General features: G+C 38.8%; 15 protein-coding genes across 22 annotated transcripts; 3 read left to right on the top strand and 12 right to left on the bottom strand.

Moving 5' to 3' along the window:
* The first annotated feature begins 40039 nt into the window (after positions 1–40039).
* On the top strand, positions 40040–43264 carry LOC132955727 (uncharacterized). Its single transcript, XM_061028699.1, has 4 exons — positions 40040–40436; positions 41056–41335; positions 42041–42266; positions 42356–43264. Exons 1-4 carry the CDS (start codon positions 40128–40130, stop codon positions 42579–42581), a joined length of 1041 nt encoding a protein of 346 aa, XP_060884682.1. The 5' UTR covers positions 40040–40127; the 3' UTR covers positions 42582–43264.
* Positions 43265–48711: 5447 nt separating this feature from the next.
* On the bottom strand, positions 48712–61364 carry LOC132955618 (G protein-activated inward rectifier potassium channel 1-like). The gene is made up of 3 exons (XM_061028531.1): positions 60156–61364; positions 50685–50901; positions 48712–50318 (listed from the first exon to the last, which is right to left on the bottom strand). The coding sequence occupies exons 1-3, from the start codon at positions 60822–60824 to the stop codon at positions 49645–49647; spliced, it is 1560 nt and encodes a 519-aa protein (XP_060884514.1). The 5' UTR covers positions 60825–61364; the 3' UTR covers positions 48712–49644.
* Positions 61365–68740: 7376 nt separating this feature from the next.
* On the top strand, positions 68741–75969 carry znf281b (zinc finger protein 281b). Its single transcript, XM_061027937.1, has 6 exons — positions 68741–69455; positions 69666–69779; positions 69966–70089; positions 71023–71106; positions 71219–71337; positions 71725–75969. Exons 1-6 carry the CDS (start codon positions 69003–69005, stop codon positions 73351–73353), a joined length of 2523 nt encoding a protein of 840 aa, XP_060883920.1. The 5' UTR covers positions 68741–69002; the 3' UTR covers positions 73354–75969.
* A 767-nt stretch (positions 75970–76736) lies between these two features.
* Positions 76737–81781, bottom strand: LOC132955372 (7-methylguanosine phosphate-specific 5'-nucleotidase-like). 2 transcript variants are annotated; one of them, XM_061028215.1, is made up of 10 exons: positions 81595–81781; positions 81005–81079; positions 80798–80896; positions 80396–80465; positions 80200–80246; positions 79921–80006; positions 79653–79742; positions 79220–79382; positions 78410–78610; positions 76737–78320 (listed from the first exon to the last, which is right to left on the bottom strand). In XM_061028215.1, the coding sequence occupies exons 1-10, from the start codon at positions 81595–81597 to the stop codon at positions 78201–78203; spliced, it is 954 nt and encodes a 317-aa protein (XP_060884198.1). In that variant the 5' UTR covers positions 81598–81781; the 3' UTR covers positions 76737–78200. The 2 variants fall into 2 exon arrangements, with proteins under 2 accessions (XP_060884198.1, XP_060884197.1); XM_061028214.1 differs by lacking the exon at positions 81595–81781 and having other exon boundaries at positions 81005–81085.
* A 353-nt stretch (positions 81782–82134) lies between these two features.
* LOC132955373 (kelch-like protein 11) lies at positions 82135–88010 on the bottom strand. The gene is made up of 2 exons (XM_061028216.1): positions 87083–88010; positions 82135–85514 (listed from the first exon to the last, which is right to left on the bottom strand). Exons 1-2 carry the CDS (start codon positions 87634–87636, stop codon positions 83930–83932), a joined length of 2139 nt encoding a protein of 712 aa, XP_060884199.1. The 5' UTR covers positions 87637–88010; the 3' UTR covers positions 82135–83929.
* A 757-nt stretch (positions 88011–88767) lies between these two features.
* On the bottom strand, positions 88768–110844 carry LOC132955963 (ATP-citrate synthase-like). 3 transcript variants are annotated; one of them, XM_061029071.1, is made up of 30 exons: positions 110685–110844; positions 107199–107380; positions 105621–105743; positions 104673–104735; positions 103493–103683; positions 102631–102710; positions 101857–101987; positions 101572–101690; positions 101280–101416; positions 100906–100967; positions 99553–99670; positions 99153–99307; positions 97715–97808; positions 97403–97459; positions 96779–96808; positions 94803–94944; positions 94310–94478; positions 94091–94195; positions 93723–93919; positions 93546–93627; positions 93260–93370; positions 93027–93154; positions 92840–92933; positions 92021–92175; positions 91777–91927; positions 91495–91638; positions 91201–91314; positions 90934–91016; positions 90269–90345; positions 88768–90181 (listed from the first exon to the last, which is right to left on the bottom strand). In XM_061029071.1, exons 2-30 carry the CDS (start codon positions 107355–107357, stop codon positions 90087–90089), a joined length of 3366 nt encoding a protein of 1121 aa, XP_060885054.1. In that variant the 5' UTR covers positions 107358–107380; positions 110685–110844; the 3' UTR covers positions 88768–90086. The 3 variants fall into 3 exon arrangements, with proteins under 3 accessions (XP_060885054.1, XP_060885055.1, XP_060885056.1); XM_061029072.1 differs by lacking the exon at positions 97403–97459; XM_061029073.1 differs by lacking the exons at positions 96779–96808; positions 97403–97459.
* A 956-nt stretch (positions 110845–111800) lies between these two features.
* On the bottom strand, positions 111801–122473 carry LOC132955104 (dnaJ homolog subfamily C member 7-like). Its single transcript, XM_061027792.1, has 14 exons — positions 122352–122473; positions 119393–119481; positions 117057–117181; positions 116806–116919; positions 116565–116639; positions 116182–116300; positions 115854–116007; positions 115280–115444; positions 115026–115117; positions 114871–114944; positions 114639–114785; positions 114389–114544; positions 113309–113395; positions 111801–113201 (listed from the first exon to the last, which is right to left on the bottom strand). Exons 1-14 carry the CDS (start codon positions 122420–122422, stop codon positions 113164–113166), a joined length of 1506 nt encoding a protein of 501 aa, XP_060883775.1. The 5' UTR covers positions 122423–122473; the 3' UTR covers positions 111801–113163.
* Positions 122474–123420: 947 nt separating this feature from the next.
* LOC132955519 (zinc finger protein 385C-like) lies at positions 123421–193432 on the bottom strand. 2 transcript variants are annotated; one of them, XM_061028382.1, is made up of 9 exons: positions 193302–193432; positions 165392–165685; positions 137411–137565; positions 135602–135709; positions 130219–130381; positions 126948–127349; positions 126610–126812; positions 126315–126413; positions 123421–124804 (listed from the first exon to the last, which is right to left on the bottom strand). In XM_061028382.1, the coding sequence occupies exons 1-9, from the start codon at positions 193342–193344 to the stop codon at positions 124574–124576; spliced, it is 1698 nt and encodes a 565-aa protein (XP_060884365.1). In that variant the 5' UTR covers positions 193345–193432; the 3' UTR covers positions 123421–124573. The 2 variants fall into 2 exon arrangements, with proteins under 2 accessions (XP_060884365.1, XP_060884366.1); XM_061028383.1 differs by lacking the exons at positions 165392–165685; positions 193302–193432 and adding an exon at positions 153338–153692.
* An 8599-nt stretch (positions 193433–202031) lies between these two features.
* Positions 202032–207602, bottom strand: LOC132955244 (ras-related protein Rab-5C-like). Its single transcript, XM_061028010.1, has 6 exons — positions 207444–207602; positions 205889–206255; positions 205252–205403; positions 204457–204579; positions 204213–204306; positions 202032–202978 (listed from the first exon to the last, which is right to left on the bottom strand). Exons 2-6 carry the CDS (start codon positions 206055–206057, stop codon positions 202854–202856), a joined length of 663 nt encoding a protein of 220 aa, XP_060883993.1. The 5' UTR covers positions 206058–206255; positions 207444–207602; the 3' UTR covers positions 202032–202853.
* A 1353-nt stretch (positions 207603–208955) lies between these two features.
* Positions 208956–209726, bottom strand: LOC132955483 (lymphocyte antigen 6D-like). The gene is made up of 3 exons (XM_061028335.1): positions 209623–209726; positions 209271–209384; positions 208956–209139 (listed from the first exon to the last, which is right to left on the bottom strand). The coding sequence occupies exons 1-3, from the start codon at positions 209669–209671 to the stop codon at positions 209009–209011; spliced, it is 294 nt and encodes a 97-aa protein (XP_060884318.1). The 5' UTR covers positions 209672–209726; the 3' UTR covers positions 208956–209008.
* A 2717-nt stretch (positions 209727–212443) lies between these two features.
* kcnh4b (potassium voltage-gated channel, subfamily H (eag-related), member 4b) lies at positions 212444–248553 on the bottom strand. Of its 3 annotated transcripts, XM_061028437.1 has the most exons (17): positions 247523–248552; positions 246987–247429; positions 236132–236365; positions 233810–233941; positions 233266–233399; positions 226301–226541; positions 224894–225051; positions 224331–224532; positions 223240–223434; positions 222567–222766; positions 222025–222274; positions 221731–221945; positions 217720–217758; positions 216782–217161; positions 216074–216165; positions 214950–215026; positions 212444–214114 (listed from the first exon to the last, which is right to left on the bottom strand). In XM_061028437.1, the coding sequence occupies exons 2-17, from the start codon at positions 247060–247062 to the stop codon at positions 213188–213190; spliced, it is 3552 nt and encodes a 1183-aa protein (XP_060884420.1). In that variant the 5' UTR covers positions 247063–247429; positions 247523–248552; the 3' UTR covers positions 212444–213187. The 3 variants fall into 3 exon arrangements, with proteins under 3 accessions (XP_060884420.1, XP_060884419.1, XP_060884421.1); XM_061028436.1 differs by having other exon boundaries at positions 246987–248552; XM_061028438.1 differs by lacking the exon at positions 217720–217758 and having other exon boundaries at positions 246987–248553.
* Positions 248554–250723: 2170 nt separating this feature from the next.
* Positions 250724–258332, bottom strand: ghdc (GH3 domain containing). The gene is made up of 11 exons (XM_061028092.1): positions 258157–258332; positions 257663–257953; positions 256725–256921; positions 256424–256618; positions 256136–256255; positions 255594–255891; positions 254379–254568; positions 254018–254089; positions 253774–253907; positions 253047–253135; positions 250724–252960 (listed from the first exon to the last, which is right to left on the bottom strand). Exons 1-11 carry the CDS (start codon positions 258239–258241, stop codon positions 252739–252741), a joined length of 1893 nt encoding a protein of 630 aa, XP_060884075.1. The 5' UTR covers positions 258242–258332; the 3' UTR covers positions 250724–252738.
* Positions 258333–259065: 733 nt separating this feature from the next.
* On the bottom strand, positions 259066–263786 carry LOC132955467 (FERM domain-containing protein 6-like). 2 transcript variants are annotated; one of them, XM_061028315.1, is made up of 13 exons: positions 263245–263786; positions 262635–262725; positions 262378–262457; positions 262180–262238; positions 261796–262018; positions 261549–261704; positions 261321–261386; positions 261113–261181; positions 260679–260853; positions 260040–260216; positions 259610–259741; positions 259490–259512; positions 259066–259401 (listed from the first exon to the last, which is right to left on the bottom strand). In XM_061028315.1, the coding sequence occupies exons 1-13, from the start codon at positions 263314–263316 to the stop codon at positions 259357–259359; spliced, it is 1368 nt and encodes a 455-aa protein (XP_060884298.1). In that variant the 5' UTR covers positions 263317–263786; the 3' UTR covers positions 259066–259356. The 2 variants fall into 2 exon arrangements, with proteins under 2 accessions (XP_060884298.1, XP_060884297.1); XM_061028314.1 differs by having other exon boundaries at positions 259490–259741.
* An 822-nt stretch (positions 263787–264608) lies between these two features.
* gpam (glycerol-3-phosphate acyltransferase, mitochondrial) lies at positions 264609–281225 on the bottom strand. The gene is made up of 21 exons (XM_061027534.1): positions 281024–281225; positions 277625–277762; positions 277331–277450; positions 276646–276719; positions 275641–275754; positions 275292–275441; positions 274999–275098; positions 274557–274693; positions 273776–273875; positions 271929–272141; positions 271599–271712; positions 271229–271314; positions 270195–270307; positions 269086–269156; positions 268345–268612; positions 268089–268246; positions 267875–267952; positions 267625–267762; positions 267288–267477; positions 267139–267197; positions 264609–267045 (listed from the first exon to the last, which is right to left on the bottom strand). The coding sequence occupies exons 2-21, from the start codon at positions 277706–277708 to the stop codon at positions 266929–266931; spliced, it is 2484 nt and encodes an 827-aa protein (XP_060883517.1). The 5' UTR covers positions 277709–277762; positions 281024–281225; the 3' UTR covers positions 264609–266928.
* A 1695-nt stretch (positions 281226–282920) lies between these two features.
* LOC132955625 (large ribosomal subunit protein eL19-like) lies at positions 282921–286399 on the top strand. Its single transcript, XM_061028538.1, has 6 exons — positions 282921–283067; positions 285207–285313; positions 285414–285536; positions 285717–285837; positions 285946–286056; positions 286207–286399. The coding sequence occupies exons 1-6, from the start codon at positions 283063–283065 to the stop codon at positions 286331–286333; spliced, it is 594 nt and encodes a 197-aa protein (XP_060884521.1). The 5' UTR covers positions 282921–283062; the 3' UTR covers positions 286334–286399.
* Positions 286400–288358: the final 1959 nt, after the last annotated feature.

Raw genomic sequence — 288358 nt, 5'->3', positions numbered from 1 at the left:
TACACAATCAGTAAGTGATGAGTAGAAACAAAACATTTGACATAATAACAAACTTGATTTGAATTAGTTTTTTGTTTGTTGGAGGGGGGGGGGGGGTCTTAAACATTTTGTAGCACACCCTGTCAAAACGGTTTTTGAATATCAATTATGCTCTGTTTGACTCATGACTGGTGCTTTTAAACAACACCAGCTTTTTTACGCCACACTTGCTTATCTTAGGAGAAGTAATCTATGTAAGAAAATAGGTGTTGTAAAAAGGCCGTAAATTTTTACAGTGTGAAGGCTATTGTTTGTAGCGGTCAATGAGCTGTGACACTGTGCCATATGTTTAGAAGCTTAGTACATTTGAGAGAGGCGAGGAGATCCAGCTCAGGAAGAGGAGAGCGGATCATATTGGAGCTAGCTATCCTGACAGTGGGGGACCTCTTTGGGTCACAAATATGCCTTTTTCTTTGTCCTTTGGTGAACTCCGTGGTTGTACTTACTCTCTGATGTATGTCGCTTTGGATAAAAGCGTCTGCTAAGTGAATTGTAGAATTGTACTAAGCTTTATGATTGAAACAATTGCCACAGTTATTGTTTTTTATGTAAATGCTATTATTATAAGGCACTTTTTCCAGTGTGTGGACTTTTTCTGTCACTACTGGGAGGCAGCACATCTGTTCAGCACACAGCCAGGTTCAATGGTATCCTGTAAACACACAAAGATAGGCATGGATCACTCAAAGGACACGTCTATTAAATCATAGCCAAGTCTAAGTCTCATTTCTATAGATCCTCCTGTCAAACACGCAGCAGCAGCAGCAGCGCTATTTCCACAACAGATGGCAGGAGGATGCCGCTGCTTCCTCCAACAGCAAATGGGCGGCTGGTTTGTTTATTTATTCTCATCTTTGTCCTGTGAGCATTAATCACCTGCATCGCTCTGCCTTCTGGCTCAGGTGCCCCAGCATCCCACAATGCGTCTGACATGCAGGCAAACAATGAGGCTGCTAATAAAAGATTAGCTTGAGGAATAACAGGCTGGATATGAGATGATAGAGCTGGATGGGCAGCTTTGGAAGGAAAGAGTCGAGATGTCTGATCGGGCTCCAAATTCTGTCTAATCAGGAGCCTGGGGGCATCCTAAACTTGGCATGAACTTGTGCTTAAGCAATATTTTATAACGTGTGCTCATCTTATTTATGGCTTTCCTTAAAAGTGGCACAAAATATGTTATATGCATTAAACTTAGACTTGTTTTTATCTGCTCTCAACATAAAACAAAGTTATCTGTTTTCCAAAATAATGTAGCTCATACACACTTTACAACCATGTTATTTAATACACCTTTTCAAGTACTTTTATGGACAATTGTATCTTATTAGAAAAATACATTACAGCTCAATTTGTTCAGGCATTGATATATAATCATGAGGATCTGCTGAAGTTAAACCAAGTATTAAAAAGGGAAATACAGATTTCTGACAACAGAGCTGTCAGAAACTCTGAATGTGTTTGGTATTTCACACATAACCATGTTATAGGATTATTGAAATTGATCCAATAAAGAAAAATAAATCCTGTAAACAGTAGTTTTATGGTCCTTAATAATGGGAGCGGTTCAAAGGTTGTTACAACAAATAATGCAAATGATCTTCCTCTTAATGCAAAGATAGATGGGTCACAGAAGATTACAACAGATGTCATTCCTGTCAGCTTAGAAAAGAAAACTGAAAGTGAGCATGTGTTAAAGAAAATGGGATTAAAGTAGATTTGAAAGATGTTGCCTGGTTCAATTAATTTTAAATACTTTGACAAAACATACACAAGTATTTTACCTATAACAGATAAGCAAGGCAGTGGTCATGTTTTTGTGTGGATGGTAATTGACACACTTTGGGCTTCTATTGGCCCTTGTTTCTTGAACATGAGGATAAATCTACTGCACTGAAAAGACCTTCACAGTCACCAGATCTAAACCTAAAAGTTAAAACCTTACAACAAAAAGTTGTCAGGCTCTGTCATAATCAAAGTAAAAACTTTCAATGAATGGATCAAAGCAATAGTTTGTTTGTTGGATTACCTTTCATGCCAAGTGTTGGATGAAAAGTGTGCTACCACTCTCATGTCTTCACTCCAAATGACTACTAGCCTGACTCGGTCAAAAGGATAAACAAAAAAAAACCTGCTGCATTATGTTTTAATCTAGCCATACAAGAAATGTAAAAAACATAATAACACAGTATATCTGACAGACCATTATTCAGCAGGGTAAACAAAAACAACTCCATTGGATTCTCAGTGTCCAGTCTTTATGCTAAGCTAACTGGCTGCAAGGCTAGCTGTAGCTATATTTTAACATCAAAACATAGGTATGTTTGGTATCAATCTTTTTATCTAACACTCAGCAAGACAATGGGAAAGTGTATTTTTGTAAGAACTTTTTCTTTATTGTATGTGTAGAAATTGTAAAAAGCTTTTTTTGTTGGATTTTTTTGTAATTCACAATTCCACAATTCAAGAGAAGGATTTTTGCCTCTATTTAAAAACTCCACAAACAGATGAAAATAGAGCCATTGTTAAAAAAAAAAAAAAAGAAAGAAGTTTGTTTTTTTAGTCATACCGAGGAGTGATGGGGTCATAATTGCAGAGTGTTAAACAGAAGGCTGACAAAAGACAAGATTGAATAAGCTTCCAAATGAATCATGGTAGGAGAATTGATTGCCTCAGAGGGACCCAATCAATTCTTCTGCTTTTATAGAAGCGTTTTTTTCACTGTAAATAAACATGTTTATTAGCTTGAGCAGCAGAAACGAACTCGGCTTTGAGGAGGACGAGAGGGTCCTTCAAAATTTTCATAACTCACAAAGCAATATCGCCTTGGAAAGAAAAAAAGAAATAAAACCTTTTTTTTTTTTTATGTGGGAACCAAAGGCCTTTAAAATGTCATCGTTCCCTCTGAATGCAGCAGGCAATATTGAACATGCAATAACTTTGGATCCCTGTGTGTTCGTGCGTGTCCGTCTGCGTTGTGCGCTGAGGAGAATCAGCAGGAATAGAGGTGTGAATGTTGCTAATCAATGTTTCTCTCTGTCTTCCCTCTCAGCAGTGTTCCTCTCCACTCTGGATTCCTGCTGCTGTAATAAACTTGCTGAAATCTCCCTGACTGCTTAAGGCCTACAGCTGGATTAACTCTGAGCTGTGCAATATGTTCTCATCCATTAGGTAAGAGTCTCAGGAATACTTATTATTATTATCAAGGTCTTGTTTCTGGAAGTTTGTGGTTTAAAGACGACACATTATTCACTATTCTTTAGTTAGTGTTTGCATTGAAAAAGACGTTACTATTATAACACATCTCCACATCTGTGTCTCGAATCCAAAATGTGTAGGACTCCATACATTCAATGTGTACTGCAGAAATCATTGTCATGATACTGTATAATCTTTTATCAAGAAACTAAACAAAATATAGACATACTGTCTATTCACAATGTTGGACGTCAATCAAACTTCAATTTTGGGATCACAAGAAAGTAAAGTAAAGACTTCAATGTATGTCTGGACACCAGAGAAAGTCTTCAAGGTGTACTTTCTTTGGAAATGCTCTGGAAACTGCACAAATAGAGAGCACGGCTTCAGCTTTCTTCACAGTTTACCGTCGTCTTTAAAGCTCCTGTAATGAGTTTTAAACTGATTTTGAAACCGTTAAGGTTTCCTCTGCCTCTAGGTTGCCAACAAGAGCAAACAATATATTTAGTGAGGAGATTGATTCATTGATTCAAGATTACTGTGCCGCATGTCGTGTTGCAATGTTTTGTTTTTATATTTTGGCAACAAGAGCACATCACCACTACCTGAAAAACATTCATTCATTTATTTGTTTATTTATTATATATTAATATTGTTTATATATTTATATTTTTCATGTATTTCTTTTCATTTATTGCTGGTTTTTCAAAGTGTGAAAAGTGTTTAAGTTTGATAAATGCCTGTGATCCAGATGCTGTCAAATCAATGAGTAACCATGTTTAATAATCGTGATCTCAATATCAATCAAAATATTCTTGTTTAGGATTTTTATCGAGCAGCCCTACTGAGACATCACATGTCACCTAAAGAAACTCTGCTATACTTTATTCCATGTAATGTAGGAGGTCAATAAGTGTGTTTCCAACTGGCACATTGAGTTGTCAACATTGTAACAAAATGTGTCTCAATAAGAAAATGTGTGTCGGTGTGCACAGTACATGGGCTGTGAATATGACACAGCTAAAGGAATTAAACTATCATTAAGCTTTTTATACTGGGCCACGTCAACATATTGTATCTCCCATGAAAAAGGCTTATTAGTAAGAGACTCTTGTTTAATATAATTGTAAGCGTCTTTTAAAAGGTGGTCTTCACTTAGGGGAAATTTAAATGGATACCAATATGAAACATTTACATAGCACAAATGTTTTGGATTAGGAAAGCTGAGCCAGCTGCTGAACGAAGTGAGCATTTATATTGTCTGATGTGTAGTGTCAGCGGGTAATTCCAGGCAGCAGATGGTTACAGTTTGCCTACTTAACTTCAGCACAGCACAGTTGATAGCGCTCTCACAATCACACATTTTTAGTCACAAACCTCAGCTATACAAACTTTGCAGAAAACAAACAAATTCAACCCCTTCCCATTCCGCCTTTAACAAAAGCAGCTGCTGTACACGTTTTGCATGCTGAAACACTCCTTTATAAACACAAATCTCCCAGTGATTAAAGCCTTCCTGCATCGACCAGGACATCAGTCCTTTTTCCATGCGGATGAGAAGGGAACTGTGGATGACAGATTGATTGAAAGATCTTCCTCCCTCTCTCATTCATCATTTCAGCCTGTTTGTCATCTTCATGTTGCATCCATCTGCTGGAAAGACACGGCGGAAACCATTTAGGCCAGCCCTGACCATCGAGTCACCTTTAAGGGTTTCAGACAACGCACAGCTGTGGCTTTGGTGTAAGTGCCCTCAGAAAGCAAGAGGACAAACATATCTTTGGCCTTGATTAATACAAAGGGACATTTTCTTGACCTTGTCTCTCTGAATGTCCGAGTAGACGATGTCCTCGTTTGTCACTGTGGCAGTTGAGCTGCTTTATAATCAAATCAAATAAATTCTGCTCCTGAGTGATATTGTAAAAAAAAACACTCAATTTAATCTGAAACATAGGGGGATGTATTTTAGCTCGACAGCCTTGGACTGTGTAAATAGTGCATAAGAGTTGAGCCTACTGCCATGTTGGTCTCCTGGAACCAGAAGTGAAAAGTTTTGGACTAGACCATGGCGCTGTGGAGGAGTCGGGGGTTAACAAACAAAGCCAACTTATCAAATTTGAAAAGTCTTCACCTGTGACTAATTCATTAGCTGGTGGATGACCTAGCTCTGTTTCCACAGATTCCTTAGGTGTGGCCAATGAAGGTAGCTGTTCATTTACTAGAAAAAAATAAGTTAAGAGGGTGTTTCGAAGTTAGAGGATTCCCCACTTGCCTACCCAAATTATGATCGTTACTGTCACACAAAATATCTTGTTATATCATCATTACAGACCTCTGACTTTTCTGCTTAAAATAAGCCAACAATAACCCTAGCTCCAGTGGTCAAGCTGCTACTTATAAATAGGGATGGGTACGAGTACTCGCCGTTGACCCCATTATTCAAGTAACATTTCGTTACTCACGCACCTGTGCAAGCACTGCTTTTGGCTAAAAAACTTGAACTCATACAGCGTTACATGTATGACCCAGCTTTTTGTTTTCGCCTAACTGAATATACTAGGTAGGGAAATAATTAACGGGATACAAACGTGTGACTTCTCCGGCCACGGCTTCAGCTTTAGTACACACCGAGCAAGATTTCAGCAAAAACAACTGTTTTACGGCAGCTACGGCAACTCTCTAGGACCATATTATTACACCGAAAGCAAAAGCGCAACAAATACAGAACCGTCTGCTACACCTGCGACATGTCAGTCAAGAAAAGTGATGTCTGGAAGTACTTCGACAAAAACGATGACGTTAATGTGCAGTGCAAGATATGTGGCGTTAAACTTGCATACCGTAGAAATACTAGTTCGATGCTTAACCACATGCGCTTAAAGCACAAGGAGAAAACAGGCAGTCTCGCATCACGTCATTTGCTAGCCCTGTTAGCACACGTCGTTGTGACGAAACCAGAGCGGAGAAGATTAGCCTGCTAATAACCAAAATGGATAAATGGAGATATGCTCCCGTTAAGTTTTGTGGCAGGAGAAGGCTTCAGAGAGCTGATGGCGTTTGTCGAGCCGGAGTACAAGCCACCATCACGGAGAACAACAGGTACGGAAGTCGAAAAAGATGTGTGAAGAAAGGGCTACAGAAATGAGGGTTGATTTGCAAGGTGTTGACAAAGTGGCTGTTACTACAGACTCGTGGACAGCTCTCACCACTGAGTCGTATATCACCATAACATGCCATTTCATTCAGAACTGGGATTTGAAGACGGTCTTACATCTCCCGCAGCACTGATGAGCGGCACACCGCAGAAAACCAAGGCCGACCACCTAAAAGCAGCTAGCGAGGAGTGGGGCGTGTTGGGCAAAGTTTGTGCTTGTGTACATGACAACGGCAGTAATATGGTGGTGGCAAACGAGCGTCTTCTTGAGTGGGAATCGGTGCCGTGCTTTGCACACACACTCTCCAGCTTGCCATAAACGATGGCTTCAAGGTAGTGAGTGTGAATAGACTCGTTGGCGCATGTAGCAGGTTGGTAGCTCATTTCCATCACAGCACAGTGGCAGCAGCAGCCCTGATGAGGAAGCAGGCAGAGCAGAACCTGCTGAATCACAGACTGATCCAAGATGGGCTCTGTCAGCGACTCTTTCAGACAGGCACACAACCAAGCTCGCCGATGCAAGAACCCTCGAATTGACTGACAATAACTGGCAAACACTTGAGGATATCTTGCCTGCACTTCACTCTTTGAAGTGTGCAACAACAGCCATGTGTAGCGAATCCCATGTCTGCATCTCCTTGGTGCATCCAGTCACCAACAGCCTCCTCTCCAGGCATCTAAAGCCAAACGATGGAGAGTCAGCCAAGGTGACTGAATTCAAGACTGCAGTGGCCAAGTCCTTGCAAGAGCACGTGTCCCCCAATAGCACAGCTAACCCTGGTCATTATTTGATCCACTAAACACACACACTAACAATTCATAATCTTATGAAAGTACAGGTAATTATATGGCACACTGCTGCCATCACCAGGCTGGAATTAATATGACTCCATCTAATCATTTAACTCGCCAATAGTTTTTATACATTTATTGGCGATAAATAAATGTCATTTCATAGGCTATAGCTTTAATAGCAACAATTCATTTTTCACAGGCAAAGCAGCGCTTATTGCCTCTGCTCTGTATCCACGGCACAAGCACCTCCGTTTTCTGGAGCTAGCCATGCGTGTGAACGTCCGAGAGAGACTCACTGAACTTTATGACAGCATCCCAGAACAGCCCAGAGGTGACAGTGTTCTGCCCCCGACAGACGGACATCGTCCAGCATCCTCCCAAATTACAAGCACTTTGTTCGGGAATGATTACTGCACAGTTGGCACCGAGGCCCATCACGAGCTGGATCAGTACTTCAAGGAGCCGTGCATCCCACCCGACCAAAACCCGCTGCAATGGTGGCAAAAAAATGAGACCAGGTACTGGAAACTCAGTGTGCTGGCGAAACAATACCTTAGTATACCTGCGACCTCCGTATCAGACGAAAGAGTGTTCTCAACAGCGGGCCTCATTTTAAATCGCCTCCGCACTCGGCTGTCGCCTGAACACGTTGATATGCTTATCTTTTTAGAATAAGTAAAGTCACTTCATGTCTGTCTAGTGTCTACCATAAAACTTAATATATGGACGGTTAATTTATGTTGTTGCCAGTAGCCTACTTGTTTGCTATTAAGCTATAGCCCGTTTATATTAATGTAGGCTATTCGAATTATTAAGTTGAGCAGCTAATCATTGTGTGATGTTATTTTTATTTCTTGCGAAGGGAAACTGCAGGCTTAAAAACAGTATTTTAGATGATTAGCCTACTATTTATTTATTTTAACGATGAATGTATGATTTAGGCTGTTATTTGAGAGTGTTAAGCAACACAACGAAGTCCATATATACGCTGCTGCGGTGACATGACATGACAAATGCATTTGAAATTGAAATCGCTTTCTGTTGGTTATTTATTTATATTTATGTTTAAATGTTGGATGTTTATGTCATTTTACAGGCATAAAGTCTACAATTCCGGTCCGGGAGGTCCGTGTCCGACGGACCCTTTTTTTTTGTTTACGGTTAAAAAAAATAATAATAATAATCTGCGGGTACTCGAGTACTCGTTCATTAGGTAATTCGAGTAATCGAGTACAGGGATTACTGTAAATTCCCATCCCTACTAATAAATAGTTGTTTGACTTACAATGAAAAGCTATCCAGCTAGTATATGCAAGTGCAACATACTTATAATTAATACATATTAATGAATTAATCCTAGATTTACACTCAAATACTAAAGATGAATCCGTCGACCGATTGTGTCGGCTGCCGTCTTTTGAGGAAGTGGCCACTTGAGGAACTGCAGTTTTTGTCACCTTTGGTAGCTAAGATTTTAAATTCATTTTTTAGCATCTTGTCTAATCAAAGCATGATAAAGTAGTAAAAGTAAAACTGTATAGCATATATCATTTGTGGCTTGATCTTTGGTGTTTTCTCTACTTTGTTTCCATCCCTGAGATACTGAGATAGGTTTAAAATGATATAAGTAAGGACAGCCAATTAGTCCCTGAATGTCTGTACAGTGGGCTGAGCATTTTCAGATTTGCATGGTACTCATTCAGAGAGACAAACATTGAGCACAACAGTACAGTGAATTTCAGGGACAATAATCCAGACATCAATAAGAGAAGAGAGCCAGGGTCAAAGCTGCAGATGTAAACATGGCTCACAACCTTCACTATACACTTGATGGTAAGAAATCCACATCAGTGGGGAAGGTAGCACAATGAAGCATTTAAAGTGGATTTCTAAAGAAAAGAAGCACTTGTCCAATACAAAACCTGCAGCTCAACATGTTTTATGCTTTGGAGTGAAAGAACTGAAAAATGACTCATCGGCGTTTAATATCGATGAAGAGCTGAAAACATCACGATTTAAAGAACAAACACTCCCACCATAGGGTTAGAAAAATTAAAAAATCATTCCTCATTTCAGCAGCTCTTCTCTTTCCTTTGTTTTTTCTTGGAGAAATTACCCAACTCAATGGCAAGAAGTGAAATATCTGATATGAACAACTATTTTATTTGATCAAATCGCCTTTAATTTAAAATCTCATTTTAATCTAATAAAAACCAGGTCTCGCTCAGGCACCCTTCAGCGTCTACGGTTTGTCTGTTTTCTCATTCTTGTGGCTGATGACTCACAAACATATTTTCGCCTTTTCCACTTTTGTCCTCTTAAAGGCTCCGATTTCTTCTGTTTGGATGTTGAAGAAAAGTTTGTTCAGGGTTCTTTGTTGTTTGCCTGCAGAAGAAAAGTGAAGATGAGGCACCTTCCGTTATATAAAGTCAATGAAAGACATGAATTGTTTTCAACTCGTGTGTGGGCAGCTCTTAATTACCTGCTGTCTCTGTAGAACTACATTTGTTTGTTTACCGGAGATTAAGTAGAGAGAACAGACGAGGCAGGAATTCACCTCCCAAACAGTGAGTATTAAATACTTCTGGAAAATGAAGTTTTACATTGTCATGTTTTTTTATGCTTATGTTATTACAGTTTAGGAGTGAATTATTGAACAACTTGATGATTGAGATGGAGATGGATTATCATGAAACTCACTCTAGATGTTTGTGGTCCCCAGAAGACAGATCCTTGTTCATTTAGTGATCTCTAGTCTTGGTTGTTTTAGAAATATCACAAGAACTCAGGGTATTTTTCCCAATAAATCAGTCATGCATAATGTATAAGTGTCTAGTAAAACTAGAGATAAAGAATGAGATAAGATCTCTTTAGTGAATCGCTATGATGAGAATAAAGAGCTTCATTTACAGTATTGTGACTGCGTCATAGGAGAACAAATAGTCATAGTTGGTGTCCTTGAGCTGTGCAGAACTCTTGAAGCAGACCTTTCTTACTTTTTGCTATATATTTCTCCAAGATTTTAGCAGGAGAAGAAGACTTATGTAACTGACCCATATTTTCTGAAAACTGCACTCAACTAACCTTGTTCTGTCTTATTACAGACAGCATGGCTTAGACTGCAAGCACAAAAAAACCACAGTAAGCCCATCAGGGTCTTTGGCACAGCTTAGAGGAGTTCTTCACTGTTTGATATAGAGTGACCTTCTCAGTGGCAGAGGAAACTGAGTTATTTTTTGCAAGTGCACGCTCTCTGTCCTGCCATCGTTTTCTCCTCCTTTCCCTCTCACCTACAGTCATGTAATGTCTCCTCTCTTGCTTTTTATAAGACAGATTTGCTCCAAAATTGCCCCTCCACTGTCAGTGCGACCCACTCCTATATGACTGATAGCAAGAATCTGACAAAACTGTGTAGAGGGAAATTGGTTATTGTCTTAAGATGACTTAGTGGATGCACATGTCTCTTTAAAGTTGCAGCTTTTATCCTCATTCTGTCTTCTTCCCAATCTTTTCTCTAAAGCTGTCCTTCACTGTCGCAGCAGAAGTGTTGCTGTATCTATCAAAAATTCTTGCAGTTTCTTTTTAATATAAAAACATTTTTAATTAAGATTTGAAGAATCTGGGGCGCTGGTGGCGCAGTGGTTGGTGCGCGCGTCCCATATATGGAGGCTATAGTCCTCTACGCAGGTGGCCCAGGTCTGAATCCAACCTGTGGCTCCTTTCCCGTATGTCATTCCCTACTCTCTCTCCCTGACTTATATCTCTATCCACTGTCCTATCTCTCCAATAAAGGCACAGAAAGCCCAAAAATAAATCTTTAAAAAAAAAAAAAGATTTGAAGAATCTTTTGGCGAATCATAAACCCATAGAGACATAATTATTTTCAGTGAAAGTGATGCAATGGAATAGAAAAGCATCTGAATGTTTCCCAAGCTGTTGTTTTGCGATGCTAGACTAATAGGCTCCTGGCCGTTCTTACACACAAGTACCTTTGGTACAGATCTCATTGTCCCATCTAACACAAAGCAATAAAGAGTGTCTCCCTTAAACTTTATGTTACTTAAATGTTACTCAAAATCAGTGATTGACTCTGGTATTTACCAACATACTGGTTTTTGTAACTGAAAGTAACCTCGGGCAGATGATGCAGGTCTGTTCTCACTGGAATATTTTTCCCCACTCTACCAACCTACTTTCTGTTAATCATACTCCTTATAATACAACTCTTAGCTTGTTAAATATTTCATTTGTAATAGAATTATTACTTAGAAAACATTGGATTTAGTTCAGATAAAATATCGTCCATTATAAAAGATGTCAGGTAGATTCCACAGCTTCAACGGTTTATAGCAATCACAAACTATGTTGCCTTAAAACAAGCCAATGGAGCTGTTATAACTCTCAATAAACTGAAAATGTGTACTGATGGTGCAGCATCTGTTTCAAGGTTTACTGCACATTAATGTCAAAGTCTGTCACCCTTAGTTCCATTAAGCATATTTCAACCCTGACACAGTCCATCCAAAAGTTGGTGCCACTTGATTTCATGTCCTTTTCAGATTCATTGGCTTCTAGTTGTCGCCTGTGTTTTCTTTTCTACACATTTAAATTTGGCTGATCTCAAATGTGGCAGGCTTTGGTTTGATTTGGGATGTCATTCTAAGACGAGATCTGTGTCCTTAGTAGGCTTGCAAAATAAGGGATGTACCGTAACATTGTTCAATATTGCAATAATAATATGAGGTGCCATAAAGTCAGAAAAATCAAAGAGTGCATATTAGCTATGACTCTGTTTCTTTTTCTGCTGTTCGTCATGTTTCACACAATACTTGTGTTTGTAAGATGTTAAAAATAAATCCAAAAAGCACAAATTTTTCACCCCCAATTTGGCAACAATTACTCCGAGGGTAGCTGATAGCTGGCTTCAGCTAAATCAGTTCATTAGAAAGGTTTGGAAGCATGGTTTTGATACTCAGGCCTCCATACAAAGAGTAAAATGTATACATGCTGGGTGAGAAAGCATTGCTTGTTAAATAGTTTCTCTTGTGTATTGGGATAAATTCAGACGTTTATGATGTGTTTATTGTAAAATGCTCATGTCATGATAAAGATGAAATTACAATGAATTGCCCATCTCTAACCAATCTTGACCAATCGGAATTAAGTATCCCATAAAGCCGTGTAATAAAGAGCTGTCTCAAACCTTGAACCCACACTTTTTCCACACTTTCTTTACATCAGCATGCAGGCAAACGAAAATAATATTGCACATCTTATTTGATTTGATACCTTCTAGATACACCCTCTCTGAGCCTCTCAAAAAAGCAATCAGCAGCTGAGGGTTTATGAGAGCTGATACTGTACCAGTTTGTCATCAAGGCCACTGTAAGGTCAGTTCATGACACACAAGAGGGTTTTGAGTGTGTATTAAAGGTGTTAGGTGTGTATATTTGTTGGGGTGATATAGGGGCAAAGCTATGATCTTTTTTCCACTACATAAGTCATTTCCCCAGGAGTATCAGAGTAGCATCACTTTTTGCGGGTAATTCATTCCGCGTTACATGTGCCTCCTGTGGTTTCATACAAACTCGTTCTCCTTCGCAGATGCTGTGAAATTGCTTTCCTAGGTGTGTTTACCTTTGCCTGTTACACTCACTGCACACATACACACCTACATGCACACACATTTACATACATGTTGCACAAGCACATGCACTCATTACTTTAAAATATTCAGAATATTTATGAATAAGTGTATTCTCAGTTGGGGGTTCAGTGTCATCGCAGGTGTTTTGCAGTCCAGCAGCCCTGTTTACATACCAAAAACAGTTTTTCTCCATTTTCCTCTGAATGTATACATTTTTTCATTATCTCTCACCATGCCTCACCCTCCCTCTGCAGCTATACTGCACTCACTTCTGTTTTTTTTTCATGCAATCTGCAGCACTGGAAAGTCTGTTTTTCCACATGAAAGCAAACTCTGGCTGTTTGGCCCCCTATGTAATGTTGCATCAAAATTAGAAATACAGAAATACTTTGTTTATCCCCTAGGTAAAATTTGGAATGTAAATCTCAAAGCACAGAGCTGACACAAGTTTTCCCTGACCATTTACAGGCTTTCCCCCACTTATAAATATATTTGCAGAGTCACAGCTTATGAACGTGAAAAATATCACAATTCAATTGCAGGCCTGCTAGTCTTGCATTGCAGATGACAGGATGTGTGTGGGCTATTAAAAAATGATGGTGACTGTGTAATTGTGATGAATTGTGTGTGTCAGCGTGTAGCTCTGATGGGAACACTGGCCTCAGTCAGCGCTAACTGACCGGCTAACCCCCCCCCCCCCCCCCCCACACACACACACACACACACACACACACACACACCGGGGCCCTGAGGCAGTAATGAACTCAAGCATTTGACTCGACTCCCCCAGCATGTGTCAGTGCACACACGTAGAATGCCGTGTCAGGAAGGATTAATGTATTGTACATACATGTGGACACATCGATGTGCAGCCTGACAACATGTGTACACTCACAGTATCTCCCCTGATGAGTGCAGAGAAGCTGATACATTCTCTCTGAGGGAGGGGGGGGGTGGGGGATGAAACCAGGCGTTTCCACATTTCTGCAGAAAAGAGAAACAGTCAAGTGTTTTCTCAACCACACAACTTTAATTTCCCGACATCAAAGAGCCGTCTCATCCTCTTAGTCCCAAACCTTCTGTTTATTTCCTCCACTGAACTCCAATTTTCCTCGAGATGGTAATTTTCTGCTGTCTCGCCTTTCATCTCTGCGCTAATGTTGTTTGTAATGGCAATATGTGCGTCTGAGTCACAAATGTGAAGGTGAAATGTCCAGAAGATGAGTTAGACTTTTCATTATTTGCATTTTTTCATTAATATCTACAAAATGTAGAGGGAGATGTCTCTTGACAGACACTACTGTTTTATTATATATTGCAGCGATGTAATAAATGGGAAACAATATCAGCAATCCTCAGCGAGAAACTCAATTTCAGCAGCCGCAGAAGGGATTCTCTGTGGTGCTCACTGTAGCTGCGGTTTTTTTTTATTTCATGTTTCACCTCAGTGCAGTCCATTACAAGCATTCACCGTCAAGGGAGTTTATTAGAGGCAAAAGAGTCACCATGATCCCTCCATTTTCAACAGCTAGTGTGTGTCTCCCATAATTGCACCCATCCGCTTTGACATGTTTGCAAAATAATCCGTACTGTGACCTCTCCTGACATGGGGTTGTGAATAAAACCATTTTCCTGCTGTTTTACAGCCTCCCTCATGGTTTCTGCCATGAGGAACGCTGGCTGTGTTTGTTATGTAGCCCCTTGCCACCTCAGCATGACCCTGAGGTCAGCCTGTTATACCACAACAGCGTTTTTAAGCACCAATCTGTGTTTGCTGGGATCAGTTAAGTTAAGCTCCATGAAATGTGCATGTGCCTATAAAGTCATATTATTCATTTTTAAAATCCAAAAGGACACCATTATACTGCTCCTCTCAGATGCCATGGATATTGTTTTCTATAATATTATGTTTTTCATTTAGGTTACTTGTGTAACTAGGAGCTAGTCACTTCTAATAACAACCCTGCAACAAAACATAAACGTTTTTCATTGGGTCTTGCTCACGTTAAACCAGTTAATCAATTCCTAAACTGGGGGTTGAGACCCCAAGAAAGGGGGCAGAGTTATTGGGATAAACTCCAATGAATTGAAAACCATTTTTAGCAAGGGGGGTGCAGCAGAAACACACTGTGTTAAACTGAGAAAACAAATTTAAGGAAAACTGCATAGTAAAGTTTCAGTAAGTGGGGGGGGGGGGCATAAAATCATCATGGTTTTTGGATTAATGTACTAACTCAGTGCTGATTTTTATTTTTTTTAATTCAGGGTGAGCCGGTGAACACAGCAGGTTGAAGTCAGGAAAATTCACAGGGAGCAAGTTGGAGGGTATGATGTTGTTTATAAAACTTGTGCGTGACCGATGTAATCTTAATGCATGTAATGAAGCTGCTACACACAGTGCTCTGCAGTGTGTGTTCCTTTTCTCTTGTTTGTTGATACAATGAAAATGCTCAATAACACATAGTACTGATATCAGGTCAAAAACTGTCATTATAGTGTTGGACTCTGCTGCTTTCGTCCGCCATCTAGGAAATCTATAGTGTCTTTTTTCATGGCATTTCTTGCCTCTTGTGACCGGCTTCACATTGTGAGGGACATGTGTGAACAACTCAGGAAGCTCTCAAGGACAGGCTTTCCTGAATTTTTCAGGAGTACATGTGTGAAAATGGCTCATGAGACACGAGGGACAGCTTGGGAATAAGAACAGGCTGGAATAAGGGATTTCCTTAAAATGCCGGAAATCTTTTCAGTGAAGGAGCGAAGTCTCTTTTTTTCACGACAGCATTAAACAAAGTCTAAATTGAATGTAAACAGATGAGACCTGGCTTTCTTAACCTTATAGTTGAAACATAGAAATAATCCTTTTTCAGTGGCTTATCACCGTGAGTCATTTTCCTCGGACTTAAAGGACCGATTGGCTTAAGATCTTTTTTTAATTCCACTTTGTTGTAGTCTGTTTTCAAGTGTAAAACAAACCCATTCACATGGGGTTTGTTTTTTAAATCTCCTGAACCAGTTGATCAAATGAGAAATCTTATTCATTCACATGGTATTCCTCTTTAAGAAATATGTCATACTCTCCATCTGTATACATGGAGCTCTGATCCATTAAACATCATTAGCTCATGCGTAAAATGCGGTCACTCATGCTGGATTTAACTGACAGCTCGCATGGACACTTCATCCCCTGTGGTTATCCACTGATCCAACCATGGGAGGTTCAGTTCTCCCGTGGCTGTGCGCACACACACACACACACACACTTGACTGAACATTTCACCTCCTGTGTGGTTCTCCACTGAGACACCTTCTCTCCCCTCCATGCTGGGATGAAAACTCAAAAACAAAGGGAGGCAGGGAAGCATGCTTTACACTCATACAACTGGACTCATACTGTACTTACAATACACTCTCACACTGGCATACAAACACACACAGAACATCAGATACTGCCCTTGAAAAAAGAATCACATACTGTAAACTGTTTAAAATTTCATCCACGGTAGCACTACACTTCAGGGATCCAGTGCAGGTACACTACAGAACAAGCGTTGTTTGGAATCTAAAGAAAAACACCACGTTTTCCAAGATTCTGTAATCAATATGAATGGAGCTTACTCAGGTTAAAATAATATTTTACAATGCTTCTGCATTGTACTCAAACTATCACAACCATCAATGTTTGTGTACTGTATAGAGGCAAAGTAAAGATTGAGCCTATCTGCTTACTGGAAAGAAAATAATGCAGATATCATGAATTTGAATACGTCTTAGCACACAAAAAAAATCTGTTTAACATTTTGTTTTTGTGATTCTAGTTCTAGTAGAATTAGTGACGACATTGTTTCTCTCTTCAACAGTCACCCAGTCAACCCAGTACAGGTGGCTAATGTGGGCTAGTTGGTGATTAGGTGACATGATTGATCTGCTCCACAAAGCTGGTGTGAAGTCTTGTATTTTTTTTTAGATCTATATCCCATTTCTTGTATTCAGCATGTCTCTGAATCTTCTAGGATTTTCCATTCTATGTGACAACGGGCTGTTGTTTTCCCCTGTTTTTTCTTCACTGTTATTTTTGGATCTTGGCCTCACATTGCCTTTCATCGACGTTACTTGTTTGTCCGCTACCTCCCTGTAAGCAATCTTTATGATGAAACATTATTGATATACATCCTTCTGCTTGTGACCACATTTTGGGCTCTTCCCTGCTGCCTACACTACAGGCTACAGAAAACAATCATTAGACAAACACAAACCTTTTTCAACCAACTCCCTTTATTCCAAAATCTCAAAAAGTTTCTTCAAAAATCGTTGGAATTGATGAAATCCATATACTTTCTTTATCCCCAAATAATCTCACTATCTTTCACATTCCATCTTTTGTAGCCGTCTATTTGATCTTTCTCTGCCTGTCTCTTTCTCTATCTTGGCGTCGTGCATTTTTGTAAAATGCCTCTGTAATGTACTCTGACAACATTGTACTCCCTTACTGCTGACTGAGACCTAATTATCAATGGTTGATTGAGCACAATTTAAACAAGCTTTGTGTTCACTTTCATTGTGAGAGACTGGTGAAGCCTGTTTGGGGTGTTCACTGACTCTCTTTAATTTGCTGTCATCACAAAATGAGAAACTCAAGGGGGAAATATCGCACAAAACTCAGTTTTATTACTCTTGCAGCGGCCTCAAATGTTACAGCATTTGCCGTGTGTGAGTGTGAGTGTGGGACACGTGATGTGGTGCTGTCTTGAACAGTGTCATGGGCAGAGTGTCAGCCATATGGTGTCAATGAAGGAGCTGATTAATAGGTCGGATGTGTGAAATGGAGAAGCTTTTTTTTTTTTTCGATCTGACTTCTGACTCTGAATGTACGTGTTGGTCTGTGTGTCCGTGATACTGAATAGTGGCATGTGTGTGGCCATGAATGTGTGTGTGTGTGTGTGTGTGTGTGTGTGTGTGTGTGTGTGTGTGTCATGTGTCTACCAGATGGAGCTCTTGACAGTGAAATGTATCAGGGAGGTGGGGAGGGATTGGTGTGTGTGTGTGTGTGTGTGTGTGTTTGTGTGAGAGAGGCGACATTGAAACGATGTCACTCAGTCCTCATCCTGACTCCCCCTAATTAAATAAACTCTCCCTTCACCTCGCTCCCTCTCTCAATCTCTCTCTAATTCCATCAGATCCGGATCCCCTCGGGCACACTACAGGGGCAGGTGCGTGTGCGTGTGCGTTTGTGTGTGTACGGGGTTTAGGGGGTTAAACATGCGGAGAACTTGGCGGATGCAGTAAATTCATGGCCTTTCGTATTTGACAAATGACTCTGTCAGGCTGTGGAAGGGCAGCGGCCCTCCAACGACCCTCAAGGTGCCCTTCCACACATTCAGCCGCGACTGAAACCTCGAGTGCAATGAACCTAATGAACGAATCTGCAGCTGCAGCCTCTGGGGAGCACAGTGAACACATGCATTGTGCCCCACAGTACAGTGCATCCACCTTTGGCAGGTTTGGTTGGCTGCGGAGGGAATCAAACCTTTTAAAGGGTTCAGGTTATGCTGACTTATTCAGAGTGAGAGCTCTGAGTAGGCAGAGGCGGTAGTCACATGGCTGTTGAGGGGATTTCTACGCAGAGTGTATAACATCACTTTCCTATAAAAGTTCATGTATCCTAAAGGAAACTTTTTATGAGCTATGCAAGTCAACACTGTTTGAGACTTCTTCTAGATGCATGCTTCATTAATTACACCAATTAAAGAATTTAAAATGAGTAACTTGCAATTTTTTTAAGTAAAGCATCCTAATGCTTGTTTTAAAAATACATGAAAAAATATCTGCAGGCGGTTGTATTAAATGGTACAGATAACCAGAGAGTCATGACGTTTGTCCAAATAGCAAAAAGAGCTAATTTGTTTTTCTTTTGGCCGTTTTTATTTGATAGGACAGCTGAAGATAGACGGGAGAAAGGGGGTGGAGAGAGTTGGGGTAATATGCATCCCCTCTAGGGTCGGGACCGGCAGAATCTGCAGACCTCTGTACATGGCAGCCTGCACTACTATCTGATCTAAACCAGCACCCTACTGCTCACACTTTGTCGTAGAAAGTAAAAAAACAAGTTAGTGCACAAGCATTGAAAGCTCCCTGTGAGGAGTTTTTAGCTTGCTATGAAACACAAAGACGAACTAGTACTTAATATGTATGTTTCAATCCTCTAACACCTACCCAGGTGTCAGACGAAGTGTTTGACAGCCTGCTGCAGACGCAGCCCCTTTTTACCTTTTTCACAGCAAAGATTCTAGAGCGATGCATTTCACTCGCCTTCTTACTGTACACATAGAACAGTCAAAATCAGCAATGTTTTAAGAGTTACAGCTTTGTCCACGGGAGGCTCAACCCACACTCAAAAGAAGCTTTCAAAAGCAGACATTTGAATACCCACTTGTAACTTAACTTAACTTTGTAGTTCCAAACATACAACATTCAATTTTTAATGATTTCATTCATGAAATATGCAAGACTCATAAATAACTCAAAAATATAAAAAATACAACCCACCCTAAAAAAAACAACAACCAAATAATGCAGAAGATTATGCCTACCAATTTTAATGTTCCTTTATTTAAAACGTAATGAAATAATATTATTAGTAAAGATAAAGAGTAATCACCTCCATATTAGAGTTTTGTTAAGCTGAGTTCTGTGGCTGCCATCACTATGGATTGTGAAATAGTCGCAGGAGGATCTGATCACTGGATGAAGGAGACGAGAGGTAAAAGATAGTAATGGATAAATAAATAAAAACGAGAAGCACACAAAGCGAATAAGCCTCCAAATACTGAATCTGCTTAAGGAGAGTAGCTACCACTGGCTAACAAATGATGTGGTGTGTTGATTGACAGGATAGCTGGGGTATGCATATAGACTGTAGAGGATCTTGAAGGAGCAGGTGCAGATGAACAGACACACTCAAACTTATAGTACAGACCTGGGAGCAACAGAGACACACCGGGAAGGACAAAACAAAAGGGGGGAAACGAAAGAGCCTCTGCTCATTTTCTCACTTTGTGCATCACTGATTCGTTTTCTCTCCTCACTCTGTAATCCCTCCCCCACTGACAGGGAAGTAGAGGAAGCAAGGAAGACACACAAGGAGACGAGCTAAGGTGCTGTCAGGGGGGGGACAGCTCTCTCCAATGTTTTGAATTTCAGACTGGAGTACCAATCTTAAACACTACGTGTCAGAGTAACATATTGCTCCTTTAACTAAAAAATAGCATGCTGTGTTTTAACAGTCAAGTGTGTCACTCTTCTGAATCTCATATATATTCACTCAATTATTTGTGTGTGTTTCTCCCAGACTGCTCAGCCAAGTGAATAGCTTAAATTGTGCAAACATAAAAGAACATGTTTTCACCGATAACATTTGGGGAGGAAAATCTAATCAAAGTTTTCAGATTGTTCAACACTATATTACTAATATTGACTTTCTACACTAATTACAGAAAAACAGAGGATTAGAGTTTGCTCTACAACAGAATGTGTTTAAGCAGAGTTAGAGAGAATCACGGTTATTAGGAGGAGGAGGAGGAGGGTTCCTTCCATTAAAATTAGACTTTGTGTGACAACAGGGGAAATGAGGGCCTGTGAGTGGGCGGGCGTGATGTGACTCCCTGTGATGGAGAGGGACGAGGGGCTCCGTTCGGTCAAAGTGGGCCGCTGGAGTCGAGCCGCTCAGCTTTGAAAGCGGCTCTGAAATGGAAGCGTGTGGGTGCCAAGTGCCTTGTCGAACACTCGCTTATCTAATTGCATGTCGACAAGTAGGAGAAAATTAGCTGCGTGCACATTTGTGTGTCTGTGTTCATTCATCCCATGGCTATTGTAATCCCATCATACGAAATCCATATTATTGCCTGTGTGTTTTGTGGTTTGCGGTCCCAGCTTGTGCATTTGTTGTCACATTCTCTGACGATGTAATTAGCCTATTTATTAATGTAGTTGTAGTACTTTTGCACTGTGTGTGTGTGTGTGTGTGTGTGTGTGTGTTTGCATCAGCTCATACTGTTCCTCCCTCTCCCCTCTGCTTATAAATGCAGCTGGAGTAGCCTGGATAATTGCTGTGGGGATTAAACAGAACAGCTCCTCCGGTGGAGGGTCCCAGGTCAGCACAAGCAAAGCGCTGACTGGAGTTTTACACGGAGCAGAAAAAAGACATTGCTTTGCTCTTTTATTGACAAACAAGAGCAGATCCTCCCCCTCTGCTCAGTTCTATCTACTACGTATTACCCCGAAGTCTCTCAAGGAATGGAGGCTGGGACATCAGTGCAGTGCATGTTTGAAACATGCTCTACAGACATCTATATTTCAGCATTAAATGCAACAAGCCTTTACTGTAATGTGGCTGTCCAACAATTAAATGTTTTATTCACAAATTGCTGAATTTCGATTGTTAATCAATTTTTTCACATTTAAAAATTGTTAGGCTTTTATTATGAATTGTTTTTACTGTCTTAAGTTGAAAGAATGACTTGCTGTTTGAATTCAAACCTGCTCTTACTTTGAAATAAAATAAGGACCTTCTGGCAGATAGAAGATAATAACAGTTACCAAACCACGGAAAAATTAATTTGTTACGGACTAAAAAACTAATTAAAAACAGTTCCAAGTGAAATGTTTGATGTCACAATGTGGATATTACTTTTATTTATTGTTGTCCATCACGGTGACAACAGGGGGACACTGTGGAGGCTTATCCATGGTGCACCTTTAGGGACAAAATAGCATAGCATAATTAAACAAAATGAATTCATTAATTTCAGACCTTAATTGATGTCGATTAATTAGATAATGCTGACAGCCGTGCTGTAATGTAGACCATCCTGCAGCATTGGACACCTGGGCATAATGCTCGTAGTGATGAGGAAGAAAGGCTGAGAAAGAAAGGTTTGGGTAGAGGTCATTGTGTGTCCGAGCTGTCAGAGCAATAGACGGGATACAAACACAGGACCTTATCAGGGAGACCATGGTTCAGATCCAGTGTGATTTCAAAGCTAAAGTCACATGATTGTTAGAATTATACATTACTATGTATAATCCTGTGTAGGTGGTTCATTTTATGAATATGTAATTCATTCTGAGAGAATTCCCTTATGGAATAAAGAGTAGGGGGTAATATATATATTTTTTAATTATATGTTTTGTTCATTATTATCTCGTGAAAGAGGGGCAGATTATATACCATTATTCTTCTTTCTGCTCCTTTCCGTTCAAGATTTTAGATTTTATGCTTGTATTTAATTGTATTGTTTTGTCGATGAATTAAATAAACTTACAAATAAAAATAAAAACGGTTAACAAAAACTCTCCTTGGCTTTTTGTTGTTTCCAGTTCTATTTTTTGTTCCTTGTGAGTCTTAAAGACAGCTCGGAGCTGCATTCAGCGCACCAGTAAATGACAGATTATACTAAACAGTCCATCATCATCAATGGATTATGACAAGGCCTGACAAGCAGATGTGGAAACCATTGACTGACAGGTATTGACATGGGTGTTTTTTCAAGTTAGTGTGTGTGAATGTGTTCTTGTATTCCTATCTTTATGAAGGGTTAGGTTCAACATGTAGAAGGTGTATCAACAAATCTGTGCAGTAGTGTTTGATTTTCCATCAATGGACCATGCACTGTAGCATCTATATTAATTGAAAATGTCTCTATCACCCCTAAAAATTGAAGCCCCTGAAGTTTTCTTTTTTCAGTCTTCCTTTTGTGGCTTTGTTAAAAGGTTGCACATTTTAGTATATTTATCAGCTGGCTAAGATATAGCAGCCCCTCCCCCTTTTGAGTGTGTGACATGTCCACTGTGGATCTTACCACGGAGCCCCTCTTGTGAAATGAAATGAATAAAAAATAAAGTTGTGGCCTCGAGATAGTAATGCATGGCCATAATTTAATTAAACACAAGCGTGGTGGTTGTTTCCAGAGCTACGAGGATTCTGTTCTAAATCGAGTAAAATCTTTTCTCAAATGTCTTTTCAAAGTAGAAACGCTCACTGGATTAGGCTTAGGTTTGTGGTTATGGCCGATGCATTATTTTATTCAGTCTTTTCAAGCAGAAAAATTTAAGTTTGGGGGCTTCATGTGTGCACAACTCACAGTGCTGTAGATGTGTAAAGTTCTCTGCTGTGATCAGTATGTGCAGAGCACTGTGCACCTGCTGCATTATTAATAAGCAGTGTGATGTTTAACACATGAAGAAGATAAAAGAGGGAATCAGACACATGTCCCTGGATGTAAATAATGAGAAATTCAGCTGTGAAGGTCAACATGAGTTCCACTTCCTCTACGCCACCTACCTACTGTCATAAGACCTTGCCTGTCTGTCAATAACACAAGATGCTAATCAGGACAGGGCTGTTTTAGCATCCCTGACTGTAGCATTCATATTTCATTCATCCCTATTACCAGAGGCAAACAGGAAAAGCCTGAGATCAGGTGTGAGTCTATGCGCCGTGCATGTGGAGTTTGACTTAAGGTTGATGCCTGTGCGTTGTGTGCCTTGGAGGAAACTGTGTGTTCTTTGTGCACATGAATGAGCAGCGTTAGACAGGAGCTAACCCCTGGGAGGATCCTGTGTGCATGTATGTGTTTTGCATGAGTGCACTTTTATGTGTGTGTGGGTGGATGCATACTTATAGATACAGTACATATGCACTGTTTACATTGGCTATACATAAGAAACACACTTGCATGCTTGTTAATGGGGTCGCAGGCCTCTTTGTTTGAATAATGTCTGAAGAGAGCATCTGGGACAAATCTCTCACTATCATTCTTGCTCTTCTGCTGAGCAAAAGAAACCTCCAAATTTAAAGTGCTACTACACCCATAATGAGTACTTTTTAGTCTGAAATACCACAAATCTGTTGTCTTCCAAATTCATGAATTAAGTGAGGCCTTTTTGGAAGCTAGCTGTTTCCAAACAAATCCCCCTCCTCTTCAGTTTGGAACATTTGTCTGCACTCTTATACATATAATTCACTCTCCTTAGTGTTTGTACTCATTAGCATCAAATCCAGAAATGACAGAATATTTCCATTAGTAAAGACCACAGTAGGATATCACTAATTCATGTGTTTTTCACGAGTAACTGCAGGGTATCAGATGTCATCATTATTCTCATTATTCCCCTTAAACTTAGGGTTAGGGTTAGAGTTAAAAAATATGATGAGCTTCCTGTAACACATTTTGGCTGTTTTGTGTAATATCCAAAGTTATATAGTAACAGGAAAATATTTCTGTGGGGAAAAATTCACAATGTCCTTTTGGCACTGTAAGCAAGTCAGATATGATGAATTTAATTGAATGAATTCATGAATATCTTTGAACCTGAGCAAACATACCAGTCAGAATGGTTAGATATCACAAGAGGTAGGAGAGCTGCAGAGTGGACCACTCACCATTTTTTATTTCAACAGCCTGACGAAGAAGACAACACACAGATGATTGTTGTGTAATACTCTGTGAAGTCATTTATTTTATCAGAAACTACAGTGTTACAGTTTCTCCCTATAATAGAGATACATAGATATAATGAAGAATTATTGTTTGAATAAAAAATACAATAAAAGCCCAATAGAACTATATAGGCCCTTTATTGTAGTTGAATCCCCCCCCCCCCCCCCCCCCCCCACACACACACACACACACACACACACACACACTATTTAATTTAAGAAACACTGTTCATTTTGTTTTTACATTTGTCAAAGGTCAGTTCCAGTTCATCAACAATCCATCCACAGGACCAGTTTCAGTTTCAGCAGCTCACATTATCTCAGAAACTTTACATCCTCCCCTCGCCCTGTTACACTTTACCACCTTGCACAAACCAAACTGGGCCCTAACTAATAGATTCTCTTCACAAATCGAGACAAAACCAGTGTCAGCTGAAACTCTGCTCCAGCTGTAGACTGGCTTGAGCAATCATCTCTTATCAGCCGCAGGTCCCGAGCAGCCCTGCCGGCTGTGACCTCGCAGCAAAACACGTTTGCATTCCATGCACCCGAAGGTACAAAAGAACATGTTCTGGAAATGGCTTATGCATTTTTAAACAACATCTCTTGTACTCAGAAACAGGACTCTGCAAATGTATTAGTTTTTATATCTCGAGTCTCATCTGTGTCCTGCAGTCCAGCTCAGCAATTTCATATCCGTAAGGGAGATGGAAGCATGGAGAAACTTCTGTCCTATGTTTACAGCATGATCCAAGCAATGTGTATTGAAATTTGAAATGTCCTTTGCTTGAGTTGGGTTCTTACTTGTCTACCTACTTCTTCCTCCTACCATTCTTCTGGTTTGCTTTTAGATTAATTGTCTGTAAATTACTGCATGTCAGTGACTGTATTTTACCAATGGAAATTTGACTTGTCAACTACACAAGTCTTGATGTTAAAAAAGCCAGTTAGTACCTGAAGGGAAACCATTTTCAGCCATGCTAGCAGCATTGGCTCCAGTGCTTGGTGTCAGTCTGTATATTGATCCACATCTATAGTCCACATTAAAATATCTGAAAACCTATTGGATGGATTTCCATTCAATTTTGTACAGACGATCATTGTCCCTAGACAACAAATTTAAATAATTATTGAGATTCCCTGACTTTGAGGTTGACATTTTGGTCAATGAATGAAATATGTGGACATCTATTAGATAGATTGACATGATGGCACAAAAATCCATCCCTGTTTAGCATGAGCTGCACTCTCATCAAGTCAATTTTGTTTTTTAAATACTTTTTTGAATTGATTTTGAATGGCCAATTGAGCATAGCAATCGTCTGCTATTCCTCGATAGATGAATAGTGTTAAGAAATACACAGTTACTAAGAATGGCAGACGGTTGCTAGGGAAGCAGTTCTAATCACAGTATCTGCAGGACTAACTGTAATCATATCAATACACGGATAGAAGTCCGGTTAATTTGGCGTCTGTCAATTTCCAGTCGTTGCTAGGGGCAACATGATCCCACACAGAAGAAGACAAACAGGAAGCCAACACAAAACAGAACTTGGTATGGACTTTTTCTGTGTTGAGACAGGCTGCACAAAAAGAAAAATGTCAACAGATTTTGAGTCTTTCACGGCAGAAGAGTTGAATGAGGTGCTGCGGTCATTTTATGCATCTGTTGTTTGTAACATAGCTCTACGGTCTTGGATAAGCAGACATTTCTCTGCGTTTGATGTTATAAATTCGCCAACATTCAGCAACGATGTTGTTTTCAGCAACGAAGTTCTGTGGTAAAAAACCTGGAAATTACGTCAGCCAGCACCAACCTGCCATCTCCAATGCAGATTTGCAGTTCTCAAGTTTTCAGAGGTACTGTCTCTAAACACAGTGGTTGGACTGGAACACAAAGTTTCGTTTGATATCCAACTACTTCTGACAATGCACGGAAGAGAAGGTAACCTAAAATTGAAAAGAGACCCTATTATTTTTGAAACACGACGACAAAGACAAGGAGTATATTCCACCTGGCAAATGTTTGGGCTTTTTGTCACAATTTTGTATTCCTGTTAACCATTACACACTAAAGGCATGCTAACACGAGGCTCGGTTGTTCCATACCATGTTGAAGCATGATTGGCCATTCCCCCGCTGGCCATAACATTTCAGCATTTCTGAATATTGGAAGGCAGGGATTGAGAATACTTTATGTCCAAGTTGCGTGCCCATGCTTGTGTTCATGCTCGTGCAACTGTACCATGCGGAAGCCCATCTTTTCCATCCGTGCCAGGGCCAAGGAAGTGTACCGTGCTCAATGGAGCACTCACACTATAATGAACAGGACTTTGGGGGTCAAACATGCTTGGGCCCCGTACGGATTGCCAGTGTAAGTGTTCCCTAAGGCACCTCTGAAACCATCTCTAGTTTTGTTTCTGATCTTTAGATGTGAGTGGGTTCTCCAATTAAAACTAATATTGACTGTTACTTTGATTAGCTTCTTTCTTAACTATAAACTCAACAGAACCATGTAGAAGGAGAAAGTGTCAGATTAAAGTTAACGTTGAACTACAATTGCCCCCACTGAGTAATAATGATCGGATCAGAGTCTGTAGTCAGTCTGAAACAACCTCTAACAGAACAGGGAATAAATTGCAGTCCAAACTCAAATCAGCCTGCTTGACACTGCCTCATTAAATCTGATCTTTAAATTCAAACAGGGTCAAACAATCATGCACACATTTTAATCATGTAGTCAAAAGTACTTTGTAGTTTTCACAATTAGTCAAATCCAAGCCAGGGATCCTCTGTTTTTCTTCACTGAGTTACACAGCATCATATATCAAGTAGGGTAACGTTCATAAACCTTAGTAATGTACAGACACTGACTCTTCTCATCAATATCTTTGCTTTATGTTTTCTAATTTCCTTACTGTCTCATTTAAAAATCGTCTTTCGAAGGGAAACTGCTGCTCGTCTGGGGACACTTTCACAATTTTGCCTGCAGCAAACTTGTGCCTGAGCTGACCTTCTAGAGGAGCTCACATAGCGTAGCTCTGTTTTTGATTCAAGGTTAAATTTCCTGGATTCAGCTAAATGAGTGAAAGGTCATAAATCTTCCCCGAGGGCCTGACGACAGTTGTTGATTTCTGTCCACCACTCATTTCCAAATATTCATCGCAATATGCTGCAGCATGCTGATGTCTCAATCACTACACAAGAGAACAAATCGACCTTGTGACATCCTTTAGAAAAAGAAAGTTCAGGCAAGATAAGTTACACTCTGCAGAGGCTAAGAGAGAAAGTCATTTAATTTTTAGGAGCCAGTGGTGAATGGAAATGAAATCTGTGATTTATTGTTTTATTGCATGTAGTGCAATAAAAACTTCAACTATTCAGGTTTTGTTGACAGTGTCAGAGAGAGGCTGTGGTTATTTTTGACCCTGTACTTCCAGAACATGTTGCTCTTAAGAAAAAGGGGTTTTATATTCACTTTACCAGGTGTCACATTCAGTTGTTAAATATTATTCATTGGGTATTTCTTTGCCTTTAATGGACAGCAGAGGGCTTTGGTTTAGGAGGATCGTTGCATTTTGCACTGAAAAGAAAGCTGATTGGTAAAGACATTTGGTTAAACTAAAAGAGTTATGCATATGATCTTCTGATTAGAGAAGCTGAAGAGAGGAGAGAAAGAGAAAGATATATGTGAATGAATGAGGCAGAAAGAAAGTTTACCAGCTTAAACTTGTGCTTAACCTAAAATGTTATGTTAAGATCTAATGGTTGTGTACATACTTAATCCTAGCTTCCAACAAAAAGACCCAAGCTGTGGTAGGAGAGGAACCATGATACCAACAATATAATTACATATAATAAGCTCACACTTATTCTCCAGTAATAGCAATTTCTTACAGGGTACATCTGTGATCTGCTCCTGTTTTTTTTTTTTTATCCTTCACTTTGGAGTATTGAAAGCAGGAAGGAGGATGTGGTTTGAAAAATCCCTGACTCTATTCACATTAAACAAGAACAGTAATACAGTGTGTGTTGGGCATGTGGGTGTTGTGTTTATAGACACTCTTACAGTAAAGGACGACTCAAGGTGAAGTCTACTGAGGACAAGAAATCTACGTCAATCTAATCATCCTGTTCATAGAACATCCTCAAAGCTTTGCAGCAGCTTGTCGGCGTTCATGTGCATTTTATTGTCGCCGCATTTTTATTAAAATTCTTCTGATGTATATTTGATGACAGTTAGTTTAATCTATTATTAAACTAGTTCAAGAATCCATATGAATTATAAAAAAGGTAACAGCCATAAATATATGATTAAAAATGTACAAAGAAGTGTAGCAAGTTGTATGCAGAGTAAGTCGGCCCATTCAAAGACCATTTTAACCAACTGAACAAGAGTGACAGTTTCTTCCAACTTACTCTGTTGATTTAAATCATCGAATAATCAAATCAATCAACTAATCAAATCTAAAAATTCCCCCAATTGATGGAGCACAAGGTATTATAAGAAACCACAGACCTCCACAATCTGATTAAGTCCCACCCAAACACAATTTGTCCGCAGTTAATGAAAATGAATGTAACCTGCCTCCACAAACAGTTTCAGCAGCACAACGGTAAGGATGCAGAGCAGCGTAGTTAATTTAATCACCGTTACCTCAATGTAAACACAAAAACCCTTCCTGTAAGTGCAGCGTTTAAGTGTCAATAGGCTATCACACTATTTCAGTTATTCTAATTTAAAGTTGAGCATCTTTTGGTCCATACTGGTTTTGAACAAGAAGAAAAGCTATTTTAATTGAAAAATAATGACACCAACACATTGAATGAAACAAGGTAGGTTGCTGGTTTTAACACCTTTTAATTAAAATCATGTTTTCAAATATCATTGGAGTAAATTGGCACATTTAAATAATATAAATTAATCGTTCAATCATTCACACTAGACTTTAATTAGACCTTTCTTGTGTACAGTGATAGATGTTGGCATATCAATTAATGCAGGTGTTTGGTCAGCGTTGTCAAGGGGATAAGAGGGCTTCCACATAGCAATGAAAAGACTTTGGCATTGTTGAAATCTGAATCCTTCGTATCATCGTTCTGTTTTTCAGTAACATACAAGCTCACTTGTCAATCGCTTGGAAAAGACTTTGGAGATCAAGGTAAGATTCTCTCTGAATTAGCATTTTTTAAGACGGTGTCAGCCCTTGGTCTTTTAGTGGAAAAACAAAAGAAGAGACGGAGGTGACAAATAAGGAGAAACCGCACTAATGGGCGAAAGCATGAATACTACAGCTGCATGCTTTCCCGAATCTGTGTCAAGAGCTGGAGATAAATGAAACCTCCGAACAGCCAATCAGAGAGATTCCTCTCTCCGACCGCAGACACCGATTCAACATGTAGAATCGGCAAAAAAAAGGCAGACGTGTAGAGACGGAGCCGGACACACCAGCGCCAAAACTCCGTCGACGACTGCTCATCGACGGTCCAGCTAGGAGCGACGATCTCCTTGCTGTGTCAGGGCCTTAAGCAATGAAGCACAAGGGGAAACAAAGCCATGGCAGAATTACCTTTATTCCTTACCGCTCACTACTCAGTAAGTCAGAGGCTATGTAGTCATCAGAAGTTAGTAGCTTGGTTCTGAGATTGCAGTGTTGAGTACTAACAAAAGGAAATGCTAAAAGTTGGTTTAAAAAAATATGTCACGCCTCTAACTCTTGCTCAAGATCATGAGACCACTGGTCCTGAAAAAAAAGGAAATATTCTTGTTGTAAACATATTGGGTTATAGTTGTAGGATTATACCTGTAGCCACCCAGATACTTTAAAAAATCAACATGGCTCTGAAAGCTGAGCTCGGCGGGTACATGTCAGTCACTGTGGGCATCAATGTCACAACAGCTGTAATGAGATTCATCCCTAAACGGTGAAATACCCTCGCATGTTTCCAGGAGTCAGCCTGTGCGTGTGAGTCACTGATATGTATTTGTCATACTTGTCATAATGTTGATGACACACTTGTCAATCACAGGTACTGACATCACAGGAAAAAGCCAGTCAGCGAACATCCCGGGTGTCGACTGTCACAGATATTTCTGGCACTGCTGAGCCGTGAAGATCCCCTTGAAGTGAAGAATTCCCTTTCTGGGCTGTGAACAATACCCTGAAACATAAGGTGACAACCAATAACACTCACTTTATTTGCAAAGTTGGAAAGAACAAAATCGTTATTCAACTCTTCATACAACTTGCACTCGCTAAGAAGCAATATTTATACTCTGTCAGAGTCAAATAAGTGCTTAGCTGCAATATTATTATTCACATTTGAGTTCACAGTTTTATAGAGGGCCTTTAAAGTATTGCCATAAATGTCTTGTTGTAGATCTAGAATAATGTTGTTGTTTTTATGGAGCATCTGACTCATGTGCCTGTCAGGCTATCTTTGTTCTCACACGGCACATATTAAGTTTACATTGACAAAAGTGACATATTTACCACCAATTTTTCAAACACTCAATCCCTTACTTCGAAGACAATCACCCACATTTGAGCAACGTTCCCCAAAAAATGTAGTTGGTGAAAATGGGCATTATTTGTAGATCAACATTATCGCTTTACAACGGTCTAAAATGGACAAATCTGATGCAAATCTTTCATTAGCAATCAATTCTTCCATTATCATCCACATGGAACTCCAGCTCCAGAGCAGACATCTTGCAAAATAATCAATAAGAACAATATCATACAATAATAATAATAATAATAATAGTTATAATAATAATGACAATGATAATGTTAAAGGTAATGATAGCATTTTCACTATTCTGCAAATACATTGTAAGATTCTACTTTACCCAAAAATGGCATTTAATCACATTACATTTATCTTTACATGTTAAAGTTAACGTAGTTATTATAAAGACACTTTCTTAGTATTTGGGTCATCACATGGGTTTTTCAGGGGTCATTCATCACATCAGTAAACTTCTCTCATGGCTGATCCCGTGTTCTCTCATTGGGTCTAAAATCTGTGGCAGCAGCCTGGCCCTCACCTCCTCTGTTAGCTGTGAGAGAAGCTTCACCCAGATAGGTTTTAACTTCACTGCTCTTCGTTAGTAGAAGTTCAAAAGGTCATCCTTAGGAGAAAAAATAAATAAAAATCAAAGAACCAACTTTTTAGTAGAATATTGATTCGACACGGGAATGGTATTCAGAGGGGCAATTATACCCGCCTGTTTTGCCTCCATGGTAAATTAGAGCATGAAAAGTCTTATCAAGTTTATTTCAGGATGCTAGACTCGGTGTGAATACTGATGAGAGGGAGAGTTAGGTGCAGCGTCTCCGCCCCAAAGCTGGAGATGAGTCTGTTAGAGGGGAAAATCCACTCAGTGCAAAAAATCCTATCTAATTAAATTGTCACTGCTTGCACAGTCTGCGCTAACTTTATGCTAAATACATGCTGTATATTTATAGAGAGATTTCTATGCACTTACCAGGCCAACCATATTTGATTAGTTGAATGATTAATTTCTGGTCTTGCTGTTTACATCAGTCAGTATAATATCTAATATGAATATTTGCACACCATGTATAAGTGCTCTCGCAATTGTCTGAGAATTGATCTGAAAATCATTCTGCATGCAGTGAAAGATAACGTATCAAAGCCAATTAGAAGCCAATGTTTCTATGAAGTCAAATTATATAATGTTGTGAAATTTCGCTCTAAACACAATCAGAACACTGAGCACATTTCCTTTAATGCCTTGAAAAAAAGTGGGTAACTTGGTAATGATTTAAGTTACACTAAGTTAAACTATCACACTTTGGTTTTAAATATGTGCTGTAGTTCATGGTTACACCCTTGCAGACCATATTCTGCTTTTCTTAATTGCACAAACCTTTGTCTTTGAAACAATTACCTCGCGGTTCAATAGAGCCAGATGGCAGAGAACCGCTCTCTGGAAAGGTATATATAGCATGAAAAAACTGCATTTTCATCCTAACAACTCAGCTGCCATATTGTTGCGTTATGAGCTCACATGAACATACTGTGCCTGCAGCTTTCTTTTTTTTTTTCTCAAGAGCGTTTCGACATATAAGTCGCTCTCCTCTGCTGATAGTTTACATGACACTCAGGGCTGTAGCAACGTCGACACCAGACTAGGGAATGGAAAAGATTTTCATTAAATCCGGATGTGAGTGGATCACTTGACCCACTTTGCTGCCACAAGTTATTAGATATTGTCACAGAGGTCACCAAGCCTCCCCGAGGAGGTACTTTTAATGCTTGTTTAAGTTGTACTTAATCCCCTGTAATAGCTTGACCTCTACAGCAGATTTAGGGTGAACAGGAGGGCACAAGTTTCATCTGTCCAACCCATATTCTGAGGCGTATTTAAATATTTAACAACATTTCCATAAGTTTCCTCTCCTAAAAGAAGTCACTTCATCAAATAGAAAAGCTTGGTCTTTGGTCATAAGCATCACAATATGATTATCTAGGTAACATTAGTTTATTTTTACACATGAATGGCTCAACATTTAATTTAGCGATAATTACATGCAACTTCCAGTTAGGCTTTGAAAATAAAACTTTCAAATAAGGTATTATAAAATAAGCATAATTTCAAAAGAAAAGCTCAGCACAAAACCTACTAAGTAAAGTTAAAGCTCCTGTGGGGGACTTTTAGTTTGTGATTTGGCGCCCCCTGTGGAGAAAGAGGTATCTCTTCTCTCCCTGCTGATTTTGTCATGACAAGAATCTCCTCCATGAAAAAAGTAAAACAAGAAGAGTGGTTGGTTCGTTCACCCCATGTGCAGAGGCTGTAGCTCTCGTGGCAGGCGGCCTGGGTTAGAATCCAGCCTGTGGCTCCTTTCCTGCATGTCATTCCCCACTCTCTCTCTCTCCCCAATGTCCGACTCTATCCAATGTCCTGTCTCTACAATAAAGGCATGAAAAGCCAAGAAATTCATCTTTTAAAAAAAGTAAGTAATCATTCTTGACTCTGATGGTGTTGTTTGCCCTTGTAGCTCATTTAGAGACCTTAGTATTAATTTTCGTCAGTTTAATTAATAACCAGCTAAAAATATTTGACGACTTTCGGGAGAGAATGGGCTGGCTGCTCCCATTTAATAATTGAACACATCAAGATAATAAATGAAAAGTAAGCCAATGCCAAGAGCTTAAAGGCTTTATATCCGATTTTTCACACTTAAATATAATAGAAATCAAGTATCTCCTCTGAAAATAACTCTGTGAGTCATGACTGTCTACTATGGGTGTAACACCCGAGTCCCACTGTCTGTGATGTTTTCCAAGTTTTCCGAGTCATATTTTCAGTTTGTTTACATCGCCGGGACGGCAGCAGACTCCTCCCCTCGCGAATAAATGTTGTTTAATTGAGGGACTAGAGAAAAGAAGAATAACATACTGTACTCACTGCTTAACTGTGTTTCTAGATGTAAATTTACATGCAGTGTGAAGATACGAGCATAATAAAGATCGCTAGCATTAGCATGCTAACACAACAATGCACCGCAAGTTGTTTTGGTTTCATGTTGGTGCTCAAGGGCGACATCTGTTGGATCAAAAAATCGCATATAAAGCCTTTAAACAGTGTCTTGCTCAGCAAGACTTGCTGTCAAGCTGTTTTGAATGTCAATTTAAACGTATCTTTGTGACGACAGATGACAGTCTCTATTTCAAACCAAGGACTAATGTTATTCCCTCAAGTACAAATCTCCACTCTGCAATTAGCTGTAAACATGATCCTCCCGACTGCTGGCAGTGCAGTCACAGATGGTCTGTGCAAGTGTACAGAAGAATAATGTGTCCATCACAAACAGGAAAGCAGACTACCAGCTAAAATTGTAATATATTACAAACTAGAAAGAAACTTGCAGCACCTTAAACACAACGTGTCCTGGAGAATCACAAAAAAAAAACCTTATGAGTGAGATGCCATAGGTTAGTTATGTTTGCTGGATTTATTTCACACTTTCACAGTTTAAGATGAAACTCAAGAACTGGACAGAGAAACAAATGATCAAGTGTAGTATAAAGCTAGGAACATTTTTGCCATTGTGTTAGCAGTGAGATCAGTTTTCTTGTTAGAGCAGCAGAGAGTGGACAAGTGACACAGTAATTGTTGTTTTCTAATTGAATCCCTGAGGGACTCTGGGTAAATAATGAAGAGCTTATTAATTATAACTGATACTGGAACCAGTGTTATTAACTACAGTAGCCAGTTCCATTACCCACAGAAACAAGAGACATTAAGTAAGGTACATATTTAGCATGTTCTTCCTTTGTCCTTTATTAAGGTACCATGTTGTTACATGGTATCAAGCATAAAGTTTTCATTCATGATGTCCCATATCTTTACAGTTAACCCTAACATCAACCTAACAATTATACTTTTCTCAATAATGTTGAATTTTCCGCTTTTTTTAATTTTGTCTCTGTGTTTTATATTTCAGTTTAGTTTTATTTGGTTTAAATGCTGGTTTGTTAGTTATGTTTCGTTTTTATTTTGTGAAAAAAGCTTAGATTTGGTTTAGTTTTGATTTGCTTTAGTGTAGTTTTACATTTTAGTTTTCACTTTTTTGTTAGTTTTCGTTAAGGACAATAACCTTGGTGATTAACCTCGCCCTGATGCTGTAAATCAGTGTTGGATGGAGAAAAGGTAAAAGCCACAGATGCAGCTTCGGAACAACTTCTGTCCTGGCTAGCGCTGCATCATTTTCCCAGGAGACAGACTGGCATTGTGGCCATTCTGGGACATGTGCACTCAACATTTGTGTGTTTGCCAGATTAGAGAGCCTGTTTGCTCAGCTGCTGTTTTTTTCATGAAACTATCCAATGTGTGAGACAGCATTTTATTGGTCATTATTGTGCTGCACTGATAGCAAATCTGTTCAGCTTCCAGTTTGGCAGTCAAGCACTTGTAGTCATGACAAGTGATGTCTCCAAAAAACATTAGAAATTATTGATTGACCTAAATTTTACTTTGATGGGTTCCTTTACTTGTATCTCTTCTGACAAACTACTGTATAGAAGTGAATCTCAGACAAGGTTACTTCCATACGTGACGTTGTCTAACTCCTGGACAGAGTTGAAAATGACAATGGGAAAACGTAATTAGCAAACAAAGATGTTGAAACAGTCAGACAAAAAAAGTGAATGGGTAAATGGTTGAAGAATTATCTATCAGTAAATGAGGAATGGTTGGTATAAAGATAAATGAAGATTGAAATGTTTTAGTTTAAGGAGCAGAGAGAGGGTCAAAATCCTTAATATAATTAGCTTAACATATAAACTCTAAAAAATGGGAAATTGTTCGTATAATGGATAAAAATATAACTCACTTTAACAATGTGTGCCTAAAGAGTCCAGCGAGGTTGAAAAAGCTCAAATGAATAATCCAAACATAAACGGCTGGAAAGTCAACTTAAAACTACTGGGTGAATTTTTTAACTGGTGATGTAACCGTCTCAATTAATAGAAAAGATGACCAGCATATAACTGTTTAAACAGCTTTGAATACATTTTAACATAATTTGTTAAAACAAAAAAATAAATAGTTGAAATAGACTGCTAGAAGGAATGGATTAAAACATTAAAAAGCTAGGCTGCAGCAATTCATAAACAGATGTAATAGTTAGCTTTAACTAACAGATAAACGGATGAATAGTTAGCTTTAACTTACAGATAAACAGATGAATAGTTAGCTTTAACTAACAGATAAACAGATGAATAGTTAGCTTTAACTAACAGATAAACGGATGAATAGTTAGCTTTAACTTACAGATAAACAGATGAATAGTTAGCTTTAACTAACAGATAAACAGATGAATAGTTAGCTTTAACTAACAGATAAACAGATGAATAGTTAGCTTTAACTAACAGATAAACAGATTAAATAGTTAGCTTTAACTAACAGATAAACAGATGAATAGTTAGCTTTAACTAACAGATAAACAGATGAAATAGTTAGCTTTAACTAACAGATAAACAGATGAAATAGTTAGCTTTAACTTACAGATAAACAGATGAATAGTTAGCTTTAACTAACAGATAAACAGATGAAATAGTTAGCTTTAACTAACAGATAAACAGATGAATAGTTAGCTTTAACTAACAGATAAACAGATGAACAGTTAGCTTTAACTAACAGATAAACAGATGAATAGTTAGCTTTGACTAACAGATAAACAGATTAAATAGTTAGCTTTAACTAACAGATAAACAGATGAACAGTTAGCTTTAACTAACAGATAAACAGATGAACAGTTAGCTTTAACTAACAGATAAACAGATGAATAGTTAGCTTTAACTAACGAATAAACTGATAAAATTGTTGGCTTTAACTTATGGATAACCAGATGAAATAGTTAGTTTTAACTACAAAAAATAGAGATGGGTACAATATTTAAAGTTATAGTTAAACATAAAAGTGATAGCTTAATGTAATGTAGGCCTACATGTTATTCAAATGAATAGCATAAAGAAAATGGTAAACGTGCCTTATAATGCTGAAATAATGTTAATAAATGGTTGGAAAATCCAGCCTCTTCCATTACGAGTGTTTGTGGTAAGAAAATAGTTGTCATGATCAGAGGTTACCGACTTCAAACAGGGTAGTAGATGCTAGTAACAACATGCATATTATTCATTTCACTTCCAGGAAGAAGCACTCTTAGCCTCCTTGGGTTGCAGACTTTAGCAGCCACCATTGGTTCATCTCGACTCTCCTATTGATTTCTAGCATAATATAATTTTGAATTATTTATCAAACTTAGTGTGTATGAAACAACAACCTCTCAATCCGCTGTCACAGCACTGCGCTGCATTTGTCTGTGTGGACAGCTAATCAGATTGATAAGTGTTGGAAGCAATACATTGTGATGGGATACACCTGAATAAAGCGCAGGGATATTTGATTAGATAGAGAAAATGAAAGACAGTTCAGTTTTATACCAAGATGCTGTGGGTTGATAGATCTGAGGGAAAGTGGAGGTTGAAGTTTGAAAAGCAACCGGCTGGGTTTTTTGGACTATTTTCAGTGTTATGAAACTTCTGTTTATGTGCATATCTTATCATTTTTGTCATTTTTAGCCTGCCAATTTAACAGACCAGTAATACACTGCCAAAAAAGCTCCTTTCTCAAAGTTATGAGGATGTTGGAAATCGAGAGAAGCTGAGAAATCCTTGTGTCCTAGAAAATATGTAAATGTTTTGAAATATGTAAATGTCCTGGGACAAGAACAAGTCTTTGTTCTTGATCCTGTCTTTGAAGATTGCTAAATTATCCCACATGGTATTTACTGAATATGTTACCTAGGTAATCCAGAGGGTAGAAGATGAATTCATTTGATGAAGGCTGCAAACAATTTGAGCTATTCAAGGCCTTTTGGTAGACTAAAGATTTCATTTTGGTTGGTCAATGTTTTCCAGTGCTGTTGTGGCATTTTTTTTTACAGCCATCAAAGAAAGGAGAATGACGGCTTTGTTATTCACTTGAAGGTCTCACCAGAATGACAGCTTGTAGCGGAGCTGGTATGTGGGTGAGGGACAGAAACGTGTGCAATTTTATTTCAATGACAAAACATCAATATTCACCTTCAAATAAATTGCCGTTTTCATCTTAGCGAACGTTAAAAAGCACACAGAGGACATTTCTTTTATGTGATAACAAAAAGAAAGTAATCAAAAACTATCTTTTATTTTATCACTGCAAGCCTTAAGTATGTAATAAAATAGCTCTAAGGCATAGCTTTTAACCACAATTATTTAGGTCATCATCTCTTGTCTTGTATATTTTTAAGACACATGAAGTCACATATTCAAGCAGGAATATCTTCCCCCAAGCAGTGTTTTTCTCTTATTAAAAGATCAATCAAATATTTACAAGACAAGCTCGCTTTTCACAAGAGGGAGGAATATGCTCATAAATTCTCAGCCATGCAGCAGTTTGACTAAGAACATAAATGATTCTGTCTGCTTCACTGACTCTCCTCTAATGTACTAAGCTAAGGAAACAACATCCTTTATAAGGAAGCTCTGTGAAGACAATTATTCGTTCAAAAAAAGCAGCAGCCGCTCCTGAGGTGCAAATTAGCTAACGTGCACAGAGTGAATTTGTATGCACAGTCGGAGTAGGATTGTAATTTAGAGGGTTTAAAAAAGTCTTGGTGGGAAAACCCAATTAGGATGCCATGACGGGGCATGCAATACGATTCTGTCAGTCTGTAATGGAGTGACCGGACGGGTAATAAGGCTGGCACATGTTGAGCTCTCACTTTGTACAGATTTCAATCACAGCCGACCTGGGAAGCATGCCCTGCCTCTATAAAAGGATACAACCCTTCTCCTGCTGCTGTGTTAATTGGAAAAGCATTAGCTGTGCTTTGTCATTGATTCATTGAACAGTTTCTACTATATATTGAAAAATAATCAGCTGAGAAGGTTTAGATGTTTCATACAATATCCACAACTAATCTTACACTGCAATGATAAGTTGATAAATAGTTCAAAATAAAATGTATTATTATCACACAAGAAGGTGCTTTTCCTCTGTGTATCATATTCTGCCTTTGTAATAAATATCAGGACATTTAGCCGTGATTGAATGTGAGCTTTCTTTCATACAACAAACAGTAGTAGGAAAACAACAGATAACCATTTTTTGTTTATTAATCATGAATTTGGCCCTTCCTACATAGCAAGTTCTGCAACTTGACTTGCACTGGACTGTCGATAAACAGAAAAAAGAAAAGAAACATATCCCTCTACTCTTGCAAATTTGTGTTTGTTTCCACAATTCAGCAGACCAGCTGCTTTGTGTAAAGTTCAAATGCTTCGGTGTCCACCAAAGACGGTGCTGTTATGTAATTATTTTTAGGGGTCTGTCTGGGTTTTGTTTTACTTGCATCCACATTACTAGATCCACATTTGACAACCACCGTTAAGATCAAGAACAATAAAAAGCATGTATATCAGGATAGAATATGGCGGCCTTTTAAAATTGGGCACACTTTGTGTTCCTGTCATCCTTGCACAGCATCTGTGCAAAATATAGCAGCAAAAGTCACATATAATTGATGTTGTTATACAGGACATTATTTCCTGCAGACTGTTGTGCAAATAAATATATAAGTATAGAGCATAATCCAAATTTTCAGATTGTTATGGATTTTGGAAACTTTTATCTTTTCTTTCCACCACAAACATCAATATAGGATCTCATTAATTGTGCCATTTGTCATTATTCTTGACATCCTTAAAAGTTAATATAATTTAAAACTGAACCTATATGAAGCTACAGGGCACTCACACTTGAACTGCAGATAAATGGGAACCCCTTACACTTAGCCTACTTCTAAGTGTTAATTGAAATTATGATAAAACAATTATTCATTGCAAAAAAAAATCAAACTATTCAACTTATTTCACCCCTGAAGCAGGTTGGTGTCAAAAGAAAAAAGCCCTCTCAACTGCTTTAATCTTTTTTTAAAGAAAAGGCCATTTTTCTGTCCTGTTTCTTTTGCAAAGCTATACGTTTATCAGAAACAGTTTGGGTTTTTTTTTCTCACAAAATGTAATCATTATAACTCAAACACAGATACTTGTGTTCGTGGGTTTTATACATGGATTTTTGCTGTTGCGACAGTAGAGATTCAGGAACTGTTGGTCCTTATCGGCCACCGTAGGTACAGGAAGTGCAGTCCTTGAAGTTTTGAGGAAACGCTCTACCTCCATCCCGCTGAATTTCATCGCCTTGCTCCGGACCTTTGTTCAACATGTCTCATAGAAGGTGCTCGATTGTCGGTTGTAGAGAGAAGTCAAATTTGTTTTCATTACCTAAAGATGAAAGCACAAGAAAACGATGGGAAGATTTCCTCATGTCTGTTTGCACCAAACCACGCTTTCTTTTTAGTGGTCCAACATGTGCACAGTCCAGCTTGTTCGTCTGTGCACGTCACTTCACGGAAGACTCTTTCGACAACAAAGTCCAGTATTCGGCAGGATATTCGGCTAAACTGAGGCTGAAGAGTGGGGCTTTTCCATCTCTAAACAATGCATGCACAGAAGAGCCAGACGAGGAAGATGTGAGTAACATTTAACACATTTTGACTCAATAAAAAACTAAAACAGGGGTGTTATTCTTTAGTATCGTCTCCGTGTTCGTAATCTGGTGTAACTATGACAACCACAGACACATTCGGTTACCATGGTCACGCGTTAAACCTCTAGAATAGAATGTCTGTATTGTCATTATACAATAATACAACGAAATTATTTGACCTCACCTTAAAGTGCACACACATACAAACATCCACAGCTAAAAACAACAAAAGAAGAAAATAAAATAAAAAGGAACTCTCATTCAGGTAAGATGGGCAATGTATGGTAGGAGTTATTTACAGGTAGTAGCATAACAGAATATAAATAGATATTGCAGAAATATAAAATAAATATTGCACAGTGTGAAATGTAAAATATTGCAGAAATATAAAATAAATATTGCACAGTATGAAATGTAAAATGTTGGTTGGGGTGTTCAAGTGAACTTTACCAGTGAGGTAGTATGACTGTATGTTATAGCTTTATTTAAACCATATTCAATTAAAACATAGGGTTCACTATGTAACATAAAAAGCAAAGCTTTTGTAGCAAATACCACATTGGTTCTAAAAACTAAATTTTCCTTTCCTCTTTTTCAATTAGCTTTCATCGGAGGAGCTGCCCTTGACCTGCATTAAAACAGAGGACAACCCCAGTCAAATACTATCTTGGCCTCAACGTACAGCCTGTGTTGCAACGCAGACCTCCTACCTGATGGTTTCTGTTGGCACACAACGTAACTACATTCCTTCCACAAAAACTGCTGGGACGCAGTCCTCCGTTATGATGTTGTCCATTGGAACACAGTGCAGCATGAAAAGCTCCACGAAACCTGCTGCCACACAGTCGTTTTGTAAAAGATCGACAAACATGAGAAGAAAAGGTGAGTGCAGTACTGTGCAAAAGTTATGGTCAACCACATGATTTGTTGTGTTAGCATTGTTATTGTAATTCATCAAACCATTCCGTCTGGAAAGCGTCTGACTGAATGGTTTTAGTATTCAGCATGACAATGATCCCAAGCACACTGCTAATGTAGTGAAATCATATTTAGACTGAAAAACAGCCAATTAAGTCATCAATTAATCTCCACAGAGTCCAGGCCTGATTGTTATGGAGGCAGTATGGGATCACCTGGACAGAGAGAGAAATAAAAGTCAACTAAAGTCTTAAGATGAACTCTGGGATGTGCTGAAAGAAGCCTGCTTTAAGATATTACTTTAGAAATTGTCATGGCAGTCAACCGGAGTGTTCAAGATGCGCTAAATGTAAAGGAAGGTCACAGTAAATATTGACCTTTGCCTATAGAAGCGGTTTTGTTCTGAGAATTGTGTTGTTGTTTCTGACATGTATCTTGTACTTTTCTGTTTGTATCTCAATGAAGAGACAGAGTACTCAGAAGACTCCTGCACACTACTTTATGGAACAATCATATGACATGTTAGGACAATCATTTAAAAAAAAAAAAAGATGTTCTTGAGTTGAAAAAAAACTAAAACATTTATGATCAAGAAAACATGGAAATGCAATTAACTTTCAGCACTGCAGCAAAAACCTCAAACTATATTTTTTCTCTCTTTCTGATCAGGCACCCAGGACAGAGTTCACTGCAAAAGTGATCGCAAGTGCAGCACCGAACAGGACGGAGAGATTCAACAGCCATCATCATCCGTAGAGGCTCCGGCACCTTTACTGGATGTCGGATCAGCTAAGAGACTACGTGTTGAAAATCTGAAGGAGGAGGAGAAAGAATACGAAATTATTTCTGATACGCCGCAGCCCGGGGACTCTTTGACAGAGCCAGTTGAAACTAGGTAAGGGGCTTTTGCAGCTTTAAATCAATATGTGTACCATTTGTGCATAAATCTTTAACTGACTGTTTGCTTTTGTTTTGTCCTGATAGAAAGTCAAATTCCACAAGAAGTTTTGATGAGCAAGAGTGCATCGTGTTCGAGAGCTGCCTCAGAGACCTCTTCCAGACCTGTCCTGTGTGCGAGCAGCACTGTGAGATGCTGCAGGAGACACTGGGGACTTCTGTGTCCTTCAGTCAGCAGTGCCATACCTGTCTGTTTAGCAGAAAGTGGCAGAGCGAGACAGTCGCAAGGAGTGAGGTAACAGATAACAGCTGATCTGGGACGCATGTGATCCATGGACTGATGTATTAATATGTTGTAAAATCAACTCACTGCCAATTCATCCCTGTGCAGAGTCACATTGAAAAGAGACTATACAGATGTTTTTGTTGTCTCAAAAGGCCAATGATGAGACAAATTGTTTGAATATTGGCTGCTACAACACTGGGTAGTGAAGTTAGTATATGGTTGGGTGTTCGCCGTTCCTTACTTCTTGTAAACCTCAAAGTTACTGTACTGTGATAATATTACTGCATACAAAGTGCCACAGGAATCTGGTCTACAAATTTTAAGACAGTTAAGTCTTATATTAATATTGTAATTACAAGTATTGCACAGATTAGTGTTTGACAACTTTTTATTAAACTCCTCTCATATACCTGCATATATTTCAAAAGTATCAATTGGTAGTTGCCCTTGACAATAATCAGTCATATTAAAACAACTCTGTTCTCCAGTGCTGCGTTTCATCCACAAACTGAAGGAATAAGCCCTACATGAATCCCTGTTCTTCTGTTTAACAACATGCGCTGAAAGGGCAGCCGAAGCAAAGACACACATACATCCGCTGAATGCCACATGTTCAACATTTGTCATATGACAAAAATGTATGCTGCTTTTATGTGACAGCCTGTTTTAAAATAACTTTCTGAATAAAAAGAGGGTTCAGGTAAATCTCACTGCTTGCGTTATTATTTGAACTATTGGAGTTGTAGCAATGTTTCTAAATGTATAAAGAAGAAAACTGAGGATGTGACATCATGGAAAAAGTCAAATGATCAATATCTCTGATCCAACCCTTGACTCATAAGTGCAGAATTATCAAATGGTGAGTTTTAATATCTGTTGTAGTCCATTTGGAAACCTACAAACGTCTGCAGCTGTTTTACTGGTGGATCTTCACACAGGTGAGAAATATAATGAAACAAATACATCAAGGAATGACTGTTGATTCAGACAAAAACATTTTAAAAAGTTTGCTCTTCTGTGCTGTCATGTCTGCAAAAAAATTGAATCTAAAGATGTTTCCTGGTGATACCTTCAGGAGGCATGCCAGTACGTTTTTGGAGTCTGCAGTTAATCATAAATGAATAACAGATCAACAGACACTGACTCAGTATCCAAAACAGTTGTTGGAATTATTAGGGCAGACCCACCAAGTGAGGAATTTAACATTACAGATTTACTTGTTTTATTAAAGGTAACATGAATGCTAAATACTTATCATGTTAAAATAGAGTGTTATTCCTCACTATACTGTGAATTGATTTTAGCAACCTCTGCAAAATTCAGAAGCTTCAACATAATACACCTGGAGAGCAACAACATAATTGATGTTAAGCCAGCACAGGTAAATCTCAAATCCTTTTCACACAAACTGCACCACTGAAAACTTCCCGACATTACACTGGTGGACTGTGTATGGGACAGGACTTTTAGCTAGAGCAATGAGATTTGGATGGGAATTTATTTCTCAAAAAGAAATCCCCATGCCAGAGTACTTGTGTACCCAGTTTGGGAGATCTGCATAGTAATGAGGAGCAAGTCATCACCCGATCTGTGCACCTTTTTAGTCAAGGAGCACCCAGAACAAACAAGCAAACAAGAACTTTAGAATCTGCAAAGAAGGCGAGTGATTCAAGATGGGAGTAAAAAACTGCCAAAATTCAACTTCATGCTGATATCATCTAACCCAGTTGTATCATCAAGTACATTTTTTTTTTTGTTTTAACATTTTGAATCCTCATCTTAAAATCTTTTGACATATTTTGGAGGAAATATCTCCAAACATGTCTCTAACATCTTAACTGTATGATGAATAAGAAACCTTTGTTATCACTCTGCTTTCATTTTTGTTTTCCAGTCAAAGTGAGAAGTCAGTCTTCAACAAAACACATTTAAGTGGAGAATAATTTCTTTCTTTGTGTAACCAAAGCATGTTTTTACACTCCTCCGAAGCCGAAATACAACACAGAGATAAAGAGCTCTTGAATTGATCTATGGTAAAAGCAAAAAAAAGAAAAAGCAATTGACATTCTGCAGGCGAGAGCTAAACACTATTTACCTATTCTGCCTGGAGAAAGCCTATGGGCACACCACAGATGACACCATGAGTAAATGATGCCCACTCTGAACTCGCAACAGTGATCAATAGGAAACTAAATCAATAGAACCTTATCTTGAGACCATTTGGACAGTTTCTTTAAGATGAAATATTAAATGTGGCTCATACATCTTAAATGTATTAAAAAGACGTATCTTCAGGAACAGGATTGACCCACTTGATGATTGCATTAAACTCACTTTCCCATTCAATGTAATGTGATCCTATGGATGCAGATTTATTCACAACTGCTAATACCTGTAAATGACTGTGTCCATGTCAAGAGGTCAGAACACAGCAGAGCTGTATCCTAACTACCCATCTCCCATTTCACAATGCTAATAGCGCTGTGTGCTTTAGAGGAGCGAAACATTTTTGTGCTCATTGACTATGGATGAGCATCTGGTCAATGTGCATGTGTGATGTGATCGCTGAGCTCTTCCTGAGAGCGTTGTGCTGGGTTTCCCTATGCACAAAAAAAACATGCAGACATACAGAGCCCATAGAGTCATGTGCAACATCAATACTGTCATCCATCAAGCCATACTAATGTAACCTCAGGTGATAAGAGAACTTAAATGGGCCAAAAGCAACTGGAAAAGAGAACTTTGAGAAAAATTGTAAATGCAATTGATCACACTGATTATTAAAGGTTTTGGGTGTGATCATTTTGTTGTTAGGTTTCTTTTAAGGGTAGATAAAATAAATAATTCAATGTCATCAGCATGAGAACAGTTGGGTAGCTTGTATATTTGATCAAAAAAGTCCAGCCAGTGCTGTGCTAAAAAATCACATTGGATGTGATGCAGCAACTTACGTTTAATCTTTTATGAGTTGAACATAAAAAGCTTTTTGGATCTGCACTTCTTCCATTATAAAATGCAAGAATCTAGCTTTGCATATACATACACATTACTCCCTTGGGCATTGTTAAAAATAATTGTTAAGCAGTGGTGGTAGAAGTGTTCTGGTGGTCTAACACAAGCTACTATGAGGTACTTCAAACACATTTTTTCTGTGTGTAGATAACTGGTATCCCACTTTTCCGCTTCCTGTAATGTAAATGTGTGTAGAAATAAATCTCCTTCATCCCTATTCATGTGTAATGTAAAGCACAATATTACATTTTCTCTTGGAAAATGTGAACAAAAGCTCTTTAATCTGCATGCTTCAAAATGCTATAACCAGAATTCAACCCAGTGGAAGAAGACCTATTCATTTAAAAAAAAAAAACTATAAAGAAATATTGAATCTTTTAGTCAATGTTATATTTCTTATACTAATGATAACCAGGTATAATCAACTCTGTGAATGTCATCTTATTGATGAATTAAAAAACTATGATATTTCACAGCCTTTTTGTAAAACATTCATCTAAAAAAGGAAGTAATACTTTGAAATAAACATAGGGGAGTAAATAGCCCACTATGTCCCTCTAAAATAAGATAAAGTTGTTTCTACATTTGAGTACAAGTACCTCAGAATTGCTCTTAAGTAGACTTATGATAGAGTAAGTGTATATTGTTATTATTTAGCCTCTCTTTCAGTCTGTAATGTATGTTTTTAGATTTAGTTAAAACTTTTGCATTTGTGATATCTCCTTTGTATGAGATGTAGTTAAGGCATAGCATTTTTTTTCACATTTTTTTATAGATGTTATGACCTTCAATACACCAAGGAAGTGCAAATGAGTAATAAAAAAAACACCAATCCATTTCCCAAGTGTAATTTAATGACAGAGGAGAGAGCAAAACAGATTTCCCTTTACAGTAGGATCCATCATTATACACTATTATGTCTGTGTGAAGAATGGTCTGTGATTTATTCTTCCACACCGTCATTTATCTGAGTTAATTTTATCTAACGCTGGACAGAGGTCATTTTACACTGTCACAGAGTTACATAATCAAATTTCTGTTTTGTGCTATTCTTTGCAGTATGACTAATTAGCTCTGGACATCCTCGGATGTGTAATGTCTGGAAAATCGCCCTCCTCCAGAGGACTTCCATCTTGTTATCCACTATGAGGATGAAAAAAAACTAAGGGACACTGACCAGGTCGTATTGAGGTTAGTCAGCTTAACGGTGATTAAATTAATCAAGCTACAACCTTGGAAATCGTGAAGGGGTTTGATGCAAAAGGGCAAAAGGAAGAAGTAGAGAAAATTAACCCATTACACAGTATTTTTTTAATCTCCACCAGAGGATTTTGTCTGGAGTTTCCTTTACTCTGCAGTCTTATCCTTCTTAAATTGTGAGAGAAACCAGGCACATTCACATTTAAGGCTTTAATATTTGATAATAGTCGGTTTCACCACCACAGCAGATTCCACATGAGCAAGGGAAATGTTTTGCAGGTTGATATACTTCACAGTGTTAAAATGTTTCACACAGTCAGCAAAAAACCCAACTGGAGTCCAAGAGAAAAAAGGTTATACAGCATTTCTATAGAGGAAGAGGAAAATGTACTCACAGACACACTCGTAATTTCAAATAATTTATTATTAAGCAAGTGCGATATGAACGTTGACTTTATTTTTATATAAACAATAATACATGTGTCTCCTGATGCCAGCATCCCTGCATTGCCAAGTCTTTGTTTTACAATTCAATAATTAGCACTTCTTGAGAGAAAGTCCCAAGTACTTCAAAAGTCAAGAATGATTACATATTGTCACCCAAGTGTAAAATGGGCAAATGCAAACACAGTGCAAAGCGGTAAAAGTAGATACATTTTACAGTAATAAACATACAAATCATATTAGTATTCAAACACTACAGTAGTGAGTTAAGTGTATTTGTATTTCCTGATTTAAAAAACAAACCGTTTTCAGGCAGATTGACCATTTGCTAAGCCCTACCACTTTTCTTATTGTTGCTTAAACTGTCAAGCTTCCATATTGCACTTTTCATATCTGCTTAACAATGATGATAGAGGCAGATAAGCCATTCCAAATGAATTGAGAAATGTATGAACTGTGGGTTCTGAACTCATTTGTACCCCTAAACCATATAGGCAAGCTATTCAGGTACCATTACCGCCATTAGTTTACTAAAACCATGCTTCCATTGATTTTTCAAAATGCCTCTTTCTGCTTAAACATAACAGTGATGATATAGGTCTAAAATATAAACCTTGTGATTACTGACAGTACATAATATTGTGCTAAAAGTGTTTGAAGTGTGAAAAGTGAGAAAAAGTGTCATTTTATTTCATGTAAGTCTGTTTGACTGCTTTGCTAACATGCTCTTTTTTATTTATAACTATAATATTGACATATCCTCATGCATAAAGTGTGACCTTGTCATTTTGTCCATTCCCCCGCTACCTTTTTGCAAACTTTACTAATCACCCTTAAGCAGGTTGACAAGTATATTACCAAACACGTCCTTGTTATACAAAATGTGAATCCCCTGAGGTCTGTGATGTCGTAGCACATCACGTTGGTAGTCCTTTGAAATGTACCTCCCGGTGCACATTAGATACGCACTGATTGGGAAAATCAGGGCCGATGCCGATACAGATGTTTGAAATAACAATTTAGCAGCTTGCCCATGTTTGTTTCATGGCTTCTTTTGGTGTCGACTCCCACAATGCCAACATGTTCTCTCATGTTTGACAATGAAAACAAGTCAGAGTTTGTTCAAGAGGGGACCCCCTCTGCCCATCAAAAAAATCTGAATCACTAGTTAGGTGTGCTAGATGCCGGCATTAAAATGATTTGGCACAACAAATAAACATCAGCTACGGGCATTGTCTCATGCCACATTATTTGGCCATGTGCTGATGTCTGTCAACAGGGCCGATATTGGCTGATACTGATGTTAAACTGATTCATCGATGCATCCCTAGTGTACATCCTTATCCCCAGATTAAATATATTTTTTACATACTTTTGTGATCCAGAGCCTTATTTTTAAAGATTACTAAAAACTCACCAGGTGAAACTTTTTTGCAGCAAAATACCTCAAAAGATTGCAACTTGTATCCTGATTTAATGCAATGGACTCAGACAATTGGCATAATTCAAAAATGTTTCCCTTAAAGGGCCCATATTATGCTTTTTCTGGTTTTATATGCTCTTTAGTGTGTTTTCCAAGTGTCCTGTGCATGTTTAGGCACATCTATTTGCAAAAATTCTAAGTCCGCGGAAACGCGGCTTCTCCTACGTCCTCCTGTTAGCTGTAGCATTAGCTGCATGTAACGCTCGGTTCTAGCCCCCCTCGAAAAAATGTGGGGACTCTGAACGTGGGCACTTCAGAGCCTTAGAGAGAGAGTCAGAAGCGGCAGTACATGAAAGCATACACTTTTTTTGAACTTTAGCTATTGTGAACATACTTTAGTAGGTACATAGATTAAATATACGAACCCCAAAAAGGGCATAATATGGGCTCTTTAAAAATGAATGAGGCCAAAAATCAGGTAGCATCAAGATGCGTCTTTTACCTTAATGAAGCTCCCTGGAAACCAATTCAGGCCTGTGGAAAATCCAAGATGGTGACAGACCTGCTGTGCATAGTTACAGTAGCTAAGTAATAATTGGAAGATTGCAGTTTGGGAAAGGGTTAGGGTTCAGTAAATGGTCAAAAAAAGGTCTGTGTTTTCTATAAAAATGGTGCTTGTTGGGATTTTAAAGTCTTTGATTTAACTCTTTGAACAGAAGTGAAATAAACAAGCACAAGGGTAGAAGTATGAGAAGTCAGTTAGGGGCACAGATGGCGATTTATGAAAAGATGACTCACAGTATGAGCGGATGGATGGCTTATTGGCGTTGTACTTATATTTGTGGCACTGGACAACTTATTAAAGAGCCCGTAAGTAAAGGTAAAATACTGGTCAAAATCTGCAGGACAAAAATTCAACTATTATCACAGTAGTTTTCAGTTATATGCAATGCCCATTAAGCCTGATTCAGTTTTCAAAATGTTTCAAGTCTTAAAGGTAGTCAGCACAAGTCAGCGGTCAGCATTCATTCTGCGCAGTTTGGCCGGTAGGTTGTCCTCTGGCCGACTCCCTACCAAGGGGATCTGGACTGGCTTTGGGGTCTGGGCAACAATGGAGCTATATGCTGCTGGCAGTCTGTGTTTCTCCACCTCTCCCTCCTCTGCTTCCCCATCCAAGGACAACAGCTGGACCTGCTCCTCTGGCTGTCCTTGCCTCACAGCTGGGATGGAGCTGGACCTTAGCCTCTGAATACTAAGCGGAAGATCTCCTGTGCTTGAGGCCTTACCCCCGGGCAAGGATGGCCCGGTCTTATACCCCCTCAAGAGGAGCTCCTCTCTAGTGGAGCTCATGCGTTGTAGTTTGCTGGGCCGTCTGGTGACTTGGTCCTCCGTGTGGTCCGCACAGTCAGCCGACAGGAGCCTTTCTCTTCGCCCGCCACGTCCACCATTACCCAACAGAGGGGACGAGGGCGTGGGTGCAACAGGCAGAGGGTTCGGTGATGTCAGTGAAGACTTCTCCTCCTGCTCTTTTACGCTGTGTGGTGGTGTTGGGACCTCAAATGTGTTGTGGAACTGGGAATAGTCGACTCTAAAAAAGCCCTCCTCCAGTGACATGACTGGGAGGAAACGGTTGCCCCACAAGACTTCATCCTCGGTGTAAGACGTCCTCGCCTGACATGTCATTCCTAGTATGGAGAGAAGAGATGGGATTGTAGTGAAATAGTTCAAATACTGGCAAAAAGACCAATACAGTAACACTGTGAAGAACATTTTTTGAAAGTGAGCTGTTAAATCAAAATGAAGTGAGCCAAACAAACTAATGAAAAGTTGTGAATTGTTCGAGGGAAAAGAGAGACAGATATATTAGAAAAAAACACGACACTGATGCCATTGAATAATTAATGAACATGAAATTAATCATTCTGTTACATTTTTTAATCATGCATCACTGAGAAATGCTCTCTGCCTCAGGCTAAATGATGATCCAAAAGTAATTAGGGTAATGAAAGTTTTTATTAAAAAAAAAAAAAAGATATATAACTTGATCTAACCAGTAGTCTCAACGATTCCCTCTAGAATGACGACGATCTCAAACTCCTCGTTCTTGAGGGAGCGCTGTGACAGATCGAAGAACGGGCTCTTGTTGTTGATCTCGTGGCAGATGGTCAGAGGTGACACCAAGAAGAGCTGGTCCGCCCCCGTCCCAAAACCCACGTCCAGCTCACACTGATCCAGGGGCAGGAACTCACCCTCCGGGGTCTGCCGTGACTAGAAACACAAATGATCAGAACATTTAGGGGTTTTTTTTCCATTAATTTCAATGGAGCTAGGGGATATGAAACCCAACAATATTTGAAAGTTAACAGTGACTGGATAGAGCAACATGGTAATCTAAACAGATGAATGATTAAAGTTCAATTTGGATACCACTACAGTGTTTCCCCTAGGTTTACAGTGTTGGGGGGGGTGGTGGGGGGACACGCCGACTTGCCGACACAAACACTTGAAGGAATCTTGGTGTTCATGGGTTAGTTTTAATGACAGCTGTCCTTTTCTATCGGAAAGGTATCCTTAAATGACTTCTTTCCCTGATTTCCGACTCTATCCACTATCCTATCCCTACAATAAAGGCACAAAAAGCCCAAAAATAAATCTTCAAGAAACACTGCACCAAAATAAAGTACTGAAATAAAAAACATATAAACATTTATCTTTATAAGGTTAAAATGACATGTCAAAATCTTGATAATCAATATCATTATAAGTTTTCATCTTTAATCATATGAATGCAACAAATTATATCATTTTATAGTGGACTCTGATGGTTTGTCCGCCATTTCCACATTGTTGTTTTTTACGTCACGTCTTGCCTCAGGAGAACTTGCCTCTAGAAATGTTCAGGAATGCATTTGTGAATATTAAGGGACTTTCTGGCAGTGAATTAGATGATAAGAGGGATGCCATACCACTCTCATAAGATTGAAAAGAAGCTGAAGTAGCAGCCACAAGCTAGTTAGCTTAGCTTAACAAAGAGATCGGAAACTGAGGAAAAGCAATCCTGGTTCTGTCAACAATCAGGTTTTCTCCACATGAGGTGGATGAGGCCTAACAACAGCAAAGGACAATTAAGATGTTTTCTCTATTGGATAATACCTTCCACTCAGATGGATGTTTCCATCTTTGCAACTTCTGTATTTGTTTGCATGCTTTGTTGCAGGCAGCTCTGATGGAAATGTAACAGACTTTGTGTTAAGAGTCCCATGAAATCACTTCGTGAAAGCAATTTTCATCTGTGATTTGACATGGTTCCACATGACATGTGATGTTGGGGTGGGAGTTTGAGTGGGAAGGGAATCGATTTTTTTAGAACAGGAAAAAGTCTGCACATTGCAGGTGTTCATAGTTGTTCACAACTTCATGCATCATGCTCAATTAAATGTACATTTTTGTCTTCAATCTAAGGATTACTTATCAATAACACTACAAAAATGAACATATTAATGCACAGCTATTTTAGATCAGACCTGACTGTTGTTGTTTTTCTTTTAAACAAAAATGGGCGGCTGATTCTGCCCCAAAAATCTATGATGACATTTTTAGGACGGAATATTTATTTGCCTCCAGGGAAGAAAATATGTTCTTGCGCCTTTCAGCAGAGACATGGGATGATTTTTGATACAAGGATACAAAGGAAAGGAACATTTTGACATTTTTTTTGGTGCATAGTAATAGATCTCACAACAATACATCAAAGAGAGGCAACAAAACTAAAAAAGTATTCTCAGGACATTGATGTTGTTCTCTATGTTCTCACAGGCAGACATGACAGGTAAAGTAGTGAATGTCTGTGGAAATATAAAAAGAAAAAGGCATCTCACTTCTTCTACAGCTCTTTTATCATCATGCTGCAACATTGAGACAGAAATATATCCCTGTACATAAGAACATGCTACTTAAAAACTCCTGAGTATCAGCCTGGCCTTGTAGACAAGTATCATTAGATTATTAGAAAACACTTGTTTTGCTCTAGGGAAACCAAGCTCAGTCAAATAAAGTACTCATGTAGCTGTTAGATTAAAACATGGGATTAGGTCAAAGGCTCTCAATGAGCTTATAAAACCTCTTTGCCTGTCAACTGAGAGCCTCTTACACTATTTATAAAGAAAATGTGTTTGTTTCTCACAGAAGGCTAAAGATAATAACCCTACAAAAAAATTTTTTTGCAATCAACAAGAGAAAAACGAGGACAAAAGAAACACAATTCAAACTAAGTAATATTTAGCTATAGCTTAACTCTGAACCAGTATATTTTTCTCTCTCTCATCTTGTATGCAGAGGGGCCTCTATGGCCCTTTGAGTGAAGAGCCACCAGTCCACAGATGGCAAACAGACTGTCATTTGTATTCACAGTGATGCTGAGGACAGAAGGGTGTGACATTTCACAGGAAGACGTCTGTGCCCACAGATCCCTGGCGCGCCTTGGTGAGGGAAAGTGTCACCCATTGAACTGTATCAGGGAATGGCACTAATGAAATATTCAGACAGGGAGCCACTTCCTAACTGAAGTCAAACCAATTCAATTAGAAAGATGTTTTACAGAAAAATTAAGACGAAGTGAGGATGTTGGGAAAATGAAAATGAAGACAGTTGTAGAAAGACCCCGTCCTGTCCTCTAATCTGCCAGTCTGGACGGAAAAATCACAAAGTAAAAGATATTCCTTAAATTTGTCCAGCCAAAAAAAAAGATTTAATCACATTTGTTGCAATGTCATCCAACTGCACACTGCATCGGTAACAGCCTGCATGCAAGCACACACACTTTGTAGATGACTTTTACCGTTAAAATGTCCTTCTGACCTTGTTAGTGGTTATACAGTTGCCTCTGTGATAAATGTCCGCAGTTGTAAAATCTGTTGTATTCAAAACCATTGTGCATTGCTTGGCTGTCTGTCAAGTCGTTTAACACAATCTGTTCAACTTGTTGTCTCGTCTGTAACTTGCCCCATTGTTTCAGCAAGGCTGGTTTTGGCCTGTATCCCCGCTCAGGGTTATATAACAGTTCTAAACTTTGGAAAATATACTTCCTTGCTGTGAGTAGTGTAAGAAAATTAAAACAACTCGTGTTTGTACAGGAATTATGAAGCTATAGTCAGCAGCCATTTATGTTTGCTTAGCACAAATACTGCAAACAGTGCAGAAAGCTAGCAGTGCTTTTCCAAAGGTAACAAAATTAACCTTCAATCGCATTTCCAGCCAATGAATTACCACATTGTGTATTTGTTAACACACAGAGTATTTTGTTGTCTTTGGACAGAGTCAGGCTATCTGTACAATACTATGCTAACTCAACCAGTTGTATGCTGTAGCCTTAAATTTAACAATTGTGAGAATGCTATCAAGTCTGACATCTATTTTTAAAGTCATATTTTATATTTCTGTTGTGCACACTCTAGACCCTTTCCTGTCTTATCTCATATAGCTATCTGCCTGCTTCATCCCCATTTATCAGACATATGTTGTAAAAATGGCAAAACTCAGTGTAGTACTTTTGCAATTGATCTTATGCTAGTGTTGTTTATTTATTCTGCTGGAAACTGCTTCCACATCTCCTGCAGGTTGGAGGAGTGCATACAATCATTCTAAAAAGCCTTCCATATTTATAAATTCATTTTTTTATCTCACCGACACATTTAATGTGAAAATTGTCCCCGAGATGGTGCATGCAGGTGTTGCATTAGTCAGCAAAGCTCATACAATATATGCTGGAAATGGAAGCCAATTTCCTTGAAAAATCATATCTAAGTCATTCTAGTCATGAAAGTGAAAGCTGCCATTTACCCAGATACTTGTTTGTGACTTGCAAGATAGCGTTGCAGAAAATTATACCTCTGCTGAGGAAGGAGCAAACTGCTTGATGGTGAAAGGTTCCAACAAGGTGAAAGACTTGTGTGTTCTTTCACAATCCATAAACAGTCGAGCCACAAGGGGGGAAATTAATGGGCTTTGGAAAGGGGCCTGATGTAGAGAGAGTGCTTAAATTACCAAGCCACCTGAGAGTCAAGTTAAGTGGAAGCAGCCCCAATCCCTAGTGACAAGCTTCTTCCTCATTGATATTGTATGTCTGTGTGTGCACAGCATATGTGAGAGGGATGCAAACAATTATAACCAGGGACATTTAGAAGGAATAGTGTGCGTTTGTGCAGCTTTGTACCAGTGTACATGTGCATATGTCCAATTGTTCCAGCTGGAACCTTTGAATTTTGTGCTGGACATATTCACAAGGCAGCTGATTTCCTCTTTAATCATGCTTTGGTTGGATCTCAAACGCTTGGGGCTGTAGTAAATGGTATTAACATAAGGAATGTGCAACATTATATTTTCAACTAGACTTCTAGCTAACGGTAATGCTGGATAGAAGTGGTTATGTGCTTACATTAGGTTTGACTGTTATAATAAGAAACGTTTAAGTACCTAGAAAATGGAAAATTTAGCTAGGGTGAGTGGTTGAATTCTAACATTACTGTTTGATAATATACAATAAGATAAAAAAAATATTGTTTGCAACTGCTCTGATATGGAAAGTATGGCGTTACTTTTTAGCTAATGGTAATTCAAGCTGGGAAAGTTTTGAATGTGATGATAACATCATAGAACACAATAGGAGGGCAAAACTTAAGCTTATGGCTAAGTGAGCTAGGAAGTGATGGGAACATTAGCTGTTGTCTAAAAGAAGCTAATCATTTATCAAATATGTTGTTATAACTTCCATATGGCTAACCGTCCTTCCAGATTTTTACTTTCCATTTTATTCCCACAGTTGCTGATCGTACTTATAGCTGTACTTAAGAATGTGTCAGATATCCCCGACTTCCGACCTGGAACTCAACAGTACAACATTTCAACAGATTCAAGGTTCCCATCGTAAGAGTTATGTCAAGAGAAAATGGCTGCCAGAGGTTGTTTTTGAACACCTGTAACATTTTATCAGCTGTTCCAAATTTCCCCTCAACATCATTAAAGCTCATACAACTTTCTTTCTTTTTGTCTTTTCTCTTTGTATTCCCCTTTTTCCTGCTTGTCTTTCAGATTGAGTAACGGTTGTGTAGTGTTGTGCTGACTTGTCTATCCGCCTTCAACAACCAGCATCCATGCCTGTCATTCTGCTACTTCTATTCCTTATCACTCATCCTGCCGCCGAACAAACTATTGAGACCCGCCTCTTCTTACATTGACAAGCTGTCACTCTTCTCCTTCCATCTTTTGGTTTGGTCCTGCTCGCCACATCTCTCCTGTTTAATTCTGTTTTCTTTCTGGTCATAGCTCGCTTAGTGCTCTCCACGCATGGCTAGAATACCAGATGCAAACATGTTCTTTAATTTAAAAATCATATTCTGAAAGTGCTTCAGGGGTCAGTGAACATACCACTGCATTCTTTTGATTTATTAATGAAGGATGCATTAATATTAATGGGTATTCAAGGACAGATATCATTTTAATTAATATGCATTATAGAGAAATGCAGAAGTCTACGACGGAATAATGATGTAAAATTTGTAGATGGAAATGTCAAGCCATAAATTGTTGTCGGTGATCAGCTTAGTGATCCTTGGATCCCCAAGTCTTGTATCATCTTTCTTGGACAGAAGTTGAAGTGCAGCTGTACTTTCCCTCTCATTCAAGCTGTTGAGAGCTCAGTTGCTGCTAGCCTATTTGCTAAGCTTGTTATAAGTATTTTATCTTGTATCAGTTTTTTTAGAGTAGTCCTCTACAGTGGCTGGGAAGTTCAAACCCAAATTACAAAGTTTGAAATACTTTTGCAAAGCTTGAGACAAATTTATATTTTGGAAAACATTTTATATAAAAAATGACTAAAGCACTTTCATAAAGAACAAAAGAGATTTACATTTTAGAAACAGAACTGAATCTTGGCCGAAAGGGAATGTACCAATTGCCAGAAGTGACCCGGGAGTGACAGAGTGAGCTGTCAATAAGTTTGTTTTGAGCGCAATGACTGTGGAAAACGTGTTATAGGAGTAAATGCTGACCCAATGATGTTTTGTCCGTTTTGCGGAACACACCTGAACCGTCAACGCAGTCTGTTTGTCAAAACAAAATTGACAGCTCACTAAGTCTGGAATCGACAAGATTTTGCTGATTGTAAATTTGTATCAGCGCTCGTAAAAGTTTTTCGCATCTTGTAAATTTGTTTTATAAAATGTCAAAATGTTTTCCAAAATGTAAATTGGTCTCAAACTTTGCAAAAGTGTTTCACACTTTGTCATTTTTGGTTTGTACTTCCCAGCCACTGTAGTCCTCTCCTGAAAAGCAACAGGCCCAATGATCATGCATAATAAAAATCGAATAAAGCATCCCGTCAATTATGAGTGTCTTTCTGACATTCTACTGACTGCAAGCTGAGCTGCCAGACGCTTATTCTAACACTTTACCTGATTTAATTTAATGCTAAAAAAGTAATATACAGGACTTGTAACAAAAAAAAGTAGTCTCCTGCAGATCTTTTGTTGTCTAATGTGTTGGTGTTATGGTAAAACATGAGACTGGAGTGGGAACTGTAAACTGGACTGTAAGGCTTATAGTTAACAGCAGATGTGAGTCATTCCTATGTCACTTCCTCCTGGATCATTTTGTAAAATCGTGACAAAAATAAGTTAAAAGGGATTTTTTTTTATATCGCACCAAAATATGCGTAACAACCTTGTTTTTCCTGCAGTATCCAGGTCCTATAAGAATTTACAACCCATGACTCTCCCTGACACCGGGTTTCAGTTGCCATGTCAAAGAACATTTACACAACTCCATCACCAGGATTTACTGCAGCGCGTCTCATTTCTCCACTCAGCTTTGTGGGCAGCCCATCTCACTGTGACCTTGAGCTGTGTGTTACCTGAACACAAGCCATGCCATTGTTTCCACAGTGCAGGAATAGTACTACAGGGTGATGTAGAGCCAATTTACTCTACAATAGCCCGCTGTAAAGTCTGGAAGCTCAGCAGTGTAGCTTTATGGACTCGTAAGCATCATTGTGTCACTTAGCATACTTTAAAAGAGACATTCGATCATTGCATTGCAGATTTTTATCTCTTTGAATAACAGATTTTATCTAAAATCCAGAAAAAGAAGAAAGGTTGATCTTAAAGTAAGGGAAAACGTTAAATCTTTTGTAGTAAACAAGTCCAAGAAAATCCATGAAACCCATGAAACTGTCCTGGATAAAAGTGAACTCTGAAAAAGTGTGTTTTCATTGTTTACTGTTAGGCCTGAGGAACCGATTGATTGCACGTTACTCTGGAACTTTAAAGCAGATCATTAAGAATCTCACACATCTCTGACCTTCCACCAGCACATTTAGAGTTGTGGCTTTAAGAACAAGTTAATCATAATTTTTATTATATTCCAGAATGAGAAGTTCAATCACATCAATTGATCCTACGGCCAAGGTCTGCTTAACTAAAAGAAAACATGAAAAAACTGATGAGTGAAAACACTTCAGACATTACCACTGTGGTGTATTTTGTTTTGATTATATTACACAGGCAAATTCATTTTCTTTTACAACGTCCTTGGAGGTAAGGACAGTTTCAGTGCAGCTAAATCACTCTATAGTGAATGTACTCTGCAACAGTACTGCAGCAGTCTATGCAGTTTTTTTCTTCTGGTTTTCTGGTTGTGAAAGTGATCTGCTCAAACTTTAAGATTTAAACTTCTCCTCTGGGCCTTAAGGGATTAAATAGAAACCATAATCTAAATCCTGTACACGGTCATTATTTAATAATGAATCTGCCGTGGCACCATGTGCACTGAAAAGAGTCTACTTGGAAGATGTCTGATATATATATGACATCACTATTACCGTGCAGACAGATCAAGCCAAAGTCAAATATGACAGCATGTCCCATCTGTGAATATAGGAAAACTTCTACAGAATATGAAACCAATCCCAATGTACTGTAGGCCTCTGTAGAAGATGATACAGAATGTGTGCTGTGATGCTGGGTTGAGTAATTGTGATTACCACACCATATTTTCTTTGCTTTTCCAGGCTGTTAATTAGAGAGTCACTGATAATAGAATGAATTAAAGCTCCGCCTGGAAAGAGCTGGAGCATTAGTGTTAATAAGGTATAAAATCAGGGCCTTTAATGTGTTAACCTAAGTGACTTTTATTCCTTTAGTTGATATCAGTTTCTTTTTTTACTGTACTCAGAGGAAAATTAAACAGACTGAGTACACTAGGCGTTAAGTGCAACACAAAGTATGAACCATATCAATGCATTGAAGGTAGTGTTAACATTCTGTGAGCTTTATATTGACCCTCCCTCGAGGTTCAGAAAGTACACTGTCACTAAAGATCACCATGCTGCTCCACAGAGACAACACAAGCACAGCTACCTTCCCCACTGTCACAACAAAGCACCGCTGCTCTTTAGATATCTGCAAATGTTTGGACTGATGAAATGTAGATTTCATTTATAAACCATGACTGCAACCCGGAGGAAAGCGAGACACACGACTGTCTAATAATGTGATTATATGTGAGGGACTTTTGGTGCATGGTGATTACTGTTTGAGCACAAAATGAAGAGATCACAATTTAATCACAGCTGTGGACCATCTAAGCTTCTTCAGATAAAAAAAATATTACATGCAGACTGATCTGATCAACCCTCTAACTTTATATATATGCAAAGACTGTGAAATGTTTTTTTCTCCCATTTCCTGCATTTTTCATTTGCTGCACTTGTTTTCTTTGATTAATACATATTTGAGGTCCTTATTTGAGCAACCATTTTGCACACACTTTATAAATGCAAAAGTCTACCACTGCCAGCTCTTAGTGTTGCAGATTAGTGGCGTTTCATCTCTCTGCAAGTGAGACCTAAAAAAAATAGTCTTACCCAAGTGCCTTCCTCAAAGTATAGGAATGGGTTCAATTGATCTAATAGTCAATAAGCCTACTTTCCCCACCAACTGTCCCCTGGAGGCCCATTCATCTCATCTGCAGACAGCTGAAGCTCAGGCTGAACAGATATACAGCCCACTGACGTCCATACTGCTGACTGAGGGGGGACAGTTTGTGAGGAGGACCCTGGCTATATCAGAAAAAAACCACACACACACACACACACACACACACACACACAAACACTGCGGATAAAAAAGGAACAGGGATGATAGAAAAAAAAAGTGTTGAGGACCAATTCAGCTCTAAGGAAGTTGCTGCAGGGGCAAATGAAAATGGGAACCCTAAAACCATAGACACTGCAAATCATAGAGACCCTCAGGGAGTGCAATCAATTTTTGAGATGAATGGAAATTCAATGCATGACTTGGAAAGCACTCATAAAACATAATGGGCTATTTCAGAACAAATTAAGTAACTGCCAATTAGCCTCAACGTTGATAATGGCGTTCAGAGACTTCAGATGAAAATAGAAAGGGGAAAAGTGTGCCTACTTTTGTGGTGATTTTTTAAATTTATTTTACGTTTATGTGTTGTCCTACCTTGATGAGTTTGCACCTGATCTGTGCGGACACCATGTGGCTGTTCCGCAGGTTCCCCACGCGGAACATGAGGCACAACTTCCCGTCCCGCTGCGAAATCACCGCGTCCTGGCTGAACATCAGCGTCTCTGCGCGCTTCTTTGGCTGGGACATCTTTATGAACATGCAGCCGATGAGGAAGGCGTCTACGATGGAGCCCAGCAGCGACTGGAAGAGGAAGAGGATGATGCCCTCGGGGCACTTCTCGGTGATGTAGCGGTAGCCGTAGCCGATGGTCGCCTCCGTCTCGATGAAGAACAGGAACGCGGAGGGAAAGTTGTACACGTTGGCGACGCACGGGGTGTAGGACGAGTCGTGGCCGCTGTTGCTCAGGTCCCCGCGGATGTAGGCGATCACCCACCACATAAAAGCCATCACCAGCCATGCGACTGTGTAAGTGAGGATGAAGATAAGTAGATTCCAGCGCCACTTGAGATCAACTAATGTTGTGAAGAGATCCGAGATGTATCGGCTGGTCTCCCCGCCAAGGTTACCGTGCTGGACGTTGCAGCGGCCGTTCTTCTCCACGAACCGCTGCCTTTTCTTCTTCACCTGGGCGGAAAAAGTAATGCTCTGGCTGGTGTTCACCACCTGGTAGTCCTCTCCGAATTTCCTCCGTATGGCTGACATTGTATGAATCACCTATAGTCTAATTAGCCCACTTGTGCAGAATCCGGCTCTTTACGCAAGTTTGGCACCCCCTTCCCAAAACCATTCAAAAGGAATCAGCGCGCGTCTCGCATCCTGTGAGATGAAGATGCTCCTCTCTCCCGTAAGTGAATCGCAAGTGAGCAGAGATTCTGCGCACTGCATGGTTCAGACTCACTCTTTTACGCACAGAAGTCCACTGTTCATCCATAAAGATCAAATAAACGAATTTAAAGTTGCCTTAAAAAAAGAAGAAAAAAAAAGAAGCTGTATTCAGATAACTCCACTCCAAGACTGCATGCGTCCTTGGCAGATCCACTGAGGTGTCGCCATTCAGTTAAGATGTGTATATAAACAGCAGCTACAGTGCGCACTGTCCTCCTGACAGGAACACGGTATTGTGGGAGTGACTACTGTTTCAAGAGTGAACACGAACTGCCGCACATTTTCCCTTACAGAAAGGTGGGTGGGACTGTGTGTGTGTGTGTGTGTGTGTGTGTGTGTGTGTGTGTGTGTGTGTGTGTGTGTGTGTGTGTGTGTGAGAGAGAGAGAGAGAGAGTGGGGTGATATGTTGTTAGAAATGGAAATGATCTTTTCTTTCTTTATTGTTCTGTGTATCGCATTGCTAGTGTGAACGTGTATTCAACCCCTTTTCTTTCGCTTGGAGGTATTTCTTTCTTTCCGTTTTATTGCCAACACTTTTAAACGATTTCCGATTGCATACTTAGCTCTATCTCATCTCAAGGATAAGACTGAACTCTAAGAGCCATCTTGTAATCACTGGTGGCTCTTTGATTCCCCCTAGCGTTTCCTCACTGGAAGTGAGCTTGAGACTGAGCCAATATCGTCAGACGCAGCAGCCTATGAACTGCATTCATAACGATACTTCATTTAAATGACTGTTTCAGGTTGTCGATGAAGAAATTACTCAGCAAATCTTCATATTCACTTGGATCTCAGGATGGTCGTTCAGAAAACGTCTCTAAACAAACGTAACACACAACTCATTGTGGGAATTTCCTATTGAATTATTGTTCATTTATTTAGTAGGCCTATATTAGTCAAAGGTAGCTAGATGTCTATATATGCACTCTTGCACAAAAGAAGAAAAAATATTTTTACCTTCAAAAAACACTTTCCCCAGAGTCCACACGGTAAATAAGACATCTAAGTATACAACACTCATATAGCCAAATATAGATAAAATAAAGATATAAATAAATGTAATCAACTGCCAAAGAGCACAGTGATCTACTGTATCGAGTTTGTTCAGTAAAAAGAAAATGGCAACAGTAGGCCTACTTTGATTGCATGTGCAGTTACTATAAGTATTAACAGAAGCAGCTCTTCAGCTCTCTTACTGTGGTTAGGCTGACCAAAGTTTGATAGAGTCAGCATTTCTAATATGGCGACCGCTATGCATTGGCTTCAGAAACTGACGTCACTCAGGCTTCATCCATCAATATTTACAGTCTAGGTGTAACTACAGTGGCGTACAAGGGCAAGCCACCTGCAACAGCGGACATGTAATACATTAGGGAAAACATACATATTCAGAAAACGATGTTAATTCAAAATGATTATAGCTCCATGCATCCTGCCCGATCAGAACTACCGCTTAGCTGTCTGATCCTGGATGGACTCACACTGAATTGATGCATTTGTTTTGATACTTGCAGCTGCTTTTGAATGAATATTCTTAATTATCTGCGAGTTATTTCAAATGTTTTTTTGGCCGTTGCAGGTCTGTTGCCCTTGGCGGCCACCGTACAGAATAATACCTTTTTCTTGCAGACAGGAGGTGAAAAAGGACCCTTCGGATTCAAATTTAGGCCAATACTAAATGGATGGAACACGACAAATAACTTTGGCTTGTTGTCAAAGCTATTCACACATTTGTAATATGTAATCATCTCTGTGCTCTTCAAGGATTATGTAGCTTAGAGCAGCGCTGTGATCAATACAACATTGTTCAGATTATTTTTTACCAGCTGTGAGATAAAGGATCTAGTCCCAAGTGGAATATTTAGATGGACTGAGGAGAATTTTGTAACATTTTGATTAGCTTTAGCTGCTTCATTATCGTCTAACGCTCCAGCAACGCATGCCATTTTGATTAACTGTAAACAAAGGCGCATGAGGCGGATGGAGCGTACTGAAAGAGGAAAACATCCAGCTGGACTTACTCCCGTGTGCCAGCAGGAAATGAAATGTCCCACACAATGAGCTTTTCAGGGGTTAGTTTACAAATTTAGTGACTTGTATAACATATTCACTGGCTGAAGTAGTTGGATTTGGAAGTAATGATGAAGAGTAGCTTTGGTAAAAACAGCAAAAAGTGGGACTTGAACTCAGGCCATACAAAAATCAAAATGTCTGCCGAGTTGTGCGTTGATTTGAACCTTCACACGATAATGGGTGCCATGGACTGAAGAGGCTTTGTTTTTTGATCAGAAATATGCTATGATTCACCAAACAGACACACTTACAGGGTGAATCAGCCTACTTGTATCCCTGAGGTAATTCAGGCAATAGACGAGTCATCTGATGAGTCAACACTAATATAATGCGCCACAGAGTCACATTGAACTGTTTACATACTTTTTTATTGACCTTTTTAAATAATCTCTTTTTCACTTAATGCAAGAACTGACTCTCACACCTTGATCTTGTGACTTTAGCTCTTTGAGTTGATCATATTCTGTAAGTGATTCAACATGGAGTGTTTTTCTCTTCGAGTGCTTTGTGCGTGACGCTTGCCAGAATATACTTTTTCTGTGCTTCAAGAATTGCACAATTAAAAAGTTACGACAAATGTCTTGACTTTTCTTTTCTAATCTGACATTAGATAACAAATGCAAGTATCCCCGTGAAAATAGAAAAACTCTGAAGGATTATCATGTATCATCAAAATAGCTATTCCATCCACCCAGGTCAAATGTGCTGCCATGAAATGTATCATTGAATCTATGAAACACCAATAAATGTTTTCTGCTCAATCATAGGAATAACACAGCAAAGTAAAACAAAACAGACTCAAAAACGTACTAATGCAATAGAGTCTAAACTGGTTATAAAACAGAAAGAGTTGCAGTCTTTACTTTACACATGGATTTCTCATGGCCAGATAAACTTTTTAAAAGACCTCAGGGCAAACATTAGGCCCATATTGACCCCACAATCACCATTTATTAATGAATATACACAGAGGTATACTGTAATACACCCATCCTGCAAGACGGATTTCAACAAATTAGACTTTTAACATCTGTAATACAATGTAATTATAGTTTATCTCTGTAACCATCACCCATCATAAACTATATGACAGTTCCTGCATTCATTTATCAGGTCATCATCATATCAATAATTATAAAAAAATACATATATTTCAGTTTATTATATTACTATTGATTTGTAAACCCAAATAGTCAAATATTGTTGTATTTATTTGAACTTTCTGTATATATCTTATCCATGGGAATATCTAGTAGGTGTGTTGGTCTATATTCATATATTCCTGCAATCATGCCATGTGATAATTCTGTTTTAATTTTGACTGTGCTGTGCAATTAGACTGCAACATTTCTTATCTTAGTCTTATAAATCTACACACCATGTGTGTTTTCAAAATGTTAGTTCAATTTTATGCTCAGCAAAATAACCTCCAAGTGTCTACCGACAAGGCAAAAAGTGTAAATTGTGTCTAGTTTATAAAATACTTTTCAAATTTATGTTTCAAAAAAATATATTTTATTGTCCCTTGTATTTTCTATAATCAGCACTTGATTACTATATTTAATTTCCTCTTTTTATAGGCTGCTGTAATAAGTGAATTTCCCCTGTGGGGATCAATAAAAGTAATCTTTTCTTATCTTAAAAATGGGTTTAAAATAGATTTACACGAGTGACATATAGTAGGACTAACTTTATTTGAAATTCTTTGGTGAAATTTGTAGTGTTTTAAATGTAAAGAAATCAATTCAGAGTTGTTCTCTTTGGCTTGCTGTTTATCCAGGGCTGAATTTGACCTACACGATGGACCAATCTGAAACACATAATGGCAGATAATGACCTCATCATTTCATCAGGCAACTGGATAATGTGACAAATCCACACTTCATACAGTTTCTTACCCAATGTCATAAAAACGCCATAATCCTTGGCCTTGTGTTACCTGAGCTGATTAAAATTATCCTAATAGGTCCCTCAGAGTGAGGTATTTTAACATAATTCCAAAAAAATACGGCACTGGTGTCATATAATTCATTTGTAATGCTGAGTGTGAAACTTCCCGAAGCAAGTCTCCATTATAGCCTATGTTGCAGGTGATCAGGCTTTACTTTACAATCTTATGTATAGAGGGTAGGGATGTAGAGATGAATCGTGAGGCAGTGAAAAATGGATTCAAAGGAGTCACGGTTCACATCGGAACTCTGAAAAAAGAATCGCAATAATATCGTGAGCGTCAGCAGCTGTAGAGCAGCGGGGGTTGGCAGCTGCAGAGCAAGATTTTGAAATTGTGTGGAAGCATTTTGGCTTCCCCAAGACAGAAAATGAAAGAGGGGAGAAGATAACAGACAAAAACTGTGTGCAAATATTGCAAGAAGACAGGGAACTACACAAATAGCTCAACCAATATGATGCAGCATTTAATCGACACCAAGGCCAAACCCCACTGACAAGCGGGTTTGCAGCCCCATTCGCCCAAAACAAGAGCCAACGAGATGACGAGGTGCATTGAATAAAGGAATCTTTTTCAGTCATCTCATATTTTGTCTTCAGTCTCATTTTGTAAAATGAATCGTGTGAGAATCGTATCATGAACCCAGTATCGTGAATCGTATTATGAGTTGAGTGAATCGTTACGTCCCTAATAGACAGGGATGAAACGGGACATACTTTCATATCATTATGAAAGTATCATTATTATAGGTATTACTGTTATTGCTAATATAAGTCTTATTTTAATTATTATTATTGGCATTGCTATAATAACTCTTTATTATCTGATATTATGTTTCTTACTGTTTGCAAGTCTCACTGACTATCTGTTTGTCTTTCTGTTTCTTTGCCACTTTCACGACCCCAGTTGGTTGAGCCAGATGACTGTCCACCAATGAGTCTGGTTCTGCTCAAGGTGTTTGCCTATGAAAAGGAATATTTCATTGCTGTTATAACCATGTGCAAGCTGGTTGGTGTTTAAAGTTGGGTCCCTGTAAATATAATTGAAATGAGTAAGCCTATAGACCTTTTTTGCTGATTAGACAATAACGATAATAACTAATTGATTGAATACCATGAAGCCATATGAACACACTAATTCAAACCATCATGTACAAAGCTCCTGTGAGACACAATCTTTCAATTTAAAGACAGTTGATGCCGGGCGGGGTAATACATGGCGCAATTGTATTCAAGATCCTAATAGGGTCCATCAAAACAGACATTATATTCCCTGAGCCCATAAAAACTAAAAGAAATTCAAAATTCAAGAAAACTGAATCGAGAAAAAAAAAGACTCCGATTGGCTTAAGTGTAAAAAAAACAAAAAACAAAAAAAACATATATTCCGTGCAAGTGAGGGATAATTTTAAATGTTCATATATATAAATGTTTCATATATAAAACTGTATTGTGGGCTCATGTTTTTTTTTTTGTATGGGTGGGATATGTATGTATATATGTGTTGTGTTGTGTGTTTGTATGTATGCTGGGATGAATAAAGTATATCGTATCTTTATCTTATTACGTCCAAATTTACCTGCAAAGCAAAAGAATTGCAGCAGCAACGCCATTGCAGTACGTGTTCATGGTAATGTGCCCTCTGTGTGTGTGTGTTTACATTACTATAGAGCTTTCTTGCGTTGTCCAGTCAGCTTCTGAGCAGCGGCAGCCCCTTCGCCTGTCTCCTCTCACGACCCGTCCCTCTGCACCCATAATTCCCCGCGCCAAGACAAGATGGAAGAAAGCAGCCACCGCCGGAGAACAATGTTTTGGCAATAAAAAAAAAAAACCCACGGAAAGCGGCGAATACGGGAGAAAAATACAGGCACGTTTTTTTTTTTTTTGAAACCATCTGCGGTCATGTGTACGTAAGAAGGGAAACTAAATTGCTTTTTTTTGGTGTTCTTCTTTGTGTAGCAGTGTGGGCTTTTGTCGGGATTTGTCTGTGCTCGGCGCAGACGGAGACGCGTTGAGACCCAGCATCATTGTTTCTGTTGCATGGGCCGTAATGCGGGGTTTTTTTTCTTCCTAGCGGCTAACTAGCTAGCTCATGGCAGCTTGATTGTTATAAACACAGCTTGGCTCAAACTCAAAGGGTACGGGGGTTTTTATTTAGACCCCCGGTCATTGGATCTGAGGTCCACATGTGCCCGCTTTGGTAGCTAAATCGGTAAGCATCAAGAGGGTAGCTAACAATAAATAGAGGCGCCAGACAGGATTTGATTTCACGACCGTCATCAAAAGCTTGGAAGTGAGCGATTTTTTTGCCACTCACTTTGAAGCAAACTCACACTTTAATGTCTTCTTACATGTGTGTTAACATAATTAATCAATTATTTTAGAATATGCACTGATTTCACCCTCGGTTTTACCCCCTTTTTGATGCGAGAATGCCTTCAAAATCGTGGAGCATTTTTTTTTTTAGCATTAGCTCGGGTTAGGTAACACGCTAAACGTTGCGTTACTTTGCTTCATGAAGGGATTAAAATGTGGAAGAAAAATAAATTACTACGACTTGCGGGTTGTTTCAGGACGCACCATATATATTTTTAAAGTGTTATCTTTATTATAAGTGTCTGCGGAGTGGTTTGTGGGACTTGTAAAGCCGATTGTTTTGATCGAGCGACGGCGTAAAGGTGCGTTGATTGTGTCTCATTGTCGCTACCAGAATGCTAACTAGCCGGCTAACTATTATGCATCACAAAAGCTCATCCGCTCTCTGTTGGCTTCAGTGTCGTGGAGACAAATGGTCGGACTGAGCTACAACCAAACAATGCATTCACACTTCAGTCGTGTTTCTTTTACACGTAAGTCTTGAGCATGACTGAAATGTCTGAGATTTTGACCTAAATATCGTTTGTTTTAGGGAAGTGTAGTGGAGCGATTAATGCGCAGATATTACCATCAATCAGACGTCGCGTTCACGTTTGGGTAAGAAACACACGATGGTTGTGATCACTAACATTCATCAAAGTGTGAAAACAACAGGGCACTACTTATTGCACAGATTTATGTTGGCTTCAGTCCAAGTCACATGTGCTAAATGTCGCAGGTAGAACAATGCAGGACGCTGATCATAAAATCTACAAGCTCCTTTTCGCTTCATTATAATAAACTTAATAATCAGAAGTATTGTAGTGAGAACATTTGTTTATTGGATAACTACACATTTCTTAGTCTTTTTTTAAATTCATTTATCATGTTGAGCTTCTTAAAGCAGTTCTCTTTTATAAATACCAAGGCATTCATTCACTGCATTTACTTGCAATTCATAATAGATGGTAATGCTTTTTTCATTTTAGGCTTAACTTGCTGAAGCAATTCTTATTTCTGTGTCTAGAGGAACCTTGATTTATTTTTTTTCTCCCTGTGATGTGTAACAGTCAAAAGAGGTTCTTGGTTATCTCTACACTTCATCACAACTCATCAATAGTAATTATTAATGGCACTGCTTCATTTCACAGTGTGCTTTTCTGTATTCCACAAAGCAGCGCCGGGGCAATTTATGAATTCTCTTTATTTTGAATTTAATATATTTGTCACGATTCACTGTTTTCTCAACTGATTTTTGCAGCACTGATTAAGGTCTCTGTACTTGCCTTTGCTCAGTGTTACTTTAGGTAAAGCCTAATACATCCAATTAAGTAATTAATGGAGGACTGAGAAAATTCAGAGAACATTAGTGCAGGCAGTACACAACTGGATGTGTGTATGGCAGTGACTAAATTCTCTAAAGACCTAAATTGGATCAGATGTTAGAAGAGAGACCTAGAACAAAATGTGTCTATAAATAGAGTCTGAAATAAATCCATACTTAATCAATTAATGCTCAACTTAACTTTATTCTTCTCTGTCTTTCAGGATTTTCTTCTCCTGCATTCCTCTTTAGATCAATTGTCCTCCTTCTTCCCTGCAAAAAGCTAAACAACCGCCATGAGTATTATCCAGGACAAATTAAGCAATGAATTTTTGCGCAATGGTGGCATGGACCCCAACTTTGCACCAGGTATGCTTATGTTCAGCCACCTGCCCCCTGTCACCAGCTTCACACGACTGGCCTCCCAATCAGTAATGGGCGAGCTTCCCCAGGAGATGATCCTGAAGAAAGAACGTGACTCGCCCCCTGAAAACCAGGGCGCCACAGCTGTAAACACAGGGGGCTTCCTCCACAGCATGGGCATTAAGCAGGAGAGGTTGAGTGAGTTGGATTACCGCATGCCCCTCTACGGCGGGGGTGGAGGAATAGGGTTGAACTGTGTTGGAGGGGTCGCGGGGAAGAGTGGCAGCGACATGCAGGACATGTCTTTTGGCAACCACCACCAAAATCACCAGAACATGCTGCTCCATGACCTCAGCCTCAGCAACGTTCGCAACCTTGGAGAGCCGGTAAGAAAGGATTTGGTTTATAAATCTTGTGTCAAGGAATAGTTTGGGGATATTTAGTCAAACGCAGTTTCAATCGTTACCGTTTTAGCAGGAACTGTAATGTTTAGGCTTTTCTTGATGTACCATTGTTTCCCTTAGAAATCAGTCAGTATTGCCTTTATATGCCATTTATAGACTGTTATATAGACATAACACGTGTTTTGTCCTCAGATGCCTGGAAGATCTGGTAAAGAGCCAAAAGAGTCCTCGGGTAGAAGAGGGCGGAGGAGCAATGGAGACGGGCAGGGAGGCAAAGCACGAAGGAAACGCAACGATGCTGCAAAGGTAAATAATGTACCCGGTTTCTTCTACTAAGCTAAAAACAAAATCTTAGTGCACAAAAAGAGTGTTCCCATGGTCTGGATACATGTAATTGAAATAGTGTGAGCTGAGCTAATGTCCTTTTTATTTTATTTATTTTTTACACCTGTAGTTTTGAAACACTTGTATTGATGTCTGTTGTCCTTTTAGGCCATGATGATGGATGCAGATGGAGCCTGCCTTTCACCCAACTCGAAACCACATATCTGTGAGCACTGTAATGCTGCCTTCCGCAGCTCCTACCACTTGCGCAGACATGTGCTCATACACACAGGTGAGAGACTTTCACTGCTCCTCAGTGCTTTGCTTTTTCCATAAGCTTATTTCCCTGCAGTTCTGAAAGTTGAGAAGTAAAAAACAAATAAATCCACTAATAGCACACACTGAAGGATATATCTCTTTCGTAAAAAAAAAAAACCCATGAGATTGATATAAAGAAGAACAACAAAATCATCTGCTCTCTGCTTTAATTCAGCCTGACAAGACTTGTCCGACTGAATTATAGCTGATAACTTGTAATATTACCATTTTATTTGTTCATCAAATATACAGCCAAAGATCAATGGAATCTGCTATAATGCTTTTTTTAAACAAAGATTTAACAAAGGAAACGAAAGCTCAATTTACCATTATAATGATACAATAATAATCAAATACATTAACTGAACTCTGCAGTACAGCTTGGGGCCCTTTTTCAAATCAGACAGTGACTAGAGCCTGCAGTGACTGAACGATTACTCATGTATTTCTGGGTATCTTAGTCAACGGCTTTGCTGGGAATTCCTCATTTGGCTCTTTGATCTTGAGCTTTAAAACAATTTAAGGGTCAGATGTATATTCTTTCCCCCCCTCAAATTTACACATTTCTGCCAAGTGTAAATTTATTGGATCTTAAATCTCTGCACCCTGTATGATTAATATATTGAAGTTAACACATTGAAAATGTACTTAATTGCTCAAAATATTTTCGTGTCCTTTAAAGGCGTCTTATGCTACTCTAAGCAATGAATGCATTTCATAGTTCCTTCATCATATGTGCATTTATTGTGTTACACTGGCTACTGTGTAAGTTCATTATATATTTTTTTGTGTATTCTAACACTAAGAGTTATATTTGTTTTTATTGTGACCATGTGAGAAACAATATTTTTGAAAGCTGGGCGTTAATTAATGTGATGCGCGAATGGTCGTACTCTTGATCGTACAGGTGAGAGGCCTTTCCGGTGCAGTCAGTGTAACATGAGCTTCATCCAGAAGTACCTGCTCCAGCGGCACGAGAAGATCCACAGTGGTGAGTTTCTACACTTGGATGTAGAGTTGACTGAAATCAATTGAAATGACTCACCATCACATGCTACCAGTTGTGACACAACCCTCAACGTAGTCTCATCTGTCTTTCACAGGAGAGAAGCCTTTCAGCTGTGACCAGTGTAACATGCGTTTTATACAGAAGTACCATATGGAGCGGCACAAAAGGACACACAGCGGCGAGAAGCCATATCGCTGCGATACCTGCCAACAAGTAGGCTACATGTTGTCTCTGTGCTAAGTAGCTTACTACTGTTTTGCCTTTTAACCCAATGTAGTGAGCTAGTTGACCTTTTATTTACTTCCTGCTTTTTTATTCATGTATTTATTTTCAAGTAGTATAATTGTCATTAGCATTTACCTTTCTCTACTCCCCACACTAAAGCCCTTACTGGAGCCATGTCTCAATGGGATTAGTTGTGTCATAAAAGGTGTTAATAAAGGTGGAATAAAATGTTCTCTCTTGTAATTCTGTTGCTAAGAATGTAGCTTCCCTCTTCAGTAAACTTTGTTATTGAAGGATTGAAGGGCTTTGCAAACCATTGTAGACTAAGCTTGTATTTCTCTTCTCCCTGTCTGTCATCCTTTTGCCCACTTCTAGTTTTTCTCAAGAACAGACCGGTTACTGAAGCACAAACGAACTTGTGGAGAAGCCATAAAGAAGGGCCTGGACCCGAGCATGCTGGAGCTCAGCGAGGCAGAGCTAGGCCACGGCAGCTATTCACTTACTCAGGGAAACTCTACCACCTCCGGACGCAAGAGGGCCAAGTCCAAAAATGGCGAGGGCGGTGAGCGCAAGAGGAAGAAAAATGCCTCGGCATCAATGGCGGCGGCCTCATCTTCTGGGGGGATGGCCCGTGACCTGGGCCTTCAGGACTTTAGCATGGAGCATCCCTCGGGCTCTGGCCCCACCATGCAGGGACGCACTCCCAAGTTGGTCTTTAAAAAAGCCGGACGCAAGGGCTTGGACAAGGGTCTTCTCTCTCTGGAGGACAGTGTAGATGGACAAAAACATTTGGGCCAGAAGCCAAACTCCATGGATCACGTGGAGGCTTCTGGCCTTGAGAACATGGGTCTACTCCAGGGAACAGGGGGTAACAAGCAGGGGCCCACCACCACCAGCAACTACGATGATGCAATGCAGTTCGTGAAAAAGCGGCGCTACCTCCATGCAGTTAACAATGACTATGGAGCCGGCTCACTGCACATGACGCCCCAGGGAGGTAGTGTAATCCAGGGCTCCCTGGGGCCTGAACCCACGCTGGCCATGCTGGACTCCTCGCCTTTGGATCTAAAGCATGACAAGTCGGGCATTCCAGATGAGGTACTTCAGAGCCTGCTAGACCATTATAGCCATAAACAAGAGGGGACACACCACCACGATGTGACTTTCGACCTGTCGGACCATCCGCACCACGTCGACCTGCAGCCGGCAGCCCCTGTGACCCCTGAGCTGGAGGATGACTCGCCACACGGTGGGGAAAAGACAGCGGTGATGAGCGAGTACTCAAAGTTCCTCCTTCAAGCCCTGGAGCGCACCAGCCATAGTGGACCCTTCCCCAGCCTTGGCCCTACAGGGCCTTTCCCACTCCTGTCAAGCAGCTCCAGTCCCACTGGGCCCCTGTTCTCTGACAAACACGTGTATGCCACATCCCCGCTGGATTGTGTCTACCCGCCTGCTGTATCCTCCCCACTGCCCATTGTCGCCCCCTCTTCGGTCTCCTCCTCTTCCTCATCCAAGTCGCATTATGGCATGCTTGTTGGCTCCCCTTCCCAGGCAGGCTACCACCTCAGCTTAGAATCTACAAGCCACCAGCAGCTGACTCCATCTCAGGAGCTGACCGAGCAGTTGGAGAAGCAGCACTCGCCCAGCGCCTTCAACCTACCTCCCCAGGACCTGACTGCCCAGGCAGACGGCTCCAAGGGGCAACAGCCTAAGGCAGGAGGGAGCTCTGCACCCACCAACGGCTCCAGCTACCCAGACCTGTCCCCGCTGAATCCCCCTAAAGAAACCACCTATCAAATCGAGAACTTCGCCCAAGCCTTCGGCTCCCAGTTCAAGTCAGGGCGGGGAACCCCTCTGGGCTACGGCAGTGATCCTGGGTCAGAGGTGGACCACCGAATACGGACTCCGGTGTCAGAATTCTCAGGGTATACAAGTTTGTTAGCTGACGTCAGTGAGCCAGTGAGTACAGGATCAAAAACCCCGACAAGCCAAAGTTTCAGATAAGGGTCAAGCGAGGTGAATCCAGTAGGGGGCTGTTCTGTTGCTGTCCATACGGTCCCTTTACCCATCCTAATTTTGTTCTTGTAGCAAAGTTTTTTTAAACACTGCCATTAAATGTTGATACAAAAATGACCAGGGAGGGTCTTCCATGGCCTCAAATGCAATTTTTTAAAATATTCTCATTTTTATTATGTATTTAGTCACTCAAAATTTTGTTTAAGAGTAGTGTTTTTGATATGAACGTACCGTAGATTTAAATGTAATTTAAAACATTTAGAGGGTAGCTATAAACTTGCTTGATTTTTTTTCTTTCTTTCTCTGAACTATTGTGTTTTACCAATCATCATACCATTGTAAAGTAATAATGAATAATGTTGATGATTTCAATAATAATAACATTTGTGGCAGGGAAAGGCCCAGAATTCAAATGGCAAAAAAGTATATATTGTCTGTTACAAGAAACGTATTAACTCAGGAAAATAGGCAAAATTGTGTAATAAGACTTTGTATTATGAGATGCAATTAGCACAGTTTTTACAGGTGTACTTTGAGACTACAAAGCTTTGATTTTGTTTTTGTGTTTTGTTTCGTTTAAACTCGTCAGAACAACAAATTTCAATACATGATCATGTTCAGATTCTGCTGCGTGTAGTTTTGTTGAGATTATGGTACTGTTGTGTCAAAGTAAAGACATCCACATTTTCTTTTGGAGAGCCACATTTCATACACGGGGTAGTGTTAAATAGTTGTGGAGTTCAGGCCATGTTGTACACACATGATCTGAAGTGAAGAGGATGTTACAAACAAAGCTGACTGGTGATTTCAGCGTGAGGCATCACTTGATGATGCCTGTGGCCAGTTAGATAAAACAAAGCTTAGATTCATTTAAATCTCATTGCTGATACGGCTTTCTGAAAATGAAATCTGCAAAACAACACCAGTTTATTACTGAAATGATTTCTTTCATTTCTAACAAAAAAAAGAAAGTCACCACTTTTCTACTCCACGCCTTGCTGTTCTTTTTTTTTTTTTTCTGTCAGTGGAATCAAACAAGCACTTTTTAAACAAATCATTGGAAACAACAACCCATTCAATTAGCATACTTGATCCGTGAATATTATGCGTATGGTTATTATATTATTTTAAGAGGAAAAAACTGTGAAAGTGGGTTGGGAGGGTGGGAGGCAGGGAGGGGAGGGGTGAATAGCGGGTGGGTGAGTGAGTGGGAGAATGGGAGGGAGGGGAATGCTGGATTATGGATAAATGGGCTTTAGTAGGGGTTGACTAGGCATGACCATGGGCATCTTTAATGTATTTTGTTGCTTTTTCTCAAGGGTAGAAGAGACGGGGTGGGGGGTGGGGTTTGTTTTTCTTACGGTTTGTCGGGTGATGTAAAAAGATGACTTGCCATAATTTTGTTATACAATATTTTGAGAGTACCTCTTTGTATTTAAGTGTTTTGAGAGACGGGCTGACATGCTGGAACCCTTATATCTTTAGTCCCCCTGGGTGTGTTGGATGCATACCTGAAACCTTTTATTTATTCTCCACTAGCCACAACAGAATTCTGTAGCAGATATTTCTTTGGCAAGTAATCACCGGACCTACACCCCTACCTTCCGTCCCTCTACTTTTTAATGTTTCTTTTAATCCCACTGTTAGCAGTAGTTGCAAGAAACTGCTTCAATTATACAGTTAAAAAAAAAAACAGTATCCAAGTTAAGTTAAACACACATCCCCTTCCCAAAATGCAGCCCTGCGCTCACAAAATTAAACAATGGCCTTCTTTGTCTTCCATGGCTACAGCCATTCTTTCCCGGCAGCCAGGGTTGATATTTAATTTAGATGATTTCCTGTGAGCTGAACCCCCTCCCCACTTTACTTTTCTTGTCTGTGAGCTCCACAGCCAAGAGACTTTGAAGCTGCTCAGATCACAGGGAACAAAGACTGACTGACCAGCCACCTCACTCCAAACACACACTATGCTTTTAAAGGAGAGAAAACAAGTGGGTGAGAGTTGGAAGAAGAAAAAAAGACAATAAGATTGACCTAAATATACCTCATATCACTAAAGCGTAAAGCAGGGACACGCGTTTCATGTATGTAGTGAAAATATTTGTAGTATAGGTTCGACATATTGTATAATCATTTAACACTGCCTGTGTTTACAATTATAGAGCAAGTGACTCGGCAAAATGCAAATGTATTTTTTTTTCTTCTTTTTTTTTTCTGTAAAAACATCCACGCCAAGCAGTGTTTCATTCTAGATGCCTCATAGAACATTCATTTTTCTCATGTTATATCCCTTATTTTTGTTACTTGCCATAATGTGTTTTGATATGATCTCTAGAAGGATATTGTTTACAAAAATGTACAAAAACACTAAAAATGTGTGTTCTCAATTTTTTTTTGAGTTTTTCTCCAGTATGCATGATAAAGACATTTTTGTATGGCTTTTTTTCTGACTGTCACCTCAATACCAAATTTTGTAGCAGAAGCCTCCCCATTCCTTTGTCTTATTTGTTCTAGACCCCTTGTGATATGATTTCCCAGGCTGTACCTGTTATTGAGATGATGAACGGATTAGAGAAGCCAATAAAAACTTTTTGTTACAAAAAAGTATGTGGTTTATAATTTCTGACCTGTTGACTGCACTGAGCTTTTTGTTTACAGAAGAACATTTACAATGGATATACCAAAACAGTTCTGACTTCATTTATCAGGTATGGAAAAAAGACATTCGTAGACTCGCTTAAAATTACTAAAAGTTATATATTTCAAACTACAATTCCCCTTACATCTTATAGGATGATTCTTGAAAGCCTTTGATGATTGATTATTGATTAATTATCCTAAAAAAATATTTTGGAAGTTTTCCAATATTCAAAGAAAATTAACAACAAAATGTATTATTGAAATTTCTGACAAAAAGTCTCCAACATAAAGATTCCTGGAATTCTTTTGCAAGTCATTTCTTGAAATTCTCAGTGGGGGTCCCCAGCCTCTAGCACTGTTACTTTGGGCTACCCAGCTGAAATGTTTGGGAACCCCTGCTCTGCATCATTGATTCAGTTCTTGCATGTGGTGCCTTTAAAACTTCCGCACGCTGAGATATATTCAACACCATTCTTCTTGCAACTGCACCGTCCGGTTGCTGCAATCTCCATTACAGCTTGTGAACCTTAGTGGCTCCTCAGGAGCTTTCGTTAACGGCTGAGAATTGCACAAAAGTAGTCTGTGACATATCTCTACTTTTTAGCAATTCAAAGGCTTGTGAATTGGTGTGAGGACAACAACTTGGTCCTGAATGTCAATCAGACAGAGGAGAAGGTGTTACAGGCCTGTGATCATCCACAATCAAAGTATCAAACAGGTCTCCTCATTAATATTGTTCATTGTGTTTTTATTGACAATGCATTGACCTGGAACACATGTAGACAGTTTGTGTAGCAGATTACAACAACGGTTACATTTCTCACATCGCCTGAGTCCACAGTGTTGATCAGAGATTTAAGGTTTATTTTTTATCAGGCAGTCATAGCCTTATCAGGTATGGTATCACAGCATGGTTTGGTAACCTGCCTGTGCAGTTAAAAACAAACAGATTTTGATCGCTAACAGAATTTAAAAGATAAATTATAATATAGGGCCACCTGATTATCCAAACATGTAATATTTTCATAGATCTGCAAACATAAAAAAGACACAATGCTGTTCTCCCAGCCCTACGCAGTGTGACAGAAAGAAAACATGTAACATACAGACACATAAATATACCTAACCATCAGCCTCCCATTAATTCTCTTCTTACTAAGGAGACTGCTGGTCTTATCAAGCCCGAGTGGCTTTTTTGAGAACTCCCTTTCCACAGAACATGACCAGCAGCTAAGGTTGGTACTGACAATCTACTGCCACTACTTCTAGAAGTTACCTCTACAATGGAGGCTTTGAACACTGCCCACTCACGCGCCCAACCTTATGAGATGCACAAGAAATTCTTTGGGAGGTGTGAGCTGAAGACTGGTGATGCAGACTCGGGCTTCAGCTGGACATTCCGAGTTCAACCTCACATAAGGGTTTTTGGTTTAGCCAATCTGTTCTGCAGCGTCCCGTGCTTTCTGAACCCACCAATAGCATTTAGTAATCCAATGAAACAACCACAAAGTCCATCATTGATCTTTGGCCTGGACTGTTCTGGTATGAGATCAATTTATAAACACCTCACACTGAAGCACGGTGTGTGTCATGGCCGATCAATGACTAGCATAGACATAAACTCCTCAAGAGTTTCTCAGGTGCTTAGTAGAGTGTGCACAGAGTTCTTATGTTTTTAATTTCTTTTAAAGCAGCTCATCCTCATACTGCATAATAATGTTTCTGAGGAGAAAGAGAGTAGAAGATGACGGAAAGGACTCAGTGCAGATGTTAGTATTAGCTCTTTTAGAGGTTGCATTGTTTGAGTACACTTTGCATTTGTCCATCAATTGTCACTTCATTGAGTTCCATTAAGGTGGCAAATAGCCTTTGTGACTCTCCTGAAGCAGGGGGAAACCCTTTTACTGAAGTTTCATTTGTTCTTATTGTCTGTAAAGAGCAATACTTTGCTGATTCTTTAAACGACGTTTAAAGGCATGGTCTATATTATATGTTTTCAACAGTCACTCTAGTAACTTCACAGTACTTTAAAATACCTACACCTCAAAATACAAAGTTCAACAATATTCGTGCAGCGTTGGAGCAAAAAGTCCAGGTTCAAGGTTTAGTTTGAGGTAAGTGATGATGTGTGATTGTCCAGTGTGCATCATGCTGAATAGAGTCCACATAAAGTGTCCAGGTCCTACGTTCGGACCTTACTTTTTGTCTCGCGATGAGGTTATATAACTGAGGACAGCATTCGGAACATCCAGCGTCTCATCCTTCACCAGTACGATGTCAAAGGAGTTGATGTACGACTCTTTTCTCTCCTCCACCTGAGAGACAGAAAACGTAACTTCATTCCCCAAAACTGAATGTGTTCATATTAAAAATCATTTTGGATATAACTGTGTTTTGGTCTGACCTGGTCGTTGAGGAAGCCGATGGTGAGGATGTTCTGGTGCTCAGACACCCCGTCAGCCATCGTCAGGTCTCCTAAAGAGTCTCCCAGCAGCAGCACGTTGGGTCGACCCTGCAGATTTTTGAGGCCAGCTGCATGTGACAGAGCGCCTTCCCTCTTGTTGAAGGTGTGGATCAGTAGGCCTTTAAACGCTTGCAGAGCCCCCTGATAAACAAGACAGTGTTCAGCTTAGCTACCTTTGCATGCATTCAAAACTTTAGTAAAGTACTAAAACTATTATCTGCAAAATGTATTTTAAGAATTACAATCAAAAGTACTTACAATGTAGAACAATGGTCCCTGTCAATGTTTTAATATGATATTTAATGTGCCAATTGTAACTACTTTAAATACTAGGGTGGTTAAATACAGCAATGTTATTCTCTTAGATCACATCCTGCAAGAATCACATATTCCTACAAAAAACATCACTGTTTCCAGCTTTGTGACACCATGTTCATGGTGTTTATTCTAGTTAATCTAAGAGCGGATATGACTTTCAAATGGACAATGTGTTGTGTCATAACGGAAGATATTGCACCAGCAATGAAAATAAAAATCTACAAACTGATGGGAAAAGTATTTGTATTCAATTGCTTTTAAATCAATAAAACAATTACATAGCCTTAATCACGACAAAAGTGATCTAAAAGAAAAAGAGCAGCTCAGCTTGTGGTCTGCTTTACATTCTTTAGAGAGACTTAGAGTCCATATCATAGATGTGGCGTTTCATACAGGATACGAAGGCCCAGTAAATTGTGGCGTCATACTCACAGTTGGGTCAAAGTCCATGTAATTGGAGATGATGTTGACGTTGGGATGGAAGACCTGGTTCTGTCGAATCACCTCCTCCAGGACGTCTCCGACACCAGCAGAGAAGATCAGCAGAGGGATCTGTCGCTCTGCCAGGCAGTCAAAAAACGACTTGTAGCCGTCCCTAAAGAGGTATCACATACACACTGCACTCTTAACGCAGAAATCAACAACTCTCCTGAGAAAACACCGCTGGTTGAAATGATTAAGTCAGAATTTCAAATCTCCCTGAGCTTTTGTTAATCATTTTTCATTATCTGTTTGCGTATTGAAAAGTTATTGGAATACTCTGCTCCTCCAATGAGTCCTCTTTGTGTATTTTAGTTAACCTTTTTTTCATCTTTTTGTAAAGCGAGGGGTCTCGATGGATATGAAACTTGAACACAGTGTGTACCTGAGCATAGTGCCGGATTCGTTGACAGCCTGGGCCAGCAGGTCCTTCCTGATCCTCTGCTGAATCAGCAGCTCATGGACTTTAGTCCACCTGTAAAGAGATAAGTAAATACTGACATCTTCAAGTGCTGAAGAAGCAATTTGAAATGTTTTCATATCAACTGGAGAAATTTTCACATTGGAAGATTTTTATTTTTATTTTTTTCGTATGTGCTGAAAGAATTTCCATGAAATGAGATTACAATAGACCGGGTTTCTTAGTTGCTTACCACTCCACCATGAGAGGCAGCTTTTCTTCAACACTCCTGCTTGGGTCAATCTCTATGGGATAGTATGTGTTCAACAGCACCTTCAGCTACAGTGGACAGACAAAAATGTGTATTCATAAACCCCATGTATGGATTGTGACAGGATACATTTCCTGCTCTATATTTAAATTATAGTTCAGGTTTACAGACAAGTACATGTTAGTTTAACACACAGTTCAGTGTCTTCAACAATAAAGATACAGTTTTAAATGACGGACTTTATGACTGTATTCAATGTACCTTTTGAGTGCAGTCTTCACTGATCAGCAGACGGTTAATCAGGATGTCTGGTAGAGGAAAGGGAAAGCTAGTTTGTCACGGTTTTAGAAAACACAGAAAAACATGAAGGAAAGGACCAGTTAACAATGATGAAGACGTTACATTTGTCCAAGAGGCAGACAATCTTTTGATCAGTTATACATGCCCGTGCTCTTACTGTGTGTTGTAGGCACTCTCCTGCCATTGTGGGCAAATCTGGTGAGTGTCATATCGAAGTCTGAGATTACCTGAGGAAAAATGCCAAATTGCCAATGCAAATTTAAATTACAAGCCAATCACTCAGCACATACACACAAATAATGTAATTCAATACAAACAACTTATACAAACAATGTATCCCTATAGGAGCAATTGGTTTGGATGAGCATGTACATAAAAGACAAATACATACAACAACAACAACAACAACAACAACAACAACAACAAATGACTCCAATCTCAAATGAATACTGCTATTAATCAGACTTCTACGTCATTAAAAACAGAATAAAACAATAAAGGTCTTAATAACAGGATGGAAGTATCTCACTCCAGACAGAATTGACCCAACGACATTTACCTGCAGGCTGCCTGCACCTGCTCGCTGCATGGAGTGAATGGTTTCCTCCACCCTGCCGCGCTCTCTCATCAGCACAGAGCACTTGGCCAGCTCTGGGATCTGAGGTGTAGACAATTCGGTCACAATGCATGTTTATCCAGGCACAGTGTCAGGGAAAGAAAGAAGTCAGAATAGAAGGAGATTGCTTATTCAGGGGCGCTTTCTCACCTCGGTCTTGGTTAGCTGGTTCCAGATTGCCAGGACTGTCCTGACTGGAGTGTGGATCCAGGGAATATGGTATATCTGCATGACATGCAAGGAAGAAAACGTATATTCTTTCAGTCTTCCTTTTCCATTATGTCCTTAGAGTACACTTAGATGTAGTTGGTCATTTAACACTTTTAGAAATTAAGGGAATTACATTACATTAGTACATTAAAGTCCCACTGAATACATATCAAAGGCAGACAATTAATTATTCTACACTAGTTAAAATAGTTTACATTGATTCATATATTTTGTCAAAACAAAATACCTTCAATAAAAGGCTATATGAATTACTTAAGTTAACCTGAGCTCTTAATTACAGCACAATGCACCACTGGATTTCTTAAATGGTAGTTTTAATCATCTTCAATATTGTTGAACCAACATATATTGTAGTACCATATATTGGAATGAAAACAGGATTGTGCTAAGTTATTTTCACATCCCTAATATGAAAGTTGTGCAAAAATAAACAGCCTTTCTTACAAGCTACTAGCGTACGAGCGTACTGTACCGCAATGATTACGTAACCGACGTCCTCTACAACTTACCATTTTTAAACGTTAACTGGAGTGCTAGCGAGGCCTTACTTGCTTTTCTGACCAACCGTTATGAGTACATAACGACGTGAAATGAAATGTCTATCTTTAAAATGTGATATTTCAGTATTTTGTATAAAGACGCTCGTCTGTTTTTAGAACAATTTGCTTACATTGTAAGTGTTGGTCACACCTTAACCATTCCCCCTCCACTACGTAGTGCACATAAACGTTCCGCTGCACTATAGTTCCTACCTTGCCGAAGGCGTTTTGGGTAGACCGGGTTGAGACTGTTCATTCATTGGTCATTATTCAGAGAATACATCTATCTGCTTATACCTGTACTATTAAAATAACATTCAGTATGCTGTTACCTTTTTCCAAATATATATTTTAATTGACAAAACAATAGTGGCATTATGTTAGGCATTAATATTTTAGTATTATAAAATGTGTGGGGATTTTCATCCAGTCATACTTATTGAGTTGTATTTGTTCATTCATATAAATAATACAAAATAATTGCAGAATAGAATACAATAGAATCGATAATTCAAGAGAAGACACACTTGTTTTTTTAATCATTATTGCATTTGTTTGCACACTTGCAGCCTTTGCATATACAAATGGAATGGTAACATGTGTTAAGGATTGTCAGCATATTGTCGGAATATTTGACAACATCTGGAAAATTAAATTTCATCCCAATGTAATCCCTTTGATAATCAAATAAGAACAACAATCAGCGCTGGAAACCAAACCTACAAAGTGAAATGGATATACTTCTGATAATTACTTTAATCAATCTCTCAATCTACTCTGCTTGACTTCCCCTGTATTCCTGTGGTTTTCACGTGGTACTCATAACCTTTAATTAGCTTAAAATAACCCTGAAGCATGAAACAGCTCAACTCAAAAATCATCAAATGATAACATTTCCATTCAGCAACAAAAACCTCTCACATTGTTTAATTTATGTGAGTGGAAAAATGCTTGGAAACTAAAGATTTGATACTTTTAAACAGCTTGGACGGGAATAATCAAGACTTAAGCAATTTCAACAGCTGCACAGAAAGACACTCAACTCAGCAACTGGTCCACACAACACTTTTGATTTAGATCATTGTACTCAAAAGAAGCAACACGATACAAGGATTCCAGGTCATTTAGTGCAAGAAATGCATTCATTTAGTTACTGCATCAATAAAGGGGCAGATAGGATTGTATGGCACATTTAAGAATATTGAGAGAACCATGCAAAAAAACACATTAGCTTCCTGGTTGAATATGTTTCACATATGCCCTAGTCTAACAACATACCAAATCAAGCTAGATACTACAGTTAAACTAGAAACAGGACTTCTCCTTTAAAGATGATCTGGTATTCATTATGTTGGAATTCATAATACAACAGCCTGGGAAATCAATTCCCCCTGTTCACCATCAGACATATTGTTTAAGAAATAACTCATACCCATTAACACACACCTCTGGAATGGTAAAAATAGTTTTGTACATTCGGTGACATCCATTTTAGTGCAACATTATATCAAACAATCTTTGCTTTAAACAAGAGGAAACAGGGGGAAAATAATCACTGCACAACCTGTTCCTCAATATGTGCTCTGCTTTATACTTAATTCTTCTACAAACATTCTGCTAAATGATTGCCTTTGTCAGGAGCGACTGCATGCACACCACATACACACATTAAACACATATGTATGTACACATTTCAATCCCTACGGTGCAAAAAAAAAAGGCATAATCAGGAAGGAAATAGGAGGTAGAACAGAAGCAGGTAGCAAGAAAAGTAAAAAATTAAAGCTAATATATATTTCTACATTGAGTTTTTATAACTGCTTTTTTATTTACTACATTAAGTTTTTCACTTCTTCTTACTGACATCATTGTAACATCATATAGTTTTTCTAGGTTTCAACACTCAAATCAAGTGAACAAAAAAATGATATTGATAACTTTTACAGTTGTATTACAACTGTATGTTGACATCATTTCCCCATACAAATACAAGCTTAACATAGTTACCTAGCAACAAAAGCAACAATCTCGTCAGAAATGTAACAGCAGCACACAAGCATTCAGGAGCAGAATGAAAATAAGGCATCAGCTGATAATGTAAGACCAAAAAAGACAATGAACAGCTTATTATTATGAAGTGTCTCCGTTGTTTTTGCTGATCAATCAAACAAAATAATATTTGATCTCTTTATCAGGCAAACTCATGCAGACATTTCACCTCAGTAAAAGCAAGAAATCAATTAAGGTAAAACTGTAACAACTAAAAGGCAATTTGCAGATTAAGTGCGTAAAGACAATGCTGATCTCAGCATTCGATTTGAGACTGCAGCTGTCTGCGCAGAGTGAGGGTGCGGCGGTGGAGCTGCTGCATCTGCTGCATGCGTTCTCTCTGACGTGCCAGGTTCTGCGGCATGGGGTACTGCTGACAACCGTACAGATATCGATATGGGATCCGAATATGGCAAGCTGCTGCCCTACAGCGCGGCTCAGGTAAGGGCGGGAGCAGCATCCAGCGCTTCCTCTTTGCACAGTAACGGTAGGCCTCTTTGCGGTACTGCTTGTCCATGTTGTGACTGTTCCTCCACCCTCCAATGATGAAGATGTCTTCGTCCAGGTAGCAGATCGCCGCGCCTTCGATGGTGAGGACCTCTGGAGGGAGGCTGTCGAGGATGTCGTCAGAGATGTTTCTGTCTATTTTCTGCTGAGCGGCCTCTCCTGTTAGCTTGTAGCTCTTAGCGCAGCAGGACGCTGTGTGGTAGAAGTTGGTGGACGCAACAGCCATTTGAAAAGTACAGTAGTTATCGATGAGCGGTAAGGACACCACGTCCTGCCACTTGTGACTCTCTGTGTCATAACAGGCGGTCACTGTGCTCAGTCCATCCTCATTATCCACATCTACAGGGGTCCTGGCCATCACATAAATGTAGCGATCCTCCACGCTCACTGTTTTTACGTCCCTGAGTATTTTTGGTGCTGGTTCCAGGTTGTGCCACTCATCCTGCTCAGGTGAGTACACAGTTACATCCTTGAAGCCTGGGCTGAAGTTGCCATGACCGCCGATGCTGTAAAGGACATCTTTGACACATGTGAGGCCAAAGGAGTGTTTGCGTGTGGTCAGGCTGCTGAACTGCTCCCAGGTGTTAAGATTGGGGTTGTAGCGCTCCACCGTTTTCGCAAAACCTGGCTCCATGGATCCTGCCACGTACACATGGCTGTCCGTGACGGTGATGGCGTGTCCATCCAGGTGGTTGTGAATGTGCGGCAGGTTCACCCAACGGTCCTCAGCAACAAGGTAGCCCACACACTCGCTCAAATAGTCTCCGCCCTCAGAAACACCACCCACTACCATAATGACATCCATGTTCTGGCCAAAACGTGGCTGGATATCTGCCATAAAGGAGGAAACCAGCTCGAGGCTAGCCGGTTTGTTGCTCATGAAGCGTACCGCGAGAACCTCAAGAGCATCGCACACTAGCTGACAACAAGCCGGATTGTTTGCCACTAACAGTTCCTTTCTCACTTCCCGAGTCAGGTAGGTGGGAGCGATCAGAGACAGCCGCAAGAGCCTGAACAGCTCCTCAAAGTGCTTCTCTCGCTCCCCCGTATTGTGGTGCACCCAGTTCACGATGGCCTCAAACAACTCCTCCTCCGAGTCCACAGTAATTTCTGAGTCTGACAGCCAGTCCCGCACCAGGTGAAACGGAAGCATTAAAAATTCCTCGTTGCGGATCACTTTGTGGAAGTTTCGACGGATTGTCTTGGCGGCTCCCTTGGCCAACTGGTCCAGGGTGTACATGTCAGCGAGGCTGTGCACAGCGACACAGTTTGACAAGCTCAACTTCTTCATGAGAAACTCTCCGCAGAAGTTCTTCAGCTGGGCCAACAGGAACCTGTGTGGACATGATGCATTATCAGAACCTGATGTTTAACAGTGGGATTAGGCCGAAAGATGCCTATCACTCATTGTCATAAGCATGAACACTTTCTCTGCTTAAAAAACTTTTATTCAGGCACCAGTTTAGCTCAGTGGTTAGAATATACGCCCCATATACAGAGGCTATGGTGCTTGTTGTAGCCGTCATGGGTTTGAATCCAACCTCGGCCTTTTGCTGTACGTCACCGCCCACTCTCCCCTCCCAACATTTCCCGCCTCTCTTCATCTGTCCAATCTCTCATCTGGCAAAAATGGGCCCAAAAAATAGCTTTAAAAAGACTTTATCTAAGGGGTTTTTGAACTTGCTAAATATATTGGTTGTGCATTTTTTCCAACACCAAATTTCACCACAAAGCTAGTTCTCTTGTAGCTAACGATGCCATCAACCATAACATGGATACAATAAGGCATTTATATTTACTTTTTATTTTTATTAATATTATAGTTTTGGGTTTTTTGATCCTTTAACCACTTGTTTCTATTTCTTTTACTGCTCTTACCTTCTTATTGCTGTTATCTTTTTATTTATTTTTTTCAGCTCTTTTAGTTTCTTACATTTTCTTAAATCGTTGGTCCTCTTGGTCTCAGCTCTTGTTGTTGGGTTCTTATAATGGTTCTTGTGATGGTCGGGTTATATATGTCTGTTGGGTATTGTGCACTTTGGGTTCTTTTCTGTTGAATTGTATTTAATTATTTTTAGTATTTTGCATCTGTTATATTCTTACTGTTGTTAATGTTCTTCTGTGTTTGGTTTAGTTTGTTCTTGTTTTTGCTGTTTGTCAAAGCACTTTGTAAACCTGTGTTTTTAAAAGGTGCTATATAAATAAAGTTATTATTGTTATTATTATAAGAAAAGTAAAGGTTCAACAGGTGTAACCAAAGAGGTGTAAGTGTACCGCATGTGAAGTCACTCAACTCCAAAGATAATATGACTAATCAGGCTATCTGTGCGGGTGTGACATGGGTGTGTAAGGCCTTTAAAAATAAACAAACAAAATGCACAGTTTGCAAACATCAGCCAAGTCAGAACACTTCTGTTATTGAAATCTTTCTTAATATAAATTAAATGCCCAATAAATGATTATTTGCTATTTTTTATTTTATTATTATTATTTATTTTTTAACTAGCATTGCTTTAGTAAAAATGCTTAAAAATAAAAAAATACAGTTTGAAAGTAAATCATGAAAGTTAATAATCTCATGCTTTTAGCAAATGAACTTTAAGATTGTAACTGGAATTAGGAATAATAAAAATGGTCCTCAGGTAGGGCCTTCGATCATTACCCTTGTTTATAATAACTTGGACCTTCTGTCACCCCAATACTAGCAAGCCTTTGGTTAATAACTTGTGCCTGAATAATCTTAGTATACACAGTTTATGACAGGGTTTACCATCAAGTGCCAAGTTCCACCACAAGTTAATTTATTTTGAACAAATCACACCTGTTGATGGGGTAAAGGTGTGGCTCAGCTCAGAATAATATTCTCATTCAGATTAAGTGGATGTTTTTTAATTTAATTTACCTGTCCGCAAGTTCCAACACTTCATCCACGTTGGCAGTGGTTACCCTGATTTCTCCTGTGTACATGAACTGTATGACCCTCTCCACTGTATCAGGGTCTGGTCCCGTCGTGGAGCTCCACTCTTTGAGCTCCACGCGTCTGGACACGGACTCTGAAAACTGTCCGCTCAGCAGCAGCGCGAAGTACTGCGACGCCGCCGACAACACGGAGCGATGGGCAGTGAAGATTTGGACCCTCTCCTGGGACACCCCGCCGCAGCTAAACACCAGCGTCACGTCGCAGAACAGTCCCGCCCTCCTCTGCTCGTTCTGCCGCCGGGAGAGCTCCGAGCAGTAGGCCGAACAGGTAAACTCCTCGGCCTCCTCAGGTTCCCCGTCACCTGTCCACGCTCCCGGTGAGACGCTGCTCCGGCCCCGCTCCTCCGGTCCTTCTGACGCAGCTGCCGCCATACCGCAGCGGGATAGACTCGGAGGCAAATGAACGCTCTTAACTATCTTTGGAAAACACTCATAGGCATATAAAACACACGCAAATAAACATTCAAAAACTGACATGCATGCGCAGCGTTCACAGCCGTGATCGGTAAACAGGAGTGATCACTTCCGTGTTGAAGAATATTCCGATTGTACTCGGTCATAAAGAGTGTGCCAATGGGAGGCTCTCAGATTTTAAGGTAATACCAGCGCTCTCACAGAAGAGCCTTACATCTCTGACGCAAATTCAAATAAATAGGAGATGTTTTCGAGATGTTCAGTGTTGCAATGACGCATCAACACAACCGTATTTAAGGGAGTTTTAACTTTTTTTTTTAAAAGGGTTCTGCACAGTTCCCGCGCATGCGTGTTGTAAATGATTCGACTGCTGGTGATGTACATTTGGACTGCATCTTATTATGATAAAATAATACCTGATTAATAATGTTTGTTTTGTATGGAGTTGCCATAGTCTGGTTCAGCTTGAAGCAAAAACATAAAATGTGTGTGGATTTCTGTATAAGTGGACAAACTGACATCACATCAGTAAAAATGAAGGTAAGCCTCAAAATAAGCACCTACTGTAGGCTATGTAGTCTGTAAATCTCTAAAGCAGGACTAGAAAGACAAATATGGACCTATACACACTCTGATGCAGCACTGTGTATTTAAGTTACAATTACATTGATAACATTTCACTGACTGTACTCAATTATCATATTCTTAGTTCAGTATAACCAATCATTTGGAGTACATCTATGCAGTTGTGCTTATAGCTACATTAAATGGTCACTGATGAAACAGACAGCATTCTACAATATTATATATTATATACTGCTTTCCGCTGGAGACGGCTCTGGATCTAAGATTCTGTTTTAGTTAACTTTTAATAATTACATAACCATAGCTTTTGAGCATCAGCACTATATCAGCATAGATAATGCCTAGTTGAAAGTAAAATCCAATGTGCTGGGAGCAGCAGGGCTGAAATAGATTGCTCAGAAAAGAGAAAAAGTCTTGTGAAAGCGAGGTTCCTCATAAGTATTGCGAGGTAATGCAAAGGTGTTGGGAGGGGTACATAAATTGTTGTTGTGCTTCATCAAGGGATCTATAAAAGGGATTTATAAAAATAAACTGCAGGAAAAAAAAAAATTCACAAGTCACAGTTCTTTCACCTAAAACAGATTTGGACATTATACACTTAAGTCACAATGAGAAGTAAACAATAAATTCTTTATTATTATTCTAAATTATGACAGCATATTATAAAAGACAAAAGCATTTTTTCACAGTTAAATAAAAACAGAAAAAAAGATGAGAAAAGCAGGCCATACAGTGAGCAGGTAACAAGTGTTTTTGAGTCTTCATATGTCTTACAGTCGAAATCTGATTCATGTACCATTATTTCCCTAAGTTAAGCAAACTGCCTTCATGGCCCGTCACCAAAAGGATGCTTTCAAAAGCTGACTGGGCTCATTCATGAAGCACTTTGTTCCTCCCGTTCTGATGCTTCGACAGTTTCCTGTTTTCTGTGACCGTTTTTTTAGAAAAGCAATACATAATTCCATTCTTAATTTGTGTGAAAATACTTGGAACACATCCAAACTACAGCTAAAGTAAAGTAGTGGATGACTTTAAACCACTAGATCTAGGAAAGGCAATTGTGGAAGAACACTTAAATAACCGTGTGTCCAATGAATTCCAATCTTTCCATTTTTAGTTCCCCCTTTTCCAAGGTATAAAGAAATAGATAAGCTCTGTAATACAACCACTGGACCCCATATTTTTTCCCGTCAAACAAAAGACAACAAAAACCTAGAAATAACTTTGGTTAATTATATGGTGACAAGGATCTTTCTTAGTGGGAGTATAAACACACAAATTAAAACAAATATCTGATCTAGTGTTTTAACTAAGGTGCAATACGCTGAGAGCCTGTAAGCCTTCTTTGGGATGCTTTCTTGTGGCGTAAAACGGGCAAATGCTGATGAATATAAATCTCCTTTTTCTCCCAATTTTTGTAAATTGTATTAAAAAAAAAGAGGCTACTGTATTGCTGAGCTTAAACACATTTTACTTCAGCAGCTTTGAAACGATTCAAGCTCAAACACAGGAGCTATTAACTCCTGTTGTCGTACCAACCACCTTTGACAGGTTGTTTGTGCTATTTTTCTTGTCTAAGTAGCGATTGACTTTGTGCTTCTGTAGTGGCTGTAGTTTTGAATTGGTTTGGTTCTTCATTAAAAACTGAATAAGTTACAAATCAGGCTTTAAATAATTCGTCAAAGCCATATCTGAATATATACTTCCCCTTTAATCCGTAAAAACTACATCAAAAACTTCTTTCCCAGATCCCTCAGACAGACAGTACTTCCACTTCCCAGAAACACCTTTCCCAATTCTTCCCAAGACAGCTGTTGTTGTTACCATAGAGTTCATACTGTTTATAAGTTTAGTGAGATGTGTTTATGCTGCCTGACCAATGTGCGCTGTCATACACTTGAAGTCTGGTTCGCTCTGTGATGTGGGGATTACATGGACATGTGTTCGGGCAGCACGTAGGAGATGTCGTCCCATGGATGGCGGTACAAACCCTGTTTCAGCCTCTTCTGGTCCAGGTAATGTCCTGATGAAAGACAGACACAAATAAGATGTCTAGTTTTAATACTCTACAAAGTAAATATCACGTTTGTGTCATCTGAATGTAGCTCACCAATGAAGCCCATGCTGCGACCGAGGACAAAGATCCCATTTAGTGCTCCGATCTCCACAAACTCGTCCGCCTCATCTCTGGACACAGTTTGACATTCATGTGAGAAACAATGCAAGGCAGTGTACCAACAACACGGAAAACAACAATACAGACAATTCACACATCATGTCATCTTTGAATTATACATTTTTCAACACTTTTAACTACCACAAAATGTTGCCATAAGCAGATACTTGTTTATTGATTTGATGAGAGAATGAAAACATAGCTTCATGTGAGAACATGTAATTATTAAAAGTACTGTAAATTAATTAATACTTTCAATTACTTCATTTATGCTACATTATAGTGTGTAATACATGTATAGTATGTAATGTTCTACACACTGTATATAGTGCGTAGAACATTTTTGCCGTCTACCCGATCAAGAAACTGACTAGTCTACCCTGACAGGCCTCTAACATACCATAACTATTAAACCACATTATGAATAGTTTTGGACCTTACAATTACACATTTTGTAAGGACAATCCTGGAATAGAAAGTCTGACTACTAGAATTATTTTAAAATAAAAGGTTAAGAAAAGTAAGAGATGTTAAACTATCCATCTGTGTGAATGTAATTGATTTTGCCATTCTTTCACATGGCAGCTTGATATTCTTACCTTGTGAAGCCACCACACGTCCTCAGAAGGTCCACAAAAGCAACACCAATAAAACCGTCTACGTTAAGGATAAGGTTTGGTTTCTAAAAATAAGACAGAAACATCAGTTTATTCATTTTGCACTTCCAGCTTCTGCCTGAAACAACAGAGGATACTGAAATGGTGTGAGATGGTCAGTAAAACAGTAAAATGTGAAGACAACTGACCATTGGATTTTACCTTGGTCTTAGCATGATTTGCTGTCCAGCCTATTTAGCGTAAACATACCTTGGAGGTGGTGATCTTCTCTACATCTAGGGCGTAGTCGAGAAGCTGGGTGGAGGGGAAATGTTGCTTCACGAAGTCCTTCAGAATCTGCACCCTCATGTCTGGATTGTTTATCTGAAAACAGAAGCAAACTGTGTTATATCTTCCATCTTTGAGAGTTGAAACCACTTACAGCTCTCAATTTGAATACAGGTTTTTCATTTAATTCTAGGACAGAAGCATAGCAAGCTTTCTTGTATAACACCTCTGAATAAGTAGAGGTATAGATATAGGTAAGTGGGAAAATTTGCTTACTGATTTGACCCTGTGTCCGATGCCCATTATAAGCTTGCCGTCCTTCTTCATTTTGTTGACAAACTCCATGGGCACCATGCCGCTGTCAAATGCCTTGCTGAACTGTTTAGCAGCTGCATCCAGAGCACCTCCAAAACGATCCCCCTGGAATTTATAAAAAAGAAAAGTCTCATAAACAAGAGTAGGATTTATCCATGTGTCCCAAGTATACGTTCTCTTTCTAGTTACAGCTCATTGTACGGTGTGTGTGTGTGAACGTGTTTGTGTGTGAGTATTACTGACGATTGTGAGCAGGCCAGAGGTAAGGCTGGAGATGAGGTCCTTGCCCGCTCGAGCACAGACGATGGTGTTGTGAGCTCCAGAGACAGCAGGCCCGTGGTCAGCTGTCACCATCAGACACATCTCAATGAACTGGCAGGCGTAGCGCGGCAACCTGTCAGAAAAACAACACAGCTTATTCCTCTGATAATGTATGTGGAAAAAAAAAAAGAAGGAAGTAAATATTTACTCCAGTTGTCCCACTAACCTGCGTTGGAACCACAGCAAGCCCAGCACTCCCCCTAAACCCATCTCCTCTTTGAACACCTCAGTGATGGGCATGCCTGCATAGATGAGCTCCTGGCCCCGCTCGTCACAGATGCTGGTCATGAAGGAGGCTGGCTTACGGATCAGGCCCAACTCCTGGAAGATTACAGGTAACACACCGGTTAAAACGCAGTGAGAAGTACAGACCAGAGTTTATGTAAGCTGATAGCTAACAAGAAATAGGAGTCCAGAGATTCCACTGATATGTTTAAGAAATAGGAGCTGTTGTGTCATTTCAAATGTTGTCCAGCAGAGGGCACTACCCCCCTTTTTGAAACTTAAGTGTTTCTTTCTCAGTGCATACCTGGGTTTTTGAATTAACAATCTGAAGCATATTAATATCAGACTGTTTAATCAGACTCTTTAACAGCATCACCACCTCATGACTCATAAATAATGCTACACACTGTGTGTGTTTTTTTAATAACAATAACTCTTTCAAGTGTAGTTACTGTGTAATTTTCCATTATTGTATTTTTTTTATTTAACTGATGTAAATATGTTTGATTTGATTTTTAACTTCTATTTTTATTTGTAATAATTATATTCCCGTCCCCTGTTTTCTTGAGCTGCTGTAATGCACAAATTTCCCCCACGGGGGATCAATAAAGTTTACCTTTATCTTTAATACTATGCTTACCGGTACTTCATAAAAAAATCCCAATGCAAGATCAAACAATATAAACATTTTTAATGCCTAAGAAACAAAAGTAAGAAATGTGTTTTTTGTTGACTAAGTAGTAGTGATGCAGTGTCTTACCCTGGCCCAAGAGTAGTCCATAGGTACCGTGGGGGGAGGCACCTCCTGGGCTGGGATGATGGTACCATTGGCCACCAGTTCATCATAAACGGTCCTGTTTCATAATAGAAACACAATATCAATTGATAAACAACCCTAAAAACAATCCAAATAAAATTCAGTTAAGTTCTTGTGATAAATGACTTACTTGATGACATCTCCCAGCTCATCAAAGCTCTTTGGTACGTAAGCTCCAGCATCCCTCAGGGCCTGGTTCTTGGCTACTGCCGTTTCTGAAGCCTGGTTGGCACAGGCGCCTGCATGACCAAACTGAACCTGAAGATGGCAGAATTATACAAGTTAGAATTTAAATATGAACTCCCTGAATTATCAGGGTACAATGAGATTCAAAGTTTTGTCTTCTAATAACAGCCAACAAACCTCTGAAGTGAACATAGTGGCGCAGGTTCCAATACACCAGCATACCACAGGCTTGGTTATCCTGCCCTCCCTGATGCCTTGGCAGATTTTGTACTCCTCTGTGCCTCCAATCTGGGATATCAAGAGTAGAAGAGTTGTAGGGGGGAGATTAATTTAATACCATACATACATAAAATACACAGAACATAGACAAAATGCTCTACATTAGGGTCCATGTAATGTTTTTTCATTCATGTTAATTTGAAAAAAATAAAAATAAAAATCATTAAAGGGAAACTACTCTGACCTCTCCCAGCACCACTATCATCTGAATCCCTGGAGTGTCCTGGTAACGCAGGACATGGTCCATGAAGGTAGAGCCTGGATATCTGGACAAAGATGACCAAAACACAAAATTCTATATGCGAACATGTTCCAAAGAAGGATTTCATAATTTAAGTGAAAGATTAAGAAATTAATGTACCTGTCTCCTCCTATGGCCACCCCTTCATACACACCGTCTGTGGTGCGAGAGATGATGTTATTCAGCTCATTGGACATGCCTCCAGAGCGCGACACATACGCCACGCTGCCAGGACGATACAGTTTGGAAGCCAGGATGTTGTCCAGCATGCCGCCTGTGTTACCAATCTTAAAACAGCCCGGCTTGATGCCACCGACCTGGGAGGTAGAAAATAATGGGTGTCAGATCGGTTCAGTTGAAAAACACAAGTTTATGCTTACATACATCAATAATTTGACACATCTGTTTACACTCATAAACTTCATCCACAGTTTACTGCCAAACACAAACACCCTTCTTTTTAAAGTCTATATGACATGGCTGCATACCGTAGCAGGGCCGATGATAGTGACACCTTTCTTGTCAGCCGTCTTGATCAGCTTCCTCGTCTGAGCTTCAGGGATGCCCTCTGCTATGATGGCGATAGTGCCGATCTGAAAAGACAATCAAATTGGAAAGCTGAACTCCACGCCTGCCTTTAACTCACATGTTAATGTTGTGATATACAAGCTTATACGTAAACATTACTTTAAAGTATGTCTCCCTACCTGTGGGTACTGCATGGCCTCCATTGTGCTGTCAAAGGCTGAGCGCAGTGAAGCAAAGCTGATCATGACGTCCACCTCTGGGTGCTTCTTCGTGGCGTCGGCCATGTTCTTATAGACAGGCACCAGGATCTCTTTGTGGCCCCAGTAGAACTTCTGCTTATGATCCCCACTGAGTAACACAGAAATGTATAATAGACGGTAAAGTTAAAATACTTAATCTTACATGTGAGATATTTATTTATCTTAGAGAGCAGTGAGAGTTCACACATGTAGTCTGATTTGAAAATGTAGGGATCCCTCAGCACTGATATGACATTTCTACTGTTAAAATTTATATGAGCAGGATAACGTAATTATGTCAAATAAAAGTCTTGTACATGTTATGGACTTGGTTTTCCTCATAAGAGTAAGTCAGCTGAGTTCAGACAGCAACATTTGTTGATGGTAAGATGATATAGTATTAAATGTAAAGACAAATTTGAAATGAACCTACGTGAAGGGGTAGACCATGGCTGCCACAGACGGTTCATCTCGGGAGCAAACGTAGTCAAAGTCCAGCATGCCTTGCACGGCGCGTGTCTGCATGCCCCAAACCATGGCCTTGGTGTGTTTTCTGAAGAGCGTGGTGGCTTTAGCTGGAGGAAGGAGAAGAAACAGAGAGAGATTAGTCAGAGCTGGGAGCAGAAATGAAATAAATGACAGGCCAGCGAGTTGGGATCAGGGTCAGGAAAAGAGCGGGACATTGGGATGGTTACACACAGAGCACATAGAGACCTCACCTCGAGGGCAAAGATAGAAGAGGAAGAGAAAATAACTCCACTTGAGCAAAGCAAATCTAAAATTTTAAACTCTGAAGAAGAAAGATGGAAACATGACTCCACATTGATTGAGTTTGCTTACATGGTAGACATTTTAACTCACTGTTTATTGTTTTGTTTTTTCAAAGTCAGGCACTATACATTTCTTTTTCAGCACATTACTGCTGATGTTGCTCAAATGAATTAAAAATCACAGAGTCTGTGATTGTGTCCAACTCAGGTCACAATATTAAAAAAGGTTAATCTTTGGTATCCAAAAATGATCCCAAAGGAATCCAAAATATTTCACCTTTTGATGCATTTAATAAGATGACAATAGTGTTCTTCTGGTCATCTTTTCTAAATGAAAATGGTTTTGCAGGAAGCTTTTTCTATGAAGGGTATGAATGTGTATGTGGATATGGGGGAGATGTGCTTGGATTGTGTTTGAGTGCGTGTGCTGGTGTATGTGTACATATTTTACATTTGATATGCTGCAGCTGGATTGCTCCTACAGAGTTTGTATAAATTGCAATGGCACTAAATATCCATCTATCTATTCTACTGTGTTTGTAGAAGTATCTAAACGCCTTTTCCTGTTTGTCTATTACCAAATGAATACCTCACAATCTTGACTTTGACACCCTTGAGTGCTGATGACACAGCTGTCTACCAGTAATCTAATTAACAGACAGCAGCAATAGTGCAAGAAAAAAATAGACTGAGCATACAATCTGTAAAGCTTCTGTTTTAACTAAAGCATGTCATGTTGTCATGAATATTGTGGTTTTCCAGTTCCAATTTCCAGTTAAGTAAACAACCATCTTGCCACACATTTGTTCCCATCTTTCTGAATCTCTCCTCTCTGTCCAGACTCACTGCCTTCGTTTTTCTCTGATCTGATCCAAAGAAAGCTGTGCACAGAGTATTCAGCTGTCCCGGACTACCAGTGCCTTTTGAACAGAGAACTGCACGGTGACAGGTGAGGTTTTAAAGTGTTACTGCAGGATTCACCTTTAAACTTTAAACTTTAAACAGACAGGGAATGCATTTGTATACATGTGTGGAGATCATTCACGCCAAATGATACAAACACAACGGAAAACAAAAAGGAAAGATAAATCCTACAATATTTCAGAATTAAAAAAAATATATTCCTTCATTCAAAATTAATTTAAGCGTTGAATGGAGGAAATAAAGTGATAGATTAAATGAAGTTATTGCTAGACAATTGCAGCTGGTTGTTCCAACATTTGCTAGAGGTCGGATAAAGCCGAATAAACATTAACAAAAAAAGATTCACAAATCCAGAGTGAACAATTTGCAGCCCCAGTCAGTTAATGGGTATTGCGTTAATGAGTAATGGATAGGGTACAACACCTCCACAGCCAACAGTCAGATATATTTTTAAACTTAACTACAATGAAAAGTAGCACAGGGTTTTGAACTAATTTCTATTGCCATTTCTTTGGGGAAAGTTGAATTCATTGCTTCATCACATTGTAAGATCTGCACATACACTGCTTTTAGGTCGGATTTGGTATTGAAGGCCAAAAGTGGGACACACTTTAGAGAAACACCAGCTGCAGACATGACAAACATGTACAGGCAGGAGAAGGTGGACAGAGGGCAGAGAGGGCAGAAAGACAGGTTTTTCCACACCCTTCCGTACCTCCGCTGCAGCCTGAAGAGGCTTGCGCTTCTGTGACCCCCAGGGAACGGGAACACAAAATACGACAAAATAGGAACCAAACAGAAAAGGAGAAAAGAATGAGTGCATCTTTATCTTATTCATGAAACAGACTTCAGTGCATTGATCTCATAAATCACTCCATAAAAATCAGAGCAGAGGAAAGCCCATGCAAAGCTCAGCTGCTACAGAGCATGCCTTTACTGTGCTGCTGTGAAAAGCAAGTTTAAGATTACAGCGTACAATGCATTACTGTCATTTAACAAAATCTGTGCTGAACATTTCATTAGAAGCTCTATGATCAAAACTATTCCTATAAAACAACACACAATTCAGTTCTAAGCTTAACTTTTCTCAGTGTACAGTTTTTAATGCATTGAAGATGTTTCCTATTAAAACAATATAGAAATCTTATTGCTGAAGAAAATATAAGAATAAAGTGTACCCACTGGATCACCAAGTTATCAGTTATCAAACACGGTTACACTCATTTTTATCCGGCGGGTAAGGGTGGAGGGGGGGGGGGGGGGGGAGAAAAAGAGGCAAAGAGGTGTTGAAAGTGTGGGCAGCCGAGCAGAGTGTGGGCATGGCACACCTATAACTTACCTTTCCAATCAGCTGTGACCACATTCTTCAGAGGCCACAGTATAGAATGGAGAGAGTCTTAGAGAAACAAGCGTGAACAAGAAGAGGGTGAGTGGACAGTTTGTGCAGCAAAACAAGAAGAAGTGGGGGAGGAAGAGGAGGGGAAGACATAGAAAGAAAATTAAAATGCAAAACAGCGATTGCATTTGCATGAAGGGAGGGAGAAATAAAAGACACAGGGTTAAGAGAAATGAAAAAGCAAAGGTGTATGAGCACATATGGAGTCTTGCTGATAAAAAGCAGTGAGAAGGCGAGTATGGAAAATTAAGTTACCTGCAGGAAGACCTCCTTTGGACTTCTTGGCTGGAGTCGAATCATTGGACGTCCTAGGTTCAGAGAATGAAGCTGTCCTAGTTGCAGCTGGAGTCTGATGCAGGAAAACAAATATATGCACATAAATCAAAGCCTTAGAGAAGGCTCCAAATAGAGTAGGTAGATAAAGAATAGACTACTAGCTAGAAGCAATATTTCACTCGTGTTTTTTGCTATTTAAAGAGTAACTAAACCCTAAAACCACTTTTTTCAACTATACACCTCTGTATTTGAGTATTAAGTAGTGTTATGGATCAATCCAAGTCCCAAACTCGACATTTGAGTACGATGTATTGAAATTTGAAATATTGTGTTAGAAATGTGCATAGAGTCTGCCCTTCCGTTTGAAAAATTCTAACGGCTGTGTGGAGTACAGTACTGCGTAGGAGTGAATTACTACGTCACCAAATCCATAAAAGCCTCGTCACCCGACTCGGCAAACTGTGGGGACTCAAGTGTGTGTGTGTATTTGTGTGTGTGGGGCAAACATTGTATCATGTTGCGGCTGATACCTGCGCGAAGGAGTGAGTGGGCAAGTTTACCCCCCTGCCCCCCTCCCTCTCCAAGTTGATACATTGACATTCTAAATGCATTTTTTTAAATTCCAGGGTAGAGCAGTACAGCTGGAAATATGGGGTTTAGTTACCCTTTAAAATATATGCATGCCATGAATGAGCTAAAAAAAAAAACATGTTATGAGATGTATGCATTTATCGATAAAAACAGTATTTCCAAAAGGTATTTTGTCATCTATAAGAACTGCAATGATAACTAACACACCAAGAGAGAGTACAAATCAAATTAGCTGCCTAATGGGGACTGATTTAATATTAAACCTACTTTGTAGGGTTTTTAGCTGGTTATAAAACAGGCTGATTTTATTTTCTAATGCCAGTTCATGACCTATAAAAGGCAAACAAGACACTCAGCCACCAAATTTGCCTGAAACTGTGGTCGCTGGGTAGGTGTCAGAAGAAGTGAATAGCTGCACTGCTGCAGAAACAGCCTTTGTTTATATTTTCCTAAGCAAAGATTCTTGACAAGTGATGCATTTGAAAGTTCAAATACTGTCAAGCAGACAATGAGCACACCGACTACAGGAACAGTCAATCTTCCTAATGTAACACCTTCACCTACATGTGAACAAAAGCTGCAAATATTTGTTCAAACGCCAGTGTTAACGTGTTGGCAAGCTATGTGCCTGTTGCTTAACTCTAACAGACATTAAAATAAGCCCAGAGGGACAGTTCATAGTATAAATATAACTCACTGGAAAATTTGCATATGATAATGTAGTGCCTGTCTCCACCATACTGTATATGTAAAGCGCTTCAAAGAGAGGCAAAAGAACTACAGAGCATCTTTATTTTCACATTGGTGTGTAACTGAGTGTAAGTACCGCTGCACTGTTGCTGGCATTGAGGAGGAAGTTGGCTGTGTGAGCGTCCATTGGGGGCTGGTTAGGGATTGGACGGTGGCCCAGAGCCATTCCAACAATAGCCGTCATATGGGTCTCAGTTCCAAACACATGGATAGGGATACCAGTGGTCTTCCCTGCAGAAACAAAGAAAGGATTTAAACCACACAATTTAAAAAATGTCTACAAATTCAACAGACATTCATGTTCTTATAGCACCTCTTATCATATGCACACATTCAACAATATCAAGTTTTAAGTTAAGTGTAGTCCAATGAAATAAACAGCTTGGAAACAAGTAAACATTACATACTACAGTCATGATATCATTCCTGTCTTTTCTGACGGGGATCTTCATTCTGAACTTAAAACCTTGACGCACCTACTTCCCCCATGACCCTCAGCCCCTCCTGGTAATTAGGCCCTCCACGGCGAACAAAGATGGTGACCTCATGCTCCTTCAGGGGTCCTTGGTAGTCTTTGATGGCCCTGACAATGCCCTGAAGGGAGACACAAGCCTTTGTCACATATGCACTCCGGATAATATCTACATATTTACAGGAGGACTTCTCCGGAGATTCTCCCGAACTAGCCGTTCACATATGCTCCTCACAGCTCACTCGGATTTTCTGCGGATAAAATACTAGGGGTCTGGCCAGAGAAACTCCGGGTAAAGTCTGTGCGAAAAATGCGGCTGTTTGCGTTCACACATAGCCTAAAGTCCCTCCGGGTAGCCAAATCTCCGGAGTTTTTCAGGAGATTTCTGTATGTGTGAAAAGGGTTATAGACAGATCACATAAGTGCCTCAAACACAGTGGAGTCTTATCTTCACAGGTATACCAGCTTGTACGATTTGTTCAGAGACACAGGAAACGCCTGTGGTAGTTTCAGTGACACCAATAAGCATCTTTTCACAGAAAGATGAAGCCATTATTTTCAACATCCAATGAATGTCTCTGCATGTTGGTAAGTATTTTCAGATACAGAGTGCTTTACCAACAATCAATCAATCAACTTTTATTTGTATAGCGTCAACTCATAACAAGTGTTATCTCGAGACACTTTACAAGAAGCAGGTAAAATACCTTACTCATTGTCTGTTAACATTACAAAAGAGCAGGTAAAAAGACCTTACTCATTGTTATGTTACAAAGAGCAAGTAAAAGACCTTACTTATTGCTATGTTACAAAGATCCGGCCTATCCATCATGAGCACTTTAGCAAAGCAGCAAAAGTTACAGTGGTAAGAAAAAACTGCCTTATTAAAAGGCAGAAATCTTCGGCCGGATCCCCGGCTCATGACGAAACAGTCTTCACAGGCCTAGACTGCGCCGGGCTTGGAAAGGGATAGAGGGAGAGATGGGATAAGATGCAGGAAGAGGGATAGAGAGCAGAGCTCTGTCTGTTGTAATGTTTTACTTTTTAAAAAGTTTGCATATTTTTTCACTTGTTATGATGCTGGATTAACTACAGGAAGATCTAAATCTACTTTAATAGTTACTGATGTTGTTTGTGTTCTCTTTAAACTGGACAGAAATATGACACTCAGTCTAACTTCAAATGTAAAAGGTCTAGAATGTTCTCTGGTAAAATGACAAGCTATTAATTATTAATCCAATACATTCCCCTCGTCAGTGTTAAGGTGTTGAATACACTATGAAGGCCTGTGCTAACATGTGGAGTGGATGTATTGAGCTTTTCATAGTAACTAGAGTGAATAAATAAATGTGTTTACCTTGAATGTTGCTGCTACATTAGTGAAGTTGGCAATACTTCCTCCAATGATCAGCACTTTCCCTTTAAGAGACAGAGGAGGTGATTTAAGAAGAGTGAAACACGACACCCCAGTAACACAATCTAGTGACTGCACAGCGTCTATTGCTGGCAACATTCAAGCAGTTAAAAGTTGCATTGTGACAAACTAAATGGGAAATGAAAGATCCAACCAGGAGTTCAATGCTTTAAGCAGACTTGGCAATGAAGACATGTTGAATTAATATAAAACAAAGAAATGTTTTTCACCAACCCTCCTCTCTTTTACCTTTGGCCTACTTTCTTCAAAGTTACCGAAAGGAATTGACTTACAAATGAGGTGCTGGCTCTACGCACCTTGAGAATGTTTCTCCCGTGTCATGAGAGAGAGGATGGTTTTAGCGTAGTCGTAGGTCTGCTGTTCACTGGGTGCACCAGAGTACTCGCCATAGTTAGCCAGCTCATCCACGCCGCCAAGGTCACAGATGGTGTCACTAAGGAAAAGAGAAGCTGGCCAGTCAAGTACTGCGTCTTGATTCTAGTTACTAAACATGTTAAATCATAGTGTATGTTTCCCAGCATGAACACTTTGAATACATTCTGGTGCTATAAAAGCTGGTTAAAAACAGACATAAATAAATAAAACTACCTGTAGACCACTGAAGCCCCTCCTCCAGCCACCATGGTCCAGATCCTTCCACGAGGGTTCAGCAGAGTCAGCTTCAGACTGGCACCACTCTTTGCATCCAGGTCAGCTATGTATGCCTCCTACAAAGGAACAAGTATTACATCTTGGCCAATCAAGGCATAAACTTGGCTAAAGGTGTAAATGATTATTAAAGTTAAAAGACACATTCACTTAAACAGCCTGCAACTTGATATAGATCTGAATAAACAAAAAAGAAATCATATTTCATTGTCTTTCAGGCCTCACCTCTGGATATGCTTCTCTGCCAAAGGGTGGTGGAAATGTCACTTCTCCCCATTTAGCCTTGCAGATGTAATCTGCCGTAGCATCAATTTTTGCTGCCATATCAAGGACGTACACTCCATCCTTGGTTACAACTGGTTTAGAGAGAAAACACTAGCGTCAGCAATTCATTTGTTTATTAATCTCTTAGATGGTACCTCAGAGTATGTATCTGTGTTTAATTTGACTGATAATATCCAAACCTTGATTCTATAAATGAACACTCTACCCCTTTTCAAAATGATTTACCTTCTTGAGTTATGAGCATATCAAGCTGTTCAGAGAAAAAAGAACCCTTCTATTTTCCCAAACTGAGAAATAACACAGGGTCTTTCTTCTGATCTTCCCCTTTTATTGTAAATCTTTATATTTTTACATTTTAAAATTTGGACTTTTTTTTCTACTTGTTTTAATAAAATATTTTTTTATGTATTTTAAATGTCTAATGTTTAATGTGTATATCTCTCGGCTGGACAGGTACCAAAATTATTTAATGACATTGTACTACTATACATAATTTTGTATGTGACCAATAAACAGTTTGTACAGAGTCGTTGGGATTGGCTAACTATGTTCAAGCCAACCCCGATTGGTTGTTTGATTCAGACTGGACAATTTTTTTTGTTTTAATTTAAATACCAAGGGACTGGGTGCTCACACACATGGTACATACACACATTTGTTTAAAGGAACATTTCAATTTAATATTGAGACATTTCATAATCAAAAATAACATACCTAGAGGGTTGATCTCAAGATAGGTGAAGTAAAGGTCCTCATATAAGTTGAAGAGCCCCACTATAAAATTTGCCAGGACTCTACAAGAACAAACAAACAAACAAATTATTAAAATGTACAAACAGGAGATCACAAAAACAAGTCTTATAAGAATATAACATACGATTTAACAAAGGTATACCAAGGTAATTATAATGCAACCTAACACTTCTAATGTGTATCTACTGTAAATGAGTGTTTTGTATTTTTTTTTTGTATCCTTTATTGTTGCACTGCTGTGGGTTGGGGGGAACCAAATGTATAAATACAAGTAAACCAAAAAATATCTTTAAAGGTTTTGTTGCCAAAAGATGATGCAAAGTTCTGCTTTTTTGCAACAAACAAGACAGCAATACGTATTACAGTGAATTGCATTGTGATTCCAGGGGCAGGATTTGTGGGAAACTAGTCTCAAAAGGCTAAATAATATTGTATAAATGAGATCAGCATGTTCTCTCCACAGTGGGAGTGGTATTTGGATAATTGGGAGCAGACTAAAACACACTGCTGAAGGTCGAACAAACTAAACTGAAGACAGAAAGCTTCACTGATTCACCACATTATCAACTGTAAATCCTGTCAGCCTGGTCTCTGCTGTCAGTAACAGGCATGACAACTATGTGTGATCGTGTGGTTACTTTTCTGGTTAGACTTGTAGAAGTGTCAGTCTGTCATAAAGAGTTCTGATTTTTCGTTTTGAACTGTATTGTAACTCTCAGGTAAAACTTACTAATGTCCTTTTTTTAACCATCTAACTTTGTGTCCTTGTTCTAGATGTTTCCGTGTGGATACAACATAAATAGAAAACAGAGTGTGTTCATACTCTTTCTTCTCATCAGGAACATGTGTGAGGAGCTGCTCTTTGACTTGGTCCTCGCTCAGCTTCTCATCCACTGCCACCAAAAGCCTCTGGGCTTTGGCGTCCACGTCACCCACCTCCACTCCTCCCTCATGGTGGAAGAGCACATGGTCGCCCTCACGGGTGGCATAAATGCACACATAAAACTCCTCCTCCTGGGTGAAGCAGAAGTGAGTTAGGGACAAGACATGATTCACATACACTTATTCAGATACTGAGTTTGCACACAGCATAATGTGCAAACTCACTTCTTTATAAAAGACTAACATGCAGTTTCGGAAGCAGTCAAAAGAACCCTAGTTCCTTATTTTAAGTAAACTGATCTTCTCAACCACTGCAACACTTAAGATGCCTAGTTTATTCAAGGATTCAACCAAGTAATCACATCCTCACTGACTTAAAGACAAAACACACATATGCTCCTCACAGCGGGGGACTTTCCCTGTCAGAGGGGAGGGGGATCGGAGGATTTCCTGAGGTAAAACGTGACGGAAATAAACAATACGGAAGTAGTGGCCGAAGCAACAGAGTCCGCTACACGACGTTATAATGAGAATATTCGCCTTTATATCAATGCTATGGGTAATCCAATGGAATGACAACATCCACAAAAGAGAGGAGAACAACATACTGACGAACAGAAAACATAATGCAGCCGCTTAATTACGTGCACGGAGATCGTAGTGGTCACGGGCAGACACTTTATGCAGTCACTGCAAATATAAACTTCATTCTCTTTCTATTGGCTCGAGTTGAAATCTCCGGAGAATATGCTGCTGTGTTCAGAAATCAGCTCACACGGATTTTCTGCGGAAAAAATACTAGGGGTCTGGCCGGAGAAACTCCGGGTAAAGACTGCGCATAAAATTCGGCTGTTTGCGTTCACCTCCGGGAAGCCAAATCTCCGGAGTTTTTCAGGAGATTTCTGTATGTGTGAAAAGGGTTATATTAACTTCTGTATGCCTCCCCTGGATGTTTTATTCCATGCTGAGTAGGCTTATAGTCGTCTGTCTCTGCAAAGGTTTCTGACACTTTTTGAGGTCTGCATCTATAAATAAATACTAAATCATTAAACACAACCTGGCTGTCAAACATATCAAACAGCTTGTGGAATGATAATTCAGAAGAAAATTACATATGTCACCTGGGTATGAGGAACAAAAGGCTCAATGAGGAAGTTCTTCAGCACACCCTTTGCCTTCCCCACCTGTTAAGAACAAACAATGCATGACATAACACATGATGTTAGTCTACCGTCTTACAGATTCAGAAGTCAATGGAACTTTGAGACATTTGGCCAACAACTTTGAAAGGGCGTTGGTGTAAAGGACAGAGCAGTAGAGGAGTCCCTGGTATAATTTATTATGTCTTGATTTTCTTTAGTCAGTGAATATTCTATTTTTGTAAATGTTGTTTTAGAAGCGTAAAGCACTTCATAAACTATCAAAAAAAAAAAAAAAAAAAAAAACTCATTGCACAGCTAGAAGTATGGTGACTGCCTGTTGGAAGTGCAGCATGTTGAATGGTGCACCAGAATAGACCAACTTGCATTACATAACCTCTGACCTGGCTGGTCTAAACATATGCCCATGGCCTCGAGGAATGGACACAACAACCTTCTACAGAAACAGAGTCCATTTGCTGGGACTAATGACCAAGAAAGTGCAGTTTATTCTCTCTTCAGATGCCTCAACAACACAATGTGGTGTGGATTAATGCTATTATGCTATCATTTTAAATAAATAAGATATCTTTAACAGATTATAAAGAATTGTTTTAAAAGCCCAGAGACAATATTTGATATGATCTGAAGCTGATTTAAAGCAAATTAAATTATTCTCTGTCAAATTAATATACACAAATAAAACTTAAAAAAAACACTGGCTTTACTTCTTCTTTGCTTTACTGTCTCAATTACAAGAAAGCAAAGTAATCAGTAATGACTGTATCAATACAGAGGTTTGACCTGAGAGAGAATGTTGAGCACATTTATTTCATAATTGGATCACTCCATTCACATAGCTGGGGACAAAGACAAACAGTTTTTGGTCTTCTTTTTCAACAGTAGACAGAAGGATTACATTCAACTCACAGTGGTCTCCTTCATGAGGCGGGCTTTGAGCCACTCTTTGACACCCTGTAGATTCAGGTTGATGCCAACCAGCCCGAGCTTCCCGCGCCTCTTTATAAGCTGATCTGGCTTTACCACCAGAGGCTGCAGGGGTAAAAGGAAAAAGACAGATCAGCGACATACTAAACACATTTTTTTTCCACCAAACCTGGTAGACACATAAAATTGGGCATGTTTCAGAAAGGAAGTTCAACAACCTCTCACTCTAACCCTGAACTCTACTGTAAGTTGATTTACCCTCAGATTGGTAAATCTGGGTTTCCAGTTCCAGAACAGCTGATTTGAGTTTGTTCAATAACGTCTGAGTGGGTTCACTCGGGGTTCGGCGCTTGCACCATGACTATTACAAGCCAACAATATTGAAGCCCTGACATGTTGAGTCACCATGGCAAAGGGTTATAAAAAGAGGTCCTCGTACTCTACCCCTCTTGGAACTAGAAACCCTCATGCGGTCATACAGCCAGTTTGAATATGTTCATAGAAGAAAAAAAAGTAACACAGAGCTGTAGATATATACCGTTATAAAGTGTGAAGAAAGATGGAAATGCTTCATTAGGTAGAGATCTGGAAATTATAACACATATATACAGTGTTTCAAAATCCTCTATTGACATAAATGTACAAAAAATAGTATATTTTATAGAGTCGCTATGCCACGTGTTAGTGGAGATTGCTAACTGAATGAATGGATTAGAAAATGAAACGACCCTTCTGGCTCTATAAGAGGGAGGGGACGGAGAGAAACTCTGGATTTATTGAAAAATAACTGCTCCAGACAATGTAAGGTTCAAAGATTGAGTTACCATTGTGACTGACTCAGGGCTAAAGTTACCTCTCTGTCTGGAACGGGCTTGTGTTACCCCTCTTACTCGGGTCTAAAGTTTCCTCCCTTTCTAAAACAGAAAACCCAGATTTTCCCTCATTTCAGGGTTAACAGACTCAGAGTTTGCACTAAACTGGCTTTGAGAAAAAGGCCTCTGAAAGAATTCTAAAATTTGAAACAACGTAGGATTCATCATTTTAAAACATTTTGAAATTTGCACTTATCCTTTTCTAGTCAAAGTACATAAGTACACACGCCACAATTGTTCAAACAAGGAAGAGCGAATCCTGGTTTTAGCTGCATTGTAAATACTAGAGCACTCCACTCCTTAACCATCTCTTCACCATATTCAAGTTTAGAATATCCAACTGTCTCAGATATGTGTGTTGTATCTGCTTTTGCAACTAAATTAACTTTGGTGTAAATTTGATGTACAACTGTCCAAATATCATTCTATAAACATCTTTTTTGTGCCTACTTTCAGTTGTTTTCCAACATTAAAAAAGTCTAAATAAATTGCATCTAAAGAAATGGGCACGTGCCTGAAACAGATTAATGTCCTGGAAATTGCGCACTCGCAGTTTCAGTGACATGCAGTTTGTAATCAGCCTCATGATTTCAATCATCCACTGCCAGCTGAGGACACAACCTAAACCCCACAGACACTGGTAGAAGTCTCTTCAGTTAATGCATTAAGTCTTGAGCAATTTATTTACCTCTGTTAGCAGCCACGGATGCTCCTGTGTGAGGCAGTCCCAGTCGGTCTCAGCTGAGACACTGGCATAGCGGAAGCGATTCTGAACGGCCGCTGAGGTGCAGATGTACTTATACAAGAACTCTTTTCCTGTCTGCTCGGAGATGGCTTTTGCCGACATGGCAGCACTGAGACGAACAGGACCTGCAGGGGAGGGAGACAAGCCGTATATAATGATGAATGAAACAGACAAAAACTGAGTATATATGCATTTTAAGCAAATTAAACTGCAGACCAGGTGAATTCTGCTTTCAACCAAAATGGGCAACTATACAGTTCTGACAGAAGTGGAGACCTACAGTTTTACGAAATGTAATGATTAAATGTATTTGTGGATATGTTATGTGAATATAATTCAATATGTAAGAGTAATTAATTACATGGTCACAAAGTAATGATTTACGAAGTCAGATTGACCACTGAGCAGCTAAATTTAAAGTCCGCATTCAAGCAAGCTCTGGTCACCCCTCTGCTCAAAAAACCCACACTAAACCCAGCCCAGGTTGAAAACTACAGACCGGTTTCTCTTCTGCCCTTTCTGTCAAAAATACTTGAGCGCAGTCTTTAAGCAAGTCTCTGAGTTCCTGTCCAGAAACGATCTGTTTGACCCAAATCAGTCAGGCTTTAAGCGGGCCACTCTACTGAAACTGCACTACTGTCAGTAACAGAATCGCTACGAGCTGCGGGTCAGTCCTCAGTTCTATTACTGCTGCTATCTGCTGCCTTTGACACAGTCAACCATCCACGCTCTCTGAACTTGGCATCTCAGGATCTGCCCTCTGCTGGTTTGTGTCCTACCTCTCTGGGCGATCCTTTTTAGAGTATCGTGGAAGGGAGAAGTGTCCAAAGCACACAGGGGTACCTCAAGGGTCAGTGCTTGGTCCCCTTCTCTTCTCCATATACACAAGCTCACTTGGTTCAATAATCCACTCTCATGGCTTCTCATACCACTGCTATGCTGACGATACCCAGCTCTTCCTGTCATTCCCGCCAGATGATGTTACAGTCTCAGCAAGAATCTCGTCATGCCTTGCTGATATCTCTAAATGGATGAATGAACGTCACCTTCAACTCAATCTTTCAAAGACTTAGCTCCTTGTCATCCCAGCCAGTCCCTCTATGCAACCACAGATCAATATCCAGCTTGGAACAACCAAACTCATGCCCACAAAGTCCCCCCCGGAACCTGGGTGTCATGATTGATGACCAGCTAACTTTTAAGGTTCAAGTAGCCTCGATTGCCCGGTCATGTCGATTTGCCCTGTACAACATCAGGAAGATCAGACCTTACCTGTCAGAACATGCTACACAGCTCCTGGTACAGGCTCTTGTGATATCACGCAACGACTATTGCAACTCTCTACTGGCAGGTCTTCCTACATGCACTATCAAACCCCTGCAGATGATACAAAATGCAGCAGCACGACTGGTCTTCAACCTTCCTAAAAGAGCACATGTTACTCCGCTGTTCATCTCCTTACACTGGCTCCCAGTTACTGCTCACGTCAAATTTAAAACTCTGCTGCTCGCTTACAAAACAGCGACAAAAACGGCTCCTCCATACTTTAACTCTCTCATCCAGGTCTACACTCCCTCCCACCCACTACGCTCTGCCAATGAAAGGCGTCTGATCCAACCTTCACAACAGGGTCCTAAGACGCTGAATAGACTCTTCTCCTCTGTTGCCCCCCGGTGGTGGAATGAACTTCCAAACTCCATTGGATCTGCAGAGTCCCTCTGCACCTTTAAGAAAAAGCTAAAGACCCAGCTCTTTCATGAATACCTACTAACTTAATGATGATGGTCTCAATATTATTGATGATGATGATGATGATGATGATGGTAATGACGATGATTTTTGATTGATAACGACGACTTATAAAATGGTTTCTATACTGATTAGAGCTCTCAAGAACTGCCGTCAATGTTGTGCTTTGCCTCTGGTCACTTCCTGTCAGCACCTGTGTGTCCAATCAGACTCAAAGCTGATCGTTTGCTCTTACTGACATTGTTCCTTTTTTTCTAGATCCTTGCTTGTGTTGTACTTACTCTCTGATGTACGTCGCTTTGGATAAAAGCGTCTGCTAAGTGAATTGTAGAATTGTAGATACTCTATTTTTTACATTCATATCAACAGCAAAACTATGACTTTACAGTTGTATTACTTAACGCTTCCTGACAGTTCAATAAAAAACATTCTTGTAAAAATAAAGGAAAATATCTATTTATAAAACGGTTGGTGAATCTTAGAGATGAGGCTATGGATCCAAGTTGCCACATTGACTTGATGATACTGAAATGTTGATCCTTGAATTAGATTGATGTGTTGTTACACCCGTACCTGTTAGGATATCAAGCCTTTCCACCTTACACAACAATGAGGGTGTCCAAGTGACACAAGATTGCACGGATGGGGTTGACATTCCTGTTTGGAGCATCAGCCCATGTTGTCAGACCTGTTCAGCCAACCCATAATTGCAAAAGTTGCTCAACCAAAACTAACATACACCCATATTGTAATTATAAGTCATGTTTTCTTTAACCCGTGTGCAAAGTTTAATGCTCTAATTTATAAGACCTAGTGGGTTGAGCAGCCCAAGCTAGTCAACAAAGTTCCTTTATCTCAATGATAAGCAATGATACATCATATTTACTGACGCCTTGCAAGTGATAACATTTTATGGTGGCTTTCATTCAGCTTCTTTGTCAGTTGCAGCACTTCAACACATGCAGTCAGCCTGCAGGATGTCTTAATTCTAACCTGGGGGAGTTTGCTAGGATTTAGTTTAGCAGGCTATCCCGTCATGCTTCCAGAAGCAGATGTCCCATGTATTTAGCTTGTTGTTATAATCCACGCGTACAATCTATTGTTTGAAGCCAAAAAGCCGTGAAACAGGCCTCAGAAGTCAAAGGAGGCTGGATTTGGAAGCATCACCAGCTTCACAAGGGGCCAGCAAAGGGGGGCGGTGGGGACTGCTTCTGACACCGCTGTAGCATCACTTTACCCAGTGCTTCATCATGAATGAAACCCCTGTACCAGCTACCACACCTACTCAACCGTGTAGTTCACCAACTTGACTTGAGTACGGCTCTTTGTGGGTCAATACAAAGCAACTTCCTTGTAAAGTGATGGCAGGGAGGCTGTGTCGTGTGTGATTCATAGAAAGTCTGTTTGTCTTTATAGTAAGCGATAAATCTGTAAAATAACTTCAGTTGGGGGCTCTTTATCAAAACTAAATACCAAAGGAAACAGTGTAGGAAGTAGTTGTTTATATTTTATTCTGCCAGGGTGACAGAGGCTGCAGTATTTTATGCAGACAACCTCACAGCATCTCGCATCCGCAAAGTCCTGACAGGCTAACTGCTGTAGCCCTCACACTGACAGCCGTAAGCTAACTATGCTAGCTAACGATGATATCTAAATAAAGAATTAAGCAGAACTTGTTACCTTGTCAATTGAAGGAGCACTTCTTCGGAGTACAGGACCTGTTGTTAAACAAATTATGACACAGCTAAAGAGAGTCACCTCTTTTTGTACCAGGGTCTGCTTCTGCCAGTTGCCACCTCACTCCAGTCCCGTCGCACCATAATCTGGCGACCGATTACACGTCGATGCAGGCGCCTGATTGGTTGAATCGTTGTCATGTGGTGATAAAATTACGCCCACAGTATTATTATAAGAAGCCACCTACAATAAATCAGGATTTAATTATTAATCTTCCATTTACTTCCTTACACAAGTTATTTTCTTTTTTTTTTAAGAAACACGTATATTTCTTTTAAACGGATTAAATGCACTTTATTATTTATGTAGTTAAAGTCCCTGTAAACCAAAAAAAAAAAAAAATGTTTTTTAGTTTTTTATACAAAAGAATGTATTATTAACCACCAGGCCAAATTTCAGCAATGAAAAAACGTATAAGTTTATAAAATTTGTAAAACCTGCAATATTTCAATTGAAAACTGAAAAAAATGGTCAAATCCATGGATCAAAAATGACATGAATAAGGCATATTCTTAAATGTTTTGAATCTTCACTAAGAAAAGCTCAAATGCAAAAAAGAATAAGGATTTTGTCTTATTTTGCTTAAATGGTTTTCATGGTTTTAAAGGGGAAAGAGACTGGTAGAACACGTACTCTACTCCGAAGATTGATTTAATACCACAGCCAAAATGTACTTTCAAGTCAAGAGCAAATGTATTACAATAAATAAGGATTTTAAATCCAAGTTTCTATTATTTAGACAACTTTCAAGGACCCTTTATAAAGGGTTATAAAACAAATGTTATATTTCAACATTTTCTTGTAGTTTAAAGCTATGATCTGATCTTTAACTGTGTATTGTATTTTGCAAGTTAAATCTTGTAATAAATTATCTTTTACTCTCAAAATGTCCAGATAAATACCATCCTTGTGATGTTTGCAAAATGGAATAACACATACCTATAAAATTCTCAAAATGAAGAACAGCACAAAGATAAAACTTGCTTAAATAATAATGGAATGGTAAAAAAACAACAACTTTAAATCAAATACATCAATGAATAAAATTAAGTCCACCACTACAGTAAAAGACGAGCCTTTATTTTTTTCGCATTAAGAAAAGCATGTCTTATTAATACTGTGACACGTTTTAAAAATGATACATAGATTAGTGACAAAACAACATCAGAAGCTTCCAACCTACTCTCAGTGCCCCTTTAAAACAGGTGGGACAGGTAGGGGAAGGGCTGTACTGGCAGAACGTGCATGACAGGTATAGGTTAATTATGACTGAGTGTGACTGATGACATGGAAAGAAATGCAAGTGTTTGATGTATAGGAGATGAAAAATTCACTTCAAATTGCTCATACTGGCCAGATATGACAAAGGTTTTCCAATGAAAGAGAACAACAAAAAAACATGCCACACAAGTGTAACTGTTGCCTTTTGTGAACAGGATGTGGCTTGCTATGCAGCTTTCAAAGAGGGTTTATTGATCTGCTCATTCTGGTAAGGCACCACTTGAATTTTAACTTGTAAGTAGGACAGATGTGTGGTCCATGCTTTGAAGAAAAGAAACATCTGCAGGTGAATAAAAGCTAATTTTGTCCTGTTTCAGGGGGGAGTTTCACAATCTGAGTGAAGAGGAAGGTGTGGAAAACATTTGACAAATTAGTTTCAAACAAAAAAAAAGAGGGGGAATATGAACACTGGTATCCTGCTTTTTACTCTTCAGAATATACAGTACAATAAATATAAATAGACGGAGGGAAGACGGAAAAAAAAAGGAAAGTTTATGGACACAAAACGATTTACATTCGAGTCAAATATACAATGCAGCATGAAGATAAGGTGAAGAAACAAAAGAAAACCCTGCAAGTCAATTCTATATTTGGCAAGTGAGCCAATAAAACCTAGACACACACTCGCAGGCTGTCCTGAGGTCAGATTTGACACTGAAATCCACAGTACACTGACTTTCTCATGAAGACATGTGGTCCAAGGAGAACCTTCAGAACTTAAACCACATAAGTATTCTAAAACTAATCACACCATGATGCCTACGTTTCTTACTTCTGATCACCTCACTGAAGGTTGAGAGTTTTTTCAAGATTGGATCTCATGTCAAATATTTTAGATTTTGGCAAGAGGGGGCATGTTCTGATCATCTAATCTAAAAAAAAAAAAAAGGTTTCTTAAGCACTTTTTGTATTTACAAGGTTAATGCATACCTGACACCAGTCAATTATTTCCCCAGTGTTTTGTTAGCATCATAATGTGGAGTCAATTTGGAAGTGAATGCAATAATAACAAACCTCTTCAAAGAGAAAAAGGGAGATTTTTTTGGGAGACACTCAGGAGTTTGAGCATCAGGAGGTGACCGTGGGTCTGGCTTGATTTTTTCTTCTGCAGGGCTGCATTTTTCCTGCTCGCTTCTTTGCTTTAGCCAAATTGGAAAAAGAAATTTCCGGGTCCGGAGTCTTGAAAAAGAAAGAAGTTTAAGAAGTTAGAAGTTTAAACAAGCTGCACTTTCTCTGATTGATTGTTCTTTGCTTTATATATTAAATAAAATATGCAAATGACATACCTGGACTGGAGTCAAAATTATACCCTCCTCCACCACCACCACCGTGGCCACCGAAGAAAGCCCTGAAGATGTTGTTTGCGTCAAAATCTATGGTTGAGAAAAAAGCAAAAAGTTGTAGGATTAGCTGGTGATGTCAAGCCAAAAGAAAAGATGATATCACTTCCTAACTTAAACACAGAAGAGAGAGAGTTTGACATACTCGTTAATTAACACAGTCTTTATTCACACAGCAGAGAGGAACATGAACTGCTAGATCAACAGGACGACAATGTCTTATAACGCAGCTACAGATACAGGAATGGTTATTAGGTCTATTTGAGCTCAGTGTGGAGCTTAATATTTAAAAAAAAACACATGTCACAATGAGCATGAGGAAAGCTATACACAGTTTCTACACTTGACAAGGGCTGAATTAGGGCTCAATGCAGGACTTCATGAGGATAATGAAGAAATATTTAGAAATCTTCAAATTCATAGATGTTATGAAGAATGATAGGATGTTCTGTTTGCAGTTCTCAGCCTCTTTTTGAACTATTTGATATGTCAATAAACTTTACATCATTTTTAGTGGCTTCTGAGTCAGCACATATTTTAGGGATGAAAAGTGCATCTCTAAACATCTTACCACAAAAAGGCAAATTTGTTTAAAACACTCTGGTGGTTTGAAGTTTTAAAGGTTTAAAGTTCAACACTTTAAGCAAAACACCGCCTCCCTTCCAATGATGACTATCAATATCAAATGGTGACTTAGATATGGCCCTGAAAACATCTGGTTATTTTAGAAAAAAAGATTTTGTGGTCATTTATAACCTAGAAACAACTTTTGTACATTTTGTGCCCCCTAGTGGCAAGTTCCATGTCAGCAGAAACATTCTTTTCTTAGCAGGAGAAGCACAGGTTTAACATCAACTATGGATCTGTTCTGTTTAAATCAAAGCATAAGACCAGGAACCAGTGCTAAATCCCCCATTGGATTCAGTCACCATCCTTGTGCTTTTAAAAAAAACTACAAAAGCTGGTACAAGCTGACACACACCCCTTTAGGAAAAGATGATATAGATATAAACTAAAAACACTCACCTCTGCCATCAAAGCAGCCGTCATCATCCAGGTCATGGCCGCTGTCATATCTGACCTTCTTCTTTGGGTCAGAGAGCACAGTGAACGCCTCCCCCACTTCCTTAAACTTTTTTTCCTCCTCTTTCTGCACCTCAGGAGTCGCTGCACTGTGGCGATCTGCAGGACAAAAATATAACAAAGATGAGATATAGAATCATTCAACTGAACTGAAATCGATGTCCTGCATATCTAAACCAGAGGCAGCACCTACCTGGGTGGTGCATAAGGGCCCGTTTGCGATAAGCTTTTTTGATCTCGTCCTCAGTGGCGTTCTTGCCGACCCCGAGCACCTTGTAGTAATCTTTCCTTTTACTCTTCTTTAGCTCCAGCTGTGCGTTCTTAAGCAGATGTTTGTGATCTAGAGAGAGACAATTACAATGAAAATCTGACTAGCTAGCATATGAGGTAAATATGCAAAAAAAGAAGATTGGAAAGCAGCTTACCTGAAGTTTTTTCCGTCTGGTAAACTTTTTCATAGTCACGCACCGCCTCTTCATACTGCTCTGTGTTCATGTAACTATGGGTAAAAAAAATGTATTAAAAACTGCACAAAGGTCAACAGCGGGATAAATGTAATTGTACTGAATGAAAAGCCTACCATTGAGCTCTTCTTAAGTACGCCTTGATGTAAGTGTCATCTAGTTTGATCGCACTGCTGCAGTCTTCTATGGCTTGATTGAGTTTCTTCAGCTGAGGGAGAATGAATCAGAGTGAGATACAGGAGCCTGAGCACTGTGCAGTGTTGCTTTTTTTAAAGCAAATTGTAAGAGAGCATCATCCAAGGAGATGTGAAATAAGGAACATTAATGACTACAAAGCACAAGTCCATTTGTTGCTTTTTTTATTTCGTACCTTTGCTCCTGCTGTGGCTCGGTTGCAGTAGAGTTTAGCGTTGGTCTTGATGTTGTTGGGGTCTATCATCAAGGCCTCCGTGTACAGTTGGTACGCAGCTTCATAGTTGTTGTTTTTGAACGCCTGGTTGCCCTCATCTTTCTTGGCTTTCAGGGCTTTGGCATTCTGATTTAAGAAGACAAAAAATCCTTGTGTTTATTTCCAAACAATTACAGAGTTCGCCCCCTTGACTAGAGTGAATTAACAGGCAGCAGCATGTATCATGGCTATACGTGCCTTGTTACAAAAAAAGGGGGGGCCTACCTAAAATAATAGTAATTGAAAGATAATGAATACAACAGCTATAACATGTTGTTTGAGTGGTGGAAAAATCTTGACTGGCTACCTTTGACCAAAGATGTTAGAGCGTTTGTTTTGTAACGTGTGAACAAAAGAGGAAATAACTGTCTTCACAGGAGATCACACCCTGGCAGAATTCATCATACAAACTTGCTTTTAAAATAACAAAAGCCCTGTTACATAAGAGACAATACAGAAACGTATCGTTAAAGAATTCTTAAAAGTATGATGTTACCCTGCAGGCTAGCCGGGCCTTTTCATGGTCTGGGGCCATTCGTAGAGCCTGGACGAAAAACTGCACCGCTTTATCAATGCAGTCCTCGTAGTAGAGACACAGACCTCGAACGTACAGCGCATCTGCATTTGTGGAATCCAGTCGTAGGATATCGCTGTAAAGGAAAGTCTTGTTAGAACATCTGTTGGAAAGATTCTGTCAATCTAGTCCAAACCTTTTAATGCAAAGCAAGAGATTAGACCTGACAATCACATTCAAAATATTGGATAATAAAATGATGATATCAATATCACAAAACAGTCATATAGCTTAATGCGATTTGTCTTACCTGGCTACAGACTGTGCCTCTGGATATCTTCCCAGCAGAGCCAGACACTCAGCTTTGAGGATTTTGAAGCGATGGCAGGCGGAAGCAACACCTAAGGCCCGATCCATACAGAACACCACCTGGATCAGGTCAAGAGCAAATCAAGCATCGGAATATATACAAAAATAAAATCATAAAAGACTCATGGAAAAACGTGTCAATATATTTCATATTTTTCCACATATATTTGCTGAAGTTCGGTGCAAATACAAACAATGCCACAGATGTTCCTTTTATTCTCAGTAATGATAACAAATGTAGACATAGAAAGACCAGATAGAAAATCCAAAAGTTACAATTTACATAAAAAAAAAAAAGAGAGAGGTGGAGTGAAGAGTTATTACCTTTCTGAAATCTCGCTTTTCAAAGCCAAACTCTGCCATACGTTCAAATTCCAGTAGAGTCGTTGCATTCTTATTCTGAAATACATAAAACAGCGATCAGCAACTTTTTACATTTAAGTCAAGGGGACGGGTTTGAAATGTTTGTTCCAGTTTTTATATCCAAGACTGTGCCTGGTATGTAATGCAATTTACTGTGATCCTCTACAGTAAATACAATGGAGGGATATGCTCCTGTCCTCACCTCCTGCAGGGCCTCTCTGTTGGTGGGCTCAAGCTCCAAAACCTTCTGAAAGCACCGGCTTGCCGCCATGGCGTTGCCCAACGACAGGTGGCATTTTCCTTCACGCAGATGACCCTGTAGAAAAATAACTCACATGTCAACACATCACCCTGTGCTCCGAAAGTGTATCTGCTGTTTTGAAACAATACGTGATGCACATATCACATAAAAATGATAATGCTTTTTATGATCTCCAACTACATCAAGCTGACCTTCATGAAGCAGTCGTCAAGCCGCACAGCCTGCTGGGAATCTTCTAGGGCCTCTCTGAAGCGGAAGAGCATCATGAGGGTGGCTGCCCTGTTCCCATAATAACTGGCATTTTTGGGGCACGCATCTAGAGATAGAGAAATATACACATATCACACAAGTCAAATCGAGACATGGAAGCAAATGACTGTAGTCATTAGACTGTAGAGTAGAGACATCCATACACGTTGTAGAGTATGGCTACAACTAATGTATATGTCATGGAGATTAATCCAAGATTATCTATGTCAAAAGGCAACCAATACTCTATAAATAAAATGTAGGCTTATTTATGTGCTCTCGCTTTATTTCAGCAGAGCATGAGTGCCTGTATGTGTTTCTCTGTCCGGATCAAAGTCTCTGCTCTACTCATGTGTTCCTACTGAGGGAGAGTTTTCTTCTTTGACTCGATCACACTGACTGACACACATCTCCTTTATTGTGTGTCGCAGGGGCAACGCCAGAATTTGACTTTTGTTTGAGCCTGAAGAAGTTATAACAGTTTCCTTTTCTCTGGAACATTTACAACACTGAGACAGCTTTTGTTCACACACAGACTTTTAACAGGCTATTTTCATTGACGCACTCACGTAAAGCCAATGCTCTTATACTGCAAAAGCTCTAGGGGTGGTGTTGACCGATACATCAAATTTTCACAACACTGTGATTATTTTTTCTGTTCAAGAAAGTCCCCTCTCTTTGACGACCTGTATGGATTAAGTTGGTTTACATCTCCAGCACAAGGAGGGAGATAATCGTCGGTGGGCGAGCTACATTGGCTCTCAACAGGCGAGAGAGAGCGGCGCTCTGTGTGGTCTGTTGATGAACATGTGTGTCTCAATAGAAACAGTCCATTTGTGGTTTAATACAATATATGGACAATAAGAGTAGGTTGAAACTTTCTTCTCACTATATTCTGCTTTTTCAGTTTGTTAGGGTTTGTCAGCCTCAATAGGATACGTTTTTTTACATCTGTGAAAGCAGACGTGACTCTCTGAGCAGGAGCAGCGTCAGTTACTACAGATGAGATCGTAAGCCTTGATAAGTTGTCTGACTTTTACCTGATTAAAGTAGAGTCCCTGACCTTGGCTTGTTGCCCCCCTGTCACATCAACAGAGCCGTATCATTATGTGCTTAAAAGCGTGTTAGTTCAACAAGCGGGGGGGGGGGGGGGGGGGCATGAAGTTTTTGTCCATACAAGAAAAAGTTAATCTTTTATTTACCCTTGTTAACAAATGTTATTATTCGTTATGCAACGATCCACTTTATCACATTTCCGATTCGATTCCGATACATACTGTATGTACTGATACCGATATTTTTACACCATAACTAATAATGTTATTGTTGGTATTATGTGTAAGGCTACACAAAGCTTTAGTAAACCTGACAATGCATTGCTCAAACTAATTTAATCTTTTCAACTGAAGTGTAAGAATTGTACTTTTGAACATGATATATTATGGTGCGTTCTAATTCATAACTCGCGAGGAGGGGGGTTGGAGGTGTGCCGCTGGAGGAGAGCGGTGGGATCGAAAATAGCGGAGGTTTCGCCAAACAGCAGTTTGATTTGGTTTCAATGCTGGGGCTCAAGGGCGACATCCACTGGATCAAAAAGTCGCACATTCTTCCTTTAAACATAAATGTTTCCATTTGAAGCACTGCACCAGAGTTAGTTTAGAGCTAGTTAACATCTGCAGTCCCTCTGCAGGTCACAATTAAAACATCACATAGTAATAAAACATCAACAAAAAATAAACTACATCAAACATAGCAGAAATTAGTGTCTTTCAGCAGATTTTTCAGTTTGTTTTTAAAGCTGCTGATAGAGTTACAGTTCTTCATATCGTCTGGCAGAGAGTGCCGCTGAGTCGTTGCTTTTACACAGAAAGCTGACTGCCCAAAGGCAGTCCTGCTGAAAGATTGTATGACGGATTTACCCTAAAGAAAGACTTGGTAGACTGACACAGCTATATTATGTCAACACAACAACTTAAGTATATAGGCAGGCACCCCACCCCTTTCTCTCTGGTCTATGAGCAGTTTTCTTGCTGTTTGGTTGAGTTTGTGTATTTTACTTTGTTTTAGCTTCATGTTCTTGTCACAAGTGTAGTTGATAAAAAAAATTGCATTGTAATAAAAAGAAACTGGCTGGGATGATAATTGTGTGATCATTGCAATTAAGTCATAAAAACTTCATGATTTTATGAGCAAAGATCAGTCAGCGGGGGCCTGAGGATCCAGTCAACAAATACTTAGTTTCAGTAATAATGGTTATTAGTGGAAACCATTGGCTCACCAATGGCTTTAGTATAGTAGTTGAAAGCCTCGGAGTATTCTTTCTGGATGTAGAAGGCATTCCCTTGCTCTTTGAAGCCTTCAGCTTGCCTAAGGAAAGGAGACACAAACAACAACAACAGCTTTAAGTAGCCCAAGCTAACTTTCTTTAAAGATACCTCAAGCAAGAATGTCTGTTAACAAATGAACAAATAGTTTCAAGTAGGGCCTGGAATCTTTGGTTGTCTCATGATTCGATTTCGAGTCTTGGGGTCACGATTCGATTGAGAATCTATTTTCGATTCTGGATTCACGATTCAAAGTCTATTTTTGAATTAGTAGATACTTCAGGATCTACTCCAGTCATCTGTGAGACTAGCTGAATTTCTTGCTGCTCCATTTGGCTTTCTACCGAGTTAAAGAGCTATCCTAAGCACTAAGTGACTGACTGGTTGATTTTTGGAGGTTATGAATCTATTTAAATCTCAGAAGATAAGAATCTCAATATTTACATGAATCCATTTTTTCCCCACCTCTAGTTTCAAGTTACTTTGGGAGCATAAAAGACTGGTATACTGGGGCAGAGTGTGTGAGGACTTTCTGTTGGTTTGTTACACCTGGACAGCAGTTCTGGGGACACTCAATCCAGTACTAAATATAGCAGTGAAATTCACCTGCTGAAGTCCTGTCAAAAGCACCAAGTGTTAAGGGTAAATTAGCACTGATTTATACGAAAGGCGTTCCTTGGAAGCTGCTCTCTTTCGGTTGTAGCATTTAAACAAGTTGCAATTTAGGCCACACCACACCTGCATTGACATCATGGCAGTCAGTATGAATGAATATTTTTATTGTTTAGAAAAACAAGAGTCAAAAAATTATTGTGCAAATAGTCCACTTACAGAAATAGAAACATTTTTTTTTTTTTTTACATTTTTACACTTGTCCATTTCACACAATAACATTCAGTGACCAAAAAGGAATAGGCTGAAGCCCAAGGATTATTTCTGCCTATCCTGTAAAATCCTTCATATAAGTCATATCAGTATGAAATACTTGCGTTCGTCTACATTATTCATGTTTATCATGTCACTGTAGACAAGGAGCCCAGTCCCCCCCCCCCCTTAATTTGTGAAAGACATGTAAACACTAAGCATGTAACTTTACAAAAGTCAGCCAAACCTGATTCAGGACAGGATGCTTGCGTATGAGTCAGAAAAACTGGATGGCTTACTCATTTCCCCTTAAAATCCTAAAGGATAATCATGGTTTTATATTCCAGAATTTGGAACAAAGTTGGGCCTAGGAACTGATTAGATTCCACACATCATAGATTATTTTTCCAGTAAGATATGTATTTGCTTTCTTAAAGCTCAGTTTTGACTTGCAGTTTCAGGATTCTCGATTCAGATTCATGCAAAGTGTCAACCTAAAAAAAAAACTCATCACTGTCACTGCTCCTTATTTATTCCAGGCTTCAGGAGCTTCTTTACTACTATCATTACTAGAGGAGGGGAAAAATATTCAGAATGTAGAAATCGAGATTTTTATCTTCTGAGATTTAAAATCGATTCACAACTTCCACAAAAATGCTAAAGCTAGCTCTTCTACTCAGTAGAAAGCCAAATGGAGCAGCAAGAAATTCAGCCAGTCTCACAGATGATCCTGAAGTATCTACTGATTTAATAATAGACTTTGAATCCAGAATCGTTTTGAATCGAAAATAGAAAAATCGAATCACGACCCAAAGAAATGAAATCGAATCGTGAGCCACCCAACGATTCCCAGCCCTAATCATTACCCTGCTCGATTCTCCATTCAGCACAGGCAGACTGTCTGAACACACACCTTTATAAATATAGTTATTTATGATTTATTTTAAAACTTACTCATCAGAATCTAAATACTTTATTTAACCAAAGCAAATGGTTTTTTTTACCCAAAATATCTAATCACTTTTATTAGTGTTGGTGTTACATATTTTATTATATTCAAATGTTGTGCAAGTTTAATTTTATTATTTAATTGGCCTATGAAAAATGTTGTCATCAGTTCAACAATCAGATTTAAAATCTGATCCAATTCATGTTCTTTATCTTTCACATATAGCATGTTGTGACTCGGGTAAGGTGTAAGGTTGGCAGGCATTACTTGTCTTTAACACAAAACATGATACATTTACATTTAGAGTAAATAACACCTGTAAGACTGCCAACTCAGGTAACACGAGTCACGTGTAAGACAAGACACCAATCATATATGTCCATGAGGATGATCCAACCGGGCAGGTGAATTCAACTATATCCACCGAATGTCACTAAATACAACGTTTTAACATCGGATACGACATATTTTTTATTATGTAAGTGGAAAATGTCGATGTCTCAGGAAGTTAGTGAAGTTATATAATCACTGTAACTTCATCTCGTGGTGTGAGTAGCATGTTCAGCTACTGCTATCAGGCTGCCTCGCATGGAACCTTCTCGATGGTGGAAAACCACGACTGATAACTATTTACTGACATTTAAGAGACTGATTTCCCGTCAAAAGTGTTAAGCATTTTCCCACATAATTTCGTTGTTATTTAGGAAGTCTTAAAGACACGATTTTATTCAGCTAAGCGTTTATTAAGACCCGCTAATACACCTGGTTTCTTTTCTCGAGAAACGTAAGCTGGGCACGACACGGAACTTATTTGACTTAAACACTATTTACTGTCAATTTTTTAACCACTGTACCTATGGTTATAACAGCGCCTTGTATTTATTAAAAACAAAAAAAAATAAGATTCAGTAAAAGTGGTACAAGGTTCTGCCGTTTCCCCCCATAACAAGCTAGCCTCGTTAGCTTCTCTACGTGCTAATAGCATTGTAGTTTTTACGAGCCTTGTCAGCTAACTCAGGATAAATTCTTCCGCGAAACTTCGGTTCATTACAGTTTAAACACACCGCACAATAAGACACAGTGGACTTTTGTGTGTTTACCGTTCAAGGTCCTCCGGATTGCGGATTTGGGGTTCTGTGTCCACCGGCACGTCGATGTCAACAGCTGCCATTTTTTCTGGAAAGGACGAACACGAACTGACGTCACATCCGGCATCAAAAGCTGTTTTTTTTTTTTTTTTTTTAGGTCATGAAAAACTGGGCCAACACAGGACTTATAACAGAAAATCTAATCATTGTCTTTTTTTCTTCTAAATTTACGGTAGTTCAAATTAATACACACCGTAGATTTAAAGCACACACACTTTCTAAAATGTATCTTGCATAAAAAGTGCTAATTATCATTATCGTACGTATACGCGCACTATTTTGCATCATATTATTTCACAATTAAACTCTCACCTGACAGCGTGCAGCTCCACATGTTTTTGTGTTTTTTAGATGGTCGGATCATCGCTGCTACCAGACTTTTACAGAAAATAGTATTAAAAAATAAACAGTTGGACATGCTGTGGCCGATTTTTCATTAAAATAATGTCTATAACGAGTGATAAAAAAAGCTGACCTTCTTTTCGGTAAAACAAAGAAAGAAAGAAAATGCTCTGTCTTATTTACAGTTAATCTCTTCCAATAATCCACCAATAAAAAAAATAGATTTTTAGATTTAATTTCTGCTATATTTTTTTTCTCCTAATAGAACTTTAATAAAAAATCACGACGACAACAGTCATTCATGATGTTGTGTCTGTTAGACTTATACAAGAGAACAACTGACATCTGCTACTCTGCCCTACAAAATAATCCTATCCTTCCCTTGTTTGCAAAATTCCCCTAGAGGGCACTAAAGCATTATAGAATAGCCTATAAAGACGTAATATACATATAGACTTCAGAGGGTTTTAAATCCTAAGTAGTGCAGTGATTCTACACACATACAATTACATGATTCTGTGCTTCATAAAAAGTGTTTTTTCTTTTTCTTTTCTTCATTCTGAGGTAAGTAAGTAGCATGAGTGTGCCTCAATGAATCCCATTATTGAAGTATGCCTATGATAACTATAATTATGAAAGATAAATGTTTAATTTGTGTAAAGAAACAACCACACTGTGTAAAAAAACAGTACTTTTTATAAGTTCATATAGAATACAGTATTTACATTTTTAGCACATAAAATTTTACATTATTGCAATCGATGCACAGTTAGAATAGTTGTTTATTTCACCAGTTCATACTTAAAAAATACATATTGCTTGAGAAGATTTAGAACAATCAGGTGCTAGGGGAGGTGAAATAATAGTTTTTCGTACAACTCTATAAAAACATATTATGTTAAATAAACAACAATTTTTTGATATACATTTTGGAACATCACACAATAGCCTCTCTCATTATAATGAACAACATTTCAAAATTATAACTTGTTTTTTTTACCATCGCCTGATAACCTTTATATAACCTTTATATAATTTATCATGTCAATGAAACAGGAGTTTCAGGCCTTATGATTAAAATAAAGTTCTCTATTAATATGCATGCATGTGCATGATGTAGTTTGTTCACATGTAGAAAGTATTCTCAGTGGTTGTAGTTTGATTGTCACCTTTTAACACAGAGAGAAAGTCACAGAAATATAAGGATTGTATGTATTTATCAATAATGGCTTCAAAACCAGACAAGGACTCAATATGTTCATTTTAAATACCATCAGTAAGCTAAAATTGAAGATCCCTTTGTCTTTTCAAAAGATGATGATTTAATGAGAGATTTGATAAATCTTTATTTTCTTGATTTAGATTTGGTTATGGACACTTAAGCAGACATGAAGATTTTTAGTTGTTCTCCCAGAAAACAACTAAAAAAGCTCTCAAAGTGAAAGACTGTATGGAACAAACACTTACTACCATTTAAATACCCTAGTGTATTAGTCTGTTATTGTGTAATAAATAAATCTTAGAGATGTTTGTCATTATGGCTTCCAGAGGAGTCCAGACCCCCAGGAACATGCACTCAACAGTTTGTTGTCGGGGGAACCAGCTGAGCTATGGTCCTTCCATTTTAAGGATGAGTGCACCGGTCAGTTAGTGCTGAAATCTCCATCCAAACGCATGGATTTGTGCATACAGTTTTTATGACTTGAATCTGCCAAAGTTGACATGCCGATATTTTGCCCTCACAATCGCTTTGTGGGTCCTGGCATCCCTCAGGATGCTTTGTCTTCATTGGCCAAGATACACTCTGCTGTAAGTCCTAGTTTTGCTCATTGCTAGTAAGGAGAGAAGATAATAGGTGCATGTGTTGCCCTAAGAGGTCCTGGGGCAGGTCTGAAGAGAGTGGGACTGATCAGGGGACCCTGGATGATGGTTGTTGGACCAGGCGGAAGTCGTAGTGCAAATGGTCCCGATGCCATGGTGCACAAGGCAGCTGGATTGAAAGGGCTGGTCAGGAACCCTGCCGGCAGGGCCTTGGATAGCTGCTTCTGCAGGGCCAATTTCGTCTGAAACCAAAGAGACAGATCCCGTTAAAAAACTTCTAATAGTCACTTTCTACAGCAAGGCTAGTAGAACGTATAAGCTGAACTTAATGACTGTGGTGATTGATCGATTGATATCTTTATTTGAACATGACTGATTCAATGATGATTGAAAAATAAATGACAAGAGCAATAAAAAATATGAAAAATGAATCCTAACCAACAATATCAGTTACCAAATTCAAAACAAAAACAAACTGTACATGTTTTAAAAGGAGTAGGGGAATTTTTACAATTCTTTGTATCCAACCTTTATCTACCTTTAACAATTATAACACAAATATCACCCCAGTGTCAATAGGAGAGAAGATACATAAATATATATATCTAACTTGCTATCACAATCTCTCCCCCTTCCTGAATCTATTGAAAATATGTTCTTTGCAAAATGTTTTGAGCAGAATCAAGTTTGTGCTTTATTTGAGTTCAATGTTTAAACTGTACCACACATCCATCCCACAGACTGTTGTACACTTACTCTTCATTATTTTTGGAACACTGAGTGTTGCTCAGAGTTTATTTCTAATGTCAGCATGCTAACATGCTCATATGTAACTGCTAACATAATGATGTTTAGCAGGTGTAATGTTTACCATTTCACCACAAAGTTAAGATTGTGATCACTAGATAAAGAGGATACCCAAATTCATTAGGATTCATTGTTAGGAAGGCATTATAGTCTGTAGAGAATTGCATGGTCTTCAACATGATAGACATTGAGATATTGTAGTCTAGACCAAAGTGGCTCACAGGTCACATTCACCCTTTCACACCATATTAACACACTGATGGCTCCTTTGTAAAGTGTCCATCAGTCTTAAAGTCCCCATTAAATTAAAATAAATGTTCCCGGTTTAAATACAGCGATCCTTAATTACATTTTCACTTATTGGTCGAGTTTATTTCAATTAAGCATTATCTAAGTATGTTTAACATCGATATAAATCCTGTACTCGTGGTATTTAATTGTTGGACCGATTGATCAATCCAATCAAATTCATCCCAATGTTTTTTTCCACCTTCTATCTTGTGATTGGTTCTAACCAGTTTCAGTTGGAAATACCTCAGGACAGTTAGATAATCTAACTCGAAGTTCCGTTTCATGGGGACTTTAATTAATCCCATACATACACATTCTCACCATTGACGCAGGAGCGAGAGCAATTTGAGGTTCAGTCTCCCAAGGACACTTCAGCATGTGACTGCAGGAGCAGGGGATCCAACCCCAACATTCAGGTTGACATATAACCGACTCTACCTCTGATCAGCAACCACCTATCAACAACTTGGAAGCCACCAGACATGTAAATTGTTGACTGGTGTCATGCAGAGCTTTCCACTCTTATCTATTGAGCATACATAACTTTTTTTTGCATTTTGCATTGTGTATGTTCTTTGATGACCATATGGAATATGGAAAGAACTAAAAGCAGTCATAGGTGTGTGTTAGTGTTTGTGTTAGAGCAACTCTTACCGCTAAGATAGCACTTGGCTGTAGTTTGTTATAGGGGGGGAACTTCACCTTGACAGGCTTCCCAGCCAAACGCTCTTTGTGTCTCCTGCTGCTCATGTGCTGAAAAAGGACCCAGAAGTACAAAGCTGTGATTCAGTCTGACAAACGACAGGAGTGCTTACAAATTGGGTAGTTTTACTTTTAGAATAGAAAAGCTTAGTCATTTCAGATTTTTTATTTTTTAAGTACAGGGGGTCAGTGCATTGTACAGTAGTAAAAGTAGTTGTATTTATAACATCTGGGTACATCCATATACCTGCTTCAGCTGTGTCTCTGAGTTGACAGACACCTGGCACATTTCACAGTGGAAAGGCTGGCTGGATACACTCATAACCGCTCTGGTCTTTGTGCCCATTCGCTGCTTTATTCGGCAGTTGGGCCTGGGCGATGACGTCATCCTAACCCTGCGATGTGACTGGCTGCTGTTATGACCATCAAGCATCTGTTTGTGTTTAGAGCCTAAATAAAGAGGATGCCAAATGTTAAAAAAGATGTTAGAAATCAAAATGGTTGTTAAAATGTCATGTCAAATTCATCTAAGAAATATCAAAAAGCAATTGGCTAATGACTAACAGGTAGTATTGTAGTATTTACCACTACAGTGAGCCTCCAACTGGGAGCTGGAATTGACCGTCACTTTGCATGTGGGACAGTGGAGATGTTGTCTTTTGTTGCTCTTGGCCTCCATTTCCTCTTCCGCCTTAACCTCTTCAACCATAACCTCCTCCACCTTAACCTCGTCCTCCTCACCTCCTGTGGAGCCACCCAGAGGGTCTGAGGGGGATGCTGAAATGGTGGCTGGGCTGCAGCCCTCCATGGGGGCAGTGTCTGAAGGTGTATCAGGAGATTGAGGACTAGAGGAGACTTGCGGGGACGGTGGAGGAGAGTGAGGCAAGGAGGGGTCTGCGGATGACGGCTGTGAGGAAGGTATGGATGCTGTTGGGCTCTCCTTGGCATTTTCTGGTTGCTGCTGTGCAAGTTGGGTATTAACTGGGCCTGTGGACATATGCACATATATGGAGGTTGTGCCATGAGTCAATAAACATTTTGATTTTACACTTTTGTATTACATTATTATATTTGTATTCGTATTTTTAATAAGTGTCTAGCAGACAAGATGTGGAAACAACAATATGAATGAGTTGACTAGTTAGAAAAGTTGAATGTTTTTTTGAAACATTGGGGGAAGTTGTAATTTTATTTTTCATAACATTGTTTAGTTAGCCTTTATTGATAGGACAGCTGAAGAGAGACAAAAGATGTGTGGAGGAAAGAGTAAGAGACATGCATCAGAGAGGGCTGAGGCTGGGAGTCGAACCTGCGACCAATGCGTTGAGAACTGTAGCCTCTGCTGGCTGAGCTTAAACCAGCCAGTCACTTTTGAAATTGATATAGTAAACTGTTTGTTAGGATTTGTTCATTTAGACATAAACCAGAAACTGACATTTGTTTTGAGACACATTTGTAGGCACCTGATTCATATATGTCCAGTCTTCACTCTTATATTCTCTTATATCTCTGTTTTTGGTCTCCACCAACCCTAGAGAAAGATTTATTGCGCTTTGGCTGCTAAATTATTTACAGATTCAAAAGTTTTCTTGTCCCTCTTTGTTTTAGTAGAGTATTTCCATTGATACTGCAGCCTGATGTGGAATAAAATGTAAACAATCAAGCAGTAAGAGTTGATTAGAAATGTTACATGTAAAACTGAAACATTAGCAGAATGGAGCTAAAAGGGCTATAGGGCTAAGGAGTGCTGCTATGGTGGTATTTCCACTATAAGCAGCACCATTGACATACATGAAGCCATGTAAACTGTGTACTTATTATTTAAATATACACATCATAGCTGCTTTAATTTTTTGTTATGTGATTGAAGTGGTTTTGTATTTCTCTGTTGTAATCTTTTGTATGTTTATGTGCTGTTCTAGATGACACAATACTCTGTACACAGATTTATGTCAAGTGTTGACTTAAAGTAAAAATGTAAAATATTCTGCTAAAAGTTTAATTAGGCTGAAACAAACAAGAGCAAGACACAGCTTTAGTAATCGACAGTAGACATATTTTTCACCACCACAAAGCATGAGTACTACATACTTAAAGCGCAATCAAATTTTCTTGACTTGTGCTTTTCTTCTTGGTTAAATTATACCAAAAAAAACATGTTATTATACTCTCTTATCCTCATCCACATTTCTTTTGTTCTCTCTCATCCATCTTTAATTTTAGCATCTTTCCCTTGTTTTTCTTGCCATCTTAATCCTTCTTCCTCTGTCTCTGTGTCCTTTGTTCTCTTTTTATGCTGAAGCTCCCTCTGTCACCATCAATCAACAACCATGGTAACCACTGAATGTAAAAGGCTTATCATTGTGTGGTTAGAGGGATATTGATAGCTGGAAGAAGATTGTAGGGGAGGATCAATTGGAAAAGGGAATGCTAGTCAGAGTATAGAAAGGAAGATTTTAAGTCAGGCACAATGAAAAGCTGACAAATAACCGGAAGAGTATACACAGCACTTTGGTAAAACAATTTGTGCAGACAAACTTGTGAAAAACCATTAGCTATAACAATAAGAACATACAAAAAGTGTCCAGGCCTGTAGTTACAAGTAAGCACTCTTACCATGTTTGTATTTTGTCTTTAATAAGCGGTATTTAACAAACTAAACTGCAGTTCAGACTCATTTAAGGAACTTTTTCACTGTGAGCTTTCCAGGCTGATACTAAAACGATTTAAGATATTATTAGTAAAAGCATCTATCTACTGAATGACAATGAGGGCATACAGCGTATCTCTATTCTTGTGCTAAAAAGTGCATAATTACATTGTAAACAAAAGGGATAGATGAGGTGCTGTTTTCTGTTTATTTCAAATTCCACACGTTTATTCAAAACACCCACACCGGGTTCTTAGCTGCATCATCGTCTTGAAATGAACTTTGTTGCATCTCTTCTTCTTACAAACTACCAACTAAACAACTCTTGAACTTCTTTTTTTCAACACGTGGTTTAACTTCAAAGGTGATGCTATTTGGAAAAAAACTGAAATAGAAAGCTAATTGGAACTAAAAAAAATTCAGATAAGCTAATGCAAATGAGGAAGTCTGTGTTTTAAACAAAAACGTTTTCTGGTTCCAACTTTTCATATTTCATCCTTAAGGCAATGTCTGAATTTTCAACTGTTGGTCCGACCTAAGAAGACATTTGATGTCGACTAAGAACAAATAATTTAAAACTTGAACTCTTGATGATAGCCAATTAAGTCAGTTAACTACACACATTCCCTACATCCCTGATATGAACCTAATTTTGCAATGTCAAGGTTTCGCTCACAATTCTATATACATATACTGCTCTTCCACGACTGTAAACACTAACATGAGCCGGCTTTTCTCGACTCAAACTCTCCACTCTTAATCAAATGCTGTTTTTGTTTCTTTTGTCATTAAAGCATAAACATACGCCTGCCTAGTATTACTGTCCTTTTTGTAAATTGGCTTCAACCTTTGACAAATCCTACAGCAAAGTGGTAACATATCTCATAGTTTGATCAAGAAACTGTAAATGGTAGTTCTATTGAGCCACTGACTCATTTCCATCTAAATCAAGGAACTACAGCATATAAAAGGCACTTCATGCATCTTTAGATGTTCTTTGAAGTGATTCTCATCTTGCAAAACGTCTCAGCTTGATTGGGATAATTATCTATCTGACAGAGCCAATGATAGCAGGACAGGTAATAGCAAGTAATTAACCAGCTGAGTGGCAGCTAGCAAGCCTAAGTGCTTACGTCACTGCAATTAACACTAATTACATGGGAGATGGAAAGAGATGGGTGCCTTTAAAAAAAGAAAGATTTGTACCTGTTTTGTCTATCAAATTAGATTCTGTGGGTATCGCCCCCCGCTCTCTGTCTTTTCCTGTTTCAGTTGGACTGTATCCGTTCTTCTTTCTGTTCCTTTGCGTCTCCAGGGCCTTCAGCTTGCGAGTGTGTTTGTGACCTTTGTAGTGGGCCTCTGCTTGGTTCTGATCATGACACATACGCACATACACCCACAAACACACAGAAATATGCAAACATGAGCAAAGTCAGTATACAGTACAGAATCACTGACTTGATGAAATGTAGCAGCATGAAATCAGTAAACCGTAACGTTTCCATCTGTTCCATCTCTCTGGCTTCACATGCTTCCAGGGAGTCATCATGCTATTGAACATTTGACTCGGAGGAAGAGTCACATCTCCATTTTGATTATCATCTTCGTCATGGTTATGAATAAATGAGCCTCACAAGGACTCTTGGTATTGCATGACTTACCTTTTAGCTCATTGGCTCATCGTTGCCCTGATGTGTTCTGACACTAAATAGCCCATGTCTGTTTTTCTGCAGCAGAAAATAATGACCCCTGTGCCCAGTGGCCCCGCTAGCCGTAATCTAGTACAGACTGTGCATACACTTGATCTATGAAAACTAAACAGTGACAACAGAAGATCCTCTATTACATTTTTCCTGTTTTACATTGTTCTTGAGTCGCAGCCTGCGTCTGCACACCAACATTGTGACTTAATTATATTCAAAGGCATATGATTGGCGTAACTATTGGTAGCGGTCAAAACATTTCTGGTGCTGTACTATGGAGTGAACTATTTTTTCAATGAAGTGAATTGTGTGTGTTGGGAATAACTTTAGTAGCATAGAAATTAGCCAACCCAAACAAATGAGATTTCTTTTTAGGATTTTTAAAATAAGAACCAACTTTGCAGTGAAGCTTGTGCAGAGTATAATACTAGCACAGAGTCTGCTAATGTTAGCACCGCTAGTATTCATAGTACAACAGAAGGCAGCAGCCAGCTAGTCCATGATTAAGTCCAGGAGCAATCTAAATATCACAGATATCCCCATCAGTGACTGTTTCCCAAGAACCGGAAGATTCTGATATTTTCCCCACACACACAAAACAGCCGCAGTAGGTGCTACCTCCGCTTCAGGTGATATCGACTTTATTAAAGTTAGAGTTAAAAAGGACATCTGATGGTCACACTAAATATGTTGCTGACAAGATTCAAGCTCAAAACTGACATAAAAAGTCACGTCTCTCTGGAATAGCTTTAATGGTTTATGGCTCCAAATACATTAGCTCACGGTTGTAAAAGGTCAGTTTCTTAATCTGACTTTTGGTGTTGTATAAGTAGCGTCAGTCAGCCCACTTGTTAAAGGTGTCTGACACTCACTGGAATGGTTTTGTGCCCTCTATGAAATGTAATCCAAGTGATGCCAAAGCTTGAGTCTTCCACTTTGAAAGGAAACACACTTGTGGGACAACATATGCATACAGATTTTTTTTAAATTCCAAAATGGTTTTGGAAATCTGTGGATAGTTGCATTTTAGCTGAACAGAAGAAGGTCTGTTCTCAGCAAGAAAAGATGACCGTAAAACAGCTGAACCAAAACCCATTTATCTGAAAATCTACACATTTATATCATCATACAACAGATCAAGTCCAGATATTTCACATGTATGTTTGTTGAGTGATATATTTTCTTCAAACTAGCACTATCTGTCTACACAATATGATAAAAAGCTATAGTGTTTGACATATGACTCATTTTTGGTGTATTTGTAGCATCTTGGTGACAAATTTAAAAACTCCCTCTGCTCATTAAGATCTTAGAGGGGCTATGAAAGAACCAGAAATATTGCTGGTGACTGAGCCTTGAGTCAGGATTTAAAAATGTGATTAAAAAAAAAATCTGCCTCTTGCAAGGTCTTTTTCACAGGTGATATTTTATATTTTCATCCGGTAAAGCACAGATGTAACATATCAATGTCTCAGTTCCATTAAGTGATAGTGTGTCAGTAATTAAAAACATTAGGACCTCGAAGCTAAAATGATTAAATTGAATTTAGCCATTAATTCCTACATAAACACTTGTGCTTCTCCTAATGTGACGGGTCAGAGTCTTCTGTCAAAATCTTGTCTCTGAAGGTGAGAAAGGTCAAATAGCCTCAGCAACTTGAATAAAATATCAATAACATCAAGTGTACAGAACAAGCAGAAGGCATTAAGATTGGTCTGGACTGGTCATATTCATAAAACTTTCTTACCATCAAAAAATCCCATATAAAGTCAAAAGTATTGTCTGTATAGGCAAGGTCTTATGTGGCCAATGCATCAATTCTGAAACTATTTAAAACTTGCACTTTAAATCAATCTAACAGGCACAGACTTAGAGCTGTAAATGTTATCAAGCTCCAACATGTATTAATCCGCTACTGAAAATAGTCCCTTACAAATATTCCATGAATCTTGTGATAACATGAAAGTGCCCAATTTAGGTTAAGTTATTTAGCCCTTAAGAAAAATGAAAATTCACCCAACATTTGTGACAAATGTTTAATTATTTTCATAGAATAAAGAATGGACTTGATGCTCAGTGCCATGTTCAGTTTCAGAAAGTTTGACACAATAAGGCATTGTTAGTTTTGTTGCCTCCATGAGATTTGTTAACAATAAAAAATGATATACAATATAACCAACCTCTTGCTTTCAGAGCACACCTTTGTTTTAACAGAAGTGTCTTTCTGTTGAAACGGCACTACTTCTGTCCATAAATCAGTATAGTGTCTGAGTTTGGAACAGTGGAACAAGATGTCAAGTATCTGTCTCCACATAAGGCCGTTAGATAATTTGTCTATGCTCAAATTATCCGTACAAATTCCAGGCACACATCGTACAAACGCAGCCTCTGGACTCTGTGTGCACTTGATGATCTTTTTACACAGAATGCATTGAGTGGAGGGCGCCAAGTCCTGTCTCAACACTTTGCATGAAGCTAAGGCTGCTACACAAACAGAAAGGATACCAATGTGGGTCAAAGTGTGTGTGTGTGTGTGATTCAGGGCTGTGCAAAGGGTGAACTTGCCCTTTAGCTATGTTGAATGTCAGTGCACACAAACCATTCAGCGTGACTTTCAACTGAGTCAGAGGGATGAATCTGCTCCCATCCGCATACTACCAGAGTAGTATGAGTTCACTATGCTCCACCATAGTGACTCTAAGAGAGAATAACACTTAGAAAAGGTGTCCCAGGGCAGCAAAACAAGAATCCTCAGTTAAAGACTTCTGAAGGAGGCCGTCATGACTGACAGCTTTGTGCATTCTCACATCACTGATGTCCACCTCTTCATCCACCACAAAAAGGCAGCAAATTAGTGTACATGTGTGATCCTTCAGGCTTGAATCTCTCATGCTTTTTCAGTGAGTTTAGCAGCCTTAAATGAATAATTTTCAAGTCTTTTCCTTTTGCATGTACACTTGAAATGTATGGATTTCATTCTCACAGCCATCCATCTTTGTTTTCACAGAACAGCTCCAGTTTTTCCTTTTGTTTGACAAGTCCGAATTCAGAGCAACAAAGCATTCTACTGTTGAAGAAAAACATGTCGTTAATAACTTAAGAATTATGAAGACTAAATCCGATTATGAGTTTTAAAATTATGAACAACTGACTGTCACTGAATTGGATGAAACAAAAAATTGAATAGTGGACAGGTTTTTTTTTTAAGCATTAAGTTGTCATTTTGGTTGTCGCCATCTTGTTTTTTGATGATGATTAGACATATTTTCACAGGAAATTAGACACTAATCCACTGTAAAGATGGTTATTTGAACACAGTGGATTCATCGCTTTTGGAGTTTGGCTAGTCTAAGAAGTGCAGTTTTTGGGCAATTCTAGATTGGCTCCAGATAAACTCTGGAAGTTGCAGCTTAGTCCAAACCGAAACATCTTTCCAGAAAAGAATTGTAATGTAATTTTGGACAGACATGCTTGGTTCCCATTAAATTAATTACATTGGTGATTATGGCATACAGTCATATACCTTCATCATAGCAAAGGAAACAGCCGTCTACATAGTCAATGTTTTTTGAACATACTATAAATTATTAAACTGAGGCACCTCTGTGATATAGGGATGTATAAAAACAATTAACTTGACTTAAAATGAATTTAAAAAAATCTTAAGTGTTTTCATTAACCACTCATATTCACAACGACAGCCTACAATTGACTCCAATAAAACAATTTGTAATAATTGGTGAAAACAAAATAAGTTGATGCCTCAATTGAGGACAATGGGTTTATAGTTGCTTTGAAGGAAAAGTTAAAACTGTATGTCCAAAAGGAATAAAAAGGGTTGACTGCAAAAAGGAAACCTGCTGCATACAAAACAAGTGTACAAAAACTATGAAAAAACTTGGAAGAGTCAGAACTATTCCTTTTTCCAATCTTCTTCATCAAATGCAAATTCCAGCTGCTCAGTGCAACACCCCTGTTGGGACCTGGTACCTGCCTGAAACTTGGCATCCAACTCCCATGCGTCAACCTGCAGTCTCAGCTTGGCTGCGGTAACACAGAGAGGAGGAGGTGGAGGAGGAGGAGGAGGTGAAGGAGGAGGAGAAAGCCTGTTAGCTAGAACACAAACTCTTGACAACAACATCACTCTATGTCTAAAAGTACAGAGCAGAAAGCGGAGGAAAAAAGACAGGGACAGATGAGGAAGTACGGAAAAGTACATTGGCCTTCACCGGTCTCCTGCTCCCTTCAACTTTCACAATTCACACAAAGAAGAGTCATTGTCATTCAGCCAGGTTCCTCCAAACAATTTAAATGCAAATATGTATAAACCAGCTCTATAGTGGGAGCATATTGCATATGAAGAGGGAGGCGTGATAAGGAGTTGAAGCAATAGAACCAGCTGACTGGTCTCCTTTTAAAAACAGGTTGGTCAATAAAAAAGGAAGCTGAAGACAGATACAGTGTGGATTGAATAAAGGTCTGCTTCAGGATGCATAACCTATCAGATATGTTGCAAATATGTGGAAAATGTAATGCAAAACATAATCAATAGATGAGATTTTTTTAGTTTTAAAGTTTAAACGTTGTTAGAAAAAGCTGCGCTCAGCAAACTTCAACAGGGTCAGAGTGAATCATGTTTATTTTTCACCTTCTTTATTGTATATAAAGTGTTTCCTTAGAGGGTGGGATTTAACTAATGACTACACCTGCCAGAAAACAGAGCTGAGTGGGTTTTTTCCCCCACTTTCCTGAAGCCTTCTGAAGAGCTTTTCTTTATCCAGTTTACCACTAAGCACAAAAAGATCTCAAGGTAAGAAACCTTAACTTCTTTTTTTTTCTCCATCTATATCAAAGAATAGATTGAGAAGAATGAGTGTGTGACTTACAGTGGAGTTGAAGCGCAGGTGGCAGATGTTACAGGAGATGATCGGTTTCTTTTTGGGTGGAGCCATGCCAAAGGTGTGGTTGATCACTGCCTTCTGAACTGGGTCCATCTAAAACGTGGAGAAGAATATGATCAGGGCGATGTGGACAAAGACTTTTGGTTTCAGAGCGGAGGGCAGAATAATTATTTTATATAAGTATATCCTACACTGACACAAATGCCATAACAATGCCAAAAGTACTGATGTAGACCTGTTTTCATGTGTTTTGTTTTATTTATAAAAACACAAGAAATTATATGCATATGTATCCTGTATTCAAAAGAATATCTGCCAAAAATTACGACAACAACGACGATGATGAGGAGGTGGTAAGGGGAGGTTTGTGGATGACATTTAGATGGTGTATGTCAAAAACAACCAAAAATCTGGCATTTCAGAGACCACTTAAGTAAAATAAAAAGGTTTTTAGGAATTAAATTTGTTTTCTTTAACATTCTGAAGAAAGTAGTCAAGCTTTGTAAGCTCTCTGAAAAGAAAATACCTCAAATGTCACTTAATAAATCCTGTGTTTTCATCCCTTTTTCTGTTCAGACTTTGACTGTCTACAGTGCAGCTGTGTGAGTGGACGCTTATTTTTAGCACCAAGTGTCAGACAGGAATCTCTTCCAGCCTTCATGCCTGACACATTTAACACGTTCCTCTGACTTGTCTCATTAAGGGTTAAAGCTAAATGTAGACAATGACAGTCTGATGCTTCTTTGTTCAGTGCCAGACCAATATGATTGTCTTTTTATTAGAGAGAGCTACGTTACATCAGGGATCTCTCAAATATTTTTAATTACTAAATAAAACCCTTATAGAGCCTGCCGATGTAGTCTTGATACAGTATTGACATTTTCTGCTAAACAAGGGTACAATTTGCATATTTCAGGTAAAACAAGGATATTGGTCATGCTTGACAGTATACTAGTTCTTTTGAGAGATTTACATTTTAAGAAAAAAATAACCGTTTTTGTTTTCAGTCTAAAAAAGGAAGAATTCCCGCATGATTAACCTCTGAAAAATTCCTGGGGGCCTCATCCTAGTTGATATTTGCTATTTGCTATTTGCAGAGAACACAAGCAATCAATGGGTTTCTTAAATATTTCAATTAAAACTACATGCAAAGAACACATTCATTCAGTCTTTGTTGGTGTTCTCTTGTAGCTGCATCAATTCAATCAGTGCAAACAATGGAGGCCTTTTGGTGTGTAAAGGAAAAGGATTTCTCATTTTTAATTATATGTTGTTAATCAGATTGCACGAGGGCTTCATTTATACAATACCACATAACAACAGATAGACACACATCGATACAATGGTTTTCAGTACAATTTTAGTTTTTACAACTAGTACGTTTTTAAAAATATTTTTTTTTATATTCTTCTTGCTTTTACCAACCCATTATTGTCTTTTGGGCTTTTATAATAAAAAAAACAGATAATTTTTCATCAACCATGTAATGCACAGCATGGATTGTAACATCGCTGAAAAGATGGTAGATTGGTCTGTTATTTTTTTTCCTTTGGAATGAATTGATTTGAAGCCATTACACGGAGCATGCGATGCATAAAATGACGTCTAACTGGACTAAAACAAATGCACTCGAGTGTGAGCATTAAGTTGAATATTAAGTTTAAGGTTGAGCACAGGATCAAAATTATTAAAAATTTCGGCCCGTATTTTCCTAAAAACAAGTGATCCTGTATCCTTTTTATTGCCCAATACATTCTCATGTGTGTATATGAGAAAAGTTACTCAGCTTCTTACCATGTTGAAATTTGGGAAGATGCTGAGCGGCGAGGAGCTGTTCACCCTGAGCGGTAGGAAATGCTCTAGCTGGGCGCGAGTCTGCGGCTGGAGGGGTCGACCCGGCAGAGGCAGTGAGCCCAGGAGAGGGTGGACCTGGTTCTGGGAGAGGGCACCTGCAGTACGGGAGGATCACATTTGAGAAAACACATCAGAGTTTTCTTCCACTCCTCTTTCATCTGGTTGAGATTCTCTATTTTTAACGCCTCTATGGATGCACACAGAGACAGAACAGAAATGTCATCCTTTTTCATTTGAGGCCGCCAAAATCGCACATCATTAAACACCCAAGAATAAAGACCAAGTTTAGCATCAATAGATCTTTCCCACAGTGAATGATGAACTCAGTAAAGCTTAAACCATTTCAATTATAGCAGCGGATAAAAGATGAGAGGCTTTGTGTGGCCTTTTCCGGCTTTACAAGTCCATAGTTTATCTTGACAAATGTCTCTGGCCTTTTAATGAAGCACCAGTGTGTGTAATCGTGTGGTTTTGTTCTTGCTCTGATTCTTCAAATTGTCAATATAAATAGAAAATCATTTCAGGGAGGTTTGGAGGCCTGAGTCTTTATTAATTTTCTTTACCAGTACAGTTTTGCTCTTTAACCTTTTCCACATGATCCTCATCTCATCATGCTTTAGCTTTGTTGTCCTTAAATCCCTCTGACTGCTCATGCTTTAAAGAGCAGCACGGCACACTGACCTTTTGTCTCTACCAGAGTAAACATTGCGTTTATATTCAAATGCACAATTTCTTACAGAAGCATGGTGATTACAGACTGTTTGTAATGCCTTCATATGCTGAATGTCCTGAGGTTTGATAGGGGAAAAGGTCATGTGTAAATAACAGAAAAAACACATTGGATCTTGATTTATATTCTGTGCAAATGTTGTGTTGCTTTTACCTATATGCTTTGTTTGTGTTTTAAAATAAACTAAAATTGAGGATTTACTTTTTAGATTCATGGCCTTCCTTTAGAAATCCATTAGATCCATTAGATGGTCTTTTTAAAGTAAGAATACAGATATCTTAACTGATAAGTTAAGGTTTATTTATACAGTATGAAAATTGTACCAGTATGGTATACACTCTTGCTCAATTTCTGTGCATCAATGTGTACATATAACAAAGATCAAAGATTTGGAAAGAAGATTCAAAGTTATTCTCAATAGTGATCTATTTAATTCACATAAAGCACCGTGCAATACCAGTATAGATCTTATCTGCCTATCGAGGCTTTAGTATCGTCTTTCTAACTAAATCAGTAGTATATGACTGCAAATCTTGCTGGTTGAAAGGCTGACTTGATAAGAAGAAAAAAGGACACTGAAAGTTTCCTGAAAAATGAACTGCTCGTTGATGTTTGGGGAAAAGAATTGGATAAAAATATCTTACGTGGGATGAAAAAGCAGGCCTGTTGCATATATCTATTATATACGTATCCAATACGATCTAAGTGTTTTCCTTCTATTTTAGAATCAGAGCTTTACTTAGCATGGGTTCAAATTTGTGGTTATTGAGCGTGGAGGGGAGGTTTGGCCGCGGTGTGAGGGAAAATGCCAAGAGGAGTTTGATGAGACAGCTGAAAGGAGTGTTGACTGCTAGGAGGAACTTTCTGCACTGCATGAAATCGAGTGAAGAAGCCACAAGTACAAATAGACCAGATGACGAATGCAGGATGATGAGAGATGATTCATTGAATTCAGATTTAGAAAAGGTCTGTTATGATATGAATGTTCTATACTTTCTGATAATTTAATGTCTTTAAATTTAAAGAGAAAACAATTCATACTGAGAAACAAGTGTTATAATCTAAGTTATAAAGAAATGAAAATATAATCATAACATCCTGGTCCTAAAGTGATTATGGAGATGCAGGACAGTTTTTCTCTTCATGCTGTAGAGAGTAAAAACTGTCAGTTTTAACATTAAAGACGGGATGTTATTTTAAAACACTGAAAAACACAGACAAGAAAGCAATTTAACTTTTTCTGCCTCTTTCACCTCTGTATTTCAGGTTTTCTCTCTGGGGGAAGAGGCAGGGTTTGGAGGTCTTTGAGCATTAGCATGTTTTAATACAGCCTCTTGAAGCTTGGACTGAGGGAGACGCATGGGAGGAGAAAGTCAAAACAAGCCTTTCAAATTCAAAACATGCTCAGAGAAATGTAATGAAAACGGTTGAGGGGACATTTAATACAGGGATATGATTTTAGGAGTCATAAAAAACTGGTTGGAGGGATTAAAGATGCAGGTAAACAGATGCGTACATCAACTGAAAGAGCAGCAGCAGCAGTGGATTTAAAGCACCACAGCATGTCTTTCTTTTCATGTTTTCTTAAAGCAATACAAATGCCTCAAGCTTCTTTTTTACTGGCAGTGAAAATGGCGGAAAGAGAGAAGCCTTTTTGAAACATGAATCAATGTAATCTAAAGAGATTCTTTTTGTTTTAGTTTGGAACAAGACAAACATGCTACGCAGCTCTGTGAGAGGCTTTGAACTAAATGCAAACCTGCTCAGTTAAATCTGTTCATGTTTTTTTTTTTTTTTACTGTATATTATTTACATCATGCCGTAAAACCTTCAAATTAATTTCCCAACTGCAACAAAGACATCCCTTTTAATTTGAAACAAAGTGTGACAGAAATAGGGAAACCAATATAAAGAGATGTGTAAGTAATAATAACATCATGATGATACAAACTTCTAATGTTCTAGTGCAAGAACAGCAAAATTAGGACTTATAAAATAACAGTTTTGATAGTATATCTTCACAAAGACTACTAAGCGTGCTAATATTTTATAATTAGCACTAAAGACACATCACAATCTGGTGTGACAGGAATGTAAATCATTCTGTAGAAATTGTTAGACAATTCAAACTGGTGAATAAACATCCATGTATTATACATTTTTGAAATCATTTGACCACTTAAAGCGATCTTAAACAGCGAGACAGAATTCCCACTTTTGCACACATTCACACGCTGATAGCAGAGGCTGCTGTGAAAAGTGCCAAGCTTAAGTAATAACAGTGTTAAAAAAAACAACAACCCAGAATTCAGATGCAAATTCACAATCAATGGTTTTGCCTTCAGGAGGCCAGTGTCCTGCTTAGGTCACTCAAGCATGTTAAGTCAAGGTAAAATAAAAGTTAGAATTCACCCTGAGGAAAACATAACCTGTATGTACTGTATTGTGAGATTTTTTATCCACTATTTGTTGAGGTATTTTAGTCTGGACCGAAGTGGACGCTGGACTCATACCAACTGTCATTTCATTTGCTGGAGGTCCTTTTAAAAATTCTAAATCCTTCAAATAATTATTTTTTGATCTGGTGGTTGAACAGATGAAAAACTAAAATACTTAATTCCTTTCACTGTTTCAATAAACTCCCCAACCAAATAAAAACCAAGAACTCCAGTGTTGGATTAACCTCATACTGGCACTGCCACACAATCTCTGACAAGAGAGACATCGAAATGAACAAACTGAAACTGCAAGTCTGAAAAACTGAAGACAAAACACCAAAAATTATAAAGGAAATTGGCAGTTATATTTCTTCGTATGTGACCAGAAATAGAAGCAAAAACACCAGAGTCAAAATACAGAGAGGGGAAAAACAAACATGTAAAAGCATGTAATTTTATCAAGGAAACACTAAGGAGAGCCTATTGAAAAACTTTACTACAAGACTCCCAAAATGGGGAATGAGCCAATAATAAAAGAAACAGAAAATCAACTAATGAGGCTAAGTTGTGCCATTCATCTCTTTATAATATGCATCATAGTATTTGTTGCCATAACACTGTAGCACTGATTAATCTGTTTACATTGATTTACAGTCACTTAAGCAAACCATGTGCTATGTAGATTAGAATTTGGAATGAGAGCAGGGATTCAAGCTGATTATCATGATGTTTATTTTAGCCTGCATGTGTAATGTGGGCACCGCAGACCTCCCTGGAGAACACATGAAAGATATGTTTACTGATTTGATTTAGTTTGTAATGAATTCCAATTTCATTTAAATTCTCCTCCAGGATGGTTTATGTACCTCTGACTTCAATGAAGTGTATCCGATTGCATTACACTGAATAAAGAGTAAATGACATGGTAGTGAGAGATGACAAAAAGTGAAAGATAGACGGAGAGAGACGACTACACGCTGATGAAAGACTGTTTTTTCTTCCTCCGCTAGGCCGATGGCTGATGTTCTTAATCTGCCTGTCAGTCTGACTTTTGGGGACATTGATTCCCTCTCCTACACAAATCTGAAATTGATCTCATTAATCTCCTACACATGTATTCACAAAACACAGCAGGGCAAGACGTTTAATTAACTGCAGTATGAGCTGAGCAATCTTGAAAGGGCCATCATGTGAGAGAATCTGTGCGATTTGGGGCTAAAAGAGGGACATTTGTCTGACAGAGCTTTGCCTTCAAGTGACTTGTCTGGTTTGTGTTCAAGAAAGTGTCACATAGACGGACTCAACTTGTGGTTAAATTTGTTCCATACAATCAGGCTGGGAATGTGCTAAGCAGCAGGACTTGATTAGTTTTTAAAAATAGTCCCTCATCCCTTCAGATCTTCATGAACTCAAAGTCATTGACTCAATTACCCTATAGCTTTAAAAAAGGAATCAGACTTTAGATAACCCTTAAACAAAGACCTCCTTTACAAAACTATGTCCACAGAGATATGTGATTGTGAAAATCTGGGCCAATACCAATACATATTTTTTAAATAACAATTCAGCCACCTGCTGTTTCCAGTAAAAATATTTTGTCATAACTTCTTTGTTATTTTTCACATCTGCTTTTCAATTGAGCATGGAGATTTGATGTATTTAAATTGAGGCTTCAGTCCCGCCTCTTGAAATATCACTGGAAAATGTTTTTCAAACTGCATATCGTTGATGTCTTTCACAGACCGTAAGACTCACGCACTGCCTACATTTTCTTTTAGTCTGACCATAAAAACAAGATTTTGTCCAGCAGGTGACTTTCTTTACCATGTATCTGCAGTAAAGTGTACAAGCTTGTCAGCATTAAACTGATGATACACATCCTCTTCTGATATCACTGCCTGCCACACTATTTGCAAATGAGCTCATGTTAGTCAACAGGGCTGATATCGGCAGATATGTTCAACCGATATATTGATGCATCCCTAAAACATTTGATGGCTTCGTCCCATCAAACAGTTTTTGAAACATTGAAGCAACTGTTATCACTCTACACCTCTACTCTGGAGGTACTGTGGTTTGTGTCAGTAGTCAGCCAGGTGGTCCTTTTGCATGAAGAGGAGGAGATACGATGAACCCCCAGGTGAGGGAGCTAGTATGTTTTTTTGGATGTATTTCGTGCTTGCTAGTTAGGCTCTAAGCAGACTAGAAACATAGAGTATTTTAATGGCTTTGTTAATTAATTAACTGTAATACAAATTGAATGTTCTATATCGAGACAGTTAAATGATCAATAAATCAAGTTCATTCATAAATCATCATCAAGCAATTTAAGCTAATGTTAGCTCCATAAATATTTTCATGACTTGTGTGACCAAGTATAATGGTTAAGTATATTTAATATATAGGATGTTAAAGGAAGAATGTTCGATATTTTACGCATAAATATAGCAGAAATAAAGTTTATCCTGTGTAAATATCTCTCTGAGTCATGACTGTCCACAATGAGTGAGACGTGTCGGAGCCGTGTTTACATCATGTTTACATGACGGCCTTGCGTATAAAGATGTTTCAGTAAAGGACTAGAGAAATGAAGAATAACACAGCCTACTCAGTGCTTTTTTGGATGTGACGTCTGTGTCTTTACATCACGGTCATTCTGTGTCAATTTCTATACAATGTGAAGCTATTAGTAAGCCATAGTGTGCTTACATTAGCCTGCTATAACACAACAATGCTGACCACAGGCAATTGCAGCTCGAGCAAAGGAACATTTTGTCCGCTGTATGCACTTAATGGTGGTAAGTTATGGTGCGTTCTAATTGATAACCCTTTTGTGTGAACCCGAGTGAACAGGGGTTGGAGGTGTCACCAAACAGCAGTTCGTTTTGGTTTAATGCTGGGGCTCAAGGGCGACATCTACTGGATCAAAAAGTCACACATTCTTCCTTTATAGAAATAAAAGCAGCAGGAGGCCACACGCTATATGCTTTGCTACAAAACGTTGCCTGTTCATGTTAATGATAAAGAACATTTGTGCGTAATGTATAATGGACTTCCGTAGTTTGTCCAACAGTTATGAGTATAGTTTATAATATGTAGATATGCATGCTATTGATATAGGTAGAGCAGAGGATTTAGCAAAGGGATATACAGCAGGAGGTTGTTTCCTTCTTTCTTTTGACTTTTCGTGCCGTTTCCAGCTGGATAATCTGTTCTCATTCTTTCCCTATGCTGGAGGACAGCTTCCTTGTGGCGGCTAGGAGTGTAGGTCATAGCAGTTAACCTTCCTTTTTGAGAAGGGATAGAAGATTATGAGCTGCAGAAATTAAAGCACCCTGCAAAAACTGGAAGAAAAGCTTAATCTTTATTATTTCCAGGATTAGTCTCTGGGTGATTCAACATCACAGCAATCGTAGACGGGGAGAAAATGGCACCTTCATGAAGGATGGGGGGGGGGGGGGGAGGGGGACTGGGGCTTCATAGCGGCAAATTTAGAGTCTGAGCATTGGAGGAAAAGCTGCGTTAGCTCCTTTCATTTGCCAGAATCATCTGTTCAGCTCTCTGTCTTCAGTCAGAAACGACATGGTGGTGTGGAGGCATCTTCTCCTTTCTGACACTGAACATCGCGATGGGCTTCTTCTGTTTGGTGTGAATGCTCGGAGAGTGAACAAAAGGAGGTAATGTCACTGAAAAGGCTATTAAAAAAATAATGATTACAACTTCCTTTAAGGTTTCCAGCTTTGGAAAGGCTCCATTGTTCCAGGCTCACGTTGACTTACAGCTTACTTTGATTTTTGGAAACCATAAAACCTGTGATGTGAACAATAAGTATTTGGTGTTGACATCGGGGAATCTGCACATAATCAATCTGAATCTGGGCTGACAGTCAGAGACAATTTAACAATTTTAAGTACTCAAGTAATGCCCCTAAAACCTTCATATTTACAGGATATTTTATTTTACAATGTGTTAATACTTGAGTTGAGGAGTGGAATATCACATTACTTTCAATCATAATTTATTAAGTATAACCACAAATAGCATCAAGAAACATGACATTAACAAAACTGCTCACTATAACTGAATCTGATTCTGTGAAGATGCTGCCATCAATAATGAATTAAAAAATCAGCAGTTTTTAACTTGGCTTTACTTAGCCAACTCAACATGACATCGCAACAACAATATTTACCTTGGCTTAAAAACAGAAAATCCTACTCCCTCTTTCTTTAACTAACAGTCATCTTTCTATTTGAAATAGCAGCACTAGGTCATAACAAACAGTTTAATCTAACAGGCCCATTGTAGCACTAAATGAGGAACTGAAATACAGAAAAGCGTCTCTAGTTTTTGCTGTTAAGCCTGCAAAACGCATTGTGAAATGATGAAAATTGAATGGCATGTTTTTCACTCTATAAAAGCATGAAGCACACAGCTCTCTGAGTCATAAAACAGAAGTGGTTAGTGCACTATGCTTTTGCAGGAATGATGATGCCATTCATTGCTTACACAACGGGCAGAAAAGCAGGCATTTATGATGAGCTCTGGAGGATGAATTAGCATCCATTAAAACGTCCATTGACAGCTCTGCTTAGCTCCCTCCGCTGGAAACAAAACGGTGGAGTGAAAGCCTAATTTCCACGATGGCTTAAAATGCTGCCCCCGTCTTGCTCTGTGTGGTCTTTTAATAAATCATCTTTATTGTGACAAAGAACATTTAGGCCACTATTGGCTGCCAATAGGCAAAGTCTCCTTCTGGCTGTCACCGTCTATTTCAACTCACACAGTCGCAGCTGGCAGAGCACACAGCTTCGTGAGAATTTCTACCTGCAGGGCAGCATCGAGCCCAGATCAGGCTCCCCGCGGTAATCTGTCCTACTTTCAACAGGAGCACTGAGGGCCCATTTTCACCACAGGGTGCAAAAACTTCTATTGGATGTGTTCAAGGTGAAATCAAGGACTTGTGATCTCTGGTCAAAAGGGAAAATCACAGGATACTGTGAACACAATCTACAGCCGTACTAGCGTCTACACATGGTAAATAAAATAAAAACAAGAAGAAGTCACAATATATAATGTTTCTAATAACCCAGTATATTTCGCTTTTCCTCCTTCTGACTCTGTCAAAACATGTCAGCTGGTAAATTAAATAGATATCTCTTTAACCAGAATTGTATTTTGAGTTTGTTCAGACTTTCTGTTTATATCATTGTCAAAGAGTTTCAACAAGGCTTCATCTTAATACTTAGATAAGTCCTGGTGCTTCACAATCACCATTTATAAAATTATAACTGTGATCTTCCATTTTCATATCTTGTTTAGGATAAGCAGACTGTTGAAATCAGGTGAACACAGATCTAATTTAATTCACATGATTGACTTTCCTGCCAGTGTTTCTGACTCTGATGAGTTTTTGAACACAGCCATTAAGGATAACTAACACCCAGAGATAAGGCAGATCTGCAGGGATATGTGCATGAATGCATTATCAGTGAAGCTCAGATCAAGCAGCATTTATTGTGTTGTGTTTAATCTCTTTTACCGACCTGTCCTCTCAAAGCGTTCTGCACTTCTGTATCGAGCACACTTGTAAAATAAACTGCCACCATCTGCTTGAATTGAGATAAGGCTCAGTCCAATCAGAGCGGCTGAAAGGCAGTCAGCAGATGTGCAGCACATACTTATTGATATTTAAAGCCAGTCGCAGCTTTATCCGCCCCATGAACTTGATAATTAGCAGCTTTCTGTCTCGCTGCTCCTCTGGCTGTCTGCCTGGTGGAGAGGGTTTGAAGGATCGTACATTAGCGGCTTCAGAGATGAGAATCACTGTCACGTCGCTGAGTGGTACATCTTGAAAGATGTTTATTAAGGATACATTAAAGAAGACAAGCTAGCGTCAGCAACATTGTAACGGAGGTCAGAAGGAGCGTGTTGTAATGCTCTTTAAAGTTGAGCCTTTTAAGGTTCAGAAAAAGTTAGCCGGATATGTAATTCTTGGAAACAATGCAGAAAGGTTTGTCGTTTGACATTTTGCTGAACTCCTCCAGCAGTTGTTCAAGCAAAGCGAAGCTAACAAGCTAACCAGTTTAGTTAGTGACCTGGTGTTAGCGGACTTTCTTACTTACAACTTAACATAAACTTACAAGTGTAAAATGTACTAGCTGCTTACATATTTTAAAATCCTTTGGCTAGTGGCTATGGTAGGCCTAACTAGTTTTTTTAACTCTTTCCAAAAAACAAAAAAACACGAGCAAAATAGTGAGATGAGATGCAGCTGTTAGTAGGCTTTTCTATGCTTATAGCTTAGTTTATAACCTGTTGTTACCCTATTTTCTTATTTTTAACTTATCATTAAAAATTTTAAATCAACAAACAACTGTCATATATTAACTATACTTGACTGGTAGCTTGTTGGTGATTCCCCCCAATGAAGAACAATGCTACTTTTTCTGATTTCTAAAGAATCTACTTAGCTTTATCAAGTGATAAGGATGCTGGTACCATCAAGAGTATAGCTAAACCCCCATTTATGAGAAACTTATTAAATCAATGACGCATTAATAAAGCTTTCTAGTATAGCCATAACATGTTGCCGGGTTTACCCCCAGAGCTTCCAAGTGCATCAGAACAAAGCACAAATGTATTACATTGGTGCAATGCATGGATAAACATTGGCAGGCGCTCTGCAGAATCAGGCAACATTTCAGTAGCTGACATTAAGTTATCTTTAAAATATCGTTTCAGATTGTGTGCGACGCCTCAGGTCCGTAGCCTGTGTAAGTGAATTAAAAAATGCCATCCAACCTAAATCTTACATATCTCACTTTACCTAACAAAAGGATGCTTGTATCTTGACATGAATACTAACAGAGAGCACTTTCATCAGCTGTCAACATTTTTGGGAGATGTCATGTCTCCTGGCAGTTGCATATTTAAGCAGGTTTGCATTTTCTGCTTCATTTACAAGACACATCGCCAGATTTGGAGGCACAATATTTTAATTCAAGTCAGCATTTCAGCAAATACTAAAACATGAATGACTTTTGCTGACGGAGAGTGCACTTAGCATGCATGTACCTGCTGCTGTGTGTGTGCATTTAAATGCATAAATTGAAGCCAGTAAAAGCTGATCCATTTAAGAATTTCTGTAACAATTGACCTTGATCGTTTGTTGTCACTTTCGAGTTAAGTCAGGTCTCGAGAACAAAGCAAATGTCCTCAGTCAGCAGACAGTCATGTCATTTAACCAACTGGAGGTATACTGGAAGGTCAGCTTTATCCAACAATTATGCTAGCTCTTCAGCACATTGCTACAAAGGGCAGGGGACAGCTCACAGCCAGAGTTTGTTAAGCTATATATGTACTTAAAATGCAAACTGTGTGCTTAGACAGAATGCAAAGTGGTTTCTAGCCGCAGTTTTTCCTGCATACAAAGTCAATGGATGGAGAGCAAGTGGATGCAAATGTGCCTGTGGTAGTGTGGTTTCTGCAAAGATGTGTTTGAGTTTTAAGTGTTAAACTTGAGTAGGATAATTGTGCACACACCAGGGCTATATAATTCTACTTTATATATCAAAGTGTTTACATATCACAGACTGGAGGACAAAGATGATTGAAGTGAAAACATGGGAAAAGTTTTCAATGGAGTTCCTGAGATAAGTAATCGAGCAACACACAAACACACGGACACTGCAGAACAAAATGTCAATCGTCTGTTGCTTTGCTTTCTTTCTGAACACACTTTAATGGTTTTGTCACACTGCCATCAAATGATTTGATCCACTGATGCATCGCAGAGGAAGCATGTTTTTTTCACAACAATTTCAATGTCTAGTCATCCCCTTACTCTTACACTGATTAGTCGGACAGTGCTATACCGTAATCCCCCAAATCATTGCGAAATTTGTTTTGTGTAACCTCACCGTTCTGCCTCATGCCAAAACTTAACCAATCAAGGTTTTAGCCAAGAAACTTGTTCACTGTGATTTTATGAACAATTTTAACTTTGACATCACCACTCATACAGTAGTAGAAAAAGAATAAACGCTTTCAGTCACAGTTATTTGTTAAATTTTCGATGGGAACTTTTGGAATTCAATAATGAAAACACTGATCAGCTATTGCTGAAAATAGCTGTGATATTGATTGGGCACGCTGTTAAGATTTAGCTTTCAAAAATCACATTTTCAACATGACTTGAGTGCTGCTGTTCCATTTAAAGTTTCATAGAAATGTTATAAGGTCCCAGCGACCTGTCTTGCATTTGCATCCCTACATGTTTATGAGGCTGAACATTTTTTTGCCTGATAAAACTATCCTGCTGACACACATTGCTCATTTCTAACCTGCTTGGAAATCAATCACAAGGTGTCATAGTGCTTTTGACTGACCTCTGGAGTGATGGACAGATTTTCAGCAGTAGGGGAGGGACTGAAGTGGGCATGTACAAGGAGTCAGGGTGAAAAGGGGAATCAGGTCTGTGGTCCCAGAGTCAAATCTAATGCAGAAAATGATCCCACACAGATCCAGTATAGCTTTTAATTCAGGTGTGATTAGTGGAAAAGTGATGAACTCTGATTCACTTGAATTATAGAAGACATAAGCAGCCACTCACAGTCTGGCGACAATGGTCTGGTGTGCAGCAAATCCCTGGTTACCAAATACCTTGCGGACACATGAGCTCTTGGCAAATCCTGAATGTACTAGGAATCCATAGCATGTGTCGAAACCATTAAAATGACTTAATGTAGTTGGTCTTGGCAAGAAGCTCCATTCCCAGAATGCATTTGGAAAAAAATTGCCCTCATTTTGATGCAGGATGTGAGTCATCCTAAGCTTCTACATGCACAGCTAGAATTTTGATATGGGAAAAATAAAATAATTGAAGTAATCTTAAACTTTTGTTGTGATATGATAACTTTTAGGTTCGATTTGCAACTCATACAGTTATGCAATCCGCACTGCCTTATTTGAATGAACCACCCACCTTTGCGCTTCTCCTTGCATCTGTGCACCCTGCCCTCCCCAGTGAACAACAAAATACCAACAGAGTTGCAATGCCACTTTTGCTGCACTGGTCATAACACCACCATGAACATATGGGTTCTGTTTATAAAAACTATAAACACATGTTAGTTTTCTCACCAACATGAATACATATTTTAAATCAGTCAAGCACTGAACCTTAAACTTAACCCGATGCTGATGATAAGTGTTTCAGACACCGCTAAGGCACATAAAAATGCACTCCGTGACACAAGGAGGCATTGAGTCGAAGTACAGTAGCTAATTAAATTTGCGCTCTAAGATAATCTGCACCATCAGTTTTGCAATTAAAACCATACTGCTCCATACTCATTACCCTTCAATTAGAAAATGAGCCATTAACGCTGCTGGATAGTAAAATGAGCCCCAACAGGCAAATTAATGGTCCTATCTAAACTGACTCATGAACTTCTGTCTTCTCCTGAACTTTTCAATAACTGCAGTAAGTAAACAAGGGCTTGTTTTCACTTTTCACTACCCGTCACCACAGAACACAGATGTCACAATGTCTTATAGGTAATATTAAGGGGATACTATTAACGTATCACATTCTTAATTATTTAAAGTAACAGTAAAACAAAGATTGATTTAACTTTTCAAGAAATCTTGATTCTGTTTTGATTTTTAAACTCAAGTAAAGAGCCAAAGTTTAGCCACTATACTGAAAGGAAAGCGGTTACTAAGCGCAGACCTCATCACATCTTTGTACAATTATATTGATTCTGCGATGGCGGAGTATTGGTGTCCCAGTCTGTGAATTCACATTTCGCATTTCGGTGTTGCGGAAGCACAACACAGTGGTAGCTCCACACACACAGACACACACACACACACACACACACACACACACACACACACACACACACACACACACACACACACACACACACACACACACACACACACACACACACACACGCACAGTCTGACATGCAGCGCTGCGCTCCCCCACTGGCTCAGCTGATCCGGACTTGTGTCTGTAACTCCTCTGTTACAGTACAGAGTTGTAGCCTAATATTTGATTTTTTTTTTACATGCATGACTTATGTGTAATACAAATATCAAACCAACTTAGACAAGGTAACAAAGAAAGATGGTGTTGTTCAGCTGCACATTTTCTAAAAGAACAAGTGAGATTTAGAAATCTTGACAAATACAAGCCAGAACACAACTTCACTAAATAATAGCAAGCAATCATTGGGTAATTTGCATCCTAATTTGTATCCACTACAGTGGTGTTTTAAACCTCTGATAAATAGTAAATCATTTGTATGTGTGTAGGTGGTAGATTGCATTACAGGGTTTTATTTTATGACAATGCACTGAAGGCCTTTGACAAGCACAAGTGGGATTTTAGTCGAGTGTAGAGTTTAGTTTCAACAACTTTAAAAGCCAATGAAGAGGTTTTATGACATAACACAAGTCAGCATGTGTTAAATGTCAGAACTGGAACTAATTGCAACCAATTTCCTGTATTTTTTTTTTTTTTAATGTATGTAAACATTTTCCATTTGTGAGTTGACGGTTGGGAGCAAATGAAAAGGCGTAGGTGGAGGAACAGAGGGATAATGACTCAGCTCAAAACTAAAGGAGACATTGTGCCCCCAAAGCTGTGGATTTAATTATGATGATGATTATGAAAAGTCATAATGATGATGGGTTTGTTAAGGGTTTTCAGTCCTTCTAAATGAGACTTTGGTTGTGTTTTCATAATCAAAAACCTGTTTTACGCATTCTCTCATTTTAAATGTATTGTGTTTATTTATGCTAGTATTAGCCACATCTACTAAAGGTTTCTGCTTTTATTGAAGTGTTTTCCTTCTTACTTGGTTTGCTTTATTATGTCAGTACATGTTTTCTCCATTACTGATGTGATATTGCATGTTTTAGGAAACTGATTAGCTATTGTAAGATTTAGGTAACAGCTACAAAGATCTGAACTCAGACTGGATCCTATACGTCTTATACCTCTGGATGTAGTTCAGTTTAACAAGTGTTGCAGTTATGTTACATCTCTGAACACATAATTACCAAAACCAGTCACCACATTGCAATGATTGCAATTTGCATCACTGACGCCCTGTTGTGCTACAAATAGAAATAAAGATGTGTGCGTTGTTACACTACATACTTGGAGTACCTTAAGGGTATAATCCAATGTATTGAGCAAAGTACAACAAATAGAAAAACAACACATCTTTTGGAAATCCCACGGATTCTTCTCTTCCATCATCACCATTTAATGTAGCACAAAAAAAATAAACAAGAGATATGTAGGACAATACAAGCATCAAAGCAAGTTGCTTTACGAGAATACGTTAACATCGTGGTATCTCTTGCATATCATTCTGAGCAGAGAATTAGATTTACATACACAGGCTGTCAGTGCAGCCTCAGAACGGAGCTCTGGATAGGGGGTGGAGGGGTGGAGGGGTGGATGGGCGGGGACAGCTGCAGCACAGCCACCAGGCAAAACTCTACAGTTATCTCCTCTCCAACTGTTTCCCTTTGATCTCCCTAATCTGCCATTTAAAGAAGAAAGCATCCAACGCACGCACGCATGCACGCACGCACGCACGCACGCACGCACGCACACTTCTTAGGATTTCTGTCCAGGCATACACGGCAGAGTGTGTATATGTCCATAAGCTGCTGAAGTATATCACAGAATGCACACACATCATTTAAACCCTGCTGTTTCTGTTAATCTATGAGATGAAAAGTGACATTTCCACTCTCATCTTTAACACATAAAAACTTTCAGAAATCTTGTCTAAGTTTCCTTTGAAATCTCAAACACTTATTTTATATTTACAACATACTAAGTTTGTATGATTAACAGTTACAGATCCAAATATGATCCATTCAAGGTCACAGAAAAAAACAACCAGATCACATCCTTACATGCATCTTTGCTTGCAAAGCTATTGAAATAGTTAGTATAGTTATTATTAATATTATAAAGAAACACAAATCAATCTTTGTTCTTTGACTAATCTATTTACTTACTTGCCATCCAGCTTTACAAATACCCATGTCAACTTGTGTTTTAATTTACAACCATCTATCTATAGGTAAAACTTAAAATTGTAAAATGCCTGTATGGACCTAATGTGTGTTGAATGACTTGAAAAAACAAACACAGTTCTTTATTTTAAAAAGCTCTAAATGCAAGCAACATTTTCTTCCCTTAGGTGAACCCGCCCCCCCACTAAAGACTCAAATTCCCCACACTGCCTTTATATTTTACAGGCTCCAATTATGTGAGCTAATCTGGGCATATTTCCCCGGGGAGGCAGAGACATAATTGCCAGCAATCTGCACAGTGATATCAGCGCTGTTCTTGTGTGGCTTTAAAACGACTTGACACATCTGGGAGCGACACGGTCGTATCGCTCTGAACTCACTCCACACTTGGCATCATCAAAAGGGTCAATTAGGAAAACAAACAGGCCGGGGACTCAATTTGGATTTGGGGGGAGCAGATGCTGGGCAGGAGAGTGCGGCTGCCCTTGAGCAAGGATGTAAAGTCATTAATAGACCGCATATTTAAAGGGAAGAACTCACATGAATTAGGGCAGATGGATACACACAAACCCTATATTTCAAGAGAAGTAAAACCTTTTAAACTTCATTAGTTAACAAGCATCTTACCAAACAGCATCTTCAAGTGTTTACGATCCCTCTAGTTACTGCTTTTTTCTCTGTTCAATTTAGATGTCTCCTCTCTAGTAATGTCCATCAGAGAAGTTGAAAAAAATCTTGACAAAGTGCCTCCTGGAAGAAAACCCTTCAATGACACATATTTGTGGCTGTGATCCAAACTGCCGCGGCTCAAGAACGACACACATGCGGTTCAAATAGAAAGCTCCATGCTCGACTGATCGCGCTGCCCTTTTATGAGACGAGTGAGAGAGAGAGAGAGAGAGAAGGGGGCGAGGCGGACTGAAAGAGCAGCGGAGAATGAAGAGAGAGGGTTGAGGGTCTGAGGGGCAAGTGTGTGGATGAGTGTGTACGAGCAAGTCAGAGAGCGAGTGAGAAAGAGGGGGGAGAAAAAGAGAGAGAGGGCTGGCAGAGGGCTGAGTATGAACATCCCACCTCTCTTCTTCTTCTTCCAATCACCGTTTTCTATTCAGGGTTCACACCTGCATGCTCTCTAAAGGATATTCAACTATAATTTCCCTCCTGTCAATACATAAATAGAAACCATTTATCAATATGTTTCCATTCTGTATAACATGCTGCTTTGCTGAGTTGTGATGAGTTATCATCTTCGGGCACAAAGTACAACAATCAGAAGCTGTCAATCCACATACAAAAAGAACATCTAATATATCTTGATGTTGAAGTTTTCACCATACTCTTACTCTGATTGCGGACACTTTCCTGTGACATGACACAACGGCTGAGGATGTCCAGTGCTGTTTTTAAACTGCTGTGTTTCAGTCTGTAGGTCTTATGAATGCAGACTATCTGAAAATTACACAAATTTTTGTATTACAGTTTCACAATTGATCCCAAACTGAAAAGACAATCGATGGCATATATCTTGAGGGACATCGGGCCATATTCCAAACTAATGCCCAGATTTTATAACCGTCTTGCTGTCTTTAGACAAAAGCTAATGTTAGCATTCAATTACTTTCTAGCTAACATAACGCGACAGAGAATTTAACCTTTTCTGTCATATTCTATAACACTATCAAAGCAACAGCCTTCCTAAGATAGCTTTTATACGTATATGCTTTTTTCAGATATACAAAATTATTACAAGATACAACCTGGGACACAGCGGTTGAATATCAAAACAAATATTATAACAGCATTTGAGCTTCCCACCCTGACCATCAGTGGAAAATAGCCACTGTGTGATTACGGTGAATTATTGTAATTCCTTCTGCAGTCTGGTGTTTGTTATGAATGATTGCTAAATATCCTACTTGATTAGAATCCATTTTTTCGGCACTCCTGTTTACATTTCCAATAGGTTGACTTGTGCAACGGTTTCAATCAACAAACCTGAGTCACTCATGCAGCACCAAGTCATTATTCTCTTCACCGCCACTTCAGTGTGATTGATATAATCTCCATCATAATTAAAAAGCAGTGAATTCATTTCAGCCCAGGTGAGCCTGAGTATTATTCAATTAAACGGTTTTGTTCTGCTCTTGTGCTGCATAAGGCCTCAGTTTTGTGTGTTTGGAAACTTAATACTCCACTGCACATCTTTCTGACCGCTCTGTTTGACTCTTGCGCATTAAAATCTCAGCAGTTATTTGTTGTATGCTATTTCATCTTTCAAATTTTTCATATTTAAAACAAGCTGACTTATTGGGAAAATACAAGCTTGTACACAAATCTGTTGTTTGACTTTTCTATTTATATATATTTTCCTAAATTGTAATTTTATAGGTTCCCTCAAGTTCACTTAGGCTATGTTTAACAACACATGAACACCTTTGATTTTTGAAGACAGTGACGCTGAGGCAGAACACATTCAACTATCACATTGTGTCTGTCTCCTGCCCAGGGACTACAGATGTAAATGAGCTTATAGCTTACTATGTTACAGCTAATAGGCTGGACACTGTCCCTGTCAAAATAAACAAATAAATAGAACTATAAAACATTTATGTATAGGTCCCACAGCTGTTCAGAAAACATGTTTAAACACATTCAGGTTGTTCTCCACATCTCTCCTCTTATTCTTCTGTCATCTCTCCACGGTCATCTCTCAAGGAATTAAGTTAATTACTATTCATTCCACAGCCACTATATTCACCTCAAATAAACACAGTTATTCTCAGTCTCTACCCTGAAATCCAGGCCTGAAATGTCATTTAGGAGTGTTATTAAAACACAACAAGACACAAAGACACACACAAGCACACAAACAGGTTGTGTCTGCCCTGTGTGCTGCATGCTGGCTTGTCTGCTTGAATAAGAGCGGCGTGGAGGCACAACACTGACACATGCTGACACGTTTACACTTGATTTCAGTCGCCGCAATTCAAATGAAAGTGCGAAGAGACGGCCCCGAGCAGAGCTGTGTGTGTGTCTGCTGCACACGACATGCTTTCATGTAGCTGCTGGACTAATTAAACCTTGGCTGTGCATATCTGTGTCCATGTATGGACTTTGTATGTGTGTATGATTGACACGTCAGGCTACTTGTGAAAATCACTGACTTGTCAAAGGTACTGAGGAGGGACAGGGAGATGAAAAGGAGAAAGGGGAAATGATTTACAGATTTCTTTGCTCTCAATTTACTGTGATTCACACCTTCAGAAATATCTGTCTGCATTTTTAAGATTTTGAATTGAATTGCATTCATATTCTTTTAAAGATACAATATTTCCTCAAACATCCTTTTGACTTGTGAAAAATCCAAACATTTACAAAAAATTAAACTTGTGCTACCAAGATGAATTCAGCACACATTTTGTGTTTAGCTCAAGAATTTAAATGTATTCACTGACTCTTCAGTCCATGTGACTTTGCCTCTAAAGCAGGATAATGACTCATGTTCTCAAACACACACACACACACACAACAACCCTAATGCGTTGATGCCTGGAATACTTAAAAAGGTTTACTTGTTTTATTTAAGTTTAAAATCTAGGTGCAGCTCCAGCTAAATTTTAAGATGTGCCTCAACCGTACAGTCGATGACACAGTCTGAAAAAACATTGGAAAACAGGTGCTTGCTTTATTAGTCCCTGAGGGGGTTTGGCACCGTATTTGCCAAATTAAATAAAAGGAAAATGCTAAGCATCCCAACCCACCCCATTTGTTTTGGATCCGCATCTCCTTCCTCAACAAACGCTCCTTCAGATTGTGCAGAATAGCCCTCGACATTAGGAGAAGTGACATCTTAAAAATGGCTTCTTTTGCTCAGCAGCCTCTCCTCTATGAAATGAGGCCAAGCAGCACCAAACTCCAGCTGATAAATGTCCTATATCACATCCCACCTTCCTCATGCACGTGAATGTGTGTTTGTGCCTGCAGGCATAGCACGTACATGGACCAGTTTGTGATATTATGTATCTTAATGTACGTATGTTGGTACACAGGAGAAGGTAGGATAGAGCCTTCGAGAAAAGACTTAAACAAGTCAATGTGTAGTGGATAGAAATGTAGAGATTTGCTAAGCTTTGTTACAGAAAGGAGACCTCTTTTTTTGAGGGATTTGTTATAAATGGTGCAGGAAATGTTGTAGATAACCTCTGTGACCAACATCAATTTTCAGGTTAGATAAAGGGAGAGTGTTTGAACAATGATACTTCAAAGCATGAAAATCTTTGTTCCGTCAAATTATGTAAATCAGATTTATTTATTTTGCCAGAGGTGTATTGGCCCATATACAGGATGATATACTCTATACCTGCCTAAAATAGCCATAGGTTCATATCAGTGTACATATATCACATCATCTGTGCTGTTAACTGCACACCTGATACTTTGTTTATCCTCTGCGTAAATACCCGTAAAAACAGCACCAAGTCTGATCAGAAGTGCTTTCATCTGAACAAACTTAGGCATCAATTGTCCTCTCCCTTACCCGAACTCTTCAACATGAAGCACATTTGAAAACGGTCAGACCACTAGTAGACTGATGACAGTAAGGAGCTTATAGGGAGAAGCATCTCAGGAAGGAGAGATTGACATGCACATGCAGCTAGATGAGGATGTTACAGAAGTGGTATCGCGGGGGTTTGTGTTAAGCAGTGCTGACAGCAAGTGGCCATACTGCAATTTGAAAATAATCCATTAGTGAAGGTTTTGCATTGAAGTAAGCAGGGTGAAAAGTGTACTCTCTTTAGGATGTTTTTGCCATTTTGAAGACTGTATTATTCAAAGAAAAAGGAAGGGGATGAGAATAAAACACAATTTTCCCAAAATGGAATATTCTACATTCTTACTGTTTTCAATGTTCTTTTTTTCAAAGTTGCTTATTTATATTTAATACAGTTCATTATTCTGCTCACTTACATCTGACTTCCCTGTGGGATGAATAAAAGCTTCTTTATTGATTCTGCAGTTTGCTGCTCTTTTATTTGAAAAGCAAAAAGGAGCATTTTAGCTTCTCAGAAGGTCACATGAAAGTGTCAAAGGTGTGAAATGAATGAATATCAATGATGGACATTGAAGTTGAAAAAGGTATAAAAGTCATGGAGAAAGAAGAAAAATATTCACATCTGGAAAGCAGATAAGAAGAAACAATTAGAGTAAAGTTCCAGTACCTCAAAACTGTACTGAAGCACAGTAAAGGTGTAATCTGAGGGACTTTCTTCCACCGCTGGTCACAAGGTTTGACCGAGCAATAATGAGGCTCTGACAAGTTTTTACCAGGTTATGAAGCTGACTGGAATTAATGTTGATGTTTCTATGCGACCGAAATGTTTATTACCTCTGCTGCTGGAAAAATATCAGACAAATTGAGCAAAGATTCACAGTGAATGATACAATTCCCAAAAAATTTTGGTGAATGATACAATTCACTGTTAGAAAAAACAGGATGAAGAAAACATTACTACTGTAAAACATGTACAAGATAACATCAGAAAAGAGATAATAGGATCACTTTGTCCACAGGGGGCGCCATAATCAACAAAAAAAATTAGAATAGCTCATGGGAGCTTTAAAAAATGATGCGACCATTTTTAATTACTATCAGTTTAATTGAAAGGGGTACATGTCTGATTCTGTATTTTTTGTCAAAACATCAATTTGAAAAATTTTTTGGGAAAAAAAGCAAAGCCTATCAGTGGCAGAGGGGACATTTCATGCCTTGAATTAAAAATATACTAACAATCCTCTTCTCATACATACATTTACTTGTCCTGTACCTCAACTTTTGTGTGGGCAGTATTTGTATATTAGAAATGACACTGTTTTAAATATGTGAGACTCAAACTGTCATCAGACAAAGTTTGAAAACCCCTGAAATGAACTGACATTAATCCACGGTGGTCCAGGATCTCAGCGAGGAGTGCAGGAAGTGGAAAATGCTTTGGCCTGCTCCTCTTTTGAGAAGGCGCACAGTGAGAAGCAGCCTATTAAAATCTCTTTCATTTGAGCAATCACATCATGAGGCTAAGTAAAGGGAATGCTAGTTCAGCTGCAGGAAGGGAATGACTATTATGAGGCAGCACAGACTGAATTATACTAACTTCACCTTAATTGACTCGGTTCGTCCTCCTCCTCTCTCATCACTACAGCTAAACAGGAAACACGGAGACATTATATAAAACCTGGCACCAGTGTGAATTTGTGCGTAGGAATCTTCCTTCTATTATTTCACAAGGTTTTACACAAGATCTGCTTGGCTGCCATATTTTTAGCAGGAAAGCTGTTATTGAATCCAGTAATGAGTCATGCTGTTTTTACCAAACCATCTCGTTAATCAGCTTTAACATTGGGAAGTGCTGAGGGCTCTTTTTGGGGGAGATGCGTGGGGAAAATTGAACATCTCTAAGCCTTCGACTGTGGATTCCACCTTGGAAATCTTGGAATTAATTCTTCACTTTCTCACTTTTAATAGACTAAAGGATATTGGTTATTGTTTACAAAATCTCCTGTCTATGGTATAGTTTTATTTTAATCATATTTATGGCTATATTCATTTTTCAACAACCCAAACACAACAAGCGTAAATGCTGTAGGGTTCATTAAACCAGTTCAAACATGGCAGGTGCTAAATCACTCTGAGCCCTGTGTGTGGGTAAACAAGAGGCTCCTGACCCCGAGGGAGTGACACAAGCTGCCCATGAGGGAGACTCATTTTAACCCTCGATTAGAGGATGAGACAGCTCTGACACTGAGGCCTGTAGCTGTTTGAACTCTGTCAGTAATGATGTAGATGATGTGCATATTTAATATAACAGCTCACCATGTGAAAAGTTTGCCATCATAAACATTGTACATTGATTTGCAATCCCCTGCATTAAAAAGCAAACATTCATTCATCAACATTCATTTTAAAAACAGTTGAATAGGTGGTAAACACTGCTGTTAGTGAACAGAAGAGAAGGCAAGGCAAGGCATGTTAATTTATATAGCACATTTCAACAAGGCAATTCAAAGTGCTTCACACAAGACATCAAAAGCATCATGACAGAGGAAAGAAAAGTAACATTAAAATAGAACATTTTAATTCTTAAAATCTGAAAATATGTTCAAATAAAAATAATTCAAATGAAATTAATTTAAATAAATAAAGTAGTAATATAAAAAGACTTAAAAGTTACAGTGCAGAGTTAATGTTTAAAATCTTATTAAAATTGTTTAATGAAAGGCAGCTGTAAACAGGTGTGTCTTCAACCTCGATTTAAAAGAGGTGAGAGTTTCAGCAGACCTGCAGTTTTCTGGGAGTTTGTTCCAGATATAAGGAGCATAGAAAGTGAACGCTGCTTCTCCGTGTTGAGTTCTGACTCTGGGGACAGAGAGCAGACCTGTCCCAGACGACCTGAGCGGTCTGGATGGTTCGTAATTAATCAGGAGGTCACTAATGTATTTTGGCCCTAAACCAGTAAGTGCTTTATAAACCAGCAGCAGGACTTTAAAGTCTATTCTCTGACAGACTGGGAGCCAGTGTAAGGACCTCCGAACTGGACTGATGTGATCCATTTTCTTGGTCTTGGTGAGGACTCTAGCAGCAGCGTTCTGGATCAGCTGCAGTTGTCTGACTGATTTTTTTAGGCAGACCTGTAAAGACACTGTTGCAGTAATCAAGACGACTGAAGATAAAAGCATGGACAAGTTTTTCCAGGTCCTGCTGGGACATAAGTCCTCTGATTCTAGATATGTTCTTCAGGTGATAGTAGGCTGATTTTGTAATTGTCTTAATGTGGCTTTTAAAATTGAGGTCTGAGTCCATCACTACACCCAGATTTCTTGCCTGGTCTGTGGTTTTCAGTCTTACTGACTGAAGCTGATTGCTGACTCTTAGTCGCTCCTCCTTTGCTCCAAAAACAACAACCTCAGTTTTGTCTTTGTTTAGCTGGAGAAAATCTTTGCACATCCACTCATTGATTATATGCACTTACCCAGTGCTTTTATGGGACCATGGTTGCCTGGCGACATTGTAATATATATTTGTGTGTCGTCTGCGTAATGATAACTTATTTTAGTAAGGGTCAGTATTTCCTGCACAGATTTCCCCCATGGGTTTAGATAAATGTGTCTATGAGAGAGGCATTTCCATATGAGAGAACAAATCTCTCCCTGCTGTCCCTCCAGAAAACTGGAGCAGAATGGAGGTCACATTCAGAAGACCGTACATGATTTTCTCAGTTCATTGCTCCGTTGTAAGACACTCATTTCATTCTCAGTCACATGAAAAATGCCAACACAGTCTGAAAGATTGGCTTCACTGTATCACCATCAGACATAAGCTGTGACCCGCTTCTATTCTTCAAACTAAATCCCAGCAGGTGTTGAGTTTGTACAGGGAGAGTGGTGAAATTAAAGCATAATAAAACAGCGAGTGTGCAGATTCTTCTTAACCTCTGCTTGTAACTGACACTGTTATCCCATGATGTTCTGAATAGAAGAATCGTAAAAAAATATATAGCTTTTAAACGGCTGAAAAATAAAAAAAAATAACAATTGATGGTCAACAAAAGCTCCAGTAATACTTCAGCGAACAATAAACAATTGAAGCCAGAAGACAGATATGTTGTTATTTAAATTTAAGTTGCTGCAGACCCTGTCACAGTAAAACCGTGATATTGATAGTTTGGTAAACTAACTGCAAATAAAGCTATCATCCTGAGACTCTAAAGAAGTTGATCAGGCTTATATCCAAGCAGCAACCGCTGGTGTTAAAAAAATGAAGCTGATGAAGCTGTTTGTCAAGAGGCTTAAAAACCCTCCTAAGTTCAGTTCTCAGCCTGTCGTTAAGATGACTTAAAAGTTAGGTTAAGACATTTACAACATGGTGACTGCCATTGGTTGGACTCCAAAGCCCCCTGCATTAACAGACGCGTGACGTCACTCAGGCTTTGTCCAATAATATTTACTGAATGTATGTTCATCGTAAACAATTCTCAGCCAGGAGTAATATATCAAGCATGACCCAGACTGAAAAAGTTACACTCATTGACTTGAAATGTCTTCTCCGGCTGGCTAAAAGATTCCCTCCACTCAGAAATGTTTCTCTTACTTTTTTGTCTCCCTAAATATCTGACATGAATAAGACTGAGAAGTATCTTTGATAAGTTTGTAACTAGAGAGGTGTTTTTTCCTTGTTCTATTCAGGCTGGAGAGGTGTGTGACACTCCCAGTTATCTGAGATTTCAACTGGAGGAAGCTCAATTTGAAAGTATGAAAGATATTGAAATGTCAATCAAAGTGTTAAGTGTAACAACACCAACCACATCTGAAGGTCTAGCCCAGTGCAAACAAGGGTGTTACTGTAAGTCTGCATCAGTGTGATTCCTTTTGATATCAAACTTGAGATAAAGCCTTCTTTATGAGTTCTTTATTACAGTAACACTACTGCTGTAGGAAAAACTCCAGTATGCTAAATATGAGCAGACATTAGGATTTCTTAAAAAAATGAAACATGTCAACTTTAGTGACGCTGCAGTTTGGGCAGATACTTGCGAGGAAAGCCACTCTGTTTTCTGCTGCCTTCACTTTTGGTCTATTTGTGTAGACTGCAAAAAGAGTCTTGAATCCAAATCTTCAGCTTACAGTAAAGTCTCTCTAAGAGGAAGTAAAAGTAAATTTACTAACAATCTAATGAGGAAGTAAAATTTTACGCCTTGGCTCAGATAACTCTCTAAGTCTGGAAGGATACATCGATGGCTCTCTCTCCTTCTGTTACATGTTACATGCCAGCTATTTGTCACCTGCTAAGGGGGATTGCATTCACTGAATTTTCGGTTTCCTACACCAAAAAAACTGCACAATATTCAACCATTGACCCTGAATTCAAGAAACGTTATTTCAGCTATCATAAGAGCTTTGGATTAGTTGGTCAGGATCTATAAGTTTGCTGCTGGATACTATAGAAAGTCAAAACAAACAACAGGCAGACAGACATGGGCCAATTCTGTCTTCATGCTCTAGATCACTTTCACACTTTAAAGTATGAATGATGATATGACAAGGCTATTACCTGACACAGGAAAAGTCAATAACATTCTGATGATAACAAAATGAGGTTGAAGTGAAGGAGAAATTAAACAATGGATACAGTTTTAATTCAATTTTATGCGCTGGGTTGAATCAGGGACAGCTAAATATGTTTGGCAAGCCTGCAGATGCAGACAGCCTCATAAATCAACATTAAAACGTGCCATCTTATTGGCCAGTTGTTCATTTGAAGCTTTTTTTCCCAGAGTTTTGATTGATCAGGCTGGTCAGCATGGTAGAATGACACAGGTGCTGATGAGGGAAGGTGATTAATGGCCCTTCATCAAAGCAGGTGTGCAGAAAATGCTTGGAAATGGCGAGGGGCTCTGTTGGAATAGTAAATATATACTGAGTGTATTACACCTCCTTATGGTTTGCAGATGTGAATATAAGAGAAAGATTATACCATAAGTCACAATTAATAAATAAATGCCTTAACAAGTTGTGTTTAATATCTAGATACAGTATAAAAGGCTGCTATTTCTCCACATTTGAATTTCTGCTGAAAACCAGTGTTTGCATATATTTCAAGGTCAAAACAAAGCTTTTCTGACAGTTCATGGTAACTCTAAACCTTTCTTTTATTTCTGAATTTTTTATGCTGTAAAATCAAGATCCAGTATCTACACAGACAAAAATCTGACTGTGAACGTGTGCGAGGCAAATTGTCTTCATTACAAACTTTGGCACCAAGAAGCCTGAGGCTCAGAAACAAAGAAGCACTTGTTTCTTTCAATTATAAACAGACCCACTATGGAGGAAAAAATGATGGAAATAGTGTTAAAAAAAGGGAGAACCAAGGATAGTACAACAACCCTGCAGTAAACATCAATTTAGTGAGGCTCATAATGTTCTGTTTTTTGTTCAGAGTTGTTGATTAAATTGTGGTCTTTTTGAGGCGGTTTGCAGCGTTGTGAAGCCAACATAAAGTAACGAGTCTTTCAGTCAGTGTTTTTCTTCTTTATTATATAATGTTGCACTGAGACCTGAGAAAAGACAGTTTTTTCACAGCAGATGTTTTAGCTTTCCAATGGATGAATAGCATTGTTCATTTTAGGTTATCTAGTTTCAGGGCTCTGATATCATGCATGATGTCTCACGGGCATGGTGTACTGGGACCTGTTAATGTAATGGAGACATCATTCGTCACAGTACTTATACCAAATGTCTGCTGTGGGAAAAGGTCAATTCATGTAGGGATAACCTGGCCTCTTTCTGTCTTCACAATTGTATCCTTACTTGCCTTGAAACATCAGCTTGATATGGTGACAGTCTCCTAAGTCCTACAAATATTCTTATTTCGGGATGCAGAAGGCCCAGTGGTAAGATCGCACCCCATGTAGGGAGGCTATAGTCCTCCAAGTGGGCGGCCTGGGTTCAAGTCCGACCTGTGGCTCCTTTTCAGCATGTCATTCCCCACTCTCCCTCTCTCTGGTTTCTCTTATGACTCATAAGGGCTTTAAAAAAACTACATCCTAAAAAGCATAAACTTTTGCTCCCTGGGAGCCTTTTGGAGAACTTTTAACTGCAAAGGTATGTGTCCTTTAGAGGAAGTCCTCAGCGCCACAAGTGTGTTATATTATAATGTGACTGCCTGAAAATGTACTTTATATGTTACAAATTATAATTGTTATTTGACACCTAAAGTTCCATGTTATACTTAGAGCCTAACAGAATCATTACAGATGCTTACCCAGAGCTATCTTCTGTGTGTATGTTTTTTTATGTCAGATATCAATTCCAGCATAATATCCATTATCTGAATACTGAACGTTTTCCTTGAAAATAGCATGTACATGGAGTGTCACTGAAGCTGGTGTGTATGAGATTTGGGTTCCCTGATTTATGGTTTGAAACTCTTCTATTTGCTGCTAGGAATATCATAGAGGTGATTTCTTCAAAACTCTGTATTTATGATTAAAACATTGACATTTTAATCAAAAATTAGAACAATATGAGATTCAATGTAGGCTGGCCACTATACAAGCTTCATAAAAGGTTATAACTTTATGAGAACAGCTGTACTTGATTGCTTTAAATACTAGCGTGCCTCCTTAAGTGAACTCTTTAAAGAGAGTGACCATTGCCACCAAGGCAGCAGAAGAAATCAGTACTAAGATAAGACACACGACAAAAACAAGTCGGTCACCAAGCGTACACAAACAGCAAGAAAAAGTTACAGAGATCGCAATAAAAGGCTGCAATTTAAAAGACAAGAACCTTTGTTAAAGTGTTTTGTTATATGATTAAGTCTGCTTGGTGTTAATTATTGGACAGCAGTCACTTTAATATGAATGCATTCATAGTAACTCTGGGTTAACTCATCAGGTTGATAGCCAGCTTCGTGTGGCTGCTTAGTGTGAACCCTTTTTGTTCGGGTTTGTGAGGCCAGTACTGTACAGGTCTTAAGACAGATGAGGAGTAGTATTAAATAGGGCGTGACAAACTTATGCAGCTTAAATCAATTCATTTACAAAGAAAAATGATGAATACAGTACATTGTCTCGGTTGTGAACTTTGGAAATGATAATATAACATAAGTAAACAAACTTAGTGCTCTCCTACCTGAGCTGACTGCCTTGGCCAGCCGTCGCAGCCTCCTCTGGTGGGTCTTCCCTCTGTAGTGGATCTGGGCTTGAGCGCTAGAATTCAGCTGGATGTTGCACACCTGACACATTGTGGCACTGCTGACGCTGCTGCTTTGACGTCGCTCACGTTTGGCCTTGTGTCCTGCCACCACCTTCCTCTCCTCTTCATCTTCCTCCTCCTCTTCTTCCTCCTCCTCTTTCCTCTTTCCTTGCTGAGCCTTGGGAGGGGGGCTGCTGTCCGGCCAGTTCGGGCTTTTTGGACGCTTCATATCTAGAGTGAGAAAGACGGAGACATTGCTAATCGAAATATGTGACATGTATGTTTTTAAAGCCTCCACAAGGGGGGGATAGAGCGGCATGCTTCAGCTTTCATTGTACCTTACAGAGAGCGAATTTAAAGGCAGACAAAGGAGGCTTATTATTTTGATTTATCTACATCTTTTGGCCAGTCACTGTCAGCATTTTAAAATATTCAAATTGTATGTTATAAATCGTTCACATCCCATCATAGACTCAAATTAAAGGGCCGCTATTGTGTCAGAACTCAAAAGATATACCACTGCGTCTTTTTAGTAAAACCTGGACCTTAGACACCACTAACTGACAACACTGGTCTCTCTGTGGCACATACATCACAGAGACTGTAGATAAGTATCTTGTTCCTGCTTCTCTCCATTTATCAGATCATAAAAGATTATTCCTCTGGGAACATAAAGGCAACATGTCTTTGTGAGAGCTTTAACACCTGAAATGGCCGAGCAATTCTGACAGCATAAATCAAGCTGCAGCTCAATGCGGACATGTGCAAATGCCACCAAAAGACTAACTGAATTCTTTGTTTCGGTGCTGCTTATATGATAATGGAGTCAATTAAGCCCTCGACGTGATGGACGTTTTATCTCCCGCCTCGCTGAACGCACCAAACAGAAACCATCATTTGGAAAATCTTTGCTGTTCTGAAAAATTCAATTTGACTGGTGGGGAGATGAAAGTGGAATGGAAATGTGTTTGCTGGAATTCATCAGCTGCAGACCAGCAACATCAAAGCTGCAGTCCGTCTCGGTGATGATTTGAATGATGTTTTACTGCAGTGTGGCAGTGGAGGGGACATGAGTTACTGCTGGTGACGATGGTGATGAAATAAGGAGTGTTTCAACAAAGAGAAGTGTGTGCCATAACCTTGCACACGACAAACACACATGCTTAAACATACAGAGTGTCAGAGAAACATGAGGAAAGGGCCAATTTTAAAAGCCAGGGATGGAGTTGGATGTGAAAGCAGTTGTTTGGCCCAGAGACGCCCACTTCATACAAATATGAATAAATACAAATGCAGCCGAAAACCTATTTTTTTCCTCACAGCAGAGTATGATTTTAAAACACATTTAGAATAAACAAATCATTGGGAAAAAAACAACACTGCTCACATAAGGTTGTGTCTATAAACAACAGATCTGGTAGGAAACAAACATCATGTCTCCTGGATAACATTTACAATTAAGATGGGATAACATGTGCTTTTATCCATCCTTACAGAGACTGTTGCTCAGCAGTACAAAATGTGTGAAAGTATGAAAATACATGAGATTTAGTTTTTTAAATCTAGATTATACAAATTGCTAAAAAAGCTCTTATTTTTCCCCTCTTGTTTATTTTGTGTTTTTTATACAGATGTTTTGCATTATTGTGCAAAATATGTTGTGTCTGGTTTTCATTTAAGTGCCCTTCTCTGTTTACATGTGTATGACAGTTTTTTTGTCTTTTTTATTGATGCTACTGCGGATGCAGCTTAATGTGCAGGACAAAGGTCTGAAAAAATTCCCAGGGTGACAATAAAGTGTATCATATCATAACTTTAAGGCATTTAGAGGTATATAAATATAAATGCAAACAGTAAGGATATTGTTGATGAGTTCTATAATATCATGTCTGAAAGGGTTCAACACTTTTATGATTTTATCAATGCTATTGCACTTTTTTTTTTACTGATTTTGTCCTAAAATCGTACAATTGAGGGAGTATAAAGAAATTGGTTTTGAGAAAGACGCTGAGGAAATGCAGTTAACTCATGAATCTCATGAATCTATCAAGTCAGCAAATAATGATATTTAACATATACAGTATGTATTACAGTAGTGAATAGTTAACTTTGGGCATCTGAGGCTTCTGTTAAGGAAATTCTGATTGAAATACATTATTGTAAAAGTCCAGAACTACTCAAAAGCCACACTCTTCACAATTTACCTCTTTAAGATTTCCGTCCAGAGCAAAAGGGGTGGAAAGTTTTTAACGCTTCTTTAACTTTGCCAGAAAATTGTATATTTGCCGCCTGTTTACTATTACTCATGATTGTTTATCTTATCACCACCTACAAAGAATTACACGCACAAATCATTTTTACATCCAGACGCATTGATTGTTTTCCAGCCCACCTGCTGTGTGTCTCTTGTCTGTTAGCTGCTTGAGAACAGTGCTGTCTGCTGCTCACGTATCTGAAGTCTTCTGTCAGTTAATGTTTTGTAAAAGGTATTGATGAGTCAGCAGCCAGGTTTAGTCAGAGGGAGGTATGGAAAGACCGTCTATTTCACCTTAAGGTGATTGGAGTCGTCAAGGTTTTTCTATTCAGATCATTTTCTTTTAATAACTAGTCCTGTTCAGATGCTCTTGTGGGCTTTTTGTGTCTTTATTGTAGGGATAGGACAGTGGATAGAGTCTGAAATCAGGGAGAGAGAGTGGGGAATGACATGCGGGAAAGGAGCCACAAGCTGGACTCGAACCTGGGCTGCCCGCTTGGAAGACTATAGCCTCCATACATGGGGCGTGTGCACTAACCACAGCGCCACCGACGCCCCGCTCTTGTTGGTTTTTGTCGGAAAACTGCCAAAGTTTAAACCCTCCATTAGACTGGATGCATCCAAGCTACACCTCTACCTCCTTTACTTGTGGTCAGCATGGGCTTGGCACGGGACATCCCCATTATCAAATGACTTAAACAGATTGAGGTTCAGCCAGCAGCTGCTGCTTTCTGCTGGATCTCTGTACAACAGCCAGAGATTCTCTGTCTGCCTGGCACCAGAGTTTGCAGCTGGAAATAGCCTGGTCCTCCACTACAGACCAAAAGAGTAAATCACAATACTCTTCAGAGCAAAATCAAAAAGTTGTCAGTTAAGAGTGAAACCCTTGAGAAAAAGTTATTCCTGATATTTTCCTATCGTTATAAATCAACATTTAAATCCCCAAGAGTTGAAGTTGACCCCCAGAGGATGTACTGCAATGTAATTCTTTATAAAAACATCCTTCACAGTTGCATATTTCTCTGTTGCCCTGACAGCTCAACAAAAGAAAACTATTTTGCCGAATTGAAATTCTGCTACAAAACACAACCAACACAGCCAAAAGCTATGTTGCACAACACACAACAAAATGCATCCAAAAGGCACTAAAAATGCTGAATACAGGCCGAAGAAGGCCTAGCATTGATCCTTTGGAGGAAGCTTGCATGGTACATGAATTTCTCTTTCTGGTCAAACACTTTATTAGTTTGAATCAAAACTTTGTTGTTTTTGTTTATTTTTTACTTCAAAAGTAAAAGAAATCCTTTCTGGGCAGCTGATGCCCTTTGTTCTTCAAAGAACGAACAACTGGCTTTTATGAAAAAAATCAAACATTTCTGAAAATTCCATGAAAACTCAAGTAAACTCATGACACATGAAAATCAGGACCTAATGAAGCGCCATTATGAGCTAAGGAGCAGGGTAGTTGACATCATAATGCTAGCAGCATGCTGGCTGTTATTTTTCTCTCTTTTTAAATGAGGTAAAGCAGCGAGAGTGAGAGAATATACTGTTATCCATGTAGTACACATCAGCTCAACCTACTGACCCTGAGGATGCAGATAAATCTGAGCGAACCAGCCGTAAAATCTCAATGCATCATGGAGCTACTGTGAATGTTGTTGAACAGCTTTGTGATACAAAGAGCTATGAGAGGAGAAACTCGGTAGCTTTATCAGTAAACACAGTATCTGTTCTCCTCTTAGCAGTGAAGCTATCTGGTCCTGGCAGCTTTTAAAATACCAGCGCTCATCAGCCTGTCGAGATGAGGAAACAAAGCCAAGAATATAAGCACAGGTCATAAATGCTGCTTTAACTACCACTCTCTGATCCGATGCTCCAAAAGTTAAAAATCATAAACAAATCACATCCCTCCTGTCCTTCAGCAGCTTTATTGGCTCCCAGTTAAATACCACATTGACTTACTAACCTTTAAGACCATCCATAACATTGCTCCTCTGTACCTCTCTGAACTCTTGCACATCAAAACCCCCACCCGCACTCTCAGGTCTTCTTCTTCCATACAACTCACTGCATCACGTGCCCACCTGTCCACCATGGGGTCCAGAGCCTTCAGCCGCTCTGCCCATCGCCTCTGGGACTTTCTGTCACCAGACATCTGTAATATAGATTCTCTCACTGTTTTTAAATCTCATCTCAAAACACATCTTTTTAAATTGGCATATTCTGTTTGATCATTAGCCATCCTGTCTCTCAAATCTGCTTCACCATGATTTTATACTCTGTAAATGAATGTTCATTTTATCAATGTATTGTTACTTTGTGGTTTTTATCTCTGCTTTGTAAGGTGACCTTGGGTGCTTTGAAATGCGCCTTTAAATAAAAAAAGTATATTATTATTATTAGTAAATCAGCTAGACACAGAGGCGGGTGTTAAGTCCCCTAGTCAAGTCAAGACAAGTCAAGTTTATTTCTATGGCACATTTCAGCAGCAATTCAAAGTGCTACACACAAAACAAAAAAACATCCAGAAAAAGGGAAAAAGAGACATTAAAATAGAACATTAATAAAGAAATAAGACATTAAGCAAAAATAAGAAATTAAAGCACAAGTTAACTAATCTCGAATGTGTAGTGATGTTATAGTGCTCTTTCAGTGTTATAGTGCTCTGAAGTCCCTAGAAACGTCCTATAAAAATGTGTAAAAATAACTGTGGTATTTCCTGCTGTCATGATGTAAATACAGTCGAGGATTTCACACTTATTCTGCACATTTTCACAGACCAAAACTGCCCTGCAGCAAATAAAAACGCTGTAGACTTGGTTTCATATCTGCTGATTTGATAAAAAGCCATCGTCTCTAAAAATACCTTGTTTGTTAAAAAGAAAGAGGCGTCCATCTTTGTACCTACTGTATGTCATTTAATGCTATAATCACAGCCATGCAGAGCATAACGTATTCTTTCAGTACTAAGACATCCTGCATTTGCATCTTGTTAAAGGATTTCAGCTAATGATTCATGTCAGCGACCACACAACATAGCAGATATAAATACTAATTCACCTGCCCATGAGTGCCGTCTCTGTGTAATACTCTACTAACTTTCCCTGCCAACTGCGTGCCCGACATCTTTGCTTCATGGCCTGAGACAGCTGCAGGGAAATGACCCGTCAAACCCATAAACAACTCTATCAAGGGACTCACTTGTTGCCACAGTGAATATTCTCCACAATGGGTGACTATATGAATGACTAATGTATTATGATGCTGCCAGATATGATTACTTATGTATGGCTGCAACTTTTTGGACTGTTAAAGTTGTCTTATCCATGGTTTCAGAGTCCTAACTTACACTATTCTGACCTACAAAGTTTATTTACTTAAGCTCATATAACGTAGAAAGAGGATGGAGGTAAACGTTGGCTTGATGGTCAAGAACTTGTTTTTTTCATTCATGTATTGTGTATCTATATATTTCTCCAGATTTGCACCGATCAACCTGCACCTGGATTTAAGTGTTTGCTGATAATGACTACTTCTCTGAAACTAGTGCAGTTAAAAAATATACAAATAATATGAGTCAATTATTCGATTCTTCTGCAAACATTTTGCTATTTTTGAATAACACAACGCTGTTTGCTAGCACCACAATGATGTTGCTTGTAACCATCACGTGATAATTTACCTGCAACCGCTTAATATTTTGGGGGGGGATTATTGGTTATGGTATCAGATTGGGGCACTGAGTGGTGTACATGCCAATACTAAAAAAAACAATACTGATATGCGTTGTAGTCGAAGTCGTGGAAGCCGTGGAGGTCGTAAGAAAAACTACTTCAACTCTCAAATTACTACCATCCAAAGACAATGTGAGTGCAAGGTGACTTTCTGCTCATTGAAAATGAATGTGCTAAAAAAAAAAGAAAGCTACTAATTTCAAGATTATCTAAAAAGAACGTGCATGCCCACATAGGTTTTTCCATTTATCCTGATGAGACTCAGGTTGAGGGTTGGTAGGGATATCTTCCAAATTAAATGGGCACCAAATTCCGTGCACCAACAACATTAATCAAGGTGTTATTTGTCCTCGGCTCACTTACAGAGCGAGGAGGATGTCAATCAAACACAGTCAGCAGACTCCCACACATGCTTAGAGCTTTTATACCCCCAAAAAACGTTTCGGTCTGCAGGATCTTCAAACTTTTTCTGAGTCGAGAAAGTCTTCCCAACACTTTTGTTTAGACCACTCCAGTGAACTGCATTTTGACAGTTTAAGTTTTCTTTCAGCACCATCACCAAATCATTCAGCCCAATTTTTTTTGTGTGGCTGCTTTCTCATGACGAACATCTTACTCACGATTGTCAATACTGAGGCCAGGAGTATCTAAAATGATAACTCAATTATGTTGGCTTCTACTGCTACTGTGAAATTCACATAGAGTAAACAAGATATAATTTATTTTACAGACAGGTCACAATGGTACAGTTAAGAAAGAAGTTAAGAGAATTCAGGCTATGGCTACAGTAGGTTCAGAAATGTAAGTATTTGAACTATCTGTCCTCCACAACAGAAATACCAATCAGATGTTATTAGGGCTGGGCACGTTAACGCGTTATTTTCGCGTTAACTCATTAATTAATTATCGCCGACAATTATTTTATCTCGCATTAACGCAGTTTTTATTATTTATTTTCTTATTGTAAAAGTCTGTTGCTCACTGGCTTTTATTTTGTTAAATTCCATCGTGAGCGAACCTCGTATGTTGCTTACTGCTGCGCATGTTTGCTGCGGCGCTCACAGGAAACAGTGTTGCCAACTTGGCGACTTTCTCGCTAAATCTGGCGACTTTCCAAACCCCCTTGGCGACTTTTTTTTGTCAACAGCTACTAGCGACAAATCTAGCGACTTTTTCTGGTGTTATTGGAGACTTTTTTGGTGTAAGAAACTGACGTGAAAGCACGTATTGCTCTGCAGTCACTGTCCTCAACGAGCAGCGGGTGCTGCCGTGAGCCCCTCCCTCTTCCAAAAGCACTCACAGGCTGTCAGTCAGAGAGCAGAGAGGAGACCCACACCACTCTGCGTCCAGACTGCAACCAATACAATAAGCTTTAGTTTTGTATTTATTTGCTTTGATTACATTGTTTAAGTTGAGAATTAATCGCGATTAATCACAGGCGCTCATGCGATTAACGCGATTAAAACTTTTAATCGTTGCCCAGCCCAAGATGTTATATACACATTTGGACAATGGAAGGCTGAGAACTTTGCTTTCTTGCTTAACAGTTGGCCTGTTAATGTTTCTTTGAAGTTCAGAGGGTGTTATCCGAGTCTCCTCTATCATTTGCCTGAAGCTATGTAATATAAGTGGCATAAATCTGACCTATAAGAGTGAAGAGAAACCATATTGTAAAGTAAAAGGGGGGTGCAGGATATCAAAAGACAAAACAAGAGCATTATTGTAAAAAAAAAACGGAGCACACTGAATGTTTGTTTTGATGATCTTGAAATTATGAAAGCCCAAACACTTAGATAGATAATAGTAAACATATTAAAGATATGTTATCTTAATTCAAATGTAATTAAATCACTTGGGATTGAATATAGGGAATATCTGTCCCACCAGGTGAGTCCTGGGCTGACATGTAGCTATAAAACCAGAAACCTGTTCAGCCTATTTCCTGTTCTCCCCATCTGTACCACATGTGCTGCTTTAATGTGTAAAGAACTTATAGAATAGAATAGAATATAATTACTTTATTGATCCCATGAAATTGTGGTGTTACAGCAGCAGGTTATCCAACACACAATATGAGTAAAAAACACAATGTTAGCAATCTAAACACAATATAATATTTAATACAAAGTAAATAAGTACTAAAAGATATCAAAAATAAGAATGTGAATATATACAACCAGGATTTAACTAAGCATTATTAGTCTTAAATAGGAAGATTAAGTATGGAAGATTGAACGTAAATGTGCAAAAACAGAGTTGTAAATGGTTGTAAATTAAATATGAAAGATTAAATGTAAATGTGCAAAAACAGAGTAGTAAATGGACAGTATTGACATAAGTTAAATAAATGGACAGTATTGACATAAGTTAAAGTAAAAGAGGGTATTATTATTTATGACCGAGCTTTGACACGAGAGGCTGCATCAAGAAAATCTGTGGCACTGTAAAGCTTGGAAGAAATATTTCGAATAATACAAGCTATAAGAGACTTTCTCCAGTAAAACAAATTTCTTAGCGAAGCTTTGATAACATTATAAAGTGATCTAAAGAAAGTGGATGAGCTTTAGAATCAGGTTCCCTTGCATGCAGTTCACTACAATTTCTCAAAAGAACAGCATCCAGTGTGGCATCTCATTATATATAGCTACACTTAATTCCCTCCAACTGTATTTCTATGATACCATAAAGGATTATTGGCTTTGAAATGTGCATTTTGATTTGTTTCTTTACTTTACAATGTGATGTGCTTGTCTCTAAAGCCTGTTTAGACAACAATAATGAACCACTAGTAGTCCTAAGAATATATTTCAGAGAATGAAGTCCTCTGTTTAGACTGGCCTTTTAAATTAAGACTGAACAAGTCCAACACTCTCCAGACACTTATGTGATCTAGGAAACTTCCTGGAAAAATCCAGATGTGTTAAGAGTTGGATAAACGCCTTCTGGGTTCAATGCAAGCAGCTGTTATTGGGATGTTTCAGCATACGCTCTTTAAAAAATGGCCTGGTTCCAGACACAGAGGTCAAGATCAGTTCCCTCGCTGCAACACCTGTCGTCTCTGTTCCATTACGCCGACAGCAGATAAAGCCTTCAGCCTGACATGGAAAAAATTGCGGGTGGAAGTATACGAGTAATAAATAATTTGAGTTTCTAAGAATCACTTGCTCTGATTTAATAACTGTGATAAGTGAGTCACAATGCAAACAAATTTAGATATGAATAACTTTCGAAGAAAAGAGACCAACACCTCCTGCTCTTTTTAGTCTTGACAGTCAAAATGACGACTGAAAGACTGAGTGACAGGTGGACTACAATTACAGTTGTGTTGCTAGGCAACCCCGCACAGGCTGTGAAATCATGAATTTGAAGCGTTTCAACTCAAATTGCAGCTCAATTATGCTGCAATTTTCTGCAGAGAAGGCAAAGAAAATGGACAAAAAGCCACATCTTGCTGGATGGCGGATGCAGACAGAAATCTGCAGAGGTTGCGTGAGGTTGAGTGAAGTCTGTAAGAGAAAGCTTGATTTATATCTGATATATTATCTATTATTTTCTGCACATATGTGAATAAACTAGTACAGTACAATATACAAACCCTTTTCTGCCATTTTTTTTCCTTACAATCAGTACAGACTCCAGTTAAAACATCACGACTGTGTTTCTGTTCCAAAAGGCTGCATCAAAATGAAAGTATATCTGTTTACCATGTGGATGCTGTCATAGAAAAATTATTTTTTCGATCACATTTTACTGGCAAAACAATTAATCGATTAACTGAGATCATTGTGAAACCTGAAGTGATTCAAAGAATTACGGATATTAACAATGATCTGAGGTTGTAGCCCTTTACTAAGGGGGAACTGTAACTTCAAAGGCATTGCTAAATGCTGAAATGGGGAGCAGGTGTGCTACAGGTAAAAAAAATGGTGAATAAAGCAAAAGCTTATCAGAAACTGGTCTTAGATGTGTGAGGATTTTTCTCTCATTGGTGCATTAAAATAAAGATGACAAACAGCTCTTTATTTTGAAAGAAGGCCAAGGAGAAACATGACTCACCTGAAGCACTCAGTGAAGTATAAATACACACACACACACACACACACACACACACACACTACATTAACGTTCACTAACACTCACCGTGACCCTCCGGACAACATGCAGTCATACACACACCACACACACTGTACAGTACACTGTTTGTACACCAGATAAACACCACTGTGTGCATACACAATCTCACAGCAGGAAGGCTGTTTGGTGTGTCAGATGTGTATGACAAGGTCATTTGCAAATGTTCCACTCACATACTGCAGTGATTCACTCTGTTAGGTAAGTGAGTGGGAGCTGTGAAGAGGGGGAATATTTTTAGTCTCTACATTTTCTTTGGACTCAGTTGTTACTGGGAACATTGGGGAAGTGACATTGCGTGTATGTCTGTGTGTAACATGCGGCTGTGGCACACTCTTTTTTAAAACATGTAGGCTGCTCTGTATGTCAGATAAGAAGTAAAATAAAAACACAAAACACCTGATGTCAACTTTTAACACAATCAACAACTTCAATTTTTGCACTGGTGTTTTCATGCTTCACTTAACAATCAAGTGTCAGTCTCCTTCCATACAGACTTAATATCATATATGTATGTAGTGTGGACAATGAATACATTTAATACAAAAGTAATGAGCACATGTTCTTTCAAAATGAAAGTATTTTTTTTACTTAGATGCTATTCTTACAGAGGAGCTCCTGATAGAGACATTCACAAGAATGAGACGGACATGAGGTCACAGTAAACTGACTTTAGACCCTCAAATTATGATCATTTCATCCTTATGTGCAAGTGGACCCTAATGGCAAAATTTGAAGAGTGATTTCTTCTAAGTGGAGCCAAATGAGCAAAACTTTCTAGTTTAAAGAGAAAACAGGCATCCATCTATAATCTACTGTATGTTTTCAATGCTATAATCACTGCCATGCAGAGCATAAAGCATTTGCATCACATGAAAGGTTTCCAGCTAAGGATTCATGTCAGCAGCCTGTCTGCAGAAGTTTAGTTTCTTTTTCATCAAAACTCAAATTTTGAGCTACAACCCAAAAAGTAGCAAAAGGCACAATGAGTGCACTTCTGAGTTAATGTATGTAAAAAAAAAACATAAATAGCTAAGCCCTCCATCGCGGTCAACAAAACCAATTTACAGTCTTACTGAATCACTATCAGTTTCTATCCTGCATGACTATGGGGCTACATATCCAAGGAACTAAGGCCGACACCAACCATCTCTTAAACATCTAAAAAAGAAGAATCCGGACAAAGGTGAAAGTCTTTCTAACTACTAACAAAGCCACACACGTCTAGCAGGTCAACAGTGAGGAATAGGGATTATTTTAAAGACGTCTATACCCTGATGACACGTCAGTAACCATCCCCATATCAAATCATTATATCAAAACAAGTATTGTTTTTTTTTTTTGCTTTTGTAGCTTTTACTCAAACTAGTGGCTTCAGTGATTATATATATATGACATACAGCAGCGGATGTAAAGAAGGTGATGATTTGGTAACTCAATTCAATCTGATAAAATAAAATAACTAAACCAACTGAATATTTGAAAAAGTTATGCAGCTATCCTTACCACAAAAAGTATTGAATAAATATGGTGTTGGTTATGAAAGATCCATGTCAATGTTTTTCCTTAAATCTCAAATATGATGCAACCGAACACATTTTAGTGCACCGCATGTGATGCTGACTCACACCAAACTGAGATTAGTTTGCAAATAAATAAATATTCAAACAACATGGAGGCCCAGTAAACAACAATTCATTTTAAAATGTACAACAATGTACACACACTCTCCTCTGGGATTGTTTGGCCTTGTTCCTGGTTTGGCATCCTTCTTATACACACCTCAAAGCTATCAGCAGTTAACTGACAGACACACACTCACACGCTCTCTCTCTCACACACACACACACACACACACACACACACACACACACACACACACACACACACACCACTCTGCAGCAAGAGATTAGGTCCAATGTTAAACAAAGAGGGAGAGCAGGTTGACATGCCAGCTCTTTAATTAGACCACTGCTATCTGAGGACTGAAACACACACACACACACACACACACACACACACACACACACACACACACACACACACACACACACACACACACACACACACACACACACACATAATTATACACAGTAAAGCATTCAGAGGAGCTACACAATGTCTCAAGAAAAATGAACAAATAAAACTGATAGAAAAATGAATACACACTCACACACATAAACCTGCTCTGTGTGTGAGTGTGTATGTTCCAGTTTGTCTTTCTGTCTTGTGTTGTCGCAGTATGACTGTGCAACAGCCAGATAAGAGATGTAGCAGCCAATCAGCTGTCACCTCCTCTGATATTCAGGAGGCTCAGACAGCTCTACCTCTTTTTACTGGACTAAATTTGTCCACACAGGCTACTAAACAAATCAAACACTCCCACTAAACATGTATATGAATGTGGTTATGTACTCCCTGATGATGATATGCCAATAGAACAAAAAATAGTACAACACTGATGATGGGGGGGGGGGAGTTATCTCCTAGCTCCTTTGGAGGAATGCAAGGGGTTGAGATCATTTGAAAAAAAGGTAATTCAACAAGCATCAGTCACGCAAATCCAAGTTGAGGTTCATGTATGTTTAAAAAAAATCTGTATTATTCATAAAAATCTTAGCTCCAAATTTCCCAAAGGCTTTGTGTTTTTCTGCATGCAACAATTATCCAACAGTTTTAGGACACCACCACACGTTTTGAAGTGTTGCAAAGTGCTGCATTGTTACTCTTCATTCTAATTAAGTAGGGGGCTGAACTAAAGCCTCAAGCAGGGGTATGGAGTTTGTGAAGGCCAACTGAATACACAAAAAAAAGTAATTCTAAAAATGAAAACAATGCAATTCCTTATTAAATGATACATTTAATAAATTACAAAACAGGATGTAAATAACTGTCCAAATATTGCCTCTGTTTACCTAATGTTAATGGTAACTGCTTTGGAGGCACTGAGAAGCACTCAAAGGCCACGTCATGATCTATGTATCGGAGCAACACAGGTGTCAATTCATGATAAATCCCTGACACTGCACTAACTCTCCCTCCAGCACAAAACTCGACACATTAATTTAAAGCTAGCTGATGTTTTCCACTGTCAGGAATTAAAAAATGTTATCTCCTTCCTCCAGATGGAGTCTTTTCTAATAAAGTGTCTTCCAGCATATGGCCAGGGCAACCGAATGTACTGGATTGTGCAGACAGAAAGAAAACACAAGCTACAAACGGCAGAATTTGCACATTTTATAATGGTGTTTTTGTTTTTTAAGGAGAAATGTTAATACATGTTTTGGCTCAGCGAACCATCAGGTAATAGCTTTTTGGTTCACAACCTAACAGACTTTGGCTTTTATTCCCCTTTTTCTGAAAATTTTAACTTGCAATTTCCAGAATGTCTTCACAATAAACATCATATCTGTTTATGTTGTTGTTGTTTCATTGAACTGTAAGCCGTTGTATGGGGACAATTCTGCACTATGACCAGCAGTAAATCAACAGGTTACACATATTTATAGCATGTAGAAATAAATGAAATAGAACAAATGTTGAAAACCCGGGATGTCTTGTACAGACAAAAAATATATATAAAAAACTATAAGTTACTTTAAAAATTAAGTCAGAGACAAACATTGTGTCCTTTACATTATACAGTATTTCTTTGTCGTCAATATATCACATCAGTTATGTAGAAACACTGATATGAGCAAGTACTGAAAAGATAGATTAATTCTTCCTCCACTACATGTATTGTTTCACTGCAGGCTAAAATAACAAGACTGTGCCATGTTTTTAACTGAAGTCACAGGACATATAGAATATAATGTAAGGGAGGACATATCGGTGTGGCTATGAGAGTCTAGCTGGTAAGATGAGCAAAGGACATCAGATCATGCTGAGGACAAACAAGGTGCACGAGGAAAGGAGGAGAGGATGTTTAAAAAACAATGTTGAATAGAGGCTTGAAAGATTGTGCTCTTAATATAGAAAAAATAGGCAATAATAGAGACATGCAGGCTAAAAAAAAAATGACGATTGGAAAAATAAATCCAGCCATGACAGGCATGAGAGGGACACTTAGGAGAACTATAGTAAGGACAGCTTTATAATTTTTTTTATCTGGAGGGAGGGGACTGAACTCCAACCAAGGGCAACAGCAAATGTGGGCATCTGTCATCGGCCATCTGGGAGAGGCCTGAGGCCGCTGTGGGGACCAAAGCAAATGTGACCTATGCATGAGTGAAAGTAAACTACTGGAACATTAACTATGCTTTTCTCACATACAAATAGCAGAAATCAGATAAGAGTGAGGTACCTTGGATGTCAAATTTTTAAATTGCTGAAAGGCGGGTTAGTTCAGCGCCACACTCAGCTCCACTATAAGCCTCAGTAAGTTTTATGTTCATCGTTACAGTTAAGGTATAAAAACCAAGTGCAACAGCGTTTCAGACGGCAGCCGTGCAGGTTGTATAAATATTTTATCATCTATAGTTAAAAAGTGTTTGAACCAAAGTCATCACTAAAACAGAGACTGAAAGAACAGCCTGTAGAGAGAAGTCATGCTGCCCTCCTGTCATGTTTCTCTGCTCCAATCACAAGGCAACTATAAGTACAAGAGTTGTTGCTTAAATGGTTATTCAACTATCATAAATACAGTGTGATCATGGAATCAGTAAGCTCTTCTTGGACTAAAGACTGAAAACAGAAGGAGGCAGCTTGCACTGTTTTGTCCTTTTTCAACTTTACCTTTAAGGCACAACGATCTCAAGTTTATGGTCTTTTACTAGCTTTTAAAACATACTTGACTGCATCTTAATAGGTTCGTATAATGCTAGAAAACCACTCTACTGCCTTTTGCAAATGGGCTATTTCAAAAACATTTTACAATGAAGTTCAGGAAGGTACTAGACTGACGAGACAAGAAGGGAGAGGAAGTGATGCCATCTGACAAAAGTTCACAGCCAAAATGAGCAGAAATGTCAGGTATAGCCTACAAGCCAAAGTAATGTGTTGCTGAATAAATGACCTTTTCATTGACTTGTCTAATCGTCTCCAGGGACTGTCACTTTTCCATCCTCAAAACAGATACATTTAATTGAATGTATATGGCTGGTTTCAGAGATCTTTCAGTATGCTGAAAAGCCTGAAAACATAAAGAAGTGCTGATTACAATGAAATGGATTATTTATGACAACTATGATGTTCTGTGGGCTGTTGGAGGGAATCAGCCTGAATGCAGCTGTAATCCTCCTTCCTCTGTCTTCCTTCTAGGCTCAGCACAAGACTTAACCTACATTCTTACAACAAAGGGGATTTATCGTATAAGTATTGCCATTGCCAGCTTTCACAAAAATTGCAAAATAGTATCATACAGTATATGTTTGTTGAAAATTAAGGTAGGTTTCCCATGCAATCCCTCTCCCAAGTAAATGAACGCACTCAGACTGGCTGTTTGATGAATTTTTCCTTCAAAACTTGTAAGGAGACATCAGTGTGATATATTCTTCATTAAATTCAGCTGACAAACATTACAGATTTTTTTATGAAAATCTGTAATGTTTTCTAACTATCACTATATTTACCTTGTACATTCAGGCATGGGTTGCAGAGTCTGATAGAGTCAGACACTAATTCCCTCTGTTTTGCCTCATTTTGAATAGTTATGGAGTTTATTTAATGTCTGATAGGTAAGGCCAGTACAGTTAGTTTTCTCTATAATTATGGAAAAGGCTGTTATAGTTTTTGTTTACTGCAGAAAATAAATAAAGTCTGACATTACTTGTGTGACGTATCGCTGTACTTTAAGCGGAGTAAACACTACAAGATAATCTGGCTGATTTTGGGCCAGAAACATGTTTCATAGTTACGATCAGAAATCCTGTTGTGTGGGTATAACACACAGGACAGCAGAGCAGGCACTCTGTTGATTGTCTCATGGAACAATAGCCAATCGTGAAGCAGGAAGCAACAACAAAACATTCATAGCGATAACATCAGACATAGCATCAATTTAGATGGAGGTTTTTTTCTCTGTGAATTTTCAGTAAGTAGTAAGAACTAAGTAGTTCTGGTGACATATGAGGAGACAGTGGCAGTATTACACCCTGATAGTTGTCTTCACCTTCTCCATCTGCAGTCTTAAATTAACTTTCACCAGCATGTTCACTATTAATGTAAAGGATATTTGAGGAATTGCAGGTGAGAACATATTTCTCCTGGCTCAGAAACATATGTGTGTGATCACATGTCTACCTTTACAGAGAATATGATGGAGGGTTAATCTACTAACTGTCTGTTTTCCCTTCAGGTTTTCGTGACGTTAACAGAGGTCAGATCATATGACGCTGATGAAAGAGGCTGAAACACTAATTACATCTTCACCACATCACGGAGACATGAACCCTATATCTCAGTCTGTCTCTCTATATACAGTAAGATTTTTTTTTTTTTTAGCTCTGGCATGAAGTGACACTCTCGCCATTTGTCAAACTTCAGCAAAATGCAAATATTTTTATGCTAGCTGATGGCGTGCCAAGTAGAGAGTCCTTCAATGTGGAGGGCAAACGTATGCTTTCCATATGGAGTGAAAGTAGAATGTGGGAGGAGAAAACATGGAGGCGAGGATGACTAATGACGATGACTGAGAGATGTGTTTCCGTGTCATTTGTCTAGTCTGTGTCTCCTTAGAGGATAAATATATATTGTGCAGAGGAAGCCCTGTATATCTTTATATAGACAGCAATGAGTACGCAATAGGAGAAACTTGCCAAATGCCTGGTCTTCATAATAGGTGCTACATTATTTTTCCTCTGGGGAAGCAGAAATAAATTGACATACAGTATATAAAAAGCTATTACATAACTGTTACATTAGGTTGCACGGTTTTTCCGACACCACAGCCATCTTATTAACTTGAAGTGTCCCTAAATGATACTTAAGACCCAGGCATAACTTAATGTAAGGTACCGGTTAAAATAAAGACGATCAAATGGCAATCAGTTTTTTTGTTGTATGCTTAGACTCAAAATTAGAAAACTTTATTCATCCCAGAGGGCATTTCAGTTCCACAGTCCACCCAGACCATGCAATTACAAACGAACAACAGATGGAGTAAGTCAGAGACAACAAACCAATCAGTGCTGCTGTGCTTTGTCAAACTGCATATTCATTTCTTAAAAATAAAAATGAAAATAATAGTTTGAAATGTAGAACTATATAACTGCCTCCATAAAAGTCATCATTTCTAATCATCAGTGGAAAAGACTTAAAGTCCACTTGAATTTTGTCAGTCTATGATATGTTTTTATTTAGTTTAGTAATGTCATGAAGTGAACTTTACAAAACAGTCTAAAAAGAACCCTTAGATTCAATTAATTATCCAAAGAAAACTCTCCTTACCAAAAACATAAATTAAGTGATTAAATCGGCTAATAAACACTTGAGGTAAAAAACAAAAAAAGGTGTTTCTTTAAGACTCTCATCCTGGGCTAGGGGGACTACAAGTTGAGCTGCAATACGATGCATTTTAGAACAATAAAATACTTAAATTCTTAATCTATTAAAAATTCAATTGTTAAAAAAAGTGAAGTGACCTGAAACTCAAAATATTAAGGTGGAAATGTTTTCATCTCAAGTGAATCGCTGGTGCTGGCAGAAAGTGATAAAATCCTGCGAATGATTTGCTAACCTACCATGTTTAATATTGTTAACAAATAGACTTCTTGTTGGCTGTATCATTAACTGCCTTTCATTTTTTTAAGTAATTTGATAATAACACAATGTTGGCTGCTTGAAATAATTATTATTTTATCTTTAGTTCAGACACCAGTTTGATGCATATCAGGTGTAGTTTTGAAAAAGGACATCTAATCTTTGCATTAAGCAGTTAATGATACTCTACAGGTGTTTTTCCTTTTTTTAAGGTTTATTTTGGGGCCTTTTTTTGGAGATAGGACACTTGATAGACTCAGAAATCAGAAGAGAGAGAGAGAGAGATTGAGGGGAATGACATGTAGGAAAAGAGCCACAGGTTGGATTCGATCCGGGGCCCTCCTTGTGGAGGACTAGAGTCCCTGTACATGGGCCGCGCGCACAAACCACTACGCTACAGGTGTTTTTAACTACACTGTAGACATATGCAACTGGTAAGTAAATATAAGCATTTGCAGATTATTAAAACAAAATGCAACTATTTCAATGTGTAAACATTTATAATAATACTGCTTGCAAGGTTTAATGTTGTTTACACAAAAAAATATCCACGTGTTACTTTGTTAATTATAAACTACCTTCATTAGGAATTATCCATCGAGACTGCAGATTAAAGATATCTTTACTTTAATGAGAATTACCGAGGTATATAATCTTATTGTAAATATTCAACTAATTTTTTCGGAGACAATCATCCCATCAGGTACAGATGACTTTAGATAAGATCACTCTTTCTTGCTCTCATTCTCCGCATCATCCATCCTCTGAGTTCTCATCTGTGCTGTCTCGTATTGGAAACTTGACACGCTAAATTGAATCGACTTTTAATTAGGTGTACTCCCAAGGTAAAACAGGTTTAATTGCCTGAATTATCTCACTGATTCCTGGAGGTGGTAGAGCAGAGAGAGGCATCTGGATAGGTTTTTTTTTGTATAAACAACCAGTGCTACTGTCAGTGAGGCAAGTTTAAATCAAACTCCTATAATTAAACTGATAATTAAACCTCTTGATAGCATCACCAAAACACTGTGGAAGGATGATTCAAGTGGGATCAGGCTTTACCTTGCTTTAATTATGTATTCTCCACACATACTATATTTACATTTGTTCATGTGACTGTACTGACAGTATGACAATAGAAAGGGCTTTACTAGATGTGCAAAAAGGATTCACCTTCTTCCACCTGATTAATGCTGATATATAAAGGGGATCATTTTGTTACAACAATGCATTTTATTAAAATTTGTAAACAATGTGTAAACAATTTGCCAATGTGTTAGTACAGGCGGGTACTATTATCACAAGATGAGTCAGGTCAGCTCTACTGAGCTTTATGGTAAGTTTTCACCTCATTTTTTGTCTGTCTGGTCCTCAACATTACTCTTTGCTTCAATCACGTCACACTAAGAGTACTTTTGATAAAGACATTCAACTGCTGTTAACCGACAAGATCTAGAAACTACTTTTGTTGTACCTGAGATAAGTTGGTTATAAGACAAATTTTGGAAAGGTTAGGAGCACAAAGAGCACTTAATAAGAGCACGCTATTATTTCAAAGTCAAGAGCAAAACTGGGTTAATTCACTAAATTTCCTGCCTAGTGTCTGAGAATTAAAGAGCATCAAAATGATAGGATGAAAATTGTTCAAACAAAGCCTCTCACATGACTTATCAATCAGTCAATCAGTCAATCAGTCAATCAATCAATCAATCAATCAATCAATCAATCATTATTTGTATCGCGCCAATTCATAACAAGTGTTATCTCGAGACGTTTAACTTAATGAACTTATTTGTAATACTTTAACACACATACACCATAGACCATTGGAGAGGGATATTAATTTGCTTTCTGTGAGGGCTTTTATAGATATGCCGATATCTCAGATCAACTTGAGGAATGCATACAGTTTACATCCACCACATTAACTGAGAAGTGTGTTATGCAGTGTTGGACTTGCACTGGTCTGTTCCTGATCCTGACTGGGTGTCAAAACTTGCTAACTCTCTGCTTACTTAATGATGACCTTATGTGTACTTCAAATAAATCAGTAAAAACCTTCCCGTTCAAATGCAATTCAAAAGGCCAATCTTTATTTTGACTGGCTGGACAGATCTGGTAATCATACAATCTGGCTTTGACCGTTAAATAGCTGTTGATGTTTTTTTTTCCCACTGCTAAAAGCTGCTGCCATACATTTTATAGGCAGCAAAATAAACACAAAACATTTCCTTTACTAAACAAGAGCAAACAAATTATTACATCCTAATCAGGACTTGTTACCTAACAGAATCTGTATATAACAGCATCACAAAGTCATTTTAGCCAGATGACCAATGAACCTGACTTTTTAGAGGTCATAACAGACCAGAGGCTTCTCCATCAGCGCGCTGTGATTCAGTCATGACAGAAACAGACGGCAGCACACGAGCAGCTGAGCCATCGTGCTGTAATGACTCCTCCAATTAACAACCATTTAATTCAACCCGCCTCACTGCCCCTTTGTGTTCAGCAGTAATAGCCATTAGAGAGAATATAATGCACCGTTTAATGAGCGAACAAAGAGCAAAATGATTTCAGAATAAGAAGCTGCTTGAAGAATCAGGTGCAAACTGAGGAGAACCCAAAATGGTCATCATTATGCTTTTCTCAGTAAGCTAGTGTGTGACATGCAGATTTATTGTTGGGCTTCCTCTTATGACTGTTCTGCTTAAACCACTCTGCAGGAAATTATAAGAGTCTAAGCCAGTTATATGCACTCCTACAAGAAAGACAAACAGCAGATACAAAAAAAACAGCATTATGGCACCTTTAAAATTAAAAACGTAATGGATAAATGATTAGCTTTGGTAGAGGATGCTTAATTATTTTGCTATTATCTTGTGTGCACCAGCCACAGACAAACCTTAGGGGACTGCAATGCAAAACTTCAGCAACAGCAACTAAAAGGCACTGACAAACACTTGGTGGACTTTTCAGATAAGGAAAACACTAGGTCTAGTCAGGGGATGAAAACAATCTCTCAAATCTCTTTCATTAGAAAGGACCTGCACTAAAACAGCACTATGTTAGCTACAAAGACAGTAACCTCACAGCTTAGTTTACAACCAGTTAATGTGTCTTTGTGTAGTGGACAATGATTATGCATTGTCTTCATAGTCAGCAATTATTTTTTCTTTTTCTTTATTGAAGAACCAAGACACCAAGAATCAGAATTACAGCGAACAATGCGATTCCAAAAACACCCACAAATTCAAATTTAGTTTTTTTGACAGTAACATACACCGTGGCTTTTGAATAAAGTCAAAATCATGCTTTCAAATGAAACTTGTCAAAGTAATGTAAATGTATACTCTTTGTGGAATCCTGTTCATTGCATCAGACATTTTCTCTGTTGCCATGTCAAAATGATTCATCCTCACGCCTGCACATTCAGGTGTGTTTCTGCACATGTGACACACATGCATAAATGGGCGTGTACACCTCTTAACACCACACTCACACACACAATCATATTCACACTGCTGCCTGCTGAGTTGGATCGCTACCTGCACTACAGCCGCAGGAGGTTGGAGAGGGAATGGACCGAATGAAAATTCTGCTTCCCACACAGCCCTCGAGGTGTGTGTTCATGCCCTGATTCATATGACGAGGGTTTATTATCGTCAGGGCTGCTGTGTGACATACATGTGAGGCTTTTTTGCAGACAAATTGGTTAAAAGGCGATATCAAAAATACAATATTTCTGTGTTTGTTTGCTCAAGTGCAAGCTTTCTGTGAAAATACTCTGACAGTGGCATCTCTTTACTTTATCACGTTAATGACGATAAAGTCACCAAAGAAAAGGAGAAGTGATGTCTCACAGTACTTTGACCAAAAAGAAGACGATAACATCACATTCAATGCAAGATATATGCCGTTCAATTTGCATAGCATAGAAATACTAGTTCGATGCATAACCACATGTGCATTAAGCACAAGGAGAAACCAGCAGAGACAGGCAACAGGAAGCATCACATCTTTGCTATAGCCCTGTTAGCACACGTTGCTGTGATAACAACAGAGTAGAGAAGATTAGCCTACTAATACCAATAATAGAGACTGATGATATGCTCCCATTCATTTGTTTAAAGCTAATGGCATTTGTTGAGCTGGAGTACAAGCCGCCATCAGGGCGGACAACAGCTACGAGGGTGGAATAGATGTATGAGAAAAGAGCAGCAGAATAGAGGGCTCATCTGCAATAACAAAGTGGCTGTTACTACAGACTCGTTGACCACTCTCTCCACGTTGTCACATGTTACAGTAAGCTATTTTGACGTATGTAAAACCAAAAGTCCAAAAAGAGGTGGCCAAAAAAAATGATGGACCATCTCGTTCACAGAGCTGGTGTTTTCTCTATATTTATAAAGATTATCTGAATTAATAACCCCCGGTTAAATTACCATCATTTGTCATTTCATTCAGAACATGGATTTGAAGTGCCCTTGTATCTGATGCATTTTTTAATGGCAAAAAATATATACAATGAACAGGTAATGGAGTATAGTTCATGAGGTGATGAAATACTCAAATATTAAAATAATTTAAAGGTCCCACCCATCCTTATTTCAGATTACTTCTAACGAACACAATCGGCCAAATATGTTTCCCCAGTGTATTTTTTCCTGCCAGCCCCTGAGTAAAACGTCTGCTTGAAGTCGGGGTGAGCTGACGTGAACACAGTTGTCTGGAACATTCACTGCACGGGAGTGGGTGAGGCCATGACATTGTTCACATCTTGACGAGTTTCTCTGCTCTGTCCTCTTTCCTGCTCGTTTCAGTTGCTAGTATTTTGATTCCTACTATGAACTAGGAACTGTTCATGATCCAACCTCAGAGTAAAACGGTAACAGACTACAGTTTATGAGCTCTTATAACTGCTTTCAAGTATAAACAAACATTTAATTTATAGACTGTCTTTCTATTTATCACAGCCCAGTATTGACCTGATGGGTTGTCATTACATGTCTCATATCGATCTTTTGTTGAAATTTTCACAGTTTTGCCGTACCTTGAAGGTGGGTTTTTGCACTCTGGGCTCTGGTTGACAGACCTTAGAATGAGGAGGGAGTTCAGCAGAGAGTCGGGGAGGTGGCTTTGTCATCGGTCTTTGCTACTAAGCATGCCAAATAAAGGTGACAGTTATCAGTCCAGAGACAGGTTTAAGCTTCTGCTGTGTGAAGGAGAGAGTCGTCTGACTGGTAATGACACAGCCTCAGAGCCATTACAGCTTTGATGGGAGACTTAAGCAGAAATCCATTTTAGAGTGTCGGAGGTGAAGCTGACAGGGAGGGGGGAGGTTAGGGGGAGGAATCTGGTGTGTGTCTGTTGTGATAAGGTGTTTAATGCACATTTGCTGGTGCCGGCTTCCTGCGAGCGCGACCATGGCTGGTGAATTTACCGACAGTCCATTAAAATCATTTTTGATGCTAGATAGTATTGTTTTTCTCCTTGTTTACAAGCTTAGTCAAACAGAAGCAAGACGGATGTGTTTGGGTTAAAACAAAATGTGTTTTTCTGTATTTTAAATGTGCCAATCAGTCATCTGCAGAGGAAGTGTGTGACAACAACAAAGGCAGGGGGCTACAACAATACACTCCCGGGCAGAAAATGGCCGCCTGCAGATCTCTGCTGCACGAGAAACCACAGTACTCCGACTGCAAGAGTATTGATCAATTTTTCTATCACCTGTATTTTCTCTCACTCAATGATCCAATGACATTACAAGGTCTATTTAATAGAGCCAAAACAATTAGCTTTTCAATCGATTAGGTAAAGGATAAAAATGAATCCCAGTCATTTTGGTAATTCATTCAAATTAACATTTTCAATAGAGGATTTCCTTATTTTCTTATATCTTTGGGCTTAAGAACAATATCTCATTATCCTGTGTATTTATTTTAGTACTTTCAGTGGGGAAAAAAAACGTATAGGCCTACACACATTAGCTATGCTCTATCCCAAGGCAGCAATACTACCAGGATCTCATTAAAACACAGAAGAAACACAAAACTGACCATTTCTTAAAACTGACAACAAAGATCTGATTAAGATCTAAGATAGGTAACACTGACAATAAAAAGGTCCTCACACTCAACAGAACATGTTTTTGCGTTTGTTTGTTCATTCCTTGGTAGACTTTATCAGCAGGAGCCACGAGTCCATTGACATTGAAGGGCGGGAGCTCAAGCTGCTCCCATCCCAATCTCGTTCCACATGATTATTCTCAATTTCACAGCTGATGGTTTTTACTGAGACAGACGGCGGCAGCCAAATGGCAAAAAGAAGAAAAACGCTCAGAGGTAAGAAAGAGGGAGAGAGTGAGAGTGTGAGAGAGAGAGAGAGAGGAGTGTGGGGGAGAATTTATACGGGCGGTCACTCAGCTTCATCATCAATGTTTGGGATAGAAATAATCTGTGAATATGGACTCGTGCAGGGTGCAGCAAGGTGAGAGGTGCTGGGTGCTGCTAGATCCCAGGTCTGAGGTTTTTTTTTTGTTTTGGTACATCATAAAAAAATATTATCCAAGGCCTGAGAAAGTTATCAATATCAAATCAAAATTTAAAAAGTCAATAACCAAATTATTGGACCAGTATTTTGTTATTTAAAAAATAATAACAATTAAAGTAACTGTTTGAAAATGTAATTGTATTATCCTTTTCAAAATATGTAAAGATTACTTCTTTTTTTTTTACACGTCTGCTTTGTTGTGTGTTTGTTTTGCTTTTGATTTAACATGTTTTAATATATTTTAGATCAAATAAAAGGCAAATATATGAAAGGGTATTATCTAAACTAAATTATTGCATTGCAGCAGCATGCCCATGGTCTACAAATAAAATTCTCTAAACATAAGGGAACATAATTAATTGTAGACACCTTAGATCACATATTATTATTATAAACTTAAACTTTCAAGTTGAAACTGAATTAAGAAATTTCCTTAACCATCACATACGGACTCATTTCATGGTATCTGCTAAAACAAACTTCACATGTTTTTTCTACATTTAGTTTAGACCTAAAAGAACGCAATTTCACGCCATAGGTAATGCCTTTAATAATCTTATTTTTCCCCCAACAAACTGTAGAAATCCAGTTTACTTGAACTTATAACTTGTGCTACAACTATTGGTTGATTGAAATATCTCGTTAATATGATTATCTTTCGAACTATTTTGGTGCATTTAAATAAACCTGGGAACCTCCACAGAACAACAAAATGATTCTCAGGTCCAGAGTTACAGTATGTAGGACAGGTAATGTTTTATTATTTGTCTTCAGCTCTTGTTCTGCAGTTCTCCCTTTAGTATCCTTTTACTCATATTTGTTCTTTTGTGTGCTTTTTAAATCTGTTCAACACTTTTGTCAACTGTGGTTGTTTTAAATCTGTTATATAAATACACTTTGATTTGATTGGATTTTAGAATATTTTTGGTCCACAAAGCACTCAGCAGCCTTCACAACTTTGTACGTGCCAAAAGATGAACTGGAGCTCTAAGGTCATTCCACGCTATTGTTTGGATCTATCACTGAAACTCTGTCTTCAATGACTACAGGTGTACCCAAACATTTTCTAATCTATCTCATCAAAACAAGAATGTAAATCCTATTCTTTATTTAACCACAATTTGCTTTCTACATTTCTGCATACTAGTGTGCTGTATTCAAATATATATCTACTACTTAAGGCGCTGTGAACTTATTCTCTGTGTGTAATATACAACATAAATAGTCAGCTTTACCTTTCTTTAAGAAATTGTTTCTGTTCATCTGAGGCTTCATGCTGCCATGAATGTGATACTGACCCAGCTGTGTAACCACATAAATGCCCGAAAGAATCACACAAGGTATAAAAAACACGTCCAACTCACAGTGGCTCACACAGGGGGGAGTGTTGGTGAAAATTACAGCATCACCCAGGAGAGTGAGCGATAGGGGGCGAGGGATTTGATGAATCAAGGACCTTTTGTTCACAGAGAAAATGAATGCTTGCATGCAGTTGGAAAGAACATCTCTACATCTCTCGGGCAGTGCGGCGCTGCTTGGCAGGAACGGGGGGACATAATTTGGAGCCATTTAGGTTTGAAGCTGACGCAGAGGCGACGGAGGAGAGCAAGGTCATTTAAAGAAGATGCAGAAGATGACGAGGATGTGGTCAGTGCTTGGTGGGGGGCTACTCTGCTTGAATCGAGTAGAAGCTGAGCCTGCCAATGCAACACTTAGAGTAATGACAGTGTGAGAGACACACACCCATGGAAAGACACAACGGAAATATGACAGGTTAACATGTCTATAGATAAAAGAACATAACTTGATCAATCTACTGATAGAATATTAAGCTGTAAACGCCATGTAATCGCTACAGTATTTGAGTATTTTTTTTAAGTAAAACAACCAATATTCAGTGTTCCCGTCTTCTGAGAAAAAAAATTTGATTCCTGGATGTCTTAATTAAAGCAAAACAAAAAGGCCTAGAAGTCTTTCAAATGGTTCTCTAAAATGTGACCAACATGCAATTCCAGAGGCTTTTGTAACAATTACATTTTTGTGGAGATGCTAAAGAAGGCAAAATTAATTAATGTGGTCAAAATGGCTCCTAATTTTGTTCTATACTTATTTTATTTAAAAAAAAACATGTTCTATACTTGATGATTTCTTCTCTATATCTTACACTTTAGGGATCAAACTATTAGTATTGTTTCCAAGAATACGACCATTGATCTCAGAGTTCCCTCTTTTCACCCTGAGAAGATGTTACAATACATTTATGTGGCAGATAGCATCATCCAAGGCTGTTCACATTCTCCTCCAGCGCACACTGCAGAGGCCAAATCTACGTCACATGTAGCATAAAGAACAACATATCCTAATTGAACACAAAACAAACTGCAAAAAAAAAATAATCCTATAAGATTTGTGTTAAGTCAAAATATTTTAAAAGGTTAAAAATAGATTCTATGATAGAGGAACCTACACAAAGGCCTGTATGATATAGTGGCAGATAAGCAAAGGGGAGTGCCCAATAATAGGGTGACACCATTGTTGTTCCATGAACAGGAGAAGCAGTGCAGGCCAAAGTGTTTGTGTGATAATAACCTACATATAAAATATAATATAACGTGTTGCTTGCGTTAAGACCCCCCCGTCATAAATAGCTGTATGTAGTCCTTTAATAAAAAAAGATAGTTAAGGGGTCCTTCATGTGTTCTTATAAAAGCCAGGATTACCCTGCCTTAAAAAAGAGGATGAAATAGCCTATATAAAATAACATTAGGCCTATATAAATTGTATAATCTATCTCTAGCTCTCAAACACCGAATACGAGCACGCAAACAAACACATCTCTGTAGTGTGAAAATGTGTGGTAACTCAAACAGGCAGCCACACGCAGAGTTCTCTGGACAGTGCAACATTTAAAAAGCCGATGTAGCCTTCACCTGTGAGCAATATTAAACTCGAAGCAGAGAATGTAACATAAAATATATATCCTCCTCCTGTTTAAGCTTCCGAAACAGTATTCAACCATAATTTCTCACCAAGAAAAATGAAATTAAGACAACAAACATATGCCAACTATTGCCCTATAAGACCGAAACATTTATCAATCTCGGACAAAGGTTAATGCTATAATAACTTGGCTCAACAGTATACCACATTCAAAGCGAACATTTCTTAAGAAAAGTAGAGACTGCCTCGTCAATACAAGTAGGAAAAGTAAGAAAACACTAGACACATTGACTAACCTATACCTGCGAGGATAAATAAAGAATAGTCAAGTCCTTTGTCGTACAGTAAGTGAACAAACCTAACCTTTATGTGACAAGCCAAACTACCTGAAGTGTAACCTCGACAAATGTTAACTGCGATTTTAAGTCCATTTATTGATGCTCCAATACGTTTCTGAGTAGGAACTTTAAAAACACCAACTGGAAAACCGCTTCGACAGGTAGGAATAAAATTAAAAAAAAGCTTCTCCTACCTGTGTGAGACGACTTCAAGGCTGCTTCGTTGTCGCTGTCCATTTCCAGCTGTCACAGATTACAGCGCGAGCTCAGCTGCAACCTCTTTTCAGCACCCGCGAGCGAGTCCAGAAAAGATACACCACGCGGGTTAATGTGCGCGCACTGAGCGGTGTGTATGGAAAGCAAAGAGTGCCATAATTTTTTGACACGCCAAATTTGCCATACTCCATGTTATTATTTCATGTGGATTCCAGTAAAGGTTCATTTTAAATGCTTATTTATTATTTTTTTTAGTTCGTTCTGTTTTTAATTTGAACAAATTAGCTAAACTATGTGGACTGTTGTGACTGTCTCCATTATAAGTCATGAAACTGTGTTCATGTTAAAACTTTTCTATAACAAGTTCTGACCATTTAGCCGTCCAATTGAGTGCTGCAGTAATTAGTCCTAAAACCTGGAATTTTATTTGAATTTTAGCACTTCCGGTTCCATCGTCTTCGAGTTCTCAGTTACATGCCTGAAATAAGGTCTGTGGCAAACACAAGCTTAAGAGATTTTACGTTTTTTTTATGACATAAAATACATCTGGAAGTGCCCCATTGTCAAATTTGCAGTTTTTTTACATCTTACAGAAGGTACTCTAGCGTCAGACTCTAGTCCTAGTTAGCCAGCTAACAACTGGCTAACTAGGACTAGAGAGTTTGTTGGAAACATTATCCGAAACATCATCACACCAAACACTGAAACTCATCTACTGGTTGGAAGCTTAGTGATGGTGACTTTGAAGTCAGTCGACCGTGGTTTAGTTCCTTTATAGCCTAATATTAGCATCGTACGTTCGCTAATTTCGTTTACTCTTAAAAATGTATGAAAGTAGTGTTTATTTGTCAAGAATATCTACAAAATGTATTAGTGTCATAAACTTTATTTTGCCACAGAGCTGATTTTTGGCAATAATCCAAACCTGATCCCATATAATGAGGCCATGTTTTTCTTATTGTGACTGTACCAGTTATTGTCAAAACAATTCATCAAAATGATGTCTGTTCAAATATAATACTTTGAATCAGTAAATCAAGAATCAAGTAAACTCAAGTGAAAAAAACAACAATTTAAGAGCAGCAAAGGGGAAAACAGTTGAAAATGTATGAGTATTAATCTTATTCAAATCACTCCTGGGAGCATACGAAACTTGAATTCACATTGAAATCAAACAGGTTTGGGTTCATTATGTCACATTACAGTGTTTTGAAAAGATCTGTATTTTTCACACTCTAACGTCAGGAAAAAACTATGGGAAATTATGGCACTGTAGGTTTGCCATATATTATGAGGTACCAAATCACTGCTCATGTTTATGAGTTTAAAAAAAAAATCAGCTCGTGTTCTCTTGTAAAAAATACAGTTGAATGAATATCTGAAAACATTTGGTTTATGGGTTATTCTGTGTACAGTAGTATAATTAAACAAAAACAGCCAAAAAAAATGTATGAATAACTCAAATTGCCCAATCTGCCTTGTAATTTTGCTATGAGCCAAGAGAAAATTAAAATTAAAGAAACAGATGCCAAGATATTTTAAGTTATATATATATATATATATATATATATATATATATATATAAAATACTGAATTTAAAATTGCCTTTATGGATCAAACTATACCAAAACACAAAGTTTATATATAGGATTCGTTTTGTTAAGTAATCTAGAATGAGCTAGATGACATCATCCGAGTTATTTTCTCAGACTTCAGGCTTCCTCTGGAGCCTCTATGGACAATTTACAACATGGAGTGTAAACTGGTCTTTGACTGTAAAACTGGTAAAGCACCTCTTAAAAAAGTGTCTGTGTTAGTTTTCCTGGAAGCGTTAAGCCCTTGGACTAAAGAAAAGATTACTCTTTTCTATTATTTGCTCATTTAGTCCAGTGAAAGTACATTTTAGCATGACCTCACTTAAAGTATTTGTAAAACATCTCCTGGATGTTTTTATGGCCTTGAAAATATGTTAATGTACATCCTTACACAGTACGGGTTAAGACTTTCTGCCTCATAACAGCCACATGAAATAAGGCAAGCTGGTCAAGAGGTCAAAATAAAATGTTGTATCACTCTGACATGTCAAATCCTTTCAACCTTTGGGTCCTGTTTGTTTACTGGGGGGCTATCACCAGGCATCGTTCCCTAATCCCTCCTCCTTTAACCCCCCTCATTAACATTGTTGGGCTATGTTCAAAAGCAGATGCCTGCACATGAATTTGGGAGTACAGTGACACGGGCACATGCCTTTAGGTGCTTCAGCCAACCTGGGCGGTGTTCGTTTTTGTCAGCTGTCAGCCGATTGGTGATGGATGTGCTGTGGAAACATACTTGGACTTTGAGCTATGTCCTTCTCATTGAAGTCCTCTGGCACCCTGCTTGACCCCGGCGCAAGGCAGCCGCCCTAAAAATAAAGGTGCACATGTGCTTGCGTGCACATACGAGCAGAGACAAAGGTGTAAGATATCAAAGATCATCAAAGTGATGTCTCTGCTTGTGTGTGTGTGGTTACAAAAATGAAACAACACACATATGCAGAGCTAGCTCAAACTGGAAACTCCCACAATAGAGTTGTTAAGGTTGGATGCGAGTTTAAGATATAAATATATATGGGGTGCCAGTGGCCGGTTAGTTCACGCGCACCATGTACAGAGGCTATAGTTCTTGAAGATGGCAGCCTGGGTTCAAATCTGACCTGTGGCTCCTTTCCCACCTGTCATTCTCCACTGTCTCACCAAAATGTTCAACTCAATCGATTCCCTGTCCTGTCTCTCGCCAATAAAGGCACAAGTAGGGACACAAATGAATCTGATATATATAAATTATACAGTTTATGATTTCTCCCTTTCCAAGAATCCAATCAACATGTCCCAAGCATCAAAGTTTACAGCAGCGCTCAGCTCCTTCATCATCTCGAGTGCTTTCATTAAAGGACATATTATTCCTCTGGTCACAGAAATGATTGAGAACCTGGCCGCCACTCAGACAATTACAGTTGGACCTGGCCACTACAGCAACATTTTTAAAATTTTCCTTGCATTTCTTTTGTACAAACGGTATACACTTTGTCTTTTGTCCATAAAAGTTTGAGTGAAATTGAACCTGTGGTTCATTTAAATAAAGAGTCTAGATTGAGTGAAAGAGAAGAATAGCAGCTGGGACAGATAATGACTGCCGATGGAGCATTGTTACCCCTCAGCACAAAGAGTATTTGAGTCTGAAAGTGATTATCATTCTCGCTCAATTTGACATACAGTAAAGTTGCAATGTAGCAACTGAAGCAAGGAGCTGTTTGACCATTTATTTCTCAGAAGTTGTGTGTGATTTCTTGGTACAGATTGACCTTGATCAGACTCAAAAGTGAGCGACAGAAAAATGCATCAATGTGGAACATCTCAAGATATAAAATAAGTATTTAATTTGTATTTAATAGGTTAGGATAGGTTAAGAAAGGATAGGATATGTTAGGATAAGATACAATATGGTATGATACGACACACCTTATTGCCCCCTTGGGGAAATTTGTCTTTGACTCCAAGTGCTGCACACGTTTATCGGCCTCCACACTAGTATTAATTTAAAAAATAAAAGAGAACAACAATCCAAATGTAAACAGAGAAGAACATACCAATGAAGAACACAGTGTACAGAACATGTGCATTACTCAACATTATTAAATAAAATAAAAAACACAGGTGGGCACAAAAGAGGGTTAAAATGGTTCAGTTGGCAAAGGGGGACTCGTATCGTCTGCCATATGGTAAGAGCTTAGAGTGGAGGATGTGGAAGAGGTCAGACAACTGTCTCTGTGCTCACCTGAGAACAGACTGCGCCTATATTGACTGTGTGGAGAGGTTTAAGTCGTCTCCATAGCCTTTATGGCAGTCCTAAGTGAAAAAAAACTTTGTAAAAAGACAAATAGTTAAATAGATGCAATTTGAATGACTGAAGTGCTTTAATAGATATTTACATCCCTGTGTCCTTTGTCCTCTTGATCCCCTAAACAGCTGTGCTCTTCATGATAAAATTTTTCTGGGGGAAAATACCAATCAGTGATTTGAAAATACAAATTTTTATATTGGTTGAAAAGTAAATCATTTCTGCTTGATCCTAGAGATTTAGAGAAACTGAAATTTTTTTCTGCAGCCAAATGTTAGTGTAGGAGCCATGATGTGTTTTTTTTTTTTTTTTTACCTCTGTTGATTATTTGTTTTTCCCCTTTAATGAGTTTGATATAAAGTCCAGTATTTGCAATGGGCTTGGTTTTATCTGTTCAGTTGTGTTGCGGGAGACTATACAAAGCCTGTGAGTGGGTTTTCATATTTTCTGTTGACCATCAGCGTCATCGTAATCATCATTATCATCATCACCATCATCATCATTATCATCATCATCATCTTTTGGACTTTTTGCGTAGAATTATTTTTCACTCTTTTTTTTTATATATCAACAAACTTATCTGGACTTTGAATTTTATATTTAATGTATATCAACGAGTCACAGTTATAGGCCCACTTAGTCTGTGTGGGCATATTCTTCAATCTTAGCTGCTAAAATAGTTACTTAGCTAGGCATTAGCTCTTTATATTGATTGATGCAGCACAAAGGACTTTAATGTATGTTTGAATTTATTTGAATGTTTTTTTTTTTTGTTTTTTTTTTTAAATACATTTTGTTGTAACTTGTGTCTAGCACTGTCTGCTCAATATGCGGTACAAAAAAATGCTCTATATAAGTTCTATGTTACGGTTTTTCATTTCATGTCAAACAAAAAAAGCATGACTACTCCAGGGTGTATAATATTACCGCTACAATGACAGGCTAGCTAACTATAATAGGTTGCTGTTGTGTTTTCATGAAAATATGCCTGTGTTTAGCGCTATTGGCTACGTGCTCTTACGGAAACATGGAAATACTCAGCAGCAAATATCACTCTGCCAGCCATTTTGGAAAGAGCTATGTCATCTGTGTCCCTTCCAGTCTTTATGCTAAGCTAGGCTAACCAGCTGTTGAGAGTCAATCTTCTTGTTTAATTGTATGGAAGAAAATGAATACATGGGCTTTTCCCCAGCGGCTCACATAGAGCCATATAATGTCCTTATCACAGTGCCCCTCGTTGATGTCTACACGGGTCATTTGCTGCATGTTTACCCCATTGTCCTCATCCCTTTCTCATTTCAGCTGTCACTGTCAAATAAAGGCAAAATGCTCAAAAAATAATATAAGGAAAATGTACATTCACAGTCACATGATTTAATACAGTGGAACAAATTCAAAATATGAAGAAAAAAATCATTACTCATCGACAGCTTATTGTGCTTCTGGTACCTACCTCGCTACCACGCTTTCAGTTGGCGACAGAGCAAATTTTAGATAAGAGACAATTAATGTACCGCGTCACATGTGCTATCGCTATCAGCAGAAATCTCAAAGCACAGAATGCAGTCCAGATACCGCGTCCCTGTGCCCTTGGTATTTAATGACATTTCTGTCTGTCCGAGGCGTGAGAAGGAATCTGTCAGAGCGAGCATTTGGAAATGTTTTTCACTGTTTCCTGTCAATTTGAACCTTTGCTACAAAATTGTGCCAGTTGCTTCACAAGAAAAACACATTTACTGATCCAAAAAGCCTTTTTGTGAAGGCAAGCACACACCATACCTGAGGATGATTTTGGCCATTTTACCTGTGTCTGAGGTTTTAAGTATAAAAAAAGAGGAAGAGAGGTAACATGAAAGCATGCCCACCTTAATTTCCTTCATTTTCAGAGTACATTTTCTCCTCTCGACACAATTTCAGCCCAGCTCTCTAACCATTATGATTCACAGAGGCCAAGTATGAAATTAGTTTGTTTTTTTCCTCAACAGAACATATCTTGATTGACAGCTCAACAAATGAGAAATCATTTACTGTGAACCAAGTGACTGCCTGCTTTTTTGGCAGAAATGTTGCCCGTCTCTGAGGTGAGTGTGTGTGTGTGTGTGTGTGTGTGTGTGTGTGTGTGTGTGTGTGTGTGTGTGTTGAGATGGCTTTAAAATGAGGATTTGATGGTAGGCTGCAGACATCAACACCACAATGGCAGAGCTGCCAGCCTAACGGACAGTTTACACCATATACTGTGCAAAAGGTCTTCACCAGGTTCTATTTTTCCATGTTTACATGAACGTCAAACAGACTTTAATGTGCTTTACCTCTGAGTGAAACATAAAGAAAAGGTTTACATTTGTGTCTCCAGTCCATGACACAAACATGAATGAGTCTATTAAACACGTCTTATACTCTACTTCTTATTCTAACTTGCTGCTTGAACTTGTTGCGTACATGTTAAGTGTGCCTTAAACGATTCATCCTTTGTCAAAAAAATATAATAATATTCATAAGTATGATATTTAATGGTGCATAATCAAAATAAGCAGTGTTTCACAATTTACCTTAGAATGAGATCTTTAGATCGTCATGGGGAGAGTGTCTCATCTGTGGAGTCCACCATGTTGTTACACTTCATGTTTATACACTTTGAGAAAGGACCAATCAGACACTCTGGCTTCAGATCAGGTCATGTGCTTACCTTGGTTTCTCCTTCTAGCAGTTGCTTGGCGGAGTAGGCTGCCGGGAGGGGTTATCAATTAGTGCACCTCACCGTTAGATTCAAGTCATTCCTGCACAGTGCACACTGGGTTTAAAATAATTAAAGCTTCCGTTTTTGTGAATATACAGAATAAGCAGCGAATGGAAATATCAGATCTTAGAGGAGTGATGAGAGAAGAGACTGTAATCTCCCTCATACTAAAAGACTTGAAGCTAACATGAAAACTACATTTCCATCATGTTTTCGTTTGAATGGGGATATTTTCATCTAATTATTTTTGATACACCCTCGTCATCTAGAATGGTTTAATGCAACCTTGCTTGGGAATTATGATGTGCAGCTGCTGTTATTCAAATGACAGAAGGGAATAGAAACACACAAAATTCACTTTCCTTTGCAGACATGTGTCTAAAATGTGTGCTGCTTCGGGATGGAAATGTTCTCACAATATAAAAAAAAATGAAATAACATCTATCTCCCTTTAATAAACAATAAAAAAAAATGGGTTTTTTTACCAAATAAGTCCTTTAATAACACAAGTAAGGGCTAGAACTGAAGAAGATATCACAAACAGCTCTCAGTATATTGCACTTACAATCACCTGCAGCAGAGACTCGCGCCTTTACAGGCTCAGAAAATCCGCAGCATTAATGCCATTTAACAGATAATGCATTTTGTTACCTTAAAACCTTATACAGCTTCAGGTACTTCTATTTAAAGGTCAATGTTCATCACAACAAAGTGATCATCCTGCATTAACCCAGAGAAACGTGCTCTAAAGTGAGCTGTAGAATAATTAGGGGAGCACTAATGAACCACAAGCACAGCAGTGTTATGCCAATCCTCTTCAAGACAGCAGTAAAAGCTTTTTAGAGACAATCTACATGCCGTCCTCTTTAACACCCCTTTAATGAATACACACAGTGGGTATGCGTCTAAATGCAAAGCTGAATGTGTCATTAATTCTGATTAAATTATGGGTAAAGGTTCATTCTTACATTCAGCTGTATATGCTAATGTTTTCTATAAACCACAAAAACACTCTGAAACACTCACTTTGCTTGATATTGCTTATGATGTTGAAGCTTAATCAAAATATTAGGATGTACTACTGATTTCACCTGAAAATGTTTTTATATCTTTTTATAACAGAACATTAATCACATCTAAATTATGAGACGTAAGGGCTTTTAGTTTAATCTAAATTGAAGTATGATGCTGCCATCTAGTGGTTGGGAAGACTAACTGTGACAACAAAAGTTCAATTGAAACTTCTTATTTTAAAGTTGTTTGTGCACTACAAAAATGTGAGCAAAATAATATTGAGACAATCGTTAATAAGTGGATGAGTAATATTTTAACAGCATTGGGCAGTATAATTGTGGCGAATATTTTTCATCGGCCTAAAGCTCTGAACAAAGATTTACTTGAATAGTGATTATGGAACTAACAGGGCTTGAAAAGCATGTTGCTTTGGCGAAAAAGACAGAAATGTGCTTTTTTTAGATGATCGAAATCAGTCCAGGAGAAAGATCTTGATGTAATTTGTATGCATGTGCCTTTAAAGGCGGAGGTAGCACACTATTCTGTTTGTTTTTATCTCTAAATATTTTCTGATGACTAATAAATAGCCAGCATCTGTTTAGATATTATGTTTTGATGATAACTCTTTTAATTAAGCAAGGTAAGGAGATATACTAATGTAAATAAATTACATGTAATTAACACTGCTTTATAACCAAGATATTTGAATAAGATATAATAAGAAAGAAATACAAACATTTATATCTTGAAAATTTGGATAAAATTAAGAGAGTACTTCTTAATACTTAAGTCTGAATTGAATAGGATTCTAAACAGAGCAGTTTATTGATGTATTAAATGGGACATTTGGGAAGACATCCCCTTACTTATTTTTTTGGCAGAAAACACTATCTTGTGAATGTGGAAGTCATGGTAGTCCACTCGGGGGTCTCCTTGTGTTAATGTCAAACCAGGCCGGAGTGATCTGAAGCCACCACTATAGTCAGAAAACACATTTAAAAGTATTCAGATGCAAATCATCAAAAATGTCCGTCACAGTCACACCACTCCACTCCACTCCAAAGCAAGTCAAACAAAATAAATCTTGCATGTTATTTATTCTGTTTAAGATTTACAAGTTATTTTCACATTTCATGTTGTTTTTTCAAAAAGGGCTAACAACTCTCTGGTGTTACAGGTATGGAAACACAATGAATGCAATTAACTCCAAGTGTTGCAGAGTTCGGAGACATCTTCACATGTGTAGCCTATGGAATCACGACCTGCTTTAAAAAAGCTGGAGCTTTTCTAATAACTGTGTCATAGTAAGGTCCCCGTAAAGAACAAATTGCTTTGATCTTAACTGCATTAAGACAAAACACCATAAGGTTGACTCATTTGAAACTTCCGCATTAGTAGTTGGGTATCTTTAATAAAGATGATCATTTTAGAGGGAAATGACAAGAGTAGAAAAGGAAATTCAAATTCCAATATACATGTATGCATATGTACTATAAACATACATATACATAACACAGACACACACTCCAAAAGGGGGATAGCAAACAACCTCAGCATCACACTTCAGAAAAATCATTTTAAGACTATTGAATCAACTGAGACAGGCTGAAGATGAACAGGGAGGTAGATAGATAACAGGGGGAAAAGACAGAAGAGAAGTAGTGAGGGATCTTTGTTATTCCCTCTAGCTTATGATTCTTTAAAAAAAATGTTCCTTTAATCAAAGAGGATCCAGATAATCTCATCTGTAATCTCAGTTTAAGAGCAGGGCCGGCGAGTGGCTCTGCCTTCTCCTGCCTCTGTTTTTTTTTTTTTTTTTTTTTTTTTTTAATATATAGCTAAGAGATGTCCTTAAAATGATGTTCAGGGCTCGCTTACTAAGTTCTTTGTGTTGTACTTGCTAATTGCCCGAACTGCAACACGAGCTGCGGCCCTGAGGAGCAGCTTCCTGTAGATCAACTCCCGTCCTGGTCCGCCCGCCTTGCCCAGCTCCGCCCTGGGCATCGTTCTTTGGTAGCTTCTTCGCTGCAGGGACAAGATCAGGAAAGTTTAAATGTTTAAAGTTATAACACATACTAAAATAGGTTATACTATACTCAATTACCTGCTGGCACTTGGGTGGATAAAACATACTTGGCACATGTCAATGAGAAGAGATCAACTCAGAAATATAATATAGAAAAAACTCTTATTTGTAAATACTTTAAGAAGTGCTGTGAAGGATTATCATACTTTTCTTGGAGCTCAATAAATGACATTAGCCTCCCATTATCCTGCATAATCCCATGCTTGCCCAGGTCTTGAAACAAGCATTGTCCCTATCAGGTATACATTTGCTATTGGCCCACACAAGTTCTGAAGCCTGAAAGTGGAGGAATATCCCCAAAGTATTTTGGGCTTCATGTCTAATTAACGTGGTGTTTTAAACAACGTTTCTTTGTGTGTTTTGATGGCAGCTTTCATGGCAGCTCTCAATTGTGCCGCCCAAAAACACCAGCACAAATTAGCTGATTCAAACCGCCTCCGTCATAAAGTAGGTAAATTAGGGTGAGAACGTGTTTTGTCTGAAGTGAAGTTTGCAAATAATGTCCTAATTTCTTTGTCAATATTACTTGGGAGGGTGCAAGGGAATTACCTGAAATAAATTGAGCGATTTAGAATAAATAAATTTAACCAATTAGGTAAAAAATTCCTTTTTAAGATATTTATATGACCAATTGTTTGGCGTGACAGTCCATCTGTTAAGAGCTTCTATTACAGATTCAACAATATGATCATGGTTTGCAGGATACAGATTATTAATGTCATGTGTTATTCTAATTTCCAAATAGCTGAATCCTTCTCCAGGAGCTGAACAAGAGGAGTTTGTGATTTCAGTTGCAGCCTCTCTTGTTTATTTAGATACATTAAAATGTTTAGTCTATATTTACTTTGAATCCTGAAAATGTCCCAAAACTCTTAATTATTTCTAACAAAGATGGAACTGAACAATCAACGATTTGGTAAAAAAAAAAAAAAAAAAAAGAGGACAACATCATCTTCATTAAGTGAAGATCCCTGATATATATGGAGAGTCTCTAATTAAGTCTAAATTAATCAGTAAATATAAAAGTCAAACAAGGATACCTATTGAAATGTATTTATATATAATTCTTCTTGGCTCCAGAAATAAGAGGGATGTAAAAGAATGTGTTGTCTGTAATATGAATCAGTGGGAGCAGTGGAAAGTAAGATTTTACTCAGCAGAATGTTGACTTACCTATAGCCATGAAAATCTCATTGACATTCATGGCAGTCTTGGCTGAGGTTTCCATGAAGAGAAGACTGTTGTCATCAGCGTAAGTCTGTGCCTCCTAAGGACATCATTTAGAAATATCAAGAGCTATATTAGACATGTTATTGCACTGACACGTTTATGATAATAAAGGCAAAAAGAGACGTTAAATATCTTTAATCATAAAGCTGTAAATGCAAAGTTAAATGATATGTTTGTATGGTCATACCTGGAGATCTACAGCTCTCTTGTTTGCGATGTCCGCCTTGTTTCCAGCCAGAGCGATCACTATGTTAGGGCTGGCTTGTCTCTGCAGCTCCTTCACCCAGTTCTTAGCTCGTGTAAAAGTATCCTAAAATAGCAACAATCGTTATCAATAATATTCTCCCACAAATAACTCATATCAGGAAGAAATTTAAACTCTGAGGTTAATTTACACTTTCAGGTGCACACTTCTGTATTGATATAAATGAAACTGACCAACACCTGACCTCAGACACCCACCGGTCTACTATTAGACTAGGTATCATTTCATTTTAAATTAAAAAGACCTTTTATCCTTTAGCCTCCAAACACACCCCCATTTAATACTCCACATAACCTTGGATATCAACATAGCTTGGCTTACAACTTCAGTATACAGGGCGCTGGTTAGGGTAAATGTAAGTTAGCGCGCCCCATGTATTGAGGCTGTTGACCTTGATACAGGGGGCCCGGGTTCGAGTCCAACCTGCTGCTCCTTTTCCGCATGTCATTCCCTACTCTCTCTTTTTCCAGGTTCCAACTCTATACACTGTCCTATCAGAATAAAGGCCTAAAAGCCGGATAATAAATCTAAAAGAAATAATAATATGAAACAAATCCATATTTAGGTTTTATGTATTTTTATGTCACTGACATAATGAAAACATAAAATATTTAATACAACTACAAAAAAGTGCAGAAGTTATTAAGCTATAACCCATATATTTCATTTTAGTGTTATGACCTTGACCTCACTCTTTCCCCGGCACGTGAAACCTACTGTATTGGTAATGTCGTAGACCACAATGGCGGCCTGAGCACCTCTGTAGTACATCGGTGCAAGACTGTGGTAGCGCTCCTGGCCTGCCGTGTCCCAGATCTCAAACTTCACAGTGGTGTCGTCCAGACAGACGGTCTGAGTGAGGAAGGCGGCTGAGAAGAATGACACAACATGATCAGCTTAATGATATGTTAGAGTCCATCTTCCTGCAGTGAGTGAGTGATTCAATTCTGTTCATAGCTACGTCAAGATCAGACTCAAAATCAATTTTTATTTTTAACTAGTATCAACCTTTTAAAGGGACACACTTAAATGTGAAACACCAAGCGTCAACAACAATGAATCAAAACTGGTATCACCAATCTCATTAAATGTTCAGCTTTCTTGACAGATTAGTTTCTGATTTAACTGAATTTCAAAATTTGAATGAAGGGAAAGTTCAATTCAATTCATATTAAAAACTTTTTTTATTTAAAATGTGTTTCAAATATATGTTCATTTTGTGTTAATAAATAAGTAAATAAAAGAATAGTTCCTTGTGCACATAAATCCCCAATACTTACCTGGTGAATCACCTGAAGGCATTTTGAACAACATTCCCTTCTTTTAAATCGAGAATAATGGTTATCTCTCTTACCTCCAATGGTGCTCTCTTGGAATTCATGAAACTGGCCTTTGACAAAGCGCAGCACCAAGCTGGACTTGCCCACTGCAGACTCCCCCAGCAGCACCAGTTTAAACTGGCAGATTTTATTTGCTGCTGCGGCACCATTGGGCCTTGTTGATCCTCCTCCGCGCCCAGCCATTTACAAAAAAACAGAGGCTATGCAAAAATGAGAAGACCTAAAGAGGTGCTAAAACCACAGGTGTGTGCAGGGTGTGGATATGAAAACCGTGTCACGTCAGGCACTGATGGTGAGCAAGGCTGGATAAACAAAAAAACCTGAAAGGAAGGACCAGATCGATGTGGCAGTGGTGGAGTGAGCTGAGTGATGCTTTCTTTCCTAAAAATCAAAACATAGAAAACAGGTAGATTCATTTAGATTAGAAAATGTACACAAAAGAAAACATTTTAAAGTTGCAGTTCAACTCAAGTACAAATATTACACACTGAACATAGGCAAAGCCATTTCTAACACATGCCGATATTGATGCTGAGAATAAATATTACTGCAGAAAACAACAAGTATGAAGCTGTAAGGAATTTAAAACAATTTTCACACTTTTTTACAAATAATAAACACATCAATTTGGGGAAAACAGTGTGGCACAGACTATCCACATTAACATTTTGAATATCCTGTTTTCTGTTGGAAAATAACATTTAATTGGTGTCACTGTTCAAGTCAATGTAGTTTTCTGAACCACCCAAACTAACCTCACCTCATGAGACATTGTGATTTTAAATGTTATTACTCAGACTGAAAGGCTAAACAAGGAGTTCAAATTGAAAAAGTTGATAAATGTCAGTAATTAAACGCTTTATCGACTAAACATAGGCAAAGCCATTTCTAACACATGCAGATATTGATGCTGAGAATAAATATTACTGCAGAAAACAACAAGTATGAAGCTGTAAGGAATCTTTTTAAAAACAATTTTCACACTTTTTTTACGGGGAAAATAATAAACACATCAATTTGGGGAAAACAGTGTGGCACAGACTATCCACATTAACATTTTGAATATCCTGTTTTCTGTTGGAAAATAACATTTAATTGGTGTCACTGTTCAAGTCAATGTAGTTTTCTGAACCACCCAAACTAACCTCACCTCATGAGACATTGTGATTTTAAATGTTATTACTCAGACTGAAAGGCTAAACAAGGAGTTCAAATTGAAAAAGTTGATAAATGTCAGTAATTTAAGTCTTTATCGAGTTGCCACAGTTATAATTACTGTATTTTAAGATGTTTATGTGTATTTCATGTCAACATCACATACTAATAAACAATGTCTACAGGTTATACATCTACCTCACTCAAATTACATGAAAACCTTCAAACAGACCGATTACATCACAAACCTGCTGACATTGCGTTTCACCGTACAACCAGACAAAACAAACAAACAAACAAAAAAAACAGAAGCAGCTATGAGTTAGCTACGGGGCGAGACGAGTTAGCAATGCTAAGTTTGGTGCTAACAAGTAAAACACTACAAGGACATTATTAACGCGTTGTTGTTCTTACCAACGACGACAACTAATATCCACTCCGTCCTAGAAACCTTGTGCTGCAGCTGTTTTGTTTCTTGTTTACGGTGTTTTCCCCCTAAAACGCTTTTTAGGTTTAGTAAATTGTACGCTTCCGCCTTGTGTAACCAAAATACTTCCTGGATTCGTCTATCATGTGATGCAACGTCACAACCAATCATGTGGCCGGATAGTGTAGCGTCAGAATCAGAATCAGAAATACTTTATTAATCCCAGAGGGAAAGTCGAAGAAGCACAGCGTTTAGGAGGTAACTAATTATTCATTACCTTACATCAGATATTTCTTCTTCTAATGAGATTCCGTCAGGCTGTACGATACAAATCAGATATTTTAAATTATTAATTGACTATATAGACGACTACGGGGTCCCAGAGGGGCCATGGCTAGATTTTTTTTTTGCATTCCTAATTTTTTTTGCGTGACTTGTTATGCATTCCATTGAAGCCCACTGGATACTAGTAGGCCGATCTTTTCTTTATTTAGGCTAATAGTCACAACTACATTGATGGCTGTTTTGTGACTGTAGTCTCAAAATCAGCTTCCTAGTTGAAGTTTACTTTTAATAATAACATATTCAAACATATTCAAACCATATCATTTACCTGTTCAAAGTAAAAGTAAACACTGGTCCACACTGGTACGTTGTTCTGGGATCAACTGGGCAGAGAAGAAATGTTTGGGAACGCAAAACGATTAAATGCAACCGTAGCCCTCAGAAAAAAAACCTGGAAGAACGTTTGAATTAAAGGATAACTTTATAAAATATTTTTGCTAATAATATTGTTTATTTTTATTCTGGAAATTAGCCTATGACGTGTGAACATATAGGCTATGTTGCAGATGGTAGCCTATTCATTACACACTTTCTTTACAATAAGCTTTTTTGTGATTAATAAGAGTTTTAAAATATTGTAGGTTCAATGTTGTTAATATATATTTATAAAACTTGCTACTCTGACTGAAATTTAAAGTGAAGTCTACTACTAACTAAACACTGTGAATAACACCGTTTTTTTTTTTTTTAAATACTTTGCTCAGTAGGCCTGTAATGTACCACAAGGTGGCACAATGACAAAACAGAAAACATGTATTAGGTCAGCAGTAATATTTTTTTGACCAAAAACAGTCTTTAAAAAAATATTTTTTATTTAGTGTTTTGAAAAAAAAAAATCATAGCATGTGAGCACAAGCACAATCAGTTGCATATGATATGTACAGGAATAATCTTATATATCATTTAAATAAATGTAAGGATTAAAAGTGATTGTACTTTTTTGAAAGCATAATTATAACTGTAAAACTGTTATATTCAGAGTGGCCTTTAATATGAACTTTAAACCATGGTGGAAGTGCTAACACAACTTTTTATAAGAATATAGTTTCCATTAAACCAGAAGAAAAGTTTTTGACAAAACACAAACATTTAGAGTTAAGTTGTTTCAGTAAAGCCATAAGAAAAATAAACAATTAAAACAAAGTGAAAAGGGGAAAGTTGCAAGTGACTGAAGTTTATTTGATGTTTATTTTGAGGAGAAGATTTTTCAGACTGTTGACCTTATACCATCGAATGCATTGCACAGATCGGTGGTGCAGCAGGTGGTAGTTGAAATGCCTGGATTATCGAGCCCTCTGCACTCCCTTGGTTCCATGCAACCTTGGTAGAAGTAGCCAGCTGTAAAACACAATAAAACAAAAAATGATTATCAGACAACTTCTACAAGGATTCAGTTAAACAAAGCACTCTGAATGATTTTTCTTTTTAAGCTGTTCAGTACATTGAAAGAGAGCACTACTTGTACTTACGTGCTGCAGAAGGAATGATTACATTGCCGCAAAACGGCTGCGAAGCAGGGCAGGTCTCCACAGGGCTCTGACAGGGACGTGCTGGGCCTCCACACTTACACTTCAAAGATTCCCCTGAGAATAAAATGTAAAATGATGGATACAAACTGGCAATTCATTTTCAGTTTAAAAAAAATATATGATCTTAAAGCTTTGGAAATTATGAATCAAAAGTTTTTAAAAGAAGACTTTTGTTCTGCTTTTCTGGTTTTGAGAATGATTTGTGTGGTAAAATAGTTTCCTGGCTGTTTTGTGTGTGTGTGTGTGTGTGTGTGTGTGTGTGTTTGTGTGTGTTTCCTGTAGATTTACTCACCCTGGCTGATAACCAACAACACTAGAAGGGCAACAACAACTGTCTTCATGTTCTCTCAATTTCTCGTTTCCAGTACACCAATCTCTACGAGTAAAGTCAGAGAAATTAAATGCCTTATTTTGATGGAAGCACAGTCAAAAGCACATATTAAAAATCTAAAAACATTTCCTATACCTGGTAAAAAAATGTCCTGCTGGAGCTGACAGTGTGCTGTGCTGTCAGGCTGAGTCCTTTTTATCTGGACTTATGTTGTGCAATCCATGCAAATCCAGTCTTTTATTTACTCAATAATTGTTTACCATGATTCTCTGACACACAGAGTGACAGAACAACAGACATGAATGCTGGGAAAACCCCACCGATAATGCTAATGTTGCTTAAAAATCAAATGTCCTCCGAACAATTTGAGCAATCAAGCCTCAATGTTTTTTTCCTGCATGAAGACATCTGAGAGAGTGATGGACTCACACAAATAGTTTCCCAACAGGTGATGTTTGCCAATATTTGTAGGGAAGCGGGCAATGTTGAAAGAGAACCAAACCAGTCGCTACTTTGTACGCCAAGTTCTGTTCGAAGTGATCTTTTCATTTTAATCCTTACTCTTTATACTTTGAGAAAGAGCACATAACACATCAACAACTTTGAAAAAGAAAAGGTTCCCAAATAAAATTCCAATATTTACTTATTTTTTTTTTAAATTTTAGTTTGAAAATATATATTGATAGCTCAGTGTTGTTTAATTGAACATTTTTGCAAGAAGACGGGATGAAATTTCTTGCAAATAACAACTTTGGTCGACTGTGAGTTTTGATGTCTTTCCCTAAAGTTTGTGTGTTGAACGAAGACAATCTTAGATCCAAACAAAATAAGATTGTGACAGAAAGTGTAAAAGAAATGCAAAACAATAAAAAAAGAAAGAAATTATAGTAAAGGTTGAGTTTTTTTAAGCCATGAAACAGAAAGAACCGAAGCAGGGAAGAAGTCTGCTCTTTTCAGATCTTCACTCCAGGAAAAGAGCAGACATTGTTTTATGAACAAACCTAATGTAGAACCAATAAACTGACCACAATGTATAAAAAAATCAGTGGTTATTGGCCATTTGCATAAACGGATGACATTTTTTTGGGATACAGCTGAGATTTGTATCCAACATATACACTGTAGTAATCTTACAAGTCTACCTTCACCTGAAAAAAAACCCTCTTTATAATTTATCTATTATTTTTGGTTTAATTATCTCAGTCCGGTAACTAAATGGCTAATGTAATGGAGTCAAAAGTACAATATTTGCCTCTGATATTGCCTCTGGCTTCAAAGTAACCTTCCTAAGAATTTCAAGGATATGTTAGCCTATACAAAAAAGTTGTAGGCCTTAAAGCATTACTCAGGTTACTATTTATCTCTAAAAAAAGTATTTTTCCGCATATGAGATCTTCAACAACAGATAATCAATTTATAAGTTGAACAACAGTAGAAAAGTAATGGTAAAATAGAGAATTCAGAAATATTGAGTTTCATTTATAGGAAACGGTGACTACACACAAAAAAGTGATGAACCCACTTGAGTCAAGATGAAAATGTGATTGTAGATGAACACAGTGGGCTACTTCATTACATTACTGAAGTATTATTTCAATCATATTTAATTCACTTCTCCTAACTGTAACTTTACTGATGTTAAGACTGCTTTTAATAATGTTCTCAAACTTTTCTATAACATAACTCACCTGTGATGATACAGCAGTTTAACCTCTTCTGAGAAATGACGCTGCAGACACAAAGTGTTTTGGATGTATGATGCAATATGTTCCCCCACTTATGTTTGTTTTTCACCAGATTTTCTCTCAACTTGCCAATAACCTAATCGATGTACCTGTTCCCTACTAAATAAAAAGTGAAATATTAAACTTGAGGACTCCGTACCTAGGGGACAAATGTAATTGTTTGTTTTGACTGAATCATGTGCTGTACTTTATTAAGGCATTTTTCTTGCTGGGTCCATCTCTTTCTTTTGAGTTATTTTTTTTTTATTGAAACAGTTTTACTAAACTCAAGGCGACCTGTCTAATAGGTTGACAAATGTGATATCATTTCGGTTAATCGATACAGGGTTAACTCATTTTAATATTCAGAAAACATGTTTTTTTTGTTGCTTAGTTCTAAACGTGGAGTTGATAATCCTGATTACAAGAACCAGGGTGAAAGATGAAGCACTGTATTGAGTGATTTTCTCTAGCATCTACAGTAAGAGACTCAAATATACATGTCTATACTCGTAAAAATAATTGATGTCTGCACTTCTCAGTTAAATTCACTGAACAAACCAGCAACCAAATACATGAATGCAGTAATAATCTGGGGTTTGAGATAAAATAGAGCACCCTGGCTAACACAGGGAAAAGCAAAACCTTGGAGAATGATCAGAAATAAAGCAGAAACTATTTTGTTAATGAAGCGTTGAAACTTGATCCTGACTGACATCACAGTCGCTGTTCATAGAAAATTTAATATTCCACAAAAATTGTAATTAAAGTGTGATACGTGTGACACCACAGTAAAGGACACAGTGATAGTTTTCTGCATACTTTATTGAGTCAGCCAAGTAGAAATCATTCAAATAGAACAAAGTTCCTTAATACTTAGAATATGAGTTTAATGACAGTATGCTTTCACAGGAGGCATTCACACTTTGTAATTTAATGACTGTACTAAATTGCATTTCATCTTAAAGTTTATATTTATTTATTTGTATTCATTAGCAGCATATATGTGTGTTCATAGAATTGTAGATCCTTGAAAGAGAAGGGTTTCTTTTTTGGAGGGGGCGGAGTGAGAAATTAAATATTTTTCCAAGTGCAAACTTGAATGCTTTAGTGAAGAAAGAAACACATTTGTTTAAATGTCCTGCAGGATCATGAGAACTGAGTCAAACTGGAGATTTTCTTCAAGATCATAAATTATATACTGCTTAGTTTAGTTAGAATTTCAGCTAATCAAAGGGCTAACCCATAAAAAATAACCAGAACAGAAAAAAACACTCAATACAAAAAAAAAACAATCAATGCTAAGTGATGCACATGTGTCATTTCTTCCCCTTGGTTTCTTACGTATCTTAAACATCCACCATCACCTGTCTACATCAGCATCTGTGTACACAATCAACAGGTTCTCATGTAGAATGCTTACACATTGATTTTGAAACCTTTTCCTTAGGAAAAAGAATAAACAACTTTACCATGCAAGGAGGTAACAAGTAGTATCAACTGCAAAATGCTTTAAGGATTTTGGAAAAAATATACAGAATATACTGGAACTCACTGCTGTGGAACTTTTTCTTTTTCTCTTAAAGACACACTTCAGTAAAGCTTAGACAATGCACAATGACATGCTTTTGCATAGAAACAGTGTTTGAACAAACATGAGAACCCAGATTAAAAGAAGGAAATACAGCACACAGAGGTTTTTAAAAAAAAAAAAAAAAAACACTTGAAGAAGTTGCATTTTAATGACTTGAGTTTTTCATCCAGCTGCAGTGATATCAGTGAGTCTGCCCCCCGAAACGTGTTTAATCTGTGAGGTCCAGACACCATGACTGCTCTGTGCTCTGAGTCTGCACGCCGATGCTAGACCTTCTAGAAGACGCACTTCCACTGTCTCTGCTCTCTGTAGACCCCCCGTTTCCCAGTAGGCACTCCAGACTGGTGTGTTCTATGGCAGACGGGTCACCCAGAGGTGATCCTGAATCGAGGGAGGATCTGAGAGATTGGCCTGGCAATATTTGTGGAGAGACAGACGCTGAATGGATTAAGGGGTTTGAGTCCTCAGTTTGAAAGATAGAGGTATCCTGGATAAGATTATTCGGACGTGACTCTGAGGGCAGGCAGAGGTCAGGGTAAGAACTGGGTGACGAGTCCAGAAGGCTGTGTGTGGAAGCACCTGTAGGCGCACTGGACAAAAGGCAAGAGAATTCATTGCTCTCACTGGGAGGCTGCAGGCACAGAGTGGGTTGGGACTGGCTGATGCTGCTAGGGCTCGCACAGAGAGGTCTGTTTTCAGAGTCTTCATGAGGTGCCAGGCATTGACTTCCACTCTGAAAGCCTGGGCTGACACTAAGAAGAGATGGGCCGGTCCACAGGTTTGTGTTTTCAGAGCCTTGAAATGGGCCCAACCTGGATGCAGAGTTTACAGAGAGGGCTGGAGCAGGTGGACTTGAGGATTGGGGTCTGTGTTTGGTCTCTGTTTCACCTGCTGAACTGTAGCTACAGTATCCAGCAGCAGGGCTGCTTTGGTGGAAGTCATGGCTCCCAGGATTGCTGTGGTAGTGGTAGGTTGGAGCTAGGTTTAAGGGTATGCTGGTGTTGGGGGCTACACCGCACAAGTTTGAAGGCTGGGAGCTGGTGTAGTGCTGCTGAGACACATGGACCTGCAGGAGGTGGATAATGTAGTGCAGGCCTTTCGTAAGATCTGATACTTCCTTGTGTAAGGTGCCCATCTGGAAAAAAGAAAGAACGCATTTTCAATTTAAAAATTGAGCAAATGTGGAAAATAACACAAGCACAGCTTTTCCCAATTCAGCCCCCAGCACAGAGACAAATACATCAGCTTCTATCTGTGAGGTTTAATCCCAGACTCATGTCCATAAGTAATTTTCTGATGACCTTCCAAGAGAGGACCAAATCATTTATAATCACCTCTAGTGACTCCTAGAAATGGCTTTGTCTGCAGTCCTGAAATCCAGAGGGACCCAGGCAGAGGTAACTGACGCAAATAGGGAAGAAAGTAGACAGAACACCAGGAACAAGGGAGTGGAACAGGAGGGGAAAGGGGGCCAGATGAGGGCAACAAGCGGAGCTAGGCTGTCGTCATATTTTTTTGTTCCTGTGATTGTCTAGTCAGCACTCCCGGCGATCCTCTGCACTGCATTGCAGAAAGTGTCCTGCTGGTTGATAAATATCGACTTCAGACAGAAGCTACCTGGTCCCATCTGGTTCCTCACACTGCACCTGCTTGAGCTCTATTTAAATCCAATGACGGAAAGCAAGGCAGAAACTTTGTGTATCTGATCTCATTGTAGGTTTCCCAGAGGCTGATAATTGGATACGAATCTAAAACATAGAAAAGCTTGAACGTTTCTGTTGGTCTCCAATCACAATGTCAGTTTATTTTTGTGTACAGATTCTTTGAAATGTTTATTTTTATCTCACCATGAATTAGTCAATTCTTCTTTTATTTCCTATTGTGTCTCTCCAGAGTACTTTACAGAAAGATGACACAGAGGGATTGAACATTTTCATTGGTCTAATCATTTTTAACAGGCTGTATCTTACCTTGTAGTTGAGTTGATCGATGCTTTGTTTGACCTCCTCTGTCTCCTGCAGCAGAGTGGCATTAGCCTGAGCCGAGTCTGGAGAAAGGAGGAGGAATAACACAAAGTAGATGAAATAATTTAGACATAATATGATCACAAAACAAATTTATAAAGTGATACTCCAGAGGACACCTGATTACAAATGAATTACAAGGAAGTACTTTAAGTTGTTCATACTGCAGTATTCAAGTCCAAACAAGTTTCCTTATGGGCACAACAAAGTCAATTGTATCGTCTTGTACATCATTTATCCAGTAATGTATGCATGTTTGTACAGCCTCTAAATGTGGATACAGTATAGCAAATTGATGCCATAATTGCTCACACTAAACCAGAAATGTTTTAGTTAAATGGCTAATTTAAAGATTGTGTTAAGTACTGGAGTGCCCCATATGAGACATTGAAGAAAACCTTTGAATATTATACAGTGTACTAAGGTAACAGTGCTAATTTTTTCCCAAAGAAGCTATTTTAATGGATTGGGTTTGTGATGTTAGTTTTTTTTATCGTTACTGTTTGTGTAGATATATCATAAGAAATGCCTTTTGCAAGCTTTATGAAACGCGTCTTGACTAAGTGATGTTGCTACATTTTCCTGTATTTAAGACAGGGAAGCGTGTAATGACTTAAAACATGGCTGTTATGAAAGCCGACGGCTGTTTAGTGAAAAAAAAGAGGCACAGAAAAAAAGGAAAAAGAATGCACTGTAGGATGAACAATTTTTAAATCACTTTAAATATTAAAAATGCTCTATTGTAATAAGTGTGCAATGTTGTTCATCTGTGTTGCTAAGGCTCTTGATTTACTTTGGTTAATTAGTTGGACTTCAGCTGAACTGCATGCAGTATTCATCCAAGAGTGAACATCAGTGAAAGCTCAGGTCACAAGATCTGTGCCCTGCCTTGACCTTAGTTGTCCTTTAACATGTTCTCTCACTCTTTGGACACCCTGCTGTCATTTCACTCCTCTGTGCTCTCAAATTCCCCCAGAAGGAGGCAGCGCAGCGTTGTCCTCTCCGCCGTTTGAACTCTCTGGCCATCTGGCACCCGTGTGACCTTCGCAGCTGGAGGCGGTCCTGCTTACCTTGGGCACTGCCTCCCGTGCTGGCTCTGGGCCGGCTGTGCTCGACGTTGAAATGGAACGTGTGCCCATTGTCTTCAATGCCGTCTACCACCCTGGCAGGAGGGATGAAGAGGAGGGAAGCCGGAGTTAATGTTACAGTAGAGCCTTTTTCAATTATCACCAGAGCCAGCAGCTACCCAGGAATGTGCCATGAGAGCTGCTGCTGGCAGAGGAACACGAGGGCTTGAACACGAGGAGAAGCATCCAGTCTGGAGGGGAGGACACCTGAGCTCTCTGAACCAGCATGTACCCATCTCCAGGACTTACTGGATGACTCAGGGATACATTATGAATACAGATCGGGGCAGGAGGATAAGGTGCTCTATTAATGAAATGCACTGACATCTGCTGAAATATGCAATTCAAATACACTCCATTTACATTAAGTAGACGATGCAGCTTTTTTTAAAGCATGACTTTAGGTGTCCATTACTGTGACACTCTACTTGAAAAATCGTAGACGCTTTAAAGGTGTCATAACTGGGTAACTATTAGGGCTGTACATTGTCATTTGTATCTGATTTTGTTGTTCAAAAACAGCTTTTTCCCCTTTTCTTTTATATATTTACCACAAAAAACTCCTATATCAAGGCCCATGGTATCATCATGAAGGCAATAAAACAAATTTGCTTTAAAATGTTGATGGATTATTGATAGATTCCACAATACCTGGGGCTCAGATCTTGGGGGGCAAAGCAGGTGACAGTCGGTATCAGCAGCTGCGAAGGCTTCTGCTCAGCCCCGGACTCTACCTGGGCTGAACTTGAAGCTGAAGCAGCTGTGGGGTGGCTGTGCTCTTTCTTCGATGGGGGCTGAGGAGATACGCTCTGCCCATGGAAGCCGCGGCTGAGGCTTGGTGGACGGCAGCCTCGCAGCGCATTGAACTGCCTCAGCTCGTCCCCAAGGAGGTTTCCCAGAGAGGTGCGGCGGACGGGGCTGCTGAAGTTGGGCAGCAGGAGGTTTCGACGGGAGCGGGTGGCTGGAGAGAGGTGGAAGGAGTCATCAGGGTCAACCCCCTTTGTTTCAATGATGGAGGGGAGTCTGGATTCCTGCAAAAAAGCAAATACAACTAAAATCATTAGCAACAGCACAATTGATAATGTAATTAGTTTTTGTTGTTTTTTTTACTGAGGAGGGAAATACTTAAAACAGCATTATTTGTGTTTTTGTTTATCAAAATGCAAACCCTGAAGAAGCTCTAATCGCGGCTGTGTGTGCTTGGGGGAAAAACAATTGGTTTTATATTAAGTTGACCTCTTAATAACAGACCAAACAAGTACTGTTAACATTTCAATAAGAAAAATAAGGCAGAGAGATAAGCATGCAGAACATGCAGTCGTGAGAAAAGTAGCTCATAAGATTTCCTATTAGGAGAGCTACTGACCCAGTTAGCGAGCTAACTCCAGGGACTAAGCTGCTCTATGTGAACCGAATGAGTTTCAACCTGTAGGGGAAGTCCTCGCTCAAACCCACGCACAGATATCACAAGCATAGCAGCACGTCCCAGAAAGAAATCTGGGGTTCCACATTGAAAGCCGGACACATGCATGCTTAAAAAAGTGAAATGAACAGGAAAGACACTCATGCTCAATTTGAACTAAACTCACATGGGAAAGCCTGGGTGACCTTGAAAACCTGCTGAGACCCTGCAGGAACGAAACACAAAGCTACAGGGATCAAAAACGATATGGCAAAATATACATTTATTTAATCAAATTTAAATCATATTTGTTAACATTGAGACATTAAACAATGAAAACTTTGGTAACTTAAAGGATCCACGAGGTCTTTCTTAAAACAAAAGTTTGATTTACATCCAGTGTCTCTCATCAAACATCTGTATAGTTGAGGTGTTTCGAATGCAACTGCACATCTAGACAAATTTCTCACTCTATATGAAACAATAAAGTTAATCTTGAATGAATCTTAATAATTTGAAATCATATTTAACAAATATTCAGAATTATTAACATCCATATTTACTAATTGTAAATCATCTTCCTCTCTGTCTTTGTCGACACAGTGCAGCATATCTTTGTGTTATTACCACTCGTTGATGAGTGCGACACCATTGGCAGGATTATGCTCTGAATGGGTCCTCATGAGTGTGCATAATTTACTGATCAAGAGCCCGAAGGCAAGTATAACTACAATTCTGTGGTAACTTCCCATCATTACAACTGCATGAAATACAAACTATCTTAGATAATTTGAGCTGTGATTATTCCTTTGCTATCAAAGACATAGTTTTTTTCAATTTCTGATTGCAGATGGATTCCAATGACGGTTGTCTTTCCGCAAGCAGATTGTCATTTGGCATAAGCACCAGCTACATGGAAAATTAAACTGTGGTAGTGTGAACTCTTCTGTCCTGTGTGAAAAATGTGTCTCTGACAACATGGCTAAATGTGACAGTCGTACAAACCAGAGTCTGTCACACTTTCAGTGTAGTGCATTCAATTGAATCCTTCATGGAAGCACACACAAATCATAACCACCATAAGGCTATTAAAGTGAATACATGACTACATGTGAAACTTTGCATCTCTTCAGATGGTGATACAGGAGAGAAAAAGGGGAAACAAATCTGTGAGCCTTTTCAAGTTAGGAACAAATTCTCCTCGTAAGTAAAATGAACCTGGGAGCAAGATGGAATGATTATCCATCAATGGTAGATTGGTGCCAAATGACATTAATTGAACTCAGATATCATTTAACAGAGCACTAATACACCAAGTGTCCCTCGTTGCAGAGTGGGTTTGCAGGGACTTAATTGAAGGACTTTTTTCCTGTCACTCACAAATGTGCTATTTTTTCTAAATGAACAGAGGCATTTGTCCTAAAACTATAAAGGTTTTTTTCTCTTGGTACATAGCAAACATTGTTATTACTACAAAATGGCATGACTAACCAAACTCCTACGTTTTTAGCGACCATTAACAGGGGGGTGATAGGCAGATAAAGAAGCATTATTGTGCAGAGCCTGGCTTTATATTCACAACATATTTTAGAGACTGGTCTTGGTGTGACATTTGTGACAAAAGCCACTAGAGAAAGTTGATTTGTTTTATCCAGTCAATCATGATAATAGATGTTGATGATCTCCTCCTAGCACTCCCTTCTCTGGTTATCAGTGGTTGTTTAAAAAAACAAAACAATGTCGTTGAACTGTTGTTATATGAGGCTCCTAGGGGGGCTGAGTGATCCCTATAACTCCAGACTGACCAGCTTGTTCTTCACACTGCATGACAACTAACTACTTAGCTCTCCCTGAGGCGTGTGGTGATTACACTCCAACAAATTTTGACTTAGTGCTGGCTCCCTGGTGGTGGAATGACCTTCCCGCTTTGCCTGGGATAGTATAGTCTCTTCTCTTCTGTGCAAAAATGTCCATCCCTTAAGAAAACAGCCTCTGTTGTCTTTGACTAAATGCAAACCTTATAATCAAACCTGCAACCTGTAATCTGCAATCGCTGGTGTTTTGGCCACTTCAGATCAGCTATCACAACATCGAAGTAGCAATACCTTCGAAGTTTATTTGGCAAACTTGTAAGCCACCACTTATTTACACCGCTTGCAGTTGCCTTACAAAGAAATGTCCATTATTTTTTCTCGTTAAGCTCTGTTTTTGGTCTCTTACAACTCCTGATACAATTTATTTTAAAGGCAGTATTTCACTACAACTGGTGTACAGTCAGTAGCGAGTATCTCTCCGGAGTAAAAGGACCTTCCATCCTACAAGAAGTCCCAACTCAAATCACCCACTGTGGAGATGAGACCACTACGAACATACATTTGTATATATGTGTGTGTATTTATCGTGGGTTTGTGAGACTTGGCAGCTCCAGGTTGCTGAGCACTCCTTCGTCCTATCAGGGAGGCGCTGATGCCCTGGCTTTGTGCTATAAACTCAGAGCAGATGGTGTGAGAGATGTAGAAAGCTAGAACTCGTGATCAACCCAGCCTGCTTACATTAAAATAAAAGCAGATAATAGTGATTTCTTATGTAATATATAATACTAATGGTCTGTAAACCAAGTAGGATTCTTAGATAATATACACAAGTAACTCTTTGTTTAATAATGAGATTTCTGTCACATATGCATGGGTTCTGTTAAGTGCAAAGCTGAATCTATGATGTTGCTCTGTCCTGCTATTGAATGAAATACTTCAAACATAATCATTCTATTTTTGAAGCCCTTTATAACACATATAACGCTGGTCTCTGACAGCATGACTGATGAAAAACATATCCATTAATGAGCACATCCAGGCAGAGTTCATATTCTTTAGGTTCTAATCTAGAAAAAACTACAAACAAAAATATATTTAAAATTTGTTTCAAGTAAGAGAAATTCTTAAAGCAAGTGCAAATGTTTTGATCCAACTGTTCAAAAAGTCCCATGCAAAACAGCCACTGACCTTTTCTGCACTGTTGCTTCAATTAATGAAATTATACAATTTGATAGTTTGGAGCTGCATCTTTAAAACAGATTATATAACCCTGCCTGATAACGTGGCTACATGTGTAAGATCAACGGGTGTTTTTTTTCTCCACAGAGGAAAGATTATCTGGCCTTACGATATGCTTCCTAAATAACTGTTAGGGCTACCAGGCAGCACGGAGAGGTCGGTGTCTGGGTGTAATGTCATCCCGCTGTGCTTTGGGGTGGCAACAGGGAAGCGATACGGCTGCCTGACAGTGGAACCCACGCTCAGTAATTGGTGTGACAATCAAGTCACCAACAGGCCTTTGGAAGCTGTGGTAGAACAAGTGTCAAGGAGAGTGACAAAGGCACCTTAGGGGGTACAAATGTTTTGTCTGCTGCGCTTTATGCTCAAGTCCATGGTGAGAGAAATGGAGGCGGGTGATGGTGAGGTGCTGAGATACAATGTGAAAATAGAAAAAGCCTTGAACACATGCGTGGATTTTAAACTGTATTAGGTCGAAGCCAATCTCTAAGCAAGAATCAAAGAGAAAATTATTATTTTGAATTGAAGAATGAGTTTAAACCAAAGGCTGTATCTAAGAAATTGATATCGCCAAGCAAAAGCTGTATTCTTAAATGGCCAACTGGGGGCGAATATGCAAGTAACAAAAAGAAGTTTGGACATATTGAACTAGATGAGAAAATGACCCGACTACTCATTGATTGATTAGCTTTCTAAGCATTTTCCTAATGAGTTTACTGTCTTAATTCCTAGTTTAAGTCTCATTCAATACAGCCTGAAGTCCATTTTGTATATTAAAGTTTAATTTAGAGTAAAACTGGTGATAAACCAGTGTATGCTTTAGGGCGTTGCAACATTTATTTGACTCTACCACCAAAACCAAGATCTAGCAGGATAGAGATATAGTACATTTGTTGTCCCTCTCTCCTGCATCCAACAGAAAAGGTGAAAAAATTGACAAGTCTGCGAAAGACTAGTTCACAAACCAAGGAATAAAATCTATATTTATTTATTGATTTATATTTATAGATTTTCTTTGGCTACATCCAATGAAAATCTATAAATCAAATAGATGACGGTTACGACTGGGGGAAATAGTAACCTTACAGTAATTACACATTTCATCATCACCACTTTTTCTGCCTGTCAGTGTGTCTGTTTCCTACCTCATCCTGGCTGCCCTCACGCAGGTTGTAGGTGAGGTTGTTGTGGATGTCGGAGGCAAACACACTGCCATACTCAGGGTACAGTGCCAGCACCTCTTTGAGGCCATGCACACTGATATACTGGAGGTCGCAGTATGTTAGAGCCTTCACATCAGCATTGGTTTTGATCACCTGCTCTGCTCCAGGCAGGTCAGAGCCAATCAAGTCTCCTTTTCCTAAAAACAGAGCAGCAAAATTCACTTTTTTGCTCAACATTACACTAAATGAACCTTAAACATCATTGCAATTACAAACCTAATATTGCGAGCACCATGTTGTCTTTCAGCACCTCCAGAGACCCAGAGCAGACAAAGTAGCTGGCATGCAGCGCGTCACCCTGACGGATGAGGTACTCCCCAGGGATGCAGAATGAGGTTTTTATATGGAGGGAGAGCGAGCGCAGACAGCCACGACTGGCCCCCTTAAAGACAGGCAGCTGGAGGATGTCCTTATTCAGATGCATGGCGATGTCGGCCCGCAGCTCATCAGGGAAGTCGTGTAGGAGCTGGGGGATGTGTGACAGATGTAATGAGCTGTGACAGTGGTTGGTAATTAGGAAATGGATTGTGTTGCCACTAGATACTCTCTTTTGAATTTTAATAACATTTCAAATGATGGTGTAAAGGAAGCTATAGTCTGCGACAGATCAGAAACAGTTTCAGCTGCACAGGGCTTTCGATGGATTATAGAATGCATGTAAGAGCTCAAATAGAATCCTAGTATTTTCCGGAAGTTCCTGAAGCAGAAAAATGTTTAAGAGTGTGACATGATAACAACGAGAGGGATGTACACAATACCTCGTTTACATCTATTCCATTGTTGACAGACCATGTGGTCTGGAAGTACTCCAGCATGCGTTGTTTGAGCTGCTGGGGCAGACCGTGGACACGGATGAAGTCCTTCAGGTCCTTCATGCGAGTGTGGTAGAGAGAGCGCCTCGAGTACATACGCTGGATGATGGCCGTCACGTTGCCAAAGACCAGCGCGTGCATTAGTGCTGTGTGAGAGAAGGGAAGAAATGGTGTGAGAGGCAGTTATTGATTGTAGATTTTTTAAAGCCTATTAGACCAAGGGGCTTGAATTGCAAAAGAAAAGAAAAACATAATTCTTTAGGTGACTTCTCTTGTTTTAAAATAAATAATAATTTATTATTGATCATTACTCAGTTTTCTACACTTGTAACGCTTTATTTTCTTGATGATCTGAACATAGCCCACAGTTATTTTCAGCTTGGTTGTTGCACTGTTCTGACATGATTAAAAAAATGAACACAGTAACTTTCCTCAGGGTGGTTATACTCTTAATTGCCACCTCAGCTAAAATAGTACAAAAAGATGGAAACAAGCTGCGCCTTAAAGGCCAGCCAAACCCTCCAACCCACTTTCTAGAAATACTTGCACCATCGTGTTGAACATAGGCATTACTATGCCAGGACACCAGAGGGAGAGTGTGCCCTGGTGTAAGACTTACCGCCGACGAGCATGGTGCAGATGGAGAAAATCTTCTCAGCATCGGTGTTGGCACACACGTTGCCAAAGCCAACACTGGTTAGGCTGCTTAGAGTGAAGTAAAGGGCAGCGATGTAGGAGCTGCGCACAGTCGGGCCGCCCACTGTGTTGTTGATGTAGGGAGTATCCAAACGTTTGCCAAGCTCATGGAGCCAACCTTGTAAGAGAAAGTATAGTATGAGGTAAAATGTCCAAAGGTTGACGTTCAAATCACCTTACCTCCTCAAAGGCAGACTTTACTGTCACAAAAGAATACACAAATACATACTCACACTAACACAAAATAACTCATAATTCACAGAGAAGTAGAGCAGATGCATAATTTGTTGTGCCACACAGTATGTCACTGTATGTTGCTTTTTTCTGTTTATAAATCATGTTAGGCTGTTGTAATACAGGATTAAACTTGTCATTTGTTTTTATTCATTTTGGTGATCATGAACGTCTACAGATTGTTACATAAATACTTTGATCTTTCCTGGGCACTTTTGTAAACAATAAGACCAGCACTCAGATATTAATTATTTACGGAAAAGAAACAACAGCCAGTTTCTGACTTTTTGGTTTCCATGTTCAGTCTTTTTCAAACAGAGACAGAAACGACACATCAGTGCACTTCTTCCTTGCAGCCATTTTTCTATCAGCTTTTGATCTGGTTTCAGACAGTCCTCATTAAAGTGCGGTCTTTACCACTATCTCTACAGTGAGAAGAACTATCCCTATAGATTAGCCAAACTATTTATAGCTGAGTGGGGACACAACAAATGTTGACTCACTGTATTGGCAGAAAACTACGGTCTTATTTGTTGGAGTTTTTTCCTGTTTAAACAAGGAATCAACGGATTACTCAGCACATATGGTGACTTAATCAAGTCTGAGCAGTTAGCACTGTGTCTTACATAAGCGGTTTAATAATTTATTAAATATATTTCAATTGCATACTATTGTCCAAAGACAATGAATAGATGATGGCACAACAATAAGAACGATGAAATCATTTATCCTTTACTGACATTGCTGGACACATTTCTGTGAAGCTACAATCAGACTCACTGATTTCCCAGGTGTCAGTGGTCTCTATCTCCATGCGCCCAATCATGTACCAGATGCAGGCCATCCAGTGTGCCAGCAGGGCAAACACAGACATTAGTAAGGTCAGCACCATGGCACTGTACTGGGAGTAGCGATCCAGCTTCTGAAGGAGACGGAGCAGGCGGAGCAGGCGTACGGTCTTCAGCAGATGGACCAAAGAGGTCTGAAGAGGAAAGGTGAGCAAGTGGGGGTATAGTGACAAAGGGAGATAAAAAAGTGAATTCCTCCATCTTTGTACACCTGAAAACCCTTTTTGACTGTAAACTAACACAGCTGAATACAACAGCTTGGACAAGCAGTGTTTTTTCTCAAACAAATTTGCCTGTCTGGTTTAAAAACCACTATGTGGGAAGAACTCAGCACACAGACAGGCAGCCTTTGGAAATTAAATTAATTATTTTTAGTATGCATTATTTCAGGGGATTTGCATTCTTAGCAGGTGTCCAATTTGATGTCCATGCCAGCAGTCACAGAAGGCAGGGAATCAATGCAGGCCTAACATGTTATTACATAGTAGTACTCACCACTGTGATGTTGAAGGCATACAGCAGGTCAAAGGGCAGCGCAGCCACCAGATCCACAAAGAACCAGGTGGTGGCATAGTGAATGCAAATGGAGCGTGACTCATACACCACCTGCCCAGACTGGCTGACATAGGTGGTGCGGAAGTTCAGGATCATATCTGCAAATTGAGAGATTGAAAGGCAGAAGCGTAGAAGTTATAACGGTGTTACTTTTAAAATTAAACTGATTTTACAGTAAAGTACTACTTCGACAGTATTTCTGAAAATGTGTAACCTTTGGAAAAAATGTCAGCCAAGTGCCTCCCTTATCAGTGCAAAAGCATTCAAAATAATCTAGAAATATGCTCTTGTTTGCTTTTGTAGCTCAAGATCAATTTCAGTCTGTTTCATAAACAGCCAGAAATCCTCACAAGCTTTAATAAGAACTTTTAAAATATCAAACGCGCTTTATTAAATGTATCTAATAATCAAAGTTATTTTATGTTTTTTAATGATGCAGCATTACTGATATTTTTCAGGTCACTTAAAAAACAAATCTCCAGTATCCCAACATACCCATTCATGTTTTTCTATGCGTAAAAATGATAGTAATTTAAATTTGAGGAAATGCTATATACTTACAGAGCTTAAGGTAAGGCATAGCAAAACCAAGGTAAACAAAATGAATCAGGTGGAATTTGTCATTGTTTTCAAGTATCAGCAAGTTTGCTATACCAATCATCTAACCTCTGTGTCAGAATGTGAATAGCATCCAGCAGGCAGAATTGTGGGTGTGTTTAGCCCGATGAAACAAACCCTCATCTATCATCTGTGCTGTCAATATTTGCCAAGATGATGGCTCATCACTCCACACAAGTTTCAGTATATGAGAAGTAAGAAGGTAGAAGAATATTTGAACATTTTAGAAAGCACACACAGCAGCACTCTACTGTATGAGGTTGTTTTAGAAATCACAATTAACAAACCCTTTTCTGCCATGTCCCAAGGCCAAATCAACAAGTGTTCATCTTCACTGAATGGATTCATATAGAATAGTTTGATATCTATAGTTCAGCCATATGTATCCATCCCTTGGGCACTTCCCATTAGAGGTTAAAAAGCTATCATAAAATGGTAGAAATCCCTGGGAGAGACTCAGTAGATCCTGAAGGGACAACAAAACTCAGGTTGCCTGGAACTGGGGAAACCTTCAGGGGAAAAGGATGTGGGTTGTTAACTTGTTGCTATAGGTAACAATAGGGCAAGACGAAGTAGTACTGTAAGGTGTTTGTTGAAATGTAATGTTTATCCAGGTTTGAAGAGTTCTAGCTGAGTTGTTTGAGTAAAATTAAACCGATGATTGTAGAACCACCTTTTGAACCCATTTTATAATTGACTGAGTCAATTAATCAGGAATCCAGATCTCACCTATAATGAAGAGCATCTCCACAACTATGTCACTGACAACGGTTGAGCGTGCATCTGAGTGTGTGTCTTCATACGGCGTGAAGCTGACGTCGTAGGGCACAGTGACAGCCACATAGAGGGTGGCCAGCAGGATGAGCCAGTCCCACAGGGCTTTGGACACACTGTAGTGGAGCAGGATGAAGCGTGACTTCTGCACTGCTGCTACTTTGTACTCTGGTATTGAAGGCTTGTCCATCATGCGCTGTAAAAGACCAAGTGGAGGAATATTAATATTTAACATACACGTACTTCAGCTGATGAATTTCCAGCTTTTTACAGCTTAAGTTGATAAATATACAAAAGCTCATTAGAGAGGCTGCATAAATGAATAACTTGACAACCAGATGGTCACAAGGTGGAGTGCTGGGGAAATAAATAATAATCAGACAGAGGTGGCAGTGCCAGGATTCTGCAGAAACAGACAATATAAATGTCAGCGCCCTCTCTTGTGCTCTGACCGCTCATGATTCAGTGCATTAGATATCTAAAGTGAAACAGTTATGGTAATGTAGCTGGTTATCTGTCTGTGGCAGCCTCATATAGGCTGTGATAAACCTTTAATAAGGCCGTGCATTAACAAAGCAAACCGAAAGAGATGGGCCGTGGTCAGTCAGGGGGAAAACGGCCGCCGATAATTTCATTCATGACTTGGCCTTGGATTTACTTCATTCCTCAAAATGCCATTAGTGCTTTAAGTCCCCGGTGCAACATCAGCTGAGCCATTATTCTAAAAATGAGGGGAACAAGAACCAATCGATGCTTTTATTTTTTTTGAAGTCATGCCTATTTATTCTACTCATTTAATTTTTTATTGGGAAAAATCCAATTGCAGAAAGTTGAATTGCTCCTTCTGATGGGTTTTAGGAGTCCATTCTAAACATAATGAGGCTGCAGCTCTGCAAATAGGGCCAAGCACTTGACACAAAATAGCCTTCACTGTGAGACACAATGATAAGTGGGAAGGAAACAGAAAAGGGGGGATAAATGAGAAGTAATCCATTCGAGAACAATGAGCTCACTTCACAAACAGGTGTGGGCAAGAAACAAGGAGGCTGGTTAATGGAGTCTTGGCCTGAGATTTTCTTTGAAGTGCTCCGTAGCTGCCTGGTTGCCTTAGCTGGAATTACATTTCTTGGAATAATTGGGAGACAATGATCATCTTATTTCTTCTTAAGAGAAAAACAAGGAGAACAATGGCGTACTCAACTATGTAGGATGGAAAGGAAACAGGTCAAAATAGCACTAACTAATCAATCAATCAAACTTTATTTGTATAGCACTTTTCCAGACAAAATAATATTGTATATTAATATATAGTGCTTGTACTTTCAAAACTGTATTGATTGTGGTAGCTCGACATCAATCACCTGCATTTTGTGGATGTCAGTATGTTTGGAAAATCTATCAGAAAATACCCTGCTGACCATCATAAGGAGCTGTAAACACCTCAGTGGTTGCTGAAGCCATGTCAGTAAAAGCTGTTGCTGCAAGTGATTTTAATTTGCCTTACATCACAGAGGTCAGGACGCCCACCCGACCTTTAGCACTGGAGGCGGTCCGGCCCGAGCACATCCAAATGATTAGAAAAGAAAAGCTCAGCTACAGCGGGGACACATGGGACAGCATGCCACACAGCTACAGCTGCTGTTCACACTTCATTATCTCACACTTTAGCCCAGAGCTTACTGTTCCAACTACATCTACTGGCATGCTTTGGGATAAAAGTTCTGATAAAATCATGTATTTTATGGAGAAGAGAGTACACAGCTTATGGGACTGGAGATCAGAATAGGCTTTTTAATTTTTTTACTGCCTTAATTGTATACCCCAAAACATCACTTCTTAGGATAATTTGTGATCAACAATTCAGCAGGATTAAAACATAAGAAAGACTGTAAAATGACCACAAACCCCCATGTGTGAGGACATTCCACTCATCTCAATTCAGTCTTAAAGTTATTATGCGCACGTTAGATTACTATACGTTTAGATCTTAATGACGGGTAGCAGTAGCTAACACACTAACAAGTTTAACAGCCCCATACAGTAAGAACAGAGGAAACAACAACTCAGTCAGTATGAGAATGAAAAAGTGAAACTGCAATATCACTGAGAGAAAGGTGGCGTTTAGTGTATTATGTAAAGTTTGAAACCTATGCAGTACACAACGTGCTGTTAAAATGTGCAGTTAAAAGATTTCCATTGCTAAAGTATCTCTACCTCGGTCTCTGTTTTTATGGCTGTGCTCCTATTTAAAGACCTTAAGTTAGGGTAGACGCCTGGCCTCGGTGTGGAGGAACATGAACACATTATTAGTGAGCTTCTACTGTGAGATAAAGGAAGAGGGAGATGGAGAGGAGACAGACTGAGAGGAGGGAAACCAGAATGGGAAAAATATAGTCAGAGTGGGAGGATGGCAATGTTGGAATAGGTATTTTTGAGCCATTACCTAAGTTAGGTTGGACTGGCATATTACAAAAAAAGAATAAGAAGTCCAGCATATAAAGTCCCAGAGGTACTTTCAAGTTTGACAAGCTTTATGTATTCTAAGTAAAAAATACACATCATGCAGAAAAGTAGCACTGGCACTTGTTGGTGTTTTATTATTAGGCCTATCGTGAGAAATATTATTTGGATAATATTTCACATGCATTATTGTGCAAAATACATTTTATGTTAAAGTTTCTGAGGTGTAGATACAACTTTACAATCTATCATATATTTTATATCCTGATTTGTAATATATTGGTGCAGATACAAAAAGAACAATATTGCCACTGAATTGCAATAAAACGTGTGTGTGTGTGTGCTTGTAGGGGGGGGGGGGTCATCTGGTTAAGTAGCCTACAAGGGCTTTAAAATTGTTCATGTGAAAGTTTAACTGAGAGGAATGGCGAAAGGAAGGGAGAGATTATTTTAAATAGTGGAAAATAGGGGCTACAGAGCGACGGATAGACAATATGGGGAGAGACAGCAGGATCTAGAGGGATGAAGCCAAAAGGAGATGAGGTTAGAGTGACAGATGGAGAGGGAGAGAAAACGTGTGAAGCAGCTGATGGGGGAAAAAGGCTGTTTGGGGCTAACAACTGAAAGGGATGAGGTTGAGAGATTAAGAAAAAAAAGCCCTACGCGACGTTTTTTTCCTGATTTTTTAATAATGAAAACTAACTTTGAGAGTGGTAATGACTTGGCTATATCTCCAGCAGTGACAGTTAACTTCACACATAGTTAAATCCCTCATGCCTCGAAGTCTCTGGTGGACAGTGCATTGCTTATAGAGTAGCTTTCCCTCCAAGTCATTAATTACTAACTTAAGTAACTTCAGTGGTTAACTAGTTTACAGTAGTTAGCAAGTACTCATGTTAATGTGTTGCTCTTTTAGGTCAGGACCACGAACTGCGCAGCACACAAGTAGCCTACAAAATAATATCAACTTACCTTCAGAGCGTAAAATCTGACAATGTTATCCATTTATTTCCTGTGCTATATCGTTATTATGCTGACTTTAATTAAGCTAACTATAACCCGTAACTAGTTCAGCTTACTTGCTGAACTAAACTAAAAAGGCTGTCGCTATGGTTACCCCCAGTTCAAATACAATCCGCAATATAGGATCTAGGACACGATCAAATGATTTCTGAATTTACGAACTTGTTTCGTTGTTTTAAATTTAGTCCGATTTTTTTCTAGTCTCCTTTCATTGTCATCTTTTTTTTTTATGAGGGGAAAATGAATTAAAAAAAACCCCCATTAATTTCGTCCATCAAGCGAAGAACAACCCTGGTTTTAAATCTCACAAACATGAAGATTGGTTTCTAATATTTTGTGCTGCAGATGGTTTTAGACAGCTCAAAGATGACATTTTGGAGCAATTCAGGAGCAATTATGACATTCAGTTTCATGAGTAATTTCATAGGGGACTCAAATAGGCTAATTAAAACACACTCAAACATGAAAAATAATTTTAAAAAAAAATCCTTGACAGGGCCAATATAATATGTTTGTAGAAATATATTTTAATTTTATGAAGTTGTAAAAAATATTTAATTAAATTAAAATAGTCTAAATACATTTAATCTCCATTGTTTCAACTGTATAACGAATTTGGTGCAGAAATGCTGTTTGTGTTTGCTTTAGAAGGCCAACTGTAGCCTACGTTTAAGGGCAGCTAAGCCAAAACTTTCTTCCCTTTAATGGGCAGACTTTACTGTCAGCAGCAATCTATTTTATAAGGTCATGATATTAAATGTTCCATTTGAGGAGCGCAAAAGAAATAGTTGAGTGACATTCTATCAAAACGGATGCCTACACTGGGGGAAAATGTGTGTTGAACAGCTGGCTGGTGTATTCACTTTTATATTTCATGGAACAACGTGTGAGTTGTCCTTTCCTTTTAAATGATACCTGGAATGATTAATGAACATGTGAACTAAATATTTACATAAATACATAAATTACATCACATGAAGTGGGAAATACTTTTAAATACCACAGCATATAAATAAGCCAACACTTCTGCCTTCTATAAAAGAGTTGCATGTCATAATCACTTTGAATCTTATTTACATTTAACCTGCATATCTGTTTGACACATTTGACAGCATGATTGAAAGAATTACGAGACCCAGTTTGACAAGCTGTCGAAGACCCAGAAAAGCAAAAAAAGAAACACCTTACACAATACATCTGATTTATATTCTCCACAGCAGATGTTTTCTTTTGCATTCAAAAACAAGCAGGTTGCATTCATTTTTAACATGCACCATCACAGGTTTGCTCCGTTTGCTCTTAATGTTTGCTTGTGCTTTATGGTTGTGCATTAAGATGCTAACAGTCGCTAAGTTACAGATAAATTAGGTAAAATTAGGGCGGTCCTTTTCTGCATGGAACAAAATTTTTTGTAGTTTCAGGTTGTTTGGATCTGATGTCTTAAGTTGTCTTTCTTACATTTGTATATACTGTATGTCTCAATATGTGTGAGAAACACTGTGATGGTGTGACAATACAGCCTCGTGCTAGGAGAGCTGGAATAAATTGAATCATAAATATTGTTGCATCTGATTCAGACTGTGTTGACGTTCGGCCATATGTTTGTCTCTACTCTCCTCCGAGGGCAAGCCATCTTTCACGGTCTGTTGTACATGTGTGAATGTTTTCTTTGGGGGTGTTGTGTGTTTGCAATCGTGGAACAGGTGTGTGTATGTGGTGTCAGGGAAAAGCGCCATCTGTAAGTAGGTGTGATTGGAAGCAGGGAAGCAGGAGGTTTGACAAACAGGGGAAGGGGATTCATCTCTGCCTTATCAGACAACTATATGAGCCTGATACTTAATTTCAAATGCGAGCACACATGGGTGTTATTGGTGTTATTTTATTGTCAAAACTGACCTTTTTAGATATGCATTTTTTTTCTTTGACAACTGTTCAAAATGAAACTCAAAGCTCTTTAAAACTAGAAAAAGGAAGAAAGTGCAAACAAAACAAAAATGTAATCAGTAAAATGTTTTTTAGATTTTGTTGACTTTGGCATTATCAACTACTCTGATCAGTACTAGCAATTTAACTTCTAATTTCTAGAGTAAAAAAGTAAATGCTACATTATTTGAGTACCTAATATATCATGTGAATATGTTACATTTCAAAATGCCTTCTTTTTTACATTCCTGACTAAATGTATCATTCCAATCCCTTTATTTTGAGGCACAAACTTGCATTAATCTTCCACATCCTAGGTTTTGTTCAAGCATTGAGAAAGGGAATCTGTTATGCCATTAAAACGGTAGGATACTGAAAAAGAGTGCTACTCAGTGGTAAAAAGTGACACAAAAAGTGTTTTAAATTCAGACACCCAAAGGATGAATTAATTACTCCAAAATACACAAGTCTATTTCTCTGCATTTGTCATTTTCATATGTTGATTGTAGCCGCCTGTTTCACACATTTCACAGGCTTTATTATAATTTACCCCTGAAATGTAACAATTGCTTTTAGCCCCATGGGAAGAAGCAACACAAAGTGAAGAACATTTTTAAGAACAGATCCAGTTGGTAGCTGAGTCCCTGCAGGGAGCATGGAGCGAGTGGAATTATCTGAATATGGTGCTCTCCTAGAACCACCGGTCCTGTTGTGTCAAAGAGCTAAACGTGAGCTCGTTCTCATGGATAACAGTTTTCTTGGAGACTTTGTTCTCTCGAAATAAGACAAGAAGCAATGAAACCGCTGAGGTTACGTTTCTTTAGGTCGTTGAAAGGAAACTGCAAAGACAATATGGCACTTATCTAAAAAGGATTTTTTTTTTAAAAAAGGTGATGATGATTCATTCACTCTTGCCAATGTCAGTGAGCGCCATCATCACCTTGTTACCTTGGTATTTGTCCATTTAAAAGCAACAACTCAATGAAAAAGAAACACAAAACAACAGCAAGATTACAGTGCCCCATTCATTGGAATTAAAACAGCAAAGCCATTTGGTGAAACTCCCACTAAGAAAAGTCACACTCTGGGACAAACAAAGCCTCCTGGGCCTGGCTTATACCAGATTTGTTAGCTGACTGAAACATGTTTGTTGCAGGTCCTGGCATGGTAATGGCCTCAGAGTTAAATTCAATAGGTCCATCCACAATGTTAAAATTACATTAAAAAACAAGCAAAATAATTATCATACCTCTTTAAACAACAGGGGTTTACATTTTGGAACTGGCAACAATAAATAGGCATTTTTTTTTACCTTTGGTGGTGAGTATTTAGTTTGAAAACATTTGAAATGCACCATTTTTTTGCTAACTTTTTGCTCATGAGATTTACAAATATTATTCCAATATCTATCTTGGCTTCCTTACAATGTTTTCTGGGCATATCATGTAAGATATAAAAAAACATAGCATTTTTCAGCCAATCAGGAAGGATGTGAGAGTGGTAAAAGTACTCACGCCGCCCAGGTTGACGTCTCCTTTTCCTCCTTGTGAGAACTGTCTGGTCAGATGGTACAACATGGTGCGTCCTCGCTTCCTAGCTTCGCTGAAGTGAGTGCTGCTCTTCCTCCTGCGCCTCTTGTCCTCTGAACCTATTGCACAGTCACTGTCAGTCAGCATATAAATTATGCCACAAAGTTAATGATTTGTATTACTATTACAGTAAGACCAATTTTTCTTATGTAATTGGCTGTCATTCCTTTGCATTATAACAAATGGACAGTTTATTTCCGCTGGCATGGTGCTTGATATTTGTGGCAGACGGTGCCCAGGTTCCACTTGAAGACACACCGCCACCCAAATCAAACTCCCCATGGCAAAAAGAGTGAGTTCAGTGAACTAACACCAACACAAACAAAACTGCTGGGCAGACTATGACAGTGATGAACAGGAGTGCACAGAGAAAATGAACGCCTGGGACCAGAAGACAGCCTGCTTATAAATCATCCTCCAAGTAAGTAAGCAACATGACATTTTCTTTGTAAACAGGGCTTGAACCTACCGTCTTTTTTGCTGTTGTGGTGTCCCTTTCCATGGGTGTCAGTGATGTCCTTGAACGAGAAGAGGAAGAGTACCATTTCTCCCTTTTCATTCTTTATTGGCACAATGTCTAACAGACACCAGAAGGCCATACCTGGAATGTAATCAGACATGTTCATTTAGTGCAGGATCGTTGATTTCAACTCTCAAAATCCAAAACAGGCCTGTGATTTCCCCTTGTCATGCCAACACTGACTATCTTTGAGTTATGAATCCTTGTCAAGTACCGGCACAGGGATTCTATAAATACATTAAAAGTTAGATATGGAACGTGTAAGGAAGGATTGTGCAAAAAAAAAAAAAAAAAAAAAAAGAAAGAAACTGAGAGGGCTGGATGTTCGATATGACAAGTCAAGCAAAAAAGTAGCACCAATAGATCCAAGACCCTGCCATAACCCGGCACTCTCATTAGTAGAAACTGTTATCCGCCGCCAAACAGATGTCGCACATCTCCTACGGTGTGTCCCAAGTGGGCTTCCGTATGTGTGTGTGAGGCAAAGACAGGGGGAAAAAAAGGAGGAAAGAAAGAAGATTGTCATGATTTCGCACAAAGCTACTGGTGCGAAAACAACAATGAGAGAAGCTTTTTGTCTGACTTGTTTAGGTCTTGTTTGAGAAGATTTTTGTTTGCTTACTGCATGTGGGTGCATTTTATTGTATTATTCATATCCTCAATTTTATTATGATCTAATTATGCTTTATTTAAATCGTACAGTTTTATCCTTGTGATGACCTTCTGACTGTGCCAGTGCTCCTCCTGTTGCCCTGTGTCTCTCCCCGTTCAGATTGTGTTCAGGTAGAGAGGGGCGGAGCCAGTTCATTTGATGTCATGCACCTGTACAGGTGTTTAAGCTGGCTTCTCAGTCTTTCTCTCTCTCTGTCTTGTCATCACCAACTTTGGTTTGTTGTCTTTGTTTTGCCTCCACAACACCACACACCCACATTCACCATTGCAATCACCAGTGATTTACAGACTGCATATTCTTTTATTAGGATATTTCACCTTAGTTTTCAATAAATTATTATTTAAATAACTTTATAACTGTGTGGTCTGCCTGTTTGTCCAGCTCACACTAGCTTTTCCTCAGTATGTTGTTTTCTGTGTTTTCTTTCCAGTATTTCTTTCAACAACATTCTTCTTCTTCTTCTTCTTCTTCTTCTTCTTCTTCTTCTTCTTCTTCTTCTTCTTCTTCTTCTTCTTCTTCTTCTTCTTCTTCTTCTTCTTCTTCTTCTTCTTCTTCTTCTTCTTCTTCTACCTCATGCATGGATTGTGAGGTTTGAGGGCATATACTCTTGTATTGCTTTTCCGACACTAAGAAAGTCTGATTGATTGATTGATTGAGTGATTATCATGATAATGCTTCTGATACTTATAATAATCTGCCAGTTGGATTCAAGCTTTCATCTTGTCTGAAATTGAAACATATATTTTGTTTAGAAAATATTGTGTTTTTTAAACAATTAAGTCTTTCTGAATTTAGTATGAGGGAACATTGCAACACTCTAACATATTAACTGTACTGTAAGAACTAAAAGAAGTATCATTCTGTCATTGTACAGATTTAGCAATCCTCCAGCATCATAAACAGTTCTTTACTTTGAAGCTGCAGGTTTGGCTCTCTGTTAAAACATAATCCTGTGTGCTAGTTAATAGTCACAGAAGCTTAAACAGTGTTGTATGTTCTCTTTTTCATACATCGCATTTTGAGCCTGAGACTTTGACAGAGAGATTAGCTAGAAGTCAGAGGGAGTTAGTTAAAATATGGACTAATTCTACACCCCCCCCCCCTCCCCCACCACACACACACACACACACACAGACGATATATACAGTACTTTGTCTGTTTTCGGGAATATATGATTTGCTTTGAAAATATTTGAATAGGGGGCTGACTTTAAGCTCATTACTGAGGCAGTATTTCTCCTGCAGAACCCATCAGCTGAATATTTTCTCTCTATCCAAGGGTTTTGTATTCATAATAAAGAGCATGTAAATGCACTGCTGACCTGCTGTGTTTAAAATTCTACATCACTCTGAGGATTCATAATTTGACCCGGCTCTCACCAAAAATAGATGTGCTCTTCTTGATGTGGAGAACAAGAAAACAGTTTACATTTCATTCCAACAACTGAACAGATGATCAAACCAGAACATGATCAAAAAATGTCTTGAGAGTTTGATCAACTGAAGAAAAGGCTACAAGATAAAAAGATGCCAGATAACCTTTCTACTTCTAAATGAAACAATGCTAAGATCAAGTAATCAACCCTTATTTACACCCACCATTTTTCTTGTAGAAGTGCACCTCGGCCTGGTACTCCTCTCGGCCCTCCAGAGCCTTCTCCATCTGCTGGGCAATGTGCTCGCTGGTGTCGGCCCCGTACAGGAAGCGACAGCTGCAGTTCTTCTGCATCACTTCAGTTCTGGTGAAGCCGGTCAGCTCACAGAAACCATCCGAGCAGTAGACGATGGGGTAGCCACGGTGGCCCTGGGCGTTACCCAACAGGAAGTTACTGTCTGTAAAGCAGGGTAGAAAAGAATAAAGTGTAAGAAGTGGAACATTGTGGAAAGGAATATTACTCAAAATTGGGACATTTTTGGGGGGTTCTTTTGCCTAAATCTATCCCCGGGTCACAAAAAAGAAACAGTCGGATGCATCAGCATGAAGTGTGGTGCAAATTTGTTGCTTGCACTAGAATCAAAGTTGGTTGAAGTCTTTGAACTCAAGTCAAAGCTTTGCAGATTTAATTCAAAATTACTTCCCAAGTTCAAAGTAAACATGAATCAGGCTTTGGTGTAGACTCAATATGGAGCTTAAATTAATTTTCCCTGGGTGTCATCATCTGATTCCTACTGCTGGTGCCCGTTCAGGACTACTGATGTTGGCTACTGAAGGAACTGGACCGCAGACTGAAGATATTAAAACTGCTGACTGCAATTTCAAAGGAGCACAAAGGTTAGGGATTGATTCCCACATAACCCTCTGCTATTAGATTTGATGACATAACCATGATAAAGGTCCAGACTGTAGAATTTGAATAAAAGAGGTCGCATAATAATAGAGGGCATGAAGGCAGGAAAAAAAGCCAAAGTTATAAATAGAATCGTAAAATCAATGAAAAAAAAAAAAGATTAAGAATGACCTCATACATCGTGCTGCATTACAACTTCTCATAACAAGTTACAAATGTAAGACTAAGCAATCTTGGAAAAGAAATATGTGTTTGATGTTGTTTTTTTTTTATTATTAGGTAATGCAGAACAACACAAGACGAGTGAGGGACATGACAAGAGCAATAGTATGTAGGAGACAGGGGAGACATGACGATACAATGCACAGCATAGACAAAGACAAAACAGGCAAGCAGGGAGTAATAATAACGTTTTGCAATTTTGTATGTTGAGGGTGTTGACGGGCCCTGATGGTGTATGTGTGTGTGTGTGTGTGTGTGTGTGTAATTCGAGTGTATGCTTGTATTATTATTATTATTTTATTTTTTTGCTCTATACCCCTATTCCTACTTTTTGTCCTTCTTCTTTCCTTCATTCCATTTTTCTTTTCTTTATTTTTTAATTCCTTTTCCTTCTCCTCCCCTTTCTTCTTTCCCCTTTCCTCCCCCTCTTTCTTTCTATATATATTATATATATATTTTTTTTTTTACTTCAGTCATTGTGTGGTGCAGGGGTGCCCCTGTCTCAGCTGGCCCCCAGACCCTGCGGAGGGGGCCAGCTGATAGGGTCGCCTACTGCTGACTTCTCATCAGGGGTGCCCCTGTCTCAGTTGCCCCCAGACCCTGCGGAGGGGGCCAGCTGATAGGGTTGCCTACTGCTACCCTCCCGCCAAGCTTGAACAACCCCCAGACCTGATGGGAGGGGATCTGTTTGTGTTGGTGCTCAGAGGTATCATCTGATTAAGTTCTTTAAGGCACAGTATTTTTATCATTGCAATTGTTTTGTTTTTTTTAATGTTGTTTTTGTAGAAAATTGACCAAAAGACCCTTAATCCAAAGCTGTAAAACTTTCAATATAATTAAAGGGAGATCATCTGAACTTACTGTACATTTCTTTAACATTGAATCATTTGTATCTATATAGATAAACATATATATACTTCAAGTTAAAGCACTTATTTTATGTATGGATATTGCAGTGTATATGCATTGAACCTTATTTAAAAATCCAATAAAAAACTGCAGTATTGTCAACATCCCCCTCTCTCATGTTCCGTCACCAGCACATGCATTCTCATCTCAAGGTACTGATATTAGATTAAAATGCAAGGTGAGTCATTGGCCTGGTCGAGATCCATCTCATGAGATCCACGTGACTAAATGTCAGATTAATGTGGGAGAATATGAAGTCTTGTGTGCAGGATCATAATGATGTGGATATTGCACTTGAACTGTACTGTTTATTCAACACTAAACCGTCTTTGTTAGCCTTGATTTCAGCACCACGGACAGTTCCCCAGTAGCTGGCTTGCTGTAAACCATGGGCTGTTTTCTTGCTGCTTTTGTGTCCTCCCAATGAACATTACTTCTGTATACCTACATAAGTTTTGAAGACAGATATAATTTGACAATTTCCCTCAGTTGCTTGATACACGAGGCCTTGCTAAGTAAGAGCAGGTTTTATGCTGCATTGTTGCTTTATTGTTTGGGTCTCTGTCTGCCAGAGCAACTAGTGAAAGGAGCTTTGAAATACATGACAGTCCTTTCTGTGCTTCTATTTAACGTTTCAAAACACAGCGGCACACTCAGTGGTGCTTGAACAGCATAAAAACTAATGTAGGGACTAAAATTGACTCACACTTAATTAATTTGGCTCGCTCTCTCTCTCTATCACTTTGGATTTCACCATATTGTCCTGTGTTTTAGTCAATTATCTGCAGACACAGCATTGATCCAATTAAAGAAAAGCTTCGAGCCTTTTTCTCCAACACCCACAACTGTTTCAAGAGCCCCTTTTCGGTTATGGGAAATTATTTCAACATATTGACCCTGATTGACACATTTTAAAATATGAATCAAAACTTACTGTAGTAATCCTGGAAAAGTCGATTTTTTAAAACTTTTTCTCTGTTTTGTCTTGTATTTAGTCTGCATTGATAAAGCCAGAACTTGCAGTGATAGAAGCAGGACATTTTATCTTTGTGTGTGTGTGTGTGTGTTGTATGGGATGATGAATCAAAGTCAAAAGTCAAAGTCAACTTTATTGTCAATTTCAAAATATGCCAGACATACAGTGGAATCGAAATTGCGTTTGTCTCCGACCCGCGGTGCAATACAACCAAATGAGGTAAAAAGATCAAATAAAATGAGGTAAAAATAGGATAAATAATATTTACAGTAATATGAATGCTCCTTATACAAATTTGTTTTTGTTTAAAGTGAGCTCTTGAATCCACTTGTTCATTTATTATTATTATTTTGTTTTGTTTTTGTTTATTATTTTAAATGAAATTGTATTGTGTTTGTTTCTGTCTTCTGTAAAGCACATTGAGTTTACGTTTGTATGAAATGTGCCATACAAATAAAATTGAATTGAATTTGATTAATATCCATCTCTCTTAGCAATTTAAGTTGTAGCCTGCAAGAGGATATGTTTTCATGCAGCTGTGTTGTGTCCTATAGATAATGTTTGTTGTTTTCAAATGGGCTGAGCTAACCCACAATCTTAGCCACCATCCACTGTAGAAGTACCTTTTAAACTTCATTTAATGGGGATTAAATCCCCCCACACCTCTACTCTATCCCTCCATTTACACATAATCTACTAATAAGGTGTAACATCAGACTTTATCTACTGATTAGTTGGACTTACATATGTTTCGTAAATATAGATTCATATTTGCTGGCAAAGTCTTTGCAAGAATCCCCGCTAAGGCATAAAACATGCCCTTCCCTTCAGTAATTGACTGCATTTTACAGCTTTACTGAAAACACCAGACGTCCTATCTTCTAAATGCCAAGTAGAGAGGCAGCAAATGTACATACATACAGACTCTTCTCAATTCTCCTGATTTTACAGAGGGCAAGTCTAAGAAGCAGGAGTATTAAGCAGCTGCTACAGCACTCTCCACAATCTAGCGTTTTAATTGGCTAGCCTAAGCAGAAAGCGGTCCATAGGGGATGTCTTTTCTGAGCAGTGACAACCTTTCTCGGTTGTGCAGTGAGCAGCAACTAAACTGTCACTGTGGAATTATAGAAAGAGACAGGCATTAGTCGGATCCATCAACAAGCAGAGGAGCTTTTATGCCTGTGCGGTGCATTGCTTCAGTTGCCGCTCAACAAGGAGGAAGATATTTCTGTTCTATATCCTACTGCAGATCTTTGACAGCAAAGGTTTCATGAGAAGAGAGTGTTACCTGTTGCTTTAGTGTCACAGCCGCAAAGGAAAGCAGCGCTGGATCTCTGTTTTATTTTCCTTTTTCACATCTATAAAAAAATATCCCACTGTCAGAACACAAAGTCATAGCCTATATCGAGTTGGAAAAGAAAAGAAACACCCAACAGCCATGCCCTCTTTTTTATGTTCTATAAATTTCTAACTTTACAAGTTACAGTGAGCCAGAAAGTCTTGGAAGGCAACTGCATTCATCTCTGGTTTATGTAATGTTAAGAATCGGAGCATCTTTACTTAGCGTCCCTAAATCTGTACTTCAAATAGGCCAAAGGCAGGTGTAGTCATAAATCACCTTCTGAGCAGATATTAAAACAAACAAGTCACTATGGAGAAAAAACTTTTGTGCCGCGTCAATGAAGTTCATGACATCATTTTGAGCGCTTCTATTCAATTTGGGATGTTTGACACAGTGCTCAGTGTATTCATTCATTTCAGCTTCAGTATTGTGCTTTTCAGTCATGGGAAATACACTTTTTTAATTTAGTTTGCAATCAGTTAGGTCTACAGTACATAAGAAGGATACTCTCATCTGCAATGGTATTATAGCTAATGTGTAGCCAGACAGTAAATTTAGCATACATATTAAACCAGTAAGCCCTGCTCAGTGGTAACCACCATTAACTACTTCCATTACCAATTTACATTTTATATCACTTTATTTTTTTAATTGATGGTAAAAATGTGGATGTTTTACAAGATTATATGATAACTAGCCAACTCTGTCTCTCTTTTTCTCCTGTAACCAGTGTTCCTGCTAAATTCAGCTAACCAGGTTGTAGCTATTTAGGACAGTTCCAAAGCTAGCAGCAGATTTTTCTAGTCCAAGCTAGCCTTTCCTCAGCTACATATTAACAACGTTAGGCTAGCTTTCCCCCAGGAAACCTAGCTGCATGCTGGCTGCCTCACTGTTTTCAGCCTTTATGCTGAATTTAACTAACCTTGATCCAGCTACATACAGTGTCTAGCTTTTTTTCTAAATATGTTCACTCTTCATGATAAGGCAAGCTAACTTGGCTCCAGCTAATGCTTTAGAACAGAACCAGACTGTTTTCCCTCTTGTTTCATGAAGCACAGCTAACTGCTATAATACATTTATAACATAAATGTATGACAGTGGTAATAAGATCATCATTAATAGCAATCAAATAAATCAAGAAACTATTCTTTTCATGTATTAATGCATGTCCTGTTTTTTTAAACCGAGAAATAAGTAGGATGTTGCCTTTAAAATATAAAATACAAACTCACAGAATTTTATAGCACCTAGATTTGAATAAATACTGTTTTTCTTTTCTTTTCTATTTATCTTATAAACAAGCAATCCATCACCCATAAGTAGGCTACTTGATAAACACTTTGAGATTCTTTATTTGTGTGTGAAGTAGGCTATTGACAATGCCTCATTTCTTAGGCACTAATCCTCTGAGGGATATTGCTTTGAGTGGCCGCTCTGCTGCGCCAGCTTCCTTAATTACACATCTGTGCTGACTTGCTACAACTGTAATCTGACATGATGACGCTACATGCTACAGCTAACTGCTAGCAACCAGTTCCTTGTTATATATAAAAGACAGATGAGGGTTGGCCACTGCTTCACTAGCTAATCACCATCCAGTAGCATGTAATTACTTATTGTGGCAGAAGGTTAAGAGCTACAAGAGGAAGTGGACTATCAAGGGAAAAGGTCACACTGGTAAAAAGGCATGACAGAAAACATCAACCAGTTGTTCTTTATGTAATATCAGTGATTTCACAACATTAGGACCAGATTTATGACTATCTGGAGCTTGTCTGACAAAAATATCCTTGTTGTTGACTGCATCTAGAATCCCAAAAAGACTGCATTTGTGTCATGCCTTAATTCTCAAAGGGGTGCACAGGGCTTTACAAAGCATCACGCCAACTCACACCTACATTGACGCAACACTGGAGGCGTAGCTGCCACGCATGGCGCAGAGCTTCACATCAGGAGTGGATTTAGATTTCAGATTCTTAGAAAAAACAACATACATCTGCTGTAGGAGGAGACAGGGATCAAAGCTGAAAGATGTGATCATCAATTAGAGACCTTTACAATGCCAAATAAATCAAACCTGCTAAACTCAAGAGGAGAAATAGATGAGCCCATACAGTAGATGCATCCATTCACCAGCTCCTGTCTCCAGCTGCCTCTTTAGACCCATTCATCAGCTGAGGTTCAGTCTGACAATCCACACTGTCTCTTCTTTGGATCCTCTGTGGCCTTTAAATAAGAAAAGTGTTTAAGGGGGGAAAATAAACCTCGTTCTTATCTCTGTCTGCAGCTGCCCCGTGGTTACGTTGCCCCACAGGGCCAGCACTGCTGTCAATGAATAAACGCTGCTGGGTAGGTCATGTAAAGGAACAGGGGGGAGGTGAGGAGTGGGTGTAAAGGACAGGCATTAATGCTGTAGCACACACAGACACAAACATCTCTGGTACAGCACAGTTGTCTTACAAGTATAAATGAGGAGGGTTCAAGTTCTGATGTGTGACAAGAAATATCTGCCCTCTTGAGATGCCCTGAAGCCAAAATACATTTTCAGCAGCGTTGTTCTGCAATGTGGTCCCAACCTTTGACCACTGAGAGTTTCCCTTCAGGGATCAATACACAATTGTCGCACATATATGGACACATATCATGTGAAATCAGCACATAAACACATGACAAACAGAAAAGCCCTGAGCCCATGGAGGCACCTACATACACACACACATATAAACACAAACATGCACACAAACCCTCTGGGACCATGAACACTGACTTTGCCAAGAGCCAATTGCTGCGCTGTGCAGTGCCAAAGGCTACCGACTTAACCTATAGTGACAATTTGCACATAGTGGAGCGAGCGTTTGATGACACAGTCAAAGCAAGGAACTGTTGAATTAAAATCAACAATACACCTGCTTTCAGTTGTACAAAGGTTAAAGCTGAGGTTGAGCACAGACCAATCAATATGAGTGAGCATGAACAACTCTCCCTTAGAGGCACACGCTGGAAAAATTACACTGGAACTCTCAGATGCCATTAAAATATTGGATATGAAGCTGTTTTTAAGTCCTGTGTAGAAGTAGTTAATGTTGCACTCGGGCATTTTGTGGTTTTGTTTTGCAAACTGAAAGAAGTCTGGGTAATAATACGGACATGATGTTTTCTTTAATTATTATCTTATATAAACTGCACTTTGAATTATAAGCAATAAGCAAGTCGCTATGTTAGACTGACATATTCGATAATAAGTGCACAAGTGCTGAATACTGTACGTGAATGTAGTAGTTGCAGTGTTTTGTATATATTCAGTTATCAAGACATTTTTTTTCTCTTCAGACATAACTCTAGTCCAACTTACACAAGAAAATATGACATTGATACATACCTGCGTAAAAACACACAAAATATGCTGTATGGTCATTACTATTATCTTGTTTTGTGATATTTTTTATCAGTCTGCGGACTAAAACATTCAATTTATATCATATTTTAGTTTTGTCTAGTTTTGTAATATTTTGGGGATATTTTGCATAACTTTTGTCTTATTTATCACCATTTTAAACCAACACTATGTCTCATTGCACTGAAAATAAAAACTAATTCATGAAGTGTAGTCGTGTTTGCTTCTAGCCTTTTATTGAATAGTAAGTCAAGTTTATCTGGTATAAATATTCTATAAGTCTTATCTTCAGTAATAATACATTAATATGAAATATTGAACAAAGCATAAATGGGTGTTATTTAGCTTCTCAAACTGAATGATGAAAATTTAAATATGTGCTGTTGTTTGCTGATGTAGTCTAGACAGTGAATATGGTAAGTGACACATTTGCTAAACATTTTGGACAGCATTTGACTTTTTGACTGGTCTGTCAGCTCTCTTTGGTTTTGCTGACACAAGCACCTTTTTAACTGGATTTTCCCATTATTTTGAAATAAAGTTTATTTTAAAGCGTTGAAGGTATTGTTTAAGTGAATTAGTAAACGTCAATTTTTGTATAATGTGTCTAACTAAACCTAAAAGGCAAAGAAAGAGCTGAAAGGAACAGGTGTCTAATTTTCACACTCTTCAGAGTCTCTCACTGTAGATCTAACTGTTAACACTTCAAATCCATGCCTGGCACATGGAGGATAATTAGTCAAAAAGTAGATTAAACAAAGAACTAAAATAGATTCTCCCGATATGTAAGAATACTCTGTTTTCAACAAAAGATGAGGTGATGTGTTTTTATTGGAGTGGCAATAATCATGTCATTCCCACTTAATAAAATCATAATTTAGCAATAATAAACTTTTCTCCTTCAGATGAACGTGAAAATAAGCTTCTAGTCTCAGCCTTGTGATTTATTATTCTTACAATGTTACAATTCACTTTGCAGACGCTTTGATCCAAAGTGACGTACAACACTAATCCATTCATACACCGCCACAGTCTTGCCCAAGGACACATCGGACATGTTGCTCAGCTGGGGATTGAACCCTCAACCTTTTGGTTGGGAGGTGACGACTCTACCAACTGAGCCACAGCCATAGTTTAAGGGAAACTACTATACCTTTAAACAAGATTGAGAACTTTATACAGAGGCACAATTTTTAACATGGAAAACCACCTTTACCTGCGGCAGGTTCAAGATAATCTGACGTCACAGGTGATCACAGCTGCAAGACCCACAATGCCGCTTGTTTCCTGAAACAACAGACCAGCTGCCTTCTTAAAGTCCTTAATTGGGAAGGAAGTTCAAGTGCTGTCTCTTTAGTGGACCATCTTTGTTTCCTCATAGACCCAATGTGTTCAAGCATCATCCATGTCAAGTGGCGGGACCCTGTCGCCCCGGCAACAGGAAAGAAGCTATTTTGAGCTCCGGGCAGTCTGCCACTCCTTGAGCCTCAGGGCGGCTTCAAGAATGAGTTGAAATTGGCAAAAACCTGGCAAGTACTTGTACAGACATAAATCCTGCTGCTACAAACATGTTTTTATCTTGGACTTGAAAGTAACTGTTGCTCTAAAAATACTTTAATTAGTTACTAGTCACAAGAATTCAGGAAGGAGGTAAAACACTCTGCTACATTGATAAAAAGCACACAGAAAGTTGTTAAAGTGAATGTTAAAATGAAGTTTGATCATTGAAGTTCTTTCAGTATGCTGTGGTGGATGCTTTGTCCAGACCTACAATGTGACTACTAAACTGTTGACTGTTAAAATGACCAATCAGGAGAGTTTTTCTTGTTTATTTAAGGGGATTCATGAGTTGATATTGTTCATTATTCTTAAACCTAATATAACTAATTGTCTATGTTAGAAATGGTTGTACACATTCAAAGAGAATCAGCATTAAAGTTAAGTCTTTTTATCTCTTTCCACTTTGTGGTCAGAGAGGAGTCAGCCCTCTGGAGTTGGCAGAGAGTTCATGTTTAGCACAATTACCCTTCATCAGGACAGATGTATCATGAGGGCATGACCCTGCTCCTCCAGCTGAACTGTGCACAGCCTACGTCATCCCCAGATTCAATGTCTTTTCATCACACAAAAACTCTGAATTAGATTGTTGAAGTACACTGAGAGTAAAGATATGAGAAATAGTCCTGATGGGAGTTCAGAGATCCCCTAACACCTCATTAGAACCCCTGACTCACAAGATAAAGCTATAATTGCATACCCAACACATCAATTACACCGGAATGCCACCCGTTTCACTGTTTATGTCCGCAAGTCAAACCAGCTCGGAGACTAACAGTGAGCCATCCAGCTATTCATTCAGGCTGTTGTGACCAGCAAAGGGGAGAAGAGGGATGAATCGATGAGTGAGCACACAAAGACGTCCCAGCGGTATTTGTTTACAACGAGCCACAGCCTCCCCTGAGGTGGCACAAGGTTCAAAACAAGAGACGTAAGCCATGCAGAAACTGCAGCGCTGCCCGATGGCTGTGCAGGCCAATTTGGTGGTAAAGCAATGTGGAAAGACAACATGATTTCCTGAAGGTTAAATCTACAGTTAAAGTGCAAACAAATTGTCACTTTGCAACAGTTAGAAGATGTGGTTTTAGTAAGCCAGTGTTTGGGTGTCTTAAAACACACCAAAAGAGACTGACAGGGGAACAGATTCATCTCTCCTTCTTACCTTCCTTTGCTGATAGCCTTCTGTAAACTACTTTGAGACTATTATTGACTTAATTTTCAACCTCTTTTTTGTATTTTTTTGCTTCCATTGCATTAAAACAAAGATCTTAATTCCAATTGTAACCAGCTGCAAGCTGCATAATTATTGACATGTTCTTACAAATTAGTTTTCTGTGTTGTCATGAGGGTGTCGTTATTTTGTTCCTGTTTTTAAAAAACTGCTTTAGAAAAAAAACTACTTTCAAAACCTGCTGTTAAAAGCAATTTGACTTCTAAATGCTCCGTAGGTTTTTATAGGTCTCTTGGCCAACTGATTTTCTTTTTCTTTAATTGTGTTATCCTGTTTGTTTTTCAGTTTCAGTCTTTCTGTTGGCCAGTATTCATCTTTGACAGTATTCTATACTTTAGCTCCTATGTATTATTTGTTGTCTGTTTATTGTTGTGTTTTATGTATTCATTTACACAAGCTGCGCCAAAGCAATTATTGGGGTTAAAATGTTTGATTGATAGACCACTGCCATGCAAGAACTCTCTGTTAGACTTATTTAGAACATTGTGTCAAAAAACTACAAGTACCAAAACAACTCAGTCCTCAGAGTACTTACGGGTGCCATCGAAGCGAGTAGCGATGGTGTCCAGAAAGGTATTTTGAGGGGCCAGGAGGCCCTTCATCACTGGCATCTTGGCCCAGATGTGGGGTAGCCAACTGCTGGCTGGATGTCAAACCATCCCAGTGGCACAGCAGGGGGCTTCCAGGAGCTCTCAGTGGGTGCAGGAGGAGACTTGAGGGTGACAGTCCAGTACCGATCGCTGGGACACACATTTACAGAAAAAGCAGCCACCCTTTTCCTCGAGCGATGCTTCTTCTGAAGACAACAGAGCAAACTGGGAGGATTTTAAAAGCTCCCTGAAGCAGTGCAATGCAGGTTCAAATATAGGTAGGGTAGAAAATGAGATCACCTGGAGCTGCAAAACCAGGTGATATTGAGATACAAAAAGCTTCAGATCAGTCCTCCCAGCTGTTGCCCCTCCCGCAGAGTCATTTTAGCTGCAACATGTAAGGAGTTGTCCTGTAAATCTGCAAAATCTCCATTGACAAGGAAAATTTAAAAGACAAAAATAAGAGCTCATGTGTGGGCACCTCTTGCATCCCTCAGCTCAGCGCTCTGCCAGGATGCTGTGGCAGAGTAGTTGCATCTTCTTCAGCTTTCTCTCCACCTTTGTCTCTCTCTCTCTCTCTCTTTCCACTCCTGTGAAATGTCCCAGCCAATGAGATGCCAGCATCCTCTGTGGGGACCTGTTTTCATCTGTGGTGGGGGTATAGACAGTGAGAGAAAGACAGAGGGAGAGAGATAGAGAGGAGCGAGATAGGGAGGGAGGGAGGGAGGGTGCTTTTGGAGCAGCTGACAGCAACATTACACCCTATAGTGCCACTATCAGCACATGGCTTTTGTGTGCATGTCTGCAAATCAAGGAAAGATGGATTACCTGCATGTTGCTCAATGCAGGCTATTGTATTCAGTTGAAATGGGTGCTATTGTGTAGTTTCCTCATGGGTGTGAGACTTAAGGGACATTCAGAGTAATGAAGGTAGAAATATCCATATTTTTTCCACATCTACTGCTTCTAGGAGTAGGATCTGTAAGAGCTTTAAGGACTCCATTTCCTCGAGTTTGTCTCTTCTGGATGGAGCTGGTCTCTGCTGCCCTCCCAGATCCTCACAGTATGCTCATGGGAGAATTAAGGCTTCGGGATAAAGGCAGCTAAGAGCGGATTAAAAGGATAAGCCTGGAGATGTTTTTCATGAGGACTTGATGTTAAACACACCAAAGTAAAGTCCCATCTTAACTCACTTTGACCCAAGCAAACAACACAGCTTATAGCTGACCATGGATATACGTCTAGATATGACAGAGAGATGCTTAACAAGAACACTTGTTTAAATGGTATCTATTCTTAATGAGTCTGCCTGCATTAGTTTTACAGTATGCAAGGAAACATGATACTGCTGTTAATTTAATTAATCCATCCTTCATTGAATATTTATTATTGGGAACTATATTAAGAAACCTGAGAATCTGGGCATGATAAGTGAGAGGAATGCCTTTTTTTCTTGATATCAGTTGGTATGTTAAATGTGTTTTTGAAGAGGACAGTACAGGTTTGGATGCATTGTATTGCACATGTTTTTTCCTTTTAAAATGTCTGCAGGAGTCGATGGCCCAGCAAGGGAAAATTCTTACCCTGAGAAGAAGAATGTGTCCGATTTTTGCTGAATTGTGGGGAAAAAATGTTTCTTTATTATTGTCACCGTGATTTATGTGGAGCTGGAGAATGGGACCAGCAATGGTGCTAGGGTTGTTTAGATCTACTAAGAAACTAGAAGAGCTTCAACAAAAACAATACATCATTTTTGGGCTTTTTATTATATGTCTCAGTGACCTCAACTGCACATAGGCAAGAAACTCTCAGAATTATGTTTTTAGAAAGAAGAAGAAAACATAGTTTTATCATCTGAAATGGCTTTAAAGTATTTCCATGCAAATAAAAAAGAATATTTGATTATGTATCCCTGAGAAAAAGAAACTTTATGCAAATCGGGAGTCACAAGAAGACAAAAATGTTTGAGAAAAGATACACAGATATGGATGAGTTTTCTTGTGGGGGCGTAGGAAATCTTGGAAAAAGTTGAGCCGATTCAGCAGCTGTGTGGGTGTTTCCTCAAGCCAGAAATGAAGTTTGTAACAGTTTGGCTGAATAATAATATTCTGAGAGAAGAATAACCAGGTCAAAGAAGTGGAGAATGAATATAGGCACTTTTCTGTACTGTGTGCATAAGGTCATTCATTTAAAAAAAAAAAAAAAAAAAATGCAGGCAGTAAATTCTGAAGGGAAAAGCTGTTGTACGATTAAGTTGTCCAGCAGACAGCACAGGTGTGCAGCATTTGGAGAAAAGAGAGGCGGAAAAAAAAATGGAGGCAGTGAAAGTAAAAGGCTGGCTCTGAGGATGTAACAAAGTACCGTTCCCTGAGTCGGATCCTGTTCAGGCGCTGGCAGCTCTTCTCTTTATCTATTTTTAATGGCTTCTCATTGGGCTTTCTTCTTGTAGCTCATCCTTCTCTGCTTGTCCCTAATAAAGAGGCTGATCCATTAAACATGCTCACTATCCATTCTGCAGCCTAATAGGGCAGAGTGATGCACAAGAGGAGAGCTGAAATACTATCCCAACTACATTTCCAAAACTTCTAAGCGCTGAATTTACCATGTTTTGTCATGTTTTAGGTGATTTTTTTTCTTCTGATTTAAATCGGGTACATTTCGATCTTTCTTTGGTTGAAATGTACAAAAAGTCTCTTCCCTTTTTTTTTAACCTCAATGGAAATCCTCAGCTCTTAATCCTGACTTAAACTGTAATATAGATAAGCTCTGTGGCCGGCATCATTCACTCAGCATGCAAACATCCCTCCTCTCGGTTAAAGACGTCCTCCTTCTCCTCAGCAAACCCCATTGAGAAATCCGGCCTGTCATTCTCAAATCTCAGCTGTTTGCTTTGAATTAACTTGCGACTGAGCAGATGTGCTTCAAAGCTCTATGTGTTTTTTTTTTGTTGTTGTATGTGTGTGTAAATCCTCAAAGCACGTGAGGATAAACACACATACTGTCACCGAACACCAACGTCAGAAAGATGACAATCTGGGTGGAATCAACAAAAAGAAATTAATATTTTAAAAAATGGACTCTGGCTTTATTCATTCAGCACGCTGTCTATATATATTTGGGTTTTTAAACCACACCAACCATGTATGATCAAATTCAAACAACAGAAAATAATTCATCCCCGTCCGTGCCTGGCTTGTCCCAATTATTGTCATGGCTTAAGAGTGACAATTCGAGGAAACTACTGACCTCGCTTGGAATGAATTTTATCACAATGTGGTATGATGGGGAAAAAAAGATGGCATTGTTTTGAGTTGGATAAGGAACTTTTTCTTCCTGATTTGACTTTTATGCTTTTTCATAGGTTAAGTGTTTGACACTATTTATACGATCAAATATTTCACGGTCAAATGTTTTCAACAACACAGCGTGAAAACATAAAGAACATTTTTTTACCTGACAAGTTAAAGGTGAATCAATCCATTTTTTCTATTTCATTGACCTGGATCTGATCTTTGTTCCTGTGCAAAAAAACAAAATAAAATAACATAATGTGATGTTTATTTTTCTTAAGACAACTTTTTGGTAAGAACTGGGCCGTGACTTGACTTTAAACACATAATACCCTGAAATAAGTGATTTTGCCTTTCAAAATAAAAGCTTAAAGTAGCAGTTAAAACATACATCATTGCTTTATAGTTTATTGTTCTGTAGGAGAAGAAGTCGATGATTTAGGAGCCGATTAATCATGGCATTGGATCATACAGTAATGGCATACTTTCCAATTCCAGAAAGCACATCTATGGATGTGTAAGGGGCATTTCTGATACTGATTTAAATACAACTCTCCTGATTAAAAACAAACAAAACATAGTATTGTAATGAGTCAGGTTTTGTCATAGTAATCAGATTTTGCTTAGTGTTTAATCTATACTGCAGATATTTATAGCTACAAATATGCAATAGCTTCAAACTTATTATGACACCTAACTCTCTGCCAAGAAGCAAATCAGTCCATTTCCCAAACTGTCAAAAGAATTCCTTACCAACACGCGGTACGAGGTTGGCTCTGCTTGGTGTATTGCTCAAAGGCACTTGATCATAGTTGTCAGAGGCTTTAATAAGCCCCAGAAAGCGTTAACCTTCTGCAAAAAAAAAAAAGAAAAGATCAAAGCAGCTACTTCTAAACTGTCGTCATACATTTTCCAGAGAGGAAAACAATATGTCAGGTTCTGTTGTTCGACTCATCATCTCATTCAGTCTGGGCCCCGGTGAGATAGATACACCTTTAAAAAAAAAAAAAAAAAACCTACTCCTGTTTAGGTCTAATCACACTATGGAGCAAGAAAGAGCAAGAGCAATGTCAAATCCAAGCCGAAGTGGGACGTTTCTATAAATATTAGCCCACTTTCTGAACAGAGGGACCTGCAGGAGAGAAGCGTGCCAACGACAACACACCAGTGACAGGCTTGTAGAAAATAGGCTTCTGTGTTGTTCAACTGCTTTTTGTTTTAGCTTCCAAAAGACAAAAAAATGATTTTAAAGACGCTAAACTTTGATAGATTAAAATATTTCAAAAATGTAAACACTGATGTTTCAGTCAGGCTATATAACAAGCCTTTACGTTCTGCTTAGTCAACATAAACCCCCCTCTTCTGCTTTTAAAAGCAAGAAAAGTGTTTTTTAATGTTTTTTTTAATTGTTTTTCTGTGGTATGTGAGTCAAAGAAACACATGTGCCATGACTATGAATCCACTGTTGTGGTTAGGACAACATTTAAGACCAGGGCTCAGGATAAGACAGCAGCTACTTTAACAGTCTTACATGCTAGACTCACTCCCCCTAGTGGTCAAAGAAAAGTACTGCATGTACACAACAAGCGCAATCTAATACATACAGTAACCAATGCATGCAGAATGTAACAGATTGTCTTTCAGTCGATACTCAAAGGGTAAATGAAGACTTTTTAGAGTTAATATAAACTGCTTATTATGGTTGAAATTCCAATCAACCCCTTTTTTAATTGGTTTAACTTTTTTAATAATTTCTACAGCTTGAAAAAAAAAGATGGTTCAGAATGTTTTCCACTTTTGCATACAGGCCAATTTTCCATTATTGAGGTAAACAGGAGGGGTTTTATTCTAGATATAAGTCGTGCAAAGTGTTGCTTCAATCTTCACAGGTGCCGGCTCTTTAGGACAATGTAACTGTGGTGCCGCTGCAACATTCAAAAACCAAGAACAGTATCATTGAAACAGAGCACATCTTTAAGAATGTATTAGTACAAACAGTTTATATGTTTAAGAAAGGGTAATGAGGAGATTTCCTAGGTGGTATTTTTTGCTTTTTTTTTTGACTGCCTGAAACTTTACAGAAAAATATACTGTATCTCAGGACTGATAAGGCGACAAAATTGAAACCAGGTTTGATACATTTCTGTTGCAGTCATTCACAATTAAATACAACCACAGTAAGAGTTCAAGAGTCGACGTTAATATTAAAATAAATAAGTTGAGTCAGTCAAATTAACATCACTTTCAATCATCAAAAGAAGGTTCATGTTGCGTTTTTTGTTCATCAGTTCCCAAAGGCACAGCTCCTCAACTCACCCATATAAAGTGTTTGATATAAAAACTGGAGAAGTTTCATTCAGTCAGCGCTCACCACAGTCAGAGTCCACAAACTCTGTCTCTACAGGGCTCAGGAAACAGTTTTCCCCAAAAGGAAGTCCGCATATGCTTTCCTCCGCAGCACTCGATGCATTTTGAAAGTGTTTGGCGAGGTGTTCGAGAAGGCCATCATGTGCTTGCGAAGTTCCTTGAACGCACCATCGGCCACCAGCTGCACCCTCATTGGTCCGATGCTGCCTTTGATGCGGAACGACTTGTAGACAGCCGAGTCCTGCTGGAGACAGACGTCCAGCTGGAACAAAGAGAAAGACAATGAAGCTGGATGTCACGATGAACATAAAGACATGCTGTTGCTGCACACATTAGAGTTTGTCTCACCTTGTATCGTTGCTCCTCGGTCAGGTTCCTCACACCTTTCAGCTCAACAAAGACCTGATAATGAGGATCTGTGCCGCCTATTGAATCTCCTACAGCAATACAGTAAAGAAAGTTTTATGAGGCAAAACTGAACGGTGACAAAGCAGGTCCCCCTAGGCTGTAAAACACTGCTGCTTAATCTTGCATAAGAAACCCTAAAGTGTTCTAAAGTCACTTTTAAACATGTACTGTGCACTCCTCAATATTTTCTGGCTGGGCCAACTGCATGAGTGAATGCAAACAGACAAATTTGAACTCCTTTTTTACTTGGATTTTTTATTTTCTCCTAGTCAGCAAGAAGGGGTTCAGCCAATGTGTGAACGCTGCTGGAAATATTCAATACTCTCTCCCACTGTGAGAGTCATGAATGGAAGGGGATATGTGGAAAATGTCTGGGCACACCGCCCTGAAATTAATCGGAGTGCATGTGTGACAGGGGCTAATAAGAGACATTGAGTTTTTAACTTAGTCCAATGTAAACTCATCTATAACAATATAACTTGGTGCGAGAAAACTACACATGGTTACTTAGCAGAAAAATCTGGAAAGCATGTAAGCCTCCAAGGTCCTTGTGGTTTCTGTATCTTATCCCAGCTGTGATTTATTCAGACGTTATTTTAAATGTATTTTCTTTAATTCACTAAAGCAGACAAGGGAATCTATGGCAGACCAGATAAGGATATCTTACCCATGATGCCGCTCTCTGCGCAGCAGTAGTCCACCAGCTGAGCCCCTGGCCACTGAGAAACAGCTGTCTTCAGAGCATCAAGGAACAAAGCCTCTGACACTTTCTCCCCTCGAACGTTCAACATCTGACCCCGTCTGAGAGATCACAGAGGAGAGGACATGTTTGGCTATTTTGTTCAATTTTCAGAAACGACATATAGCATGCAGCATGAGACTATGTGCAGTGTTCACACGTGTGCATGCACCTGTATTGAAACTCAACAATGGGACACTGGTTGTGAAATCCAACTACTTTCAGAATGTCTCCAACACGGTATCTGCAACACAGAAAAAAAAAGCCATTTATGCAAAAGTCACATAAATAAAACACGTGAGAGCTTCGTGTAAACGGCAGAGTTCTTATCATTGTTTTAATGTCAAATTGTCTTGTGAAGAGTGCAGTTGACTCATTGTGAGATGAGCAACAACAAGAAATTCAAATAAAACGTCCTTTATTTAACGTATATGTTCCCTAAAATGATAAAAATCTAAACTCAAATGCAAAAGCAAAAGCACTTCAATGATCATTACAAAAAAAATCCTTCTTGGTAGTAAAATAAATGAGACCTGAAGAGTCCTGATGCGTTTGTGACAACCAGCTCATAGTTCTGTCCCTCCTTCACCTCCTCCATCAGCAGGGTTGGAGGTGTGTTCTCCTCCAGGCTGCTCTCCGGCAGGAACTCGCAGAACATCGAGCGAGGACACAGCAGGTAGCGTCTGTTTGGCTCCTGAGGCCACAGGTTCACCCCAATCAGCCCTGCAGGGGCCCATACATACAATCAAAGCTAATGGTGCTAAGTGTAACACTGCTGACATTGGACAACAGCATCTGTCATTCAAATCTTGAGCCAATTGGATGCAGTCTGCAGCCAAAAGGCATCTACCCCCTTTCCCCAGGTGCACTAATCACCTGATTGAAACCAATCAAGGAGTCAGTCAGAAGGCAGCAGGAGACAGTCATTCCTAAAACAGTCAAGGAGAACTTCTGAAAGAAAAACACTGTGCTTTTCAACCCTGGACACAAAGCTGGACTTAACTGAACTGAAACTTCAAGCCCTTCAGGAGCTGATGTGCTGCTGCTGAGGAGGAATGTTTCAGGACTGAACACTGGTCAGACCATATTGCTGGAGCAACTTCAAAAGACTCAAGATTCCCTCAAAAGGCCTCAAGCCTGGCTGTCTGGTTAAAGGGTGTGGTAGGCTTCCCCCTACCTAAATAAACATTTGAATTCGTTGGACATCTGCACACACATAACAAATAACTGCAGTATGTGTAATGTGTTTTGGTGCATTGATTTATACGAATAGAATTGGCAATATTTAGCATATGTTGTATGGAGGGTAAAAGGTGCCCTTCAGAATCTGTGAATTGAAGGCCTATTTTCTTTTATTTAATTGTGGTATTTTCCTTGATTAAGTTCAAGTGTTTTTTTTGTTATTTGTTAAAAATTGAACTTTGAAATACAAAACCAGTTATCAACATTCTGTGTCGTGTGTTTAATTAATTCTCCACCAGCTCCAAGAGTCTAACCTACATTAGCCCAGTACACCTTAATTTGTTACATCTTGTTTTTTTGGATAATTTATTATTTATAAATACATATTTGATTTAGAGTAAATTTTGTATCCTGAGTGTTACATATGCAAAGACAAGTTTTCTAATCAGGAAATGTTGTACCCATTTATTTTAACTGCACAGTTTGCAGGTTAATTAAATAGTATAATAATAAAAGTATAGTATTAAATTGCAGGATTTTTGACCTACTTTGTCTGGGGTTCCTACCTTCAGTAGCAGCGTAAAATGGTGAATAGAAAGACACTCCCTGGCAGTAGTTCTCCCTCAACATGTCTCCATAGATCTGATTGGAGCCCGAGTCCACCGCCAGCACCACGTGAAGGTGAGGCCACAGACGTTTAGCGATCCCAAGGAAGCCGTCCTGGAAGTGGGCCCTGAGTTCAGCGGCCCTCTTTGGGTCTGGCTTCATCAGAGCCTCGATTCTGGACCTCACTTTGGGCTCCAGAGCAAGAGCGCTGCTAACCTTTCCATGTTCAATGTCGTCAACGAGCTCCTGCCAGCGATCCTGCGGGTTAGAGGGAAGATCAGAGGTAAAATGTTGTTTTTTAATTCTTAGTGCGTCAAATGAATTACCAGAGTTGTTCTCAACTAATAAAAACAAATAACTATTTACAGCAAATCAATGTCAGAGTCCTGCTGTTGTGAAAGTATTGTTTCGTCAAGATATTAAACAACAACTTTCAAGGAGTTTTTTACATGACATGCAAACATTTTCTGTTTAATACATCATGGCTTTAGCTTTGCTGTACCTGTAAAGCACTGAATGCATAGAAGACTGTGGAGGCAAAGTTGGACTCAATGGTTCCCACACTGGGATCTTTGAGAGCAAACAGGAGGTGCAGGTAGAGGGTATCCTTCTCACTGGGAACCTGAAAGGAAGGATTTAATGCACAAAAATCAATAGAAATCAGTTTGAAAGTGGAAAATATTAAGTAACCCAGCATGAAAATCCAAGAAAAACAACATTAATAAACCAGAAGGTGCTGAGTTTTGTGTTTTAAACATTGTTGGTAATACGTAACAAAATCAGGAGGTACCTCAAAGGCTGGTGCTGGGGTAGTGTAGAGGTTGAGCATGTGTCTGGAGGAGGCTGGAGTGGAGGAGTTGGGTCCAATGGGGATACCGGCTTCAGACTGTCGAAAAGTCGGAGTGTAGAAGAACTTGGTGGTGCGCTGGAGGCTGTCAGTCGCTGGAAATGCCGTTCTCATGGCCTCCAAACACACAGCCACTCCCTGATGGAAACACACAACTAGTGTTAAAAATGTAGCAATATATGCAAATGAACACAGCATAATCTACAACCTACACATAACCATGGTCATTGATGCCACTTTTCACCTGCAGGAAGAACTCAGTGTTGGTGTCCTTGGTGCTTAGCAGCATGGCGCTGGGTCCTGACGTCCCAGAGGTCATGGCAAGGATCAGCGGCTTCTCAGCGAGAATCACATTCTCCTCTCCGACAGCGATTCGACTGACGAGATCACGATAGTGCTCGTATGTGGTGATGGGGTGACGTGCCCTGAAGACATTGCTGTCTGAAATTAAATAATGAAAAAAAGATCTCTTTAAGGTTTCTTCTTTATGAAAGCCAAAAATAAATAACTTTTTATGTAGCCTGGCATGTGGTATATAGCGAGAGCTGTGAATGTCTTTAGTCTTGAAGGAAATAATGTTGAAGTAAGTTTTTTTGAATTTACAAAAACATCAAAATGTTTTAATTGTCTCATTACGAATGAAAAATTATAGTGTTAAAAAAAAGAATCCTTAGCGATTGTGAAGATTGGCTGTACTTTATTTTAATCTCATTTAACTGTGAATTGATTTATTTTAGACTTTGACATTTGACTAAAAACTGACTTGATTGTATCAACTTTGTCTGATGGAAATAGTAATTTTTTTTTTTATGTTTTAAACATTTTTAGAGACCAATGAATTATTGGAAACATTAAAATAACATTAAGAAAGCTACATCAGTGTACTGTATGCAGACACAGTTTTTTCCTCTGAGTGGTCAGCTAATGTTTAGAGGAAATGTGATGAATCTTACTGGAGAGTGGGGGACTGTGCGTGAGGGTTTTGGACACATGACCTCAGGCTCTGCTGTCATGCTCACCATATCTAACCTACACAATACATAACGTTACATCACGACTGCTCAGAGGACGAATCAGAGCAGGGTTGACAACACCAGCAGGAATTGGCCTGAAAGATACTTTGACTACATTTAAAATAACACATGCAAGTTGTTAGTCAGCATTACTTCGCTGCTTTCTCACCTGTAATCGAGCTGAAGTCGTACCGTGTTCCATAACATGTGTTTGCATTTTTACGCAGGCGCTTGAGCAGAGTTTCCTCCTGGACCTGCTTCACGTTCAGAGTGTCGGCTTCAAGTTTTCGTCTCTGCCGCCCGCCCAGCCAGCCGACACCTTTCACCGCCAGATACTGACTGAGCAGGCTGCTTAGTGTGCGGTTTTCACCCTTTACCTTCGAGCTCAAGTCCCTCCACATGAGCGCCATCCCGGCAAGAGAGCAGACACCGAGGACGGCAGGCAGGGGAGACGGCATCGCTGTGGAGAGCAGCCGGGTGTTACACAAGAAATTAAAAGACGAGAAATACCCACATGGGGGCGCTGTTGTCAAAGTTTACACTGTGAGTTTGATAACAACAGTTCAGGAAAGAAACCCATGCACTGGTCTTTAATCAGAACAACACAGGGGACCCTACACACCCTTATACACATTCTGTGTTTTTCATATTTTACCAACTTACCCAGCTTCTGTCCAATCGCGGCCACCGCCACCGATAAAACCGCAAAACAAAGCGGCACAGCAACGTGATATGAAGAAAAGGCCATGTTGAGAAAACACTCTAAGCTCGCGTTTTTAACACTTTACATGAGTAAAGTTTGAAATGCGTTCATTTGTCAACAGAGAGACACACAATACATCCACGAGAGACGCTTCTTTTGCTTTCGTAGGGCGTCTGAGTGGACTTCCGTGTTTGGAATACAGTCTAACACGCTGATTGGCTGTCAACAGAATGACGTCTAAGATTTCGATTTATGCACGCGAAAATATAAACAAAAACATTTAAAGACAGAAATACGCTATTAATTAACTTATTATTAACTTATTAATTAACTCACTTTTTCTGCGATGATCAGCTATAGTACACCGTTATGGTGTTTGATTACTGGAAGTACTTAATTCCTTCTCCAATTACATATTAACTTTTATACATAATGTGTAGGCCAATAAAAATATAAATATTATAAAAGTAATGTTAAGAGCTCGTTCCATATTAACTTTTATACATAATGTGTAGGCCAATAAAAATATAAATATTATAAAAGTAATGTTAAGAGCTCGTTCCATTAACCCGATACATGATTTTTAGCTTTTTAATAAAAACATTAACTTTCTTCAGCAGCATCTATTAATCCTAATACTAGTTTGAAGAATGTTTGTTTTATATTAAGCTTTGAGGATAAGAGTAAAAAACAAACAAACAAGGTAAATTTAGGAACAACTAGCCCATTAATCATATTTCTAAACAAAGTTTTGATTAAAAAATAAACGATTAAAGTAGCAGAAATGTTTTACAGTAGTCTATTACACATGTGATAAAGGGTTTTTGATTTAATTTATACAGTAAATAAAAACAGTTATCAGTCAAATATCCAAACATGCTTTTATTTAAACACAGTTTAAAACATTTTTGATAGAAGCTTAAACTGGCAGATATTTATTTATTTGCCTGTTAATTAACTTACAGTATATTTAAGGCATTTTTTTTAACTTGTGTTTCACCCAAAAAATACAATCATGATAAGCACAATTTATATGTAAGGTACACCATTTATTAGTTCTGTGATTCTTCATTTTTTAAGTGATGTGAGCATCAGAGCAGTAACATTTATCCTGAGCAGCAGAACATCACATTAAGCCTCTTCTTGCTCCTGGCAGTACATTAGTCCACAGAAACCCCTTCATCATCAGCTCTCCTCATCAGAACCTGCACATAGATCAGAGAACACACTGAAACCTTTGATGCAGGGCAGTGATGCAAACATTCAGCCGGAGATGTCTGCAGTTTTGCTCACCTGCTTCATTTCCACAGTGACAGCTGATGATCAAAGCACAAGAAATTAAGCAGTGGACGTCAATCAAAGAAAAGGTTATTTTAGAAACTGGTGTGTTTTTGTTTTTTTTCAAAGACCAACCTGCCCAGTAAGAGAAGGGGAACTCTAAAGATGCATCTACAGACACATCGGGGAGCAACTCAGCCAGCCATGACACCTCTGCTGGGTCATCAACAAGAAACTCCTCTGAGTCGTCCTCACACAGCTCCAAGTCTGCCATAACATCAACACAGACGTTATTAATGTACACTCTTTATTTGAGTCAAAACTACCTTAGATACCACCATGTTTGTTCTGGTTTGATTGTAATGGTCCCATTTAGCATGTGTAAATACTCTCTGTATGGATGTTTTTTTTTTCAATCCTTGTCTTAATAATCATTCATTGCTTATTCGAGGAAACCCTACTGAAATAGAGAATACAACATGGCAGGCACAAAAAAGATCTGACAAACATTTTTGAACATGAATAGATGTAAAGTCTTGCTTTAACATGTTGTTTCTCTTTAAACCTGTGTAGGACACTTCCTCTTCCTCCTCCTCCTCCTCTTCTTCTTTGGACCAGTCTGCAGTTGTGCCCTCGGTGACGCCGCAGTCAGACATGGACGAGGTGAGGCTGTTGTTGCGTTGGAGTCTCTGCGTTAGGCCTGTTGTGTCACATATATAGGCCTCTTTGTACAGCTGACTGGCTGCAGGGCAACAGAGAAATAGGAACAAAGGTAGATTTGGGTGGTAACAAAGGATTAAGTCCAATGAAAGATGCTTTGGAGGAGGATGAGAAAGTTAAACTTTAAGATGTTTACAAATCATGCAGCTTTGTTACAAAAGATGTCTGATGAATCATGGTGGAGAATCCGCTCTTACAGGATAAGAGAAACCATACGTATTTGACTTTAAATAGCTGATATTCCAGATGCTTTGTTGTTTATTGAGTTTGGATTGCTGTAAATTAACTTGAAGCCACTTGATACATCTGGAAACAATTAGGCGATATAACTAGATGAATAAACAATTGAATATACACAAAATAAAGGTTAGATATCAACGATCATGTTTGATAAATGACTTGAATGTTGATGTAAAATTGAGGTACATTAACATGTTCTCACAAACAAACAAACAGCTTTCAGCTTTCAGATAAGATCGCTGACCCTGCACGTCTTCCAGCTGCTGGACGTAGCTGAGTGCAGCTCTGGTGCTGATTTGGAAACGGTGACTGTCAGTGAGGTGCTTCAGGATGTGTTCGGAGTGAACGGTAGAGGGAGTGTAATACAGCAGCTTCGGGAGGCAGAGAGAGCCCACCGCAGTGATTTCAAACCTGCTTCCCTGGAGAGAGAAGAGGGAGACTTAAGGTACACCACCCCCCAAAAACAAACAAACAGTGCTGGTAGAAGAATCAAGACCCTAAACTTAAGTTGAAGTCTTGTTAACAAACTGTGAGAATACTTTGGTACACTTTGTCAGTATAAGTGTGTAAGTATAATTAACAGTTTACTCAAAATATAGTACAGTACTTGATTGAAATGTTGCTATTTTATCTTATATGTACTCTAGTTCCAGTACACATGATGTCTTTGAGACGAACCTGGAAAGTGAAGCGATCGATATCAGTCCAGGATAAATCATACAGGAGAAACTGCTTCCCTTCCACCTCCTGAAGAAGACATCTATTAGTTTTCATTTCTAATATATGGGAGTCAATGTATGATGGAACTTTTGGAATTTTCCTTAATCTACAAGTCAAAAACTTCATGTTTTTTTTGTTTTTTTTTATGTCATTGTGGATGATCCACCTCATAAATTTGGACTCCTCTCAAAACCACTCCTAGAAGGATTGAACTTTTCAGCTCCTTTTTCTCCTGCACAAAGGACAACAGATGAAGACGCAGTTTAAAATGTAACACATATGTCAAGTCAATGCTTTCTAAAGTACTGTTCATTGATGCCCAGTTCGTCTAAAGCTTTTTTTTACACTGCATTCTGGTAGTTTTCTTTCATTATTGCTTCTGTGTGTGACTGACTTTTCTCATCCCGTAGAAGGTGGCCGCTCCATCCTGCAGACTGTTTGCGTCTTTTATAAACTGCAGGGTGGCTTGGCGACGTGACACACCTCTCAGCTCCCTGTGTAACACCGGGCCGTGCTGGAGCAGGTAGTGCCGTCCACGACGTCTAATCAGCTGCAGAGAGATCAGGCATTGAAGAGCACATACACATATGAAAAAGTCCTATGATTTTTCAAGGTCAAACATTTTATTTTATTTTTTTTACCCAGGAGGGGAAGTAATCTTCTGGCAGAAAGTAATGCTTTCTCTCCTGTCTGTTCTCTCGTCCCTCCTCTTCATCACTGGCCTCGCTCTGCTCCAGATCTCCGACCTCAGCTTGCAGAGCTGAAGCTGCCAGCTGGAAGAACAGAGCTTCCTGATGGTGACTCTTTGACTGCAGCACCTTCTGCCTCAGCTCAGCGTAGTAGAGCTGCTGCACCTTGCTGCTGCTTTAACAACCAAAACGAGACACGAAGTCATAAAGTGTAATGGTTATGCTTGCATATCGAAGAAACAAATATCATTGACATTTTTCAACACAAAGTGCATTGTGCAGAACATTTATTTGTATGTGTGCAAAGCTGAAGATGCAGATGATGCACAGACTTACAATAAAAGCAGTCCACTCCCTACATAATACTGCACTCTCAGAAATAAGATGAACTGGACCTGAGTAGACAAAGAGAACAATTTGCTTACTTTGAATTCTGTACGTCTTCTACAGTTGAAGCTGAAAAAACAATCAATAACTGTGATAAAAGGCGAAAAGTTGCAGAGCTTAAATGCAGAAAAGAAAATGATGACTCACCATTGAAGACCCTCTGTTCCATGTTTTGCCAAAGTACTTACTCAGCTTTTTCTCCAAATCAAGAAACAGGTATTCATTATCTGAGAATGAAAACACAGTCTCTGAAGTGACACATGAAACTGTGCCATGACATTCATTGTTTATCCAATTAACACACTTTTTTTTTAACAGCATATACACCTCCCTGTGTGTCGGAATCCTGCAGGAAATGAATAGAAAATATTTTTCTTACAACCCCCACACAGATGCTGACTGACCTCTGAGAACAGCAAGACCAAGCACTTGGAGCTCGCTGACACTGAGCTGCTTCAACAGACAGTTCAACACATCGTGGCCTCTGGATCTCACCTATAAAACATCCAGCATGGAACACCCAGATTCAGAATATTGTTCATTATTAGCTTTCAGCTGGGGATTTGGTCCTGATATGATGAAGGCCCCCTAAATGAAAATGAACACAGCCTTCAAAATCTGCACTCTGTGTTCAATCATTAAGTTTAATCTGCTCTTTAAATGTTTTTTGTTTCAATGTGCATACAGTATTATGTTGCTATAAAAGGGTAAAATTGGAGGATTTACTGTAAAAGTCCATCGTTACATAAAACTCAGTCAAAGAGTTTAATAATTTGAGATTCAAAGATTAACAGTAAGAAGAACAATAAATGTCTCCAGACACACTAAAATCTCTAACATCTATTAATAATGGAAACCATCACCCATCCAAAAAAACAAGTCAAGTGATATGTTCCCATCACAGAAAGCCCTTTTAAAATCAAGAGGCTGTATTTGTGTCTCAAATTTTGAGTAATGCATTACAATCAAAGACAACATATGACAAATATGAGAGAAAAATGATAACCCACTCACCCCCACAGTACAGTCCAGGTGCTGCTTGTTTGGTAGAAGGATGCAGACTTGTCGTGTCTGTCTCATCCTCATGGTGAATGAAGCTTCTGTTTGTCTCAGACCTTCATATATTCTCCTCCTGTCCTCCCATGGGTCGACTACAAGTCAACCTTCCTTCTTTACTTAGACAAAAAATTACATCGACTACTGACACTATTTTGATTTTTTTTTTTTTTTTTTTTTTTACAAAAAATGCCATTGTACAGTACCTGTTTTTGAATAGTAATCTGTGATCACAACTCTGCATTTTATCTGTGAACCGATTTGCACATTTTAATTGTCTGCTCCTAACTTATTGTTTGTAAACTGTTTGTTAATCATGTAATGTTTTATGATGACATGTGCCAGGTCACCCTTGTGACAGAGATCTTGAACTCAATGGATTAATTACCTGGTTAAATAAAGGTAAAAATTAAAACCGTGAGTGGATGATCAAAGATAGTTGCTAAATGTCGATTAAAACATCTTTTCAGTTTCTGTCTGACAATATTCTGTCACATCAATTATTCTAAAAATGGTAAAAAAAAATGCCACTAGGCTGTTGATTAGGTTATAAGAGCTTTGTATCATAAGTGTTCTAACTGTATCATATACATTATCTTAAAGAAAAGTAAATATATAAAGAAAAGACACACAAGATACAACTGTTAGTCTATCATTAATTTATTTAAAAACAAAATCTAATAATGCCAATTGTGCTTTCTCTGACAAAGCAAGAAAAAAATGTGACACTTTCATTTTGTAGCTGGTGATTCTTCTTAGAGTAACCACAAGATCTCTGCTCTTGTGTTTATCATTTTTTTCTTTTAAGTTACAATCTACAGTGTTCTTTTGGATTTCCACTCAAAATAGCCTGTTAACATGCACAAAAAAAACCAAACAAACAAACAAAAAGACACAACCTAACAACACTACAGTGCATTACAAAGGCACCTGCTCCCCAGGTACAGGCATTTCTTCTTTTATCCTACAAAGTTACATAGTTGCAGAGGGATGTTGTTCGTGTAGCTTCAGCGGCGGCGGGTCTCAAAATTCCCCGTGAGCAGTTCATAAAAAGCGTATCATATCTGTACCGGCTCCATCGAGTGCTTGATATCACATTGACCTTTTCGAGGGGACAGATGAGATACATTCAAGAGGTAACACACGTCATCTCCTACACACACACAATCAACTTTCTCTGAAACATTATTCACACGCTAGGCTGTAAAATACAATTCTCAGGTTAAGTAGGGCTCACACTGAAGTGTCCGTGATTAAAGGCGATCAGAGGAAACATGCAGTACAGTACGTAGAGTGGTTTTTATTTTGGCGGAGTGGGGGGGGGGGGGGGGGGGGGGGGGGGGGGATTGTACACATTTCACAGGCTCAGAAATGCTCCTCTCATCTCACTCCCATTTAAATAACATACCTTTCTCTCTTTCACATGCTCTGGGTTTCATTCATCAATCCTACAGCACAATATCAGTGATATTTCATACAGACATTTGAAAAACCGCATGAAAATATGCAGTTTAACAATATTAAATGAGGTCGAGGGAAAGCTTTTAAATGAATTGTTAACAAGCAGTGTTGTAGACTAGTCTTTCAATCTTAATATGTACCAACAGTTTTCCTTTATTGCCCTGACAGATTGTGAATGTCGATTTTCTAAAATTCACACTGCCCGTCTTCACATTATCAATCCGGGATTTCAGTTCTCCTCCAATAATGGGTACAATTTATCAAACTTCCTCTGCCCTTTCAAAATAAACACCCACTTCTTCATCCTATCAACTCTGCGTACACCATGATTAACTGTTCATTTATGTTCATGTACAATGCAAAACACAGAGAAACACAAAGTACTGAGTCCTGTAATGTTACTTCTGCAGCTAAATGCACACAGCTGCTGTGCAATGACGTCTTACAATTAAGCTCAATGTTACATGAAGAGTTCTGGTATGTGTCTGATTTTCATGATTCACGTTTTATGTTGTTATTTCCAACCTGTCTGGATTTTTTTGATTTTTTTAAAGCAACACATTTTCCTTTTTTTTTTTTTAAAGCGACACATACATTTTAGAAGATTATTTTAAACCGACAGGATCAACTTTCTGTTTCAAAATGTGTTTCTATAATTCATACTGCTATTTTTCAGAAAGCATATCTATAAGAAAGACAAACCAAAGACAGATAAACCAGACAGGACTTATGTAACGTTCACTGAAACATCACTGCCCCTCACAGCTTTTAGTAAACAAAGGAGAGGAACGACCTCTCCTTTCTTCAACACTCCTTTTCTCGACAGTACAACAGAAACACTAGCTCTACTTAAAACATTTTTTTTTCTTCAGATGGATAACACGATGGATATGTACCATTTATTTTGTACCACACTATGCACCTATATCCAGCAAATGCCCAACCTTTTGAGCAAATGTGTTCTCTACAGCAGTGACGCCAGAACAACTTTTTATACAACAGGTATATAATACAGAAAAAAAAAAGATGGAACTCCCAAATGTCTGACCTCCCTGAAAGGCATATGACCACAAAGTGTCTGAACTCTGCACTTGAACTGAAGTAGATTTAATGGCTGGTATGAAAGCATGTTAAGTGCTGTGCTATGGAACATTCATTGACGAATGAGAAGTATCTAAGAAAACAGAGGTTAACGTCATTTCATCAAAAACCTATGAAGAAAAGAGTAAATGAATGCACTTAGACACTAGTGGTGTGAATGCACTTAACTGTAGATGGTTGTGATTTGAGGCTCGACTGCGACAACTTTTAAAACATACAACTTTGTTGTTTGCCATGAGTATACTTTGCACGGCTTCACTGATTTGCTGCTTCTTTTTTTTATTTTTATATTTCAAACGAGTCACTAACTCTGCTGTTTACTTTACCAAAGCTGTCTACTCTGAATATCGGATTCTGTCAGAAATGTTTGCAAATAAAAATGTGGATATGTACGCATCCTGCAGGAACAGATTTAAAGGTCCTCTATTATTAATATATATTAGTGTGCATGGATTTAAATGCACCCACATCACGGATTGTTCTTGTGGACTATGTACAGAGTCTTGTTAGTCCTCATCCTTTTATCAAACTCCATTTTTTTTTGACATATCATAGTGGAGAGCATTGTAGAGGATACATCAGGTTTACAAACCAGCAGGAACGTAAAAATGACTTTGTTGTTTATGGTAATATTTACCGTTAATTTCTATGCATATTTTGTTCATTCGTACAGACGAAAGGCAGCTTGCTTTGTCGTTACTCCTATAAAAGTTATTCTTATTTACTAAGCTGCTCGGGTTTATTTTGTGATAGTTTAAAATTTTGATCTTATTAAAACCTCATGACTTCACTGCCAAAGTTCCCCAAATAGAAGGTGATTCCGAGAGGAACCCCTCCAAAGAGCGATACATGGGTTTTATCAGCTGCGCAGTTCTAAGACAGGGAGTCTTAAACCGCGACAAAAAAGGGGAAGACTGGCTTCAAGTCTCTTCCGGCAAACAGCTAACAGCGACTGTTACATGAAGGCACTTCCTGGTAAAGCTTTCCACAGAGTAGCACCTGTGATCGTGTAGAAGTAACCAGTTAAAGCCCTTTGTTGGAAGGAGCCTGGGGTCTGAGCTGGACTGGAAGGGGTCTCGGTCACAACAGGGTGAAACCTAAGATGTACTGCAGGAGTTTGTTCCGATTGGCCTGAGGTAGAAACGTGCTGCTCAGCTCCAGAGACGTCACCTTGTTCTCTCTTCTTTCCTTCAGGACCTACAGAAAATCACAACACAGAAAAATCAACACCAACAACATAGTGTTCATAAACTGTTTAAACACAGTTCAACAGTGTTAACACACTCTTACCCCAAGCTCTTTGAATGTCCTCACTGTGTTCTTGACCAAGTAATGAGTTGCACTTTCACCTAGACAAAATAGAGAACAAGGACATTTGACTCTCATGAAACCTTTTTATAGATAGTGTGGTTTATACGAGGGAAATAATGCAGCATTACCATAAGCAGCTACTCCTCTCTCTGTGCGAGTGAGCAGGTATCTGAAGAGCCTCTGGGTGTAGTCGGACTCAGCCATTGGCTGACTAAGACTGTGGACGAAGATGGCCGCCCCACTGTAGGCCTCGAGGACCGGGCTGAGCAGTCGCTGTAGGAAGATGAAGAACTCCTGGGGCTCTGCGGCGACACTCACCTGTTTGTAAAAAAATATTAAAAAGAAGGACTTTGCCATTACTGAATGTTGCCTGATCAGATTTAACTTAAAGCAAGTTCCAGAAGGGTTGCCATAGTGTTGGCTCTGTTTGTTAAACTAAAAAAGATCAAAGTAAGTATATCTGACCTTTAAATAACGATCTCTCTGCTCCTCTCCAAAGTCACTGTCCTCGTCCTCCTCATCACTTCTCCAGGAGAGGGGCTCAGGGAACTTTTTGGGCCAGAGTTCATCTGTGGGGCTGGGACTCAGCTCCTCTTGGTCCTCCTAACACACAAACACACATTAAACCATCTTCACTATGGAAACAACCACTTATAGTCATCATAGTTAACAGCACATCCTAAGATGTTGCCAAGACTCTGCACTGTACACTGACCTCTGCCACATAGAGAACTCCATACTGGATCAGCCGGGTTACTGCATCATGAAACACCTGGTAGATGGTCTGACAGGGCTGTGGGACAGAGAGGAGGAGAGGGAGAGACGTTTGGAGTTTAGGGACATCACATAGATTTTATCTTATTACCTGCTACACTTGCTTTTCTTACAGTGCAAAGTTTAGAAAGATATTGACATTTGGAAGGACTTACTGGTGCCACTGTGACTTCATTGATAAGGAAGTAAGAGAGCCCGGCAGCCTTGCGAATAAGTCTCTCCTGACTTAAAGGGAGACTATGGAGACCATCGGGCTGATTATCCAACTCTGATTCGACGGCCAGCTCTCGCTGCAGTGACAGGATGCTGCAAGCTGGAGAGCAAGAAATGTAGTGAAGATGGATTCTAACTTTGACATAAAGTGATACATCAGAAAGACACAGAGCACAAGAACCTCTTGGCTCAACATACCGATGATTGCATCAGAAATGAAGACGTGGAAAAGGCAGTTGCTGTAGAAGTTGAGCTCAAAAAGCGCAGGTACAGTTTGGCTGGGTGCGATCGTGAACTCTCCATTGCGGTTCGCACAGCTGGTCACGTTGACGCAGTTACCCAGCAGGTGGAGGGCACGCATGACCACGTCTTCTGAGTTCCCTGAAAAGCCCAGATCAAAGTCCCTGGACAGGATCTCCTCCTTCATGTTGAAGAAGTCCTCTACCAGCTTAGACAGCACAACTCCCTGGAGGAAAACAAAACAGTTTAAAAACAGAAACATAGATCATATCAAGAAACTGTTGACTCCATAAATATTTAAAACAATAAATCTCAGCTTGTGTTATCTGCCGCAAAGGCCAAATCCTCAGGACATAAAGACTATTTCAGTAATTGTTCTCTGCTGTAACTCACTTACATCAGTGTGCCTGCAGAGGGCAGATAGTCCCCACTAATGTACAGAGGAGATTAGATAGGATGCTGGAGGAGTGAGATCTCTTAACAGAGAGAGACATTCATTACTACCAAGCACAGCTCTGACATTTGGATCACCTTGGTGTAAGGGAGGGAAAGTGATTGTCAAGAGGTTGATGAAAAGGAGGAAATGAGAAACAAAAGAGAGTAGAAAACTGAGGAACAGAGGGAGGGAAAGAAAGGAAAGTGGGTGCAGCTTACAGAGTAAGAAGTTATTGAGCGGACATGAAAGATAGCCAGGCTTACCTGTCTGTGTCTATACAGCAGCAGGCAGGCTACAATGTGTGTGGACATGATGGCTGAGGTCTTGTTCGCCGCTGTAAGGTAAGAAGAAAAGAGCATGTACAATAATGACCAACAAACAACAAACCCAAGAAAGCATCAAAGCAGAAGCCACCTGAAATTGAGCAGTGTGCTTATCTAAGTCTAAGAGCAACACTATACAGCTGGAGATAACCTGAATACATTTCTCCATTAAAAACAGCAGAAAATAAATAAAAATTATAAATTAATCAATAATAAAGAACAAGTCAAATAAAGCAATGTACCAAGTTTTGTTGTGTAATTAAGCATTGATTTAACTTTTAATGAACATGGGGTAAAATATCAGAGGCTATAATCATATTAAAAAGAGATTAGACCAAGAAAAGAATGGTTGGTGTGTGTGTGTGTGTGTGTGTGTGTGTGTGTGTGTGTGTGTGTGTGTGTGTGTGTGTGTGTGTGTGTGTGTGTGTGTGTGTGTGTGTGTGTGTGTGTGTGTGTGTGCGCACATGTCTAGCATAAAGGTTACTAGTGGTCATCTTTAGTGTAGTCCAAGGGAGGTGTTAAGCATGTGCGAGCACTGGTACTGCATTCCTCCCCTCTTCAGCTTCTCTGTCCTACCTTTCTTCCTATTGGCTGAAAACAACATGCCATCCAGCTGGATGCTTCCTGATTGGCCGGGGCTAAGAACCAAATAGGCCTAGCGTAGGAGAATGCAGCTGAATGAGCTGGGGAGAACCGGTTTCTGCAGTGCTACCACGGGGCAAAAAAAAAAGCCCTTAGCGATGTGAAGCGGATGGACTGATGCTGTGCTGTGTTAGATTTCAATTAATGAAGGCAGTATGATGGATAGCATTTCAGGAGCACTGCCTTTTAAGAGCAGGTGCAACTTTAGAATGGGGAGAAAATGAGACACGCGTGCAGAAAAAAAAAAGAAGATACAAGAGATAAAAGAGGAATGCTGAACACAGCAGTGAATGTGCTTCAATAGTGTGATGATTTACAATCTCTGATAATCAATTTGAAATATCAAATAACAATGCAAAGATAAGGGTGTGATAAATGTACTATCTGTGGATGTGTGAATTTCTTACTGAAGAGGACGTGCTTGGCCAAGTTGTTAATGAGTTGTCGTCTCAAGATGTCATCCGGCAGCTCTCTGTTTAACTGCTCCTCCTCCTGTCCCACAAACAGCTGTGCATCAGGTCTGGAAGAATAAAACCTTAACATGTTAGAAGTGTTATGATTGTCTTAACATGTCAGCTTCATATGTTGTGCATCATTTTATTTTTTAAGTGTACAGTTTCAAGCTCTGTTGTTGAGCTGGTGTTGATGAGTTGATTCTGATTGAAAACCACAATGAGAGCTATCAAATCCTTAAAGCAACTCATTTTAATTTTGGATGATGGTTCAGGCTCAGAAAAATCAATAGAAGGGCGCCCCAAAGTTTTGGGCTTCCCCTGCGCTCTACTTATTTACATAGTGCCTTTATGATGTGAACAGATTGCTCTTTGTGTCTCTAAAAACTCGGAAGCAAGCTTTATGTCCTACTCAATGGGATTTGTTATTTACCATTACCTGTCTAGACTTAAGGATGTCTCTGCTTACTGTTTTACTTCTATCAAGATAAAAAAAAAGTTTTAACAGCATCTGTAGGCACTTCTCTAACAGTTCTTTCAGTCGCCTCTACTTGCACTGGATCTGAACTCGTGACTTTGGACCAGCTGGGTTTGAAGAGTTGCTGTCCTTTTTGGACGTACTGTTTCACTGCATCAGTTTTATTAAGAAGGGACAGCGCTAATCTGAAGTGACCCATGCCTGTGTATACTCAAGTGCTGTGCTCACATAGCAGACCCCGCTGTGAAGTGGTAGGAGGGAGAGGTCAAGTCTGTGACACATGGGTTCATGATATTGCAGGTGGGACTGTAGGGCTGCTGGTTTGTGCCGATGTGCACTGGTCAGATGAGGATATAGATGTTTGTCAGAATGAGACGTGTGTGTGTGTGTGTGTGTGTGTGTGTGTGTGTGTGTGTGTGTGTGTGTGTGTGTGTGTGTGTGTGTGTGTGTGTGTGTGTGTGTGTGTGTGTGTGTGTGTGTGTGTGTGTGTGTGTGTGTGTGTGTGTCTTACTGGGCAGATATAATGGTGGGCATCAATGTGTGTTCCAGAGACACAGAAGGTTGAATATGACGGTTTCTCTGGCTGTCGAGGTACTCCTACATTTGACACACAAATAATGATTTAAAATACCAAACTCAGACAGAAAGATTAGCAGGTGATGGGTTTAGGATTTCTATTAAATGAAAACTAGATTATACAATGAATTCAATGAAAGCCCTTTATCAATACACAAAGGAAAGTTTAAAATTACATTTTCTGATTCCAACATTTTGCAGCTCTTGAGTACCTTTTGATGCTATAAAAGAGTTACAACAACAACTCCTTCACAGTTTTAGCTTCTGTGTAACAAGCTCCATATATGTAAGTCTGTAAGAATCACCTTTAGGGAGAAGGGCTGGTTAAAATCCACCCGGACACAGCCGTAGTTCTTCCTCAGCATCCTGAACACTCCACATGCTATCCCCCACAAACTCTCATTCTTCTTAGGTTTGCCCTGGTAAGATTCAGAAGTTTAGATTGTTACAAAAAAAAAGATAATCATCCCAACAATTTATGGATAGAGTCATCCAATAACACCCTTGATGTACAATCTTAAAAAACAAGTTCTACTAATAACATGAATTCTAAAACCTCTTCTCTGTTCTTTTGAAATATAAAGAAGAAACATTTTTTTGTCTAACAAAACAACACAAAACATTCCAACACTTACCAGCTGCTCACTATTGTAGTTGCCCTCAATAATACGATCATAAGAGATGCCAACTGGCACAACCAATACATCTGGGATTGACCCAGTGCACAGTGCGTCTACGACGATGGACAGCATGCCTGCACGCGCTGTGGATGGCTTACCGCTGCGGGAGCGGGTACCCTCCAGGTAGACCTCCAAAAACTGATGCTGACGCAACAACTCTTCAGTGTACTGAAAGAAGATTTTTTTAAAAACAGAGCAAAGTATTAACGATTAAAAGAAAATAGTTAAATTGAATGTGAAATGTAAGATAATTAAAGCGTATTAAGGGCAAAATACTTTTGTGGATAAAGTTATTTGCGGGTTATGTTTTCGACATGGTTGAGTGAAGGTTTTGCAGCTGTGTGCATGCAGTACGAGGTTATGAACGGTCAGAACATTTTGACCCCCAAACACACACTGCAGGGAACTGGGCAAAAGCCAAAGCAGCCCTGTTGAGTACAGTGCGCACGCAGCTGTCTCTTGCTATGTAGACACATTTGAGAGGAGAAGCTTTGTCCTGAAATGGACACTCGGCTGTGGCGTACAGAGAAAGCTGTGTAAAGGACAGAGAATCAGGTTCAGCTTATAGAAGAGCACCTGAAAGTACAGAAACATGTACTTTTTACTTGCTTGCATTTCAGCCTATGAAGAGGTCTGTCCAATGAAAGGTCTGTGAACAACACAGGCAGGACAGATTAAGATCTTTAACTCTATGGTATAAAAGGTGTCCATTTTTCACAATTACAGTAGCAAACTTTTCTCCTACTTCTTGTACGCCTGGTGGGATGTGTGGTAAAATACTCAAAGTATAAAGGGATGAAATTTAGGTCACAGTTTCCAGTTACTCGTGTCCCCTGATGATAACACTTATCTTAAAGCCTTCATGCATGCTAATCTTAGTGGTACAAAAGCCAACCTTTGTTGTGTTTATTACCCTCAACACTCTTGTACAAACTCCAAACATACACATTAACAGCTATTCTAAACTCTGTTAGGCCGGCATAATAAGGCAAATCCTTTAAGCAGCCTAGCCGTTTTCTTAGTAAGCACGCTGTACTGTAGAAACATCACGCCACAAGTCGCTCCTGATGATAAGCAATAATATTAACATAAGCAGTCATTAACATATATTCTACTTCAGGTTTCTTCATTTGCCTCATTTAATTGGTCTTGGTCTTGTTTCTGCACCAGCCGGTTTCTCAAAATCGCAAACATCAGGAAGGAAATATATTCCTTCAACAATAACCAGAGCACTGACATTTTACATTACATCTATGACTTATAAATATGATTTAGAGGTAGAATACATCTATCTGTGGTCCTAGAACAGAGCTGAAGTGACAGCTGACATTATAATATGAGCTGGATGTAGGTTTGTTAGTTCAGTGAAGCAAAGCTTTCTATCTCAGCCAAACACTATCCTACTTTCACAGCTGCATTTTTAGGGGAGTTTAGACAAGTTATACAGACATTACTAGAAGATAGGAGCAGTGTTAAACAAAAATAAAATACAAACGTAATTAAAAAACTGAGTCATAACTATGTGCAAAGACAGTGATTGTAGAGCATGTCTTAAAAAAAATGAAGACTATCATAAAAGAAAAAGAGCTGGGCTAACATTATGCAAGGAGGGCTTTTAACTCTGCTTCACTCAAGAATGAAAAGAGCGCATAGAGCAGAAAAGCACCAAGACAACCTACAGTTACATAATAAATCATGCTAAGAAAAAAAAAAAAACACTCCCCACAGCAAATCAACTGAATATAGGAACAGTATGTGAAACTTGCCTCTGTGCTGAAGATAAATAGACATTTGGGACTTACTGCTTGTAACAGGGATCTGTACAGAATGTCTTTCTTTCCATCCCCCGTGTCCTCCATTTTTCGTCGTATGAAGAAGCCTCCAAGTTTACGGATAAGAGTGCTGGAAAAAAGAAAAGTTTGATAAAGTAGCTTCAAGCTGCAGCGGATCAGAGATCGTATAATTTTATTTGGCTGAACACATATAAAGTCTACTGCAATCAATAAATGGCATTTTCAACACTAATAAAGTCGAGTTATTACTGCAACTCAATAACTATGGTGTAACTTTGATTAGAGTATCATTGTACTGCAGGGTTTGATTTGAATATCCTGTAGGATTCAAACATCTAAAGCTGTGTTGCATTCGTTCCTCTCTTTACTTATCGTTGATAATTTGTTTTTGAACCCTCAGATTTCTCTGATATTTTCAGTATCTTAATGAAGCAATTTTCAACTAATTTCCTAAATATTTTCTGTCTACTGTGGACTTTGTTTTACTTCACAAAGCATTAGAAAGTGATTCATGTTTTGGTAAAGATGGTCCAGGTATTAAAGATCAGTTTTTTAACATAGTATACCATTTGAAGGATGTTCTCAACCTGTTGCACGCTGTCTGCCTGCCTATCCTAAAGTAAAATCAGAGAAAGTCTTGAGGCTGTCTTGTTAAATTAGCTTTCATTCCTCTCTGATCCACTTCAGAGGATTTCCCTTTCTTTTGATATCAAACTGATGTTTGTGGTTTTGCGTGTGGCGAGCAAAAATAGACCTTATTTTCAGATCAAACTTGACGTGAGGCTTTTACCTGAGGATAGGGATGCTTAGGTTGTTCCCAGCAGCGATGTGTGGGGCTTTGATGTTGTGACAGAAAAGGATCAAGGTGATGAGCAGGTAGTCAATGTGGGATTTGTGAACAGGCAGGAACACCATGGGAACATTTTGCTGTAAAGACGATCCGGAGAGATTTTTAAATAAACAGTGTTTCAACATGCAGATGGATTTGTACAGTAGGAGAACAACAACTGTGTACAATATTTGATCTCACGTGAATATTCTATAAATTTACCCTGCATGCATCATACTGCGTTAATACTATAAAACAGTTCTGAACACAGCCTAGAAGACTACAGAAGGCTTTGTACAAAAATAAATATGCATCTTATTGTGTCAGTTTTCAATACTATTAGTGAAGTAAATCTTAGTCACTGATCGTGTCACACACAAAAAGAAAAATTAATCATGCTGACCTCTGTAGCAGCTTTCTTGACCATTTCCAACTGGCCCTTGTGGATCTGGATGCTCCAGAAGAAACCATTAAAGAGCCTCAGGAGGACCCATCCTGTCAGCCTGAACAAAATGGAGAGCAAGGATATGAGAGGATGTGAATTAAATCAATTCTAGTGCATGCCTAAGGTGTACTTTACTCTTTTTAGATAATACTGACTGCAGTTCAAAGTCCTAATCAGGATTTTAATTAACCAAACTATTCATATAAATAAGGAAAGACTAACTAAGGTAATTTGTATTATACAGTATGTACCTGATAAAGGCTGGTGAAATGTTGGCCACCATCTCCTGCAGGAAGGCTCTGGCTTTCTGCTTCACTTTGCTAACAGCTTTAAGCTCCTGGCCAGGTTTGCTGGCTGCAGCATCGAAATCTGTGGCTACCGTCAAGATAGCATTCTCCACCCTGCAGAAGACCAAAAGACAAAGATAAGGATGTGTGTTGCAGCATTCAAACACCAAATTGCTTGAATCCATTTTTTTTTTTCATATCAAAACTTCACTTTTATACATTTGTCCAGGTTTAGAGTTTAAATCCCGCTGTATACTGTCATGGAGTTCAGCTGCACATTCCTACACATGTCTCACGTGACGTTGAATCTCACCTGCTATTGTTGAGCACGTTGTCTACCACGTTCCGTGTGAACATGTCCTTGTTCACATCTCTCTCCATGACAAACAGCACATAACTCAGCCTGCGCGCAAGCCAGCCCCGTTGTCTGCATGAGCACACAGAGACACACACGTTTACAGAGGTGTACGCTAAAAACATCTACAAATAAGACACACTCCTAAATATGAAACTAAATTGATATGACAATGGATTTATTAACAACTCTATATGGAATGTGTGACATAAGTCTCTGGGAAACCCTCGATCAAATGTCCCTCTCACAAGCTCACACAAACAAACACACACACTTAAAGGTATAGTTTAAGCGTTCAGTTTAAGCACTTCACACAAAACTTTGGCCATTGTTGGTTTAAAAGCTGTGTGAGGGTCAGTTTTTGCCCACCTTGCTGAGCTTTTACTTGACACAATAAGGATTGTGTTGGACAAAACTATCAATACTAACTAACGGTCAATAAGGACAAGCCTATCCTGGCTCCAGACTGTCTCTGTCTACATGCTTATACAATGCTTAACAAAACTAGATGTAAACACTTTTCCAATGGAAGTTAAAACATGATGGCACAACTCCTGCATTGAAGTTCCTTAACCTTGGACTGCCTTGACTTTCATGGAGCAAGCAGTAAGCATCAAGATTCACACCAGACTCAAGTTTATTTTGTTTGGGGATAAGGTATTAAGGTGTTTCACTGCTAGGGTTGGTAACTGGATTCAAGTTCCCGGTCTTCAATGACAAACACTTTCAATTATTCATCTATCTACTTTTCCACTGTATTCAACAATGGTTCTCTTGACTTCAAGCCATTTATTATACAAAGGATGTCGAGAAGACAAGCACCTGTCTACACTGTGTTGTGCATGCTTTTGTTGGAAGCCACAGTTTAATGGTCATCAGAAGCCAACAAAAAAAAAAAACATGTGAAAGCTTGATGTGTAGTTACTAAAGTTCAAAACAAGTACATAGGTTTGCTTTGTTTACCTGGTGTGGGTCTCATTGATGTAGATGACATTGCGCAGTCCCAGAGAGGGAATACTGGGGTTGAACAGTCTCTCCTGGGAAGTTAACAAAGACTTAATGAGGATAAGAACTATACAGACTTCAATGATAAACACATCTTCCAAAAAGAGCATTACTATCGATAGGTAATATAAATCGTATATGTGTTTTTTAAGTGCCTAAATCATTATTAGACACTTATTCCAAACAAAAAAAAAAAAAACTCATGTCAAGATCAAGTGTACGAGCAGTGGAAAGTGAGACAAAGAGAGTCTGGTCTGAATTTACACACAGTAGTTCAAAACATGTGCTGGAAGAAATCATCTTGATCCTTGCCATTTCATTTGTTACATGTTCTGCACTTACTTCTAATAGTGTACATCTTCCTTACAACAACATTGACAGATGCAAGACTAACACTCTGGTTAAAAAGTATCTACACATCTATCTTTGAGTTAAAAAGTCAGTCGGATGAACACATTTTTATTTACTTGCTGAACGTCTTGTTTCTTCAAACATTTCCACAAAAAAATGGATTTACCGTGCTGTACGTTGCATATTTATATTTTTTTTCTTCTGAGTAACAGGGATATCAAATTGTTTTCCAAAAGTCTAATAGATGAACTCATGTTAAGTGTTAATTAGCTGTGTTGCGGTGTAATATTACCCAGCTCTGCGGTGTACAGGAGTGACAGCAGCGGCCCACAAAGGGCCTCTTTCTGTTGAGCAGACCCTCCTTCCACGTGCTGGCAACACAGCGCAGGACTGAGGGGCTTGTGCTGCGGTCCTTAAGAGACATTCACAAACAAAAGTAATTCAAATGTAAAGGTATCACATAACACTAATCAAGGCATGAGTGTGTAACAAGATTAAACACCAGTGAGCTGACAAGATGTGAACTGGTGATCTTGCTGTATAATGAAATTACTAAGACAATTGTTGATCTGAGTCTTTCGCTTACCAAGTCCTCATTGGGATGTTTCCAGCGGTTACACCACTGCTCTCCATTGTTGACCTGCAGCAGTAATCCATCAGACACCTCCATCGTCTCTGCTCTCTTTTACTCCCCCGTCAAGATCACACAGCACTAGCTGGCACGCTGTCAAGACATAGTGAAAAAATCTTCTAAATCCAGCCATCACTGCTGGCAATATTTAAGCTTTCATTTTCTGAAGAAGAGAGTACAAAACAGACCAATGGATCATTGTAACAAGACTGAGAAACAAAATTGGTGCATTGGAATCCTCAATCTCTGCTATATTTGCTAGTCAAATTGGATCACCTTATTACTTCATCGTAGAAATATTTTCATTATTCAACTACAATTCCTTTGAGTCATAGCCATTCACCTTTTAGATGACTTATTCTACTAAATGTCAGTCTGAATATAACAACGTGCTGAAGTTTCTAGACAAAAAATATTCTAGTATAATTTTTCAACTTTATGAAGAAATCATAATGGGTGCTTTAAAATGCATATAGCTCTCGGTCATCTGCCTCTGCTCAGCATTTTGAATAAATGATTGCTGAGCAGGAAGCAATTGTGACTGGACTCCCTTTAACAGGAAAGCCAAAGAAACTCAAAGCATACACAGGCTAAGAATAAGGAATGCTGATGCATCACCCAGGAATTAAGAGTTGGGTTGGGACCGTTCCAGTTTGGCCAGATTTTCTAAATATTGTCAGGGGAGGGTTCCATTGTTTCCTACCTGGACACTTAAGAGTCAACTACGTAATGGAAGGGTCCACTGTGGATCAATTAACAGAGAATAATTTTTACCATAAAGTGATTTACATTACCAGCCCAAACATCAGAGATTGACTTTCTTTTGGGAGAGTGATATTGCTACTTTAAAGAAAAGTTCAATATGCTTAATATCTGCCATATTTTTATCTTTATCATATTATCATTATTAAATATTTTTTAAACAAGTGTATAATTGTTTCAGTCAGATTTATACTAGTGAGCTTTTTATACACAGTGCTACTGTGCCACTGTGAACAGTGCAGCTAAGCTTTTCTCATTTTAAGAACTCCTCAAACATCTTCTGACACCAAACAACTGACTATGATTGTTTATTCCCCTTTCAAGACAGATTTGAATAATTTGAGAATAAGGATGGGGATTTATTTTACAACACCTGCAGTATCAATCAACCTAAGGTATATCACAGAATAATCAGTTTATCATAAGCGAGAAGGTTTGCCTGATTGCCTGTGGATACGAAGCACGAAGGTTTAGTTAAAGCAATAGAGATATTCAAAATTAACATTTCTGCACATTCATTGACAGCAGACAGCTTTGTTGTGTACTGCACACATGTCTATTTTTTTTTTAATTGCTGTAAGGGTTTATAACTAAATAATTTATCCTGGTCAAATTTCACAAAAGGAACGTTAAATGGTTCTTCGAAGTAAACAAGAAATTGTCCAGATTTGGAGTATAATTGCTGCCTACAAAATATACTTGAAAAGTTTCTGACTTCTGCTAAGTTAAAAAAAAATCTCAGTGGTAGAGTCAGAGGCTGTTTCTTTAACCATTCATCGAAACCAAAGTGTGCAGCGTCTGGGCCCAGAATTTCTATAAAAAAGTATGTTATTTCCATTGTCCCCATGTAGTTCCCCTGTTGTTTTTTCACCTTATAAGCAGGTGAATGATGAGGTAAATCCTTTGGAAGACATTGTTTTATTTTGGTTGTTTCTCCCAACATTACAAATTTAACGGCAGGTGTTGGTTTCAAGGCAGGTGTCTGGAGTCTGGTTTGATTTGGCCAAAACAGGCCTAAAACAACATACCCTGTACATTGTACGATGGCAAGGTTTAACTTCTACCAATTTGTCATTTTGTACATCTTTAGTTTCCTTTTCTGACTCTGACACTTCAGAGATTAAAAAGGTTATTATTTTTTAAAAAAGCCCACAGTAATCAGTGCCTCTTAGTTTTGAAAAAGGTTATTGAGCTTTTTTATGAATAAATATTTACACACCAAACACTGTGGAACATATGTGTTGGAAAAGAGGAAGATCTATCTTTCAGTTATTAAAAAGTCTGCGGTATTATGCAGTCACGCAAGACCCATGGCAAAAAAACGTCTCCTCTACTGATGATGGGGTTGTTGTAGTGTTGTTGTGTGTTGTAGTGTAGGTGATACGCACACTGATGAGGGGAAACTGTTTTTTAAAAAGGGGTCATTGACCGGCAGTACTACTCTTGATGGGGTGACTTTGTTGGAAGCAAAACAAAGATGTTGAGGAATGAGAAGCTAGGGGGGGGATTAGGTAACAGGCGATAGCAGGCCATAATGAAACCCTGAAAGTTTCCACGGACGTTGATGAAAAGCAGACCATATGTCACTTTTTCCTATCTTCAAATCGGATTATGTTGAACAACACATCATAGCAACCTATTAGGTTGATCTCAGATCTTAACACACAGATATCACAAGAAATTAGTGAAATATATTCTTCAAATAACTTGATGGGGAGGAGAAACACTGCAATGCCACGGTCTCCTAATTATAGAATTGTATTGGGCAACTACGAGTATTAATGTTTAAATCTGGTATAATACTCCACTAAATCACCTTACATTTGATTTGACAAAAACACCCCTGTTCACACACAGACACACACTGCACACCACTAGGTTAATCCGTCAGTAAAGCTCCAAGCTGTCTGCAATAAGCAGGTCATACAGGAGCGGTCTGTGTGTGTGACAGATGGGGTGTGCAGACAACAATGGCACAAACAGGACAGTCTCATGTCTGGCTTGATTAGAAAGTAACGCAGGTTTATTTTCCTTGCACTAAGATATCCTCCCAACCCGTGTTAAAGGTCTACATTTAGATATGTATTAAGTTATATTTAACCGTATGCTCTTCGGTTTCTGTCACCATCTCTGGCACATCGCATGTCATGCTGCCGAGCCTCATGATGCAAACCTGACGTGGGGGCTTAAAGGGATATATCCACCTAAGTGTGTGCAGCCTGTCCTTAGAGACCATTACAGTCTCTGTTAGAAACGTTCATCACAGAATGTCTAAAGTTACATTTATTCATGTTGCTGAAACAGACAAGACAAGCCAAGGTTAGGTGTAAAAATAGGCAAGTGGGTCTCTTGAACCCCAATGTCAACGTAAAGTTAACCGGCTTACACGAGGTTACGCCACTTAAATCAACCTCGTGGTGGTTAAGCTTTGTCCAGGCACACGTATGTTATCGTGTTTGCTAACGTTACATTACAGTAATTCTTTTCAAGGCGATGCACACGCGGCTTTAGCGTCGGTTCATCTGATGTAGCTTAGCACTAGCTTGCTACCCAAGCTCGCGAGAACAAAAAAAAAAAAAAAACCCTCCTTACCTTGAATGTTGAATTAATACGCTGACTCATGTCTCAAATTAAACTCGACGACGAAACTAAAGAAAGCCGCTGGGTCCTTTTGTTGCCCTTGTGTATCCTCCACAGGGCTCCACTCTCCTCCGAGGAAGAGGACGATGCTGCTCTGTCAGAGAGAAGATGTGTGACAGGAGCTCTGTTGTTTTGGTGTATCGGTGAACTACCAGTGGTGTCGTTTCGCCGGCCGCCAGCAGGGGGCAGTCCTGTGGTGTCATTTCGCTGGCCGCCAGCAGGGGGCAGTACTGCGCCGATCTGATCACACAGCTCTGCATTTATCACCCTGATCATATTTCCAGTTCCAATACAAAACAAACCTGTCTGGATAATTTGATCCCTTCGTTGTATTTTTGATGTTTTACTTAAGGCATATCTCTTTCAGTTTGTAGTTAAATCATGTGATATTTTATATTTATATATTTTATATTCGTTTCTTTAAAGATAAAGATAAACTTTATTGATCCCCCGTGGGGGAAATTTGTATGGAAGCCCATTTCCGCCAGTTAAAAAAATAAAAATGAAAATAATAAAGTCATAACAATGAGATAAAAAGTAGAAATTATGAGATATAAAGTCATAATAATGAGATAAGTCAAAATAATGAGATAAAAATTATGAGACTTTTTACTGGCGGAAATGGGCTTCCATAAATTTGTGCATTACAGCAGCTCAAGAAAACGGGACGGGAATATAATTATTAAAAATAAAAATAGAAGTTAAAAATCAAATCAAACATTTTTACATCAGTTAAATAAAAAAATACAATAATGGGATACTATGTCCTCAGTTCAGGTTAAATCACTTCACACCTGTTAATTTCAGCCTCCAGTTTGTATACTACTGTCAGTGTTTACTCCATCAGCTTTGATGAGAGTTTGATGTGATTCGAAGTTTAGCCAGGAGCGTTTGCAAATTGGTTTCAGGGACGGGAATATAATTATTAAAAATAAAAATAGAAGTTAAAAATCAAATCAAACATATTTACATCAGTTAAAGAAAAAAATACAATAATGGAAAATTACACAGTAACTACACTGGAAAGAGTTATTGTTATTAAAAAAATACACACAGTGTGTAGCATGAGGTGGTGATGCTGTTAAAGAGTCAATACTGTCAATATTGTTATATGTCAATATGTTATGTCAATACTGTCCATTTACAACTCTGTTTTTGCACATTTACATTTAATCTTTCATATTTAATTTACTACCATTTACGACTCTGTTTTTGCACATTTACATTTAATCTTCCATATTTAATCTTCCTATTTAAGACTAGTAATGCTTAGTTAAATCCTGGTTGTATATATTCACATTCTTAGTTTTGATATTTTTAGTACTTATTTACTTTGTATTTAATATTATATTATGTTTAGATTTGCTAACATTGTGTTTTAACTCATATTGTGTGTTGGATAACCTGCTGCTGTAACGCCACAATTTCCCAGTTTGGGATCAATAAAGCAATTCTATTCTATTCTATTTAAAGAAAAAAAAAGGATTGACTGTAACTAATATGTGTGTTATATGTCGTAAAAACTGAACCAAATTGCCCAGATACAATGCCATTTGCATTATTTTACAAAACACAGAAACCTACATAAGCCGCACACAGTCCAACGCAATTTAGTTAGTAGAAACAAACACAAATACAAATACAAATACAATACAATACAAAATTGTTTTAAAATGTCAATGCATAAATTCTGTGTATGCAATGCGCCATCTAGTGGTCGAATATTTGCAGTACAATCTATTTGGAATGTACCACTGTGCTACTGTGGGGGTGATCCATTGTTAACATTTAGTATGAAATAGAGCTAAATAAATTGAAAGACACTGCATATGTTTCCTTTTAACGAAGTTTGAATACGTCCTGTAACCACTAATCATTTATCAATGTTCACATATTTTATACGACCACAATTTACTCACCAATGACGTTAGCTATAATGGTAGGGCCTCAGACTTTCTAGTTCCTCCGATTCTGTCAAGCTTACGGCAGCCATGAGGTAAGCGACCTAGATTATAGATATTAATATTGGAGTTTTTATTCTTAGCCTACCATTTACTTTGTATGAAACAGTTGTTTTATAAGGAAAATGGGTTGGTTGGACTGCTTTACTTAGATTTAAGCCGCTCAATTCTTCAAAAATGTGTGTAGGGCCTATGTTTGTGAGCTAAGTTGCTAAATTAACCCAGACATGTCAAAACATGCTACAAAACATGGGAGCGACACCACGGGGTCCTTGCGTCCAGCCATACCATAACAATAGTGTTTATAGCGTGATTGTTAATGTTTTTATCGCAATCTGATCAACAATGTTATGTATTAAAAGTATCTTAACTAAGAGAATATTGTCAGTTTATTCATGTGCGTAGTGGATCCTTACACCTGTCTGTCAGTCTGGAGGAGTGGCTCGTATTATTTCTGTCAAGCACTTAAAATATGTGCTAAAATATGATAGTCTAATGACAACTTAATGACAACCATATGATAATATGTCCTCAGTTCAGGTTAAATCACTTCACATCTGTTAATTTCAGCTTCCAGTTTGTTTACTACTGTCAGTGTTTACTCCATCAGCTTTGATGAGAGTTTGATGTGATTCTAAGTTTAGCCAGGAGTGTTTGCAAATTGGTTTCAGGGACGGGAATATAATTATTAAAAATAAAAATAGAAGTTAAAAATCAAATCAAACATATTTACATCAGTTAAAGAAAAAAATACAATAATGGAAAATTACACAGTAACTACACTGGAAAGAGTTATTGTTATTAAAAAAAATACACTGTGTAGCATGAGGTGGTGATGCTGTTAAAGAGTCAATACTGTCAATATTGTTATATGTCAATATGTTATGTCAATACTGTCCATTTACAACTCTGTTTTTGCACATTTACATTTAATCTTCCATATTTAATATACAACCATTTACAACTTTGTTTTTGCACATTTACATTTAATCTTCCATATTTAATCTTCCTATTTAAGACTAGTAATGCTTAGTTAAATCCTGGTTGTATATATTCACATTCTTAGTTTTGATATTTTTAGTACTTATTTACCTTGTATATAATATTATATTATGTTTAGATTTGCTAACATTGTGTTTTTTACTCATATTGTGTGTTGGATAACCTGCTGCTGTAATGCCACAATTTCATGGGATCAATAAAGTAATTCTATTCTATTCTATTTAAAGGGGAAAAAAAGGATTGACTGTAACTAATATGTGTGTTATATGTTGTAAAAACTGAACCAAATTGCCCAGATACAATGCCATTTGCATTATTTTACAAAACACAGAAACCTACATAAGCCGCACACAGTCCAACGCAATTTAGTTAGAAGAAACAAACACAAATACAAATACAATACAATACAAAATTGTTTTAAAATGTCAATGCATATATTCTGTGAACGCCACAATTTCCCAGTTTGGGATCAATAAAGTAATTCTATTCTATTCTATTGATGTGATTCTAAGTTTAGCCAGGAGCTTTTGCAAACTGGTATCAGGTGTTACCAAAGGAGTAAAGGTTATGCTCATCTGACAATAAAGCCATGTGATAGTTCAAAGTATTAAACTAGGAATTTTAACAGATCAAACAGATTTTTTTGGTATCTTTTTGTTAAAATGTTCTGGTGTATGCACTTGTAGATGTATTGAAGATCATGTAAAGCGTTTATAACATATAATGTCTTGACAGTGATTTTGACTCCCAGTAATCACACGTTTAAAATGGTAAATGGACTTGAGCTTATATAGTGCTTTTCTAGTCTTCTGACTACTCAAAGTGCTTTTACACCGCCTGTCACACCCACCCTTTCACACACTGATGGTAGTGATCACTATGTATCAGAAGTAACTAATCCCATTCATACACTGCCACTGAAGCAGCAGGAGCAATTCAGGGTTAAGTGTCTTGCCAAAGGACACATCAGACATTTTGCTCAGCTGGGGATTGAACCCTTGACCATCTGGTTGAGAGGCGATGACTCTACCAACTGAGCCACAGTCGCCCTAAAATGTCATTAACAAATTAGATTAAACAATTCTTGGTGAAGTTCATTGAGTCTTGCAGGCTCCTTGCTGCAAATATTAAACTTCCTACCAAACAAATATGTTTCTTTCCTGTTTATTCAGCATGCTCAGGCTCCAGAAGCGCTTGGCGTCCAGCGTCTTGCGCTGTGGCAAGAAGAAGGTGTGGCTGGATCCAAATGAAACCAATGAGATTGCCAATGCAAATTCTCGTGAGTTTTTTTTTTTTTTTTTAACTTTTCTTTGAAGGGTTCTCTGTCTGTGTATTTGTTTGGTCTTGGCTCCATAATCAAACATCTTTATTGCACACAGGCCAGCAGATCCGAAAACTGGTGAAGGATGGATTGATCATCAGAAAACCTGTGACAGTTCATTCCCGTGCTCGTTGCCGCAAGAACACTTTGGCACGCCGGAAGGGACGTCACATGGGTTATGGTGAGTAATTAATTTACAAGTCATATTCATCATTAAAATACTTTACAAATGACTTTTACAGTCAATCATTTGCTAGAATATTTTAGCACAGTGATGTAGGTGCAGTCTATCTGCTGTCTTAAAAAAATATTGGACCCACTTTATGGCGGTAAATTTAATTCACCATTCTCCCCCTGCCAGGTAAGAGAAAGGGTACAGCTAATGCTCGTATGCCAGAGAAGTTGACATGGATGCGGCGCATGAGAATCCTGCGTCGTCTTCTCAGACGCTACAGGGAGTCCAAGAAAATTGACAGGCACATGTAAGTGTGAACTTCTGTGTGTTATTGGGAAATTAGTCAGTGTGTAGTTTTTAATGACAGTTTCAAGAAGAGGCATCAAAAAGTGCTGAGGTATTTTGTTTCCTTTAGGTACCACAGTCTCTATCTGAGGGCCAAGGGTAATGTCTTCAAAAACAAACGCATCCTGATGGAGCACATCCACAAACTGAAGGCAGATAAAGCTCGCAAGAAGCTTCTCGCGTGAGTTTCTATACTTTATTGGTGTTTTTGAGATATCACATATATTTGAAAAAAAAACAAAAAACAATTTGATATTTTTACAAAATTAGATTGTTGTGTAAATTAATTTTCATCTGTCTCCGCCTTCCCTTAACCCCCCCCTCCCCCCAGTGACCAGGCTGAAGCTCGCCGCTCAAAGACAAAGGAGGCCCGCAAACGCAGAGAAGAGAGACTCTTGGCCAAGAAAGAAGAGCTCATCAAGACTCTGTCAAAGGAGGAGGAAACTGCAAAGAAGTGAATCTAAACTCAAAGTTTTTCATCAAAGACTCCCCTTTTTCTTGTTAATAAATTTGGTTAAAAGAGACTGCCTTTGTTAAGTGATTGCTTTCTCTCTGTTGAGCTCTTTTGTAGTTGTCCATCATGTAGTGTAGTGGTGTTTTTTTGTTTTTTTTTACCTCAAAGCAAACACCCAACACCCACTTTTTGTACTGTTGGTAGATATTAACACTATTTCATCGAAACGTTAGTTTTTTTCATCATCGGTCCTGGGGGGACAGGGCCTTCTCCATTGCTGCTCCCACCCTCTGGAACTCACTCGCTAAAAACATTTGAGACTCCCCCGCACTCACTTCCTTCAAGAAATCCCTAAAAACTCACGTCTTCAACACTGCCTACAACCACTAACTCCCATCCTCCCCCCTTACATTACTTCTTTGTTGTAGTCGTTGTAGTCCTAGTCGTTTTTGTTTTGTTTTTTGGTTGTTTTTTCCTTTTCACAGTGTCTTTGAGTATCTAGAAAAGAGCTATATAAAACCAATCTATTATTATTATTATCTTTTTCACATACAGGTACTTAAGCAAGTCTATAAAGCATTATTAGGTCATTTTTCAAACTTCCAACAGGTGGCAGCAGAGAGCCAGGATCTACTTTAACCATCACCTCAGATGCATTCATTTCAGCCAACCAGATGCTCAAACCACCAGACAATATTCCTATTTAATAATAGATCTAATAACGTGTCTCCACTCAGCCCAGAGGCCTAATCAGCCACATTGACAGTCCTCGATCTCATTTTTAGTTCTGTAACTACAACAGCTCTCAGACTCGGAAGATGTGTAACAAAAACAGTAAAGGGCAGTAAATAACAAAACAGACATAATATTCAAGTCTCTCACACAGGATATTAATTATGGTCTTCCTTAATCATTCATTTTGAACATTCTATCTAATCCAGCCTCAGGAAGACTTAGTTTGTGTTCATTGCTCAATATAGAGCTCATTTATGTATAACTAGAGTTTAATAGCAGCTGTTTTGCTGCTGTGTTGAAATACATTTTTTATGATGCACTTTCAAAAACATCCTTAAATATAATGCTGACTCCCTTGCTGAAGCAGGAAGTTTTGAACTTTACTGAAAACAGTGTATTTAAACTTAATGATTTGCATCTGCACTTTTCACCTTTTAAAGAACTTTTTTTTAACCCAGCATCCACTTTTTAAAAGTCAGGAGGCAAGACAGTGCCTTCAGGAACACCTGCAAGGAGGCATTGTTGTGCCATTTCTGGCCAAAGTGAAGCTTGATTTTCTAAATGTCACTTTTTTTTGTACATTATAGGGGATGCAGTATGATAACAACTTAAATTCAATGACCCACTTACTTTCATAATTTTAATAGCTTTGCTTTTGCACCACCTTCTCTTGGTTGTTAATTGATCTGGTTGAAACATACAGTACTTCTTCAAATGCCGCCGCACTCTGGATTTCCCCGGCCTAGATGTGTTTGTGATCGGTTGTGTACCTGGCTGTTGGAATGCATTTCCTCCATGACTGATCAATTAATCCAGCTAACTGAGCAATCATTTGGCATCAGTCACTTTAAAGTCATCTTGTGCTGATTGCAATTGCGGTAAAGAACACAATCGACTTTTTCACTTGGTGACACACAGATGAACCCAAACAGTTATCATTTAATGCCAAAGTTTTATGAATAAATGATTCAAGCATCAATAAATTATTCTTCTCATAAAATATTTTACTCTACTTTGCTTTTCCCAAAGCAACAAAAACCCACAAATATCACACCTTCACACAAACATCATCAGCCCGGCATCCAGCTTACAACCGCTGTCAGACACATCAAACCGGCGCTGCTGACGCCTCAGTCATCCAGTCATTCTCACTTTTTGCTCGGGCCTTGAAGGATCCCGTCTGTTACGCTCCCTGGAGAAGGTGTTTGATTTAAGTGTTTGCAGATGCAGACGTTGCAAACATGGGCAGACAGGCTTCTGATTAGTGTGTGTGGTGATGTAAGATGGAGATTTA

Source organism: Labrus mixtus, chromosome 21 (genome assembly GCF_963584025.1).
Source record: "Labrus mixtus chromosome 21, fLabMix1.1, whole genome shotgun sequence".
NCBI classification, from domain to species: Eukaryota; Metazoa; Chordata; class Actinopteri; order Labriformes; family Labridae; genus Labrus; species Labrus mixtus.
Note: the sequence above shows the minus strand (reverse complement) of the source record. Positions and strands in the feature narration are given on the sequence as shown.

Bases quoted from the DNA above. Each gene is read 5' to 3' on its own strand.
- LOC132955963 (XM_061029071.1), bottom strand. From the start codon at position 107,357: ATGTCGGCAAAAGCCATCTCCGAGCAGACAGGAAAAGAGTTCTTGTAT. The intron at 94,479-94,802 runs GTAGGTTCATTT...TGTGTTACTCAG, and splicing joins GCCATGGTCTACCCCTTCAC to TGGGGATCATAAGCAGAAGT. The intron at 94,196-94,309 runs GTAGGGAGACAT...TTGTCTTTTCAG, and splicing joins AGGCCATGCAGTACCCACAG to ATCGGCACTATCGCCATCAT.
- LOC132955625 (XM_061028538.1), top strand. The intron at 285,537-285,716 runs GTGAGTAATTAA...TCCCCCTGCCAG, and splicing joins GGGACGTCACATGGGTTATG to GTAAGAGAAAGGGTACAGCT. The intron at 286,057-286,206 runs GTGAGTTTCTAT...CCCTCCCCCCAG, and splicing joins GCTCGCAAGAAGCTTCTCGC to TGACCAGGCTGAAGCTCGCC.
- gpam (XM_061027534.1), bottom strand. From the start codon at position 277,708: ATGGAGGTGTCTGATGGATTACTGCTGCAGGTCAACAATGGAGAGCAG. The intron at 269,157-270,194 runs GTAAGAAATTCA...CTTACCTTACAG, and splicing joins GGCCAAGCACGTCCTCTTCA to CGGCGAACAAGACCTCAGCC. The intron at 267,198-267,287 runs GTAATGCTGCAT...TATTTTGTCTAG, and splicing joins GAGAGGAGTAGCTGCTTATG to GTGAAAGTGCAACTCATTAC.
- LOC132955483 (XM_061028335.1), bottom strand. From the start codon at position 209,671: ATGAAGACAGTTGTTGTTGCCCTTCTAGTGTTGTTGGTTATCAGCCAG. The intron at 209,385-209,622 runs GTGAGTAAATCT...TTTTATTCTCAG, and splicing joins GTTGTTGGTTATCAGCCAGG to GGGAATCTTTGAAGTGTAAG. The intron at 209,140-209,270 runs GTAAGTACAAGT...TGTGTTTTACAG, and splicing joins AATCATTCCTTCTGCAGCAC to CTGGCTACTTCTACCAAGGT.
- LOC132955104 (XM_061027792.1), bottom strand. From the start codon at position 122,422: ATGGCAGCTGTTGACATCGACGTGCCGGTGGACACAGAACCCCAAATC. The intron at 119,482-122,351 runs GTAAACACACAA...TCCTTTCCTTAG, and splicing joins AATCCGGAGGACCTTGAACG to GCAAGCTGAAGGCTTCAAAG. The intron at 115,118-115,279 runs GTACGAAATAAA...ATTCTCCCTCAG, and splicing joins GAGCCACAGCAGGAGCAAAG to CTGAAGAAACTCAATCAAGC.
- LOC132955618 (XM_061028531.1), bottom strand. From the start codon at position 60,824: ATGTCAGCCATACGGAGGAAATTCGGAGAGGACTACCAGGTGGTGAAC. The intron at 50,902-60,155 runs GTAGGACAACAC...TTGTGTTTCTAG, and splicing joins TCAGGTGCAAACTCATCAAG to TCACGGCAGACCCCGGAGGG. The intron at 50,319-50,684 runs GTTAGATCAAGT...TCTCCATACTAG, and splicing joins GGGAATCGTTGAGACTACTG to GAATGACATGTCAGGCGAGG.
- LOC132955467 (XM_061028314.1), bottom strand. From the start codon at position 263,316: ATGAGGATGAGACAGACACGACAAGTCTGCATCCTTCTACCAAACAAG. The intron at 261,705-261,795 runs GTAAAAAAAATA...ATCTCTCTGCAG, and splicing joins AAGATTACTTCCCCTCCTGG to CTGATTAGACGTCGTGGACG. The intron at 260,217-260,678 runs GTCAGCGATCTT...GTTGCCCTGCAG, and splicing joins GCAGCTGGAAGACGTGCAGG to CCAGTCAGCTGTACAAAGAG.
- znf281b (XM_061027937.1), top strand. From the start codon at position 69,003: ATGAGTATTATCCAGGACAAATTAAGCAATGAATTTTTGCGCAATGGT. The intron at 69,780-69,965 runs GTAAATAATGTA...TTGTCCTTTTAG, and splicing joins AACGCAACGATGCTGCAAAG to GCCATGATGATGGATGCAGA. The intron at 71,107-71,218 runs GTGAGTTTCTAC...TGTCTTTCACAG, and splicing joins GCACGAGAAGATCCACAGTG to GAGAGAAGCCTTTCAGCTGT.
- ghdc (XM_061028092.1), bottom strand. From the start codon at position 258,241: ATGGCCTTTTCTTCATATCACGTTGCTGTGCCGCTTTGTTTTGCGGTT. The intron at 254,569-255,593 runs GTAGGAACCCCA...GGGCCCCTGCAG, and splicing joins ATTTTACGCTGCTACTGAAG to GGCTGATTGGGGTGAACCTG. The intron at 253,908-254,017 runs GTGCATGCACAC...GTGATCTCTCAG, and splicing joins ATTGTTGAGTTTCAATACAG to ACGGGGTCAGATGTTGAACG.
- LOC132955373 (XM_061028216.1), bottom strand. From the start codon at position 87,636: ATGTCAGTTTTTGAATGTTTATTTGCGTGTGTTTTATATGCCTATGAG. The intron at 85,515-87,082 runs GTAAATTAAATT...ATGTCCACACAG, and splicing joins GTGTTGGAACTTGCGGACAG to GTTCCTGTTGGCCCAGCTGA.
- LOC132955519 (XM_061028382.1), bottom strand. From the start codon at position 193,344: ATGGACAGCGACAACGAAGCAGCCTTGAAGTCGTCTCACACAG. The intron at 127,350-130,218 runs GTACAAATCTTT...ATATGTCCACAG, and splicing joins TAATTTGATAGACAAAACAG to GCCCAGTTAATACCCAACTT. The intron at 126,414-126,609 runs GTATATGGATGT...GTCCTTTTTCAG, and splicing joins CAGAGACACAGCTGAAGCAG to CACATGAGCAGCAGGAGACA.
- LOC132955244 (XM_061028010.1), bottom strand. From the start codon at position 206,057: ATGGCTGGGCGCGGAGGAGGATCAACAAGGCCCAATGGTGCCGCAGCA. The intron at 205,404-205,888 runs GTAAGAGAGATA...CATTCTTCTCAG, and splicing joins CCAAGAGAGCACCATTGGAG to CCGCCTTCCTCACTCAGACC. The intron at 204,307-204,456 runs GTATGACCATAC...TGATGTCCTTAG, and splicing joins AGAGAGCTGTAGATCTCCAG to GAGGCACAGACTTACGCTGA.
- LOC132955727 (XM_061028699.1), top strand. From the start codon at position 40,128: ATGTCTCATAGAAGGTGCTCGATTGTCGGTTGTAGAGAGAAGTCAAAT. The intron at 40,437-41,055 runs GTGAGTAACATT...TTTTTCAATTAG, and splicing joins AAGAGCCAGACGAGGAAGAT to CTTTCATCGGAGGAGCTGCC. The intron at 42,267-42,355 runs GTAAGGGGCTTT...TTGTCCTGATAG, and splicing joins ACAGAGCCAGTTGAAACTAG to AAAGTCAAATTCCACAAGAA.
- kcnh4b (XM_061028436.1), bottom strand. From the start codon at position 247,062: ATGCCAGTGATGAAGGGCCTCCTGGCCCCTCAAAATACCTTTCTGGAC. The intron at 236,366-246,986 runs GTAAGTACTCTG...CCTGCTTTACAG, and splicing joins TACTCGCTTCGATGGCACCC to ACAGTAACTTCCTGTTGGGT. The intron at 233,400-233,809 runs GTAGGTTCAAGC...ACTGTGCAATAG, and splicing joins CCACAACAGCAAAAAAGACG to GTTCAGAGGACAAGAGGCGC.
- LOC132955372 (XM_061028214.1), bottom strand. From the start codon at position 81,085: ATGCAGATATACCATATTCCCTGGATCCACACTCCAGTCAGGACAGTC. The intron at 80,007-80,199 runs GTACATTGAATA...TGTCCACTGTAG, and splicing joins GTGAAGACTGCACTCAAAAG to CTGAAGGTGCTGTTGAACAC. The intron at 79,743-79,920 runs GTAAGCAACTAA...ATCTCTTTACAG, and splicing joins CTGCCTCTCATGGTGGAGTG to GTGGACTAAAGTCCATGAGC.